General features: G+C 39.3%; 2 protein-coding genes across 5 annotated transcripts; both read left to right on the top strand.

The window, feature by feature from the left end:
• Positions 1-2,605: 2,605 nt before the first annotated feature.
• On the top strand, positions 2,606-6,338 carry FAM177B (family with sequence similarity 177 member B). Its single transcript, XM_060078846.1, has 4 exons — positions 2,606-2,773; positions 3,059-3,125; positions 5,700-5,797; positions 6,156-6,338. Exons 1-4 carry the CDS (start codon positions 2,606-2,608, stop codon positions 6,336-6,338), a joined length of 516 nt encoding a protein of 171 aa, XP_059934829.1.
• A 43,764-nt stretch (positions 6,339-50,102) lies between these two features.
• DISP1 (dispatched RND transporter family member 1) lies at positions 50,103-261,368 on the top strand. 4 transcript variants are annotated; one of them, XM_060091391.1, is made up of 8 exons: positions 50,103-50,194; positions 209,068-209,593; positions 240,664-240,693; positions 246,686-246,809; positions 247,621-247,748; positions 248,095-248,192; positions 250,138-250,235; positions 257,738-261,368. In XM_060091391.1, the coding sequence occupies exons 2-8, from the start codon at positions 209,085-209,087 to the stop codon at positions 261,347-261,349; spliced, it is 4,599 nt and encodes a 1,532-aa protein (XP_059947374.1). In that variant the 5' UTR covers positions 50,103-50,194; positions 209,068-209,084; the 3' UTR covers positions 261,350-261,368. The 4 variants fall into 4 exon arrangements, with proteins under 4 accessions (XP_059947374.1, XP_059947375.1, XP_059947377.1 ...); XM_060091392.1 differs by having other exon boundaries at positions 50,103-50,251; XM_060091394.1 differs by lacking the exon at positions 50,103-50,194 and adding an exon at positions 177,877-177,897.
• Positions 261,369-288,358: the final 26,990 nt, after the last annotated feature.

The raw sequence follows: 288,358 nt of genomic DNA, 5'->3' as shown, positions 1-288,358 counted from the left end.
AATTTCTGTTTGGTTCCTTTTCAAATCAACCTGTTCCTTTTGGATACTATAATGTTTTGCTTCCTTTATCTCTTTGCATATATTAACCATGTTCATTTTTAAAGTTTCATGTTGTTCTATTATTCCTAATTCTTGGATGAGGACTCTCCCATTTTTTTCATTTCATTTGCTGAACCCTCCTCATGATGGTTGGTTTCCTCATGTGATTTGTAAGTTTTTGCAGTGAGCACATCCTTGGCCAGGGTTATTTGTAGTGGAGGTCCAGTGTTCCCTGTCCTTTGAAGTCTCCCTCCAGGGTGACTTTGCGTTTGCATCTGAGAGTTCTGTGGGCTGCACTGCCTTCAGGTTACTCAGCTTCGCTTCAGGTCCTTATAGGTCCTTATACCGTATGAGGGCTATGAATTTAGGCCACGTACCAGTATGGGGTCCTGGCCTCAGGCTCCAATTTGTTTTCAGGTGACTATTTCTACCCAAGATGCCAGGAGATGACAAATTATTTTGCCACTTTTGCAGGCCAACAGGTAGTTTTACTCGTCCATGTTTTGTAGCTAAGATAGTACTTTATTATCTTAGTTTTATGCAGGTAGCTTTACTTCAGCTCCCCACACTCATGGGATTTGTGATTTAGACTCTCTCCTCTCTGCGCCAGTATTAAAACTCTAGCCCCAAGGCTTGTATCTGGTTCTGAAACCCCAGGAACTATCTCAGCTTCAGCTCACCCATATGGTTTTGAGTTTCCTCTCTTTTTCAGACACCTGGGTTAGCTTTCTTCCTTTCTTCCTTTCCTTCTCTTTCCCCCTCCTTCTTCCCTCCCTCACTCCCTTCCTTCCCCTTCCTCTCTCCGACTCTCTTTCTTACTTCCTTAGTGCAGCCTGATTTAATGTTTTGTTTGTTTCATTTTATCCCGCATTTCTGTGTGTTTGGAACAGGAAGAAAAATTCTTCCACGTCAGCTCAGCCTGCCATGTTTGCTGATATAATCTTAAAATATATTAAATATTAAGACAAGAGTGTACTTACTACATTAGAACAGTGCCTGACATATATACATCATTAAGTAAGTGATAAGTACTTGACAATAGCTAGCTTTTATTAAATACTTACTGTTTTCTAAGAATTGTTCTGAGTCCTGTATGTGTCTTTACTCATTTACTCCTTAATTTTACAAGGGTGGTACTATATTCACACACATTTTCAAATTATATTATTCTTATTTTATAGATGAAGAAACCAAGACACTGGAATATTAAGTAACAGGATTTTGAACCTAGACAGTCTGGCTCCAAGCTCCTCAGCTTTATTAAGATTTAACTTAAATAAAATTAAGTCTAGATTTTGATTCGTTTTGACAAATGTATACACAGTCGAGTAACCACTACTACAATCATACTATCTATTAGAACAATTCCATCACCCCAAAAAGTTCCCTTTGCCCGTTTGTAGTTAATCTCCTCCCACAGCCTGTCACCCCTAGCAAACACCGATCTGTTTTCTACCACTGTAATTTTGCCTTTTCTAAAATTTCACATAAGTAGAATCATACAGTGTCTGGCTTCTTTTACTTAGCATAATGCTTCTGAGATTCCTTCAGGGTATTGCAAATATTAGTTGTCCGTTACTTTTTATTGCTGAGCAGTATTCCTTTGAATAGATATACCACATTTTGTTTATCTTTTACCAGTTAATGGATATTTGGATTGTTTTCAGTTTAGAGCCCTTACAAATACAGCTGCTATGAATGTTCACATACAAATCTTTAGATGGATATATATATCTTCATTTCTCTTGGGAAAATATCTAGACATGGAATTACAAGATTACATGGTAAGTATATGTTTGACTTCTAAGAAACTGCCAAACTGTTTTCCAAAGTGGCCATACTAGTTGCAGTCCCACTGGCAAGCAATCTATGAGAGTTCTAGTTGCTTCACTTACCCCTCAACATTTAGTATTGTTAGTCTTTTTAACTTTCTCCTTCTAGTGACTGTTGTGATACCGCATATGGTTTCTATTTGCATTTGTCTAATGACTAATGACATTGAGCACTTCTCCTAAGTTTATTTGGCATCTGTAAATTTTGGGGAAAGTGTCTATTCAAATTCTTTGCCCTTATTTTAATTGAGTTGTTTATATTTTATAAATTGCAGTTTTTTATATATTCTGAAAATAAGTCCCTTATCAGACATATACTTGGCAAATATTTTCACCTGTCTGTGCAAAGCCTGTACTCTTTGCCACTACTTATTTTGCTCCTCAGTATTTATTGAAATGATTGAGGAATTTCCACAGGGCGATGGCCCCTTCCTACCCCTACCAGCAACTGCAGATTTTGCAATTAATAAAGGATAAAGGAACCCTGTTGACAGTTTTGTTTGAAGACCCAAAGTTCACATTTTCACTACTAATTGAATCTTTTCTGTTTTGGTACAGAACTAAACTGTCCTCTCTTGGATTTGAAGAACTGATGAGATCACAGCTGCGATTACCTCTGAACTCTCTGTCTTTACAATCCATTGAAAATAATTAGACACGTCTCTGCTATATAAACACTGTCCTGGGCAAATTGTCTTAAGGCGTCCTGTTTTTCATTTACCAGTTTTTTCCTTATGGAAAAAGACAGTTTCCAGCAGTTAGAACTAGAGAAGGGTAGACCTTCCAAAAGGAGGACTCCCAAAAGAGTTATCCATTTTGTTGACGGTGACATCATGGAAGAATATAGCACAGAGGAAGAGGAAGAAAAAGAGGAACAGAGAACAAATTCAACACTTGATCCTGTAAGCTTAGAATATCATTATTAGTGAACATGGGGGCTGAGTGAATGAGAGATTAAGGCAGATGAGGTTTGTGGAAAACACAGTTTTAAGCTAATTCCTTGCTCTCCTTGGTTTGCTTTCTACAGCCAAGTACAATCAACTTATAATTTTGATAATCTTAGGTTTCTCATCTATGAGAGAAAATGGAACGTATTACGAAGCATTTTGAAACTTCTACACTGCAGACTCTGCAGTCACCACTCCTGTTATTAATTTACACTGATTTGGTTTCTCTATTTTTTTCAGTCTAAACTTTCATGGGGGTCCTACCTAAGGTTTTGGGCAGGGCGAATAGCAAGGACCTCATTTTCTAGTAAGTACTGCTAAGGTTATTTTTTTCTGTCCTAAATATAGACTTACAGACCCTCAGAGTTAGATGGGACTTCCAGTGGTTTAATCCACTCTGTGGCATTCTGAAGAAATGGTCGCTTCCATATCTACGCTTGAACATTCCCAAAGGCATAGAACCTCACATCTTCAGGCAGACCCTGGCATCTTTTCTCAACTCTTTTTAGTAAATTCTATCTTCTATTCTATCTTCGTTTTTTTTTTTTTTTTTGTGGTACGCAGGCCTCTCACTGTTGTGGCCTCTCCCGTTGTGGAGCACAGGCTCTGGACGCACAGGCTCAGCGGCCATGGCTCACGGGCCCAGCCGCTCCACGGCATGTGGGATCTTCCTGGACCGGGGCACAAACCCGCGTCCCCTGCATCGGCAGGCGGACTCTCAACCACTGCGCCACCAGGGAAGCCCTATTCTATCTTCTTTTAAAGTTCTTCCCGTTGATCCTAGTTGTCTTTTTACAAGCCAGACAACACCAGTCCAGATTCCTCTTTCATAGAGTTTCAAATATTTGAAGACAATAGTCAGTCCTCCCTGAGGTGACTCTTCACCTGAATAAACTTCCAAGTTTTTTCTTTTTTCAACTGTTGTTACCTGACACAGTCCCAAGTTCCCTTTTCATAATCACTCTATTATAAACAATTTTACTGATCCTTCCCAAGGGCATAATGAATGGCCTAAGTGGCTCTTTACAAGAGACAAAATGCTAAATCTTATTTTGTTTGACTTTCACCAGTTTTTTAAAAATCACAATTGGCAACATCTAATTACTCATTTCCTTCTAACTTGCATATGCTCGTGTATGTGATGGGGGGACACAACTTTAAGAATCTGAGCAAATATAAAATATAGCTCTTAGGAATTGATCTTCATTCATTCATTCAATAAACATTTATTGAGTACTCACGTATGCTCAGCACTGTGCAGGACCCTGGGACACAAAGACAAATGACAGTCTTTGCTTTCAAGGGCCTTAATATTCAGTGCGTAATATAGGCCAGTAAACATGCCTACGATGATAATTTCTTGTTACAACCTCCAGGGCAGGAGGAGTGTAGGGACTACAGACTGGGATACTCAGGAATGTTGACTACAGAGGAGACATCTTAAGAATGCTATGAAAGTATGTCTGGCCAAGGCCAGCTTGGGGACCATGAAAGTGACCAGGGGGTCTTTAAATCACATTAAAAGTAATGATAAGGGAGATTTAGTCAGATGGTATGAGCCCTAAGTGCTTTTTGATCAAGGTGGAAGGTTTGTAATTTGGAAGTTACTTTAGAGACCCAGGTGAATACTGACCTTACCTCAGCCAAAATATGTTGGCAGAAGAAATGCTGCCTTCCAGAGACTTCTGTGCTTTAGTTAGGGCAAGACTGTTTGAAGAAGTGAAATGTTTTAGAGGGAGGGAGCCTTAGAGATTAGATCAGGTAAAAGAAGCAAAACTCAGTACAGCAATATGAGAGTGTGAAGGAGAACAGGGACTACAGTGATTTCTATGTTGGGCTTTGACTTCAGATGACAGGGGCAGGACACACAGGGAATCAATCTGCCTTCAGGGTTCCAAATGGAACTGTAGCCTGAAAGGGCTTCTGCCGGGGGCCTCCAGATTGTAGTGAAGGCATAAATACGCTAACAGTCTGATCTTTACACAGAGACTTTGGTTAGAGCTGGGACCCAGACGACACTGGTAGTTAATTTTTTCCATGTAAGATTCTAGTAGGTCATAAACAGGAAAACTTCCTGAGATTTATTCTAATGTTTTAGAAACTTCTCTTATGCACGTGTACTAGGCACTGTGGCAAACAAACAGATTACAGAGCTAGAGTATTTTTGAAAGGATAAAGCATATTTAAAAAAGAATAGAGAGCATCATTTTGATGCACTGTATGAGCCATTTCTTCAGAAGTGGAATGAATCATGGGAATCAGAAAGTCCTACAATGGGGGGAGGCACATCGGAAGTCCTATACTTTTACAGGAGAACATCTCTAGGAGAGACCTTTTTGGAAACCCCTCATTATTCATGCTAAACCTTTATCCCTAACTCTAACAATCCCTGAGGCTACAGACCACCTTGATACTGTAACTGAAGGCAGACAAGGAAGGTCTTAAATTGCTGCTAGGAAGGAGTTTGTTTTGATGCATGGAAGGATTTCTGACATGGGTCTCGGTAACATTGGATTTAATTTTGGGTATACTTTGCAACATACTCGCAGCTGATGATCAGATGATACGCATGGGGATAGGCAACATCTGTTCTGATTGCTCAGGACCTGTATCTGTTATTAAGTATTTTGAAAATCTCCCCTGATATATTCATCTGGAAAGGATAGTTTACATGTAATCCTATGTGAAGACAGAAGATTTAACAAATTCCCTTTGAGTCCTAGGACTTTTTGAGAGTCTGGAGCAATTGAAATCTTTTGTCAGCCTTGAAGTTAAGTATAGTAATAGACCATTTGAGGGCAAGTTGAGACTTTTGGCATCTCCACTGAGTCTAAGCTTTAATTATTAATTCAGTTTACCAAAGCGTTTTTCTTTCTTCTAGCATGTGAATTCCTTGGTGGAAGATTTGCTGTCTTCTTTGGTCTTAATCAACCCAAATACCAGTATATGTTAAATGAGTACTATAGAACACAAAATAAGGTATGTGACATCCCGCTGTGGACACCAAGAGCCCTGAGATGGGAATGTTGGTTGTTCCTGATTTGGGCCCTTACAGAGGAGTATTTTCCCACCTGGTAATTCATGTAACTGCAGTCTCACTGAGCTCCCATGGTCAGACTGACTTCTTTTTCTAATGCCCCTCACCCCATGATGTTTATTCGTATTTGCCTCTCTTGTGTGAAGTTAGAAGGTCATGAGATAGTTCGTAGATGGTAGTCGAGTGTGAAGCCTGAGATCGCATAAAGGGGAAGCTCCTTATAAGGGTGTCTCTACAAGAGGGAGAGATCAGAGGTATTGAGTTTACTGTTAAACATTTCCTTATTTCTCTCTGTATCAGGAAAGTGACAAGGAAAGTGAAGGGAATGGATCAAAGGCCCAACCAGCCAATATTCCCAATGAAAAGTGTCACCTGGAGGCTGGGGGCCGAGAGTATGGAACGAGACAACAGGACATTGCCGAGGGCATTCCTCAGTGGAGTATCTCATCCAGCGAGGGCCTGATGGCAGATTCCAGTTCCTAATGGGCAGCGGGGCTATAGTTCCCCTGGATCTCTCTTCCTCAGTCATTGATTACCAGGGCAACAGCACCACAGGTAGCACTTCTGAGCCAGATCTGATCTCAATCTCTTTGTGATTTATTCTCCAGCAGCCAGGAATTGTAAACAATCATAAGAACAATTGTGGATTCTTTCTCAATGTAAATTTTTATTTATAAGCCCAGCAACCCAACTCCACCCCAGTGATATAAGTCCTGTCCGTCAGTTGTGGGCTACTAGTATTGACATTTGCACAGTAGTATAAATGCCTTAAGGAACTTGGGCATGGGAGTTTTAGGCTGAAACTCTTTGTCACATGGCGAGGGTATAGAAAAGGACCCTCTGTTCCTCAAAAGAAACTTTGGGCATTATGAAGTCTAAATCCTTTCAGGGTTTGACATAAGCTGTGTCCTTCACAATAGCTATGTTGGCTTACTTGGGGCTTGCTTTGCAATAAGCAAACATTGCTAATAACTCTGTTTCAACATAGCAGTCTTTGAGAGTTGGGTGCATTTCTCCCCAAACACGTCAAAAATAAAAAAATAAACAATCTAAGCTCTAGAAAAAGTATTTGGAAAAAGTGAATGATTCTCTCGTTTACTCGTCAACAAATTTTCAAAAACTGTAAAGATCAAACATGGAAATCATAGCTGGATAACACAGGTTGTGCTGGCCAAAGGTAGCTGTGATATAGAAAAACACAGGTTTTGCAGTAAAAAGACCTGAGTTCAAGTCTCAATTCTGCTTTTTACTAGTCGTGTGATTTTAGGTGTCTAAATTTCTGAGCCCCAGTCTCTTTCTTTGTAAAATAGGGCTGGCATTTATTTGTTTCTCAAGGGTTACTGTTAAACGAAATGAAATAATAAATGTGAAAACTCTTTTAAAACTGTGAATATTAGTTGTTAATGCTTAATTAATGGCTGTTATAGACTGTTATATGGAAGGTCCCCAAAGAACCATGCCTTCTGTAATTCATGTCCTCACATAGCCCCACCTACATTGACTCTGGCCTTGGCTATGTTACTTGCTTTGGCCAGCGAGATAGTAGCAAATGTGGTGCAACTGGATGCTTGATAAACACGTGCACCGGGGACTTGTCCTCTTAGAAAGCTTCACATTGTACAGAAGTTTGCGTTAGCCTTCTGAATGATGTGAGGCCACGTGGAGAGAGGACCCCAAGGATGAAAGACCATCTTCCAGCCATGCTCCCCAGCAAATGCAGCCACATAAGTGAACTTCTCCTGCCCTATGTGTAGTAGATGAACCATGCAGCTGAGACCAATCAGCTCACAGAGTCATAAGAAACATTAAGTCATTTTAAGTTGTGGAGTGGTTTGCTATGCGGCCATATAAAACTGAAATAATAACTCTAAGAGAATGGGAAGTTGGAATTGATTTGATATGAAATCAAGGACAGAAGTAGGCCTAGAGAATAATGTGTGGTTAGTTGAATACATGAGGATAAGATAGGTTATCCGGCATAAACAGACAACTCCAAAATCTCAGTGGCTTAAAACAACAGAAGTTTCTTTCCTTCTCATGGGAGTTCCACCATCGGTTCAGATGGCTCCCCACCGCGTTCTCCAGGTGCTGGCTCAGTAGCACATACTCCTTTGATCCTATGGTTCCTCCAAACTGATGCTTTCAGGGCTGCGGAAGCAGAAGTGAAGTGGATAGTTAAGCACTGGCAATCACTGTCTCCACTAAGAATGAATCATGTCACCTCTGCTTATGTTTCTTCCACCAAAGCAAGTCACATGACAGCAACTAACTTTTAGGGGTGTGGACCTCCTTAGACAGCTGAGAAAGGGAAACACTTTTTTCCAGTGGTATAAGGGATAAATTATAAGCTGAAAAGTCACTGTGATACTGGTTTGATCTCAGTTCGGCTGCCTCTTTCTTTCTTTCTTTCTTTCTTTTATTTATTTATTTTTATTTATTATTTTTATTTTTTTGCAGTACGCAGGCCTCTCACTGTTGTGGCCTCTCCCATTGAGGAGCACAGGCTCCGGACGCGCAGGCTCAGTGGCCATGGCTCACAGGCCCAGCCGCTCCGCGGCACGTGGGATCTTCCCAGACCGGGACACGAACCTGTGTGCCCTGCATCGGCAGGCAGACTCTCAACCACTGTGCCACCAGGGAAGCCCTTGGCTGCCTTTTTCTAACCTGGTAGCCCAGGTTACTCAAATTCTCAGTGTTCCCATGTGTAAAACAGGTTAGAATAAGAAGTGAAAATTGAGGAAAAGCACATGGCTCTAATTAGGTACTCAAATCATTGTATCAATTTTAATTAGTAATATTTATGAAAATCATGGTTTCAAGGAGTCTGAATAGTTTGTCTCCATTAAGGAGTCAGTCTTAGTTCTTCATCCAAAAGGCCCTGCTAGTCCAATTTCAACATGAGGTAAATCTGAGAGCTTTATGACATGTCAGAAGAAGTGGCCAAGTCCACCAGTGAAGCATTGGTTACCTGCATCTCAGGTGTCAGGCCATACTAAAACTGTGTTTCTGGTTTATTTGCTATTTTGCTTCAAAATAGATCCTGTGATGAACTCTTTTTGACTTTTCTCAATTAAATGGTATCCTGGAAGATAACTACTTATTGCTGATTCTAGAGAACTAGGCAAACCAAAGTGTGATATTCATAGAAGTAAATTTTGTCTAGTAAATGTTTTACTCTCAATCTAATTTTCTTTTCCACTAAAAAAAGGGAGATCACCTTGTCTTAAGGTCAGTTGCCATATGCAATCAACTGAATCTCGAGCTAAATATAATAAGGAAAACAAATGGAAACCACTGCCCAGATATTATCAGCCTGTAGCTGCAAGAGAAGTTCACATTTCCCTTAATATTAAAATTAATTCATTCTTTTAATATTAATTGGGCATCTAGTATGTGCCAGTTATTTGATAAAAGAAATTTTTACACACTGAGGTATGGGGAAGTCATTCTGGCTTATACATGAGTTAACCTGAATTTTATGCTAACTACAACAGCCTATTTGTGGCCTATCACACATACATTGTACATCTGCTTTAATTATTAAAGAAAAGGGTGCATTGACCAGAAGTAAAGAATGTCCATGTTAAAAATAAAAATTAAATGTCTCTCCTCCTGGGATGCCAATACTGGTACTCCGACTCCCTTCCCAGGTGCCAAGGCCATATTGACTCACCATGTACGTGCTGATCTGTTTTTTGAAACCTTGAAGAAATGTATCCCAGACTTGTTTAATGTTCTTTGTTCTGACAAGACATAAAACTGTGCTGAAAACCATGCTTCTCTGGAGCAGTTCCTCAGAATTATCTGAGAGGCTGTCTTCTGGCCTATAGCCCTTAATTTGGCTGAAATAAAAACTCTTTTCTATTCCTATTATAGATTGTTTATTGATTATTTTCATGGACATACTGTTATCTATCAACCAAACAGACAAAAAGCTCTGCACTCCTATTGGCCTTAAGTTTGAGATAGCTAAATTATAAGGACATCCAGTCTTTCCGTGGCCAGCCTCTCAAATGGTCCCCAATAATCTTTACCTCCTGGTATTCACACGCCATGTAGCCTCTCTCATACTGAACCAGGGTGGTCTATGTGACCTCCAGAATATGTCAGAAGTGATGTATGACACTTCTCAGATTGTTATAAGAGACTCTATGGCTTCTGTTTTGGTCTCTCTCTTTTACTCTCTTGGCTCACTTGCTCTGGGGGGAGCCAGCTGCCACCTTGTGAGAATCTTGCAGCCTGTGGAGAGGTCCATTTGGTAAAGAACTAAGGTCTCCTGCGAACAGCCAGCGAGGAATGAAGGAATTTCGACAGGTCTATTTTCCCCCAAGAGCCAACCATGGTGCCCCTAATCCTGTGAACTGGGTCCTGGCCCAGTACTGGTCCCGGGGTGGGTCATATTCCGCCTTCCTCCAGAAAATGCGCAGGACCGGCAGGCATGGTATTAATACACACACATCCCTTCAGCCCTAACCACCAACCCAGTCTTCAGTGTGGAGGGGGCCCATGCCCTGAAATCACCCTTCGGACTTGCCACCTGACGAGACCCCAGGCTTCTCCTGCAAAACCATAGCTCTCGTGTCTCTTACTAGGGGACAAACCCCTCCCCCTTCCCCCCCCCCCCCCCACCGCCGGCCTGCCCTTCCCCACCCTTGGCCGTGCAGTCCAGTATCCTCCAGCTCTGCCTTCAAGGGGAATATGCGCATTTGTCTAGATTAAGCCTTGTCCCTGGACATTCTACCGTGACCTGGCCTCTCCCAACCCTTGCTGTGTCCCAGATCCCTGGCCATCCGGAACTGCTCGGCACCCGCATGCGCAGTACGTATGCCGTCCGCAGACCTGGGACGGCGGGGGCGTCCAGGTCTGGGGAGGTCTGCACAGTCACCACAGCAACCCCTCACCCCCATCACTCTGAGTGGGCAGAAGCATGCTGGCGGCAGTCCACATTTGAGCTTGCTGCCTGATTGGCTCCGGGCTTCTCCTGCAACCAGGGCTCCGGGGTGACTCTTAACTGGAGGATTCCCTGGCCCTCCCGCCGGCCCCGCCCGTCCCCACCCCACAAGGCATTCGGGTAAGCTTGAGCTCTATTCCCCATTGGGGAGGCTAGGGTTTGCTACTAGGCGTACGACTTGTCCCCCAAGAGTCCCCTCCTGTGTCCCAGCCTCTCCAGAGCCTTTTCCTGTTCCAGATCCCTGGCTACCCGGAACCACACAGCAGGTGCCTGGGCAGTACACACCTTTTCAGGAGGCCTTGGGAAGCTGGGGCCCTTCAGGCCTCTGATGGCATAGCCTGGCCTAACCACCCGGATATACACCTCTTTGGAGGCGGCCCACTTGAAATGCATTTGATACTGGGCTGCAAAGGTAACAACAGTAATTCCCTAATTTGGTTTTGTGGCTGATGGGGCCCCGGGCCTCTCCAGGAACAAGGGCTCCCCATTGCATGTCATTCCTGGAAGCTCTGCTCGCATCAATCAAGACTTGAGAGTTCCCGGGATGAATGGCTTGAGGTTAACGGGAGGCTTGTGCGGGAGCTGCACACTGACAGGGTGTTTTTAGATGCTCTTCCTCCAGCCCCAGTATGACTGCAGCTTCAGCCAACGACAGCTGCCTGAAACCTCACCAGATATCCTGAGCCCGAACCTTGCAGCTAAGCCACTCCTGGGTTCCTGCCTCAGAGAAACTGTGACATAATAAATGTTTGTTGTTTTGAGCTGCTAATACTGGGGGAATTTTTTACATAGCAATGAATAACTAATAGGTTTTTTATTCCTAAATATGCATAAGGACTCCAGAGGTACTCATCCAAGAATCACAGTGCTCCCAGAGGGCCAGAATTTGGCCTTACTCCTCAAGGCTAGGCTGATCTTGCTGAGCTGAATCAGTTATTCCTCCTGTCTTATTGTGTTGTGTTGGGGCTTATCCAGGCAACCAGCTCCCACAAGTTTAGTCTGGCTGTTTTATTTGCCACCACTGTTCATTCCTATATTTTCCACCTGCTTATTTACCCAGGTGGATCTTCAGTAGACCAGGAAAACACTTCTCTGATATATTAGTCATGAGCATCCCCACCACAAAAAAAAAAAAAAAAAAGGAGCCTCCTAGAAAGTACAACTCTTTAGTGATATTACAGACCCATAGCCATTTTCCCCAAAGCACAATCATAATGTCAAATTGGCTTACTAGGAAGGGATTCTACCATTAGCCATACTCTATACCCAGAACACTCCCCGCCAACAATCTAGACAAAGATAAAATGCTTGTCAGCAGTGTGGACCTCCTCGCTTGTATAGTGGGTTTCCTCTTGGGCCTTTATTGTCCTTTCATGCCACCTAAGCTTGGTCAGTACCTTCTCCATTCATTCTACCCCATGTTTTTATCTTTGAACCTTGAAGAAGGAGTTCCAATCCTAGTCCTTTTCCTCCCAGGAGGCATCTCTGCCTTTTGTAGATTTATGGATGCTAAAGAGTATGTGGAGAAAAAGTATTGCCCAGTTCTATCTGGCAGCTTCCACGATCCAATGATACGTTGGGGAGGGGCTAACTAACTTCCCCTCCCGATGATATTTAAACCCTATATCCTTGCCAGCCAAAAATATCCCCAATTAACAAATTACACAGCAAACTCCAGTTGATTTAATCAATAAACTAAATTTAAATGATTCTCCTGATTCTTGATGTTTTAGGTTATTACCACCACACTTCCTTGTGTGTAATGTAGGCAAATTAAAATTAATTTTATTATTTTTCTTTTCTAATGAAGGAGTCACCCTAAACCTTAACCTTTAGTGTGGAAATTCAAGAAGTCTGAAGTGATCAGGGAAGCTCTCTGGCAAATGCACACAGGCATCTACCCTTTATCTCCATATCTCCAAACATCATTTGAGCATCTTACCCTGGATGAACAGCCTGCCAAGAATTGTTTGGGTCTTTTTCATCTCTGCAGGCTTGTTGGTGATGATACCTTTCAGTTATTCCTGTAAAAGTTTCTGCTCTCTGCCAAATTGCACCATCTCCAACCACAAGATATAATTATTTCTTATACCTACAGCAAAATGAAATCAACCACACCTTTAACCATTTTGATTCTCAGGCAACTTATGCAGGCTTGCCAAGAGCTAGCAAACACAATAGTAAGCTTTTCAGGCAAAAGAGGGGAAAAAAATGCTGAAATCTCTTTAGGGAAAATCTGTGTACGATTTCATTTATGTTGGGGACAAAGTGGGAGTGACATCAGTCTGAATTTAATTTGGTTGGACAGTATTTACACTGAGAAAAAGAAGATTAAGGTCCCCCAACAAATCATTTGAAAGGAAGTGGATACAATTTACCTGACACATTTAGTTTGTCATCTTCAAGGCTGCCTCGGGCTGACCAGCTGTATAAATCAGGGCAAAGTGGTAGAAACGACATTCTATCCAGAATTGAGTGAATTTCTGTATAAAATGTGTCCTAAGATAAATATTTCATGATGGTCTCCAGCTGTCTTGGGAAAAAGAATTAGTTTCAGTGACAGAGCAAGATGACCCCCAAGAACAAGATGGCTCCCAAGAATGTGCTGATGGTGGGAGAATGCACATCATCATCTTCAAATTCTAGGAAAGGTAGTTCTTGAAACTTTATATACGAACTTTATTAATGTTAATTTTAGGCAATTGATTGAAATGTCAGTCTTCCTCATTGGCTCATGTGATGGTTAGTTTTATGTGTCAACTTGGCTAGGCTCTAATGCCCAGTTATTTAATCAAACATTAATCCAAGTGTTACTACGAAGGTATCCTGCAGATGTGGTTAACATCTAAAAATCAGTTGACGTTACGTAAAGGAAATTACTCTCAATAATGTGGATGGGCCTCATCCAGTTGGTTGAAAGGCCATAAGAGAACAAACTGGGGTTCCTCAAAGAGGAAGGAAGTCTGCCTCACGACTGCAGCATCAAATTCAACCTGAGCTTCCAGCCTGCCGGCCTGCCCTACAGAGTACGGACCTGCCAGCCTCCACCATTGCATAAGACAATCCCTTGAAATAAATCCCTTCCATTCTCTTTCTCTGGAGAACCTTGACTGATACATCTAGTACCCAACATACATTTAGGAAGTCACTGCTACCTTATTTAGCTAACTATTACACCACCCGTTTGGTCGGTGTTTCCATTATGCAATGTGCAGGAACAGCTCTCTTCTTTGCTTCACGTTGTTTCATGCAGTCCCGATTTAAACACACTTAAACGTTTACATTTTTATGCAGAAAACTGTCATCTTGGCTCCCCATTGCTTCCAAATGAAGTTCAGCATCCTAATATTTATGAAGAAGTACCTGGGCCGGAGTTCACTCATCTCACAGATTAACTGTGATCACATAGAACTGCGTAACTGAGAACCAAAAGTCCTCCATTCAGTTGACTGGGAGACAGTGAGTGCATGAAATACCCAGCGGATCCCAACAGAGGCTTAAAGCGAATGGGAAGGAAACATATCTTGGTGTTTAAAGGGAAAGCTTAGTGAGTATTCAAGAGCCAGGAACCCTAGATTTCAATTCGGGTTTCTCCAGTCATTAGCTGTAGCCATAGACAGGCCAAGCATCCTTAAAATGAGGATAACAAAAAACCACCCACCCCCAAGCATGGTGAGAATCAATTGATATCCGAACTTGAGATGCAAAAGTGTTGCAGGAAGGGGACCCCTTCCAGGGCCCGAGAGTGGGCTCTTGTCTAACGCTCGGAAATGAATTGTCCGAGGAGACACGTGCTGGCAAAGCAAAAGACTTTATTGGGAAGGGGCACCCGGGCGGAGAGCAGCAGGGTGAGGGACCCCAGGAGAACCGCTCTGCCACGCGGCTCGCAGCCTTGGGTTTCATGGTGATGGGGTTAGTTGCTGGGTTGTCTCTGGCCAATCATCTTGCTTGGCCCATATTCAGTCTGACTCAGGGTCCTTCCTGGTGGTGCTCACATCTCTCAGCCAAGATGGATTCCAGTGAAAAGGATTCTGGGAAGTTGGTAGGACATATTATGGACTGGCATCTCTTCCCTCCTTTCGGCCCCTCTCAAATTCTCCTGGTTAGTTTTCGGTGGCAGCACCGTGTTCCTTATGGGGACCTCTTGCTGCAAGACAACTCATGCGAGTGGTTATCATGGTGCCTGGCCAAGGCCTGTGGTGTCAGTCAACGCTTCCCTAACAAAAGCACCATTCAACGTTCTATTCATAAGCTTCCATCAGTGTTACCTTATTCCCTTTGGTCCCCTCAACCCCTGTGGGATAATACCCAGAAGCAGAAAACTGTACAGTGAGAATGTATACTAAAGGTTATTCCTATATTCTACTCTGCTTTAGTTCCTGCTACAGTTATGACTCTATGGAAAAGGGAATATTGTATATTTAACACCTCCAGACACACACGTTGATATGCAGCCATGGATGGTTCAATTTAGCTGCTATCTACTGAGATGTGTCACTGTGGGGAAAACAGAAATATGACCTCAGTTGCTGCCCTCAGGAAAGCGGGATCTTGTTGAGAGAGAGGGTACAATTCTATACCAAGGGCAGCTAAGCTGAGGGACCTGGCCAGGAATGTGCTCCCAGGAACTGCTGTCAGAGAGCTGTCAATGTGCAGGTCCTTGTCTGCTGGGATCAGACTCCACGTGAAGGAGGGCGACAGTACCAACAATGAAAGAGGATTTGTCCAGAGAGCAATGAGCCCAAGGAGATGGATGAGGGGATATTCTTCACTTTGAAAGGAAGAGTCGTGGTTTCACAGGAGGATGGATTAGGAACTCCATTCTGAGTCAGAGTAAAATGGAGGTTTCCTCTCAACTGGTTCCCAAGCACTCAGCAACTTTTATCTTTCCCTAGAAAGATAGGAAGGGAAGGTAGAAAGGGAAGTTAAGCTCTTCACCCACTGTGATATGGCAATTTATAATAAGAAATATATATTTTGTCTTTGTCCCCATTTCTGGCACAGAGATCCTAAAACCCTTGGAATTTCCTGTGATGAGAGGGATAAAGGTGCCTTGTGTTATATTAACAAGGTGGCTTTTGGACCCACCTAAGTATGGGGCCTGGTTACCAGAAGGACCAGTCATGTGATTAGAGGACTGGAACTTTCAGCCCCACCACATACCCCTTGCTTCCATACCCCACCTGAGACTCCCAGGGATGGGAGAGTTCAATCACCAATGCCCACTGATTTAATCAATCGTGCCTATGTAATGAAGCCTCCCTAAAAACTCCTGAGCTACAGGGTTCAGAGAGCTGCGGCATTGTGAACACGTGGAGATGTGGGGAGAGTGACAAGCTCAGAGAGCATGCAAGCTGCATGCCCTTCCCCATAGCTTAACCTATGCCTCTCATCCATCAGGCTGTTCCTGAGTTACAGCCTTTTATAATAAACCAGTAATCTGGTAAGTAAAAATGTTTCTCTGGGTTCTGTGAGCTGCTCTAGCAAATGAATGGAAGCCAAGAAGGGGGTCATTGGAACCTCCCACCTATAGCCAGTTAGAAGCACAGAGGACAAGCAGCAGAAAGGGGTGGGCAATCTTGTAGGACTGAGCTGGTAAGCTGTGGGATCTGATGCCATCTCCAGGTGGATAGTGTCCGAAGTGAGTTGAATTGTAGGACAACCAGCTGGTGTCAGAGAATTGCTTAGTGTGGGGAAAAAAACCCATATGCTGGAATTGCATGCAGAATCATACCACTCCTTGGGAGTGTGAAGGAGCCTCCTGCCTGAGGTGGGAGGAGATCTGAGAGAAGAGGGCAGGATTAGACATATGGAGTCTTAAACCCTCTGGCTGATCCTAGTTTAGGAAAGATACACAAATCACCTGCATATGAATTAGAAATCCAGAGAGGTAGAAAGAGCACTGCGTAAGGAATTGTGAAAATTAGATTCTAGTCCTGATTCTGCTACTAGAAAGTTCTGTGACTTCGGAAATGTCATTTAACTATCTCTGTTGCAGGAAGGGGCACTCCGTCCAGGGCCTGAGAGTGGGCTCTTATCTAGCACTCGGGAATGAATTGTCCGACAGACACATGTACTGACAAAACAAAAGACTTTTACTGGAAAGGGGAGCCCAGGTGGAGAGCAGTAGGGTGAGGGACCCCGGGAGAACGGCTCTGCCCCGTGGCTCGCAGCCTCAGGTCTTATGGTGATGGGGTTAGCTGCTGGGTTGTCTCTGGCCAATCATCTTGCTTGGCCCTTATTTGGTCTGACTCAGGGTTCTTCCTGGTTGCTCACGCATCTCTCAGCCAAGGCGCATCTCTCAGCCAAGACGGATTCCAGTGAGGATTCTCGGAGGTTGGTAGGACATATTATGGGCTGGCGTCTCCTCCCTCCTTTTGGCCCCTCCCTAATTCTCCCCATTAGTTTTCAGTGGCAGCACCGTGTTCCTTATGGGGACCTCTTGTTGTGAGGCAGCTCATGCGAGTGATTATCAACGGGCCTGGCCAAGGGGAGTGATTTCAGTCAATGCTTCCCTAACACCTAACATCTCTGGGCCTGGTTTTCTAGTCTATGAAGTGAGGAGTTTGGACTAAGTTAGCTTTGGGGGAAAAAAAACGTTCTTCTGAATATTAATACATTTTATATTTAAGAAAGGTCTGAGAAACTTAATTTAAGAAAATGAAGGAAAGTTCTCTGCTGCAGAAGGTGCCTTGTCAAGGTGTTTAATATGTTACTGTGCACTGTGAAGCTCCAAAAGGCAGATATAGTTTACAATATTTCCCAAGGTATTTGCTTATAAAATCACATGTGCATGGAGCATTTCAATCAGTAGCAATCTGAGGAACTTGCTTTGAGAAACACTAAACTAGATAATCTGTAAAGTGTCTCAATTCTAATATTCTTTTTTTTAACATCTTCACTGGAGTATAATGGTTTTACAATGTTTTGTTAGCTTTTGCTGTATAACAAAGTGAATCAGCTGTATGTATACATATATCCCCATAACTCCTCCCTCTTGCATCTCCCTCACACCCTCCCTATCCCACCCCTCTAGGTGGTCACAAAGCACCGAGCTGATCCTCCTGTGCTACGCGGCTGCTTCCCACTAGCTATCTATTTTACATTTGGTAGTGTGTATATGTCAATGCCACTCTCTCACTTTGTCTTATTGTATCAAGCTGGAATGGTATGAAGAAAATGGGCCTGTGTCAGGTACATTAATGACATGTTAAAGTGGGAAACATGTTTCATATTTACCAGTATCTTCTTTAGACTTCTTTCTCTTTCTAATGGCAACACCATTCTCACTGTCAGCCCAGCTGGAAACTTCAGTACTTAACAGGCAACCTTGACTCTCAGCTGTCAGTCTATCCGTTGCTAAATCCTGATAATTCATCCTTGGTGTTATCTCTGAAACTCATTTCCAAGTCAGTAACCATGCCTCCAGGCTTTACTGATGGACCTATTTCTTGATTGTTGCTTCACTGGTAGAAACACTGAAAATCTCTCTAACTCACGAGGGCATGAAAAATCTCCTTCTCTCTGCTTGTCTATTCTTTACGACGACGATGCCAGAGATTTTTCTTCTAAACCATGAATCTAATCAGGTTACTCCCCTTCTCAGAAATCTTCAAATGTCCCACAGTTGTTACAGAATAAAATTTGAAATTCTTCAAGGTCATTCATGCTCTAGCCCTAACTTACCCTACATTTCCTATCTCTACGAGCCAAGTTCCCTCCTCCTTAAAAACATCTTATTTCATGCCTTTTCGACTCTGTTAATATAATTTTCTCTCTTAGGATTCCCACCTCTCTTCTCTTGTTATCAAAATATTTGTCTCCCATAAAATATTAGTATGATTCAAGACAGTTCTATCTCCGCCTCTTCTTTGAAACTTCCCTTGAGCCCTTATTTAGCCGTGCAATCTCCCTTCTCCATATGTGGTTAGAACCTCCTTTATCTAATAAGTCCCCTGCCGTATTATAGTGATTTATAAACTCATGCTAATCATTTTTCAAAGCTTTTTTTTTTTTTTTTTTTTTTTTTTTTTGTGGTACGCGGGCCTCTCACTGTTGTGGCCTCCGCCGCTGCGTTGCACAGGCTCCGGACGCGCAGGCTCAGCAGCCATGGCTCACGAGCCCAACCGCTGCGCGGCATGTGGGATCTTCCCGGACCAGGGCACGAACCCGTGTCCCCTGCATCGGCAGGCGGACTCTCAACCACTGTGCCACCAGGGAAGCCCTCAAAGCTTTTTTTAAAGCTCTGCCTCCAGTTCAATTATACCTGATCCCATTCATTTGCTCGCTCATTCAACAACTATTTATTGTGTACCAGGCGCCGTGTAATATAAGCAGGGGTAAGATCCTGCAACCAGTCCCTTTGCTCCCCGCAGGACAGCTCCAGGTACTTGAGGGGAAGCTCCAGCGGGCAGCCCATCAACGATCTCCCACGTCCTTCCCGAGCAGCTATGAGCAGAGCGCACTGCGCAAGCCCCGAATACCGCGCTGTGATTGCTCCTTTGACCCAGGTGGTAAGATTCTCTCCTTTGAGATCCTTAATGATCCTTAGAACGCAACATTAAAAAAACACCTGTCCTTTGATCAAACCTCCAAAGCCTCATTTTCAGATTCATCCTATTAAGGCTCTGAAACAAGCCTATACTCAACACTCTGCAAATCCTCGCGCACTTACTAGAGTATTATTTACCGTAAAAGTGTGCGATAAACACACAGAAGTCCCCAAAGCTGAAGGCTGGAAAGATGCAGTAGGAAGATAAATAAGCTTTGATGATGATTTCAATGGATGGTAATTTCTTGCTTCCACGGATACTCCACAAACACAGCTGTCAGAAGTGTGCTGTGTAAATCAGATGCTAATTAAATTAAATTCCCACTAGAATTAAGGCAGCAAAGCATTTTGTCTTGTTTTCTTGCAACCAGGGCTCTCAATCAAGACAGCTGGGGCACTGGCATTTCAGGTCTGTGGAGGAGACACGTGCCGTGAAGCAAAGCAACTGCCCTCATAGTTAAATTGCCATCGGTAACAGGAAAATAGATGACATTTTTGACAACACTAGTAATGTTTAAAATTTGAACGATCTAGTGGAAACAGAGCTGGTCTAGGAAAGAAGAGACCTGGGTTCTGATGCAAGTTTTGGCAAAATCATTTTACAACTCTAGCTTCAGTTCCCTGCTTCCTGCCCCCCACCTCCCATCCGCCCGTCCTTCCTTCTTTTCTTCTACTGAATATTTATTGAGTGAAAACTACTGACAGGCCATGTAGTGGGTCCTGGACATACAACAATACAAAAGACACTCCCTGTCCTCTGGATGCTCCTGGTCTTTTTGAAGAATTAGGAAGTGGGATTCTGTGATCTCAGCATCTTCTGGGACTTAGAGCTTATCATCCCAAATATGATCTTTAAAAAAACAAATGAACAAATATGATCTTTCATTCACCAGCATTTAGGTAATATCAACTCTGTTTTTCAGAGTTCCATCCCATCTCTTTGTTGAAGGATACGGAAGACACACCCCTGCCCTTGCCTTTAGTTTTTAGAGTATGGTTAGAAATAAAAGCACACATGATTGAAACATTTGAAATATTCCACAGCTACAGATAAGCAGATATAAGAAAAATATTACATATATTATGTAGAGAAGTATTGAGGCTAAAGCTTGGGCAAAGAAGTCATTCAGTGAATGCTTTTTTTCACTCACTCATTTATTCATTCATGAAACATTTATTAAATACCTACTATGTATCAGGTTCTGGGCTGTGTGCTGGGGACACCAAGGAGACAGTCTCTGCCTTCAAGGAGCTTGTAGTTAATTGGAGAAGCAAATACATAAAAAGTTAATTATAATAAAATGTGGTTACAGCAATGATAGAATCATTAGAATAGGATGCACAGGGAAGAGAAGTTCTCTTTAAAAACAAACAAACTCAAAGGACTATTGAAAATATTCCATCTCCTCCATACTTTCAATTGCCTCTAGATTTTGTTCCACAAATCACTCCCTATCAATATTTGAAGACAAAATTCTGGTGGAAGGTAACCATGTATGGTATATTTACAAGATAGACCCCAGCATAGGGTAGCAATCTCCCTCTCAAATACAATCTGATACAAATATTAATATTTACTTATTCAAGAATACATAATATTACAACAATAGAAAAATGGAAAACCAAACTGGTATATTCATAAAATGGAGTACAACCCAGTGATCAAAAGGGATGAACTGCTGATATACACAACAAAATTCAATCTCAAAAATATTGTGCTGAGGGCCTCCCTGGTGGCGCAGTGGTTGAGAGTCCGCCTGCCGATGCAGGGGATACGGGTTCGTGCCCCGGTCTGGGAGGATCCCATATGCCACGGAGCGGCTGGGCCCGTGAGCCATGGCCGCTGGGCCTGCGCATCCGGAGCCTGTGCTCCGCAACGGGAGAGGCCACAACAGTGAGAGGCCCGCATACCGAAAAAAAAAAAAAAAAAAAAAAAAAAATATTGTGCTGAGTGCAGGAAGCCTTAAACAAAGAGTACATACTATGTGATTCCATTATTATAAAAATCTAGAACAGGCAAAACTGATCTATGGTGGAAAAAATTTAGAATGGTGGTTGCCTCTGGGAAGTAGGAGAGGGGATTGATTGGGAAGGGGCATGAGGAACTTGGAAGGGGGGTGTCATGGTAATGTTCTGTATCTTGATAGTGGGTTAGATCATGTACACAGGTGGAGTCATTGGATTACACAATATGTAATTAAGATTTGTATTACCCTAGATGGAATAAACCAATATTGAACTCGAGGTAACGATCTGCATGCTGAAGTATTTAGAGGGAAATGTGCTGATGTCTGCACTTTACTTTCAAATGCATCAGAAGTAAGATGGATTAATGGATGGATAGAGGAGTGAATAGGTGGACAGAAATAAAGCAAGTCTAGTAAAGTATTAATGGTGGGTATCAGGGTATTCACTTATAATATTCTTTCAACTTGACTGTATTTCATAATAAAATCTGGGAGGTGGAAAGGATACATGATGTTCCCAAAGAGTGGGAGTGACACCTGTTTGGGACTCTCTTCTAGAAACCGTGCATCTCCCTAGAGTCCTGGTATAGGATCGAGCCCCTGGACTCCTGTGAGGCAGTGGTTCTTAATCCTAGGAGCATATTCCTACCCCACAGGAGAATCCCTTGTGGGAGTTTTAAAAAATCCACATATCAGGGGCACACCCTTGGAATTCTGATTTCAAGAAGTCTGGAGTGGGGACCCAGATTTCTGTGTCTTTAAAAGCTCCCCGGATAAGTTTTATAGGAAGCCCAGGTTCCTTCCACCACAAGGGATGAAATTCTCTGTCCACCAAAGGGGTCCCCAAATAGAGAGCATCCATCACAACAGCTTTCTTAAGCCTCCTCTGGGGCCCTTCCTTGCTTAGTAGTTACCATGCTGAGAAAAAAACTAGACAGAGTGATGGAGGTGATGGTGTGATGGCTCATGCCAGGAGCATGGGAACAGGCAAGTCAAAGCGTGATGATGTTGTGGTATCTCTTTCAGCTCAGGACGCCTAATTCCATGTGAAAGGCAGTGCTTAAGGCTGGAGATGAAAAGAGGAGAACTTGTGTGAGAAGTTTAACCAGCTCTAGGTTTTTGGTGGCTTATTTATATTCCCTGACTTCTAAGTGGAAGTAAATTCTTCCATTTCCCCTTCTTGTTTTCGTTTCTCTTTCCCCATCCACTGTTCCTTCACCCCTCCTCCTTTCTCCTCTATCACTTTAAAATGCAAACACAAAGACATTACTTATATGGCTGTGTTGATGTCTGCTTTCTTCCCCTTTCCCTCCCACTCAGGCTCTGGAAAGTTATCCTGCTCTGTTCATGCTTATAACATCCATAACCTCTAGCACAAGACCTATGCAAATAGCAGGTGCATGAAAGAATTTAATTCAAAGAAAGGTTGGAGGTGAAAAGTAGGTGGGGACTATCTTCTACCTTGTTTAAAGATGGAATGAAAGTTTTGACAGTTTCCCTGAATGTCCTACCATAAGTCAATTCTTTATCATCAGGAGCTAATTTTTTCCTTTTTGTCACATATTTTTGAAATATAACCACTTGGAAATTATCCAGTAGTGGCATCTAGTGAGCTGACTTTAACTATTATGTAGAGTTGAGAGCTTTCTTCAAATATTGTCTTTCTTAGTTCCCCAAACAGCTGAAAAAAATATGGCTCTGAGTTGATATTTCTTCAGGGAGAAAATGAAAATGGTCCACATTGCTCGAAAGGATAAAACAACATACAGATCTACCTGTGAAACCCATTTCTAATGGTTAGTGTGACTCTATTACCTCTCACCCCAGTCCACTTAAGAAGTGTGTTATAATGTTTGTCTTTGCCTAGGAACTCAAGCTACAAAAATATTACACGCCATTTCACTGGAAGCTGCCACAGACTGATTCCTGTGATGAACATCTGGACATGTGTTCCAGAATTGATGGGGAAAAACCTTCCATGGGCCATAGCAGAAACAAAGATGAAAATCTTTGACTGGGCAGTTATACATTAGAGAGTGAATAATAATGTAGTGTGTAAAAGGATGAAAAAAAAGTGGATTTAAAGAAAGGTGAGCTACTTCCAAGAAACAGCAGAATAAGTGACTCCCAAAATTCATAGAATATAGTGACTAACTTGGCATTTCCTATTGCATGATCCTTAGAATATCGGTCCCATAAAATGCTCCATTAACCCGCATGCCACCACCGCCACTACATCATGGTCAAATAAGATTGAGAAATGCTGTACATCACAACCCCTCTTGGAGATTTACTCTATCATTTCAGCCTTGAGATATCCTGCAGTAAAGAATCTTATTTCATTTTTGTTTAACTCAGTGTCCCAAACTTTTTGACCTCAGAATAATAGCTAATAATATTCTGTGGATCTAGTGTTCTAAAGCATTGGTTCTCAAACCCTTTGGTCTCAGGACCCTGTATCAGTTTAGCTCCAATCAGAAGAGAGAAGCCACACAGTAATTTGAATAAGATTTACTTAATATAAAGAATTGTTAACTATAACACGGGATTATCTAATAAGAGGTAAAGAGAACTTTAAAGAATATAAGAAAAGCAGGTATAAGAAGCAGCCACTTGCTGTTCTAGGGCTTACATAGAGCCCCCAAGGAGAAGCCCCAATACCTCACAGCTCAGATATACACCTTGTTGGAGAGGGCAGCGTCCTGGCTCATGGAGTGGTAGAGAAATTACTGTGGCAGAAGGCCAGTGGAACTAGCTGGGAAACTGCCCTCTGAAATTTGCTGGAGAACCGTCCTCTAGGGTTCTTGGGAATGCTGTTCATGGAGAAGTGTCTCCATGGAAACATTGTGTTGCAAAACCACCTGGGGGCAGGGGTGCCAGAGGAAGCTGTTGTCTGCTGGGTGCTGCTGGGTACACAGCAGGAGCTTGGTGCTGGAGAAGCTGGCTGTGCTGCAAGAGCTGGCTGCTGAGGAAGCCATGTGTGTACTGCAGAAGCATATGCTTCAAAAGCTGCTCACAGGGCAGGGGCCTGTTGAGAGATCATATCATATCTGCAATGTCTCTCTAAACCCAAAACAAGACCCATATATATGCTGTTTACAAGAGACCCACTTCAGACTTAGGGACAGATACAGACTGAAAGTGAGCGGATGGAAAATGATATTCCATGCAAATGGAAATCAAAAGAAAGCTGGAGTAGCAATACTCATATCAGATAAAATAGACTTTAAAATAAAGAATGTTACAAGAGACAAGGAAAGACACTACATAATGATCAAGTGATCGATCCAAGAAGAATATATAACAATTATAAATATATATGCACCCAACATAGGTGCACCTCATTACATAAGGCAACTGCTAACAGGTCTAAAAGAGGAAATCGACAGTAACACAATAATAGTGGGGAATTTTAACACCTCACTTACACCAATGGACAGATCACCCAGACAGAAAATTAATAAGGAAACACAAGCTTAAAATGATGCAATAGACCAGATAGATTTAATTGATATTTATAAGACATTCCATCCAAAGTCAGCAGATTACACTGTCTTCTCAAGAGCACATGGAACATTCTCCAGGATAGATCACATCTTGGGTCACAAATCATGCCTCAGTAAATTTAAGAAAATTGAAATCATATCAAGCATCTTTTCTGACCACAACTCTATGAGATTAGAAATCAATTACAGGGAAAAAAACATAAAAAGCACAAACACATGGAGGCTAAACAATATGTCACTAAATAACCAAGAGATCAGTGAAGAAATCAAAGAGGAAATCAAAAAATACGTACAGACAAATGACAATGAAAACATGATGGTCCAAAACCTATGGGATGCAGCAAAAGCAGTTCTAAGAGGGAAGTTTATAGCAATACAAGCCTACCTCAAGAAACGAGAAAAATCTCAAATAAACAATCTAACCTTACACTTAAAGGAACTAGAGAAACAAGAACAAACAAAACCCAAAGTTAGCAGAAGGAAAGAAATCATAAAGATCAGAGCACAAATAAATAAAATAGAAACAAAGAAAACAATAGCAAAGATCAATAAAACTAAAAGCTTGTTCTTTGAGAAGATAAACAAAATTGATAAACCATTAGCCAGACTCATCAAGAAAAAGAGGGAGAGGACTCAAATCAATAAAATTAGAAATGAAAAAGGAGAAGTTACAACAGACACTGCAGAAATACAAAACATCCTAAGAGACTACTACAAGCAACTCTATGCCAGTAAAATGGACAACATGGAAGAAATGGACAAATTCTTAGAAACGTATAACCTTCCAAGACTGAACCAGAAAGAAATAGAAAATATGAAGAGACCAATCACAAGTAATGAAATTGAAACTGTGATTAAAAATCTTCCAGCAAACAAAAGTCCAGGACCAGATGGCTTCACAGGTGAATTCCATCAAACGTTTAGAGAAGAGCTAACATCCATCCTTTCAAACTCTTCCAAAAAATTTCAGAGGAAGGAACATACCCAAACTCATTCTATGAGGCCACCATCACCCTGATACCAAAACCAGACAAAGATACTATCAAAAAAGTAAATTAGAAGCCAATATCACTGATGAATATAGATGTAAAAATCCTCAACAAAATACTAGCAAACAGAATCCAACAATACATTAAAAGGATCATACATCATGATCAAGTGGGATTTATCCCAGGGATGCAAGGATTCTTCAGTATATGCAAATCAATCAATGTGATACACCATATTAACAAACTGAAGAATAAAAACCATATGATCAGGCTTCCTGGTGGCGCAGTGGTTGAGAGTCTGCCTGCCGATGCAGGGGACACGGGTTCATGCCCCGGTCCGGGAAGATCCCACATGCCACGGAGCGGCTGGGCCCGTGAGCCATGGCTGCTGAGCCTGTGCATCCGGAGCCTGTGCTCCACAATGGGAGAGGCCACAACAGTGAGAGGCCCACGTACTGCAAAAAAACAAACAAACAAACAAACAAAAAACCATATGATCATCTCAATAGATGCAGAAAAAGCTTTTGACAAAATTCAACACCCATTTATGATAAAAACTCTCCAGAAAGTGGGCATAGAGGAAAACTACCTCAATAATAATAAAGGCCATATATGACAAACCCACAGCAAACATCATTCTCAATGGTGAAAAACTGAAAGCATTTCCTCTAAGATAAGGAACAAAACAAGGATGTCCACTCTCACTACTATTATACAAGATAGTTTTGGAAGTCCTAGCCATGGCAATCAGAGAAGAAAAAGAAAAGGAGTACAAGTAGGAAAAGAAGAAGTAAAACTGTCACTCTTTGCAGGTGACATGATACTATACATAGAGAATCCTAAAGATGCCACCAGAAAACTACTAGAGCTAATCAATGAATTTGGTAAAGTTGCAGAATACAAAATTAACGCACAGAAATCTCTTGCATTCCTATACACTAATGATGAAAAATCTGAAAGAGAAATTAAGGAAACACTCCCATTTACAATTGCAACAAAAAGAATTAAATACCTAGAAATAAACATACCTAAGGAGGTAAGAGACCTGTACTCAGAAAACTATAAGACACTGATGAAATAAATCAAAGATGACACAAACAGATGGAGAGACATACCAGGTTCTTGGATTGGAAGAATCAATAGTGTAAAAATGACTATACTACCTAAAGCAATCTACAGATTCAATGCAATCCCTATCAAATTACCAATGGCATTTTTTACAGACCTAGAACAAAACATTTCACAATTTTTATGGAAACACAAAAGACCCCGAATAGCCAAAGCAGTCTTGAGGGAAAAAATGGAGCTGGAGGAATCAGACTCCCTGACTTCAGACTATACTACAAAGCTACAGTAATCAAGACAATATGGTACTGTCACAAAAACAGAAATATAGATCAATGGAACAGGATAGAAAGCCCAGAGATAAGCCCACACACCTATGGTCAACTAATCTATGACAAAGGAGGCAAGGATATACAATGGAGAAAAGACAGTCTCTTCAATAAGTGGGGCTGGGAAAACTGGATAGCTACATGTAAAGAATGAAATAAGAACACTCCCTAAATCCATCTTCATCAGGATCATCACCTGATGAAAACAAGGTGTAAAGAATCTGACAACACTGTGATCATTACCTAGAAAAATGAGGAGGGGGAGATCTTTTCAGCCAGAGGGAACAGCATTGCAAAGGCCCTGAAGTGGCAAAAAGTAGGACATGAAAAGACAAGTATGGCTGGAGCTAGGGAGCAGGAAGTAAGGTGACCATATAATTTTGTCCAAATAGGGACACTTTTGATCATGAAAGTATGTGTTATTAACAATTATGCCAGGACAGTCCTGGGAAAACTGGGATGCATATTAGCAACACACAGAGTAATGTCCAGTGATTTTGGGCATGAAGATAGAGGCTGCACCATGCAGGGCCTATGGCCCATGGGAAGGAGCTTGGATTTTATTCTAAGTGCAAAGGGGAGAAAGCCTTTGGTGGGTTTTAAGCAAGGCAGTGTCGTGTTATTTTCCAACTTATGCATGTATGGGATTCTCAGGTGAGTGCACAAAAGGTAAAATTTCACAGGTCAGAGTATGATGCTTTGATATTCATCACTGCCTTATTCTGGATGCCCCTGAAGTAGTATGTAAGCACTTGCTCACATCTCTTCAAAGTGTTCCATAGCTGCACATAAGGAGGTAAATCAGGGTCATTACAGTATATCTTGGCATCTCAGAACATGTAAGAACATTTGGCTTGTCAAGTGAATCCCAAGAAACACAGAAACCACACAAAAGCAATGAATCAAACACTATTATTTGCCTTAAGCCTCCCACTTCAAGGCAACCAAACCTTGGGCTGTGGCCACCCAACCGAGGGAGATGATTCCAGATGTGAGATCCTCCAGTTAGCTTAGCAGGCAGCACATGTTTGCAACACTGAAAAAGGAGTATCTGTACTGACATGAACTTCTACAAGGCCCCAGGAGTCAAACACTGGGTGACTGGGTGCCATAGATGGAATATTTGTGATCCCCCACCCCTTGCCCAGAAATTCAAGGTTGAAACCAAACCTCTAGGGTGAAGGTATTAGGTGTGGGAACTTTGGGAGGTGATTAGGTCATGAGGGTGGAGCCCTCATGAACCGAATTAGTGCCCTTATATAAAGGCGACTCCACAGAGCTCCCTAGAACCTTCTGCCACATGAGGATGCAGCAAAAATATGGCCATCTATGAACCAGGAAGCCCTCATCAGAAATCAAATCTGCTGGCACATTTGATCTTGGGCTCCCCAGCCTCCAAAAGCTTGAAAAATAAATTTCTACTCTTTATAAGCCACGCAGTCTATGGTATTCTGTTGTAGCAGCCTGAATGACTAAGACACAGGCTAATCAACTAGCCATTTTCCAAGGAAGTGAATCCTAGTGAGGCAAAGCTCCCTAAGCGTTCCGCAGATGTTCAAGGCATTTATAGGTATCTACGAAGTACAAGGCATGATGCTTGGTGCTGGTGGTGAACTACAAAGATGAATAAGTCACAGTACCTGCCCTCAGGAGATAAAAATATAGTAAAGAGAAAACTCCACATAAGCAAGATGACGTGCTAACAACTCCAAAGGAGTTTCAGACGCAATGCTCTTGGCAACAGAAAGAGGAAGAGACTAATCAACAGGGGAGGACTGGCCGAGGCTTAATGGGTTAAGTAGAATTTATCCTGAGCATTGAAAAAGAGGTAGGATTTTGACAGGTAAATAAGGCTGGAAAAGACATTGAGGCTGCTGGAATCTTGGCTCTGTGACCAATTAGCTGTGCGAACTTAGGCGAATCACTTAACCTCTCTAAGCTTTAATTTCTTTATCAGTAAACCTAGGAAAATGATGATGCAAAGTGGTTGTGAGTAAAAAATGAAATGATGTGCATGAAAGCACCCACCACAGCATCCAACACCTAAAAGGTGTACCCAGCCATCTATTCTGCTGATACTGCATTAAGAGGAGGAAATAAAGTGAGTGATCTGAAGACTTTTGGGGCAAATGGTAAACAACTCCATTTGAAAGGAAGGTAGAGTGAGTGGAGAACACGGCTGGAAGCTGGTCTAGGCTTAAGTGAGAGTAGCTCAGGGCAGAGAAATCTGAGGAATTTGCCTTTCATTTGCCATGTAGTGGTGGGTGTAACTGTCAGAATCCAGTCAGGACACTGTGACCAGCCAATCTGAATATTCTGTAACTAAAGATTAAGTTGTAAAGCTACCTCCCTCAAAATTAATCTCCAACAAAAATTAACCACAACTGTTCCTTTAAGAGCAACGACTTAATACAAAGAATTATTAACTAGGTATTGGGGAACTAAAAAAGTACTAAAGTAACACTAAGGGAGCATCTACCACCCCTAGGGCATAGGAAACAAAGAGAAGAGTTTGGAATTACTGAAACTTGGAAGTTTGGGACAGTGTGTTGTTCCTTAAATAATTGAAAAGAGAATTACCATATGATGCAGCAATTCTACTTCTGGGTATATGCCCCAAAGAAATTGACAGCAAGGTCTCAAAGAGATACTTGTACACCCATGTTCATAGCAGCACTATTCCCAATAGCCAAAATGTGGAAGCAAACTAAGTGTCCATCAATGCATGAATGGATAAACAACATGTGCTACATCCATACAATGGAATATTATTCAGTCCTAAAAAGAAAGGAAATTCTGACACATGCTTCAGCATGCATGAACCTTAAGGATATTATGCTCAGTGCAATAAGCCAGTCACAAAAGAATAAATACCGTATGATTCCACTTATATCAGGGACCTAAGAGTAGTCAAATTCATAGAAACAGAGTAGAATGGTGGATTCCAGGGGCTGGGAGGAGGGAGATATGGGGAGTAATTGTTTAACGGGTATAGAATTTTACTTTTGCCAGATGAAAAGAGTTCTGGAGATTGGTTGCACCAATAATTTGAATGTTCTTAACACTGTAGAACTGTACACTTAAAAATGGTTAAGATGGTAAATTCTATGTTATGTGTATTTTACCAAAATTAAAAACAAAACAACAACAAAAACACACTTAGAAATTTGGAAGAGGACCCTGCAGAATTAAAACTCAGACCACTGAGGGTTGGTGTCTCTGAGCTCAGAGGAAGGGCCCTGTGGCCCTGGGCCCTGGACATCTGAGAAGGGGGCAGTGACCAGCTGGTGCTGGTGTCTGTAAAGGGGTCACAATGAGGCTGGTTCTTCGTGTTGGAAAAAACTGCAAACTGGAATCAAGTGGTGGTACTGGAATGAAAGGAACCAAGGGAACTGCTGGTGCTGGTTCAGAAGGGTTGCTGTGGTGATACTGACGGAAACAGGAAGCAGAAAGGAGAAATCCCTTTTCTTCTGCAGCGGTTCAGTCTCCCTCTAGCGCCCTCTCTTGGCGGAGCCAACTTGGAGCCATCTGGCGAGCAGAGAAGCCGTTTGCAGAGTCCCAGTCCCAGCAGCACAAAGCTGAGGATAGAAGGGTGGTTTGAAGATGAGACAGTGGCAACCACAGCAGCTACTGAACGTTTTTGAGCAAGCAAGTGGCATAATCAGACTTTTAGAAAGCTAACTGTGGTGGCTGTGCGAGAATGAATTAACACCAGGAGAGACTTAGGAGACCATTGAATCTGTCCAGGAAAGATACAGGGGTAGTCCAGTGTTGGGTTTGCTCCAATTCTGACATCAAGTTTTTCTGCCCTATTCCTGACTCCTGAATCCTGTTTCCCTCTTTATCCTTTGTTCTAGTAAATGGATCCCTTTCCAGTTTCCTGTTGCTGCTCCTGACTTTTCAGCCCACCCAAGACTGCCCAAACTCAAAAGTTGGGGACAGCTCAGAACCCTAGACTTGAGAGCCTGACTGGATCGCCTAATATAATCTGCCTTAAGTATTGTCGGGGAGGAAATTTTTTTTCTCTACCTATCTTAGGTTCTTGGCTGGGGCTCTGTAACAAACACAGGTTAGCAAGAGAAAAACAAACAAAAGTTTATTAATATTAACATGTAGATCTCACATATACATGGGAGAAACTAAAGGAAGAGTAACTCAAAGAGGTGGCTTAGAATTCAGGCTTATATGGTATCTTTAACAAAGAACAATAAAGTTGTAGAGAAGTGACAGGACAAAGGAAAATGGTTTTAGATTTCCAAGAAAGGAAATTGTGGGAAGGTAAATATATGGGAGGAAACTAACGGTAGATAAGTATAGTCGGTAACGTTTGTTTTGTAGATTTCGCTAGTGCCATCTCCAGACTGAGTCTAAAGTTGCCTCCCATGATTTCCTTTTGTCTTTTCTGATAGAGAGGGAGGAGAGACACTTTTGAAAATTTATGTCCTGCCTTTAGTCAAATAGGGGGAAAGCAAGGAATTTTTCTAGTATCTGCTTCTTCTTGATTGCCTTCAGTTCAAAATAATCCTCATGGCAAAGTGGCATATTTTGGGCTGATATATTTTGATTTCCTTCAATATCATCATGTTCTACAAAACTGTTCAGATATCCGGCTACTCCTCTGAAATCCCAGAGACTAACTGCTTACCTTGACCTACTATGTGCCATCCATAAGTGTTAGTGTTTCAGAGATAAACAAAACTCTACACTCGAGGAAACCAGGCCAGGAGAAGAGAAAGAAAATGTAAATAAATAATTACAATCCAGTGATAAAAAAATAGAAGCTAACACTTATTAAGTTAGGCATGTTTAAGGGCTTGAGATATATTAACTCATTTAAACCCCACAACTAGACTTCGAGGTATGTTCTGTGATTATTCCCAATGTATAGATGGTGAAACTGAGACACAGAGAGATTAAGCAACCAAGTTCATGCAGCAAGGAAGTGCTGGAATTGATATTCAAACCCCAGAGCAGCCTGGCTCTGGAGATCAGGGCTTTAGGGTTGAAAAGGTTTAGAAAGACTGCTGAGGGGAATTCAAGTGGAAATCAACAGAGGGCTTGAAAAACTGGATTCAGTTTCCACCTGAGATTAAAGGGAAAAAAATATGTGTGTGTGTGTGCATAGGTGTATGTGTGTGTGTGTGAGTATGCAAGCACATGGTGGGCATGCACTTGTGTGTGCGTGTGTGTGTGAGTGTGCATGTTTGTATGTAGCTGTTTGGCTCTCCATGGAGCTATTTATTCCAATAGTGGTGAGGGGTTGCTGTGAGTCATCCCCTTTCTTCTGTCTGCCACTTCTTATCATGTGCCATTTCTGTGACAGAGAGCAGAGGGTATTCAGCCATGCCAAGCAGCCCAGACCCCGATCCTCTTCTCTACATCAGCCTCAATTTTTATTCAACAATATCTATCTCAATTACCAAATGAGATAAAGTATAGGAGAGTGTTTTGCAAATTATTAAGTACCATACAAATATTAGTTATTATTGTCACTACCACCAGCAGAGCTGGTCAATTACTATAACTTTCCTTCCCCACATGGGAAAGTGCTGCAAAAATCCTCACGAAGAAACTCATTGAAAAGTCCCCATGTTGTTTTTGGAACTGGTCACTAGGTGTTGCTATTTGTTAAGATAACGTATTATTAACCTTTTCCCCCGGCTCCAAAATGCCTGTATTTTTTGGTAGAGGTACTGAGGTTGCTTTTTCTCTATGTGATTTTGAGAATAACCCATTGTATTTCCCATAATTTACAGTGCGATAATTCAAAATCAAGTGAGGGAGATTAAATGTCCTTAGACTTTACTTCTCTTTTTCCTCCTTTCATGCCATTGGTTTTAACAATGATTTGTCTGACTGCAATGCCTGCAAGGTAGATCACTCCTCAATCCCCGTTTCAGTCACTCAGCAAATATGTATTGAGCATTAGATATAGGCCAGACATTGAACCAGGAGCTGCAGAAACGAAAATTAAATAAAGTTGTATCCATCATGCAGCTTACTCTGCTATCTCTTTCTCAGACAACAGACCCGCATTTCCAACTTTCTGTTAGGAAACGAACTAAACAAATGCACGTCTTTCTAGTTCCTGCATTGAAAATCTCCCACAGTAGCATCCACGTAGCTCACCTGCAACTCAAACTCACTATATTCAGCTGGAGTACCACCTCTTGACTTGAATGGAACTATGCTTTTCTGTCATCAAGCTCAAAAATTTCACTTTTCTCCTTTTTTCCCCTCCCGCTTCAAACTGATTGTCACGTCCAAGCTTTGAAACAGGTTTTCCCCTCATCTCCTTCCCCAAAGCCCCTAGCATTCAAATCTTCAGTCCCCCTTGACTGGGCCACAGTGAAAGACTCCTAATTGACTTTCCTCTCTCCTTTTCCTCTTACCTACAACAAATCCTCTATTATAGCTCCGACCTTCATTCCTTATTCTAAACTATTTAAACCTCTCTTTAGCATCTAAAGCTCTTCTCCATCATCTGACTTCAGCCTATATAATCTGTACTCTACCCCTAAATTAACAAAAAGTGGGTGAAAAAGTATTTATGTGCCAGCATTGGGCTAAGGCACTTGGAGTAGAGAGATGAACAAAATCAGACCCCTTTTCTCAGGCTAAGCAGAAGAAGGTTATTAAATAAGTATTAAGGACTGAACTGTGCCCAACCCCGCCCTCCCTCCCCACCCCCGACTCCTATGATGAAACTCTAACCCCCTGTGCCTTAAAACGTGACTGTATTTGGAGATAGGGCCTTTAAAGAGGTAATTAAGGATAAATGAGGTCATATGTGTGGCCCTAATCCATTATGACTGGTGTACGTATAAGAAGAGGGAGTGACACCAGGGAGGTGCCCACATAGAGAAAAGGTCATGTGAAGACATAGCAAGAAGGCAGCCATCAGCAAGTCAAGGGGAGAGACTTCGGGAGAAGCCAAACCTGCTGACGCCTTGATCTTGGATTTCTAGTCTCCAAAACTATGAGAAAATAAATTTTTGTTGTTTAAGCCATCCAGTCTGTGGTATTTTATTATGGCAGTGCTAGCAAACTAATATAAGTAAATACAAAATATTTTTGGAAAAAGATTACTGGCCTGTATACGGGACTACAAGGCAGAAGTAGTTAACTAATTTCACTTTTATAAGCCCAATGGTGCATTATTATTTGTTATATTATTTATTACTCTCCTAATATGTCCAATTTTATACAGTCTCCATGGCTTTGCCCTTGATATTTTTTTTCACTTGGTACACTCTCCTCTCCATCCTATCTCTGCTATCAAAATTCTACTCATCCTTGAAGGCCAATGCCATTATCAACATTTCCACAAAGTCCTTCCTTTGTTCTGAACTTGATTTGATTTGCCTTTCCTTTTGGCTTCTTTACTATTTTGGGGGTATCTTTCCGATAGTCTTCATCTTCCAAAGATTTATTTATGAATCTGTCATTTGACTTATCTATTCTTCCACTTATAAGTGCTTTAATAGAAGGAAATATCTCTCACTTATTTTTATATTCCTTATGGGACTTATTGCTGCGACTTGCACACAGTAGATGCTCAATAAATATTTATTTAATTTGAACAAGGGGGGAATTCTGCTAGAATAAAGAGAATTATACATTTTTGCTTGACATTTTAATGAAGATATATTGTTTGTTCTTTTCTGTAAAAAACAAAAATAAAAACAAACCTACAGTTTCTTTTCTGTTCTCTTGATCTCCTGAAGGAAGATTCAGCCACCTTGCTGGTTCTGCAGCTTCATCAGTTTCTCAGTGTGTTCGCTCTCCTGATGATATTAGTGAAGAAAATATTTGGCCAAGTTCTTCAAAGCCATGTCATCATGGTCAAAGTAGTAAGATTTAAAGGGGATGATTCAGCTGAAGCTGTTTCCAAAGCAAGCCTACTTTGGATAAAGCTGACTATCCAAATTTCTAAGTCTTGAATTGTCAGTTTATCCAAATCTAGTTAAAGTTTGGATTAAACATACAAATTCAGGGGCTTCCCTGGTGGCTCAGTGGTTGAGAATCCGCCTGCCGATGCAGGGGACACGGGTTTGTGCCCCGGTCCGGGAAGATCCCACATGCTGTGGAGCGGCTGGGCCCGTGAGCCATGGCCACTGAGCCTGTGCGTCCGGAGCCTGTGCTCTGCAATGGGAGAGGCCACAACAGTGAGAGGCCTGCGTACCACAAAAAAAAAAACAAAAAACAAAAAAACATACAAATTCAGAACTGATCTTTGGCACACTACTCTGTGAGTATGATCTCTAAGATCTAAAAAACAGTTGATATTGAAGTTACCTTGGAAGTTTAGCTTCTGGAGAATGAGAACTCTTACCTAGAAGTTGAACTCTTTCTTTTCTCCTAGCCTCTAAAATTATGACCTCTGCTTCTGAAGACCCTTTTTTTCTACCTCTTTTGCCAAAAATTCTTAAGATCTAACCTCCACCTTAAAAGACTGCAGGGAGTCCAGAGAAGAGCTTCAGAATTCCCTCACTTAGTCTCAATCAAAAACAAGTAATCTTAACCCTAAATGTTTTCTTCTTCTTTTCTATCTTTTAGCTAAGCCTTAATAAAAGTGTAATTAAAATATCCCTAAAGAACTTCAGAAACTCAAGCATGAGTAATCCTGGAATTAAATAGGAAAAAAAGCTATCTGTTTTGCTCTGTTGTGCTGAGAACACAATAATCTTCATATAAACCTAAGCTAGGGAATCTTGTTCTCATTAACTCGATGAAATTCTATACGACAATGAAAAGGAATGAACTAAAGTTACTCCCAACCATTTAGATGAATCTCACAGACATAATGTTGAGTGAAAGAAGCTACTAAAAGAGTACAGACTGTATTATTCCATCATTACAAAGTTCAAGAATAGGCAAAATGAATCTCTAGTTATTGTGAGGATTAAATGAGCAGATTCGTGCAAAGTCCTTGGAACAGTAGATTAATTGAAACTGATCAATAAATGTGAGCCACTTTCATTATAATGGGGGACAGTCACTAAAACCTCTCTGAGATAAATTGTACTCAATAAAGGGTTTTAATGAAGAGCCTTAAAGTGCCCTGATGAAAGAATGACAAATGAGCCTCCACTAAGATTAAGTACTCAGAAGCAGAGTATCAGGACTTGCAGGCAGAGGTGATGCTAGCAGTGAAATGAGGCTCATTGTAAGACAGGGGGCAGAGAGGGGTTGGCGAATAAAGATCAATGGGAAGCCTTGCCTGGCTCAGGCAAGGGGTGGGAGGGGGGTGGCTAGCAAGTTATTTCTGAGAGAAGAATGGGGAGGGTGGGAGAAGCAGGAAAACATGTGTAGCAGAAGCTCCAGAGAGAGATTTAGAGGACCCTCACACCAGAGCGCCATCAGCCTTCCCCCAGCTACTCCAAATAAGTACAAGCTAGGACCAGCACTTTTTATAGCTAAAAAAACCAAAACCAAACCAAAACAAAAAAACCCCACAGGCTTGCTTTGGAAACAGCTTCAGGAAAAGTCCTCTAGCCCTAACCTAACCAGATCACTGCCAGAGCCTCCCTCCTTTAAACAGAATCCTTGATCCCTCATTCCCTAAGGCATCAGCCCACTCAGTCATCCTGCCTCCAATGCTCTGATGAGGCTGATGTGTTGGATAGGACTGCAGCCCTTCATCTGGTTCCAGTTATGTTCCACAGCTGTATGCTCCATTGTACTCAGGCTGGCTACATACTGAGCCCTCAAATACATTGCTCAAGGTTGGGTCCCTTTTCATGTTCCTTAGTAAGACTATGCATGCTCAGAAATGTTGAATAACAAAAATACCATTTTTTTTTAAGTTGGAACATTTCTTACTACTTATTGTTCTCCTTTTCCACCTACTCTCCTTTTACTCAGGAATTTTCAGGCTCAAAGAAACTAAAATACTGGTTTGGGGGTTTATAATGTTATCAAGAAGGCTTTGAAAGTGCTTTTTAAAGTACTACATTCCTTATACTTATATTTCAATAATATAAATGTAAAAATGTCTCCATGATGTGCCAAATTGCACTTAAACTGTCATTGTCAACTTAATGGACAATCATAATCCAAAAGTAATTATAATCTTCAGTAATTATCATGGCACCATTAAGTTCTTCACATATCAAGATTTGTTCTACATGAGAATAATTGTAACTCAATTATCCTTCAACAACCTGGGTCATTACATAATCGCACTCTGAAACTCGTGACTGGTGACACCACAGATATTTAACAAATACGATTTGATATTCTTATCCTGATCATGTTTCCTTCTTCCTCACCTCTAAAAAAAGGTGTGATGCAGGGGGAGAGTATGGGCTTGCAGAAGGAAGAATAAGCTATTCAGGAAATTTTTCAAAAGAAAGGACGAATTCAAACTATGTTTTGGTAATAGAAATGGAGCCTTAGGCAAAAATCTGTAGACAGGTTGGCGTTCCTGTATCTAAAATAAGTGAGACCTGAATCTTTCACTCTGTAAACCTTGAAAATAGGCTAAGGTGAGCAGACATCTTGGGTTGGCTCAGACAGAGTGGGTTTCTGAAGACTAATCTCACAAAACTTGCCCCCCTAATAAACAGCTGTGTTGAACCATACATTTCAAAGACTTCATAAATGCAGGGTATTCTATGTCTCTAATATATTGGGTCAACTTTGTCTATATAAAGTTTCTGAAAATAAGACCCAAACCACAGGATTGTCCATGAGCACACACAAATTGTATATGAAATTGTGTGTGTGTGCACGCATGCGCACTAACGCTTTGTCTTGTGGGAAGAGGTGTACATTTCTCATCACGTTCTCGGTAGGGTCTATGACTGAAATGAGGATGAGAATCACTGACCTCTGGTGAAGTCCAGAAAACAATAACAAGCAGCCCAAAAGCAAAGGATGCTCCTACAAAGACCGCTGAAGGGGTGGCAACCGCACAGCCACTGGTCCTGCAGCATTAAACTGGAAATAGCTGTCCAGGAGCAGAGCCACTGGCCCCCCAAAACAGGATTTGTATATTTTAAATACTCTGAGCTCAATTTGCCAGAATCAATTTTTTTTTTTTTTTGGTCAGGCTCACACAAATTATTCAGGTCAAGACTCTCCACCCAAGCCCTTTGGAGAAAGAGAAAATGCCTGCTGTGGACCGTAGGCAGGTAAACACTTCAGCAAACATGCAGAGGGTGGATGAGGGGGCGATGGCCTGGTGGAATTCACAAGCTTAGACCTTAACCAAGAATGGGATAAGGGGCTCGTCGTATAGATGGATCATTTCAGGCCTTTTGGATTTATGATCTGGACAGAGCCCATCGTTCTTCAAAGTTCCACATCTTTTTCTTAGGCATCCAGTCTCAGGTAGGAACTTAAGATACATGGTGACACTAGAAGAGCTGCAGCAACTTGGGGGCGGGGGCGGGAGGAGAGGACAGAGGGAAAAGGGAGGTTGGCAGAGGGATACTGCAGTATGGAGCTTCACACCTCCTATTGGGAAGGATGGGAAGGCCTGGGACTCTAGCGCTGTTCTGGTAAACTGTATAAGCCCGCGGTTACAGCTTCGTTTAGTTATTTCCTGAAGTCATTTTTTAAAAAGAAATATTTTTTCAGGGCAATAAAAATATCCCTGGGAGGAACACTGTTTAAGACTTCTTCAGCTAACACCTCAATTATGAGTGAATACCATAACAAGGGCTGGAAACAGGGAGGAAAAATGGGAGGGCTGATAAATATGTTTCATAATTGAGCCTAAGGAATCCATCTCTCTCAGAATTCTTGTTCCAGCAACATTAAAATTATTAGTGGTCTAAATGTCAAGTGTTCAGTGATCATATTTTTGAAATAAAAATTTCCTCAAGTGATCTGACAAGTCTGAGTGTACTTACATGGATAATGGGATAGGATATTTGAGATTAGAGTGAACTTTAGCCAAAGGTGGCTGACTCCCATTTAGTTTACAGAGTTACACCCTTCCCAGCCTACAATTAGATCTGCTGGCTGGAGGCCACGTGAACTATAAGACAGGAATTTTTCCTCCGCTTGAAAATTGTAGGAAAATTACTGCTTTAAAATTTGGAATAATATTATACTTTTTATTTGGGCACTCCTGTTGAAAGACTTTCATTGAAAAAAATATTCTATTTTATTTTCATATAATTCAAAAATTCAATTAAATTAAATGGGTATATTTCAAGAAAAAGTTATGACTGGCTGTAATAAATTCATTTGAGCCGCTAAGGATGAACTCTTAAAGAAGGTTCAGTGGATTGTTCTTGATGTTTTGAAGGACATGTGAAGGCCTGGAGTTCTGGGAGAGTCCTGAAGTGAGTCCAGTTTTCAGAGAAACTGATGGTTTCTGAGGTATAGAAAGAATGTTATCTACCTCTGTAAATTGAGATCTCTTTGGGACCTTGAAAAGAAAAAAAGCGGGAAAGTTTATCTTTCTCTTTAGTCTATGCTAAACAGGAAGAGAAAAGTGAAAACTGAGTTAACTGGGTAACCTAATATTTTAAGTGTGTCAAGCTGATGTGGCCAAAACAGTCTATTATTTTTGTTAATTAAAAAAAAAGAGCTACATTTCACGTCATGGCTGAATGCTTTTAATATTTTAAACATTCACTTGTTTTGTTAAAGTCACTGTGAGTGATTTTATTTTCAGGCTTATTCTTTAACGTCTGCGTTTTACAAAATGATTTGTGTCACACTTGTATGGAAAGTCCTCCACTCTGAAAAAGGGAGTAACTTCTTAAATGAAAAGAGGTATTTTTCAAGCTGTGTATACTGTATATCAAGGCAAAACTGCTAGTGTTTTTACTGCTTGACTTTTCTCATTTTATGTATTATTTAAATAAACACATTACTTTTAGATTTGGAACTGTTTGACAGTTTTCTGAGTCATCTAGAGTCACTCACTGTACACCTTACTGTTGAGTGTCTATTTTTTCTTGTAGTCCCACTGGCAGTTCCTTAACTCTCTCCTTGTAGCACCTACATTCTTCACCTACCATTTTATCATTCTTCTCTCTCTGTATTTGACTTTCTTTAGTAATAGGAAGGGATTAAATTTGCATTTTTCAGATCTTCCAGTTGGAAGAATGATCCCTTGTGTGTAATACAAGTAAAGTTGAGCTCTTCCTTCTGTGAACTTTTGCAAAATTCGTTAGCTTGAAAACCGTGGGAATTCCCTGGTGGTCCAGTGGTTGGGACTCTGCGATTTCACTGCCAAGGGCTTGGGTTCAATCCCTGGTCAGGGAACTAGAATCCTGGAAGCTGCACAACACAGCTAAAAAGAAGAAGAAAATAAAGAAAACCAATTTTTGGTATATTGTACACATATACACATTTTTTTTAGTTTAAAAATTGAGTGACAAGATGAAATGCTAATATTAGAGTCCAGTTTGAGTTCATTTACATCAAGCAAAATATATACACACATACACACACAAACTTTTCCCTGGATTCCTCTTAGAATTTTAGGCTCAGAAGTTAGGTTATCTGGTTCAAACTCTCACCCACTTCTCATTAAAGTAATGTGGCAGATGGTCACTCAGCTTCTACTTGAAGGCTTCAAGTAATGGGCAACTCCTTCTGCCTGTTTTGAGTTGCTTTTATTTCACTGACACATTTATTTGTTCATTTATTCATCATTTATTGAACACATACCATGTCAATCACTGTGTTACGGCACAGTTGTGAAAAAGATTTTCATCCTTTTTGGTATATTTCCTGCCCCCCAGGAAGTCTGAATTCCTGTGAAGAGAGACACATATGCAAATGTGTGAGATGGCATATAGTGTGGTCCTTAAGTCTTCAGAGATATGAAGCCCTTTAGTGACAGGAGTCATTACCTCTTCTTGGAGGGCATTGAGAAGCTTCAGAGCGTGACATCTGGGATGGTCTTGAAGGTTGAGTGGGTGTGTGTCAGTTGAAGAAGAGGCAGAAGGAGGACATTCCAGGTACAGAGAAAAACACACGCAAAGACATTCAAAAGAAAAGATTGGAAAGAGTGGTGGTGGTAGTGGTAATAGTGGTGGTTAGAGGTTCATCTCATGGAACCTTCTAGCAGGAAAGAAGGTTTTGTCAGAGGGGACGAAGAGACAGGTAATTACAGGGGAAAGTAGAGAGGAGGAAGGTGGAGGATGAATCTGGAAAGAGAGCTGGAGGTTCTGAGTAGGAAAACCCCTATCTGCTTATGAACAGAATTTTATCCCATAAGCAACAGGAAGCCAACTATGTTTTCAAGTGTGGTAATAATCTCTATCACCTATATTGCAGTTTCAGTGTGCTAGGCATTGTCTTTTTTAGATTCGTTAACTTATTTAGAACTTATACCAATCCTATGAGGTAGGTACTGTTATTATCCCCATTTTAGGCTGATGAAACCAAGAACAGAGAGGTTAATCAAGTTATCTAAGGCCACACAGCTAGGATGTGACAAAGCTGAAATTCGAACTAAGTAAGGGAGCTTTGGAAAAATAACTAAGAGCAACGTGGACTGTGGTCCAGGGTTAGTGGCAAGAAGTCCAGTCTGGAGGCTATTATAATAAATCAAAAAAGAGAGTTTATACTGAGACAGTGGCTGGGATGGAAAAGTACATCAAAAGGATTCTGTGCCAAATTTTCTCTCACATGCTAGTTATGGGATCTAAAGCACTCTGAGTTCTCTAGGATGATTTCATCCTAGATTGCAACCTTGATGAAGAGTCTCATTCGAAGAATTTAACAACTATGTATTACATGCTTGCTATGTGCAAGACCCTGGGCAACTTTGTTTTACTTTCAGGTATCATTTGCTTCATTTTTCTTACAGCTAAATTTCCTTGCAGGAATATAGTCTAGCATTTAAAACGTGGCATGGTATTTCCTCAGTGCACAAGTATTCCTAGAGAGATGTTCTTTTATATTTTTGGACCAAACTAAAATAAGCTGTTCAGTGTCTTGCTATGAATTCCCATCAGAAAGTGGCTAGGGTTTGGGCAGGGTTTTGGTGGGCAGTGGAACAGACACTAATGCTTTTGGTAAATAATTTTAACCCAAACACTCTCTTCTTGTTTCAAAATCTCCCTGGGCTAGTGGTGGCCTGCCTAAGGACTGATTGTTCCTGATTGCATTCTCCACCCATGCCCTCTTCATTCTGCACAAACTCCCTCTGTGTAGGGGATGGGAGTGGGAGGTGGGTGTTGCTGCTCACATTGCCACCCTGCAGATGGTCTCCTCTGGCAAGACAGACCAAGGCAATTTTCTGAATACTTAAGGGAATAGCTGGGTTTGGGTGTCACGTGTCCAGGCATTGGTCTCAATTTACTTTGCCAGTGAGTGGATATGATATTTGTTCGTTATTCTTTCAACAAACTTTGATTGAGCAGTATTATATGCTAGGTTTTGTGCTAAGTGCTTGGAGTCAGATGAATAAAACATGGTTTGTGACTTCCAGAAAGTTACATTCCAGCTCCCTTATCAGTCGAATTCCAGCCAGGAAAAAGAAACCATGCAAGTTATCTTAACAGAGAGAATTTAGTATTGGGAATTCATTAAATGGGTGATGGACTGCTGGAAAGGGAAAAGGGAGCATTGAACTCATAGGGAGACAGTAGCTGCAGGAAGCAGCTCATGACTTTAGGGCTGTGGAAACAAAGGGAGAAGCAGAGTCTGCAGAAGTGAAGGCTGCACTCAGAGGTGAGGCTGCATTTCTGGAGCAGATACTGTGAGGGGCCTGAAGAGCCTGGCTTTGGGAGTCGGGTTAAAGGTGGTAACTTGTCATAACAGCCATTTCCAAGGTGAAGGGCCAGCATAAATGATGTTGACAGGAAACAGGAAATAGATCAAGAAGGAATAAATCCCTTTCCTGCCTCTGGGCTTCCAATCTCCCTTTAATGCCCCCTACTGGCAAAACCTAGCAGAGAGCAGCTGCCAAAGGAGAAATGTCTGTGGGGCTGCCACGTGGAGACAGAAATGCAAACAAATCAGTCATTCTAGCAGGGAGTCCAGGGTGAGCCTAAGCCGGAATTGAGCACATTGGAGCATGTTGCAGGCTTGAGAGTTGGATTTCCAGAATTTGATTTGCATGCTCTGGCCTCAGGGCCTTTGCCCTGGCTATTCTTTCTGTCTCGGTATACTTTTCCCCAGACGTGCCTTGTTTTCGCTTTTTTCAAGCCTCTGCCCCAGTGTCACTTCTTGATGATTGTAATTGCAATCCCCACCCTTTTATTGGGCCCTGTTTTTTTCCTAATGTATTTATCACCATGTTAAATAAGCATGTTAGATTACAATAAACGTTTATCATCGTGTTAAATTAATATGTTAAATTGTAACAAATTTAACATTTATTTATTGCTTTATTGTTGATTTCCTTCTCCCCCCTCCCCCAACCCTGCCACCTTCCCATGAGAATGCAAGCTCCGCAAGGGTAGGAATTGTTGTCTCTTTTGTTTACCAGTGGATCTCTGGATATTTGTTGAATGAACAAATGAATGGATGTATGCTTAGTTGAGGAAGAATAAGAAAGTTGTGTGGGGCCAAAGGCTAATAAGACTGATTTAAAAAGACTAATAAGGACAGTATGGTGAATTAGATATGTTGATTTCTCTTCCATGTGGAAAGAGGAGTTGGAGGAAGAAAATGAAGATGGTGTTTGACGAACTGTATTTGCAAGATGGGTTTCAGCAGTGCTCTTTTGTGTTCAGCGGATAGAGCGAGACCTGGGTGGGGAGAGGCCGTGGGCAAGTACCTCCACATTGCAGCCTCAAGGCCTGGCATCTTAGATGACAGATGTAGGCAGGCTCCTTGGGCCAGGGCAGCAGCGATGTCTCAGAAACTATATGCAGTTTGTCTCTGTTGGAGTGAATGTGGAGGCAGAGAGGTCAGCAGAGTCCATATCTATTTGTTAATGGAGTCTCACTGTTCCATTTTCCAAAAGTGCCACATAAATTTCTCCAGCATTCTTTGGGCTATACTCCTCTAATACCAAATGTCTACTTGATTGCCAAAAGAAAAAAAAGAATAAAAAATATAGAACATGACTCAAAAACCAAACAAATAAACAACAAAACCCACCCTAAAGAAAAGTACTTTAAAAGTAATTACAGTGAAAAGACTAGTCTGGTTCAATAGCACGTGTCCACTCTGTGCTCAGGTAAACTCCTAGACTCACATACTAAATAACAACCAATCCATGAGTTATTACCTTATAACCACTGGGAGATCAGATCAGTTTCTCTGATTCAGTCTTACATACTTTCCATTTAATTTTTAACAATATCCATCACAGATCTTTGGTCTTGCTTCTCTTTTTTTATTGTAAAATATTAAGAAGGATACAAAGGTGGATAGTTGTCATGTAGTAGTACATCAACAGTCCAATGTTCTATTCACACTTTGGTGGGAGAGAAGTAGCCTTGATGTATTTAAGAAATCTTTCCTTTAGAAATATTTAACGAATCTTGCTTATGTGTCATAGGGTTACCAGATTTAGCAAATAAAAATACAGAATACTCAGTTAAATTTGAATTTCAGATAAGCAATAAATAATTTCTTATTAGAAGTATGCCACATGCAATATTTGGGGACATACTTATACAAAAAATTCTGAAACTCAAATTTAAGTGGGTGTCTTGTATTTTATCTGACAACACTATGTTCAGGGTAGTTTCTTGGGCAGTAAGTATTTGCAGTGGAGAAGGTCTGTCTCAGGATGAAAGACCAGAGGACTCAGAAATAACCCTCTATGATTCTGTCATGTCTACTCAAGGCAGATATATCCAACATATACAGTATTGTTTGATTTTTAAAGTTTTTAAGAGAATGTTAAAAATAAAGGAAGTGACTTCTTACTAATTAATCAGGATTCTTTTGTAGAGAAGGCATATTCCTCTTTAAGACATAACATCAATTGTTTTTACAGGGAAAGTTTTGCCTCAATCTTCCCAGCCTGTAGCTAATTTCTTCTTTGGAAATAGTTTGTATCATTGAAGCTCAGAGCTGAAAATTCAGTTTACCTAGTGGTGAGATTTTCAAGTTAGGAGAGGAAATGTGTGCCTATTTCAGTTACCAAACCGGGGAGTGAAATCATTATTGAAGAAGAAAGGCTTGTTTTCCTAGTCCTGTTGGAATTTAGCAGGTGAAGCTTTCTCTGGCAGGAGCATTCCTGCTTAGTTGTGATTTTCTTGGGAAGAAAACAAAGTGTGGTTTGTGCCCCAGTCAGCTCTGCGGAATGCCCATTGCTTTTGCAGAAAGAAAAACAAGGATTGGAGTTTAAAATCATTAACTGTATAAAACTCCTTCCAAACACACCCACCCAAGCTTTCTGTTAATAAGTATCATGTCAAGTTTCCCAGGTGTGTTTCTCTTTTACACATGGAATTCCCATTGGTGTGGGTTTTAAAGAGGTAGAAATATCTGATTATTATACAATGTGTCCCTGTGGAAATCACGTTTCATTTAAATTCCACAAGGGAAAAGAGGTGAATAAGACACTATTTTATTTCTATTTATAAATATGTTTACCTCAAGAGGGTATGAATCAGTATTGAAAATATTTTAATGGGATATACAAACCTATAAAATTGACCAAAATTAGACTTAAGAAGGAACGGGGAGTTATTGTTTAATGGATACAGGGTTTCCTTTTGGGAAGAGGCAAAAGTTCTGGAGATGAATGGGGATGATGGTTATTCAACATTTTGAACGCACTTAATGACGCAGAAGTGTGCACTTAAAAGTGGCTAAAATAGGACATTTTATGTTTTATATATTTTACCACAATAAAAAATTTAGACCAAAATATCAAAAGTCATGATTTTAAATATTTCTATTGAATTGAAACATTCCTGGGGCAGCTCCCTCTTTAGGAAGAAACCACCACCCTCAATGTAATAAGAGTCATCTTTCACTTTAGCCTAAGCGATGTTTTTGGATCACAGAATATTGGGATCTTCATAGAAAATACCTTGCTTTTGGTACCCTGCAGTAGAGTTGGGAATTATTAACTGGAGAGCCCTGGATGACCTTAATTCTCACTGATTCATAATCTTTTACTAATATAATTTTACACCAGACTATTTATACCCCAGGGGACATGCTCTTGTGATTACCTCCAATTATAGACTAGTTTACTTTCCACAAATGACTGAACTAATGCATTAGTGTAAAGGGAAGAGGATGTAGTTTTAGACGTAATGGCTACTGATGTTGTTGTTTATGTTGGTGGTCAAAAGAATAAATAAAGATAAGAAAAACACTCATGTATGAAATAAAGCAAATGTAGAACGTGTAAGTAAACTTTTTAAACATCTAACCTTATTAGCTCTGTTAATTAACCCATCTATCTCTCTGAACCAGTCAGTGAGTACTGAAAACAAAAGTAGGAAATTTTTCCTTAAAAATGTTCTCTCCTGGTTCACAGGAATATGTCTATTACACACTGTCACTCACAAGTGTCTCCTGAATAGTTGTCATGGTTCTGCAGTCAGGCTGATATCATTATATAGATATGGGTAAACTCCAAAGGCCAGGAGGGAGGTGGGGAGGATGCTGGGTAGTAGTAGAATTTTAAGGATTTTACAATAGCCTCTTGGGGGTATCGGCCTCTTTCCACACCACATAATCAGGTAACTGTACTGGGAGAGAGAAGATTTTGAACTAGTCCTGTCTCTGGGACCATTGAACTATTAGACCTTAGAGAAACCACTATGTCTAGCTGGATTTTAGCTCCTGCCTCTGTAGGATGAAGAATTTGAAATACTGGTTTCTAAAATCTCCCACCATATTTGTATACTGATGATATGATTTGCCTCACCCATCCACCCCATGGTAATTCTGACAGTTTTCCTGTAGGGACCAGGTAGCAGTGGAGGTGTGAAAATCTTCCTCCTGCCATTGGCCTGGGGAGAGAAGCTGACTCCAAAGTTCTGGTGAGAAGAGAGTGATGAAGAAAAGAGAATGAACAGGCAACCTTGTGTCTTGTGAATTGATGTCTTGGTGCTTCATTGCTAGGAATAGAAACCTAGTAACACTAACCCAAGTCAAATGGGAAATTTACTGGAAGGACATAGAATTTAAGGACAGAAAGTTTAGCTGGACCACATGAAGGATTGGAATAAAAAACTGGAAAGATGGGAACTAAGGTGACCCTCTCTGAGATAATTCTGTCTTCTCTTTCTGCTTCTTTCTCTCTTCCTTATCCTTTCTCTCTCCTCTTCCCTCTAGTTCCCCTAGCTGTTTTTTCTCTACCTGCATGGGACACCTTGCTCATGCCTAACCCAATGCTAGGTTTACGTGACATTTCTATTTCAACATGAAAGTGAGACCAATTGGAGCACTGCATGTCAACTCTAAAATCCATGCATGATAGACCCACTAAGCCTATTTGGGTTGTGTCTACATCCACTTCAGTTTGCTGTGGCAATGAGTATGGATCACTTGGCTCAGGGGCTCTGGGAGCAGATTATCTTAAGCAAGATTACTTTGGTTGCAAGTAGCAGAAATCTTCTTTGGCTAGTCAGGCAAAAAAAAAAAGTTTTGGAAGTACGCAGGGATATCTCCTGTAATCAAAGAAAACAGGGCAGGTCCTGGGTCCTTCATAATGGGTGTTAATAGATCTTTTCTTTAGGGCACTGCCATTTATGTGACTCAGCTCTAATGGCCATCTTCTCTCTGTGTTTCCCTATGCAGTGTTTAAAATTCCCTGAGGGAAGAGTCTAAATGCCCTAGTTTAGGATGTGTTCGTATCTGGATTAATCTGTTTACAGGGGACATGACAGTGTGACCAGTTTTCCCAGGACTATTCCAGTTTAAGCACCAAAAGTTCAGTGTCTTTGGATGCCCCTCAATCCTGGGCAATCCCTAGAACATGATCACTTGTGCATGAATATATGGCCCTTTAAGGGATTGGCCTATGTATTGTGGTCATTCCTACAAAAAGAGGAATTGTGGTGAGCTACAGGGAAACATCTCATGGAGTGTCTATTATATTTTATTTCTTGGTGGCCCAGCACACACACACACACACACACACACACACACACCCTCACCCACACAAACCCCACATACATCACACCACACATACATACTCTCTTCTTCCCTTTCTTTCAAAGACACACCTCTCTACCATATGATTCGGTTATTTCATGTACCACCACAAATGGACTGCTAACCTTCCCAGAGGGAGAACACTCAAAGCTGTGTCTTTCTACTCCACCCAGAGGTGATACTGTGCCCTCTAAGTACAGACTTTCTACATGATGTCCAGTCTTCCTTTTATTTCACCATAATCCTATCTCCATATATTGCAATATAGTTTGTTGCTGGCAAAAGGAAAAGAATTGGAAAAAACTAATATGCCATTTCTTTTCTTTTCTTTTTTTTTTCTGTGGTCCGCGGGCCTCTCACTGTTGTGACCTCTCCCGTTGCGGAGCACAGGCTCCGGACGCACAGGCTCAGTGGCCGTGGCTCACGGGCCCAGCCGCTCTGCAGCATGTGGGATCTTCGTGGACCGGGGCACGAACCCGCGTCCCCTGCACCGGCAGGCGGACTCTCAATCACTGCGCCACCAGGGAAGACCCCCATTTCTTTTTAAAAAGGAAAAATGGGCTCAGTGTGCAAGAGGGTATTTATTAAACAGTAGTAGCAAGCAAGGAAATAGAGGCAACGGCTCTCATTACTGTAGCTGGTAACGAACTTTCTTCCTCCTTGGCCCATTGATTCCATGGTTTCCTAAGGCTTCAGCTGGCAACTCAGTTGGTTGGGGTGATTTGCCCAATGGGCAACCCCAGGGGTCTGGGCCCTGGTGGTCCTGCGTTTATAGAGTTGTAATCATCCATTGTTTTTAACATCTGGGTATGACAATTTGAGAAAGCACCCTCACTGGTAAAATGTTCTCTCCGTGATTTTTCAAGTTCTTATTTTTCTTTGATGACTAGGTCAATCATCCTAGTCAACCCCATAACTCAGTATTTTGTCTGTTCCCCTAGAGATACGCACCGATTCCCTGTTGCATGGAGTCTAAAGTCCAAATCTCTTAGCATAATACACAACAGTCTTCCTGTTCTGGGCTTGCCTCCTTTCCTTATGCTTCCTCCTGCCTCTCTGATCGCAGACCTTTCTAAATTAACTGTACCCTCCTCCAGCTCCCTGATTCAGCCAAGCTCTCTCTGGCATCCTTCTCCTCTGCATGCCCTTCCCCACCTTGTCTGACCTTTAACTCTTATTCATCATTCATTTCGGTCTCAACGGAGGAGCCGTTGAGTCTTTAGAGTCTTGGGTCTGCCCAGCTCCCTACACCACACGACTGCCTTCAGCACGGCCGTAGTTCCTCTGATGCTCGATGGTTTCATTGCACTTGTTTGCCCATATATCTGTCCCTTTACTACCCTAAGCTTCCCGAGGAACAGGTCGCTGTTTGATTTATTCTCTGCCTGGTTCATCGCCGTTAGTGCCTCCCTCGCTCCATAAGATAGGGGCTTTCGTCTGTTTACAGCCTACTTGTTTAATGAGTGATATATAGCAGGTGATAAAAATTTGGATTAAGGAATGAAGCAATACTGCCTTGCGGTGTGATTAACCTCTGTTTATATTTTTGTCAACTTTCAACTAGATTGTGAGGGCAGGGGTCAGTGTCTGAGTCATCTTGCTCCTCCCGGTGCGTGAACAGAGGAGACCCTTGATCAACCGACTGCAGGTCGGTTGGCTGATCCGCTGGAAAGAGAAGCAGCAGGGAGAAAGGTTTTTGGCGCCTCGGCCCTTCAGGGTAAGCCCTTCTGCTCCCGGCCGAAGGCCAGCGACCCCCTCTCTACTCCGCGAGCCCTCCTGCGAGCTAGTGAGACCCCACTGCCGCTGCAGGCAGAGAGCTCGCGGGGCGGGACTTCCGGTCCCGCTCGCGAATGCCTTCCGGCGTGAGGCGGAAGCCAGGCTCCGGGTCCTGATCGGAGCCGGAGAGTCCCAGGCACTTGTCTCCTCAGTGGATGCCTCTCCGCCCCGCCGCCGCCCCGCGCCGCGGGACGGGGGAGACCGGGTAGGGACGGGAGAGTCGGGACACCTCGCGCGGGCAGAGGGAGAACCGGGACCCCAGGTTTGAGGGAGGGGACCAGGATTGGGGGTCGGGGGACGGGGGCAGCCCTGAGGGCAGCCGTGAGGGGCTGAGGAGGGAGGCACCGGGGACCCTGAGGCCGAAGAGGCCCTGAGAAGGGGAGGAGGGTGGTGGGTGACACTGGGCAGGAGGCATCTCGGAGGAGAGTAGTCCCACTTGGGGGAGTGTCCCGGCACTTGGCAGATTGTCTGTGAGGGTGGCACGAGTTGGCGAAGGTTGGCTTCCAGGGGAGGTTGGAAAGGAGGGAGGCAGTCCTTCTCTGAGGGTCGTAGATGAGAAGGACGTCTTGACCTAACGGATCAGAAAGATGACCAGCCACCTACTGGATGCTGAACTCGTATTGCCTCCTTTGCAATTAATGCTGGCTTTTTGATATGCCTTTTTTTTTTTTTAACCTGTGTGGATTTCGGGGAAGAATTTACATTCCCAGGGAAAACTTGAACTCTTCCTCACCCAGGTCCAACTTATGCTGCATTTCTTTGCAAACAGATAGTGCTTTAATGTTGTCTTCATACCAACAAGCCAACCAAAGTTTTCCTTTTGGAATCTTCTCTACCTTGCGGAGTTTAGGTTATTTCCTTTGTCATGGAATGAACTTGTAAATGCTTTTGGAATTACAGTGATAATTACGTGGAAAGCCAGTGCCGTCACGTTTGCAGTTACTATTCATTGTTTTTCTGCCTAACTTTCTAATATATTTTTACTAAAAGTTATCCTATTGTATTTAGTTTTTGAGTTTAACCAGTAAAGACAATTTTAGATTAGGGTGCAGCCAATTACTAGCAATTCCTGTGGATTTACTGTTACTTTTTATTTCTGCTACAAAGAAAACATATATATTTGCCATTGTTAGATTGTTAAAAAATATTGATAACCCAAGTTCTGTTGTTATATACACATTAGCATATTTAGTTTTCCTTATTGGCCACCGTGTACTGTGTGGGCTTGCTTTTATCATTACCAGAGGTTATTATTAATTTTAGTTATTGTCTACATTTTATTCATGTTTTATTGACTTGCAATTAATATGTACTTCCTAATCTACGTCATATAGTATCTCACTTCTGCATAATTACAAAGACTGTTTTAGCTTTAGATAGATGGCAAATTTGTATTTTTGTCACAAATGGGGTGAGGTACCTAGGGAGAGCCCTAACATTGTCATTGGTGGACGGTGATATCTGATGGTTGAATCTTTTGCTTGTTTCAAGTGTTTCATATTTCAAGTGTTAACGTTTTTTATTTTTAAAACTACTGTATTGGTACAGGTATCTTTTAGATCTGATTTGGTGGTCTGTCTTGCTCTAATTCAAGTAAACTAGAACAGTTTCTGTTTATTGATGGCTTGGTGTCTTGCTAGCTTGTAAACTCTTTTGTCCCCTAGCTTTAATGAGACATAATTGACAAATCAAAATTGCATATATTTAAGGCATACAGCGTGATGGTTTGATATACACATAATTGTGAAATGATTACCACAATCAAGCTAATTAACAAACCATCACTTCACACAGTTACTAATTTCTCTCTTTTTCTTTTTGTGGTGAGAACACTTAAGATCTACTGTCTTAACAAATTTAAAATATACAACATAGTATTATTAACTATAGCTTATAAACTCTTGATGGCCTTGAAAATTTATGCTTGAGTAAGAAAGATAATTTCCTTATGTTTAGGGGCACAGCTGATACTTAAAAGTGGAAAGCATCGCCTAAACATAAACAATGCTGTAACATGGAAGTGAGCAAATTGAATAGTTTTTCAAATTAGAAAGTGAAAAGATGACACTGACTTTTAAAGTTATTGAATTAACTGCTATGTAGATTTCTATATGTCTTAATCTTATTTCTTTAAAGTAGACAATACTGTTTTTCTGAAAGGTTGATCTGATTTTTCTGCATAACCTTGATTTAAAAATGTGTTCTTCCCCCTTTTCCCTTGGTTTTGGGAGAAAGCCTTTAGGCCATTAGATGTTAGTTCATAGGAGAGGATGTGATCATTGTTGAAACACAAGAGCCCTGCCTTCTGTGGCAAGTTTCTAATTGTATATCTGAGTAGTATGTTTGAAATTTGATTGCCTTGTGTTCTGAATAATCTTTGGAATTTTTGTTATTTGTTCTAATTGTTGAGTACATTTCTTAGCCTTCTGTAGATAAATTCTGTTTATTCTATAGGATTACTCTGTGTTATTCTGTAGGATTTAGACGTATTTAACAGTTTAACCAATAGTGGCGTTTTTTTTATCAGGGTGCAGCAAATTACTAGTTATTCTTATGGATTTACTATTTCTTTTTATTTCTGTTTCAGTGAAATGTGTATCTGTGTATTGGAAGAACGATTAAAACAGCTGTAGTCAAAAGTGTCTTCATATACACATACTAGCACATTTTGTTTTCTTTAATAACCTGTTTGTAATATGTGAATTAACTTGCTATATTGAGTTTTTTGGTTCTGTACTCTCTGAAATCAGTTTTATTGTTACCTAGTCCATTTTCAGTTATCTGCATACCCTAGTGAGAAAGGCATTCCCTGCCTTTTGATAGAATCGGGAGGATTTGTTACAGCCGAGGAATACAGCTGGACAGGGAGATACCAAACAGAGTGTTGTCGATCTGCTGATTTACCATCCAGCTGCTGCATTGCCTTTGATGCAAGATGGCCCTCAACAAGATTGGCCGAGACATAGTCGATCCCTTCTTTTAGTATCTCTTTTTGTCCTTTTCCTTTCGCCGAGTTAGACCTTTTTTCTCATAGTGTCTAGGATGACCTGGCCCTCAAAGTGTGACGCAGGGCGATCAGAGCAGCCATAAAGGACTGCAGTTATGTTAGTAGAGCCTTGTCTATTCTGCTGAGTCTGATCCCATAAATCTTGGCAAATTTTCCAGCCTCCAGGCATTAAGTTATGGCTGTGAACCATTTGTTTACATTATTGTTGTTTGATAAATAGTTTTAATACTAAATCATAATTGATCTGGATTATATAAATGGACTGTACTTAGTTTTGTTTTGAGTGAGGCATCACATTAAATTATATATGAGCTTTCCTATTAAAGTGATAATGATTATACCTCACAATTACAAATACTGTAGAAAATACACTGATTGCCTTTAGTCTTTGTTGTTGTTATTATTAGTTTTTGTTTTGTTTTTAATTTGAGATCCTGAGGAAAAGAAAAACTACTGGATAAAAGAATTTGGCAGAGGTTGGGAAGGCTGACCATTACTGGTGGCATATTAAGGGGTGATGCTTGGAGCTGTCTGAAATGGTTGGAAGGAGTGTCTCAACACCAAGGTTGTTTCTAATTGCCAGTGCCTGGTGATGATAAAAGGCAGAAAGACTTTTAGTTGCTTTTATTATCGTTTTAAAATACCCTACAGACAATGTGCTCCCTCTTTGCCTGCAGCTGGCTGGGAAAGAAATCCCTCCCACCTCTCCCACCTCCTTGAGAATGACCTGGCAGAGGCTGGGAAGTCAAAGTTTATAAGGTTATTAGGAGTCTTGGAGAGGTTTGAGGGAAGGGTTGAAATGTGAATAAAAAAACAAATACTGCAGTTTATTTTCAAAATTGAGAGGATGAAGCCATGGAGATTGATGAGAACATTGTAGATGTGAGAAAACCAACCACTGTATATGAGTGAACGTGTCTTAATTACAGCAGAGGAGGGAGGGCAGGCCCTAGGAAGTGATACATAATCAAGTTCTAGACTTCCCCAGAAGAACTAGTAAGATAAGAAGTATCATTCAACTCCTAATATTTTAAACCTAAATGATGACTATTTCACAGTAATTGAATAAAGTTGCAAAAATCAAAATAGTACAGGGAACCACCTGTATACCCTTTATTCAGATTCACCTATTTTTAACATTTTATCTCATTTGCTTTATCACTTAAGAATAAGAGCACTTCTTTTTTTTTTAACATCTTTATTGGAGTATAATTGCTTTACAATGGTGTGTTAGTTTCCACTTTATAACAAAGTGAATCATCTATACATATACATATATCCCCATATCTCCTCCCTCTTGCATCTCCCTCCCACCCTCCCTATCCCACCCCTCTAGGTGGTCACAAAGCACCGAGCTGATCTCCCTGTGCTATGCAGCTGCTTCCCGCTAGCTATCTGTTTTATATTTGGTAGTGTATATATGTCCATGCCACTCTCTCACTTTGTCCCAGCTTACCCTTCCCCCTCCCTGTGTCCTGAAGTCCATTCTCTACATCTGTGTCTTTATTCCTGTCCTGCCCCTAGGTTCTTCAGAACCTTTTTTTTTTTTTAGATTCCATATATATGTGTTAGCATATGATATTTGTTTTTCTCTTTCTGACTTACTTCACTCTGTATGACAGACTCTAGGTCCATCCACCTCACTACAAATAACTCAATTTTGTTTCTTTTTATGGCTGAGTAATATTCCATTGTATATATGTGCCACATCTTCTTTATCCATTCATCTGTCGATGGACACTTAGGTAGGTTGCTTCCATGTCCCGGCTATTATAAATAGAGCTGCAATGAACATTGTGGTACATGACTAATAAAGCACTTTTGATTAAAGTAGAAAGCTCATATAAAATATACTCCCAAGTTCAACCGCTAACTTTATTTCTTTTCCTAATAAACAGTTATTTATTGGTTCTAATCCTCTGAGTTCTAGTGCTAGAAAGGACCTTGGGAGACAATCTGATTTGACTCCCTTAAGGCTAGTAAATGTTGACCAATCCAGGACAGGTAGGTTTTGAATTCTAAACGTCCATAGCCTCTTCCAGGGTCTTATCATCTTGACAGGTAGGATTCCTTTGTCTTTTTGTTGCTTTGTGGCTTATACATTTTCATTTGATGAAAACAAGCATGTAAAATGTTATTCCCTAGACCTAACTGAAATCTCCCTTGCATTCATTTAAATCCACCTCTTCTCGTTCTGAATCTTGTTTCTTCTTCCTGTAGAAAACAACTGAACAACATCCTTTTTAAGAACACACAACCTATTCTATAATAAATACCTTTTACGTTTCCTTGGGTAAGACTTTTTTCCATGAGGGTTTCTACCCAAAACATGCTTTCTATCTCTTTAGTCAAGTTACAAGGCTTTATCTTGGTTGATCTATTAGGATTCTAGATTTTTCATATCCTTTTTTTTTTGAATTTTATTTTATTATTATTTTTTTATACAGCAGGTTCTTATTAGTCATCTGTTTTATACAAATTAGTGTGTATATGTCAATCCCAATCTCCCAATTCATCCCCCCCACCACCACTTTCCCCCCTCGGTGTCCATACATTTGTTCTCTACAGCTATGTCTCTATTTCTGCCTTGCAAACTGGTTCATCTGTACCATTTTTCTAGATTGCACATATATTCGTTAATATATGACATTTGTTTTTCTCTTCTGACTTACTTCCTTCTGTATGACAGTCTCTAGGTCCATCCACATCTCTGCAAATGACTCAGTTTAGTTCCTTTTTGTGGTAGAGTAATATTCCAGTGTATATATGTACCACATCATCTTTATCCATTCATCTGTCTGTGGACATTTAAGTTGCTTCCACGACCTGGCTGTTGTCAGTAGTGCTGCAGTGAACATTGGGGTGCATCTGTCTTTTTGAATTATGGTTTTCTCTGGGTATATGCCCAGTATTGGGATTGTTGGGTCATAGGGTAATTCTATTTTTAGTTTTTTAAGGAACCTCCACACTGTTCTCCATAGTGGCTGTACCAACTTACATTCCCACCAACAGTGCAAGAGGGTTCCCTTTTCTCCACACCCTCTCCAGCATTTGTTGTTAGTAGATTTTCTGATGATGGCCATTCTGACTGGTGTGAGGTGATACCTCATTGTAGTTTTGATGTGCATTTCTGTAATAATTAGTGAGGTTGAGCAGCTTTTCATGTGCCTCTTGGCCATCTGTATGTCTTTGGAGAAATGTCTATTTAGGTCTTCTGCCCATTTTTTGATTGGGTTTTTTTTTTTATATTGAGCTGCATGAGCTGTTTATATATTTTGGAGATTAATCTTTTGTCCGTTGATTCGTTTGCAAATATTTTCTCCCATTCTGAGGGTTGTCTTCTCATTTTGTTTATAGTTTATAGAAAGTTGTTAAACTTTCTTTTAAGTTTCATGAGGTCACATTAGTTTATTTTTCTTTTTCTTTCCATTACTCTAGAAGGTGGGTCCAAAAAGATCTTGCTGTGATTTATGTCAAAGAGTGTTCTTCCTATGTTTTCCTCTAACAGTTTTATAGTGTCCAGTCTTACATTTAGGTCTTTATTCCATTTTGAGTTTATTTTTGTGTATGGTGTTAGGGAGTGTTCTAATTTCATTCTTTTACGTGTAGCTGTCCAGTTTTCCCAGCACCACTTATTGAAGAGGCTGTCTTTTCTCCATTATATATCCTTGCCTCCTTTGTCATAGATTAGTTGACCATAGGTGCGTAGGTTTATCTCTGGGCTTTCTATCCTGTTCCATTGATCTATATTTCTGTTTTTGTGACAATACCATGTTGTCTTGATTACTGTAGCTTTGTAGTATAGTCTGAAGTCAGGGAGTCTGATTCCTCAAGCTCCATTTTTTTCCCTCAAGATTGCTTTGGCTATTTGGGGTCTTTTGTGTCTCCATACAAATTTTAAGATTTTTTTTGTTCTAGTTCTGTAAAAAATGCCGTTGGTAATTTGATAGGGATTGCTTTGAATCTGTAGATTGCTTTGGGTAGTATAGTCATTTTCACAAGACTGAGTCTTCCAATCCAAGAACATGGTATATCTCTCCATCCGTTTGTTTCATCTTTGATTTCTTTCATCAGTGTCTTATAGTTTTCTGAGTACAGGTCTTTTACCTCCTTAGGTAGGTTTATTCCTAGGTATTTTATTCTTTTTGTTGCAGTGGTGAATGGGATTGTTTCTTTAATTTTTCTTTCTGATCTTTCGTTGTTAGTGTATAGGAATGCCAGAGATTTCTGTGCATTAATTTTGTATCCTGCAACTTCACCAAATTCATTGATTAGCTCTAGTAGTTTTCTGGTGGCATCTTTAGGATTTTCTATGTATAGTATCATGTCATCTGCAAACAGTGACAGTTTTACTTCTTCTGTTCCAATTTGTATTCCTTTTATTTCTTTTTCTTCTCTGATTGCCATGGCTAGAACTTTCAAAACTATGTAGAATAATAGTGGCGAGAGTGGACATCCTTGTCTTGTTCCTGATCTTAGAGGAAATGCTTTCTGTTTTTCACCATTGAGAATGATGCTTGCTGTGGGTTTGTTGTATATGGCCTTTATTATGTTGAGGTAGGTTCCCTCTCTGCCCGCTTTCTGGAGAGTTTTTATCATAAATGGGTATTGAATTTTGTCAAAAGCTTTTTCTGCATCTATTGAGATGATCATATGGTTTTTATTCTTCAATTTGTTAATATGGTGTATCATATTGATTGATTTGCATATATTGAAGAATCCTTGCATCCCTGGGATTAATCCCACTTGATCATGGTGTATGATCCTTTTAATGTGTTGTTGGATTGTGTTTGCTAATATTTTGTTTCATATCCTTTTTAAAGTGTGGTGAACAGAGCTTAGAAGACTCTGATCAATGTAGAATAATAACAGTGATAATTTATGTATAAATTATTTAGTCAGTGCGTTTCTTATACAGTCATCTGATCCTTAGGGCAGGACAGGTGGTATCCCTATTTCTGAGGTGGAAAAACCTGAACTACAGAAGGGTTCAGTGACTTGCCCTACATCCTGCAGAGCTAGACTGGGTTGGAACTGGGAAGCAACCTCAGTCTTCTAACCCTAAATCCAGTGCTCTTTTCCACTGCATCTCACTTTGAGTTCCTTATGTACCATGTACTTTTAAATGTACCTTAGAATCACTTTGGCCCTCTCAATTCTTCTCCCCTTTTACCAGCATAACTTGCTGTTAGGGAACTAAAGTGTTTGTTGACTCAACTTGTACTTTTTCTTCCGCCCTTAAAATGATATCATTGCAGAATTAGAGTGAACCTGTAGCAGTCCCTTAATCCAATCTTCTACCTGATTTGGGTACCCTCATAACACTTCTTATCCCAGAGGACCTTAGGCCCTTGCCTGAATACATAGAAAAACAAGGTGTTCACTTCCTTTTTATACAACCTTGGTTTGTTGTTGGGTGGCTCAAGTTATAAGGTTATTCTTTTACTTGTAACAGATCCAAATTACCGGTTGCGTTTTTTTTATCCATTGGTTTTAGTTATATCAGCCAGAGAAACACAGAAGATCTATTTTTTCTTTTCTATTTAAAATTTTGTCCCATATTTAAAAAACTGTCTCTTATTATCTCTTCTTCAGGTTAAATAATGCCAATACCTAGATCTCTCACTATCCTGATTGTCTTATTCTGGATGCTCTAGGTTGTCAGTATTGTGAAAATACGGCTTCTATAATTGTCTGCACTATTTTAGATGTCTGATAAAGGCAGCAAATAGTGGGACTATTACTTCCTGTAAGGTGGACACCATACTCTTTCTATTACTGTATATTCAATATTATTGAAGTCCAAAATTGCATTAATATTTAAGCAGACATATCTTGCTCTTATAGTGAGCATTTGGTAAGCCAAAGCTCCCGAGATTTTTGCAGGAACTCTCTGTTAGTCTGGTCCCTGTACTTGTATGGCTGATTTTTAAATTGAAATATATGACCTTACACCTACTCTCTATTAAATTTTTCCTGCCTGTGTTTCAGCAGTCCAGCATTTTAGCCTGTAGAGATGTATTTTGGTCTTAATATTCTTGTTTGCTTCTTAGCCATCCTTTTCAGCTGTGTCTTCTTCATTTATAATACTTATCCCTTAAAGCTTGTGTTGAGTTGGGGCTGGCTTTGGGCTGATTATAGCTAAATCACTAATGCGCCTTGTAGGGTTTAGAAGCAGATCATTTGTGGATAATTTTATACAAAGTTTTCTGCAGAGAAGTGTGACAAGTGCTAGTTCTCTGGACCTGGTTGCCTTATTCCCTGGGAGACCCAAGAGTTACTTATAGGCCATTTCAAAGCCTTTATTTTATTTATTTATTTATTTATTTTTGCTCCCTACCACTCACTTTTACATGCACGTCTCTGAAGAATAGAAAAAGTAAATCATTAGAATTATGTTCCAATATACCTGTCTCTCTTAGCTGTTAAAACTAAATGTCACCACTTAACCTAGAATAGTTGAAAACTTGATTTAAAGAAAGTTTCTGGGACCTGACCTTGCTTATGTTTATGGTTTTGCTTTGGAGTTTAGTCTTTGAACTATATATGGACTCTTATCGACACTCTAAAGACTTAAAAACTGCCATGAACTATAAAAAGTTTTTAAAAAAAGACTTATAGAGGGAAACAATAATTAGTATTCTTGGAAGCTAGGTTTGCCAATGGCTTTAGTCCATTAATATATCTGTGTATGTATATATATATATATATATATATAAAACATATATATATATATAAAATAGATAGACTTATGTGGAGATTACTTCCACTTTTAGTCAATGTCAAACCTTTAAATTTTAAACTAGTAGTCTCTTATATAGACAGTGCAGATATTGAACATTTCTGCCCTCTTGGAAAATGGACTCTCTCAGAGTAGGAGCTTTGTGTCTGTTGCTCAAGGGCAGTTGCCTCAGTGATGACTGGGTTCTTTCATTGACTCTATTAATCACTGCCAGTTCTCTTCACAATTGGGTAGAAGTAATCACAGCGACAGCTCCAGTGTGCTGGAGGACTTAGAGGTCCTAAGCACTTGGCTTTCACAGTCATTTCTTGTATATTTTATACAGAAGGGAAAAGGAGATTCAGAAGCCTCACCTATATTGAGAGATCTAGTGTTTTTCTGTAAAAATGGCTTCAGATAGCCAGTTAAAGTTGTGTTTGAACCCTTGAAGCACATTAGATTTGTTTCCAAATTTTGGGCAAGATTTGTGTCTGTGTTAACGCAATTTGGTCAAAAAGGCTTCATTAGTTTAGATCAGTGGTTCTTAACCTGTCAGAGCCAACACTCTATTTTTATAACAAATGTTTTATAGTCCCTCCTTTACTATCCTGAAATGAATTCATAGATATACTGTAACTACTTGCAAACCTGACTGCAAAGAAATAAATATAATGTTCTAACTGTAATATAAAGGAGATATAAAAATAAAGCCATTAAATATACTTTTTAATATGTATATGCTCTACACATAACAAGTGGTTAACTTTTCGTACCTGTGTCTAGAATTACTGTGATGGAAATCATTACAAATGCAGGCTTATTCAGATAAATTGTACTTATATACACTGAATTATATTGCTGTCATTGAGATGATTTTCCAAAATGGTGAATAACTCTTGGCAAAATTCAGAGAAAAGTTAAGTACAGTCTTACTTTGACTTTCAGAGCAGTTACATTTTGGGAGAACTTAGTGATTATGAAAAATGTGAAAAAGAGTTCCTGTTTATGTGTTAAATTGAGTTACAGTCTAGGCTTAGATAATTTAAACAGGTTTTTCATCCACATCTATTTCTAGTGGGATATTAAAACATCATGGGGGATGCAGGATAATCCTCTGTTGTGCAGTACTGTCCCTAGTGTTGCAGGGCATGTGGCATTCCTCAGTACACCAAGTGCCTTCAGTGTCCTCAGTCATTGTCACAACCAAGAAATATTTTCACAAACTTTCAAAACATGCCTTAGGGTTTAAAATTAAACCATATTATTTTTCAGCTTTGTAAACTTAAAGGAAGCCAGTTTCTTTTCAGAGTGTGTGTGTAGAACTGTCCTTTTAGATTAGGGATAACAAATATGTTTTAACATCACAATTCTGATTCATTGGACATGGTTGTCTTGAGCGTTGTGTTAAAAATTCTGAGGCAAAGGCCAGCCTCACTAGGAAAGAGTATTTGATTGATTAGTCATGTCTGCCATAGGTAGAAGGGGGAATGGCTGCATGGGACAGTTGCCACATATCCCACCTCAGTATAGCTCAATATATCTTAACCCATTGGGTACCAGTACCCCTACCCCATGGGATTTGGGAATATGTGGGGAAAGTTTTGGTTGTCATAGTGATAGGTGTATATTTGTGTAGGTAGCATTTACTCTTCAGGAACCAGGAATGCTAAATGACCCACAGTGCTCTGGTTAGTTCCACACTGTGGGAAAATATCCCATCCTTAAAGTCCCTCATTGAGGAATAACCAATCTAGCTTGGAAAACAGTCTGTTTATAGAAACTGTTCTGAGCCAAATGGTCACTGGCACTGGATATAGAGGTGTTTTAGCATTGAATGGGAGTGTACCATATGATCTCCAGGGTCTTTTCCAGCTCCATGATTTCATGAGTCAGAGGTCAGCAAACTATGGCCCAGAGGCCAAAGCTGGTCTGTTTTAGTAAATAAAGTTTTATTGGAATATAGCCATACTCATTCATTTATGTACTGTCATTGGCTGCTTTGGGGCTACAATGGCAGAGTTGAGTAGTTGCCAAAGAGACCTTATAGCCTGCAAGGCCTAAATACTACTGACCCTTTACAGAAAAAGTTTGTAGGTACCTGGTATCAGTAATCCTTTTTTTGTTTGTTTGTTTTTGTTTGTTTTTGTTTTTGTTTTGCGGTACATGGGCCTCTCACTGTTGTGGCCTCTCCCGTTGCGGAGCACAGGCTCCGGATGCGCAGGCTCAGCGGCCATGGCTCACGGGCCCAGCCGCTCCGCGGCATGTGGGCTCTTCCGGGACCGGGGCACAAACCTGTGTTTCCTGCATCGGCAGGCGGACTCTCAACCACTGTGCCACCAGGGAAGCCCCAGTAATACTTTTTTGAATGGAATCAGCATGTGAACTGATACCATTGAATACTAAATATGTCATTCTTATGTCCTTAATAGTTTCTGTGTATGTTGTGATTCTAGAATGTTTTTCTATGTCAGTGTAGCATGGAGGACTAACTAATTGATGGGTCAACAATAAAACTTAGAGTTGGAGAATTTCCAGCTTGATTTTGCATATGTCACTCGATAAAGTAGAGCAAAGTCTACTACTTCTCTTTGTCTGGTTCCTTAATCTTTAGAATTGGGCTGATAAGTGACTTTCTTCACAGTCATGTTATACTAACGGCTAGTTATGAAACACTTTGAAAGCCATGAAAATGAGAAAAAAAATGAATCTCAGAATCTTCTGAAATCAGTTTTGGAGTTTAAAAATTCAGTGTGGAAAACATCACTTTTCTTTTTCTCCCTATGTATTTTAATAAAGAAAAGCAGAGTGAGATAATAGCGTCGCTAATTTGTTGGCACTGTGTGGGAAATACTAACTTAAAAAATAACATTCCGGTTACATATTTAAAATGCTTTAGTATTTTAAAGAGGTTACAAGAAACAGGCATCTGTTAATCCTCACTTAAAAAAGAACAGAATACCAGTCTGAGTATTCAGTATGTTAGTGTATCAGTCAGGGTTCTCCAGAGAAACAAAACCAATATCATTTGTATATGTGTGTGTTTTTAAAAAGAGATTTGTTTTCATGAATTGGCTCACGACATTGTGAGGGGCAATTCCAAAATTTGTAGGGCAGCCTGGCAGGCTTAAGGTCAGGTTGATGCTTCAGTCTTGAGGCAGGATTCCTTCTTCTCTGGGAAACCTCAGTTTTTGCTCTTAAGCCCTTCAACTGATTAGATGTGTCCCACCCACATTATCAAGGGTAATCTCCTTTACTTAAAGTCAACTTACTGTAGATATTAACCATATCTACAAAATACCTTTACAGCAACACCTAGATTAATGTTTGATTAAGTAACTGGGTACTATAACCTAGCCAACTTGACAGATAAAACTAATCATCACAGGTAGTATTTAGAATGCTTTTGGTATATTAAACAAATATGTGGTATTTGAAATATTGCATAGTGATTAGTTAATAGGAGAGTGTGTATATTCATAGCCTAGTAGTCTTTTAATGGATTACCTGGGTTTTCAGTCATGTGTCAAATAAAGAATGGAAAATGGACAATTTAATCAACCTTGTCACCCTTTGAAGTTTAAAAGTTTTTCTCTGTTTTTGTGGTTTTAATATGTTGTGTATTAATTTTTAAAAATCTAAGGTGCCTTAAGTAATTTTAAAAATTTATAACAATTTTTCCATTTTTATAAGTTAATGCTTTTGGTAATCTTTTTGCATAAACAATTTGTAGATCTGGGAATTAGTCTTGAGCTTATTAAGTCTAATTCCCCTTGTTTATGGTTGAGAAACTAGTCCTAGAAAGGTGGAGTGATTTGCCCAGCTATCATATCAAGTAAAAGAACCAAGATTAGAAGCCAGATCTGGTTTCCAATCCAGGGCCTTTCTGCTACAAGAATGATTACAGTTAAATGATGCTAATCACGGGCAGATTTTCTGAAGAGAGAGGGATTTTGAGCCTCTATTTAAGGGAGTGAATATGAATTAATAGTTAAGAGAATAGAGGTGAAATTCATGCCATTCAGTGACACTGTGGAGAGGGAGAGGGCAGAGAGAAGTGTGTATATAGTAAGATATATCCAAATGGACAACATATACACTTGGGCACATAGTGACATGGAATACCCCTGGGGCTTGAAAAGATTTTGCTGGTAAATACAAGTGAGCCATTGGATGATTCACAGGGGATATTCCAAAGGACCTTAAGAGTAGGGGACACATGGACCAAGAGAAGTTACTGAGAGAGCTTTCTTTGTTGAGAGGTTATGAATAGAGAAACGTGTAGCTGTTGAAACTCAGGTGCTCTCTGTAAGCAGCATAGGGCAAGAGTTTGGAAATCCTCTAGGAGAGGATTTTAAGGACATAAGGCATAGAGAAAATGTTATCGGATATAAATGGATCCTTTTTAGAAGGTTGCCAGGTTTCAGGTGTAATCTGAGCTTCCTTACCTGTAAAATACGTGTAATAATACTCAAAGTACAGAGCTGTTATAGGGAGTAAAGGCGATAGTTTATATAATGTGCTTAGCATAATGCCTGGCACACAGTACTCAATAAGCAATAGCATTTATTTTATTATTATTACATGATGGCAGCTGGCTGAGGGTCTTATAGGAGCTATCACTAGAATAAGATCCATTTTTTCCGACTTCCCTTTCCCTTATTCTTTACGTCACCTCCACAGCTCTTTATCATGCTTTTTTTCCCTCAACTATTTTTTATTATCCCCCTAGCAAAGGGGAAAATTATATTAAAAGACAGAAATGAGACACTAGGGAACTTTTCAGCATGCTTGTTGCTTCAGGTTTCTTACTTCCAGGCAGGTGCATATCTCTGACTCTGTATAGTACTTCTCTACCTCTGTGATCCTCAAGCCAGCTCTTTTTTGAATAAACTGTGCACCTTTGGGGGGCCATATTTCAAATGCAAAATTCCATTGCATCAAACTGAAAGGATGTACTTTACTACAGCACTATCTCCAGTTAACTTTATTGCTCCTGTCCTCCCTCCCTACACACACTTTGGAATTTAACTATGAAGATATGGTTGGAAAGGAAAATGGAAATTACAAGATTTTGAAGTAACTTCTCCCTTTCCTCTTCAGAGGGTTACTCCCTTTAGGTTTAAGGAAAAAAAAATATTTGATGGATGTCAACTCCAAAGATAACTGGTTAAACAAAATGATGTTTTCTATGATAATTGTATCTTAAGATACGAAAACACTTAAGAATGGAGACTCAGTGGTAATCAAGTGACAAATTTTTTTCCGTGTATGGACTCATTTTTTTTTTTTTTTGGCCACGCTGAGTGGCATGAGGGATCTTAGTTCCCTGACCAAGGATCGAACCCATGTCCCCTGCAGTAGAAACACAGTCTTAACCACTGGACCTCCAGGGAAGTCCCATGGGCTCAGGATCCAATAGTGAGACTACTAGATATGAAACATAGAGTATCTGTCTCAACTTTGGTGTGACTATTTCTGAACCAGACCTGGAAACCATTTCACTTGTGTTCAGAAGGCTGGTAGAGTTTGCAATTGACTCAGACTGACTTAGTGTGTTTAGTTATCATTCTAAGGAGCCTTTGCAGTGCTTGAAGATCTGTTAAAGAAGGTTCTTTCTTGAAACCTTAAAGCTGAAAGAGGGCTGCTCTGCACAATTTTGTATGCTAGGTTTTTTTTTTTTTTCCAATTTTATTTATTTAGTTTTGGTTGCATTGGCTCTTCGTTGCTGTGCTCAGGCTTTCTCTAGTTGTGGCAAGCGGGGCTACTCTTCATTGCGGTGCATGGGCTTCTCATTGCGGTGGCTTCTCTTGTTGCGGAGCACGGGCTCTAGGCATGCGGGCTTCAGTAGTTGTGGCTCGCGGGCTCTAGAGTGCAGGTTCAGTAGTTGTGGCGCACGGGCTTAGTTGCTCTGAGACATGTGGGATCTTCCTGGATCAGGGCTCGAACCCGTGTCCCCTGTATTGGCAGGCGGATTCTTAACCACGGTGCCACCAGGGAAGCCCCTGTATGCTAGATTTTAAATTTAAATTGAGAAATTTATGTATGTCTACATTCATAAGCAAAGGAGTTCAGAAAAGCTTGAAAGAGGCCTGTAAGGAGAAGTGAATTTGAATGTTTCTTTCTGGTGATCCTTATTTTTTTCCAAAGATGCAATTAAATAAACATTAGTTTTTGAGTGATAATGATTTTTCTATAGTTTGATCAGAAGATAGAACAACTTCAGTAAGACACGCTGGCAATTACTGTCTTTAAGAAAAAACAAGGGACTTCCCTGGTGGCTCAGTGGTTAAGAATCCGCCTGCCGATGCAGGGGACACGGGTTCGAGCCCTGGTCTGGGAAGATCCCACATGCTGCGGAGCAGCTAAGCCCGTGCATCACAACTACTGAGCCTGCACTCTAGAGCCCATGAGACACAACTACTGAGCCCGTGTGCCACAACTACTGAAGTCCGCGCGCCTAGAGCCCGTGCTCTGCAACAAGAGAAGCAGCAGCAACGAGAAGCCCGTGCACCGCAATGAAGAGTAGCCCCCTCTCACTGCAACTAGAGAAAGCCCATACACAGCAATAAAGACCCAACACAGCCAAAAATAAATAAATAAATAATTTAAAAAACAAAACAAAACAAAAAAACAAGTAAGTGGTGTGTTAATCGTTAGCGTTTGTTCTCTGGTGCTTGGTGCACACTCTCCTGAAATCTCTTCCTTTCCCGGCTGTTATTTCCTCCATTGGATAATGATGCTTTCTCATCTCACAAGTGCCCCGTGCATTAAAATCACTCATTTCTCTCTTTTGTCCCTAATCTCTCCTCCAGATGAAATCCATTTCTCTCATAACTGATAGCTAATCCATAATTATTTGATTAAGTTAAGTCAGAGTAAGGGTGGAATGACTGATAGACCTAATCCCAAGATACATTATGTAACTTATATGTATTTTAAAGTGAAAAAATTTGTAAAACTAAACAAAAAACCTGTTGACTCAAAGAATTAGCAGGTGGTTTAATATATAGAGATTGCTTGTTTGCCTTGTTACTTCAGACTTCCTTTTTTTTTTTTTTTTTTTGGACTCCCAGTGTCTAAGAGAACATATTTCTTCCTTAGAGGAGTTGAGAAGAGGAGAAAGAATAAGGGGAAGAGACAGGACCTTTTCAATTTGACAAATAGGTATAGCTACTTCTTGACATTTTTCCTTCTCCAGATCTTCCCTCCATAATCTCACTATATATTTTTGTTTGTTTGTTTAAATACTCTTCTTGTGAAATGTAACTCATCTCTTAGTTGCAGGTTCCTATCTCCCAACCTGCCAAAAGAAATTCTCCTAATTTATATGTTGTTAAATTACATGTTTTTTTATGAAACTTATGATTTTACTTTGTTTTTCAGAATGGTTATAAGTTCTATTGACACAATGGATTTTTTCCATCAAGGAGTAAGAGTCACTACTAAATGTGTCCTGTTGCTGAAAATGTCTCTAATAATACTAGTCTCTATCTATTGATAATATACTATATGCCAGGCACTGTACTGGGCATTTAATATACATTATATTCAGTTCTCACAACAACCCTTATATAAGGTAAATATTCATATTTCCCTTTTAGAGATGAGGAACGTTCAGAGAGAGTAAATAATTTGTCTAAGTTTATACTACTTATAAACGGTGGAACTAATTTTAAAGCCCATCTGCTTTTGATTATACACTGTTTTCCTCTGCATTTCAAAAGCACCTTAAATATTTTGGTGCCTATACCTACAGTGCTTTTTAGAGAGTGAGCAGCATGTGGAGTCTAGAATTGTTTTGTTTTGTCTATGTGCGTACTCCTAAAAGTGTTTTATGATTCATTTATTCCACTTCAAACTTTTATTAATGCAGTCAGTTTATTATTGATGTATGTTTTTTTTCAAGGATGGTGCTATGTAGCATTTAGCATAAAGTAGTAGATGCCTAATATTGGCCACATGGCAGAAACCACAAAAAAAAAAGAGGTGACAGATAATGTAGGGGGTATTCACATAAAAATTCATTTCTTTGGGAATGTGAGGCAGGAATGTTACTCATATTACAGCATGCTGCAGGGCAGGGTTAGAATGCAAACTTTGATTAAAATCACCCAAAATCTTTTATTTCTTTGCTTTACAACCACAAGTTTTTGCCAGCTGAAAAGAATAATGGAGACTAATGATGAACGCATTTCCATCTGCTGCAAAAAAACCCCCCAAAACAACATTTAGACAGTTTCATTCTTTTTAAACCTGGATAAAAAGGCTGCTTTGAAATGAAGAGTAAATTAGTGGCTACCTAGTAAGTAGTTATTAGATTCCTGGGCTAGAAGCCCGTTCAGGTGATACTGACAGTGGTAGCTGCCAGTTAACAGCTCAGTCTCAAATAGTTTCTCCCTGGGGGATAGTATAAGCATTTAGGCATTCTTGGGAGTCTTTCCTTTTCACCCCCAACTGAGAGGTTTTAGATAAAGGTGTTACTTTCCCTGAACTGCTTAGGTTTTCATAGTCTGTCAAGGTCAAAAGCAAACCAAACTTTTAGAATTATCTGCAGTAGATCCTTTTACTCATTGGGACATGAGAGAACTAAGGTGTTTTTGTTTGTTTGTTTGTTTGCAGTATGCGGGCCTCTCACTGTTGCGACCTCTCCCATTGTGGAGCACAGGCTCCAGACTCACGCAGGCTCAGCGGCCATGGCTCATGGGCCCAGCCGCTCCGCGGCATGTGGGATCCTCCTGGACCGGGGCATGAACCCGTGTCCCCTGCATCGGCAGGCGGACTCTCAACCACTGCGCCACCAGGGAAGCCCCTAAGGTGTTTTTAATAGCTAATATCTCAAATATATTGCCCTCCCTGCCAGCTGCTAAAGCTGGAGGATGGGGGGGGCGCAGATTGAATTGCTGTGTTTACAGAATAGTTGATGGTTTTTTATTCTTTTTGACATTGTTATGGTTTTTCATGGTTGTCCCTCAAGATTGATTTCGGGTGGCCTTGGCCTGCAGCGGCTTGAAGCAGGGTTTCGGTTCCTGGCCAGAGATTGCAGTCGGGCTGCAGCGGTGAGAGCGCTGAATCCTAGCCACTAGACCAGTGGCCAGTGACAAGGCCCTGGCCCTTCTTCGGCTTTGTAGAAATGAATTCCCACAAAGACGGAAAGAAGTGAAACAAGTAAAGTGTTTATTAGGAGGAAAAAGAGTATGTGTGAATAGGCACACACGGGCGGGCTCAGAGAGAGTCCCACCCTCATGGTAGTTTGAATCATTTATATGGGGCATTTCTTCTAGGTTTCCTCTGGCCAGTCATCTTGCTTTGTCTGGTTCTGAGTCCATATTTGGTTTATCTCAGGGTCCTCCCACATGTGTGCACTCATCTCTTAGCCAAGATGGATTCTAGCAAAGAGGCCTATGGGTAGGTTGACATCACTCCCTTTTTGACCCAAGGAGCCTTTCTGCACGTTTAGTCACTAAGTTCTCCTTGACTGCGAGAATGAGAAATATATGGTCTCTATCTGTTATCTGGGCAGAGCTCAGCTCTTCTCTCGCTCTTGCTGTTTTGGAGTATCTGTCCACAGGGGACAAACTCCAGCTGCCCAGCCTGGGGTCCATTTATCCCCTGCCTCAAGATCACTTCAGCAGCAATATAGTATAGAAGAATTTCATTAGTCCCTTAATACTGTAATCTAACTATTAGTAATTAGATCTCTGGGCTCAAGTGAGTAGATTAGTAGTAACCTATATGCCTTACTAATTTTTAATGATTTAACTTGTGGTTCTTTGGTGTTGGCGTCCAGGTTATTATATTTGTCGAATGTTGTATGATGGGCATTAGGATTATCTACTTTCATCAGGGAGTGAGAACATAATTTCTTTCTTTAACTACTTAAGGTGATTTTGGACACTTCTGCTAGTGTGGTGTTATAAAACAATTTTAGAAAGAGGATAATAATTATACAAGTAGCTAATAAATACTAAGTATTTACTGTGTGCCAATCATTGTGCTAAGTGCTTTACATCTGTCATCGAATTTAATCCTCGTTGCAATCTTATTAAGGGCCATTATTATGCCAACTTCACAGATACAGAAACCAAGATATATGGAGGCTAAATAGCTTGCCTAAGTTACACAGTAAGTAGAGCTGGGATTTGAATGGGAGCAACCTGACTTCAGGGCTATAGCCCTTAACTGCTCGGCTGTACATCAAGCTGATGCCTTCTGTTTTATACATAATATAGCTCTATTATTAAGATTTCCACTCAAAATTCTCCCATGTAGTTTCCTGTTAGAGTCTGTGTGTACAGATTTTCCATTTCTATTCTCATAAAACTTTCATCTTTAGTTTTAGTTTCTTGCCAGTTGGTTTCTTGCAAAACTTTTAAAGCTTTTACCATTTTTATTCCAGCTAAGAGGATCGTGTCACCTTGCACAATTTAACATATGTGCTTTAAAGTTGAGGGTAGTCGATCCTTCGTATCGGTAGACATGAGCAGTTAAAGCATTTACACTTTATTTTGGATTATATTATAAGTTTTTGGGCAGATTTGCCACTTGAAGTTTATCTTAGACACATACAGAAATTAATTTTTATTCTGTAAATGTGCAGATGGGAAAATTCTGGAAGCATCCTGTGCAGAAGAGAAAAAAATCCACTCAGAGTTTAAGATTGGTCATGCAGAATTTACAAGGTGGGTGGGGGTATGGATAATCCATATATAAGCTGTTGAATTAAAAGTTTTTTACATTTTTTTGTCCTTAGAGTCAACCTTTATAACACTGTTATTGGGAAATATCTGACTAACTAAGCTTTTACTGAACACTTTAATTCTGGGAGCACACTATCTAAATCCATGAAATAATCTTCATACAACAAGATGTTATTTTATTGTATTTGGGGATTATATGCTCATTCTGAATTTTGACAAATTGTGATTAACTAAAGTGAGTTACGCATCTTTGAGGTGACATAATTAATAGTCATTTTTTTTCCCCTAGCAAGTAGTGGATAGGAAGAGTAGGTAACTATTTAATAAAGCAGCCACTTTTATCTTATATGAAGTGTTAACCTTTGTATTTTGCTATGGAAGGGGCATTTGCTTCAGATCGAACTTAATCTTTCTTCTGAAAACCTAAATATGTTTAAGCATAGTTTTGGAGCAATACTAAGCTGGAGGTACTACACATAATATAATTTTATTTGGAAGCTTTTTAGTCCTGAATAAGGAAGGAATATAATAGAAAGCCAAGGAGGCAAGTATGACTGCATTCTATGTAAGAGTTGTGGAACTCATGATTAAATGTCTCATTCAGCCGAAAACAATGACCTGCTTATTAGTGAATGTGCTTCAGTGTCATGAAAAGAAGGGAAAGGAGAAAGGTATTTTTGCATCTTTGTGGCAGCCCCTGTGCTACTATTGTGTGTTTGCACGTTAACTCAAGTCCTAGGTTAAAAACTTTGTGTCATTTCTTTGTTTTGAAGATGAGGAAACTGAATTTTAAAAAGCAGATGACTTGTCTGTGGTTAGAACTAATACTTGCAGGGCTGGGATTTGAACCTAGGAATATCTTGCTCTTAGGCCTGAATTCATATCCTATGCTTTCTGTCTTCTTTTGGATTTTCTTCTTATTCCATTTTTACCCTTTAACTTTGTTGGAAGTTTTCAGTTTTATTTCTTTTCTTTTAGTGGTTACCCTAAGACATATTAATATGTATACTTAACAAAGTCTAAACGTAAATAGTATCTTTACCCTCTTCCTGAACAGTAAGATCAACTTCCTTCTGATATAAACTGTTTTTATTAGATGTTATAGTTCCAGGACTTGATCTTTTAACCCCAGAAATAACAGAATGACAGTGTTTAGATTTACCTATATGCATTTATCATTTCTTTTTTCCTTCTGATCATTTGCCTATTCCTTCATGTGTATGACCTGTAAAATGAATTGGTTTTTAGCCATCCCCCCTCCCTGCCTCCCCCCTTCCCCACCCCATGGGGCTTTGTGTGGGAGGGCCTCTGCTCTGGCTCTTTACCTTGCACAGGCCCTTAGTTTTGCCTCCTGTTACTGTATTTCATATGGCTTCCATTCTCACCCCAATCAAGTTCTTACCATCAGGACTATGCAGATGCCCCTAGGGCATGCTGGCTTCAGAACTAACTCACCTCTCTAGATTTGTGCTTTCTTATCATTCCTGCCCTGGGAGCATTCCTTTTACTTTATTTATAGCTAGCTCTGCCATACATTTTAAAAAGAATTTTTAAATATTTAATGTAGCATTTTTAGGTGATCTCCACCCATCGGGTTGCCAGAAATAGAAGTTCATATTGTCCTTGTGCTTGATTGGAGTGTTTTGCATTGGCCCTGGGGGGTAGGGAGAGGATTTTTGATTTATTTTAGTCTACTGTGCCCATTCCTAGTAACTGGCAAAATTCTTTCATTGAGAGCATAAGAAATAAACTGTTTGAAGGAGAATGATGGCGTTCAGGACATGTTACCCCAAAATGTGGCACCTGGACCTATTGAATATTTTAAGCTGAAGGAATTTGAGAAATGGCAGGTACAGGTCCTGACCTTCTCCTAAGCAGGTCATAAGACACCTCAATGTATGAGGTGTCCTCCCAGTACGCTGAGGAAAAGAGCATCCTTATCTCCTAAGACAGAGGAATGCCAGAGGAATCTGAATGAACAGTCCTTGCTAAGTTTCCCCCAGTTTACTACTCTTAGCTCATACACATTTTTGTCCTATCATATTTTCCCATGACTCTACTCTTCATCAAACTTGGTATGAAAAGACTCAGGTTTAACCATTTCTTTGGTCTTTATTTCCTTATGAAGGCTCCTGTGTCACATAAAACTTATATTAAATCAGTTTGTATGCTTTTCTTTTGTTAATCTGTCTTTTGTTACAGAGACCCAGCTGAGAATTTAGAATGGTAGAGGGGAAAGGTATTTTTCGTCCGTCCCCTACAGTTTCTGGTGACCATGAAGGGATGGCTGGGACACCCCACTTGCTCCGGAAGCTGCATTTGGGATCTTGGAAAAACTGACAAAAGTCAATGAAATATAAGAATTCTTACCAAAGTCAGCTCTCTTAAGTTCTCTCCCTAAGTCTCTCTCTTAAGTTCGATCTGAAGCTCTCTCCCAAGTCTCTGTCTATAGTGCTCAGTCAAGAGAGGAAGGTAAAAATTCTTTTGTCCATTCTTTTCCAAATTCAGATTAGCTGGAGAAAAACAGTTGTAAAAATTAGCTCTTTGAAGTTTGACTCTTGTGAATTTGGTTTCTGGTAGCTATTGATTATTAACCCTTTCCCTCCCAGGGACAGCTGTTGTTCTCTTCTTTGTCTCCTGTGTGTCCTTGAGAACTTGACTTGGCTTTCCGCCTGCTGGGGCATTCAGGTTATTAAACCTGTATGTGTGGGTGGTCACCTGTCAGATTGAAGGCACCTAGAATATGGCTGGACAGAAATGTGGGTTGCACCCCACTTGTGGCTAACGTCCCACCCACCACTGCCAGTTCTTGGGTGGGGTAGGGAGTTGTCTAAGTCTTTCTTTCTTTCTGCTATCTTTGGGAGTGGCTCTGGATCTTGGGAGGGCTGTATCTTCTGTACCCTCTTTGGGGAAGCCTCTTGTGTCCATGATGGAGCCATAAATGGCGCATTGGTTTTAAGTCCTAAAGGGCTGAATAGTTTTGAGTTACTTAAAATAGGCATACCTTTGGTTTAAATAAACAAAACAAAACAAAACTTGCGAATATTTACTGTTTGCCTTGTGTTGAAACCTGATGATAAGATATTTGAAAGGATGTATGTTTTCCAAGAGCTCTATGGTCAGAAGTTGACATAATTGGAAGCTGATATTCAGCACTTTTATAGGAGTTTTTTTGGTTTGTTTGTTTTTTAAAGTCCTCTCTGTTCTTCTTTGGTCCTGCTCCTCCCATGGGAACTTATAAATTGACTAAAACTCCCTTCTGGAACTCTTGCTGACTGTATGTTCCAGCAACTCTGTCTCCTTCACTTCTGATTGGCATAATTTTGCTGAGGATAATTTGGAACTTCATTGGCTTCTTTGGGAGACTTAAGATCTCGAACTGGCTCCTTTAAGACCTCTTTCTTCCATTGCTTATGTTCCTGTTTTCTCCTTTTGCCACCCTTGATCTTCTGTTCAATCTCCTTGACTCCTTTGATAGGTCCCTCTTCAAGCCCCTGTCTCTTCCACCCTCTTCATCTCTGCCACACCTTTTCCACTCCAGCACCTCAGTTACTTGAACTCTAGGTTCCTGCTCTCAGGGGGCCCAGGGTCCCCCCAAAATAGCTATCTGAGGTTGAAAAGGAAGAAGGCTAATTGGCTGGAATATTTTATATACTCAGAAGAGCTTTAGAGACATCCAGACAGCTGCTAGATGTCTCCTCAGTCACTTGCCTAAAATATAGTTCACAGCCTCCATAAGAGTATATATACCAAGGAAAGTGAAAATTTAAAAAGTCTTCTCCACAAATATTGGTAGAAAGCATTAGCCTCATATTGAGTAAGTTACTTTAACTGGTCCCATTTGACATAAACACAATTCAGATAAAGATACAAATAAAGTGGATAAAATCCAGTGATTTTGTATTACTGTGTTTTACTGACACATGGCTAAAATTTTAGAATGAAAGCTATAAAATCTTTGTTTGCATTTATCTGTATGTATGTGTATGTCTGTGTATGCGTGTTATGTATATGTGCTGTTTTTCTATCTCTGGAAGGTATTACCAAATTAATTTATAAAATCCCTTAAAGGAGTTCTGTTCAAATTGGCTTGGAGATAAATGAGCATTTATATAAATTAAGTATTCCTAAAATTCTCAGGAATATAGAAATTAACCCAAACTTTTTTAAAGTTCACATTATCTGGGCTAAACTTTGGTAAATAAAGCTAGCTTTAATATTCTTGGTAAAATAAAAACAGGTATGCCTTCAGAGTTGTCATTATTAAATATAATGCAGACATGCCATTTTTTTCCTACCTAGGCTTACTAGTCAAACAAGCTTATATTATCTCTAATAGTTATTTGATTATGAAACTATAAGTCCAACCTAAGAACAAAATGTGTAATAAAAATAAATTGCTTCATGTATGTCAAGCACAACAGTAAAAAAGAAAAAACAAAAACAAACAAATAAACAAAATAACCAGGTGGGGAGAATCATGTTTAACTTTTTAGATTCTTTGCATTTGTGATATATTTTATACTTGCCTGATTTGTCAACAAGAAAAATAACCTAAAACGATGGCTAGCTTTGTTTAATGTCTCATGAAATTTTCATGAGTAAGTCAGGCATAATTGTTAAGAATAAGTGAATTAATGTAATTAGGATAAAAGTTTATAAGCGAACTTTTCAACAATAATTATATTTTATAATATGTCTACTTAAAAATAATTTCCCAAATCTTTCTGGTAACTTGAAATATACTAAGTTATGTTAGAATGATAGATATTCATTGAATATCTAGATCATTTCCAAATAAGATAAAATACTGAAACATTAATTTGCTGAACAAAACTTATCTTCTTTTGGCTTCCTAAATTTTGTAGAGACCAAAGATATTTGGTTCTGTTAGCAAACATGTTCTATGCCACACAAAAAAGCTATACTAAGAGGAAGCGTATGCCTCTAGAAATTGTGAAATGGCGTATTTATAAATTTGCGAAGCTACAACAGAATGTTAGTATGTAGTAGGCATTCACAATTGCATGTTTTCTAGTTTTCACTGAAAATTAGGGTAACTAAGGATTAAGAATTCTTATCAATTATGTCAGTGAAACTACTAGAAATAATGAAGACAAAGGAAAAAAACCCCTCTGTATCCAAAGTATACAAGGAAAATAGGATGTGTTTCTGATAAGGAAAAGTATACACAGTATGAAGAATGTGTTTTTGTTAAGGGAAAAAGAAAGTAATTTTATCCTAAAATAGAACGACTGGCTGTTCCACAATGAGAAAGAGGAAAAGTGTGGGACAAAAACAGTGTATATAGAAAAAAGGGGGGGATGTAAAAGGTTTGAGGAAAAGGAGTTTTATGTGTGGTCAAGCTTCTAAGATTGAAGAGATTTATTTATAAGTTAAAGAAAAAAAAAGATGAGCCTTACTATCAAAAGTATACTGTGTGTAACTAGAATGACAAAGTTTTCTTGGATTATTGGTTTCTCTTATTGAGAAATTGTAAAAAGGTTTTTCTTTATCTTTCAAGTAATCTGTTTGCAGAACCAAATTTTGTCTTATCAGAATGATTTCCTGTACTTCACAGTTGTCTTTACTAGATCTTTGATTACTTAAGATTAAACAAGCTAAGGGTTTGTAAACACCTGTATAATCTTCTGTATCTGCCTTTAAGATTTTTGTCACTTTGGTTAAGTAGACAATTAAGTATTATTTTATAATCATCTGTGATCCTGTTTAATCAACTGCTCAAACCTTTTGACATTTTTGACAAACTTCCCTAAATCAAATTCTAAATAAAGTCTTTTTTTTACTTAAACTAACTTTGGGGTTTCCCAGAGGGTCCTCAGAAAATCTCAAAAGATTTGTCTCCCACCTTGTAAAAGAGAAATGTTAAACTATTAGGTTTATTTGGTATATTAAACTGCATGGGAAGCATTGTCAAAGTGATGATAAATCTTCTTTAGGTTTTATTTGTATGGGGACATGTTATTAATATAAGTATTTCAGAAATGGTATGAACTTGATAGAAATTTGTCAGTACTTGATGTTCAGCATTATGTTATCAGTCAAAATTCTGGTTACTGTGTTAAAACATTGTATGTCACAGAAATAAACAAATTTCCTTGTCAATTACATTATAATGACCTCTCATCAGATCTTTAACCATGGCCATTTCAAAGTCTTTTGTCATTCACAGACATGTGTGTTTTACTCCTGATTCTTCCCTGAAAGTGTTTACAGTCATCTACAAGTGAGACAGCTCCATGATGCCATCACTTGAATAACTTTGAGACCAGGCCAGTGGACTAAGAATTTTCTGAAGTAATGAAGAAGTTCATGGATTCATAAAACTGCTAACTCAAGATCAAACAGAACAAGTATTAATTACATGAGATTGAATGAATTGATGGGAATAATTGTAATTTTTTTAATGACTTTTGTTTGAAACATTGCTGGTTCTTTAATGTTTTGTTTTTCTCTTTTCTCTTAAGCTATCTATAAGTTACAGCAATTTGGTAAAGTATACCTTTGTGAACAAAGATGAAATGATTACTTTTCTCCCTACCTGATCCTTCCAGAATTCAGAAACTCTTATTGAATATTTTATTTTCATGGCATTATAGTTATTTGCATAAGTCCAATAAGAATCTGTTTTCCTTGTAATAGGACATACTAAAAACACTGGTTGTATTACCAAGGCTTTAACTGGAATGTTATATTGGAGAATGATATATAAAATTATATGTGACCAGACAGATTTAAGGAACTAAGGTGGTCTTTATGGAGCTAATGCTTATAAACCCTCTTGGAAAAAAAACCAAAAACCAAACAAAACCTGGCCTGGTACCTGGTTTACAGGGTACTCAGCATTATAGGTAAGTGAGGAAGGTCACTTCCAGGGAGACGCAAGTACCTTAAAATATTTTGGGAACTCAAGAAGAGAGACATTCAGCCAAGTCTATATATATTGAAGGCAAAGTCTGGTGGCAAGTTTCTGGCTTGGGTACCCAGCCTTGAGAGGCTTTTAAAAGTCTAATTTGAGATGCCTTATTTAAAGGTCCAGCCAAGCAAATTTAAAAAAGGTCTATATGGTCAGTCACTATTCTTGCTGCACTTATGTAAATATCAGGCCAAATTGAACGAGACTAGGCTTATTTTGCAAACAAATTAGTCATTTATTATCTTTGCTAGAAATGGGGGTGACTCTAGAGAGAAAAATAATGTTTCAGTAGGAAGCTATAGCACACCCTTCTGGGTCTTAAGTTCTAGTCCTGTTCATTGTCTTTAAGGTTTTATCTACCTGTTAATGTGACTGGATCCTGAATTCTTCTAGTTTCCTCCAGTATTTGGCTACAACTCTCTAAATTAACATTTCCAGTTTTTCTCCCACCCTTCTGACTTGGAATCATTGAGAACTAAAACTGTCCTTTCCTGAAGCCTGGAAGCTGAGGCTGGCTGACTTGATTTAAACTTCAGAGAAATCACTACAACAGATCATATATGGGCAACCTTCATGCCTGTTGCTGTGTGGGCCACTCAGAAAGTTCATGGAACACCTGATGACCTCACCAGAGACATTTTAAACTGCAAACCAGGAAAATCCATCAGATTGCTACTGCCTGTCCTCACTGTGTCATCTAAAGATGCTTTAAGCCCAACATCTAGAAGTCTTAACTGACTGCCCTCTGGACTCAAAAACTGAGTTTATGTTTGTTCTAACCATCAACCTTTGTGGGTTTTTTTGTTTCCATAGAAATGCCCCTTATTAAATGCTTGATTAATCACACCATATACTCCTACCTATATACCACCACCTCCTGAAATGAGACACAACTGTTTGAATGGACTGACCAACTTCCAGGACTGAGGTTGATTCAGTGGGTTATGGGACATTCTGCCAACTCAGTTTCTGGACTATGAAACTTCTTGGGGAAGTTTCATATGGAGAATGACAGGGTTTAGGACATGCTACTCCAAAATATGGCACCTTGGCATGTTGACTAATTTAAGGTGAAGGAATTTGAGAATGGCAGGTGCAGGACTTTCTGACCCTGAAGCATGCCATAAGACCCTCATGTGAGTGATGCCTTACCTATGCCCAAAGGAAAAGGAGCATCCTTATATCTAAAGATGGATGGACATTGAGAAGAATTTGAACAAACTGGCCTTGCTAAGTTTCCCCCTGTTTACTACTCTTAACTCATACTCCTCTTTGTCCTATCATATTTTTCCATGACTCTCTACTCTTCATCAAACCTAGTATAAAAACGCTCAGACTTAACCATTTCTTTGGTCTTTATTTCCTTATGAAGTTTGCTGTGTCACATAAAATTTATATTAAGTAAATTTGTATGTTTTTATTTTGTATGCTTGTTAATCTATCTTTTGTTATGGCAACCAAGCTGAGAACTTGGAGGGGTTCCTCTTCTACAAGACCAAATGGTTTCCACCAAATCACTTTCCAAAAAACTTTAAAAAACTCCCTTTACTGGAGGCTTATATTGACTGCCCTCTGGAGGAAGAAAAAAAAATCTGAAAACAAATCTTTTAATGGGACATTAAGTATTGTTTTCTTTTGCATCTTATTCTGAGATAAACATGAACTAAGGATTACTTGATACGAGCATGGATTGCCACTTGTAAAGTTCAGGTAGGAGCACATACTCTAAGAGGATTTATAACATTAGTCTGAAATTACAATGAACGTGTAAAAACTTTTTTGTATTGGAATTTTGCAGAATTTGTTTTGTGGACTTCTTCAGGGGCCTCAGTAATCTTCAAAGAGATGATAACCATACTTTATCAGTTCTCTTTATGCATTTTAGGCTCAAAAATAGTTTTTCCTTTTTTATAAAATATTTATACGAGATAAATTTTTCTCATGTGTGTTTTAATTGATCTTCAAGTGAGAGAATCATGCATTGTGAAAAATAGTGCCTGTACTATTTTTAACTTGTTCTCCTTATTTAGCAATAAATATTAGGAGGACATCTAGAAGTAGAAAATAACTTTAGAGCAGTGTTTTCTATATTCTTGTCTTTCGTATAAACTTGTGATATGATTATCTATTTAAGATGTATGTGTTTTCCTTTGCTCACTAGATAAACACTGTAAAAATAATATTTTAATTGAAAAGATGCTTAACCCATATTTTTTTAAATGGGTTAAGGTTAATGTTTAAGTTATTATTTCTGTAGTGGGCTGTGTTAATTTAGTGTTTTTGGCAGTGACTTTGTTAGTGCTAATAGAAAAGATGAGCATTCAAAGGGAAACAGTTGCTGGCTTTGTGAGTGGTGATGTTGAGTAATGACTAAGTACATTCATTTGCACAGCCAGTATAAACTCCAGACAGATATTTCCTTGCCTTTTCCTCAAGTGGGTCATGTGATTTGGTGTTTATCACTGACTTGAGTGTCTTCAAGTCTTACAGATCACATAACTTGACCATGAAGTCAAGCGGCTGTTTCAAAGGACTCTTTGCAAGTAGATTTCATTTTTTATTTTTTGGGCCATTGCCATGAAAGGAAGATTGTGCAATTTGTGTATGCATACTGGAACTTATTTCCCTCCCTCCTTTCCTTTCTTCCTTTCTTCCGCTTTCTTTAAAGCAAGTTTCAATGGAAAGATTTCTATAGTACTTTTTGGTTGGTCTTCCCCTCATGGTCCCTGCCATTAGCAGATTTAGCTTTGTTCTATGGCTATTAGGCTGTTACATTTTTATAAATCTAATAGCGTGTATGGTAATTGGCGGCTGTCTTTTAGAGATGACAGTAAGTCAGCATCTGTGAGACTGCAACCTCTGCATTTTATTTAGATCTGCTCCCTGTCCTTTTGTTTTAGGGTTGATGGAGAAGGCGCCTAATCTCTAAAGAATGGTATCTGAGTCTGTGAAGAACCTGCCAAGGTTGTTGTGGTGACATGTGACTGATGAACCTCTTGGATTTAGATAGCTGCCGCGTTTTCAACATATGTTTAGTATTAAAATTGTTCGTGGGTCCTTTCTCTTGCAGGATATGTATACATACTAGTTGTATAGAATCTTTAATATGCTGACCTTTGATTGTACTAAAGTGAAATGCTTCTCTGATGATTATTCCCTTAAAAACTAGGTTATTTCTATTTTCTTTCTTTCTTTTTTTTTTTTTTGGTCCGAGTTGCTCAGCTTGCGGGATCTTTGTTCCCAGACGAGGGATCGAACCCATTCCCCCTGCAGTGGAAGCGCAGAATCCTAACCACTGTACTGCCAGGGAATTCCCTAGGTTATTTCAACATTGAGAATTTCAACATTATTATCTGGTAAAAGCTACTACTCTATTTTAAGTATTACACAGTTTGGCATTTATATACACACATACATATATGGAATTGTGAATTAAAGTTAGGTGAAAAAATGGGAAGATTATTTCAGAGGCAGGGTTTTTTTTTTGATAATAAATGTATCTTAAATTTAACAGATGTATGCTAAATGCCCATATAGACTGTTTGATGCTGGATAGAATTTATAAACAGCCATAACTTCTTCTCCCTTATCCTTAAAGACCCCACAGCTGTACTTGATGAATGTAAGTGTTGTAGTAGTTCAGATGAGAGAGGGATTATCACAGGACAAAGAGATTAGAGAAAACTTTATGGACATAATGACCTGGGCTGGGATTTGAAGATAGGATTTGGAGAGGCGTAGGTGTAGAGGAGGAAATACCCAGTAGAGGGAGCTGGGGTGAAGGTGGGACATTGCAGGTGTGTTTAGTGTATGGGACACATGTTTAGGGAATAGGGAAGATAAGATTGGAGCTGGGACATGTAGGACACCGAATACCATCCTGAGGAAACTCTATATCTTGTGAAACTGTGAGATGATTGATCATCCATTCATTAACCAACCAACAGAATAGGGTAATGGGTAAGAGCCCAGACCCTGGAGGGCCTAAACTTCCGGGTTTGAGTCCTGATTTACTACTCAGTGGCTTAGTAATCTTTCACAGGTGTCTGGACCCGCTCTGACAGGGCTTGGTTGGTTTGTGATGACAAATTTGCTAAATCACTGTGTCATTGATTTTATCAAATTTTCTAATGTTTAAGGTCTTAATAGTTCTTATAAGAAAGAACCTGCATTTTGGGTTACTGATCATAAAATATATAGAAAACTATCTTCTCATCACTAACAAAATTTTTATTATTTTACTTAGCAGTTTTTCAATTGAGGATTTTTTAAATGAAGGATTGTTTTATATAATCTTGCTTTCTTTTGGATACTGTTGAATTAATTTTAAGTTAAATTTAAAGTGAAAATAAATACAAGATAAATTAGATTAAAATTTTAAGTTTAAATTTAAATAAGTTAAAGATAAAATCGAAAAGCACCCCAGAGGAATCAGTTAATCCGAACAGTCTTGTACCCATCCAAGGAATAGAATGGAAACATCGAGGGCTCTGTGTTTGACAACCCTACCCGTACCACATGTAGTGGGGAATAATTTTCACAAAGACAAGGTGGATTGATGTCTATTTGTTTTGTCATTGCTGTTGTTTTCTTTTTTTTTTTAATTTTTTTAATTAGTTTCTGCTTTATAACAAAGTGAATCAGTCATACATATACATCTGTTCCCACATCCCTTCCCTCATGCATCTTCCTCCCTCCCACCCTCCCCATTCCACCCCTCCAGGCGGTCACAAAGCACCGAGCTGATCTCCCTGTGCTCTGCGGCTGCTTCCCACTATCTATCTACCTTACGTTTGGTAGTGTATATATGTCCATGCCTCTCTTTCGCTTTGTCACTTTGCTGTTGTTTTCTTAACCATAAAAGTGAGTTTGGAAAGCGTGCTGGACAGCCAGAATCATAGCCTTCACAGCCCAATACAGACTGAAAGTGGAATAGATCCCTGTCTTTGAGAATAGACCTTTAATGAAGTGGTATGGGTAGTTGAGAAAAGTCACAAGTACAACCTCACAGCAGCAGATATTAGAGTGGCAAAAGTGTGGGTATTATGTAGGTCCTTCCAGACTATCTCCTTTTTTGTTCAGAGATACTTCATGGGCTCTGATCTTGGGTTCACAGTATTTAACGTTTGGATAGCCCACAACTACCTTCTTGTACCTTGCTTATTATGACCATAATAATGGTCATACTTTTTGATCTCTAACACTGTTGTTGGACAGTTTAGTTACGTATTCAAACTGCGTGGCGAGACTTGTAACGGAGAGTGGTAAACGGGGTTTGGCCTGCGGAGAAGGGAGTAGGAAAGGCTCAGGCCTGCTGCTGTGCCTCAGTCTTTAGAATTTGTGTCCCTTTGGTTCCTGACCGCTTTCCTCATAAGACCACTGCTTTGCCATGACCATGTGAAACTATGATATGATGTTGGGGTATGAGGCATTCATTTCATGTTATGAATTGGGGTCTAAATTCACTTGACAGAAACCAGACTCCTCCTCAGAGACCCTTAATGAAGTAGAATTGGAGCCAGAGGACCTGGGCTTGATTCTTGCCTCCTCCTCTTACTGTCGATGTCACTCTGTGCAGAACATGTTGTTGTTCTTAATTATTTTCTCTTTAATAAAGGGAAGGATAGTTATTTCTATTTCAGGTTGCTGCAGTGAAACTTAAATAAGATACTAAGAGGATTTTATAAAGTTCTAAAGAGCTATTGAAATGGGAAGTGTCATTGGTAGATTGTGAGTCTTTGGAGGCAGGCAGTGTGTCACAAGTACCCACAATGCTAAGGCACAGACAGGTCTTGAAGTTGTGAGCTCTGTGAGGGCAGGACCTTGTTTGTTGCAGCACTGTGTACCCAGCATTTTTATACAGTTGTGCTTATCTCACGTTCTCTATTTCTAAGTGTAAGAACTTTTACCATTTTTTTTTGTTTCCCTATTTCCTCAGAAGTTTGATTATTCCTTCTCCATCTTAGGAAAAAATGATAACAGAGCATAGCACCCTATTCTATGGCTGGATAGATAAGCTAACTCTTTGTGGGCTAATCCTTAAAGTAAAGAGGTGGGAAGTTAACAACAGGTTCTCTGTCTGCCTCAGATAAAAAGGAGGATGATAGTAGATGGGAATCTGGAGGACACACATATTGAAAAGAAAAATATTAGGGTAAAAGCTAGGCAGACACAGACAGGCTTAGCAATTCAGTGGAGAATCCAGAAAAGGTGTTTGGTCTGGGTCTAGGAAAGATAATCTAGATCATAATGGGGTACACGAGGCCTTACTGTGGAGACATTCTGTCACAGCCACATAGTGCAGACTTTGCTTACACATCTGACGTGTCATCCAGGCTGCATGCTTTCAAAATGCTACCCTCTTTGTATTTTTATGTATGTATACAGTGTTTGTATACTGATAGTTAAGACTTTATATTTTTAAAATCATGCTCCTATGACTCTTTTTAGTTAGCTAAGTGTATCCTTCAGGTTAGTTTTCCTAAAAGTGAACTATTGACTCATATCCCGGCTCTGTTACATGTGAGCTACGTGATATTTGGCAAGTTAGTCAATTTCTTTTGAATCTTTTATCAGCTGTAAAATAGAAAAATACCTTGCAAAATTGTTGGGGTGGAGAAATATTTAAAGTGCCAAATACAGTGCCAGGTGCACAGCAGGGATTCAGTTAGTGATGGGTAGTATTTTTTGATCTAGGCTTAATGTCTAACTATTTGTATATCATTTGGCAGTACATTCCATTAATATAATATGAGTGCTAACTCATGTGAGTGTCACTCTTGGTAGTTTCATTATTTATTTTTCGATTAAATATATAAAGTGTTCTTTCCTAGATTTCTGAGAGAGCAAGACACCACATTAGTCGTGCTGAATTCTTTGCAGTAACTCAAAAGGTATATGTTAGCTGTCATAAGCAGCTTCACTGAAAAACAGATAATTTCACATTTTGAAAGGGTCATTTATTCTTTAATTTTACTTGGGTTATATTTGTATCCCTGACAAAGATAACTAATAGTCCTCTCCCAACTACATCGGAGTCAGGCTGTAAGATGTACCAGTTACATCATCTTCTCTCTGTACCCGAGTTGTCATCTACTTCCCCCACCCCCTGCCCATCTTTGGTAATACAGTTGATTTTCCAACCCTAATGATCACTACTGCGCTAGACGATATGGACAAAGTAAGTAAGTTGTTGCCTTGCAAACATGAAAATTTTTTTTCCCAAACTATTTAAAATATATTTTGTTTAAAAACAGAACATCAGATACATTTGGAAACATCTCAGCGCGTACTTTGTTACTGGGGTGGGAAGAAGATAAACTTGAAAGAAATGGTGCGCAGTTGTAAATTTTATACGTCTTTTAGGTAACTTTGGCATCTGTTGAGAAATTTAGCTTAATTCAGCAGGCATTATGGATTTCTATTTTGTATTTAGGATAGTAGCAAAAAGTATCAAATAAAGCAAATAGAGCTTGTAGTTAAGTATGAATAATTTTGACTCTTGAGATAGAAGGAATATGGTGTTTCATTCTCTGAGCACAAACTTGGTACTGGGAACTTTTAGTGACTATGAAGGTACACACAACTGGGAAAAAAAATCAGGCTTCAATTCTTCTATTCTAATGACGTAAGTGAGCACACTAGAGTTTAGAAATGTTCATACAGGGAAACTACTGTGACTGTGAAGGTTTCCTTCTTTAGCTTTATGTTGGTAAGATAACATTACTTGATGAATTCTCAGTAAATGTAGAGAAGTAGTAATGTGTGACCAAACTTTAGGATTTACTTGGGACTAGAGCTTTATTATCACTTGAAAGAAAAAATTATCATTTAAACCATTTAACATCTGGGAATGATTGTAATTGTGACAGGACAAACCTTACTTTCACTGGAAGATAGAATAGGATAGCGAAAAGAGCACTGGAATGGAAGTCAGGAGTCTAGAATCTCTACTTACCTTGTGTATCTCTACTTACCTTGACAATGGTGTGTTGCTGTGCACGCCCAACCTTAGGGCTTGATGGGTCAGATAACACTCAGCTCATGATGGGCAGCTGAGGTCTCTTGGTAACTTGGTAGCCCATGGTCAAGCATTTGGTTTCTACTAAGGCCCAGTAGCAGGCCAAAAATTGTCCTGTAAGGGGAGAATGGTTATCTGAAGATAATGTAGGGTCTTGCTCCAAAATCCTAAAGGCCTGTTCCGTGATTCACTGTGGGGACCTGCAAAGGCTCACGTAGCATCCCTACCTGCCAGTGACCCTTTAGGCACCATGGGATCTGCTGGATCATTTGGCCCAAGTGGCAGAGCAGTTTGCACAGCAGCCTAAACCTGTTGTAAACCTTCTCTTGTTCTGGGCACCCCCTCAAACCAGCAGCTGTTCCAGCCGCTTGGTAAATGGGCAGGAGTAACACACCCCAGTGAGGACTGTGTTGCCTCCAGAATCCACACTGGCCCCCTAAACGTTGTGCCTCTTTCTTGGTTGTGGAAGGGGCCAGATGTTGCAACCTATCTTTCACCTCAGGAGGGATATCTTGACATGCCTCACACCACTGGCCCCTAGAAATTTCACTGAGGTAGAAGGCCCCTGAATTTTAGTCGGATTTATTTCTTGCCTTCTGGTATGCAAATGTCTGACCAATTAGTCTAGAGTAGTTGCTGCTTCTCACTCACTAATCCAGTCAGTGTCAGGTCATCAGTGTAATGGACCAGTGTAATATGTTGTGGAAGGGAAAGACAGTTAAGATCCCTGTGAAGTAAACTATGACCTGGAGAGTTGATATACCCTTGAGGTAAGACAGTGGAGATGTATCACTGGTCTTACCAGCTGAAAGCAAACTGCTTCTGGTGGGCCTTACGGACAGTCTGGAGGAAAAGGCATTTGCTGGATCAATAGCTGCATATCATGTACCAGGGGATGTATTAACTTACTCAAGCAATAAAGCCACATCTAGTACAGCCGCTGCAATTGGAGTCACCGCTTGGTTAAACTTACCATAATCCATCATTCTCCAGGATCCATCTGTCTTCTGCACAGGCCAGATAGGAGAGTTGAATAGGGAGTGGTGGGAATCACAACCCCTGCATCTTTCAAGTCCTTGATGGTGGCCTGATCTCTGCAGTCCCACCAGGGACGTGGTATTGCTTTTGATCCACTATTTTCCTAGGTAGAGGCAGCTTCCACTCAGCCTTTCGCAACATGATAACCTTCACTCCACAGGTCAGGGAGGAGCCAGTGTGGGAATTCTGCCATCTGCTAAGTATGTGTATTGCAATTATGCATTCTGGAACTGGGGAACCCACAGGATGGGTTTGGGGATCCACTAGGCCCACTGTGAGATGGACCTGAGCTAAAACTCCATTGGTAACCTGTCCTCCGTAAGCCCTTACTGTTGCTGGAGGGCCGTAGTTTTGGGTCTTCCAGAATCAGTGTCAGTTCGGTGTCCATTAGTCCCTGAAAGGTCTCATTATTTTCTTTTCCGCCATCCATAGTTGCCCTGGTAAAAGGCTATAGGTCCCTTAGGGAAGGCTGGGAGAACGATTAACACTATACATTTTTGTAGTGTACTGGGGTCCTTTCTCAAGGGAACCAGGCTCCCTTTCATTTAAGGGGTTTGGGTCTGTAAACTGGCTCAAGTCTAGGAATTGGTTGAGGGGCCATGACTCTCTGTTTTTATGATTTGAGTTAGAATTTTGTTCCTTTGACAGACTTTGCTTATTCAGATCAAGTAAGAAGTTAGTAAGCTTTCTGTTTATTTCACTTCTAGCAATACCATGATTAGCCAACACCGTAGGTCTGTATGAATCGTACTGTTCTAATCGCTGCTTTGACTCTGTTGTCATTACGGTAACTATGCCCACCTTGCCTTTGGCAGCTGAGTGCTGCCACTTGGCCCCTGCCACCCTGGGACCCAATTACTCCCATTACATTTAGGTTTTCTGGTTGAATGGTTGCAGTTCCCAGTGTAAGGTCTGGCTTACAGAGAATAGTAATCAGAAAGCTCTTCAAGGATGCTGGGGCTCCTCTCACAAATTTATTTCTGAGTATTGGTGAAAGATGTGTCTTCTGGACCCTCCCATTGTGGGTGAGTAGGTCTTATTTGACAATTCACTCTAACATTCCAGTTTCCCTAAGCCTTTGAATCCCTTGTGCATTAAATCAAAGGGGACCCAGGCGTCAGGTATTTTAAATTTGCTCATGGTGGGCCATCTTTTGATGTTTCAGCCAACCAATCAAACTATTAGAGCCCTTTCTAATGCCCCCAGCTGCAACATTAGATGCAGAATCTTTGCTTAGTGAGCCCATATCAAGAAATTCAACCTGATTCAACTTTATGTTCCTTGTAGTAGTATCCCACACCCTTAAATATCCATTCCCAGACATGTTCCGTGGGTTTCTGCTTGCGTACATTAGAAAACTCAAATAGTTCTTTTGGAGTGCATGTAGCACACCTCCTCATGGGTCACACTTTGTACCTCACCTTTAGGGACCTGCTGGGACTTGAGTCTAGTTATAAATCTAGAAGAAAAGAGGGGTGGTGGAGGTGAGTCAGCATTGTCTTACATGGCAGCTCCCTCTGGGGAGACCATTACTGTTTCATTAGGCAGAGTGGGGTTAATCCCCTCAGAGGTGGAAAGGCTGATACCAGTGTGGGTGGAGAGGCTGCTACTGCTGGACACCCAGGACTATTTGGTTAGAACCAATCCAGTTCTGTCACATTTAGCAAGAAATTTTACAATATATATGCATTCCTATTATTATTTAACGTGATTTAGTGGAAATAGTATAGGATCAAGATGGAGTTGAATCCTGGCTTAATTATTTTTAGCTATGTGGCCTTAGGCAAATAGTTCTGATTTTCAGTTTCTACGTTTATAAAGTAGAGATTATAATACAAACCTGTGACAAAGACTGCCAACTATGCCCTAAGAGCCATTCTTTTTTTTTTTTCTTTCTTATTTTGAGAAATGGAATCCCCAGTTCTGCCCCAAGTTTTAGCCAGCCATGACCACCCAACTACAGCTGCATTTCTCAGCTAAATGCACCTACAAGGGGCCCTGTGACTAAGTTCGGGACATTAGGATGTTAAAGGAAGAGACGTGGACAACTTTTTGGGTCATCTTCTTAAAGAGAAGGTCATTTGCCCTGGATGTCCTCTTTGGGAAATGACAAGAATTGAAGCAGAAGCCTTGGATCCAGAGATGGACGCCAGTTGATGAAGATGGCACCACCACCTAGCTAGCCTGGGTTCCCTGGAGCCGAGCTGTTTACCTGCCCTAATTGCTCACTTACCTTCGAACTGTTACGTGAGAGAGAAATAAACGTCTATCTTATGTAAGCCCTTGTAGTTTTGTTTTCCTTTGTTACAGCTGTTTACAGTTTGTTACAGTCTGCCTAAACACTACCTTAAAGAGCTGTGAAGACTAGAGATTATAAATTGCCTAAGTGTGGGACACATAGGAAGTGCTCTTTCAGTGTTTTCTATTATTTGTTAAATATTTACTTTCTACCTGTTGTGGTGCGGCACAATGCTAAATATAAAGATCATGAAAAAGATTTCTATTGTCAGTGGGTTTAAGAAAATTAAACACAAGGGTTCTTTTAATTAAAAAGATGTAAAATAACTAGCAACAACCAGTTAGAGAACAAAATTTTTATGGTGTCATTCATAATAGTAACCAAAAATATACTTTATCTAGAGTGAAATAATAAGAAATGGGGAAGAGGACCTGTATGAGAAAAATTTACAATTTAATTAAGATATAAAAGAATGTAAAAATGAATGGAGAGATTAAAATATTTAATGTTAAAGTATTTCCATTCTTTTATGTTACTTAATGTTATAAAATGTTGTCTCTTACGAAGGTTAGTTTGTAAGTTTAACTAATGTTAAAGACTCAAGTAATGAGGTAAAGTGTGTAATGAAAACCATTGATCCTTGGCTAACTCCTTCTCAACCTTGGGTTGTTATCCCCAGAGGCAACTATTTTTAATTCTCTTTTAGCAGTTTCTTCTGGTATTTACTTCCATATTTTTCAATGTTACTTATGATCTCATTTCTTAATTTTTCAATTTTAGTCACTCTGTGTTGACGTTTTAATAAGGCAAATGAAGATTTAGCTTTTTTATACCCACCGTCCCCATCAGTTCTTTCCCTCTCCCCCTCAACTTTCTTCTCCCATCATAGTACAATTTTTGGTCAGTCACTGTCTTCATTATTATAATTATGGAGCATTCATAGCTGAGCCACAAAGTGATTATTATGATTACATTCGCTTTTCCGCGTAACTTATTTTTCTTAGAATTTATGGGAAATTTTCTTTTATTATATCTTTGATAATATCTTCTGCTTCTTTTTTTGTCTTCTATAATTTCTGTAGTCTAATATTGGATCTCCTGGATTTTGATCTAATTTTCTAGTGTCTGGGAGATTTCCTCAGCTTTATTTTCAGTCTTACTATTATATATATATTTTAAGTTTCTGCTCTCATTTAAAATTTTCAAAAGCTTTTTCTTGTTTTCTGAGTTTTTCTTTAGGTAATCCCCTGTTCTTGTTTTATGGATACAATTTCATCTCATCTCACTGAATTTTAGATTTTAAAAAATGGCTTCTTTGTGTACTGTATAATTTTTTTGTTTTTCTGTCTGATTTGGTTTCTTTTTTTTCATGATAGAATCATTTCTCAGTTGTTCCTCAAATGTTTAATTAATGCTGAAAATCTTAGTGGAAACTCTGTGTGTGTGGGTTTCACTGTAGGGCTGTTAGTTGAAGACCAGTTTCATTTTATTGAGACATCTCTGACTCTTAAAACTAACAATCTTTTTTCTTGGACTGATTTTTCTTCCCAAGGAGGAATCCTTGTCTCCTCCGTAGGTAGTAAAAGGCTGGCCATCAGTTTATGGCAGTTGAGTAGGAGAAGAGAGCTGGGGAGTAGGGGTTGATCTCACTGCTTAGTATGTAAACTTGTATTTACTCTCCTTGTTTTCAGTACAGTATCTTATCGTCACACTCAGTGCCTTTAGTCCCTAAGTCAAGTCTGTCAGATTCAGTTTTTACCAGAGAGTAAGTGCTTTTCTCTTGCCAGAGTGAGAGTTAGTTGGAGAATTGGAAAGGAGTGTCTAGCTGTTCCTTGTGCGAACTTTCTGTCATCCTCCTGATTTTAGCCCCACTCATAACTGCTCCATTCTATGCCTTTCTAGATTCTTTACTGTGAATTATTTTCTTGTTGGCATCCTTCTCTTAACTACAGATAGTTAGGTTTCAACTTTATCTGTTCTGCTAATAAGTCAGAAAATATTCACCCCCTTGCTTTCCATCTTCCAAAATTTTATTAATTTCTTTTGTCTTTAATTTCCTCCTGTTTTTATCCTTAGTATTTAATACTTAAATGTTTTTTCCTTTACTATCTTTTTAGTAGAGTTTTGGGAGCAAGTGGAGATAAATGTATGTATTATCTTTTAACCAGAAATCTTTCAGTTTTTAAAAATAGTAAACAAAGTTTAAATAAAATAGCATGAAAGCAAAAAGACTGGTAAGAGGAAGTAGTTTGATGCTCTCTGGAGTTCTTCAGAGGCAAACCTCATTTAAGAATGTCTTGTTTTCTCTCTGGCTCCAGCATCTTTACCCTTTTCCACACAATTGTGTTCGCACATGCAGGGCCTCTGGTGTTTAGAATGCTCAGTTTTCCTGGCTCCTGCAAATTACATTCTTGCGACTACTAAAAATCTCCCATGTCAAGCATATTCTTTTTTTTTTCCTAAGCCATTTCTGTATGACATCTTAAATTTCTAGTCTAAAACTTGTATTGAGTCTAAATCAGTGGAAATTTTAGTGATAAATCAAATAGTGCTTTAATCTTGTACCCTATATATCAGATAATGTTTCTAGTTGCAAATAACAGAAAACCTAACTAGCTAAAACAAAGGGGATTTCTTTCATTTACTTCACCGGAGAGTTTAGAAATAGGTCAGTCTTCAGGTGCTATTTGATCAAGACTCTGGCTCTGTTTCTCTGTCGTTCTCTCAGCCCTGCTCTAATCTTCATGCTGATTTTGTTCTTAGGCTGGCTTTCGTCATGGTTGCAAAATGGCTGCAGCAGTTCTAGGCATCATATTTCATACCACATCATACAGAGGAGGAGAGGTGTTCTTTCCCAGAAGTTCCCAGAAAACATCTCCAGACGTCAGGGTGAAGTGGGGGATATTACACTGAACACCTTGCACCTGAGTCTTACGCCTTATTGCTAGAGTGAGGGTGGTTGTATTCCCTCCAAACATATAGGTTGTGTGAGTCAGGAGTAGTACTACCAAAGCAAAGTAGGGGCCATGGTCATTGGGAAGGCAACCACAGTATCCATTACTGTGTTTAGTTTTAGTTTTAATCTCCCTGCTTTGATCACTATATAATCATTTTTATATTTTATATCATTATGCTTTTTATAAATTAATTTTCCATAATTTTTCAAATTTCACTAGTCTTACCCATGAACAAACCATCTTTGTCTTCATCCTAGAGGCTTTTCTTGAGAATTTGTTTCATACAAATTCTTCTCCCAATAATTCTTTTGTCTTTAGAGACTTTTGTATTCTACCTTTTGATAGTCTCTTCTAAAGAAAGGGAGCTTTTCATCTCCCTCCCTCCCTCCTTCTTTCAGTTTTCTTTACCTCCCTTCTCTCATCTTAATGAAGCCTGAGAAGAAAAAGAATTGTATTTTTACTGCTTGACAAGCTATCTGTCTCCTGAGAGGAAGAAGTGTTCTATGGTGCCTTCTTTCACATGCTGTGTCATCCCATCTCCCTTTCTTTTTTCCAGATGTGCTTATTGAATGACAGCAATATCAGCATAGAGCCTTCTTAATGTTTTACTGTGTTTAATTTTAGTTTGCAGTATACGATTTAGTTTCTTCATCTTGAGACAGTGTTTTTTTTATTGCTTTTGAGATACTCTCTTTGTCTTTGGTTTTTTTATAGTTTCTTCCTAATGCATCTTAGTGGGATAGGTTATGTTGTAGGTTCCTAAATCTGATGATTAATGCCTTCCATCATTTTTGGAAAATACTCACCTATTATTTCTTCAAATATTGCTTTTCATTCTATTTTCTTCTTGATTTGCTGTAAGGTGTTACTGGATCTTCTATCCTATGCTCTGTATTTCTTAATGCCATTTTTTCATTTTCCATCTGCACTCAGAGTAATTTTCTAAGCTTTTTCTTTTTTAAGTTAATGATTTCTTAAGCTGTGTCTAATCTGCAGTTTAACCCAATGTATATTATCTTTTTAGTTCAGTGCTTATAAAACTCTATGTTCCCCCCAAAATCTGTCTGGCCTTTTTGATATGTTTTATAATGTCTTTTATGTTTTTAAATAATTTTAAGCATACTTTATAAGTGCTATCTGTACTATTAACTGAAGCTTTTATTGTCTAATTCTGTTGTTTTTTGTGTCTTCTGTTTCCCTCTTGGTGGGTTATTTCTTCATGTGCTTTGTAACTTTGGATTATAAACTCATCTTTAGTGAGGCTTTATTTTGGGGAATTCTGTGGGTCCAGAGTAGTTTTATATTTGTTTTTGCTAGGTGTCCAGGGGTATTACTGGCCTGCAGTCAGTCTTTTTATAAGTTTCTAAGCCTCGGATTTCTTGAACTATGCAGGCAGTATGAATTTGAACTTCAAACCTCTGTAAAGGCTGGCCCACAGTTCAAGTTCTCAGTGTAGACTTTTTTTTTTTTTTTTTTTTTTTTTTTTTTTTTTTTTGTGGTACGCGGGCCTCTCACTGTTGTGGCCTCTCCCGTTGCAGAGCACAGGCTCTGGACACGCAGGCTCAGTGGCCATGGCTCACGGGCCTAGCTACTCCGCGGCATGCAGGATCTTCCCAGACCAGGGCACGAACCCGTGTCCCCTGCATTGGCAGGCGGACTCTCGACCACTGTGCCACCAGGGAAGCCGTAGACTTTTTTTTTTGTCTGTCTAGAACCCTGGCCAAGATAGTTAAGCTTCTTTGCTGGGGAACTTGGTTTTATGAGGGGTTTTATTCTAACTCTCTGTCTCTCAAGGTTAAGGCCTCATCTCCAGCTGCTTGTTAGGTGTTAAAATTCAAACCTCTTGGTTATAGAAACTAGCATATCTCCCCACAGCAACCGCAATCAATTCATGCTTACTGCTCCGGTTTTCAGTTCCTAAGTTTTGGCCTCTCAGTCCTTAATTTCCTTCTATGTATTTAAGGGAATGTTCTGTTTCATCCAGCATTGTGAGATGTTTAACATTGTTTTAGGTCTGGTTCTCCAGGGAATAGAGATTTGAGGCAGAGTTTCGCATGCAGGAGGTTTTTGAGGTGATTCTCTTGGCAACAACACCAGTAGGGAAGTGAAGGATTGCGAAGCAGGATTGAGCAGAGGGAGAAGCTAACTCCTAGTGCAGTTGCAACTAAGACTTCGATTCTGTGGGGCGCTCTGGACCTGGGATCAACCTTCAGAGATATCCCAAATCCAGGCATGGGGCCAGGTCTTTGTACCTCAGGGAATCCTGCTCTCTAACAGTATTTCCTCTGGTCAAACTGGCCTAACGAGGACAGCTATCACTGAGCTGAGCAATACTGGTGCCCTTCTCAGCAGTGCATTCCTTACTGCTTTGGGGAATGTATTATGACCTCTGGACCCTCCTGTGGAGTATGGTTGGCAGGCAGCTTTTTCAGCCATACATGGTATATGCTCTCTGGGATCCCGACTTCTCTGAACCTTTCATTGCTTCACTTTACTGTCTGCCGCAGTAGTTCTGGCATTTTTCCATCACTTATTGTGGACCTTCACTTATTCCAAGCTTTTAAGCGCCATCTTAGCTGTGGGGTGGTATCATTTCCAGGGTCATTGTCAAGGTGTTAAATCTTGTATCATGGGAGGATACCTAGATAGCTCTCCTTTATCCAACTTTATATTCCATCTCCCTTGATCCAGCGTCTTCAGGATCCAGCCCTACATGTACTTTTCCAGCTGCTGAGAGTACACGTTGGCTAAGTCAGTCCTGCAGCTCCTTCAGCATATAGTCCCTTTCTTCCTCAGCACGTTCAGCCCTTCCCAAGCATGGTTATTTGTGATTGGTCTAGAGGCCCAGAGGGGAAGTGGAGGTTGATCCTGGAGGACATAGGTTGTCTTGTAAGGTAGAAACCTCTGCATCATCTTCAGGCAAGGGGAAGTGCTAATTCCTCAGGATCAGATAGTTTCTGGCAATCTGGAGATTCAAGATTTTCAAGCACATCACCCAGATGTCCTCATGCTAAGTCTTAGGGTTCCATGCCTTCCTAATCAGAACCCTGACCTTGGTGTAGCTGATTTGAGGGGATTGAAGATTCAGCCTGGAGCTCAGCTACCCTTGTGTTCAGTCCTGGGCCCAAGCTTCAGTTTTTTTTTTGTTGTTGTTGTTGGAGATGAGAGGCTCTTTATATGCTGCCGAGGAGGTCCTTTGACTTTTGTACTGTACCTTCTATTGGTGATTAATGAATCAATTGCCCATTGCACCAGTAGCCCCCAACAAGAGCCATCTGATTGCATAGTTCTTATAATTACTGCTTTCCCCTAACTTCTCAAAGCCTGAGATGTGATATCCATCAGTGCATTCCCCTTTTACTGGTGTTTCATCCCAGATCACTAGTTGTGAAAGTTTTAACCACTGTACTACCACCTACCAGGGGCTAATAGTACTCCACCTCCCCCTAGTGATGGGGGGCTTTGGGTCAGGGCAATTCCTGGCGTGACTCTTGGCTGTGAGCGAACAGTAGCTAACATTCCTGGCAACTGGGGGATGGAGTCTTTAGGCACAAGACCTGAGCAGTGAACCGTAGTGGCCACTGCAGAAGGGTCTCAAGTATCTTAGTGTGCAGTACAGCCACAAATAAAAGCTAGCCCAAGCATGTAGGACATACATTCTTATGTGGACTCTTTTTTTCTTAGTAGGTAATAAGTTTGGATATGATTTCTTTGAGTCATTCAGTCCTCATCTTAGCAGAAATTTCATTTTCAAAGTGTGTAAATCATTAATCATATCACTGAGATGAGAGATCATGATTTTGAGATAAACCTAGGCATTATTGATTTATTACTTTAAGGGGTAGATACTACTTTTTGGTGATGGTGATACAATTTCTTTTTTTAGGAAGTTTTGTAATAGTGTGTCATATTGCCAGCTTATTTAAAAAAAATACTTTTTACAGAACCAAGTCCTGGAGCTTTAACTACTGACATTCCTGAAACAGAAAAGTCAGAAAACATGATCATACAGTTCAGTGGTTTTTTCTTTATTCACATTTGGTTGTGCAAGCATCACATCTAAGTTTGGAAAAAATTTAACACTCCCAAAGGAAACCCCGTACACACTAGCAGCCATTCTTCATTCTGCTCTTTGCCCTTCCTTCCCCCCTCACCACTAGGCAAGCACTAGTCCACTTTCTGTCTTTATGGGTTTGCCTGTTCTGGACGTTTCATATAAATGGAATCATACAATATGAGACCTTTTGTGACTGGCTTCTTTCACTTAAAGCTAATATCTTTTTATTCCACTGTATATTATATATTAATCCTAGTAATAATTCTCTTTCTTATAATAAGAGAGAGTTAGAACGTTGCAGAGCAAAGCTGAAACTCTTCTAATACCATCTCTACTTTACGCCACTACTGCTCCATCAGCTGTGGCTTGGTGAGGAGGTTCTAGTTATGGGTAGCAACCATAGTATGTCACCGAAGTGGCTATATTTCAGCAGTCTCAGTATTAATTAATGAATTAATCAGTATGAATTAATCAGTAATCGAAGTCATTTCAGTGATTTATTAATTTATTCATTGATTCATTCATTCACTTATCCATTCAAATTGACTTTGTGGAAGGATAGGAATGAGATATTGTATATATTTCAGCCTGCTCTCAGAAAGAACTACACTCCAAGTAATAATGGGTAGTGGTTCTGACTTTTTTTTTTTTAAAGAAACAGCCCAGGTATTTTTTTTAAAGAAATAGAACAGTCTCATTCCATTTCTTCTCTTGTTATCTGATTATAAGAGAAGAAAAGTGTCTATCATCATCATAGTTGTTATCTTAGTATCATTTATAGGTTGCTTATAATGTGCTGGACACTGTGCTAAGCATGTCACATGAATTATTCTCTATTATTCTAACAACTTTGTCAGATAAGTGGTATTATCTTCATTTTAAGATAAGAAAAATGAAACTCAGAGGTTGAATAACATTCAGATTCACATCTGTGCCAGCTTCAGTGTTCATGCATTTCTAGATGGCTGTTGCCTGATTATTCCTTTATAGTCTGTAATATTAATGTTAACCCTTACAAAGCTTCTGTGTAATGCATTGGTCATGATTGAAATGATATCTTCATGAAAGCCAATGGAACTCTGTAGTTTTGTGCCCTACAGCTCAGTAGGAGTGTTCCTACTTAACAGTGTGCCCGAAGAGCTGTATGTTCAAATTTATTGCCGCATATTAATAGTGTCTTTTTTTAAGGGTAACATTTATTGAGTGTTTATAATGTGCCAACCTCTATGCTAAAGGCATTGTATCATTTGAACTTTAAAACAACTTATGTGGGGCTTCCCTGGTGGCGCAGTGGTTGAGAGTCCACCTGCCGATAGGGGACATGGGTTCATGCCCCGGTCCGGGAAGATCCCACATGCCGCGGAGCGGCTGGGCCCGTGAGCCATGGCCGCTGAGCCTGTGCGTCCGGAGCCTGTGCTCTGCAACGGGAGAGGCCACAGCAGTGAGAGGCCCGCGTACCGCAAAAAAATAATAATAATAAAATAAAATAAAACAACTTATGTGATAGTGACTTCTAGTATCCTCATTTTCCAGATAAAGCAGCTAAAGCTTTGAGAAGTTAAGATACCTCCCTTAGGTACCCTAAGTTTATAACTCTGAAGAGCCAGCGCTGGGATTTGAACCCATACATTCTAGTACCAGAGCTCACACCCTTAACACACTACGCTATGCTGGTTCTCTCATTGGGCATTGGTAACAGTCATTTTTACTTGTCTTGGTGAACTTGGTCTTTCTTTCTATTCCTGTGCTGTTTCTACTTAGTGATTATCTTCTTTCAAGACCACTGGTCTTGTCTTTTCAATTTTGATAGACTGGTGAATTGATATGACTTATTTACAATTGTAGATTAATTGTATTTTAGGAAGAAAATTTGAAAGATAATGCTTAATCAAGCCAATTAAAAAATTTTTATTCTCAATTTTTTTCCATAGCAGAAATAACACTTTCACTCTAAACAAAGGGGAAAACACTGTTAAACCTATTGATATATTTCTTCCTTTTCTTCTTTAAATTTTTAATTTTCATTTTAAATGCTTTTTTATCCATAATTATCATAGGAAAGTAATTATCTTCTTAAAGAAACTTTAAACATCAGCAGATAAGTGGAAAGAAGTTATTTTTAAGTGGCTGTGCATTAAAAATTGCACTGTGTATATGTGAAATCCCAAAGGTAAAGCCTGATTTATTGATACCTTTAAGGATGAAGGCAGGGAAGGGCATGCTCTAATCTAGTTTCTTTCCCTTAATTCAGATAGCCTTTGGCTCCTTTGAGGAAGATAAACCCAGAGGTGGAGGTCTGTATCTATTAGAAGCATACTTTTCAGAGGCGCTGGGTGCAGGAGAACATGATCCTGTTTTTACTGGCTCCTCTCAGAATCTGTACCTTGCAGCCCCTTAGCGTGCATTTGCCAAGAAGGCCCTCTCCCCTTGCTCCCTTCCCTGCTGAGTACAAGTTATACAATCTCAACTTTTCCTCAATACTCCTGGATATAATCAGTCGGTTTCCTGGCACACTTGTACATGTTCTAATATTTAATAATATTTTCTTAAGGAGACCCCTTCTCTGGAATGTTGGAATGCATTCCTGTACCTCTCCATTTTTACTGCCTATAAAAATTTTTTGATAAGGAAGTATTTCATTAGAAAACATAAAGGCTGGTAGGGGCTTTACTTATGCTCTTTCTTTTAGCCTAATTTTCTAGGCTAAATGAACCGTAAATGTGCTAAAACATCAAAAAGTTGTAATGATTGACATGTTCTCCTTTTTTCCTCTCCTGGGATAATTCATACATGTTTTAGATACATTAGGTTTTAGAATAGAATCATTGATGAGTGATTTGAGAGTATTTATCCAAACTTTTCTCTGTTCTCTGTTCTCTGAACCTTATTATGTGCAATTAGGAGTACCACAGTTAAAATTTTAAAGGGGCTGATTAGAGTTGAGTACATCTTTTTTGCCTGTAAGATACAGAAACAGGAAATTAATGATATAGTCTATGTGTGGGGGGTGATATTCATAATAATACAAAAGAATGGTGAGTATTTTGGTGGCATTAAAATTTCATGGGTAAACATGGTTTTGGGGAAAATGTCTAAAAAGGCATCATAGGGAGATGATAATGAAAAAAGTGGTGAGAAACAATGGTCCAGAGTATAGATACTTCTTGTATAGTATATAGTGTATAGATAGTACTATAAAGCAGGACCCACCTGTACAGGGTAATTATTATCTCTTAGTTCATATATACTGTACACTTTTATATTCTGGATGCTAACCTACTTCAAATAGCAAAATATCTAATACTGAATAGAAAGCCATGTGATTAAAATATTTAGTTCTTAGCAGTTTTAAAATTTGTTTTTCTTAGCATGCATGAACTTGTCATTTAAAACTAAACAGTACAGATTTCTTTTTTTTTAGTATACTTATTTTTTTAGAGCAGTTTTTAGGTTTACAGAAAAATTGAAAGTAAGAGAATTCCCATATTCTATTCCCACCTCCACCAGTTTCTCCTATTGCTAACATGTTGTATTAGTATATATGTTAGTTACAATTGATGAACTAGTGTTGTTACATTATTATTAACTAAAGTCCATAGTTCACATTAAGATTCACTTTTTGTGTTGTACAAGTCTATGAGTTTTGACAAATGCATAATATCATGTATACACCATTACAGTTTCATACAGAATAGTTTTACTGCCTTAAAAATCCCCTGTGGTATGTTAAATGAAAATAAGTCCTTTTTTCTACCCACTTTCCCAGTCTGACTCCAAGAAACTACTGTTAATATTTTCTTGTGTCTTTTCAGAATTGTCTTGCAATTTGACTTTTTAATGAAACAATGAATTTTGGACCTCTTGCCATATAGTACATGTAGTTACCGTGTATTTTCCAGTGGCAGCAGAGTAAACAATCTGGAAACCTCTTAAAGGAAGGGATTTTTAGTGGCTGTGAGGACCAAGCCCACAATGCATTTGCTTTGGACCAGTGCTCTTAGAATGAGACTGTAAGGTAGCATAGCTAATGCTATACAATAATGCCACTTTGGTATGAAAATTGAATGTTGTAACATATAATTCAAGGTTTTAAGATTATTGAACACATAATAACATTAACAGGAGATGAAGAAAGTACTCTGACATATGTGCATATATGTATTATGTTCACTTCATGAGTACCTTTGTCTAAATAGAAGAGCTTTTACTTAATATTATTCAAAAGAATAATGGTTCCTCATTCTTGATATTTTAAACCTTTAGATACCCTTCAATGATTATGTGATTAAATGCTTGTCAAAAAAAGTGTATTATGTTTTCTCTTTGAAATATAGAGCTTGAAAAAAAAAAAGTCAGTCAGTCAATGAGCTTGTAAGGATGTTTCAGGAAAAAAAATAAGGCATCATTTTAAGCTTTCCCATAAAGTTATAAGAGTATTTGCCACAGAAAAATATTTCTGGAGATTCCTGCATGATAAATTCTTGATATGTATTACTTTTAGATATCAAAATTAAGTATTGTTCAATTGACCTAGTAGATGTTTAAAATTAGTTATGAAAGAAAGAGAACTTAGTGACAATTCAAATAAGTAAATGGACTTTTTGGTATTTTCTGTTTACCATTTCACTGAATGGAAATTAGCACCCTTTATTAGAAAACCAAGTGTTGAATTTATTTTCCTTGACTTTCTGTATTTTTCTTACCTTTCATATGCATCATTGAATAATTTGGTAATATGGACTTTGGATGAATCATTTAATTTACACTCATGTTCATAGCAACATTATTCATGATAGCGAAAAGAAGCAACCCAAGTGCCCATCAGTGGATGACTGGTTAAACAAAATGTGGTATATACATACAATGGAATATTATTCAGCCTTAAGAAGGAAGGAAATTGTGACCCATGTTACAATGCAGATAAACCTTGAAGACATTATGCTAAGTGAAATAAGCCAGTCACAAAAAGGCAAATAGTATAAGATTCCACTCATATGAGGTAGCTAGAATAGGCAAATTCATGGAGATAGAAAGTAGAATGGTGGTTTCCGGGGGCTGGAGGGAGGAGAAAATGGAGAGTTATTGTTTAATGAGTGTAGAGTTTCAGTTTTACAGGATGAAAAGTTCTGGACATTGATTGTACATAGTGTGACTGTATTTAACAATACTGAACAATACACTTAAAAATGGTTAAGATGGTAAATTTTATATGTATATTTTACAACAATTAAAAAAATTTTAAAGCAATTTAAAGATAAACACATACAACTAATTTTGTCCAGTGGAATAGTCTAACAAGAAGTAGAGAAGTCTAGAAGTTTGAGAGACTTTTCCTAAGAATGTACTCTCACATTTCGTAAATATTTGGGAATAAAACTGCTAAGGCAGTGCAGAGGGAGAGAATTATTTTGGTAATTATTGTCTGCTTTTAAAAGGATTATAGACTTAAAGCTTTAAAAATTTTCTGTATAAAAGTTTTCTTTTAAATGCCATTTGACCATTTATTTGTATCCATTAGTTTTGTGTGCATGGTGTCTCCGATTTAAATAATCTAATCTAGAGATTATAAGGCTAAGTAGATATAAGGCCAGGTTAGAAAGAAGATACCTATATCAAAATGCTAAGATGCAGGTTGAAAAGTATAGCCTACCCACAACAAAAATTTGAAGATGTAAGAGCAACCATAAGTCTGTTTCAGAGAAAAGAGGCAAATCGCATGCTTCAAATTACTCCTGTTCATTTTTCTCAGAGTGATCAAAATTATTTGATAACAGAAAACAGTATTAGTTTCTTTTAAGTTTAGCCACCAGAGCTAGGCTTTCGTTTCCAACATTCTTTAATCAGCTGCTGGGTTCTGAGAGAAGAGTGAGGAGAAAAATGTGTTTGGATATGCTTGTCCGTCCGTATCACCAGCCTTCAGCTTTTATTTGCAGTATGTTTAGAAGGGTTCTTTAAAAAGTGATGACAGCAACAAAACCACATTACTGTGCATAGTTATACCGTTTAGTTAAATACTATATACTATATCACATTTTCTTTAACTTCTTAATAAATGCAAGAGTGAGCAGAGTACCTGATTAATCTTGGGCCACAGATTTTATCTTATTTATCTTTGTAACTCTAACACCTAGCCCAGTGCTAGGCAAAGAAGAAGCTATTAATAAATGTTTGAATGAATGAATAACTAATGAATATGTACTCCTTTGTGACTTGGGATAAATATCATTTTCATCTGTAAATCTTTCTTTTATGAGTATGTTTCATTTGTTTTGCCAAGATGTTTGACTCCTTCCTTTTGAGTTCTATAAGTGTCAGTCAAGTGAAGTTGGTGACAGTGTTGACAGATCTTCAGCCTCCTTATTGATTCTATGTCTGCTTATCCTATCAATTACTGTAAAAGAAATATTGAAGTCACCAAGTAGAAATGTGAATTTGTCTATGTCTTTTTTCAATTCTATCCAATTTTGCTTCATTATTTTGAATCTCTTTTTTTTTTTTTTTTTTTTTTGTGGTACGTGGGCCTCTCACTGTTGTGGCCTCTCCCGTTGCGGAGCACAGGCTCCGGATGCGCAGGCCCAGCGGCCATGGCTCACGGGCCCAGCCGCTCCACGGCATATGGGATCCTCCCAGACCGGGGCACGAACCCGTATCCCCTGCATCGGCAGGCGGAGTCTCAACCACTTGCGCCACCAGGGAGGCCCGAATCTCTTTTTTTATGTGCATACATATTTAGGATTGTTACGTCTTTTTGATGAATCAACCCCTTTCTCGTTATGTAGTGTTCCTCTTTACCCCTGGCAATATTCCTTATTCTGAAGTCTACTTTGTCTCATTTTAATAAAGCCAGTCTAGCTTTCAGTAAGGAAATAAATAAAAATGAAAGCTTACTTAGCTTTTTTTAAAGTAATTTTCTTTTGTAATAGGATTCCAACAACTAAATAAAAGTATGTTTAACAAAAATGTATATATATAGTGTTTACTTTGTGCCTTGTACTGTTCTCCATAAGTCATGTAAAACTCATAAAAACCTATCAGGCGGTTATTATTATTATTGTTATTATTATCATCATTCCCTTTACGTGGGAAAACTGAGGCACAGACAAGATAGGTAACTTGCTCAAAGTTTTCCAGCTATTAAGTGTCTCAGCTGGGATTTGAACCCATGTCTGGATTTCAGAGTCTGTTTTTAACCACCACACTAAGCAGACTCCTATTTTTAACAGATAACAGCTCTAAAAATTATTTCCATCTCCCTGGAAGACTGCCCATACTAGTGAGCTTATCTTATTATTTATAGTAAATTTTGTTAAAATAGAAATTTTCTAACAGTAATATTCACTGTACTTATCATCAAGCTTATTTAATGAGTATGCTGTGTTATTTTTAGTTATGTTAATTATAAACATATTTAAAATATACCTAGTAATATTTATAGTAATAAAATATTGATAGTGGTAAATGGGCATTATTTCAAAATGTAATGGTGTGTTTATGTGTGACTATTGGGGTGCTTTAACTTTCTGTTGTATTGGTAAAATGTTCTTTCTGTCTGAATCATCTTTTGAAGTGTCAGAGAAGAAATGGGAGGCATAGGATCAGAAGTATTGGATTTTTAGACACCTAGCTATTATTTTTGACATTTGTGCTAGATACCAAACAAAGTTTGTACCTTGTAATGCCCTTGGTCTGCTAATTGTCTTGGTAACTGTGAACTGGAATGTTTCTGTTCCTTGCCCAGTTCTGTGATCTAGAAAGGAGTTCTGAAGATTCAAGCTCTAGATGAGTTTGAGTTTGATATTTCACAAATCAAGATACTCAATTCACATTTTATTTATGTTTATTGCAACCCATCTTTAAAGCCTTTTGGGATATTTCTTAGTATTTTGGTTGTTTAAAGTCCCCAAATAGCCTACATTAAAAAAAAAAAAAGTCTGAATTCACTGTGGTATCTATTTAACAAAACCTGTCATTTTTTAAAAAAGGAATTATCTGTTATATTCAAATATAGCTACAGCAGAAGGCTTAAATATGGACAGAGCACTAGTTGCCTTTTCAGGTGTAACTGTTTTAGAGAAGAATAGTAACTACATTTCTTTTTTTTTAACCTTTATGCCTTCTCTCTTTCCCCAAATAACTAGTACTCTTACAAATGTAGTATCTGGCAGAAATTGCTTTATGTTAAAGATTAAAAACAACAACTAATAGTGACCATTTTCTGTATAGTATTTTCCAGAGTATGTTCTGTGGGATCTAGTCTTGGGAGATGATCTGCTAGAATATGGTTTTGTAATCATAAACTGAGGAACAATTGCATAAATACTGCTCCCAACATACACAGATCCATGTGTCACCACACAGGCGTGGAGGAGTTACAGAATACATTAATATATTAATGATACAAAGAAGTCCTATAGTAATAAAAACTTTGTTAGCTTTGTTTGTTTAGCTCAACATTTCCTGCATTTATTTTAACTCAGAACCTTTTTTCCCCTTAATATCAGTTAGATGTCTGATGCCCTTTGTGCTCCACAGACTTCTCTTTGGAAAATAATGCTATCCAGTATAAAAGTATAACAGTATATTATTTTAATGAGGTTTCAAAGTACTGACCCATCAAAAATCTACCATTATTATTTCATTTATAGTTAATAAATTGCTGTATTTATATTTAATAAATGGTAGAAATTGTTAGAAGCTTAAGGTGCAGTGTGGCTTCCCTGAATTTATTACACTATAGTAGCTTGTATTTATTGACATGTTACTTTCAAAGACTTTTAATCTCTTTACTTGATAGAATGATAAACTTCATTAATTTCAACTAATTGGGGAATCTATGTGAATCCAAAATAGTGTAATAAAATACAGAGTGATTTTTAAAGAAATGCAATTTTATCACTGTAAACACTTCATCTAAAATTATACTAACAAAGTATTCCCAAGTGGAAGAATCTGGGTGGAAGTTCTTTAAAGAATAAATAGCAGTAACTTGTACTTAGTTCAGGTGCAGATATAGAGGTACTTCTGAAATACTGAGATTATTTTTAAATGTTTCTTTCAAAAGTTTTAGCTTTTATTACATGAATCTTATTTGTGCTATTTGCTTGCCAAACCATTTCTTTATAGATTAATCTATTGCAAATTCTTAATATGGTATATCTTGTAAAACCTTAGTTAGCGATCCATATCCCAACTGAGATTAGAATAAAACATGGAAATAAGGCAGAGGAGAGATCTTCTCTAATGATTGCAGAAGGAAAGAAGAAAATCTCTTTTGAGCGCTGGTAAAAAAACAAGAACCAAAGACTCAGCCATTACAGCTAAAAGGAGTGATTAATAATTAATAAACCAAAAGGGAAGGCATCTGCTTGTTGAGTTCTATAAAAGTCCAGACTGAAGGTCAAGAAGTGTTAAATCGGAAGTTGCAATCAAAAAATGACAAAGAGAAAAATGAAAAGATGCTGGAAAAGAAGGATGAGGTTAATAGTGGTGGCTGTAGCAACTAAGATAATTAGATGTTGGGGAAGTCCAAAGCAGGTGCCACTTCACAGAAGAGCCATCATCAAAAGGAGCCAAAGCAGCAGCAAAAGCAGATAAATGGTGTCACTGTCATGGTTTCTGCCGAAAATATTGGTGTATCACACCCCTGTTGAGGTGTGGTGTCGGGGCTAGGAAAGAAGCCCAGGGAATTGCAGTAGCTCTTAAAGTGCTTATCTTTTTACATGCTAAGCATTCATTTCAAGAATATATCTAAAATAGCCCATTCTCTACTCTTTATTTTTGTATTTTTAAAGTAGCATTTACACATTTGTTCCCTAAAGTCTTGTCAAACCAGTGTTCTTACCAGGCTTTAATAGACGTGATGTGTTGTGATTTCCTCCAAATCCTTTTTACTTCCTTCGATACTTTATATTCCTTTGTGGTATAAGAAAGTATAGTAAAGCATAGTGTAGTATCACCCATTTTGTAGAAGTGGGGAAATCAAAGCGAAGGTTAACTGGCTTTTCAAGGAATGGAGGGAAAGAGGCTTTCAAATGTAGCTTAGAAACCAGGAGTTTGGTAAATGTGCTGCCGAAGGGAGCACAGGAGTTTGGTATTTTTATAGGGAAAAAATACGGCTAATTGAGCAGACTTTCTGAATTTAACTTTTTTTTTTTTTTGCGGTACGCGGGGCTCTCACTGCTGTGGCCTCTCCCGTTGCGGAGCACAGGCTCCGGACGCGCAGGCTCAGCGGCCATGGCTCACGGGCCCAGCCGCTCCGCGGCACGTGGGATCCTCCCGGACCGGGGCACGAACCCGTGTCCCCTGCATCGGCAGACGGACTCCCAACCACTGCGCCACCAGGGAAGCTCCTGAATTTAACTTTTTAATGCTTGATTCTACACTTAAGTATTAAATCTTTCAAGTATTATTTATATCAGTACTAACTAATCTGCCTTTCATTATATAATGGATAGCTGATCCAGCCTTTCCTTTTAAGAAAAGCCTTGATATATTAGATCGTTAAAACAAATTCTAACATTTGGTGTTCATTAGTGTTGTAACCGAAACAAAAACATTTTAATGGTTGATCCCAGAGTATTTTGAAGTTAGTATAACTTTGTTGGAAAGGTATTTAAGCTATATAGTATCAGTTGCAAATAGGCCATGAGCCAATTTTCAAAGCTGTTTCTAAGTAAGACATTGAGTATGTCAGAATGCAAAAAATACATAATGTGGCACCGTGCCACGTGGCAAGGAAACAGTGAAGCAATTACAGTGGGATTTGTATTGATAATTGTATTTCTAAGTGAGTAGTTTAAGATATTGTGAAGCAGAGTTTAGAATAACTACCCAGTGTGTTCAACAATCGCTTTATTTTAGTTGTTTGAAAGAGGTGTTTTGAATATAAAGAAGAATGGGAATTGCTGGACAAACTTCAAGCTCAACATTTAGGGTTTATAGCTAATTGACCTGGCTAAAAGTGGGATGCTTCAACTTTTTGACTGTACATTTCAAGAAAACTGCTAATTATCATTTATCTGTCAAGGTAAAATAATGACTTTCTGTAATCTAGTGACTAAAAAGGTAAAATTTTCACTGAAGATACCTTACTGCTTGTGTTTGGCTGGCCAAAGAGTTTGGCAAAAGAATACTCAAATAATTTACTTTGCTTGTGATAAATGCTGAAGAAAAGCACAGTTAGTGTTACATGGACTTTCAAAATTGACTTTGCACTTCGTTTGCCATTCTAAGGCAAGGAAAAGAAATGGAAGACAGAATGATTAGATTGATACAATCTAATAGTTTATATGTGTGTTTTGACATTTAACCATAGACATTACTGCTTGCAAGAACTCTTTTTAAAAAAGAACGGGGGCTTCCCTGGTGGCGCAGTGGTTGAGAGTTCGCCTGCTGATGCAGGGGACATGGGTTCGTGCCCTGGTCTGGGAAGATCCCACATGGTGCTGAGCGGCTGGGCCCGTGAGCTATGGCCGCTGAGCCTGCGAGTCCGGAGCCTGTGCTCCGCAACGGGAGAGGCCGGCATACTGCAAAAAAAAAAAAAAAAAAAAAAAAAAAAACGGTATTTTTTATTCAAAGTTGTTTTCATTAGTGTAATTTTTCAATGTAAGATAAAAGACTTAAAAATGACATAACTGTTAGATCTATTTTCAACAAGTGTTTCTGAAACGTGTAGATTTGCAGTGTTATTCACATTACTACAATAAACATTACCTAACACAGTCCATTATGAGTTTCTGGTTATTTGAACAACATGTTTAGGTTGTTTTGAATTATTTTTTTTTATGACTGTGAACTGATTTGTTTTTGTGTGTGTATTTGTGTATTTTGGCTTTATCTGGACCTCAATTAGATAGTTTAATGCCAATTCTATCATAAGATAATTTTGAACCCTTACTCTTTACTTTTTTTTTTCCCTTCTCCGATATACTTTTTGGTTGGAAATATGTTTTGGGATGTAGTATTTGGAATGTATGAATCACTTGGCATGCTTCAATATTTAGAATAGGGCCTCCCTGGTGGCGCAGTGGTTGAGAGTCCGCCTGCCGATGCAGGGGATACGGGTTCGTGCCCCGGTCTGGGAGGATCCCATATGCCGCGGAGCGGCTGGGCCCGTGAGCCATGGCCGCTGGGCCTGCGCATCCGGAGCCTGTGCTCCACAACGGGAGAGGCCACAACAGTGAGAGGCCCGCATACCGCAAAAAGAAAAAAAAAAAAAATTTAGAATAATTTATGGTGAAGCTGAATTTTCAGTGACTAGTCAGTATCCTTTGATATTTTTACTTAAGTAAGCTGTAAATTTGTCAGGTTGAATTTATAGGATACATTGAAAAAATGTTGGTTTTCTACCAGTTTAATTTTTAATTTTGAAAAAAATTCAACTCATTTAAAATAAAGTTTTAATTTTTAGTTTGTTAACTTGTTTTTTGTGTTGGTTTATAATTTATTTTGTTCTCAATCCACATGGTAGCATCTTGCTCTTAGAATAAAATGTCATTAGATTCAAATAGCCTTGAGTAATTTTTAAAATCATCCTAGTGATACTTTTGTAATTTTCTGTTGTTTCTTGAGCCTGTTGTTTTGAGTGAATGTTGCCTTCTGATTGTTTCCGTCTATGCTAGCCAGTATGATTTGTATGTAGAGTAAGAGCAGTGGGTGTTCATTAGGAAGTAAAAAGATAGAAGGTGGGTCGATTTTTTTGCAAAGCATTTTCAATGATGTAAACATTGACATACTGACTAATAAAATCAGAATGTCATTTTTATGATGATGAATAAGTATAGGTAACAAGTGTGGGAGAGTTTAAGAACTGTCAGAAAAAAAAACTATTGTCAGTTTCTGACACTCTTCTAGTCAAAGGTTCAGTAAAGCTGGAAATCTGTAAAGCTATAAGAGGATATGATCTCTCATTTTCTGATTATGATAAATATCACTGTGTTTTATGGGTAATGGCTTATATATATATATATTTTTATTTTTAATCTTAAAAAATTTGTTAAATTTATTTTTGCCTGCGTTGGATCTTTGTTGCTGCGTGCAGGCTTTCTCTAGTTTCAGCAAGCGGGGGCTACTCTTTGTTGCAGTGCACGGGCTTCTCATTGCGATGGCTTCTCTTGTTGTGGAGCATGGGCTCTAGGCGCGTGGGCTTCAGTAGTTGCAGAACGCAGGCTCAGTAGTTGTGGCACATGGGCTCAGTAGTTGTGGCTCGTGGGCGCTAGAGCACAGGCTCAGTAGTTGTGGCGTATGGGCTTAGCTGCTCCACAGCACATATCTTCCCGGACCAGGGTTCGAACCCATATCCCCTGCATTGGCAGGCAGATTCTTAACCACTGCGCCACCAGGGAAGTCCCTTGTATATATTTTAGCTTACTTTTAAAAATAGATACCATAAGCACATGGTACAAAATTCAAAAGAAATAAAGGTAGAATATCAGTCTCTCTAACCTTGCCCTTCAGCCAACCAGTTCCTATCCTTGGAGGCAGCAGATAATACCAGTTTATGGCTTCACAGTTTTAAAGTTTTGTAGTGAAGCTACTGTATCTGCTGTATAAAAGAATGATTTGGACTTCCCTGGTGGTCCAGTGGTTAGGACTCTGCACTTCCACTGCAGAGGGCGTGAGTTCGATTCCTGGTCGGGGGAGTTCCACATGCAGCGCAGTGTGGCCAGAAACAAACAAACAAACAAACAAACAAATAAGTAAAATGCTGAGAGAAGAGGCTTAAAAAAAATGAAAGCACGATTTAAAAATTGTTTCCATGTATTTCTCTCCTGTTTCCATCACAACATAGCCACTAATAAAGATATCTTTCAGTTTTTGTCTAGATATGCAGACATATCATACTCTTCACGTAAGTAAGATTGTTATTTTTATTTATTTTGATGCCCAAATTATACTAGGAATGGCCAGTGAAAACAGGCTACTTCAAAGCTGACTCTTCTGCCCTTTTGACATGTCCCTGTGATTGAGCCCTTTCTTATATTCTTTCATAACAAAATATTCTAGGCTCATTTTGTACTTGCCCTGCCTAAACCCTGTACTCAGTCATTTCTCCAAGTAGCTCTGGCTCTTTTTAGGGAGAATGGTATTTAGAAACAAAGATCTACATACTAGCATTGCTTTTAGGTCCTTTCAGCGGACAGAGGCCTCATTGCTTTTAGGTCCTGTCAGCAGACAGAGCTTGGAAATTATATATAAATGTGTGGGTATATACACACAGGTATATATATAGAACATATGTATCTATACTTATTTTTATATCAATCCATCTATATAAATAACCATGAGTTTATACCTATACCTTTAATTGTAATCCAATATCATGGGTTTTTTCCCCCTAGGCTTTCCTCTTTCCATGTTAGGAAACCTGTCTTCCATTGACTGCAGTATATTTACTTATTTGCTCATTTCCCTTATATATGGCAAATCTTCTGGCTACAACTGGCCAAATTTTTGCTCCAGGACATGCTGACTCTTCTCTCCCCAGCAGCTGTGCTCAGCCCAGGGGAAGGGAAAAAGGATGAAAGAAAAGGGAGAGTCCTTCTAGTGAATTTTGGCTCAATTATTCCATTGGATGAAAAGAACTAAAGGAAGAAAGGAGCCATATCGAATTTTAAACTTGAGAATAGTAAATCTCTCTTAAAAAAATTGTTTCTGGCTTTCATATCACTTTTTTTGCCTTTTATTTTAAACATTTTAATCTTTAACCTACCTAAGATTTGGGGGGGTTTATTCTAGGATCTAATTATATTTTATTTTTCCAAATGTATAGCTAGTTATTCCAACATTAATATTGACTAATTTATCTTTTCCCCAGTGAGTTGAAATGCTGTCTCCATTGGATTCTGTTTTACGTTGTTCTATTTCTGTACTTTTATGTTCTATTTATATGTTTGTTTCTTCCATTGCATGCCTGATAGTGGGGTAGTGTAATAATACTTCATAGGGTGATTGTGAGCCTTAAATGAGAATTGCATATAAAATGATTAGATGCCAGCCATATAGTAGAAAGTAGCAAATACATATTAGCCATTATTATCATCTCAATGTAAAAGGAATCAATTTTTAAAATAGTAGGGGAGTAAATTGCAAAAAAAGGGAAAAAGTATAGTAAGAAATACTGGCATCTCTTTTTTTCCATAAAAACTTAGAGCTCCTCATTTTTTATACTATGCTTATAGAAATGTCAAGAGCTCATTCTTTTTATACAGATAAATTATATTAAAAAATGCAACCAAGATTACATGACGTTTATTCAGGATTATAGGTGTTCTAGATTACGAGCTCTTTGAGGGAAGAGACTATGTCTTATTTCATTTAACAAATGTTTATTGAGCACCTCAGTATGCCAGGCCCTGAGCATAAAACAAGACACATCAACCTTGAGCAACTCACAGTCTAGTTGCAGAAACAGTCATATAAACAAACAAATACAAATAATGTGAAAAGTGTATACACACACACACACCGATGTTTTTAGCTGCCTTCCACTGATGTGGAAATACTTATATCAGAACTGCACACATTCACTGAGACATTTTCCTACACATAGGGATGGGATGATGAGAATATTTAAATAGTGTTTTTATGCTACCTTCCCATGAACTGTTTCTCAAAGTACATATTTGTCCCCGACTCCCTACCCCCTAATCCTTGTACAATACCAATGACAAAGAAGGTGAAAAGCCACATTTTTGGAATGCTTCTTTTGTATATTTTCTGCTTTTAAAGATATTAACTCTGTGTACTCCATGTTTTATCCTGAATAGTGAATGCATATACTATACTACATATTAACAAAATTATGGTGATTTCAGTACCTCATTCTAACATTATTTTCTCTGAATGCTTCCTCTAGTTCTGTGACTAAGATCATGTAATTAATTCATATTTTTGTAGGATCAAGTTGATGCATTTTAAAATCTAAGCATCTGTTCTATATATGTTCCACACCTGTGACAAGATGATTTTCACCATTCACTTATAAAAGAGAAACACATTTTTAGGAAAGGGTACCCCAGCTTTGAAGCATACGTTCTATTTTTTGCTTGGTAATCATGTGAAAAATACCAATTACTGAAACTCTGAGATGAATGTAGTTACTTGGAAACCTAGGATTCATACCAAAAAGGCCCTCTAAATCAAAACCATACTGCAATGCAATGGACCAAATCTGTATAACATAAACCTTTCAAGACCAATGTAGCTAAAAAATATATCCATGATTTGGGAAGGCAGCTTTAACAAAACAGTATTGTTAAAAATAACTAAAATGAAACAGCTGGCAACCAATCTGACAAACACGGACCATGCCAGGAAGTTGTGGAACTCAAACCACCATAGTGGGTTTTCAGAGTAAATATTAGTGGACTGTTAACAGGCTGTATTTCTTTACAGTTTTGATAATCTTTTAATGCATTTGAAGTATTTTGACAAGTGGAATTACGGAATTTCCAAAGATTAAAAACCTAAATAAAAGTACCATTTCAGTTGAAATGAAAATCATGACACACATGTATGGCAATTGTCTCTCAGTAAAGTTGGGATAAAAAAGAAACTCATGACAATTTCAGATCTTGATGAGAGTGTAATTTAGATTTTGGTATAGTGTCTATTAAGAAAGATAATGTATCCTGGTGTCACCTTCATTATTAGAAAATTGTCTTCAGGAGGAATACAAATAGGAGAGGTCTAGGCATGCCTTTCAAGTGTCAGAAAGACAGGCTGTATAGCGGGCATTGCTATAAAAATGTAGAGGCTGGCTTTGGGAGCAAACAACAGGTATGTTTAAAACCTAGCTCTGCTGCTAGTCCATTGAACGGTGTAGTTAACCTTTCTGTGCCTCAGTTTCTTGAGCTGTGAAATGTGTAAAGTAGATCCCGTATGGTAGTTGTGAGATTTAAGTGAGTAAATACATGAAAAATGCTTACTGTGTTATTTGCACTCCAGCGAGACTTGGTAAATGGTGGCCATAATATTCAATGTAAGCAGACATCCTCCCCTTGTGCATTTTTGCTCCAGCTTTCTTCTCTCCTCTGCTTACTCTCATTTTTCCCCTTTCTTTTTAGTTTTCTAATTTTCCCACTTCTCTTTCTACTCTCCTCGCTCCTATGTTGTTCACTCTTTCTCTCTTTCTTTTAACTCTCTGTTTTCTCCCATTTTACCCCAAGTTTCTATTATCTTTAGAAATTTCCCAATTCCTATTACTTTGTCTGACAGGCCCAGTGGGCTACACTTTCTACCCTTCATAGACCTTCCTGTATCTCTGCCTCAGGGGCTCTTAACCTGAGATCTTTGAATGCCCTTCAGAGGGCCTAAAGAACCCCTGAAATTGTATACAAAATTTCATGAAGACTCATTCTTTAAGGGACAGTTTCCGTAGTTCTTTACCAGGTTTTCAGAGGGTTTCACAAATTCTCCAAGGTTGAAAACCATTGCTCCATGGGATATAACTACCCTCCCTCTCCCAGATGATTTGTTGGGCCTTTTTTTTTTTTTTTTTTTTTTTTTTTGCTGTACGCAGGCCTCTCACTGTTGTGGCCTCTCCCGTTGCGGAGCACAGGCTCCGGGAGCACAGGCTCAGCGGCCATGGCTCACGGGCCCAGCCGCTCCACAGCATGTGGGATCTTCCCAGACCAGGGCACGAACCCGTGTCCCCTGCATCGGCAGGCGGACTCTCAACCACTGCGCCACCAGGGAAGCCCTGTTGGGCCTTTTTGCCGTTTGCCTCACTGGTATTAACGGTACCTCTCTACATATGAAAAGGTGCTCACTACTTTGTTCTCTATGCTCAAAGAGTACATGAGATTTGTATCATAGTATTTATTATAAAGGAACTTAATTCCCAGCTTATTCATTAATTGTTGCATACTGTGTTGTGATTTCATATTTGTATGCATCAGCTTTGTTTTTAAAAATGTTAGTGGTTTTAGAAATACAACATTATGTATTCCATAAAATTATTTTCACTATTTCAAATATTCATGACAAAAATGGCCAGCTTAATTTTAAAAAAAGTAGATATTTCTCAATTTAATTTTATTTTTTTCCATTTCTGGAAACAAAGCACTCAATATTTTAGAAGCTAATTGTATAGTGAAAAAAACAGTTGGAATCAGTTATAAATTCACTAGGAAAAAATCCCAAATTGACAGCATTTTGGGTTTTTTTTTTAAGCCTTTGAAGGAAGGCATGTCAACTATGACAAAACAGTAATGTAGACTTTTAGTATTTTTTTTCTAGTTGGTCAAAGAGCCAAAGTTGTTTTCTTAACTAAAATCGTCATTCACATGAATCATCGTGACAGCTTGAAAAATTTAGAACTCCTCTAGGAAAAGGAGATACCCAAGAAAGTACCCTAAGAAAGTATCACATTCTTCATATGTCTTATCATGTGTAAAAGTCTAGAGAAGAAAAATATTCCTTTGAAAATAGTGCTTCTTTCATCTCTGTTGTGATAATTCTGACCTCAAAAATAAAATGCCCGTTTTCAAAGGCTTTGATTCTACTGGGGAGAAATCAAACCAAATTAATAAACACAAACCCCATGGCCCCATCTTTTAAAAAAAATACTGGTAATCAATCCTGGCTTAGCTAAGTGCCGTAACTGTGTGAGCTTAGCTAACACAGCGCTATATACATATATGACAAAAATAAATTGCATGCCTAGGTAGGTGCTAGGATCTGGGTGTACAATACTAAACATGGCACCTAAGGTTCTTGCCCTTAAGAAGAACAAATATATATATATGTATGTGTGTGTGTGTGTGTGTATATATACACACACACATATATATTTGCATATGCATATATATGCATATGCATGTATATATGTATACATACTGTATATATTCATATACAAATAGTGCAAAGTGCAGTGAAGAAATGAGTAGGGCCTGAGGAGGGAGTAAATTTTGCTTTATAATGCCACCTGCCAATAGTTATTTGATAGAAAAAGTAGAGCCCTTCACTTAGTGTTGATTAATCTGTTTTCTGTGTTTTAATAACAAAGTTGATGGCAGGCCGTGATTTTTGGCTGTTCCACTAAGAAGGAGCTCTAGTCATCTAAAAAGTTTTTGTACCTTGAAACATAAAATTTGCTCTGTAAATGAAAACATGTAGATATATATGCAAGAGATGTTGACCACAGTCTATATGGGGGAGTAAAACTGGAAGAGCTTTATTATTTTTCATCACTGTATTTCCCTTACTAATAGATCCTTTAACAAGGCTGAATCATAGAAACTGATGTCCTAGAGTGCCTGTTTTGGAGATAGCTCTGAACGCTGGGCTCTAAGGAATAATTTTAATATTACCAAAACTAATCTGACCCTTTCACTTTTCAGGTGATAAAGTGGAGTGCTTTAGTGCCCTCCTTTTAGTTGATTAGAGGAGGATCTTATTGTGGAACCTAAGTATTCTGATCCAGTGTTTGTTTTTTTCATTGTAAACGGCTTCCCAGAAGACTGTGCTTTGAAACCTGAGTGTTAAGGAGATGAGTGGGGGTACCCAACTTCTTGAGATGCTCAAGATTTGGGGGACTAGGAGAATGGCTTCTCTAGAGTGCTAGCAATTCTGTTTGTTTCCTGGGGAACTGAAGCAGTTCAGTCTAAATCATTCTCAAACTTGTCTTGGGAGCTTAAGGGTCCCTTACAGAACCCTCAGGGTTCTCAATGGGAGTAGGTTTATCAAGAAGGGAGAGGTCTCTGCTGGTCTCCCCTCCTCCTCTCACTTCCCTTAACTAGGGGACTCCTACTAGATACAAAGCAAAGCAAAGAACTTGAAAACAAAAGCAAATTCTTTGTCATAGAACCCTCCGAGTTAGAGGGTTTGTATACCAACTCTTGAAGATTCCATATGAAAAGGAACCTCATCAGGACCTTTCACCTGGACTCCCCTATTCTCTTCTCCTTCTGCCATTCCTTCCCTGCCCCTCTCCTCACACAGCCATTTTGTACCAAGGGAAGTAAGGAAAAGATATACAACACTTGAACTTTCCACACTGTGGAGCTGTATAATACCATTTAGGAATGATAGACCTAAACAATTAATATTTGAAAGCCCTGAAAGTTATGTTTTTAATTATCTAATTAAATGGGAAAATATATTATCTGCATTAAGAAGAATATATGTGGAAGTAACCAACACACTGAACTATTTAGAAAGCAACATATTTTAGCCAGTAATGAGTCTTAACCTTCCCAGGATTAGCACATGGAAATCATTATTATGTACTGGTAGATCCACGTCACCATAGTTCTTAAGTCAAGGGCGAAGGCCTCATTATAGCAGGGCATTCTGCTTTTCACAATTAATCTTAGTTGGTTGCTAAGTGCTTTCCATGCTTAATGAAACAAAATGTAGAGAGATGACTTGCTTAATTTTGCAGTGTAAAATGCTTCCTCCTTATTATTTCAAAACGTGTTTTTCTCCCTAACTTTTGAGGATATTTTGACTTATTCAAATTTTGCATAATATTAAGAGTACCATAATTTATAAGGTATAATAATAGTATATGATTTGAATGCTTCCTATCTAATGTGCCGGGAATTTTTCTCCAATTATAGGAGAGGCGAGACCATCACTCTCCAGTTTCAAAAAAAAGAATGCAGCTGCTTGCAAGGGGAAAGCTAAACTAACAGAACATTTAATATTTTGAAAAATATGTCCTGGGGGAAAAGGCTTTTCTGTTCAAAAAGATATTAAATTATTTAGCTTGGCGGCTCCAGGGTGTGAATATTTTGAGCCCCATCACTGTCATTTATTTTTTGTTGAGTTCAGTTGGAAAAATTGAAAACTATTCTGACATGCAGTCCTTTATTAGATCTCATATAAACTTTTGGCTGCAACTGCCTACACATTACTGTGATCTGCATAGGCACATTCCATTTTTAGTGGATCAGTGTTTAATTTTCAAAATTCTCAGCAAATAGCAGAGCTGCAGCCAAAAATTCCTCCACTGAGATTCCTTCCGGCCCAGATGAAACTAATAGTTCCAGGCTGTGTTGCTGTCATTCATTACTAATCCAGGTATGGCTGCTTACTGTGTTTAATTTTCGTTTTCTGAACTTAAAGGCAGTGTTTGACTTTTTCCCATGAGAAGCCAGTGATAATGTGCCTGAAATTCCAGCAACTGGAGATAGTGGGCCTTTTTCATACTGACATAACTAGGCTTTGTTTTAGGGCTAGTATAGTTATGACCTTGATGATAGACATAATACAATGGAAGACAGGCTTACAGTAGGGTATTAAGGAAAAATAAGGATGTATTAGGGATTTGCCCCAAGTTTTTGAAGTTGGTGTCATAGATAGCAGCTGTTTCCTACCACAAAATATCTTATGATGCTGCTTGCCATTTTGGGACAGATTGTTGAATTGGATAGACAACATGTTTTCATTTTTCTTAGAATTCTTGTTATAAAATTAGTAGAACTTTCAGAAACATTCAAAATGTTATCACCAATTATCATTTTGTTAAAGTCAGAATCATGTTGCATTTTAATCTGTTTTAATTGATACTTAAAAACAGTGTGTAGGGCTTGCCTGGTGGCGCAGTTGTGGAGAATCTCCCTGCCAATGGAGGGGACACGGGTTCGAGCCCTGGTCTGGGAAGATCCCACATGCCGCGGAGCAACTAGGCCCGTGAGCCACAACTACTGAGCCTGCGTGTCTGGAGCCTGTGCTCCACAACAAGAGAGGCCGCGATAGTGAGAGGCCCGCGCACCGCGATGAAGAGTGGCCCCCGCTTGCCACAACTAGAGAAAGCCCTAGCGCAGAAACGAAGACCCAACACAGCCAAAAATAAATGAATAAATAAATAAATAAATAAATAAATTTAAAAAAGAAGGAAAAAAACTGTGTATAATATAAAGATCATAGAATTTGGAATTGGATAAAGTTCTGGCTTTATCTCTGCTTTAGGTTAGTGATATAAGATCTCTGAGTCTCAGTTTTTTCATTTATAAAATGGGATAATAGATTATAAAGTGGGTGTGAGGATTAACAATATGGTAGATATAAAGTACCTATATAAGGCCCAGGGCATATCTGGTACTCAGCAAATGGTAGATTATATATTTATTATAAATTATCTCTGTCCAGTCTGTCCACCTGCCCAACCACGTGCCTATCTGCTTATATTTATCTTCTAGTTCTTTTTTAGGCCTCCCCATTTTTGTTAATTCAGCTCTATTCTGTTGAAATTTAAAATACGAAAATATTCATATTTTCATAAATGAAAATGAATAAATATGGAAAATGGATAAATTAATCCATTTATCCATTTAATAAAAAACAAAAGGTTTGCTGGCTATCCCCCAAAAGGCTTGTAAGGTTGTACTATTTTAGTGTGACTTTGGTCTGGTGGTGTGTCAGCATCCTAAGTGTAGATATGTCTCCTGAGGGGACTTTTCCAAGGTCATAGCCCAATGTATATGGAGTTACTACCTGCTAAAAAGAATAAATAGGATGAGTTTTCTCGCTATCACTGGAGTATACCTGTGTAAGAAGCCATCATTATCAGGAGATTTCCTGAAGAGCAAGGGGATGTAAAGAAGGGGAGTTGGTTGTAGGAGTCAGATATTTAGCAGTAAAGGTAAATATGGTAGATTGACCACATGCTCCATTTTCTGCTCCCCACTGAAATGACTGTAGTCTAATGGAGAGGTGAAAACAGTAGACAAAAGTTGAACAGAATTTTGGAAGATAGAAAGTGGATGGACTAGTACTTCCTGATTCAGTAGAGAGGAGAATACAGAATCCTAAACATTTGAAGGTTGGAAGCAAATAAGAAGCAAAGTAATTGAAGAGCGGAGCCCTGGAAAATGACAGAAATTGAGGGTACCAGATATTTCTGAAAGCACGCATGCTGGTAGAGTTGAAAACAGGAGAATTGTTTGAAAATTATATGAGGAAAAGTAAGATTCCTGGACTCCTGTTTCTGCTGCATGCTGCCAGGTGACTGCCCTTTCCCACTCTGATGGAAGACTAGAGGTATATTTTCTAGAACCGTTGACTTGGGCATAGTTAAGGACAGGGGCATATACCTGTTATGTGCTTGGCACTCTTACAGGTATTGGGTATATATTAGTGATAAAAAACAGACCAAACTCTGTTTTTGTGAGAGGAGATAAACAATAAATAGTAGACACAATAGTGATTTGTATAGTGTGTTTGAAGGTGATAAATACTTATGGAAAAAGGAAATAGAGTAGGGTAAGGGAGGTTGTGAGTGCAGGGTGGGAGGGGTTGTAGTTTAAAACGAGGTGGCATGTTAGGAGTTATTTGAGCAATGACTTGGAAGACAGGGAATGAGCCATGGCGATCATGGGGGAGAGTGCTGCAGACAAAAGAACGACCAGTGCAAAGGCCCTAATGTAGATGCAGGCCTGAAGCAACAAGAAAGTTAGTTGGTTGGAGGGGAGTGAGAGATGAGGAGCATGGGGTGGGTGGTAGAGATCATGTGGGGCCTTTTTGGCCATTGTAAGGACTTGATGTTCTCAGAATCAGTTGGGGTAACATAGTCTGATTTAAGTTTTAACAGGATCAAAACCAGAGTCTGCCTACTAGTTGAAATACTCTCTACCCACTTCTGGCTAGCACACAGAAGGCTGCCAGGCTTATTACCACCTCTCTCCCTCTACCCCAACAAACACACACAGGAGCATGGAGGATATCTCTCCAGGGAAAAAGAACAGCTAAAGAAAGAAGAGCCACATGTAAGGACATTGGGGTCCCCAGTGAAAAAACTGGTTTGCTATGGTGAAATCTACTAGTCAGTAAGTTCTACCTTCTACATACAGCTATTGCTCATCTTTTTATTGTCTCACGCTTAACTTGAACAGACATGTTAGAGGAAAAGTCTTTAACATGAAAGAAACCAAAACAAACGAAAATTTTAAAAAAGAATGTGAAAGGAACAGAAACAATGTATGAGCAAAAGACATTTCAAAAACCTGTAATTAAAATCTCAGAGGTAAGAGAAGATATTGTATCTATAAAAAAATAGGATACTCTAGAAAGGATCCTTTAAAGAATAAACTCTTTTGAATATTTAAACGATTATTAATTCAGTAGGAGGTTTGAGAGAGAAAATTGAGACTGTCTTCCAAAAAAGTAGATTAAAAAGATGATGAGATAGAAAATAAAATGGAGGTGGAAGAAAAAAGAAAATACAGTTAGAGGAAAACCAGGCTGTCTAATTATTTGACTAATTTAGGAGGAATTCCAGGAACAGTTTGGGGTAAATTAATATTGTCCCAGTTTGTTATACATTCTACACTCTAAATTCTGTAAGGTCAGGAATTGTATAGCATCTTGTTCATTATCACAGTATGTGTGCATAATTGATCCTCAGATACTTTGACTGAAATTATCCTCATATCATTGAGATGTATAGAAAACTGAGCAAATTAACAAAAGCAGGGGCAGCTAATTAGAAGGAAGCATTTTTTTCAAGAAAGAAAATCCAATCATCATTCTTTTAGTGGTTCAGTTGGGAATAATATTTAGTATTAATAATGTAAAACATCCAATGTTGCTTTAACCAGCAGTCATGATAGAACTATATTGAGAAAGCGGGGAGGGGAATGCTATAGACAGCTAAATCCACATCCATCTGTAGTAGGAAGTTAGTGTGTAATGCTTGAAATTTAAAATTGTAAAAAGCAGTTATGAATGTGTTATCTAGAAATACTAGTGGAAGGACTAGGAAGTGATAGCTGGAGAAAGATGGGGCAGGGGACCACTTTTTCACTCCCATTATCTGCCTTGTAGAACTACTTTTAACACTGTAAATGGATTGTTTTGATAAAAATAAAAATTTAAGGTATTTAATGGCACTGGGCTACATCCTCCTCCACATTAAGGCAGTGCTTCTCACCAGAATGTGGCTGCCCTTAGGCAAAGGAACCCTCTCTCTGACAGCCCTTCTGTTTTCTCTCCACTTCCATTGCTGATGCACCTCTCTTCTGAATTAATGTATTTCTTTAGACATGTTAGTAAAGTCAATCAAATCATAGCCAAGTGACTAGGAATATTCTCCCTGTAGGTTCGCTTTATTTTGTGGTGACTCTGCATTTAATTCTGAGGATACTTTTCCCCAAGACTTTTAAGTCATTGATGGTTACGTTATTGTAACTTCTAAGTACTGATAATACATTTCACTATAAAGAAAGCCAATTTTTTTAACATCTTTATTGGAGTATAATTGCTTTACATTGTTGTGTTACTTTCTGCTGTATAACAAAGTGAATCAGCTATATGTATACATATATCCCCATATCCCCTCCCTCTTGCGTCTCCCTCCCACCCTCCCTATCCCACCCCTCTAGGTGGTCACAAAGCACCGAGCTGATCTCCCTGTGCTATGCAGCTGCTTCCCGCTAGCTATCTATTTTACATTTGGTAGTGTATATATGTCCATGCCACTCTCTCACTTTGTCCCAGCTTAGCCTTCCCCCTCCCCGTGTCCTCAAGTCCATTCTCTACGTCTGCATCTTTATTCCTGTCCTGCCCCTAGGTTCTTCAGAACCATTTTTTTTTATTCCATATATATGTGTTAGCATATGGTATTTGTTTTTCTCTTTCTGACTTACTTCACTCTGTATGACAGTCTCTAGATCCATCCACCTCACTACAAATAACTCAATTTTGTTTCTTTTTATGGCTGAGTAATATTCCATTGTATGTATGTGCCACATCTTTATCCATTCATCTGTTGATGGACACTTAGGTTGCTTCCACATCCTGGCTATTGTAAATAGTGCTGCAATGAACATTGTGGTACTTGACTCTTTTTGAGTTACAGTTTTCTCAGGGTATATGCCCAGTAGTGGGATTGCTGGGTCATACGGTAGTTCTATTTATAGTTTTTTAAGGAACCTCCATACTGTTCTCCATAGTGGCTGTATCAATTTACATTCCCACCAACAGTGCAAGAGGGTTCCCTTTTCTCCACACCCTCTCTAGCATTTATTGTTTGTAGATTTTTTGATGATGGCCATTCTGACTGGTGTAAGGTGATATCTCATTGTAGTTTTGATTTGCATTTTTCTAATGATTAGTGATGTTGAGCATCCTTTCATGTGTTTGTTGGCAAACTGTATATCTTCTTTGGAGAAATGTCTATTTAGGTCTTCTGCCCATTTTTAGATTGGGTTGTTTGTTTTTTTGATACTGAGCTGCATGAGCTGCTTGTATAGTTTGGAGATTAATCCTTTGTCAGTTGCTTCATTTGCAAATATTTTCTCCTATTCTGAGGGTTGTCTTTTCATCTTGTTTATGGTTTCCTTTGCTGTGCCATTTGTCCCATTTGTTTATTTTTGTTAGGTCCCATTTGTTTATTTTTGTTTTTATTTACATTTCTCTAGGAAGTGGATCAAAAAGGATCTTGCTGTGATTTATGTCATAGAGTGTTCTGCCTGTGTTTTTCTCTAAGAGTTTTATAGTGTCTGGCCTTACATTTATGTCTTTAATCCATTTTGAGTTTATTTTTGTGTATGGTGTTAGGGAGTGTTCTAATTTCATTCTCTTACATGTAGCTGTCCAATTTTCCCAGCACTGCTTACTGAAGAGGCTGTCTTTTCTCCATTGTATATTCTTGCCTCCTTTGTCAAAGATAAGGTGACCAGATGTGCGTGGGTTTATCTCTGGGCTTTCTATCCTGTTCTATTGATCTATATTTCTGTTTTTGTACCAGTACCATACTGTCTTGATTACTGTAGCTTTGTAGTATAGTCTGGAGTCAGGGAGCCTGATTCCTCCAGCTCCGTTTTTCTTTCTCAAGATTGCTTTGTCTATTCGGGATCTTTTGTGTTTCCATACAAATTGTGAAATTTTTTGTTCTAGTTCTGTGAAAAATGGCATTGGTAGTTTGATAGGGATTGCATTGAATCTGTAGATTGCTTTGGGTAGTATAGTCATTTTCACAATGTTGATTCTTCCAATCCAAGAACATGGTATATCTCTCCATCTGTTTGTATCATCTTTAATTTCTTTCATCAGTGTCTTATAGTTTTCTGCATACAGGTGTTTTCTCTCCTTAGGTAGGTTTATTCCTAGGCATTTTATTAAAGAAGGCTACTAATTTTTCACTTCTGTTCCAGTGAGTTATGTATAATAGACTGTAAATTCTGTGAAATCAGGGATTATGTTGTTACTTTTGTTCACTATCTATACAGTGTGTATCATAGTATGTGCATATAGAAGATCTTCAGATATTTTGACTGAAATCATCCTCATATCTCATTGAAAAGCAGATTATGTAATGTTTAAGAGCATGGCTTTGGAGTTAAAGCAACCTGGAGTTTTGAATCCCATGTCTGTCACTTACTAGCCATGTCTCTCAACTTCTCTTCCCAAACATAGTCTCCTCATCTGTATAAGGGGGGACTTGTTCCTATCTAATGGAGGTTGTTGTGAGGATTAGGTAAAATAAAGCAGATAAAGTACTCAGCACATAGTAAGTGCCCAGTAAATGTTCACTATTTTTCTTTCTACCTTATTTTTGAGTGATGTCACTACCATTTACTCAGTCTTTGAAAAATCCAATCTGGTTGTGAACTAAGGGTTTTTTCTATCTGTAAGCATTCAACAAGTGTCAATGACTCGAGTATGTTTCTTTAGTTCTGTCCTATTATTCTATGTCCGCACCCATGTCTTTCTTAAGTATTATCACTTTTTGTTTCCAATTAACACCTAAAGGCCTCTACTTCACAAATATGTTTTCACTTTTTCATCGTTTGTTGTTCCTGATCATTGTGTTATTATTCTTTCAAATCACAATGAATGATTAATTTGGCATTTAAACATAATATTTGGCATTAATAAAGCAAGTTATACCCCCCAATTCTTTAGTAATGTTACTGCAATGTAGATTATATCACAACTCAAATATTTTTTAAAACAAAAATTCTGTCTCTCAGGAGATAGATTTACCTATTTTTAGGAATGTTCATTATATAACTTCTAGTATAGTGGGGAAAATGTTCTAGTCCTTCACAATACATTTTCTTCATGAAGTGTTTTGGCTGCATTAAGAGAGAGTGGTAGTAAGATAATTCTACAACTTGTTTTTTTGAAAGGCTGAGCAACCGTTTTAAGACTGGGATGTCCTCAAGGGTAGGAATCTTGTTTTCTACTTATTTTTGTCCACTATCTGACGTATAGTAAAATCTTAACTGTTAACTGAACAACTACATTCATTAATGAATTAACTATAGTGTTTCGTTTGTTTATAACTTTTTATTTTGTTATCAATTCAAACTTAAAGAAGAGTTACAAAGTTAGCACAAGGATATCCCATATACTGTTTACCCAGATTTACCAATTGTTTTTTTTTAAATACATTTATTTAGTTAGTTTTGGCTGCGTTGGGTCTTCGTTGGTGTGCACAGGCTTTTCTCTGGTTGTGGCAAGTGGGGGCTACTCTTCGTTGCGGTGCGCGGGCTTCTCATTGCGGTGGCTTCCCTTGTTGTGGAGCTTGGGCTCTAGGCGCGTGGGCTTAAGTAGTTGTGGCTCGCGGGTTCTAGAGCGCAGGCTCAGTAGTTGTGGTGCATGGGCTTAGTTGCCCCGCAACATTTGGGATCTTCCCAGACCAGGGCTCGAACCCGTGTCCCCTGCATGACAGGCGGATTCTCAACCACTGCGCCACCAAGGAAGGCCGCCAGTTGTTTTCTAACTGTGAAATTTTTTATATACATATAATGTTTTTCTGAACCATTTGAGAAAAAGTTGCCAACGTGGTGCCCTTTTACCCCTAAATACTTCAGTATGTAGTTCTTAAGAAGAACATTCCTTTATATAAAATACAGTATACTTATCAAAATCAGGAAATTTAACCTTGATATAATACTATTTTCTACTATTTTTTTGAACCTGTAGTCCATAGTCAAATTTGTCCATTTTCTCAATGGTATCTTTTATAGCTATTTTTTTCCTCAGTCTAGTATTTAATCCAGGAACAAACATTCCATTTACCGTTGACCCTTGAATAATGTGGATTTGAACTATGCAGGTCCACTTGTACACAGATATTTTTTTCAATAGTAAATACTATTGGGCTGGCCAAAAAGTTGGTTTGGGATTTTCCTTAAGGTGTTATGGAAAAACCCAATGAAATTTGTGGCCAACCCAAAACTGAGCTTTCAAATGGCAAAAGTACTGGTTTTCTCATCAGTCTCCAATTACAGACTTGAATACACAGCAAAATTACCTGGAGTTTCTGACTAGCCACAAGAGACACATTGGACACCCTGGGCCCTATGTGAATAAATTTTGGACACATGGAGTTCTGCTTTTGGTGAATTGGATACCGAGTTAATATCTGAGTTTGGTCTGGGCAACTTTGGATCTGCCAAATGCCTAGCAATGTTGAGGGAAAAACTATACTTTTTTTTCCGGCTGGACCTAAAATCTAGTTTTCCCAGGAGGTGAGAGTCATCTTGTATGAGATCCCAGAGGAAATTGTAGGCACAGTGTTTTGTTCAATGCAACTCAGGTTTACTCACTTAGGCACTTGAAGATAAGACCAGCTAGAACTGTGTTCCTGAGGCAGTTTTGAAGCTGTGGACATCTAGCTATCCAACGAAGAAAGTAGTTTGTTCCCTCTAATTCTACATAGAAATACTTGATCCCAATGGCCTTTTACCCTTGATGTTGCTCAGAAGACAGGAGAGACTTTTGGTGCGGTGTGTTCTTCCACGTAAAGTAATGCAGACGCCAGAATCCTTCGGGTCCTGAATGGCATACTAGAGTTAATGCACTATATTGTCTAAGGCTTCATGAAATCTCCTGCATGCCTAACTTCATTGCTAGGAAAAACAGGACCTTTGAGGCTATCAATCAAGTTCAGTTTGCCTCTTAGCTAAAGAGTGCTGTGGGATCAGCTCCTATCAAGGAATTGCGGGCACCCTGTTTTTTTCGGGAATACTCTTTTTCTCACGTGGCATTCCTGCAGTGAATGGAAGACAGGCAAAAACAGTGTTTTTCAGGCAGTTTTGAGGTCGCAACTATTGGCCTGGCCAAAAACTTAGTTCAGGTTTTTCTGTAAGATGTTACGGAAAAACCAAACGAACTTTGTGGCCAACCCAATACAGTACTACACAGTCTATGATCGATGCAGAGGAACTGCAGATATGGAGTGCTGACTGTAGGTCATATGCAGAATAACACCTGCATTGTTCAAGGGTCAACTGTAATTTTCATGTCTCATTAACCTCCCTTAATCTGGAACAGTTCTTTAGCCTTTGTTTCCTTTTTTGACCTTAACAGATTCTAAAGAGTAGAGGTCAATCATGTTGTACAATATCCCTCAATTTGGATTTGTCTAATATGTCCTCATGATTAGATTGAGGTTTTGTAGTTTTGGCAGAAAAGCAATCAAAGGGAGGTTGCACCCTTCTCAGTATCAGTAAGCACATGATATCAGTTTGTACAAATATTACTGATTTTCACTTGTTTAAATTCTGTCTACCAGGTTTCTCCACTGTAAAATTACTGTTTTTCCTTCGTAGTTAATATGTAATTTGTGGGGAGGTACTTTGAAACTGTAAATATCTTGTTCTTCATCAAACTTTCACCCAATAGCTGTAAGCATCCATCATTCTATCTTTCCATATTTATTAGTTGGCATTTTGCTCTAAGGAAGAACTTCCCTTTTCCTCTTTATTTTTAATTAATATTATTCAAACTCATAGATTCTTATCTTATTCAAGGAGTTATATTGCATTACTGTCATTAATTCTTTTGATGCTTGAATTAGTCTGGATTTGGCCAGTGAGACACACTGCTCCTCTGTTCTTTTCATATGTCTTCATTGTTCTTTCTTACTTTGGTATAACAAGATGTCTTAGGTTCTTTGTGTACTTTCCTTGCCCCAGCCCTGGACTCAGCCTTTTTCTAAGGTGCCCTGGTTCCTTTTAGTGGAGAATGGTATTTAAAAACTAAAATCTGGGTTATTGGCTCATTGCTACTAATGTGTCATTGGTTCTAGACCCTCTCAGGTCTCAGCTCTCACAGACTGAGCTAGAAAATATGTGTGTGTGTGTATGTATCTATGTCTATGTCTAAATTAAAGTTCTGTAACTAACTAAGAGTTCATATTAATGTTTCCACTGAAATCCAACACCCCAGGATTTATTCTAATCTCCCCCTATATTTATAACTCCCATCTCCAACAGTGAGAAACTTAGCTCTGTGGTATTGTTTTGTATCTCGAGTGTCTTGTCCAGCCTTGACATTAAGTGATGAATACTTTAAGTATTTGAGTAAATGAATGAGTACATGAAATAGTTGTGGTATTATCTCTGTACATCCTCAACGGCTGTGACCAGTGCTTGGCATGAGGTAGATATTGATTAAAGCTTTGTTGAACAAATGGCTTTCTTCTTTCCAATATCTTCATTTTTCACTTTCATACAAGATGAGATATGACTCCATAAGAATATTCTTCTTTTCTACCATTTATAGCATGAATTTAGATAAATTATTCAATGAATATGAAGTCAATCATTTTTTCATAAGAAAACGTCATAAGTAAAAATAAAATTGCTCTATAAGAAAAATAGTTGCTTTGTTTGGTATAAAAACCCTCAAATGTGGGCAGCACCATTGAAAAGGTTTCAGCATTTCTAATTACAAAAATTGTAGCTTGTGGAGGCTGTCTGGCACATTTTTCACTTTTGTCAGCTCTGGCGATCTGAAATATGTTCTTCATCTGAATTCTCTTCCTATACACCCTGCCGTCAGGCAAAAAGAATTTCCATTTCACTGCTGCTTGTCATTAAGCTGCTATAAACAAGAATGCTTGAAGATAACTTATGAGCAAGGGATTAGAAATTTCTGATAACCTTAAGAATCATTGCCAAATTATATTACTAACTCTGTGAGTAATCTGGGGAAAAACAGTAGGGTTTCATTCACCTATGCCCTCAAAGGTTATAGATTTACAATTTAGGACAACCATTAATGATGGTACCTCTTGAAGTGGATTTTTTCCCCCTTGAACCTCAGGAAATGAGGTCTATTTTTCTCTCTGATGTAATTAAAACTAACAACTACTGGCACACAAACTCTTCGTTTATGCCTAGAAACTTGCTTAAGAACTATTCTATTTTTACTTTTCTGTTTAACTAAAGTATGTTAAATATAGCATATGTATTGTAACTTCTAGTGTAGAATTCACAATGTATAATTTCTCATGTCACAGTACCAGAAAAGTAGGAAAGAAGCAAGGGGGTTAGTTTTATGTTCAGTATGACATTTCCATCAGATTGGCCGGGAATTGATTATTTTCGTTTTAAAGAAATTTTTCTCCAACATAGCTTCTTTAACCCTTTATAGAAACATTTATTTTAAAAAATTTCCCCCATGTATACAAGGGGGAGTGTCAAGAGCCTGTGTCTTTTAAAATGAATAGAGAAATCAAGATATTTAAAGCACTTCAGTCTGGAAAGCCTTCTGTAAAGAAAAATTTTATAGCAGTTTACCTAAACAGTCTTCTTTCCCAAGATTGAATTGTTGAGGACAAGGTTTTAAAGAATTTTAAAGGTTCTATGTATTCCTCTCTTCCTATTTTTTAAACTCATGATTATGTTTTTGTTGCAGTCTAAAGGTTATCTTATTTATTGTTGTTGTTTCAGGCTTTTTATTTTCCCCTTCCAGTTTTATTGAGATATAATTGACATACTGCACTGTATAAGTTTAAGGTGTAGAGCATAATGATTTGATGTACTTATATCATGAAATGATTGCCACAATAAGTTTAGTAAACATCCATTATCTCATATAGATATAAAAAAAGAAAAAGAAAATGAAGAAACATTATTTCCTTCTGGTGAGAACTTTTAGGATTTACTCTCTTAACTTTCATATATAACATAGAGCAATGCTAATTGTATTTATCATGTTGTGCTTTACATCCCTAGTACTTATTTATCTTATAACTGGAAGTTTGTACCTTTTGACCATCATCACACAATTCTCCCTCCCCCTCCCTACCTCCTGCCACTGCTAACCACAAATCTGATCTCTTTTTCTATGAGTGTCTTCATTTGTTTTGGAAGTATAATTGACCTACATCATTATGTTAGTTCCTGGTACACAACGTAGTGATTCAATATTTCTGTACATTACAGAAGGATCATCGCTAGTCTAGTTATCATTTGTCACCATACAAAGATATTACATTATTATTGACTTATATTCCCTACATTGTGCATTTCATACCCATGACTCATTTATTTTGTAACTGTAAGTTTTTACCTCTTAATCTCCCTCACCTATCTCTCTCACCCTCAGTCCCCTCTTCTCTGGCAAACATCTGTTTGTCTTCTGTATCTATGACTGTTTCTGTTTAGTTATTTTGTTCATTTGTTTTGTTTTTTAGATTCCACAAATAAGTGAAATTATGTGGTATTTGTCTTTCTCTGACTTATTCCATGTAGTATAATGTTCTCTAATATTCTCGTCTATGTTGTCACAAAAGGCAAGATTTCATTCTTTTTTATGGTTGAGTAATACTCCATGGTACATGTATATACCATTTCTTCTTTATCCATTCATCTATCAATGGAGGTTTAGGTTTCTTCCATATCTTGGCTGTTGTAAATACTGTTATTATGAACACAGGGGTGCGTATGTCTTTTCAAATGAGTGTTTTCATTTTCTTTAGATAAGTACCCAAGAGCGGAATTGCTGGATTGTATGGTAGCTCTATTTTTAATTTTTGAGGAATCTCCATACTGTTTTCTATAGTGACCACACAAATTTACATTCCAACCAATAGTGCATGAGGGTTTCCTTTTCTCCTCATCCTCATCAACACTGGTTATTTATTTATTTATTGTCTCTTTGATAATAGCCATTCTAACAGGTGTGAGGTGATTTCTCATTGTGGTTTTAATTTGCATTTCCCTGAGGATTAGTGGTGATGAACATCTTTTCATGGACCTGTTGGCCATGTTTATGTCAGATTTGAAGAAATTTCTATTAAGGTCTTCTGCACATTTTAAAATTGGATTGTTTGTGTTTTGGATGTTGAGTTGTATGAGTTCTTTGTATGTTTTGGATACTAGTCCCTTGTCAGATATATCATTTGCAAATATCTTCTCCCATTTAGTAGGTGGCCTTTTCGTTTTGTTGATAGTTTCCTTCACTTTGCAAAAGCTTTTTAGTTTGATGTAGTTCCATTTGTTTATTTTTGCTTTTGTTTCCCTTGCCTGGGGGTACATATCCAAAAAATATTACTAAGACCTGTGTCAAAGAGCATACTGCCTATATTTTCTTCTAGAAGTTTTATGGTTTCAGGTCTTACATTTAAGTCTTTAATCCATTTTGGGTTTATTTTTGTATATGGTGTGAGAAAGTAGTCCAGTTTGATTCTTTTGCATGTAGCTGTCCAGTTTTAGTAACACCATTTATTTAATGGGATTGTCCTTTCTCCATTGTATATTCTTGTCTCCTATGTCACAGATTAATTGCCCATATAAGTTGGGTTCGTTTCTGGACACTCTGTTCCATTGATCTATGTGTCTGTTTTTGTATCAGTACCATACTGTTTTGAGTACGGTAGCTTTGTAATATAGTTTGAAACCAAGGAGCTTAATACCTCCAGCTTTGTTCTTTCTCACAATTGTTTTGTCTAGTCAGTATCTTCTGTAATTCTGTACAAATTTTAGAATTATTTGTTTTGTAGTGTGAAATAGGCCATTGGCATTTTGATAGGTATTGCATTGAACCTGTAGATTGCCTTGGGTGGTATGGTCATTTTAACAATGTTAATGCTTCCAGTCCATGAACACAGTATATCTTTACATTTGTTAATGTCGTCTTTCATTTCTTTCATCAGTGTCTTATGGTTTTCTGAGTACAGGTCTTTTACCTTCTTAGTTAGATTTATTCCTAGGTATTTTATTCTCTTCAGTGCACTTGTAAATGGGATTGTTTTCTTAATTTCTCTTTATGATAGTTTGTTGTTAGTGTATAGAAATGCAACAGATTTCTTTCTTTCTTTTTTGGGGGCTGTGTTGTGTGGCTTGCAGGAGTTCCCTGACTGGGGATTGAACCTGGGCCATGGCAGTGAAAGTGCCAAATCCTAACCACTAGACCACCAGGAGACTCCCTGCCACAGATTTCTGTATATTAATTTTTTGTTGTTGTTGTTTTTGCGTTACGCGGGCCTCTCACTGTTGTGGCCTCTCCTGTTGTGGAGCACAGGCTCCGGACACGCAGGCTCAGCGGCCATGGCTCACGGGCCCAGCCGCTCCACGGCATGTGGGATCTTCCCGGACCGGAGCACGAACCCACGTCCCCTGCATCGGCAGGCGGACTCTCAACCACTGCGCCACCAGGGAAGCCCTGTATATTAATTTTGAATCCTGCCGCATTACTGAATTCGTTGATGAGTTCTAGTAGTTTTTGATGGCGTCTTTAGGATTTTCTATGTTTAGTATCATGTTATCTGCAAACAGTGACAGTTTTATTTCTTTTCCAATTTGGATTCCTTTTATTTCTTTTTTTTGTCTGATTACTGTGGCTAGGACTTCCAATATTATGTTGAATAAAAGTGGTGAGAGTGGGTATCCTTGTTTTATTCTTGATCTTAGAGGAAATGCTTTCAGCTTTTCACCATTGAGTATGATGTTAGCTGTGGGCTTATCATATATGGTCTTTATAATGTTGAGGTGCATTCTCTCTGTACCTACTTCATGGACTTTTTACCATAATGGATGTTGAATTTTGTCAAAAGCTTTTTTTGCATCTCTTGAGATGATCATGTGATTTTTATTTTTCAATTTGTTAATGTCATGTATCACATTGATTTGCAGGTATTGCACCATCTTTGCATCCCTCCTACGCATCTCGTGGTTGTTCCTTCTTTATATCTTTAGTTGTAGAAGAACTTTTCTGCTAGTCTTCTGGTTTTTCTCATCAATAGTTGTTCTGTAAATAGTTGTAAATTTAGTGTGCCCATGGGAGATGGTGAGCTCACTGCTTCCTATTCTGCCATCTTGGCCACTCATCTGGATTTATATCTTTTAAGCAAAAGCATATAAAGCTAAAATCCTAAAATTGTTGTTGAAAAAGTATTTTGGCATGGGTGGTGTTGTCATGTCATAGATTCCTTGTTGCCTGTATTGGTTATCTCTGTAAATAGAAATAGCCACTTGATCATGGTGTATGATCCTTTTAACATAATATTGAATTCAGCTTGCATCCCACGGATACAGTGATGGTTCAATATCTGCAAATCAATCAATATGATACATCACATTAAAAAACTGAAGAATAAAAGTCATATGAAGTTTTATTCTCCACAAAGTGGAGAATAAAAGTTCATATGACTTTTTGAAAAATTTATTTTATTTTATGGACTAGCACCAGATAGAGGCAGCCTCTATTGTTGTTATTATTATTATTTTTGTTTGGTTTTTTGACCATGCCGTGAGGCGTGTGGGGCTTAGTTCCCTGACCAGGGATTGAACCCCTGCCTACACATGGGGAGGCCAGAGTCTTAACCACTGGACCGCCAGGGAAGTCCCCTGATACACCTTCTAATTAAATAATTTGTACTTGAAGCTCCCAATGGCAGAATTCTGCAAATACCTGTAACAACTGCAGACATGCCTATAACTAGCTCCATCCATTTTGTTTGATTCTGTTAATCTTGAGACAAAAGCATGGTCATGATGTTATATCTCAATATAGTACCTCATGATGCCATCAGGTGATCAATGCAGGTCCTGCTTCTGGAGGACATTTACCTGCCAAGGAAGAAGCGTACATTGGGCTCTACGCCCTGGAGATCCCATTTCCATTTTCCCCAAAAGCATTCCATGGAGCCCTTGGGCCACTGCATACACAGCATTATAGACGAAATAGCTGGTGACAGACATGGTCATCATGTCAGTATTTACTGGCATAAACTCTAAGGAAAAACTAGGTGGGCAGTCTCTGAGTATTCCACAATGAGACCCAGCAAGTGAACAATGCAAGAAATGTTTAACAAAGACCTAGAAGAATTAACAAACACCTAGAGGAATTAAAGAACAAACAAACAGAGACGAACAATACAATAACTTAAATGAAAAATACACTAGAAGGAATCAATAGCAGAATAACTGAGGCAGAGTAACAGAGAAGTGACCTGGAAGACAGAAAGGTGGAATTCACTGCTGTGGAACAGAATAAAATAAAAAGAATGAAAAGAAATGAAGACAGCCTACGAGACCTCTGGGACAACATTAAATGCAACAATGTTCGCATTATAGGGGTCCCAGAAGGAGAAGAGAGAGAGAAAGGACCTGAGAAAATATTTGAAGAGATTATAGTCAAAAACTTCCCTAACATGAGAAAGGAAATAGCCACCCAAGTCCAGGAAGCACAGAGAGTCCCAGGCAGTATAAACCCAAGGAGAAACACTCTGAGACACATAGTAATCAAATTGACAAAAAGACAAAAATTATTGAAAGCAACAAGGGAAAAATGACAGATAACATACAAGGGAACGCCCATAAGGTTAACAGCTGATTTCTCAGGAGAAACTCTACAAGCCAGAAGGGAGTGGCACGATATATTTAAAGTGATGAAAGGGTTCAGGTACAAGATTTCTCCATCGGGCAAGGATCTCATTCAGATTTGATGTAGAAATCAAAAGCTTTACAGACAAGCAACAGCTAAGAGAATTCAGCACCACTAAACCAGCTCTACAACAAATGCTAAAGGAACTTCTCTAAGTGGGAAATACAAGAGGAGAAAAGGACCTACAAAAACAAACCCATAACAATTAAGAAAATGGCCATAGGAAAATACCTATCGATAATTACCTTAAACGTGAATGGATTAAATGCTCCAACCAAAAGACACAGGCTTGCTAAATGGATACAAAAACAAGACGCATATATATGCTGTCTACAAGAGACCCACTTCAGACTTAGGGACACATACAGACTGAAAGTGAGGGGATGGCAAAAGATATTCCATGCAAATGGAAATCAAAAGAAAGCTGGAGTAGCAATACTCATATCAGATAAAATACACTTTAAAATAAAGAATGTTACAAGAGACAAGGAAGGACACTACATAATGATCAAGGGATCAATCCAAGAAGAAGATATAACAATTATAAATATACACTCAACATAGGAGCACCTCAATACATAAGGCAACTGCTAACATCTCTAAAAGAGGAAATTGACAGTAACACAGTAAGAGTGGGGGACTTGAACACCTCACTTACACCAATGGACAGATCATCCAGGCAGAAAATTAGTAAGGAAACACAAGCTTTAAATGACACAACAGACCAGATAGATTTAATTGATATTTATAGGACATTCCATCCAAAAACAGCAGATTACACTTTCTTCTCAAGTGCACATGGAACATTCTCCAGGATAGATCACATCCTGGGTCACAAATAACGTGTCAGTAAATTTAAGAAAATTGAAATTGTGTCAGGGGGTGGGGGTGGTGGTGTGATGAATTGGGAGATTAGGATTGACATGTATACACTGATGTGCATAAAATGGATGACTAATAAGAACCTGCTGTATAAATAAATAAGTGAAATAAAATTAAAAAATTTAAAAAAAAGAAATCAGACATCTTTTCCAACCACAAAGCTGTGAGATTAGAAATCAATTACAGGGGGAAAAATGTAAATAACACAAACACATGGATGCTAAAAAGTATGTTACTGAATAAGCAAGAGATCACTGAAGAAATCAAAGAGAAAAAAAAAATACCTAAAAACAAATTACAATGAAAACACAATGATCCAAAACCTATGGGATGCAGCAAAAGCAGTTCTAAGAGGGAAGTTTATAGCAATACAAGCCTACCTCAAGAAACAAGAAAAATCTCAAATAGGCAATCTAACCTTACACCTAAAGGAACTAGAGAAAGAAGAACAAACAAAACCCAAAGTTTGTAGAAGGAAAGAAATCATAAAGATCAGAGCAGAAATAAATGAAATAGAAATAGAGAAAACAATAGCAAAGATCAATAAAACTAAAAGCTGGTTCTTTGAGAAGATAAACAAAATTGAAAAACCTTTAGCCAGACTCATCAAGAAGCGGGAGAGGACTTGAATCAGTAAAATTAGAAATGAAAAAGGAGAAGTTACAATGGACACCACAGAAATACAAAGCATCATAAGAGACTACTATAAGCAACTCTGTGCCAATAAAATGGACAACCTGGAAGAAATGGACAAATTTTAGAAAGGTATAACCTTCCAAGACTGAACCAGGAAGAAACAGAGAATATGAACAGACCAATCACAAGTAATGAAATTGAAACTGCGATTAAAAATCTTCCAACAAACAAAAGTCCAGGACCAGATGGCTTCACAGGTGAATTCTATCAAACATTTAGAGAAGAGCTAACACCCATCCTTCTCAAACTCTTCCAAAAAATTGCAGAGGAAGGAACACTCCCAAACTCATTCTATTAGGCTACCATTACCCTGATACCAAAACCAGACAAAGATATTACAAAAAAAGAAAATTACAGACCAGTGTCACTGATGAATATACATGCAAAAATCCTCAACAAAATACTAGCAAACAGAATCCAACAACACATTAAAAGGATCACACACCATGATCAAGCGGGATTTATCCCAGGGTTGCAAGGATTCTTCAATATACGCAAATCAATCAATGTGATACACCACATTAACAAATCGAAGAATAAAAACCATATGATCATCTCAATAGATGCAGAAAAAGCTTTTGACAAAATTCAACACCCATTTATGATAAAAACCCTCCAGAAAGCGGGCATAGAGGGAACCTACCTCAACATACTAAAGGCCATATATGAGAAACCCACAGCAAACATCATTCTTAATGGTGAAAAACTGAAAGCATTTCCTCAAAGATCAGGAACAAGGCAAGGATGTCCACTCTCGCCACTATTATTCAACATAGTTTTGGAAGTCCTAGCCATGGCAATCAAAGAAGAAAAAGAAATAAAAGGAATACAAATTGGAAAAGAAGAAATAAAAGTGTCACTGTTTGCAGATGACATGATACTATACATTGAGAATCCTAAAGATGCCTCCAGAAGACTACTACAGCTAATCAATGAATTTGGTAAAGTTTCAGGATACAAAATCAATGCACAGAAATCTCTTTCATTCCTATACATTAACAATGAAAATCAGAAAGAGAAATTAAGGAAACAATCTCATCATTGCAACAAAAAGAATAAAATACCTAGGTATAAACCTACCTAGGGAGGTAAAAGACCTGTACTCAGAAAACTATAAGACACTGATGAAATAAATCAAAGATGACACAATCGGATTGGAAGAATCTTGGATTGGAAGAATCAACATTGTGTAAATGACTATACTACCCAAAGCAATCTACAGATTCAATGCAATCCCTATCAAACTACCAATGGCATTTTTCACAGAACTAGAACAAAAAGTTTCACAATTTGTATGGAAACACAAAAGACCCCGAATAGCCAAAGCAATCTTGAGAAAGAAAAACAGAGCTGGAGGAATCAGGCTCCCTGACTCCAGACTATATTACAAAGCTACAGTAATCAAGACAATATGGTACTGACACAAAAACAGAAATATAGATAAATGGAATAGGATAGAAAGCCCAGAGATAAATCCATGCACCTATGGTCAACTAATCTGTGACAAAGGAGGCAAGGATATACAATGGAGAAAAGACAGTCTCTTCAATAAGTGGTGCTGGGAAAACTGGACAGCTACATGTAAGAGAATGAAGTTAGAAAACTCCCTAACACCATACACAAAAATAAACTAAAATGTATTAGAGATCTAAATGTAAGACCAGACACTATAAAACTGTTAGAAGAAAGCATAGGAAGAACACTGTTTGACATAAATCACAGCAAGATCTTTTTTGATCCACCTCCTAGAGTAATGGAAATAAAACCCAAAATAAACAAATGGGACCTAATGAAGCTTAAAAGCTTTTGTAATGCAAAGGAAACTACAATCAAGACGAAAAGACAACCCTCAGAATGGGAGAAAATATTTGCAAATGAATCAATGGACAAAGGATTAATCTCCAGAGTATATAAACAGCTCATGCAGCTCAATATTAAAAAAAACAAACAACCCAATCCAAAAAGGGGCAGAAGACCTAAATAGACATTTCTCTAAAGAAGACATACAGATGATCAAGAAGCACATAAAAAGCTGCTCAACATCACTAAGTATTAGAGAAATGCAAATCAAAACTACAATGAGGTATCACCTCACACCAGTTAGAATGGGCATCATCAGGAAATCTACAAATAACAAATGCTGAAGAAGGTGTGGAGAAAAGGGAACCCTCTTTCACTGTTGGTGGGAATGTAAATTGATACAACAACTATGAAGAACAGTATGGAGGTTCCTTAAAAACCTAAAAATAGAACTATCATATGATCCAGCAATCCCACTACTGGGCATATACCCAGAGAAAACCATAATTCAAAAAGATACATGCACCTCAGTGTTCACTGCAGCAATATTTACAATAGCCAGGTCATAGAAGCAACCTAAATGCCCATCGACAGATGAATGGATAAAGAAGTTGTGGTACATATATACAATGGACTATTACTCAGCCATAAAAAGGAATGAAATTGGATCATTTGTACAGACATGGATGGATCTAGAGACTGTCATACAGAGTGAAGTAAGTCAGAAAGAGAAAAAACAAATATCGTATATTAAGGTATATATGTGGAACCTAGAAAAATGGTACAGGTGAGCCGGTTTTCAGGGCAGAGATAGAGACACAGATGCAGGGAACAAACATATGGACACCAAGGGGGGAGAGTGGTGGTGGGGGGTGGGGGGATGAACTGGGAGATTGGGATTGACATATATACACTAATATGTATAAAATAGGTAACTAATAAGAACCTGCTGTATAAAAATAAAATTCAAAAGAAAAAAATAATAAAATAAAATACATATATTGTGGGAAAAAAAAAGAGGAGGGAGAATGATTATGAGGAGCATAAATTATGGTACATCCGTAGTGTGCAGTGTTTTTATAGGTATTAAAAAGACTGGGTTAATTGTGTGTCTTCTGATGGAAGGCAAAGCCGTGATAGCAGTGCAAAAGGCAAGTTGCAGTGTAATGTATTTCATTAAAACTAAAGCAAAACAATATATATATGTGTGTGTGTGTATATATATATATATATATACATATATATATATATGAGATGTTTATATATTATTGCATTGACCAAGAAGTTCGTTTGGGTTTATCCATACAATGTATAACAGAAAAACCTGAACGAACTTTTTGGCCACCCCAATTATTTGAATGAACGTGGAAGAATAACCAGGCTATTAGCATTTACTTTTTTTTTTTTTTTTTTTTTTTCCTTTTGCGGTATGCGGGCCTCTCACTGTTGTGGCCTCCCCCGTCGCGGAGCACAGGCTCCGGACGCGCAGGCTCCGGATGCGCAGGCTCAGCGGCCATGGCTCACGGGCCCAGCCGCTCCGCGGCATATGGGATCCTCCCAGACCGGGGCACGAACCCGTATCCCCTGCATCGGCAGGCGGACTCTCAACCACTTGCGCCACCAGGGAGGCCCGCATTTACTATTTTATAGGGTCAAATTTGGTGGAGGAATGATCAGCTATTTCTTCATTTATTGTTATACTGTTTAACTTGCTACAGGAAGAATCTATTACTTTTGCTATTAAAGAGATCTAACAAACAAAATTTAAAATCAATCTATAGCTTTTTGTATTTATGATTTTTTAAATGAACTTGTAGTTGTGAAGTTAGTTAAGAGAATTTCCCACAGAAGAAAACAGACAGATTATCTGGCCACTAAATTGCTGAACTCTGGTAGTTTCTAGTTCACTGAAATTCTTCAGTAATAACATATATACAGAAAGAAATATCTTGAAGATAATTTTTAGATGTGCTTTCCCTAAGATCAAACTTGTTTAATGCTCATATTCTTGATTTACATAATATTAAGTACTTTTTCTTATTTTATTTTAGAAATCTTTTGTATTTAGCAGTGAACTGATTAGATTAGTATATTCACCAATGAAAGGTGAATATTGTTTCCATGTGAAAGAAACCAAGGCTAAAAAATAATGCCCTTGATTCAGTTAAGACTCAAACCTTCCTTTTGCCAAGAAATGTATAGGTAGTGTAATTAAAGTTTTTATTTTTAAAGGGAACAAAATAAACTCTTTGCATCTTGTGAATTTTCATAAGTTCTAAGGCTCTGAGTCTTCAATAACTCTAAATAAGTGTAAATGTCCTTGTACTTTTCCAGCATTAGAGATGCTTCAGGTCCTAAGAGGTTGTTTGTTTGTTTTAAATCAGAGGTACTAATAAAAGAAAAATATTTTTGAATGTAAATATTTACCAGGAGTCTGTTAGTCATAGGTTTCATGTAACATTAACAAAGCTGTTCTTCACATAAGGTTTAAAAGCCAGTCAATTTAAAAACTATGAAAAAAAAAATACCAGTAACAACTTGAGTGTATTTGGGCTTGAGAAAACAAAATACTAACCCTTTTCTTGAGTAAGGTGTGTTATGAGTTGCTCTTGTAGAAAGCTTTTATTTTTTCACCAAAGTAGCTCCAAATTAATATCTTTAAGAGACCATAAGGGGCCTCCCTGGTGGCGCAGTGGTTGAGAGTCCGCCTGCCGATGCAGGGGATATGGGTTCGTGCCCCGATCTGGGAGGATCCCATATGCCGCGGAGCGGCTGGGCCCGTGAGCCATGGCCGCTGGGCCTGCGCATCCGGAGCCTGTGCTCCGCAACGGGAGAGGCCACAACAGTGAGAGGCCCGCATACCGCAAAAAGAAAAAAAAAAAAAAAAAAAGAGACCATAAGATTGTAACCTAGACCTGATTCAAGCACTACATTTTAACAAGTGAATTCTTTCTCTCTGAGGAGCCAGTAAAGCTTGCAGAAACCATGGGCATCTGATCTAAAAGCTCATGATAACTTTAAGGATTAGTTGATTCAGGCTACAAAGGAACAAAATAAATTATACATGATGAAACAATTATAAAGAAAAATAGAGGGATCTTATCTTGATTTTTTCTGCATTTTGAGATGTAACTTATAGGCATCTAAATTTGCATAGTTTAGTTTTATAAATTATAAGTTTGCATAGTTTCCTTTTCAAGTGAAACATTAAAGTTAACCCTTCATGAATTCTGACCATCTCTTATACCTACTATTATTATAACTCCAAGTGAAAATTAGATATTTATCAGGTCAAAGGAAACCATTACTTTAGTTTACTAATTTTGTGGAGGGGTTAAGGTGAAGATAGAAAATGAGAGAGAATTCTGGGCTTGTAATGGGGTTGGACTGGTGGGTCATTGAGGTTGGGCCTTACATTCTTGGAGGGCCTTAGATTTAAATTTTTAATATTATCCCCAAATAAGGTCATGATATATGATTGTATGTGTTTTGTCTTTGTGTTAAAGACATTAAACTATAAAATATACTATAAATTATTTAAACTCTATTTTGGCTTTTTTTTCCTTTTGCATGTACTAGGAGCCTAAAAGGGGGGAAATAACCAGAGCCTCTCTTGATCTGTTAGAGGGGCAAAAAGTATTTTGGATAGGGAATAACATCAGAAAACATTTATTAGATGTTTTTATTATGAATTTAAATTTAAACATTCTTGATCTTGCTATTGCATTTTAAGATACATACATGATTTTAAAGCTAACCTGGAAGAAAAAATATGAAAATAGCCAGGAAAATTTTGAAAAGGAGAGTTATGAAGGGAAATTTGGTCTATCAGATAACAGAATGCAATAATAACAATATTTACCTCTTAGGGTTTTCTTGAAGATTAGATGGTATTATTTATTTAAAATTCTCAAAATAGCATCTGACACAGAACAAATGTTTAATAAATTTTTAACTGCTATTCTTACTTCCCTGATTTGGATATTCATTTTATTTCATAAGCATTCATTGCTTGCTATGTGTGTATGGGGAGAGGTATGACTGATTAGTCATGGTGGGGGAAGAAAATAATAAAATTAAGCTTCTGGAGTATATAATGTGATATGTCTTTATTTTTTAATAAATTTATTTATTCTATTTATTTCTGGCTGTGTTGGGTCTTCGTTGCTGCACATGGGCTTTCTCTAGTTGTGGTGAGAGGGGTTACTCTTTGTTGCAATGCATGGGCTTCTCATTGTGGTGGCTTCTCTTGTTTTGGAGCTCGGGCTCTAGGCACGCAGACTTCAGTAGTTATGGCACGCGGGCTCAGTAGTTGTGGCTCACGGGCTCTAGAGCGCAGGCTCAGTAGTTGTGGCACACGGGCTTAGTTGCTCTGTGGCATGTGGGGTCTTCCCGGACCAGGGCTTGAACCTGTGTCCCCTGCATTGGCAGGCGGATTCTTAAACACTGCGCCACCAGAGAAGTCCCTGTGATATGTCTTTAATCTTTAGTAAGTAGATTAAAAATGAAAGTAGAGTACCAATACTTTGGTGAGCAGTTTTGCATTTTTTATTCACAAATCCTTCTTAACAGCAATTTCATTTCTTAAATACACTGGAGTAATTCCTACATATATACAGGAGACATACCTAAATAGGTTCTTTACATCACTGTCTATAATTGTAACAAAGCAAAACTACCTACGTGTTCATCAGAAAAGAATAGGTCAATAAATTTTGATGTCTTTATACTGTTAAGCAGTTAAAAAGACTGAAGTAGAGCTGTGTATGAACATAAATCTCAAAACCAGCATTGAGAAAGAAAGTTGCAGAATGATAGGTACGGTATGATAGTATTTGTATAACATGCAAAATAGGACATATATTATTTATAGATACATATGTAGTAGTATAAGATAGGCATGGAATGAAAACTCCGAATTTAGGAGAGTGGTTACCTCTTTGGAGGGAAGAAAGGGAATAGGATTCCAGAATGATCCACAGGGCCTCCATTTTGCTTGTAATGTTTTATTTAAACAAACAAAAAAAGGCAACTAAGTCAAAATTTTAAGATTTTTATAAACCTGGGAAACAAGTACCTGGATATTCATTTTATTAGTCTTTATATTTCTCTTATGTTTGAATTATTTCACATGCATGCAAATTAAGATAGATATGTGAAGATGTTCTAAAAGCAGCAAGAAGAAAGAGAAAGAACATGGCCACTGGAGTAAGAGAGGCATGGATTTGTCCGCTCTCTGCTTCCTCTTGCCTCTGTAGCCTTGGGCAAGTTGCTGTATCTCTCTGAGATTGTTACCTCATCTGTAAAATGAGGATAATAATATCTCCTTCCCAGTTTGTTGTGAGGAATAGATAACATACCTAAAGTACTTTAAGTTCTTGAGATGCAGAAGTGCCAAGCACCGGGAATAAAATATGAACAACAACAGGCACTGTCCCCACCCTTACATAATTTCAGTCTAGTTGGGGAAATAAATGATCAATTAATCACCCAAACAAAAGTAAACGGTACCTGTGATCTGTGTCTTAAAGGACAGGTGCAAGGTACTATGAGTCCTTCTAATAGGGAGTATTATGGACCATGTGTATTTGTGCCCGCCCTTCCCCTCCAAATTCATGTGTTGAAACTCTTAATTCCCAATGTGATGATACTTGGAGTGGGGCCTTTGGGAAATACTTAGGTCTGAGAGTGGAGCCAACATGACCGGATTAATGCTCTTAGAAGAGACCTGAGCGAGCTCGCTTCCTGTCTCCTAACTGCCATGCAAGGAAACCAGGAAGGGGGCTCTCAGCTGAGCCCAGCCATGCTGGCACCCTCATCTCAGCCTCCAGATCTGTGAGGAATCAATGTTTGTTGTTTAAGCCGCCCAGTCCACAGTACTCTTGTTACAGCAGCTCAGACTGACTAGGACAAGGGGAAGTCATGAAAGGCTTCCCTGAGAAGTGCCTTAGAGCTGGGCTTTGAAGAAAAAGAGCAGGAACTTCAGTGAAGAGGGGAGGGTAGAGTGGTCCAACCTGAGGGAGCAGCCTGAAATGTTGTAGGAGGGAGCACAGCCATTAGAAGGAGCTGAAGGGAGGCTGGCTGGTGGGATGGAGTGGGGAGTTCCAGGGAGAGAGTGGAGGCGCCGCATAATGCTGAAGAAGTAGGAAGGCCAGGTCTGCAGAACTCTGTAGGCCCTGTTGGGTAATTTGGGGTGTGAGAAGAGCAATTGGAAGATGCTGACCACTAAGCTAGAATTTCATAAATCAGGGTGAGCAGAACAAATGCTTGAAGGACAGTTTGGAAACAACTTTAAACAATGTGGCATTGTTAGGGAGTCCTAGAAAATGGTCTGCCTCACTGGCCCAGAGTAATCAGAGCTAGTGGTGATGGCCTTTTAGAAGACAAGAATTAAGAAGCTGAAGTTGCATCCACAAACCAATGGGTAGTTTGTTTTAACTTTTATGCAACAGGAAGAGAGCGTTGGTCACCCAATAATCCTTTTTTACCAATAATTGCTCACCTTAATGGTCATCTTCTTTAAATATCAATATAATAGAGTCCTCAGTTATACAGATTCTAAGTTTATGCTGTATTATACAAAGTTAGAGCCTAAAATGAATAGTGAACCAATACCAAGGAATTTAACAGTATTCTAAATAGATTCCATTGTGTGTAAGCACTGTTACCAAAATGACCACTGATATGCTTACCCCTCCTTCAACTGAAGTGCTTAACACATTAATGTTTAAAATGTTTTCCATACATTAATGAATTAAACAAATACTTGTTGAGGGTTTACTATGTCCAAGGCACCATGCCCTGTGTCACATGGCAGTTGATCAATAAATGAGTTTGTTGGTGTCTTGCTTCTCACTCTGAAAGATCACTCCCTTCCCTTCCCCTGCTATGGAGCTGCTCCCCTTGGTTTCTGAAGCATTTCTGTGTCGCCTCCAGCAACAAAGAGGTGACCAGAAATTGGATGAGAGGAGAGAAGGTGTGGGCTGGTTTTTAAAAATAGATTGAAAAAAGAAAAACATCTCTTTCCTTATTGGTCACATTTAGAGGATGCTAAGGAACCAACTTGTTATTCTGCAAACTGGTAAGTAAAGGGAAAGAAAGAATCAAGGACTGAAAGTATAAGTTTAAAAGTAGAGAATTATGAAGGTAAACATTTTTTTAATGGCTGCATACAATTCTGTTATAGGAAAGACCTTTAATTAACTAGTTCCCCATTGATGGATAATTTGTTTCTTTTCCCTTCTCTCTCCTCTTCCTTTTTCTTCCCTTCTTTTTCTCCTTCACTAAATAAAGAATGGTACAACAAACATCCTTGTATATGTTATTTTCATGAATTTTTAGTTTAGTCATAGGGAAAACTGTGGTAATTAGGGATTTCTGGGTTAAAGGTATTTTTAAAGATGTATTTTTAAACTATTAATAATAATTACTGTGTTGTCCTCTAGAAAGGTTGTACTAGTTTACCTTACCTCCCACAGGTATAACAGTGTACATTTCCCCGCACCTTTGCCAGCATGAGGTATCAGCAAACTTAAACTTAGCCTACGTGATAAGTTAAAATAGCATCTGAATGTTTTGAGTGTAATTTAGTTATGAGTAAGTTCATTTAAATTTATTATTATTATTAATTTCTGGCCAATTGTCCACATTTTTTAGGTAGTGCTTTTTATTACTCATTTCTAACCAGGAGTCCTTAGATTTAATGCTTAGGTTGGCTCCAAGGTGCTCAGTGACTTTCATTATGCTCACAGACATTTGGCTTTATAAGGAGGCACAGTGGGTGTTACAGAAAGGTCTTGAGGGAAGGAGGTCTGCTGTGTGATTCGCTTTATGGGGAATCATGTCCTATTGTCAGCATAGATGCCATATGTGAAAGATAGGGGTTATAATGATCAGCTACAACACTTTATGGATAATGCATTTTTGTAAATCATGTCCTATTGTCAGCATAGATGCCATATGTGAAAGATAGGGGTTATAATGATCAGCTACAACACTTTATGGATAATGCATTTTTGTAAACCCTAAAGTAGTGTGGAAGTATAACATGTTATATTTTTTGTAAGTTTATTTACTTTGAAAGAAAAATCTTCAAATGTTCTGTTTAATTCTTAAAAGATCTTTAAGGGAACTTCTGTAACCTTAAAAAATTAATTACAGGAAAGCTGAGATCTGCCCTTTGATACACTAGCAGTACGATTTTATGTGTAAGGAGATGAAATGTAAATACCTGCTTTGGGGGATATAAATAAAAGCAGCATTTTCATTAGCGTTTGTTTATGTGGCAGTTTGTTTCTTCTTCTCTCTTTTTTTTTTTTTTTTTTGCGGTACGCGGGCCTCTCACTGCTGTGGCGTCTCCCGTTGCGGAGCACAGGCTCCGGACGCGCAGGCTCAGCGGCCATGGCTCACGGGCCCAGCCGCTCCACGGCATGTGGGATCCTCCCGGACCGGGGCACGAACCCGTGTCCCCTGCATCGGCAAGCGGACTCTCAGCCACTGCGCCACCAGGGAAGCCCCTCTTCTCTTCTTTTGAGTAGTTAAAGACCGCCCTATAATAGAGGAGGGGCTCTAGTAGTTTTACTTTATCCTGAAATTGACTCTCTCAAGGAAGGACGCTTGAAGACTTAGTTTTTTAATTGCACTTGTTAGTGTAACATTTGTTTTAAAAACAGAAATATTTAATATCTTAAGGGACTGTCTACTCTGGCGATAAGACACCAGTCTTTGTTGTTTAAGACCTCAGTGAAATATTTTTACTTTTCCATTTCCTTTGCTGTATAAAATATGTTGAAGTGCTTTAAACCCAAACAAGCAAGTTTGATGCCTATTTGTCACACGCGAGTATGTTTAGCAATAGTTGTTAAAAAATGTGCAGTAACTGTGTTGGTGAAGGAGGTGGTAATGATGAAATGAGTGAACTATGTCCTGTTTATTTTTTAGTAACCTCATGTGATGACTTGAAGGACTGAAGAAATTTTTGAAATTATATAAGGAATATCTATATATTATAGAATTTGCAGTTTCTGTAAAATGCAGCTGTCTACATTTTTACCTATAGATTATGAAGACTGTATTTTAAACTTAAAGTCACTTTTTTAGAACATAAAAGTTATAAACAAAAGAAGACAGAAAACAAGCTAGTCATGCTGTAGTTGCATCAAAAATGACAAGATTGATATCTATGAAATATAAATTGTTAAAAATACAGATTGATAAGAAGAAGACTAAAATCTTAATAGACAAAAAGGCAATCACGAAAGAGGATATATATATTACTACTATATAACAGAAAAGATTTAGTTTCCCTAGTGATCAAAGAAGTGTAAATTTAAAATAAGATACTGTTTTCACCTATTAGATTAACAAAATAAACGCTCCATGTCGTTGAAGATATGTTGAAATGAACATTCATGCGTTACTTATGGAATATAAATGGGCAGAACATTCAAGAGAGCAACTTTATAATATGTATCAAGACTCTACTTCTAGGAATTTCAGGGAAATAATAATAAATTTACAAAAAGGTCATGTATAAAGGTATTCATTGAGTTTTTTTTATTGTAACAAAAATCAGAAAGCGATCTAAATGTTCAATCATGGGGGAATGTTTGAATAAATTCTAAGGTATCTGTGAAATATGCAACTGTTACAGTTTATATTTATAAAACTTAAATTAACTTGAGAAAGTGATTGTTGTGATATTAAGTGGGGAGAAAGCAGAAAGCACAATCTGAGTTATATTTCAAAAAGAGAAACAGGGCTTCCCTGGTGGCGCAGTGGTTGAGAATCTGCCTGCCAATGCAGGGGACACGGGTTCGAGCCCTGATCTTGGGAAGATCCCACATGCCTCGGAGCAACTGGGCCCGTGAGCCACAGCTACCGTGCCTGCGCGTCTGGAGCCTGTGCTCCACAACAAGAGAGGCCGCGATAGTGAGAGGCCCACGCACCGCGATGAAGAGTGGCCCCTGCTGTCCGCAACTAGAGAAAGCCCTCGCACAGAAATGAAGACCCAACATAGCCAAAAATAAATAAATTAAAAAAAAAAAAAAAGAGAAACAGACATGGGCCTATAAAAAAGAAAAGGCTAAAAATACCTGTGCCAAGATGTTCAGAGGGTATTCAGGCATAGGATCATAGGCGATTATTTCACTGTTCATGCTTTTCTGTGTGGTCCAGATTTTCTTCAGTTTGCATGTACTACTTTTGTAATCATAGAGAGAATGAACATTATTTACTCAAAATCATTTATTTGCATGATGACATTCCATGCTAGGGAATGCAGTCTTCCCAGGCTTTCGTAACAGATTCCTTTTCCATGGTATAGGCTATTCATCACAAGGGAGAACTTAGTTTTTTTTTTTTTTTTTTTTTTTTTTTTCCCATTGCGGAGCACAGGCTCCGGACGCACAGGCCCAGCGGCCATGGCTCACGGGCCCAGCCTCTCCGCGGCATGTGGGATCTTCCCAGACCGGGGCACGAACCCGTATCCCCTGCATCGGCAGGCGGACTCTCAACCACTGCGCCACCAGGGAAGCCCGAGAACTTAGTTTTTTTAAAAAGAGTGCAACATTATCCTCATTGATTGAACCACTCAAAAATAAAGATGGTTCTGTGGAAAGTGTGACTTTCCTGATTGTGGAGAGAAGACCACATGTAACTTGGTGGATAGTCATGCTAAAATGTAATGTCTAGAAGAGTTCTAGAAAAGTGTTATATATAGGAAAATTGGTTTTAACTTGTTTGAGAAAACCAAGAGGCCTACTATATCTTACTAAAGCAGAACTTGTCAATGTCCTTTAGAGTTGTTGATAAAGAAACATTTCAGTTCACATTAATGGATTTTAATAAAGGAAAAAGATGTTCACACAAGTGCTTTTATTTTTTTCTTCCTTCTTGCAGTTCTCTTTACAATGTTGAAGAGCTGTGTTTGCAACTCCGTAATGGATTTATTGACAAAAGCCTGCTGGCATTAGGGATAGTTCAAACTTGTAAAATTAGCAACATAATATTTTCAGTTGTTTTGCTTGAAGGTCTTTACAGGTCATTTATACCTTTGGTTTAAAGGAAAAATACTGCTTTGACCATCTTTAATTCTAGATTTTGGAAGATATTTCTATTTTAAAAAGAGTGGACTGGAATAATTTTTTGAGTATTATATGTCTTTGTGTATCCAACATGTACACATAAAATAAGACTATTGTACCAAATTAAAACATTTATGGGGCCTCCCTGGTGGCGCAGTGGTTGAGAGTCCGCCTGCCGATGCAGGGGACACGGGTTCGTGCCCCGATCCCGGAGGATCCCACATGCCGCGGAGCGGCTGGGCCCGCGAGCCATGGCCGCGGAGCCTGTGTGTCCGGAGCCTGTGCTCCGCAACGGGAGAGGCCACAGCAGTGAGAGGCCCGCGTACAGCAAAAAAAAAAAAAAAAAAACATTTATGAAGGCAGTTAACAAGAATGGACCAACAAAAGGGAAATTTTAAGGTGGAGAAGGTTATGGATTTTATTTTAACAATTGACATTTAATTAATGCTAATTAATTAATTATTGATTAAAAGCAGATATTTTCATTTTATAGAATTGGGATTTTGACAGATCTTTAAAGGAAATGCTGTATGAACATACAAGGAATTATCTAATTTCTATCTGAAATTGACATGAAGTTTCAGATTTTCTTAATTTTTTTCATTATGCTTTATTTACCATATGTATTCATGTTGTGAGGTAATCAAGAATAAAATACTGTACATTGCAAATAATTTTAGATAAAATGTACATTGCAAATAAAAATAATAATTTAATTTTTGATGATTTTGTCTCATCTTTTAAGATTTAACCTTTAAATTTAATTCCTCACTTGAAGGCATGTGAGTTTTTCTTTACTTCTAGAGGGCTGTTCTGTCATCTGCACTACAAAGGAGCGGTTTCTCATTCTATTTTAGTAATCTGGGAATGGCAAATATTTAGAAGAACTCCAGTACAATGGCAGAAAGAGAGGGAAATTGAAGTTTGGTGGGATCTTCTCTTGTCTGCACTATATTTAAAAGTATCTTTATCTAGGGAGGGAAGAAGAAATATTGCAAATTTTCAGGTTAATGTGAAAGAACTAAATTTTTGTCTTTGTAATTTATGAATGAATGGAGAAAAATATTCTATGTATGTTTCCTTTGTTCCAGTTTTAAAACTTCCTATATTGTATGTTTTACTTTTAGGCCATTTGTCATTTCTCTGACTTGGTTTTCTATGGAATTTGACAGAACAGAGAAAAGAATTTTATGATGGAATTATATGAATTCCTTATCTTCTTATGACATGCTAAACCTACTGGAAATAAATGATGATGATGACAATTAATATATTAAATATTAAAATAGCATATCTATGTAAATATTTAGAAATTAATATAGTGAAAAAAATTTAAGTATCGTATAAAATAAAAAGAAATTTTTGCAAAGAAAGTTTTCAGAAAGAATGCTGAAGTCTGTCACATGTAAAACTTTAATGAAATGTGTAAGATTATGATTGGACCAGGCTTTAGAACATATATATAAATATAGAGAAATATATATAGAATATATATAAATATGGAAAAAGTGTATATCTCCATATACCAAAAAACTTATGGGATAGTACCATTACTTAAAGAAATGCCAGTTAAAATAAGGTAGGAGAATAATTTCATGTCTTTTAAACTAAAATTTTTTTGTTTTTTAAAGAAGATGATAACACCCGGTATTTGTCAGGTTATAGGGTGTAGAGTGCAATTTGACAGTGCAATTTAAGCTCTATAAATATGTTCATATCCTCTGACCCAGTGATTCCAAGCATGAAAATTTATGCTAAGAAAATAATTTAAAAGATGACAAAGAGGAAAGCAGCAACAACAACCAAGGATGTACATATGTACAAAGTTTTTTACAGAAACATCACTTTTTTCAGTTTCCACATTTTCCATGATAAAGATCATAATACATTGTTTAGAGACAGACTATGCAAGAGTTACAAGAAATAGTTGCATAGGCATAAGCATACATGGGTTTGTAATTATACACATATGATTATAAATGTGCTTGCAAAAGGTTTATTGGATATATACATAAGACTGGAAATATACAATGTTTAGTGTTACAATTACATACTTAAACAAGGAAACATGACAGTGTGCTAAATTTGCTTACAAGTAGACAAAATGCAAAATACATCTTCTGTACTAAAATGGAGGGCAATCATACTATAAGCTGAGAGGGATTCTGACTCTAAGAAAAGCTACCAGACTGACAGCTCTTTGATGACAAGAACCCATCTTGTCTTATTCATCTGTCAACTGGAGAGTAGTTGGCTCTCACCAAACGATTACTGATTGGATCTGTCATTTTTTTTCTTCTCAAAATCCTGGTTGCTAATTAGGTTCCCAGACTCCTGCCAGGTGACTACCTCACAATCACTTGGGCTATTTAAAGATGCAAATTCCTAGGTCTCTTTCCTCTGGAATTCTTGCTCATTCACCTAGGCTCAGGGACTTTCTCTTTTTTTTTTTTTTTTACTTTTAATTTTGAAATAATTTAAAACCTTCAGAAAATTTACAGAGAGTTCCCACTTAACCTTCACTTAGGATCATTTGTTACTGTTTGTATTCAGTTTAGGGTTTTATTTATTTGTTTATTTGTATTGTGATTATGTGAAACATCATGATTCTAAGAGTCAGAGCAGTACAAAAAGGTGTCCTCAGAGAAGTGTGAATCTATTTTTTAAAAGTCCCCCAGATGATTCTGATATTCAGCTGTTTCAGAACCACTGGTCTAGCCTATCGGGTTTGAAGTCAGACCTGAATTTAAATCCAGTTTCTCTCAAGTATGTGATGGGGGTAAGTTACTTTCCCCCTCTGAGCTTCCAGTTCCTACTTCTAAGGATTGTTGTAAGGATATAAAAAAATATATAAAATGTTTATGACAACGCCTGCAAAGAGTGAGAGCCCACGTAATAGCTGTATTTATTCTCTCATACATCCATTTAGCAAATATTAATTACATTGCTACTAAGTACTGAGGCACTATACTGTTTCTCAGTGATACAAAATACCTAATACTTGGTTCATGCCCTTGAGTAGTGCACATTTTATGGGGCTCATAGCAGTTTTTCAGAAAATATAATGATTATTTCTTAAACTGATGTGCCATCTATAAGGCTAAGATAATAATTAAGTCATGATTTTATGGAAGCTTTTCTCTAGAAAGGCTAACTATCATGGTTTTAAAAAGGCTAGAGAAGCACATAGTTATGTATCTCTGACTCAAATATAAGTCATTTCAGGGTTTTTAAAATGTATAGATATCAGACCATTTGAAGTTGAATTTTCTAGTGAGTGCCTGTAGACAGGTTATGTGTTCTTAGGTACTAGACATTCAAGTGATATATATGTCACATGTTTTAGAACAGTGTTTTTTATTTTGGCCTTTATAATGTTCAGGTATGTTCCCTGTATACCCACTTTGTGAAATTTTTACCATAAATGGATGTTGAATTTTGTTAAGAACTTTTTCTGCATCTCTTGGGATGTTTATATGATTTTTATTCTTGAGTTTGTTAATGTGATGTATGATTTGCTGATATTGAACCATCCTTGCATCCCTGGGCTAGATCCTACTTGATCATGGTGTATGATTCTTTTAACATAGTGTTGAATTCAGTTTGCTAATATTTTCTTGAGAATTTTTGCATCTGTGTTCATCAGTGATATTGGCCTGTAATTTTCTTTTTGTATGATATCTTTGTCTGGTTTTGGTATCAGGGTGATGCTGGCCTTGGGGAATGAGTTCAGAAGTGTTCCTTTCTCTGTAACTTTTTGGAATAGTTTGAGAAGAATAGGTGTTAACTCTTCTCTAAATGTTTGATAGAATTCACCTATGAAGCCATCTGGTCCTGTACTTTTGTTTGTTGGGAGTTTTTTTATATTACTGATTCAATTTCATTACTGGTAATTGGTCTGTTCATATTTTCTATTTCTTCTTGATTCAGTCTTGAGAGATTGTACACTTCTCAGAATTTGTTCAGTTCTTGTAGGTTATCCATTATTAGTGTATAATTGAAGTCATCTCTTGTGATCTTTTGTATTTCTGTGGTATCAGTTGTAACTTCTCCATTTTCATTTCTGATATTATTCATTTGAATCCTTTCTCTTTTTTTCTTGTTGAGTATGGCTAAAGGTTTGTCAATTTGTTTATCTTTTTAAAGAATCAGCTCTTAGGTTCATCGATCTTTTCTATTGTTTTAGTCTCTATTTTATTTCTTTTCACTCTGATCTTTATTACTTCTTTCCTTTTCCTAACTTTTGGTTTTGTTTGTTCTTCTTTTACTAGTTTCTCTAGGTGTAAAGTTAGGTAGTTTATTTGGGAATTTTCTTGTTTCCTGAGGTAGGCTTGTATCTCTGTGAACTTCTCTCTTAGAATTGCTTTTGCTGTGTCCCATAGATTTTGGATCATTGTGTTTATGTTTTCATTTGTCTCCTGGTATTTTTTAATTTTCTCTTTGATTTCTTTAGTGAACCATTGGTTGTTCAATGGTATATAGGTTAGCTTCCACGGGTTTGTGTTTGCGGTTTTTTTTCATTTATTTGACTTCTAATCTCATTTCATTGTGGTTGGAAAAGATGCTTGATATGATTTCAGTTTTCTTAAATTTACCGAAGCTTGCTTTGCGGCCTAGGATGTGATCTATCCTGGAAAATGTTTTGTGTGCCCTTGAAAAGAATGTGTATTCTGCTGCTATATGTCTTGATGTGGACCTCTTTGGATTGATCTTGTGTTTGACTCTCTTTGCTTCCTGGACTTGGATATCTGTTTTCTTTCCCAGGTTAGGGAAGTTTTCAGCTATTGTGTCTTCTCTGTCCTTCTCTCTCTCTCTCTCTCTCTCTCTCTCTCTCTCTCTCTCCCTCTCCTCCTTCTGGGACCCCTGTAATGCAAATGTTAGTATGCTTTATGTTGTCCCAGAGGTCTCTTAAACTATCCTCATGTTTTTTCATTCTTTTTTCTTTTCTCTGTTCAGCTTGTGTGATTTTCACTGCCATATCTTCCAGTTTACTGATCTGTTCCTCTGTATCATCTAATCTGTTGATTTCTTTTACTGTATTTTTTATTTCAGTTAATGTATTCTTTAGTTCTGTTTGGTTATTCTTTGTATTTTCTAACTCTTTGTTAAAGTTCTCACTGTATTCTTCCATTCTTCTCCCAAGTTCATTGAACATCTTTATGATCATTACCTTGAACTCTTTATCAGGTAGATTGCTTATCTCAGCTTTGCTCAGTTTTTCTTCTGAGGTTTTATCTTGTTCCTTCATTTCAAAAATATTCCTCTGTTGCCTCATTTTTTCTGATTCTCTGTTTTTATTTGTATATTGAGAAGGTTGGTTATGTTTCCCCATCCTGGAGAAGTGGCCTTATGTAGGTGATATCCTATAGCATCTAACAGCACACTCCCTTCTATTCCCCAGAGCTATATTCTCTGGTGGAGTGGGGGGGGGGCAGTGTGGCTGTGTTGGCCCTTCTGTCATGGTAGGGTTGACTACTGTGGGCATGCTGGTAGGTGTGACTAGCTCCCAGCCCATTTGTTTGCCAGGCCCTGCCTAATGCAGAGGCTGCTGGCTACTGGTGGGCAGAGCTGGGCCATGGGGCTGGCCTGCTTGTGGGTGGAGCCAGTCCCAGGGTGGCTGGCTTTGGGTGCTGGGGTCCCAGTGCTGGTGTTGGCCAGCTGGTGGGTGGGTCTGGAGTTGGGGTTGTCCCAGGGCTGGTGCCACCCACTGGTGGGCAGGGCTGGGGTCTGGGGAGTACTGATCCTGGTGCATGCTGTTGGTAGGCGGAGCCATGTCCCAGTGTGCCTGGCTGCACAGCCTGGGGAGTTCTGGTCCTGGTACCAACCCACTAGTAGACAGAGCTGTGTCCCAGGGTCTCTGGCTGCAAGCCTGGGGGTCCCAGAGATGGTGTCAGCCTGTAAGTGGGCAAGGCTAGATCCTAGCTGCTAGGGGACTCAGGAACACCTACTCGTCCTGCTGGCCTGCTAGTGGTTAAAGCTGTGTCCCTGTGCAGGCAGCTGCTTGGCCTAGGGGGCTCCAGGACTGGTGCTGACCAGCTGGTGGGTGAGTTTGGGTCTTGGCACTGATAAGCTAGAGGGCATACTCCAAAATGGCTCTTGCCAGCACCAGTGTCCTCCTGGTAGACTGAGCTCCCCAAAATGGCTGCTGCCAGCATCTGTGTCATAAGGGTGAGTCCTAGTTGCCTGCTGCTTCTCTGAGAGGCTCTCCGAGATCAGAAAATAGGTCTGATCCAGGCTTCTTTCAAATTATTGCTTCTGCCCTGGGTGTCAGAGCATGTGAGATTTTGTGTGCGCTCTTTAAGAGTGGAGTCCCTGTTTCCCACACCTTCTGCCTTTCCTGAAAGTAAGCCCTTCTGCCTTCAAAGCCAAATAGTCTGTGGGCTCATCTTCCAGGTTCAGGACCCCAGGGCTGGGTAGCCTGAACTTGATGTGAGGCATGGGCTCCTTGCTTCATGGGGAAAACCTCTACAGTTGTCATTATCTGCCCATTTGGACTCACCTCCCTGGGGGTGTGAGTCTTGACTGTATGTCTCTGCCCCTCTTACCTCTCTTGTTGTGTTCCTTTCTTTATATCTTTAGTTGCAGAAGATCTTTCCTGCTGGTCTTCAGGTTCTCATTGCTAGTTTCTCTGTAAATAGTTGTAAGTTTGATGTGCCCGTGGGAGGAGGTGTGCTCAGGGTCTTTCTACTCTACCATCTTGGCCACACACCCAGTGCTTCTCAATTTTAATATGATTCTCAGATCATATGAGGATCTAATTAAAAAGATTTGAAGTCAGTAGATCTGGCATAGGGCCTGAGAGTCTGCATTTATAACAAGCTGCAGATGCAATGGTGTGAATTACACTTTGAGTAACAAGAGTTTATTACACTTATGTATAGCCGATTCACTTTGTTATAAAGCAGAAGCTAACACACCATTGTAAAGCAATTATACTCCAATAAAGATGTTTAAAAAAAAAGTTTATTGCACTGACTTTGAAACTCAGTTCTTCAACTTCTTAGATACGTGCATGTTATTAATGATTAATTTCACTCTATGTGCCTGTTGTACCTTGAGGTATTAGCTATTGAAATCACCATTTATGGCATTTTAAGATTTTAAATTAACACTCAGTACATGAAGACAAACCTCTAAAAACTAATGGGTAGAATTGAAAAATAAACGTCATGATTTGGTAATGCAGCTAAAGATATGCTTCTTCCATTTGGATCTGTATATAATTTGTGAGATTTTCCCCCCACTGTGACAGCCACTATAAATACCTAAATAAACTGAAATTGGAACCTGACTTGCAAATGCCTTTATCACAAAGGGTTAAATCAAAATTTTCTTTAAAAAAGCATATATAACACTGTTCTCACTGTATCAATATAGAAACAATAAAACAATGTTTCATGAAACAGTTTTGGAACCATTAATAAATAAAATAGAAGGCTTTATTATTTCCTTCATCTGTCCTTTTAAAATTTCTAATTTTTATGTGTTTGAATTTACCTGATTTCTTGGTACAGAAGTACATTTCTATAATTTATATTCTAAATTAGGGATATGTGCTCAAGAATACTTTTCTAATGGGGGGTAGAAGAAAACAGTTTAGATTCTACTGCTACGTAGCACAGAAAAGATGACTTTCTTTTGAAAAAAAAAACTGAGGGCAGATGTTTATAATTTGCCATCTCTACTGAATAAAAATCTCCTCAGGGCGTTTCCAGGGTATCTGATATTCAGAAGCTCTTTATGACCGCCCCATGTGGTTTAGCTTGAATTTGGCACTCTTCATTCAGAACTAAATATTTATGGCAATACAAGAGCCCTTCTTTCCCCCCCACAGCAGAGGATAATGGATCTTTAAGTGACTAATTAGTGTATTACATTAATTAAATTAAGTTAAATTGCTCTAGTCCCAATTAATGAGAGTTCTGGGATCTTCAAAACACAAAATAATTATTACAGGGACAGGGCTATAAATATAAATGAATTAACTCACCCAGGCCCTGTGAAAATGCAGGTTGCTTCGGTTTTATTTATTCTGAGCCCACATCTAAGTTTCTGATATACTTCTTTTCCTTAGCACTGTCCTTTCGATCTTTGCCTAGTCATTTCCTACTCTCTAAACCAGAGGCTGTCGAACTTTTTGATCTGTAGAACCCTTTATACTCTTAAAATTGGTTGAGGACCTCAAGGAGCTTTGTTTATGTGAGTCATGTCTCTCAATGTTTACCATGGTAGAAATTAAAACAATTTTAAAATATTCATTGTCATTAAAAAAAAACCTATTGCATGTTAACATAAATAACATATTTCATGTAAAATAACTGTATTTCCCAAAATAAAAAATTAGAGTAGTGGCAGTGTTTTACATTGTTTACAAATATCTTTAAGGTCTGGCTTAATAGAAGACAGCTGGGTTTTCCTGGCTACTTTTACACACCATCTGTTGCAATATTGCACATCATGTAGCCTCTAGAAAACTCCATTGGACACTTGTGAGAGAATGAGTGAAAAAGGCACATAATGACTTAATATTGTTTTATGGAAATAGTTTTGATCTTGTAGATCCCCTGAAAGTGTCTCTGGGCCCCCAGGTGCTACCCTTCTTCCTAAGCTAAGGAGGGAGTTGCCATGGCTGTCTAGGACCTCCGAAAGGCTGTCTGCTTCTCTGAAGAGGTTTGGCAGGGGCATAATTAGGAGCTGCTTCAGAGGTGCAGTCATCCCCTCTATTTTACTCTCCCTGATTATGTCATAGTTTCATTCTCAAGCATTCATATCTCACAAGCTCCTAGCTTGTGTCTTTGCTAGGTATAGTAAAGGTGGTCTTTTCCAAGTTGGCTGAAAAATGACAAATGGATAGAATTTGCTCAGTTTTGAATTTTTCTCTTATAAGTTTTCATGTGTTATTACTTTCTGTTAGTAAACATTAGATGGGAAGACAAATGAACAATTAAATCATATTATCACTGATAATCATATAAAATTCATAAGCTTGTTTTGTATTGTGATATATGGACCCTTGGTTGAGTTTTGTTAAAAATCTGCTATGAAATTATTCCTAGTTCATATGACAGAATTAAACATATCCTGTTTTATGGCATCTCAGTCAGCATGGTATTTCCTAAAGAGCATCATGATTTTCTGGTGCTCTCTGCCATATGAGTAACTTTGAAAACCCTTGTAGAGGGCAACTTGGAAGGAAATGTATAGGCTTAAACCAATCTATTTAATATAGCATATAGAGTCCCGCCATCTCCGGTATGAGGAGATAACGGGCTGAAGGAAAAGATTTTTCAGTGATGCCTCTCCAAATTGGGTAATGGCGTTGATCCACAAATTCCTTTTATGTTTCTCCTCTACGTTTTTCTGACTCAGACGACAAAGAGAGCTAGCTAGGCAGTGGCAGATCTGAATAGTGAGTGCTGAGAGATCATCTGAGGCAGGAAGCAGAGCAACATCCTGAGGTTTATTAGGTAACCCTCCTGATGATGGGAGTGGCTGCCACACCCGTTAAGTTTGCCCTTGTTTCCTATGCTATCAGATTCCGGCATTCATGCATTCACAGAATGTTGATTGAGTACTTACTATGTGCTTTAAATTACACTGAAAAAGTCAACAAAGCTCCCAAACTTATTTTCAGGCAAAGCTCCGCTGACTCTAAGAAGACACAGTTTAGATCTCTCTGGTAAATAATACCTGCATTTCTTACTTAAGGAGGATTAACTTAGTATCAGAGGCAACTGAGCACAAATGTGGTTGGCTGGGGGCCAGTTCTTTGAAGTTCCTTAACTTGCATAGACTAACCTTGTCAATTCCAAAGGTATAGGAAGCTGGAGTGTACTTTGATGTCAGAACTGTTTTGAGAGACCATCTTCTGTTGCGTTTCCTTTGAAGCAGAGTGACTCAAGGCAATCTTTGCTTACACAGGGCCAATCATTTGACCTAGAAAGCTTAGAAAGAAAAATCCTTTGCCAAAAGGGAGTTGAAGATAGCTACAAGTGATTTGAAACATCATGTTTACTTAAAGAGTTTCCAGAGAGATCATTTGGAATTAATCTGGTTTACCTAAAGGCAGAGGATTAGTGTTCAAAATTATTCCTTATGGGAACTTACAGTTTGGTGTAATGCATCTCTCAGAATTCTCAGGCACCAGCATGTTTTAACTGCAGACACTTCTGAGAAGGGCCAGTTTATTGATAAATGCACAACTATCCATAAACACAAAGTGTGTAGCTGAAATATTTTTAAAAACCAGCTAAAAAGGACTTAGAGTGGGAAAAAAAGTCACAGAAGCTGAAGGTCCAGTTTCAGAGATACCAAGTTATCAGGTTTCTCCCCTGATGTCAGGTTAATGGGAAATTGGAAACTGAAAGCTGGTGTGTGTTACCCTCTTACACCTTAAAATGTTGCTTGTTAAGACAGGCACATTTTTAAAATACTTGTTTGAATACCTGAAGTACAAGCCCTTATTTTCCTGCCTGCTTGTCATCCTTCTGATTGGCTGTTCTTCTGATCATAACCAGAGCATCTGGATATTTTTCAGGCAGTTGAGATTAAAAGAAACTTGTCAAAGTATTTTCTTCCCCATTATGCTGAAATTCATGGTATAAAATACTTGTTAGTTTCAGGCATAATAGTTTCCTGAACTATCGAATAGATAATTATTTATAAATATCACATTGGTTTTGTTTTTAATATTTTCATTTTCAAAATATTGGTGCCTTTGAGAATGGAAACAGAGCATTTGTCCTAATTTAGCAGGCTGGAATGGGGTTTGGAGGTCATAATAGCAGAGAAGTGACATTGCTGACCCATTAGCATTTGATTGTTTCCGTCACTAATCTGAGTTACTGATCCTGGGTTCAGATTGGGACCCTTCTGTGTCCTTGGCTACAAATTCCTATAATATTGACTATGGGACTTTTAGGAGTTCACAGTTTTGGGTGGGTTTGCAAAGTGGATCTGCCTGAATGTTAGGAACCAGTTGGCATTTCATACCACTTGTTTCATTTAAGATCATTTCTAGATGGTTTGGCTTTATAGAGTTACTGAAAATAGTCACATCATGGCCCTACTTGAGTTTCCCCCATTCACTTCTAAGTGATGGGTGTGCAATGGAGAGAAAGACCCACTAATAATTTTTAATTTTATACTGGCCAATCATACTAGCCAATCATAATAAGCATCATATGTGAAATACAGGCTGACTACTACATGGATGTGAATGAGATGAAGCAAATCTCTGCATGCAAATATATAAAATACATATTGAACAAACCATCTTTTAAAAAGTAAACATTTCAAGTTATTACATGTGTTGGACAAGCCAATCTTAAAAAGGAAAGAATTTTTAAAGCAAAATTTTCATTTTTTTATTGAATGAAAAGAATTAAAAGTTCTACTTTTAGTTAATTTTTTCTGGAGCAAGGGAATGCTGAGGTTGGGGCAGTATAAAAATGATGAAATTAGAATGTCCACAATAATGGGAGAGTCTTTTTTTTTAAGAATTAATTTTATTTATTTATTTATTTATTTTTGGCTGCGTTGGGTTTTTGTTGCGTTGCTGCGCGCGGGCTTTCTCTAGTTGCGGCGAGGGGGGGTGCTACTCTTCGTTGTGGTGCGCGGGCTTCTCATTGCGGTGGCTTCTCTTGTTGCCGAGCACGGGCACTAGGCGCACGGACTTAAGTAGTTGTGGTGCATGGGCTTAATTGCTCTGCGGCATGTGGGATCTTCTCGGACCAGGGATCGAACCCCTATCCCCTGCATTGGCAGGAGGATTCTTAACCACTGCACCACCAGGGAAGTCCTCGAGGGTCTATTTTAAATTTTGAGTTTTTAAGTGTTTTTTGTTTTGTCTTTTTTTGTTTTTGTTTTTGGCTGTGTTGGGTCTTTGTTTCTGTGCGAGGGCTTTCTCTAGTTGTGGCGAGCGGGGGCCACTCTTCATCGTGGTGCACGGGCCTCTCACTATCACGGCCTCTCTTGTTGCGGAGCACAGGCTCCAGACGTGCAGGCTCAGTAGTTGTGGCTCACGGACCTAGTTGCTCTGCGGCATGTGGGATCTTCCCAGACCAGGGCTCGAACCCGTGTCCCCTGCATTAGCAGGCAGATTCTCAACCACTGTGCCACCAGGGAAGCCCTAGTTTTTCAGTGTTTTTATCAGAATGTATTCTGATAACAAATTCTGCTGCACATTGAAGATAGCAGATAAACCAGAAAGTGTTCAAATAGTCCTTATTTTCTCTCACAAACTGACTGAGAGTAATTAAATCTTTCTAAACGTCAACAATGTTCACTTTTTTCAGAACTATGAAAATCTTAAGATTTATTTTTATGTCATTTTATTAACTACCTTATCTTGAGTGACTGGTTTTGTTTAGTTTTTTGTGGTTTTTTTTCTATTTGAAAGACCTTTAAGAAATTTCGTAGTTTATTTGGTTGTTTACTTCTTTTTAATCTTGAAACATTTAAGATAAATAATTTTTTCTAAGATTCTAATTATTTTAAAAATACATTTTATACTTTGAGTAGCATATGTATTATATTTCTGATTATAGTGATTTTGGCAAAGGGTGTTGAGATCCTTTGTGAGGTCAAGAATTTTTAAGGTTAAGAGTGAGAGAAGGAAAACCCTCAAAATCTAAGGAAGCTAGTATTAAATAAATTGATGTTTAATCCCTTGAAAGCCACGGTTTTGCTTGGTGTCCAGTTACCTTGTGCGCCTTGTCTGTTGAACTGATTGATGATAGGTGAATCTGTTTTCCCCCCAATAAGTGCTTTTCTGCAATTCCTAAAGATTCCTGTTTAAAAGGCACTCTTTCAAGAGATTTTTCAGATTAGAGGTGACAGAAAACAAACAGTAGCACTTGGGACACTATCTCTTGGCTTTTGTATACAGTTTTTGTTCCAAAATGTGGTTTTTAGTTGGTTTATCATTTTCCCCATGTGACTATTTTTCTTATAGTCATAGCCACATGTTATTCAGCTACATAAAATATATATGCTTTGGATCAAAGGCTACAAGAAACATAGAAAAAGGAAAATACCTATTATAGTAGAGACATGGGATAACGAGTGAAAGTAATTTTTTAAAATGTCTTAATGGGGGCTTCCTTGGTAATGCAGTGGTAAAGAATCCACCTGCCAATGTAGGGGACATGGGTTCGAGCCCTCATCTGGGAGGATCCCACATGCCGTGGAGCAATTAAGCCCGTGTGTCACAACTACTGAGCCAGTGCTCTAGAGCCCATGAGCCACAACTACTGAGCCCGTGTGCCACAACTACTGAAGCCTGCATGCCTAGAGCCCATGTGCCGCAACAAGAGAAGCCACCATAATGAGAAGCTCGCTCACCGCAACGAAGAGTAGCCCCCGCTCGCCACAACTAGAGAAAGCCCAAGAGCAGCAACAAAGACCCAACGCAGCCAAAAATAAATAAATAAATTTATTTTTTAAAATGTCTTAATGTTGCTGGCATTACTTCAGCAATACATAGCATTCAAATGAAGACAATTTTCATTTTTGACAATCTTGAAAACACTTTTAAAAAGCCTTTTCGGGGCTTCCCTGGTGGCGCAGTGGTTGAGAGTCCGCCTGCCAGTGCAGGGGACACGGGTTCGTGCCCCTGTCCGGGAGGATCCCACGTGCCACGGAGCGGCTGGGCCCATGAGCCATGGCCACTGGGCCTGCACGTCCGGAGCCTGTGTTCCGCAACGGGAGAGGCCACAGCGGTGGAAGGCCCGTGTACCGCAAAAAAAAAAAAAAAAAAAAAAGCCTTTTCCATTTTGCTGTTTTAGAAAAGAAACCTTAACAAAGAAAGTGATAAAAAGTTTTGTATCTTCATTCCATGAATTTTAAACATTTTGAGATCAGTCATAGCTGAGCCTTTTGAGAGCTTAGCCTTTTGAGTTATTTTGTTGGCAAATATTCTTAAATATCAAATATCAACTGAAAAGCAGAGGTAAATTGATGAATAACATATTCTTACTGAAAAAGATTTCCTTTAGTATATGGAAGATTACAATCTCCAAACTTTTAATATTTTTAAGCATCCTGATAATAAAATGCCTATCGTTAGTAAATAGGTTCATTCATTCATTCAACATACTATATAATTATTGAGTGCTTTCTATATGACCAACTTTCTATATGTTGAACACTGGAGATACAATCAATGGTGAGCAAAACAGTCATGGGTTCTCCTTTTGGAGTTTATTTATGCCTTAGTTCATTTAATAGATAGTTACTGAACACCAACCATGTACCCAGCACTGTTCTACAAACTAGGGTTTTGCTCTGCAGAGGGAGAAACAAGCCATAAATAAGAACATAAATAAATGATTATGATCATTTCAGGTGGGGGTCAGTGCTTCAAAGACAGTAATGCAGGGAGAATTAATCAAGTACCTGTGCTGATCTATTTTATAGACTAGAAGAGGAGATAAATATTAGTACAATTAGTCACGCAGTCAAATCTGATAAATGCCATAAAGGAAAAGTAAAGAGTGCTGTGAGACCATGTAAGTGAGGGAGGGGGGACTAGTCCATTTTTAGGGAGTCAGGGAAGACTTTCTGGAGGAAGTGACATTTGAGCTAAGACCTGAACAATGACTAGGTGTGTTAGATTCCAAGGGCTGTCATAACAAGTGCCACAGACTAGGTGGCTTAAACAACAGAAACTTATTGCTTCACAGTTATGGAGACTAGAAGTCTGAGATCATGGTGTCCATGGTTGGTTGCATCTGAGGGCCTTGAGGGCGAATCTGTCCCATGCCTCTGTCCTAGCTTCTGGTGATTTGCTGGCAGTCTTTAGTGTTCCTTGCTTTGTAGACACATCACCCTGATCTTTGCTTTCATCTTCATATGGCATTCTCCCTGTGTGCATGTCTGTGTCCAAACTTCCTTTTTCTATAAGGACACCAGTCGTATTGGAGGGTCCCACCCTACTCCAGTATGACCTCATCTTAACAAATTACTCTGCATCCTTTACCAATGAGGTCCCATTCTGAGGTACTGGGGGTTAGGACCTCAACATATGAATTCTGAGGGGACACAATTCAACCCATAACACTAGGAGTTAGCAAAGTGAGGAAGAGGGGAGGGGAAAACACTTTTTTTTCAGGAAGAGAGAACAGCATCTGTGAAGGTCTTGTGTTAGAAAGAAGCATGGCTCATTCAAGGAATGAAGTGTAGCTGAGGCATAGAAACTTGAGAGCGAGAGTGGACTGAGATGATTCCAGAAACATTTTGAAGGTAGAATAGATAGACAGGACCTCACGGCCAGCCAAATGTGGTGTGAAGGTAAGAATAATCAAAGATAACTTCCTACATCTCTAGTCCTGTTGAGTTAAAGTGCTTTTGCCATTTCCAGGTAAAGATACCAAGTAGACAGAAATTTGTATCTGCAGGTCAAGAGAGAGGCTGAGGCTGCAGATAAGCATTTGGGAGTCAACTGCATTTAGGTCAAAGCTGGCTAAAATGACTCAGGAAGATTCTTTCTAGATGAGGGGGCTGGGACTTAACTTAGAATCTTGAAAAGCACCTATATTTAAAGAGGAGGCCAGAACAAAAAGCCAATAAAAAGGCAAAAAGCAATATGCAATAATATTAATTTAAAAAAACCTGGATAGAATACTACTTAGAAAACCAAGTTAGGAGAGAGTTTTGAGAAAGAGGGACTAGTTATTAGCATCAAATACTACACAGAGGTCAAGTAGAATGAGACCTGAAAAGAGATCTCATTTGTCAATTTGAGGTCATTAGCAACCTGGTAAGACCAGACTTTGCAGCCTGGTGAAAGTAGAAACCAGGTTTTTGTGTGTTGAGGGGTAAAAAGCAAATGAGAAAATGGAAGGAGTAAATATAGAAAATGTATTTATACACTATATATTTATATACTTATACTATAAATAGTCAAATATGTTAAGAATTGGCAATGAAGGGAACGGGATAAGTAGGGGGGCACAAAGTTATAGAAGATGGTATGATCAAAAGCCAAGAGCAGAAAATCAAAGGGAGGTAGGAGGGGCTGGGGGGATAGGTAGGGAGATAAAGATACCTAAGAGAAATATTTCCATATGGGATTTGCTTCCTTTTTTCCAGATTCCAAATGGTGGAGAAATCAGGAAAATGGGGAAAGTATAATGATGCTCCTGTAAGAATTAAAGTTTAGCTACCAAGGCAGAGATTGTGGATTCAGAGGAATCCATTGATATCAAGTCCAAAGCAAGAGCGGAAAAGACACACAGAGAGTCATGGGTTAAGGTGAACATTTCTGAGACCCTGGATAGGAGCACGTAGGAGAAGAGGATTCACAATCAGTTTTGCCTGTGGCCGTTGCCATGTATTAGTGTGCATTCCTTGCCCTGTCTACCGCTAATTGTTAGTCATTCTGGCAAACAAAATAAGTATTAATAAGTTTACTCACATAGTCCACTTTGTGTGATTCCAGTGAGTGATGTCCCAAGAAATAACAAGTTTTGACAGCAAATAAGTTCTTAAATTGATAATTTGGACATGTGCTTCTATGTTATATTATTAACCTGCTAGGAGACCCAAACCTTATGTAATTCCCATACTACCTAATAATGTTCAGAGGTTTCCAGTGTTTGGTGTTTGCCACAGGCTATGATTATTTGTAAATACTTTAATAGAACAAATGCAAAGAGATGTGAATGTGGCCACGTAATGCTCCAACATGAAATCAGAAACTGATCTATCATCTGAATTACCAAAGCACTATTGACTTTAATGGCAAAACCAAAAACAGGGCAAGCAGACAAAATAATTTCATTGTTCAAAAAAGAAACGAGCTTAAATGAAGCAAAATGTACCTGAATGCCCTCTTGGAGATCACACCATCTATGTAAAATGAAAGAAAATTTTCTATGCCTGGAGTGTTTGTCATGAAACAAAGATCAAGACTCTGTTTTGTGCGTTTTAAAATTTCCATTTAAAAAATGGTGACTTTTATATATCAAATATTTGTGGTATTACCTTTCAATTTTCAAGTGATTTCTATTGGCCATTTGTGTTACTGTTCACTTCATTTAATGTTTTCTATTATTAGATGTCTATATCAGGTACAGATCATTTTTACATGTTGTTGAAACATATAATCTTGTCACAATATATTTTGGTTGATAATAATAATAAACCACACCTTTATTATTAAATCTCTTGTGTTGTATAGAAAACCTCTGAATCTTGTAGTATAACCCTATCATGGAAAAATTATTCACTGTATATATAATTACTGTCACTTGTTATTTACACACATAAATAAGGGTATGAAAAATACAGAATAACTTATAATATTGAAAATTCCTGGGGATTTCAATTTCTTGTTTTCTGAATCTCAGGAATGCCACCTAAGATGCCAATTTGACCCAAAGGATAAAATTAAGGATATAGGTAGAAAAATAAGCATCTGAGTAGGACCTTTTCTTTTTTCTTCTCCTTCCTTCCTGGGGTGGAACTAAGGATGTGTGGAAATACAGATGAATTTCAAATTCTAAAGTGTGGTCAGTTTTCTCTCTTAAGAAGGAGTGAACTCACATCTCTTGATTGTGATGGGCAAACAGGCCAACCTAGGATGCCAGGGCTGGGTGATTATGGTTAGGAACAGCTGACCAGGGATGAGGCTAAGGAAGCATGATCCAGCTGAAGGCCAGCTGAAGCATAATGGAGAAATTCTGAAAGGCTTATTGGTGACCTTTTATAGAGCAACCCCTCACCCCTTGGTGCTTTTTTGCTGCTGTATTAAATCCAAGTAGTTAACTGAATAACAATCAACTCAAAGCGAATTCAACACATTTTAGTATTACCTTGGCTTATACTTATTGTCTTAAGAATAACTGATCATTTTAAAGAATACTGAAAATCAAACTTTTGCCATTTTTTTCCACCTGTGAGTTACTATTTCTTTATGAAGCGTTGCTGGGAATGCATCAGCAGTTACCCTGGTTCTAGACTCCTTATTTCAAGATAGAGGATATAATGTACAATTTACTTCTTTAAAAGAACATGATTGATAGACAAATGGATCAGTGGGACAGAAAGGAATCTAGGTATAGACCCACGCATATTTGGCCAATTGATTCTTCAGCAAAGGTGCTAAGGTAATTCAGTGGAGAAAAATCAGTCTTTTCAATATACAAAGCTTGGTTATCAAAAAATTACCAAAAAATAAATCATAGACCTAAATGTTGTAAAACCTAAAACCAAAAATTTTACAAGAAAACAGAAAATCTTTATGGCCTTAGGGTAGGCAAAGATTTGTCTTGGTTCATTCAGGCTGCTGTAAAAAAACAAAACAAAACAAACAAACAAAAAGCCCATAGATTGGACAGCTTATAAACAACAGAAATGTAGTTCTCACAGTTCTGATGGCTATAAGTCTGAGATGAAGGTGCCAGCATGGTCATGAGGGCCCTCTTCCAGGTTATAGACTTATCTTGTATCCTCACATGGTGGGAAGGGCTTGGAATATCTCTGGAGCCCCTTTTATAAGGGCACTAATCCCATTCATGAGAGCTCTGCCCATATGACCTAATCACCTCCTAAGGGTCCCACTTCCTAATACCCTTATGTTGGGCATTAAGATTTAACATACAAATTTTGGGAGGATACATTCAGACCACAGCAATTTCTTAGGACCAAAAAAAAGGCACTTTTCATAAGATTAAAAATATTTTGATAAATTGGATTTCAATATAATTACAGATTTTTGCTCTTCAAAAGAAACCATTTTAAAAATGAATAAGCAAGATACAAAGTAGGACAAAACATTTGTAACACAGTGCCTGAAAAAGGATGTGTATCTAGAATACTTTGAAGAGCTCTTACAACACAATAATAAGGCAAACAATTTTTAAATGGACAAAGATGGAAAAAAACACTTCAATTATTTAAAACCCACAATGAGATAGGACTTACAACCACCAGAGTGGCTTAAATTAAAAAGACTTAGAATAACAAGTATTGGAGAGAAAGCAGAACAAATAGAACATTTCTCATGGGAGTGTAAAATGGCCTAACCACTTGCAAAACAGGCGGTTTTTTAGTAAACATACATGTACCTTACGACACAGCAATTCCATACCTTCATATTTACCCTAAAGAAATGATGAACACATATGCCCACAAAAAGACTTATTCATGAATGTTCATATCAGCTTTATTCATGATAGACAAAAACTGGAAACAACCTAGATGTCTATCAGTAAGGGAATGGATAAATAAATTGCAATATAATTATTCAGTGGAATACTCGGCAATAAAAATGCACAGAAGACTGATTCATGCAACATATTATGGATGAATCTCACAGACATATATTGAGTAAAAGAGACTTGGCAGAAAAGAGTGCATAATTTATGGTCCCATTTACAACATTCTGGAACAGGCAAAAGTAATGTATGAGTACAGAAATTAGGTCATTGGTAGGCTAGGGTGTGACACACTGGGGAGATGGGCTATAATATGGTACAAGAAAACTTTCTGTGGTGGTGGAAATATCCTGTAGCTTGATTGGGTTTGTTGTTACATGGATGTATCTATCCATTTGTCAAAACTCATTGAACTGTATACTTAAAATCTGTACATTTTGTTGTGTGTAAATTATATTTCAATAAAGTTTAAAAATAACATGATAAAATTGTTTTTAAGATAACTAAAATATTGTTAGCATCTAGTTTTGTGTATTTTTGAAAAAGCATTTGTCACTTAAATTTATGGGGAGTTGGTCTGTATTTCTACGATGCTTTATTAAACTTTCTAGGAGGCAATTCAGTGATCCTGTCATGAATAATTTAATTTTGTACCTAGTAGTTTTAGTTAAATCCAGAAATAATGAGGTAGGCCCCATTCCCTTAAGGAAACATTTCTTAACATCTGTAGCTTTCACTTTCATTTGAATGGTTTATATTTTTAAAATACATACCAGTTTTATTATATTTACTCTGCTGTATTTTCAGAGGCTCAAGTATTTGAGGGTTTTAGTTAAACTCACATGCCTTAAAAACAAGAGTATGCCATTTTGGACTTACTTTCAAAAAAATTCTATATCTAATCTGAATCATAAGAATATATCTTTTTCAATCCAAGTCTTAAATCTTCAGAGTCAGTAGTGCATTTTTGCTGTCATTTTTTTTCTGCTTTGTGTCTTGATGTCCTGCAGATGAGTTGTTGACATCTGATTTTCACTAGCCATGTTCTTTGAGAAAGAAACATAAGCTTTCTTATTAAATCCTCTTATTTGTAAAGTTCTGGTCACTTTCTCAGGGATTGTAGCTTATAGTATATGGAAGAAATTTAACTGCAGGGACATAAACATTGTTTTGAATGGAAAAAGTCCACACTAGCTGATGTATTATAAAAGTTTAGGCCAGTATCAAAATTTCTTTTTCAGAGGTGGTAAAGAGAATTATTTTTTTAAAGACTGAGGTCATACAGCAGGGGAAGAAACACAGTTCTTGAAGTTCCAACTTTGTTTTTAAAAATGTGGCATAGAGTGTTCTTTAAACTGTAAAAGTGATTCTATTGAAAAACAAATGGAAAATTCTTAGATAATTTATAACTCTTGAAACCCTTCCTGCTGAATTTTTAGTTTAACGATAGCAATAATAATCTTTTTCAATTAAAAAATGCCTAATGGTTTAAAACATTTTCAAATGCATCATAGCAATAATAATCTTTTTCAATTAAAAATGCCTCATGGTTTAAAACATTTTCAAATACATCATCTCATATGACCCACACAGCAGAACAGCTCACTGCGGAAGGTACGGTTTCCATTTTTAATAGATAATGTGTGAGGTTGCATCAGGGTTTGGTTGTATTACATTACTTTCATTCCCTTACATCTATCTCTTATATGTCTGAGCTCAGCTTTTGACTAGTTTAAATTAAATTATCTAGTTAGTGTACCTGGGCCCAGATCTGGTTTTTCTAAGCACACACCTAATATTGAGTTAGTTTAACTTTTGTGTTGTTTAATCTTTAATGTTTCTGGAGAAAATATTTAAATGTCTTTTTAGAAAATAAATTGTAAATACCTTTTTAAGCAGCTTCTTTATAAAATAACACTTTGTATGAATATAGCCTTTTTCAGTTCATTCCTACAGTAAAGCCATGAGAAAACCAAAGTTCACAAAAATTATGTTTAAAAACACAATCTTTCCATGTCATTGTGCTGTCTCCCAAAATTTTCAACCTGCTGATTTTAGGGGAGAAATCAACAAAATAGAGTCTCAGATTCTAATGCTAAGAGGAAATTTAAAACAGTTTTAAGGTTATTTGCTTTCAGTATCTGCCTGAGAAAGTTAGAATGTCTTCTAAGCTGATGAATTATCATGTGTGATTTCCAAGTTGGTGAAATGGTTAATAGTAATTAAATAAATGGTTGAAAGTAATTATGAGTGTTGAATGCCAACTTTTACGTGGACCGAGTATGCAAAATAAAATCTCCATTTTAATTATGTGTTCATTGCAAAGGGTGAGGGGCTTATTTTATATTGTCTGGCTTGAAGGTATGAGATTATTTAACTAAAGCAAGAGGAAACTTAATGTTAAGTACTATATATAGCTGTCTGTTGCCTTAATAAAAATTTTCAAGAAACAGTGGTTTGTTTTTAACACCCTCAAAGGTTTCTGATTTCAAGAGTTCAAATAATTTTATTATAAAGTTTAATTAAAAAGTATAATATGTGCTGTGTAATTAGGTAAATTAGTAAGATTAATTAAAATAAGTAAAATTCAAGGTAGTTTAGTTCCTAAAATCCTCATAGGATTCATGCATTGGATAGTGTACATTTCCTTATTAACATTAATCCTGAGAATTGAGACTGATAGTACAATGGTTAAGAGTTTAGGCTCTGGATTCAAACTGCCTAGGTTTGGTGATCAGTTCTGCCACTTTTTCATCAAATAACTTGGGACAATTTTTGTAAGCCTTAGTTTTCTCATTGATAAAATTAGGTTAATCATAGTACTTGCCTCTACAGGTAAGAATGAGGATTAAATGAGATAATATATGTGAAACATTTATGTCATACATACAAATTTACATGATACAGTTAATTTGGATTATTATCTATATCAGTAGTTGAGATACATAAAAAAGAAAATCCAGTTGATGAGCGGTTTTGACTTTACTACACACTTAATTTGTTGATTTTCAGTACTTCTGTTTTCTTTGTTCTGTTGGAGATCCTATGGAGTAATGGATTAGTCAGAATATGGGAAAGTAGTGACCCTCAACAAATTTGCAAACTGGGTGATATATAGCTGGATAGTCTGAAAGACTGAACCTTGCTTGTAGTTAAGCTTTAAATGAAAATAGCAACAACCAAAATAACCCAGAACCTACTTTTTAAAAAAACAGACTTTTTTCTAGAGCAATTTTAGTTAACAGTAAAGTTGAGAGGAAGGCACAGGGATTTACCGTATACCCCCTTCCCCCCCAACTCATGCTTAGCTTCCTCCACTATCAATATCCCCCCACCAGCGTGGTACATTTGTTACAATTGATGGACCTACACTGACATATCATAATCACCTTAAGTCCAGAGTTTACGTTACAGTTCACTCTTGGTGTTGTACATTCTGTGGGTTTGGGCAAATGTATAATGACATGTATTCATCATTATAGTATTATACGGAGTATTTTCCCTGCCCTAAAAACCTCTGTGCTCTGCCTATTCAGAGAATTGCTTGACAGTGTTCTTTAGTGGGTGAAAGGGAATGGAATCTAATACATAAGTGTAGGGGTTAGCCTTAGAAATGAGAACAGTTTATCTCAAGAAACAGGCAAGATGGCAGAAAACAAATTTGTGTACAGGTGCTGGTAGGTGAGAAGCCGTGATGGTTTGCAGTTGTGGAAGGTATCTTCTGATTGCTTGTGTAGTGAAATAGATACCCAGGTCACGAACCCAACGTGAAGATAGAGAAGGATTTGTCAGAGGGTTGAAGAGCCAAGAAAAAGTATGAAATATCTATAAGAAAAAGAGAAAGTATTAACAGTGACTAGAGACAAAAGATAGGTTTCGTACCAAGAATGAAAATTAAGATTGACCTCAGACTTCTTAACAGATGCCAGGAGGCTGTGGAAAAATATCTTCAAAGTACTGAGGGAAATAACTTAAGAGTAAAAGTGAAAAGAAGGTATTTTGGAACCTGCAGAGACTGAGGATGTATACTATTCATAGATTTTTGCCAAAAGAGCCTCAAAAGCATATGCTTCAGCTAGAAAGAAAGTGAACCCAGATGGAAAGCATGAGATGCAAGAATCAATATGAGCAAAGAAATGAGTGAATATTTTGGTATGTCTAAGTAAGCATTAATTGTAAAAAGTAAGTTTTAAAATGTATAGTTGTATATTTAAATATATCGACTCATATAATAATGTGAAGAATTTGGAACATAGGTTTTCTTATATCAAGTTGCGTAAGTTGTGTTTTTCCCTTTAGAATGAGTGAGAAAACAAAAAACTCTGTAAGCTGGTTTTGAAGAGCTCGTGTTATTTAGACTGCCTTTGTGATCACTGTTTAGAAACCTGAGGTGTAGTGTGACCTTAATCTACACTATGTAAAATTAGAAGGTGCCAGGCATATTTGACATTACCTTCTAAGTATCGTTAGTACTCTAAATCCTTGATTTATCAGATACCAGAGACATCCTCAGGCTCTGAGAAGGTTGCTCAGACGCTAGGGAAGAGATCGATTCTTGTGTTTTTGTTTTACTTTTCGTTTTAGATATATTTTATTGAAGCATAGTTGATTTACAATGTTGTTAATTTCTGCTGTACAGAAAAGTGATTCAGTTTCATACGCGCGCATACACACACACACACATTCCTTTTCGTATTCTTTTTCACTATGGTTTATCACAGGATTTTGAATATAGTTCCCTGTGCTATACAGTATACAGTAGGACCTTGTTGTTTATCCATTCTATGTATAATAGTTTGCATCTACTAATCCCATACCCCAAGTCCATCCCTCCCTTACCCTCCAACCCCCTTGGCAACCACAAGTCTGTTCTTTATGTCTGTGAGTCTGTTTCTGTTTCATAGATAAGTTCATTTGTGTCATATTTTAGATTCTACATATAAGTGATATCCTATGATATTTGTCTTTAGAAGACTTACTTTGGGATATTCCCTCAGAAGGAGACAGAGTGAATAAATAACAAATTAGTGCTTAAATATATTTTTAAATTTCCTAGTTTGCTTCAGAATTTGTGTTCAGATCAAATAAAACCTAGCGTATATGCTGTGTACTCTTGCAATTCAGATTCCTTTTATGGAAAAGAAATGTAGTCTGCTTATTCCTTTCCCTAATCAGGGAGGATGAAGCTAATACTTGTTGGACCACAGCTGAAAAATATTCTCATGTCCTTTATGTAAAGGCTTAGACACCTTTAGAAATCACTTGAAACATGGAAGGTGTTTGATTACCTGCCAATGTGAGGTTTTCCATCTATTTTATTTTTCCAAAACTAAAAAGTAATCTCCAAAATATATTTATGGGAGCTTCCTAAGCCTCTGCTCTTAAGTGATCATTCAGCCTTTGGTCTATTACATCATGATGTCATTACTGAGCCATTTGTTCTCACCTATACCAAAAATGTTATTTATATACTAACAAATTTCTAGACTTTTTCATTATCAATCAACACTAGCATTCTTGATGTTCAAAAGAGGCTAAAAGTTCATTTCTGACATCTTTTCTCTTACTATCATACTTTATATTACATTTAGAAAGGATAATTTATCTTTAGTTTATTCAGGGGCTCATGTCCTAATAAAGTGATTTCTACTTATTTGATTATATTATTGGAATATTTTATTTACCTTATTAAACTATATTTTACTATGTTACTAGAAAAATATAAAGTATACTCATGCTGCAAGTGATGTTTGCCGGTAAATGCAAATCCTAATTTATTTTGAGGCTGATCTTATTTACTTTTCAAATGAGGATTTTATTGTTAATATTTATAAAATAAAAAAGAAATTAAATAGCTGCCATAAACCCTTTTAGGAGCAAGTTGGAGCATAAAAAATGTAAAAATAAGATGGATTATGACATATTAAGTGTTCTGTTGGGTTAACATTTTATTTTACTGGTAGTTAAATAATTTAAGAAAAATTTCTTCCCTTCAGTGTTCATTCCAAATCAGGCTAGTATGAAATACATATTAGTAATGCTCAGAATGGAAAATATACACCTGTGGTAGAAGAATATGTCATGGTAAATATGTTTATACAGCTGTGTGATAATGTTAGTTATTACAGAGTACATTTACAGAATCATGTAACGAAACTCATTTTCAAACATCCATTAACTTTTGTGTAGAAATAGCTAATTAAAGAATAACTTCATTTTTCAAATGCAGACTGTACAAACAGTATATAGCATCACTGTAGCTATCTGAAAACTCTGAATGCATAAGTTTGATTATAAGTATATGTTGGCTAATTTCTGAGGAATTACAGACTTCTTGTAAGACTATTTCTTATTTATAATTTATGCTTTCATAGAACATAACTTATTCTTAGTATCAGACTGAATTTCCATTAAACTTTATTGCACTTACATGGACTCTTCTGTCATGCTTTAATAGAATTATAACATTGATTTAATTGGGTCTATGTGAAAGCTACTTTTAGCATTAATAATTCCATTTATTCCATAGGGTTGTTAGTTTTGGATAACTTGTATGGCTTCATTCAGATTTGTACTAGAATATGAATAAATATTATTTAAAAATTAAGTAAGCATGAGTAAAAGCAAATTTTAAAATGTACTCATAGGATTTTGAGGATTTAAAAAATATTTCATTCAAAAGAGTGAGTAAAATGTTACCATTTAATATGTATTGCTATAGCGTTATCTATAAAAATATTTTATCTGAGAAATTTAACAGATGTTGCGTGGTTTCATCCTTTTGTCTAATGTCTGAGCCTCTGTTATGTGCTCTGTGAAACTCCAGAGATACTAAGATTTAAGTTTTATTTCCTGCCCTCAAATATTTCAGTTTCCTTCTATCTGGAAAGAATACCAAGCATCAACTTATAATTACTAGCACTTACTTTTTTAAAACCTACTACATGAGAGGAAGATATTGCAAATATATTCAGCTTATACATAATGGCATCTTTTATTAAACCTTAACTCTTTTTAGAACTTTCTAAAATGTATTCCAGCTTATAAGAGGACCAGGAAAGAGAATATAATAGGTTCACTGTATATCCATTTCCACTCCTAGAAAAACCAGTTTGAAATGTTTGCAGGGAGGGGGTGTTCAGTAGTTCTTGATTGTTTAAACAATTTAATCTCTAAGATAGATAAAGAGTCATGGGGTGTTTGGAATTGATTCGAGGTTAATTATGGAAGGTTTTGACCTCAGTATTTTTCACAGCACCAAGCATGTAACTAACATATTACAGGTACTTCATAAATGTTTATTGAATCAGTGACTGAATAAATAAGGATTGATTCAGAAAATAGTGAAAATTTATTGGCAGAAAAGGAGAGTCTTCTAGCGGAGGGAGAACAGAAGTGGCAAGAATTGTGAAAGGGTTTGCTAGGTTGGACAAGAGATGAGGTCAGAATAAATGAAGAATCTAATTTATAGAGGGGCTAACATTAAACTGAGTAGCTTTAGTAAGAGAGCTCTAGGTATTACATGAATGTCTGCTATGAGGAGAATTCTTTTGATGAACTCTGTAGGATATAGTAAAAAGGGAAAGAAGCTAGAACAGTGGTTCTCAAAGTTGATTCCTCAACTAGAAGCTTCAGCCTCATCTGGGAGCTTGTTAGAAATGTAAATTCCAGGGCCCTAGCCAGAAACTACTAAATGGGGATCTGGTGAGGAGTCAGAAAGGGGAAGGCCCAGCAATCTGTGTTTTAATGGACCTTCCAAGAAATTCTGGTATCAGCAGGCACATCAGGTAACAGATAACAGCCATGAGATTAGGCATTCTATAAAAGAGATGATCAGTAAGGTAATTTCCAACTGTAAACTGAACGATATAAATATTTGATGATTTAGTGTAGTTGTGCAGAAATTATTAATCATTGAATGTATAGAGTTTTAAACAAAAAAGAGATGTTTTTTACTTTGGTGCAGTAACCTCAGGCTTTCAGCTTTGCTGGTGGAAGGACACTTATCAGTTTAGCCAGAAGTAACTGGAGACTTATTTGTAAAGTATAATGTCAATTTTTTATGTTATGGTGGGAACAAAACTAGCTCAAAACAGAACAATACACTTCCATTTGCTGTGTTTATTCTCCTGGAAGGTAAAATTATAAATCAAAGAGGTTCTGTGATGGACAGAGAATTAAATCAAAAGCAATTGGATATTCTTAAGCATTATTTCTTTTGAAATCAATAACTTAATGAATTTACTTTCTCCATTCCAAGAATGTTTCAGTGTAAAATAAATTGAAGCCTTTTCCAAAATCAAAGACCATTTTCTCTTGGCCAGTGCTCAAGACCCTTGATGGATTTTTTTATTCTTTGAGCTTTTCTTTTTCTTTCTTTCTTCCCCTCTTTTTTTTTTTTTTTTTTGAGAATTTCTGGGGATTATAACTCTCTTTTTTGTGATTATTATAGTACACTTTGTAAATGTATTGTATCCTGTTGCTTCATGAGGTGCTTTGGAATACCCTCTATTCTTCCTTGTAGTATATACCGCCTACAAAAATGCTTCTTGGGATGGGTTACTTCTGAGAATGACATGTGCTAAATTCAAAAGGGATTCGGATTGATTCATGTTAATTTCAGTTTCTGATTCAAGATACATTTTTCTTAAAATTATATCACCAGTAATACATTGTATGTAGAGAACAAAGGGATTCAGGAAGAGACAGATCAGGCACTGTGGTGAGCGTTTTATACCAATTAACTCACTCATTGTCTTAAAATTATAACCCTTTCAAGCTCGTTATGAATTACACAAGCAGTTAACACATTCATGTGGTTGACATGCCCAGTATGGCTATTTTTAATCAGCGCAGAGAAAACATACATGCCTCTGTGATTCTTTATGAATGTGTTAATGCTCTTTTATTGTGATTCAAGATTCCATTGACATGTTTTCGTATATGCACATTTACTTGCACTTTTTGTGTGAAAGTTATTTATCTAGAATTATTCTGTAGTTGACACCACACTGGGCACTCAGGTTCATCCAAAGAGAGCCAAAGAGAGAAAGTAGGATAAAAACCCAGTTTAGGGACCAGAAACTGAGTCATTTTGTCTGCTGGCTCCGTAATATCCCTAATATCACCATAGAGCTGAAGTTTTACAGTATTATTATTATCTGGACTGTTATAGAGCTAAGAATTTGTACAAAATCCAGCTGGGAGAGGGAGCAAGTGCAAGCAACTACAAAAACAATTGTCAGAAGACGGGAAGAAAGAAAAACCAGGTTAAAACAAAATAAAAAATACTCCCATTAAAAAATGAGCCTGCAAACCTACTTGCCAAAAGAACATGTTAAAAAAAATTCCCCTACCTGCCAAAAATAAAAAAAAATTAGAACATGAATTCACTACTATGCAACTTTGACCAAGGTTGTAAAATAAGTATATTTGGGATGCTCAAAGAGCAGAGGAGATAATATCTTAAATTTTCCAGAATGGATGAAAGCCATGAGTCATCACATCAAAAGTGCACCCAGGTACTTAACAGGATAAATAAAGGTAAATCCACACCTAGAAACAGTGTAGTAGAACTACATCAAACAGAAGAGAAAGTATGAAAACAATTGGGAGAAAAAGGCTTTACTTAAAGGAATTACAGTTAAACCTATACTAGACTTCTCATTGGCAACATAGATGCCAGAAGACAGTGAACTAATAACTTCAAAGTTCTGAGAAAAAAATAATGGTATATAGAATTTTGTACTCTGCTAAACTATTATTCCAGGATGAGAGCAAAATTAAGAAAATTTCAAATATATGAGTGTTTACCATACACCTAACCTCCCCAGAAGAAATACTAACTAAAAGTTACACTCAACAAGAAGAAAAGCTATCCCAGAGGGGAGGTGTGGGCAAAAATATAAAATAATACTGAAATTAAATTTCAGAGGTGTAAGAATCTTTTCTTGTCTTTGAGAATGTGTGAACATGATATGTTAAACAAGAACATTAATTACTCCAACTACAAAAATATATGCTCTTCAGACACTAAATATTCAATACATGGTATAGAAACTAGTTGTTTGGTAATCAAGAGAGAGAATGATCTCTGTGAGGTGGAGCAGTCTAAAAAGAGAAAAGGAAATTTACCTGTACCTTGAAGAAATAGGTAGGAGTCTGCTTTGTCCATCTCGTGGAGACTGAGTAGTGAGAGAGAAGGAGCAATGTGAGCAAATTGTACGTAGGTGATGAAATTCAAGACTCCTTTTGAGGATAGTTTGGCTGGGCTTGAGGATTTATGTAAGGGAGTGATCGGGAGGGTCCTTCTAAACTTTTGGAACCCTTCTGGAAGGCATGGGGGTATCTCTGTATTGAGAGAAATGGGATGGCGTCGTTTTTAAAAAGTTGACTTTTTCTAGGTAAAATCTAGTATTTGTATTCTATAAATGAGCAATATACATTTCTTTAAGATTTAAGAGTATTTGACTTAGGGGCTTCCTTTTTTTAAATTTTTTTGGTAAATTCTATTTTAACAAGTTGTGTTTTCTTTTTTCCTGATGATTAGTTTAGAGCATTTGAAAGCCTCCATCTCTTTATGTTATTTTAGCTTACAGTTAAACCTATTTTTCACTTTGTTCATAGTTGACCTTTAGACTGAATAAATGCTGATTAAGTATTAGTATAAAGTAAGGATATCATAGTATTGGAGAATATCTTCTCTAAGCCTCTTGCTGTTTGCAATTTGAATTGTCTAGGAGACAAAGGTATCTTTGCAACAAGGGGACTGAGAGTAATGGATTTACTTTGTTTCAAGTGTAAGTCTGTGTAGAGCAAAGTTAAGGAGCTCTTAAAAGGAAGGGTGCCAATATCCCGTGCCTTTTAATTTCTTTTGCAGATGGAAGAGATCATTTTACTGAGGGAGTGAGGTTGTGGGGGCCATCTCAAGAAGTAGCAAGGAGTGGGTGCATGCTGGCAGGCAGCAACCAGCGCTCGTATGACCCTTGTCCGTAGGCCAGAGGAGGCTGACTCCTGTTTCTGGAAGTCCAGTGGTCAGGTATTTTTCATAAACTCTTACTAATGTGCTTTAATCAAGTACCTGTGTGCACAGCATTATAATGAATGATATGGGGTTCTAAGAAAAGAATCAGTTGGAATTTCAAGAAGAACCGCAGTGTGCAAGAGTGCTTAGTCATACCTTTGCAGTAACTGTAGATACGTGTAATGTTGCAGTTTTCTTCATTTGTGTTTCTTTTCTCCTACTAAATTGTTTTAAAATCCCAGACTACAACTCTGTGTTAGATTACAGCATAAAACACCTAATTTTTCTTCCACCTTATCTATTTTCAGTGTTATATTTTGTCCTCTCCCCTCAGTTTCCTATTTCCCCCTCAGACTGTCTCAGTTTCTACCTTGCTTCTTTTCTTCCCCATTAGTTGATGTGTGTGTCTTCAATTTATCACACTGATACTCCGGCTGTTTTCCATTTCCCATGTTCCTTTTACCATCTGCCTTCTGTTGCCCCTCTCTTTACTCTCTCCTCTTCTATCCCTATTGGCTTTAGTTTCCTCATATGTTGAACTCTTTTTCTACAGGGATTTCTTAATTATAGGGGGTTGACTCATGTACTAATCAAATTGTTCCTTTTAACTCTAATTTATTCTCAGAGCTTATTAGGCAGCAGAAAATAAAAGGTAACCACACTATATTCATAAGCTTCAGTAAACTTTTGTTGAACTTATTTGGTTATTTGAGGTTTCACTAAAGAATGTGAGCTAGAAAAATAGCAGTGTGATAGAGAAGTGCTTTCAAGTCTGAGTATTGACATATGACGTAGTGGGAGCAAGAATGAAGTATAACTGCCATATGCAGTGATGTGATCTTGGGATATGATGCAATGTGCAGGACTCTCAACCCACAGGACCAGATTTTTATAGCAGTAATGCGAAAAGTAAAAACAAAACTGTACTTTAAAAAACTTCAGGGCCTCCCTGGTGGCGCAAGTGGTTGAGAGTCCGCCTGCCGATGCAGGGGATACGGGTTCGTGCCCCGGTCTGGGAGGATCCCATATGCCGCGGAGCGGCTGGGCCCGTGAGCCATGGCCGCTGAGCCTGCGCGTCCGGAGCCTGCGCGTCCGGAGCCTGCGCGTCCGGAGCCTGCGCGTCCGGAGCCTGTGCTCCGCAACGGGGGAGGCCACAACAGTGAGAGGCCCGCATACTGCAAAAAAAAAAAAAAAAAAAAAAAAAAAAAAAACTTCAAACTGTACTTCAGAGTTTTAGAATTAAATAAAAAATAGTGACTGGAACGTACTACATTAAGATTTATTCCAATGTTGTAAAAAGTATTGCCCCCCCCTTTCTCCTTGGTTCTTGGTCACTTGTATTCTCCTAAAAAGTTTAGCTATGAAATGGCTAGAAGTGAAATATAAAATTAAGACTGAATCATTTTATAAAATATGAAAGAATTAAGCACATAAATTAATGGATTAAATTTATTTTTCATGGATCAGATAATTTTCTTTCACATATTAAAATATTAGCTTGTATGTTTCAAAAAAGAGTGGAGATGTTACTGTTAGACCCATATTATCCAAAATATGAACTTCCACATTAGAGAGTTTATTTGAAAAAGAAGTTGGTTTACAGCATATTAAAACTACTTGAACTATATTCCTTTATGTGCTTAGCACAAGATTTTACCCTTCCTTTTCCTATTTTCCTCTCCTTTTATTAAAAAATATTTTGTCTTAAAAAAAGTCATAAGATGTTAGCATTAAACATTTAGTAAAAGAGTAGATAGGAATATAAAAATGAAATAGGAATCTCTTCTTAGCATTCATCTTTGAGATAACTTTTATGAAATTTGGGATTCAAACATTCCTTATTTCTGTATAATTGGTACACTGCAGAGCCAAGTAGGGATAACTTATTTTATTCCCCGATTTGTACTTAAAAGTGAGAGTATTTTATTTAAAAAAATAATAATAAGATTCTAAACAAAAAATAGGTATGGTCTGCTTGTATAACTAATACTGTTTTATGTTTCTCTTACCCACACCAGTATACTCTGATGTCAGATGATCCAAAGGAAATCATTAAACTCTTCGGGCTGTTATAAAATTCCTTGTTCCTCTATTTGACGTTCGTTTTGATCAAAGGGACAGGAATTTAATTTTTTAAAAGGAACTTTTTAAAAAATAAAAACTCTTTTAGGGAGACTTGTGCAGACCCACAATTGAACCTTCCAGGTATACTAGTACCAGAATCCAGAAATAAATGTGTGTTACTATATACATACTTAATAGCCTTTCAAAATATATTATACTAGTGGGATATTAGTTTTATGCTTTGAAGTTGGGATCAGAAAAAAATTTTTTTTCTTGTGACATGGTGAGGGCTGTACATTATTACTAATTTGGATTCAAATTTTCTTTGGACCAGTTCAAGGGGCTTTGCCCTCAGAGACAAGATGACATGGATACCAGGACCTTACCTCCTTTTTCAGTCTTCTCACCTCCCCGTTTTTTTCACTTACCCTCTTGAAAAGGATACAGAGTTATTTATCACTGTGAGAATAAGCACTGTCAATACTGTCCCCCTCTTAGGAGATATAACGAGAGATCTTGTAAAATTTAGTCTTCGATGGTGTCAAAAAGGGTAATGAAGTTAAGATCACAGTAGCAGAGACTGAGTATCTCTCATATACTCCTGGCTTTATAAAATCTGAGTTCAGCTGTAGCTGTCCTGGACACTGTGTTTGAGTACTAGTTGTCAGCGTGTATCAACCGTAGCCATCACTGCAAATATAATCCGAGACTAAGAAAAGCAGTTATTTCCAAAAGTTAGGTTTCTTTGATCTAAGTAAATGGTACATTTTAGCTTTATGCAAGATTAGGGATCATTTTAGAGATTTGTGACAGTTCTACTTGTTTCTATGTAGGGCATCTGAGCTGGATCCTTGATGCTGGGTTTGACTTCTTGCAAAGCCAGCAGGGTGTGGATGCGTATTACTAAGGCATTCCACTTGGCAGAGAAAGGAATGAATACTGCATTGCCTAATATCCCATAGGGGTGGCAAGGGGGAGTGCATACTGTTCCTTTGCTGTGACTGAGGGCTGTGTTGATGGTGTACTATGTAAGAGAATGTGGCTTGAAGATATTAAGTAGAGCGCATACTTAGGAATTCTTCATCGATGACTGAGATATCCAGGAAAGCAAAGACTATTGGGTGACAAAACAAGGCAGACGCCTTAATTTAGGAATAAAACAAAGAACTAACTAGTTCTAATTCTTCAACCCCTCAATTTTTTCATCCTTCATTCTCCTTTAGTATAAGGCACTTTCAGTGATAGAGCTTTGTAAAGTCTAAATACTGGATAATAACATTGTGATAAGTATCTCTTCTCTGTTTCTTTTTTTTTTTTTTTTGATGGGGGGATATGCGGGCCTCTCACTGTTGTGGCCTCTCTCGTTGCGGAGCACAGGCTCCGGACGCGCAGGCTCAGCAGCCATGGCTCATGGGCCTAGCCGCTCCGCGGCATGTGGGATCCTCCCAGACCGGGGCACGAACCCGTGTCCCCTCCATCGGCAGGTGGACTCTCAACCACTGCGCCACCAGGGAAGCCCATGGTGGCAGGCTTTATGGTGGCAAGTGTGTTGATGTGCTTCAACTGTACAGCTGCATCTGGTGGCAGGCTTAAAGTCAGAAGCTGACACTTATTTTAGTCCGCACGTGGCCCGCCCATTATTTGATTTACCACTTCTGTCCGCGCCTCTTTCCTGCACTGCACACTTGTCTCAGTCACAGTTTTGGTAAGCCCACAAGCTACCCTAGCCAAAATGAGTAAAAAACAAACGTCACGGGAGAGCTTCTTGGAAAATGGGGCAAGACCCAATGATGAGATAGCAGAAGACTCTAAGACTGCCAACAAAAGAAAGTGCATTTAAAAGAAAATACCAAGAGTCCTACTTAAATTGCAGGTTCATTGCAACAGGTGATTCACATTCTCCAAGCCCGCTTTGTATAATGTGTGGCGACTGGGTGTCCAACGAAGCCATGAAAGCTTCCAAACTGCTTTGCCACATGGAGACCAATCACCCTGCACTAAAAGACAAGCTTTTGGAGTTTTTCAAAAGAAAAAATCATGAACACGAAGAACAGAAGCAGTTACTGAAGGCCACCACTTCCTCAAATGTGTCTGCACTGAGAGCATCATTCCTAGTGGCTAACTGCATTGCTAAAGCTGAGAAGCCCTTTCCTATTGGTGAAGAGTTGATCCTGCTGCTGCTAAGGACATTTGTTGTGAACGTTCAGGAGAGGCTTCAGTTCAAAGGTGGCACATGTTCCTCTTTTGGCTAGCACCATAACTACACGACCTGATGAAATAGCAAAGGATATTGAGGCACAATTGTTAGAGAGGATTCATGAGTCACCGTGGTATGCAATCCAGGTTGACGAGTCTACCGATGTTGACAACAAGGCAACAATGCTTGTTTTTGTGTGATGTATTTTTCAGGAGGATGTGCACAAGGATATGTTATGTGCACTTTTGTTGCCAACCAACACCACAGCTTCAGAACTATTCAAGTTTGAATGATTACATATTGGGAAAACTGAATTGGTCATTTTGTGTCGGTATATGCATGGACAGAGTGGCTGCCGTGACTGGACGGCTTTCTGGTTTCACTACTTGGGTCAAAGAGGTCGCTTCTGAATGTGAGTCTATGCACTGGGTCATCCACAGAGAAATGCTGGCTAGCCGAAAAATGTCACCTGAACTTGACAACGTTTTGCAGGATGTGATTAAAATTTTCATCCACCTTAAAGTGTACACCCTTAACTCACGTCTGTTCGTGCAGCTCTGTGTGGAGATGGACACAGAGCACACACGTCTTCTCTTATACACAGAAGTGAGATGGCTTCTAAAGGGAGATCACTGGCCACAGTTTTTGAGTTATGAGAGCTACTCTAGAGATTTCTTTTAGAAAAACAGTCACCACTGGCAGCACCATTCAGTGACACAGAATGGATCGCAAAACTTGCTTACTTGTGTGACATATTCAACCTGCTCAAGGAACTCAATCTGTCACTTCAGGGGAGAACAACAACTGTGTTCAAGTTGTCAGATAAAGTGGCTGCATTCGAAACTGAACTGGAATTATGGGGGTGATGAGTGAGCACTGGGATTTTTGACATGTTTCAATCATGAGCAGAGATTTTGAAAAAGACTGAGCCAGGGCCTTCTTTCTCCCAGCTGGTGCATGGTCACCTGTCTCAGCTTTCAGAAGAGTTTGAGCATTACTTCCTAACCACAAAAGACCCCCGAACTGGGAAGGAATGGATCCGTGACCCATTTGTGAATAAGCCCAGTGAATCGACTTTGTCTGTGCTAGAAGAGGATCAACTGCTTGAGATCGCAAATGACGGTGGCCTTAAAAATTATATTTGAGGGCTTCCCTGGTGGCGCAGTGGTTGAGAGTCTGCCTGCCGTTGCAGGGGACACGGGTTCGTGCCCCGGTCTGGGAGGATCCCACATGCCACGGAGCAGCTGTGCCTCTGAGCCATGGCCATTGGGCCTGTGTGTCCCGAGCACAGGGAGAGGCCACAGCAGTAAGAGGCCTGCGTACCGCAAAAAAAAAAAAAAAAAAAAATATGTTTGAGACAACTTCATATCTCCATACATTCTGGATTAAAATCAAGGTGGAATATCCTGAGATTGACACAAAAGCACTGGAAAGCCTGCTTCCATTTCCAACATCCTATCTTTGTGAAGCAGGGTTTTCTGCAGTGACAGCAACCAAAACGAGATTACGGAGTAGACTGGACATAAGCAACACACTTTGGGTATCACTGTCTGCCATCACCCCCAGTTGGGACCATCTAGTTGCAGGAAAACAAGCTCAGGGCTCCCACTGATTCTGCATTATGGTGAGTTGTATAATCACTTCATCATATAGTACAATGTAATAATAATAGAAATAAAGTGCACAATAAATGTAATACGCTTGAATCATCCTGAAACCATGCCCCCCAACCCTGTGGCTGTGGAAAAATTGTCTTCCACAAAACCAGTGCCTGGTGCCAAAAAGGTTGGGGACAGCTGTAGTAGTACATGTCACAGCATACCCATGGTGGCTTTGTATGGGCATCAGACATCTTCCCTGTTGTATCCACACTTCCCAACACTGGAGCTGGAGCATTTACCAGTACATACCCAGGAGGTCTATTCTGGCTGGCAGCCCAGAAAGGTCTACCATTCAGGTATGGTAATGACCATCCAGAGCTTGCTTAGACTTTCAGCATTGGGGGCTTGCAATGAATGTGCCAAAGATGCCTTGTTCCTGAGGACCACCAATCGTTGTGATGATTTTTGTTTCAATGTTTTTGAAGTGGCATTTGTCATGCTATTAAGTTAATATGTTGAATATGTTAAGATAACCTTTTACTAGGATAGAAACAGAGGGAATATTTCCTAACCCATTCTATGAGGCAAGCAGTAGTCTAATACCAAAACCAGACAAAGAATTACAAAAAGAAAACTACAGACCAATATCTCTTGTTAACATAGATGGAAAAAAAACTCAACAAATTATTAGAGAATTAAATCCAATAATGTATGAAGAGAATTACAGTTGACCCTTGAACAACATGAGGATTAGGAGCCCCAACTCCCTGTGCAGTTGAGAATCCATGTCTGACTTTTGACTTCGTCCAAACTTAACTACCATTAAGCCTACTGTTTACCGGAAGCCTTTCTGATAACATAAAAAGTCAATTAACACTTATTGTGTATGTTCTTTGTGCTACATACATATTCTTACAATAAAGTAAGCTAGAGAAAAGAAAATGTTATTAAGAAAAATCGTAAGGAAGAGAAAATACATTTTAAGTGCGGTACTGTATTTATTGATACTCAGAGTTTGCATTGTCTGTTTACAGGATGAATTATCTGTCAGTACTTACATCAATATTTTCTTATATGATACAAAACACTGTAGATGTTATACATGTTACTAACACTAGACATCAAAAATAAAAGATAATGTGGAGAAAAAGATAACCTTTACTGTCCATAGTAACTAATCCTAGGTTCTAATGCACCCCATTTATAAATGTATTCTTTCAGCCAGGCCTATATTTTGAGTCTGACAGCATTGCCATGTTGGGATACTTTAGTCTTCTAGTATATATCTCATATTCTTACATTCTGATAGAACTAAATATCCTTACTCCTTTCCCGTTTGTTACTGCATTATTTCTTATCTTTTTACAGCCATCTCACAGAATTTTATTTCATATAAACATATGAAATATGTAGCCAGACATAGCATGAGTTTCATAATTTGGAACTGCTTGAACTTCTGAATAACTAATGAGTGTGTTTTCAACATATAAAATGACTCCCACCATTTTTATGAAAGATCTAACCCTAATAAACGTCTTCAGTCTTAGAGTTCGGGTAGTTTAAGGTTCTTTCCTTGCCAAACATAATATTACCACGTTATAAAAAGTATACATAAATAAAACAGGATTAGAATTTTCATTTACTTTCATCCAGACAACTTCATTTTATATCAGAGAATGTGGTGTGTCATAGTGTTACTTAATCTAAGCCTTTAGCAGTGACGACAGGTGTTTGTACGCAAGTAACACATATATTTTCCTATAAAGTCTGACTTTTGGAAAATTAACTTGCATGTATTTTTATTTCATGACATAAGTAAAGTAAGTGTAACTTTCTCCATAAATATTAGAAGTCTAACTTACAGAAAATTTCAGTTTATTGGTCATAATCCTTCTTAACATATGCTGTAATACCACATTCATTTAGATTCATTTAAGGTTTGGTAACAATGCAGCTGAAACCATTAAAATAATGTTCTAATTAGATTAGAGTTAAGACACCCTAGTCTTCATTCTAGGAGTATATTTCATGCTAGGAGCATCTATTGTAAAAGTAAAATATCTTACTTTGAAATCCTATACTGCAAACCAAAAATATTTTGGAACCTCTCCAGAACCCATGGCTGCACTGTGCTTTGCTTTTAAATCATTGTGTGTCACGAGATTATATTCTTAGATGATCTATAGTCTAGTTATTTTGTTATGGCTGAAATGATCCAGCTTGTTTTTGATATAAAACTATCAAATCTGAGCCTCCTCTCCTCCTCTAAAATATAAAACATTCTTCATGCTTTGTGTGGGAGAAAGGTTCTCATGCAGCATGCTGTTTATGCTGCTCATGTCAAGACAAGATGTTCACCAGAATACCAACGTGAAACCTGTAATAAACTAACTTGCTTGAGTTATTTTTCACATGTAAAAAGTTCTTTTTAGTAGCAATTTTTTTGTTAGGTCAGGAGAGCTGAAATTTTTGCCTGTTGTTTTGTATTGCATAGTAAGATTTTTTTTCTTCACAGAAAAAAGACTACTTTTTCTCTGAAAGTTACTAACCTCTGTGCTTTTTGCTTAAAATATATATCCCAACTTCTGATCTTCATTAAAATTTTTGGTAGTGATAAGTGAATTTCATTCTGGATGACCAAAATGCTTTCAGGATTATTGAAAAATGCATATGGTTACCTAGTTTTTAATCAAACCAAGCAAAGGATGTAATGAATAAAAATTAAGATTTCCCAGATTCACTTGTTTACAAGGCATTTTATCACAGAAATCATATTTGCTACAATAAGATCAATTGGCAATTAAACAGAAAGTCTATTGTCTATTAAATTGAATGGCTCACTGTGGGGAAAAACTCATTTAATTTCGTTGCTTAAAAATATTTTTGCTCATGCCAAGGAAAATCCTACCTTAGAAACAAGACAAAAAGAAATTTTAAAAACTGCCCAGGAATAAGCTTGCATATTAGTTTCTGCAGTGACATCTACTGGTTTGGAGAAAAGGGTGAAAAGCCAATTACTGACATCTCTTAGTATTCTGCAGAAATTTAATATTCAGAATTTAAAAGCAGAGAAAAGGGACTTCCCTGGTGGTCCAGTGGTAAAGAATCCACCTTCCAGTGCAGGGGATGTGGGTCCTATCCCTGGTTAGGGAACTAAGATCCCACATGCCGTTGGGCAACTAAGCCCACGTGCCACAGCTACTGAGCTCGCGCGCCTCAGCGGGAGCCTGCATGCCATGAACTACAGAGGCCACGCGCCCTGGAGCTGGCGCGCCACAACTAGAGAGAGAAAGCCCATGCACCACAACTAGAGAGCCTGCAACAAAGATCCTGTGTGCCGCAGCTAAGACCCGACACAGCCAAAAATAAACAAATAAATAAATAATAAATTTTTAAAAATAAAAGCAGAGAAAAGTGCAACATATTGCAGTCATACTTAAAATATATTGAATCTTGGCTGTTGTTTCTTTCCTACAACCATAGTGGAAATGGTCCTTAGGGCCCATTTAAATCAGCAGGAAAATAGGATTTTATATATTGAATTTTATTTTGCAGACTACATTCCAAAACTACATTTGTTCTATTTAATAAAGGGTATAGGTAATAATAACAAATTGTAAAAAAAAAAAATAATTACTATTTTTTTTTTTTTGCAGTACGCGGGCCTCTCACTGTTGTGGCCTCTCCCGTTGCAGAGCACAGGCTCTGGACGCACAGACTCAGCAGCCATGGCTCACGGGCCCAGCCGCTCCACGGCATGTGGGATACCCCTGGACCGGGGCACGAAGCCGCATCCCTTGCATCGGCAGGTGGACTCTCAACCACTGTGCCACCAGGGAAGCCCGAAAATCATTTTTTCAATAAGTATTTGTCAAGTACCTCCCAGGTACTAGATCTTCCTAAGGAATATAAAAATAACAAAAGAGCTTGTGCTGTTAGGTGTAGATTAAGAGGGTAAGAGACGTATACAAATGACCATGATTAAAAAAAATTAACACGTGCTAAGTGCCATAAGAGAGCTCTCAGGGTCAATAACTTAGGAGAGGATGAAAGAATTCCTGGCTTAGGCAATCAGAGAAGCCTTCATGGAAGATATGTTGTTTGTCATGTGTTGTAAAGAATGGATGGGATGGGGCTTCCCTGGTGGCGCAGTAGTTGAGAGTCCACCTGCCGATGCAGGGGACACGGGTTCGTGCCCCGGTCCGGGGAGATCCCACATCCACATGCCGTGGAGTGGCTGGGCCCGTGAGCCATGGCCGCTGAGCCTGCGCGTCCGGAGCCTGTGCTCCGCAACGGGAGAGGCCACAACAGGGAGAGGCCCGCGTACCACAAAAAAAAAGAATGGATGGGATGATGGCAGCTGGAAATGTGAACAAAGACCATTGCAAGTGGACGGAAGAGCATAAGCACTGAGGGGTCGTGTGCAAGCTTGTTTGGAGTAAAGCAAATTCTGTTTGGCAAGGGGACTGAGTAGGAAGGGAAAGGGCCCAGATATTGGAGGGTCTTGCGTGCCAGCTAAGTAAGATGTTTAAACTTTACTTAGTGGCATGGAGGAGCCATTAGTGTTTTCTGGACTGAGGAACAGCTTGGTTAGATCTTTCTGTTATGATGATGAATCTGGAAGCTCTGTGTTGCTTAGATTGGAATTTTAGGGGACCATAGATTAGGTCACATCTAGTAGGCTGTTGCAGTAATTCCAGGGAATAGTACATAGAAAGTGGGATAGGGAGTGGAAAGGAAGGGAGGGTTTATGTGACAATGGCTAGGTCTTGAGCACAAATCAATAAGGGTACATGGCGGTGTAAAGGTCAAAGATGCAGATCAGGTGTTCAATAAATAAATATTTTAAGTTAAAATTTGGGGGCTTAAGTGACTGTGTAAATAGAAATAGGAAAATCAAGAAGTTGTTTGAACATGATAAGATAATTTGTATTGTACTTTATTGAGTTTGAGCTGCTGGCAGGACATATATATTGAAAGGTCCTTAGAAAGCAAAAGTGGCAAAAGTGGCACTTAGAAAATAGATTGAATGTGATGACATAGGCAGCAAGTATAGAGCAGAAAGGACAAAGGACAGCGCCTTGGACATTGCCTACGATTTAGAATAAGAGAATTCAGAGGATCTGCCAAGAAAATGGGATAGAGGTTAAAGAGGTGGAGAGTGTTAGAATAATGGAAACTGAGCAAGGAGAAAAGAGATTGCCAGTGGGATTGGGAAATGAAGAAATGTAAAGAAAACGAATATTGGGATTTCCCTGGTGGTCCAGTGGGTAAGACTCTGTGCTTCCAGTGCAGGGGCCCCAGATCCCCTGGCAAGGGAACTGGATCCCGCATGCTGCAACTAAGAAGCCCACATGCTGCAACTAAAAGATCCCACATGGCACAACGAAGACCCTGTGTGCCACGACTAAGAAGTCCACATGCCGAAACTAAAGATCCTGCATGCCACAATGAAGATCCCATGTGCTGCAACTAAAACCTGGTGCAGCCAAAATAAATAAATAAAATAAATAATAAATAATTTTTTTTTAAAAAATGAGTATTGAGAAAGGACCACTGACTTTTGTTTTTGAAGGAGCAGTTGTATTAGATGGTGAGTAAGATTGTTAGAAGTTAAGGAATGAGAGGAGGTGAGGCTTGAGTATTGCCTGGCAGTGAAAGGAAAGGAAAAAATAGACCTGAACACTAGCAGGCCAAGAGAAGGATTACTTGTTTAGGCTGGGGGAAAAGGAAACATTTTTTCTAAGGAAATAATGAAGGAGCTAGCAAAGAGGAAGAGTTGTAGATGGACTTGGGGAGGGCAAGTGAGACAGGCTAAAGAAACAGGGCAGTGATCTGGAGCACGTAGATCTAGGGGAGCGCTGTCCAATGAAACTTTGCAGTGATGGGAAAAGTTTTCTCTTTGCTCTGTCCAGTGCAGTAGCCACGAGCCACATGTAGCTGTTGAGTACTTGAAATGCGGCCAGTGCAACCTGAGTGCAAAAATTTTAACTGCATTTAATTTTAATTACTTTAAATATAAGTAGTCGCATGTGGCTAGTGGCTACCTTATTGGGTAGCACAGACCTAGTGTGTAAGTAGTTAATTTAGGAAAGAGGCATGGACATTTTGAGAGATAAGGGATAAGTTCCAGAACAAGTTTGGGGTAGAGATGGTAATATTTGCAGGCACTCATGGTCAAAAAGTTTCATTCTTTTTCATAAAATAGATAGCATTTTTTCACAGAGAAGGTTAAGGTGGGGAGCATGGGAAAGATTTCCAGCAGTCCCTGTGGGGATTTCAGTGAAGCATCTGTGATAGATGAGACGAATCTCAGCAGCTCGGAGAACCCTCCAGAGGTGAGAGTCTGCATTTGGTTTAGGTCTCCGCTTCCCTCTCTGGTGACTTTTTTCAGTAACATTCGCAAACCTTGGAGGAAAAAAAAAAGAGTGGGAGAGCAAGTTTAGGGGAGACCTTTGAAAGGCTGGCACAGTAAAAGGGTCGTAAAGTAAATAAATGCTGACTATCAGATCTGTATGAAGAAAGTGCAAAGCAAGGAAAACTAGAAGAGGACACAGTTAAGGACTCCAGGGCTGGAGGTTACTATGAGGGTGAATAGCAGATTCTTTAGATGTCAGACTGTGGAAGATAAGCAAGGTGATAACACTGTCATTTGTAACAATTGTAGCTTTTGGAGGTAGAGTTTTCAACAGGAAATGAGATTTCAAAAGAAGTGATAAGATTTTAAAATGTAAATTCAGGTGAGAAGAATATGTAAGACTGACGCAGGTATTTCCACCTTGATGGAAGGGAATTTTAGCATCACAGTTATTCTGTTTCTGCTCCAATTTGCTTGCATTATGGTCTTTGCTCCAAACTCGCTGACTCAACTTTGACTGTATCGTTTTTTTCTTAATCCAAATTTGAATAGTAAGACTGGGATTCGTTTTTATCTATTTGAGTGGTATCCAAATTCATAAAAACTGAAATCAGAGTCGAGAGGGACATGTGAGATTATTTCATCTAATGTATGGACTTTGTAAGTAGGAGGCCCTAACCTCTGGATTAAGTGACTAGTTCAAGGTTACAGAGCTAGGGAGAGCTGAGACTGCACTTTTTAGGACTCCACTGATTTCCCAGTTCTGGCTCTGACTTGAGCAACATAATAATGTTCTGGGCTGAAGTCTTTAGTGCGTACCTAACCACCTGTACTCTAGAAACACTAAAACACAATGTAGAATATTATGTGAAGAACTTTCCTGTCATTACTTTTCTGAACTTGATCTTTCCGAAGTAAAAATTGCGGAAGCACAACTCTACCATCTACCTTAGACTGCGGTTTATTCATTCGTAACTGTTTTGACATTTAACACACACACACACACAAAGATTAATAGATGGGACTTCTAAATGTCAATAAATATAACAACATCTAGATCACATTTTGGACTGAGTTCAGATGTGAGAGTTTAATGAACCAGCAGGTGTTTTTTTCACTTTTTAAAAAGTACTAACTGTTGTGCTTCTCTGGCCAGCTCTTGTCTCTCTGTCCCTCTCCTGTAACCTTTCCGTGTTCCTAGAAATGAAGAAAGATACCTAAGTAATGTGATCCAAGAAAAAAAGGGATACTGTTTTCAGAGAACCTTAGAACTTTGTAAGGTTATTAGCATTTTCTTTTTCACTTTAATAGGTTGAGAAACATACAAAAAGATTGGAAATAATCCTGATTATTATCTACAAAATGATAATGGATTCCATGTGACAATACCAGAAGTGTACTTTAGATTGCATTGTAATTGTATTTTAACATAGACCCATGTTTAAATAAAGTGATTAAATGTACAAATCAGTACCTTTGCTAAAAATGGAAATAAGAATTTACATGTTTATGAGTTGAGTTCAGGTCTTTGGTTTCTGTGACATCTTAACTAATTTAAGAGGTTTCTTGAAGTAATTTATGGGATCCACAACTCTAGAACCTTGGTTTACATCTCTTGCAGTAACCCGCACAATGAAATGGGATTAGCTGTTTTAATAAACTAAACCAAAGTACTATTCAGATGATCAAAGAATGTTAAAAAAACCCTTCATTTTCATTTAAATTCTGTAATTCCTTTTGGGGGATTTTTAGGTACTACAGCATTTGGCATACATATGGCATGAAACCAGCATACCCTAAGATTTCAGGGACTCTTTCAATATATTTACTTGAGTAAATATTTCTCCTTTTCCCTCCCTCCCTCCCTGTCTTTTTCATCCCCAAGAATGGCTCTTTTCTAGGTAAATTTAGAAGATACAGAGATGAAAGTTACCTTTCCTACCCTCTAAAAGTTCATACACTGTCTTTAATACACTGGTTCTCAAAATGTGGGTTTCAGACCAGCAGAGTCAGAATCACCTGGGGACATGCAGAAAAGCAAATTCTCCGGCCCCATCCCAGACCTCAGAATCAGAATCTTTGGGGATAAGATGCAGCAATCTGCCTCCTCCCAAACCTTCTAGGAGATTCTGATGCACAATCAAATTTGAGAAGCATTGGGCTAATGGCTAGAATATTATACCTTCCTTATTTTCCTATCAAGTTAGAATCCACATACCATAAAATTCACCACTTTAAAGTGTACAGTTCAGTGGGTTTTACTGTATTCACAAAGCTATGCAATCATGATCACTATCTAATTCTAGAACATTTTTATCACCCCAAAAGAAACTCCAAATCTATTAGCAGTCACTCCCTGTCCTCTGTCTCCATCCCCCAACCCCTGGCATCCATTAATCTACTTTCTATCTCTATGGATTTGACTATTCTGAGTATTTCATGTAAATGGAATCATACGGTATGTGACCTTTTGTGTCTGGCTTTCACTTAGCATAGTGTTTTCAAGGTCCATCCATGTTGTAACATGTATCAGTGCTTTATTCCTTCTTATGGCTGGATAATATTCCATTGTATGTGTGTAACACATTTTGCTCATCCATGCGTCATTTGATGGACATTTGAGTTGATTCCTTGGTTGTTGTGAATAATGCTGCTATGAACATTTGTTACAAGTTTTTTATGAACATACGTTTTCAATTCTCTTGGGTATATATACAGTCAATTCTCCTCATTTGCACTAGTTACATTCTTTAAAGTCTCTGCAAGCACTGAATTAGTGAATACTGAGTCACTGCTCTGCAGGGAAATACAGGGTTAGGTTCCTTCAAGACTCTGGTCACATTTTTAACATACAGTCAATACATGACCTTGCTTTGTGTGTGTTTCTGTTTAAAGATACCTTATCTAATATATGTTGTTGATTCATTAACATTGAACTCGCATACAATAGCACCATTAACTCATGCCTAAGTAAACTTATCTAACACATGTATTTTCTCTGTAAGGAACATCACAGCCTTCTTGAACTTAGGAACACTAGACAGCACTGCACGTGACACTTTAGGGCCATTTTAAACAGTGAAATTGCCAACAAAAGCACAAAAATGTGAAAAACATGGCACCAAAATAGACTGCAAAAGGAACACTTGTTTTCAGTGTGAGAACTGAAACAAGAAGGCAGTGTGTCACCTTGTTCAACCTCACCTGGGAACATGTTTGTTGGAAGACTCAAATTTTCCCCTACTCTGTGTATGTACATATCTGAAGGATGGAGAAACACCGTGAGGATTATTTGAGGATCACAAATTTTAGCATGTAGGCAAATATGCAAATACGGAATCCACAAATAATGAGGATCAAGTGTACCTGGAGTGAAATTGCTGTGTCATATGGTAACTCTATGTTTAATTTTCTGAGGGACTGCTGGACCATTTTCCACAGTGGCTATACCATTTTATGTTCTCACCAGCAGTGTATGATGTTCCAGTTCTTCCATATCCTTGCCAGCATTTGTTCCCCCCTCCCTCCCCTCCCCCTCCCTCCCCTCCCCTCCCCTCCCTCCCTCCCCCCCTCCCCCTCCTCCCCCTCCCCCTCTCCCTCTCTCTCCCTTCCTTTTTTTTTTTTTTCCTTTTTTTGCGGTACGTGGGCCTCTCACTGCTGTGGCCTCTGCCACGGACCACAGGCTCCAGACACGCAGGCTCAGCGGCCACGGCTCAAGGGCCCAGCTGCTCTGCGGCATGTGGGAGCCTCCTGGACTGGGGCACAAACCTGCATCCCCCACATCGGCAGGGGGACTCCCAACCACTGCGCCACCAGGGAAGCCCCTCTTTCTTCTTTTGATTATAGCTATCCTAGTGGATGTCAAGTAGTCTTTCATTGTGGTTTTAATTTGCACTCCTTAATAACCAGTGATGTTGAACATCTTTTTTATGTGCCATCTTTTTTATTAGCCATTTGGATGTTTTCTTTAGAAAAATCTCTATTCCAAAATTTTGCCTATTTTTAAATTGGATTATTTGTCTTTTTATTGCTGATTTGTAAGTTTTTTATATTTTATGGTTACTAGCCTTTTAGTTATGTGGTTTGCAAATATTTTCTCCCATTCTTTAGGTTTTCTTTTCACTTTCTTGATAATGTTTTCTGATGTACAAAAGTTTTTTCTTTTGATGAAGCCCAATTTTACCTATTTTTTCTTTGATTACTCGTGTTATCTTCTTTAATTTTGAAATTGCTATCAGTACAGCCTGTTAAAAGAGTTGTTTATACGTTTTTATTAAAGGAGTCATGAAAAGTTAGATTTCATGGATGCAGTAAATTATCACTTATTTGCCAATGGATGTCACCTGTAAATTTAAAGCATTTGTTTGCAGGTTTTTGTAAGGTTTTTATGTTGTTGTGGCTGTGAAATTTTAAATACTGGCATCAATAGGACCACAAATTTATAAAAAGCAGGGTCAAATTCATGTAACAAACTGTTTTTGTTTAGGAAAATTGAAGAGAAACACTTACAACTGCTTTAAATAATACTTTCCTTTTTAATAGAAAAGACTCTGCCTCTTTTAAAAATTATGAACTTCCTGCCTTAAAAGCAGAGTCTCAAGAGCCATTTGTGAAAGAACACAAGAATCCCCGGAACTTGGAAATAAACACGGATTGGTGTTTATTTGTGTTAGTTTAAATGCAGTAGCCCTATGTGTCAGAAAACTGAATCTGTAACACTTAAGTTAGCCTAAGCAAGCAAATAATATCAGCTAGCATGGCTTTAATCTACTAAATAACTTTAAATCCAAAAGATCAAAGGAAGTTATAACTAAAAACAGTCCTTAGTGCAATTTCCCTGTAGAAGCAGGAAAAGGCTAGAAATTACATGTCACCTTCATATCCTGGCTTGCTGACCTTGTGCTCAGATCAAGCCCCTCTGTATGCCAGCTGTTACCATTATTGAGACCTTGCCCCCAGGGGTTAAGTAGGAGAAAAACTCTCCTGTCCTATAGGAGAGCAAACACGGAAAGTTCCAGCCCCGAACGAACATGCTTAATTCAAAGCAATCTGCATGTGCTTGTCATTCCGTCTGTCCCTCCGCTCCGAGGAGCTACTCCTGAGACTCCCTGGTTGCTCTCTGTGTGCTCTGTTCCTGCGGCCAGTTTCGGCTGTGGCTACTGCAATCATTTGCAGACCAAACTGAACCAGGGACGTTTCTTCTTTTAACATAAAGGTAATACATTTACTCATGCTTCTGTGAATGTGTTATTTGGGGAGAATTTATTTTAAAAATGAACTTTGCTGTGCGCTTCTTGGATTGAATTTAAAATTCCAGCTCACAATTTTTTTTCAGTGTAAGCTTTGAATGGCATCTGAATGCATTAAAATCTTACGAAGTTTATTTGAATGATAGTCTAGCACAGTAAGGTAAGGTAAGTTGTTTCTTAAGGTTTATTCAAATGTGCTTTTTTTATGAAGTTGGGAAGAAACTTAAGATTTAAAGTTGTTGAGCTGTTTCATGATTTGAGATTCTTCTTTAACCACTATCTAGATCAGAAGTTGGAAAATATGTGCTTCTCTCATTGCCAGTTGGTAGAAAAATAGATGTAGAATTGTAGGAATCACTTTAGCCACTTTTGTGAATTAAATATTGTAAGAAAATAGTAAAATATTAACATCTTCCAACTTATAAAAAGAGAAGTTGCGTGAAGATATATACTTGCGAGCCAAACTTCCACAGCAAGTTTAATTTTTATCAATGTTCATTTTAAATACACATCTCGCTATACACCCTCAAGTTGTTTTTGAGGTGATTAAACGTTTTGTGCATTGTATTCATTTTAATGGTGGCAATGATAACTGCATTATAATTGTATTTACTACATAAAGTAGAAATCAGAATGTATTTGCCATATTTACTTTTGCTTAAAATTAGAATGGATAATTTACATGTGACTAGTAGAAAATTTCAAACTAGTTTAACTTGTGAAATATTTGTATGTTTTGTAGTAAAATGTAAAAATTTTAAAAACCAAGTGGATAAAAATTTGGCAAAAACTGAGGTATTTCATGCAAATCATTGACTGACCATAAATGACTTTCTTCAGGGATAATGCAAGAAATAGAGAGCATACTTTACAATTTGCTAAAATTTTCTTTAACAGGTATTCCTGTTGAAAGGAAATGAATGAATATGTCCTTTTTACCCACAAGAGGGTTATTTTAGATGATAATTTATAATTTAAGAAAACTCCAATTCCCTTTGATGGCTGGGAAGTCACTAAACTATGTAAATAAACTCTAGAGTGTTCCACTGGTAGTGGCTTTACTACTTCCCATGGTTTTAATGTCTGCTGACACATTTCTACTTTTTAAAATGTTAAATAGTCTTGGCATTATTTTTTAAAAATTATGTCTCTTAATAAACTATCTTAGGATGCTTTCTTTGCCAAATCTTAAATATTGGAGTATTTTATTGGATGATTATACTTCATTTGTCAGTTTTTGTTTTAGTATACAAAGATAAGGCAGAGTATTTTTTATGTATCTTCCACGCTTCATATAGCTTACATTTTAGACGTGAATTATAGAATTGTGAGCATGAACTATTTGCATTGATTATGAAAAAATATGTAATGTTTAAGTGTCTGAAATGAATGACCTACAAAACAGTTTAGTAAATACATGTTAACCTTGCCTCAGTCTGGGAAATGATATATATTATAAAATGGTTTCATTCAACACTTTACTCTAATCCCAGTTGTCTTTTTAGTTTGTATTGAACCACTCAATGCTTTTTTGGCAACTGGGGAAATCTGCTTTTCAGTGTCTGCTGTGTACCAATTCTTTACCTTTCATTCTAACTACTTTCATTTCTGGGATTGGATCAGAGCACCCTCAACAGTTCAACTCTTATAACTCTCTTATAGCTCAGTATGGGTGATGGACAGCCTTGACACACTGACTGTATGAACATTTCTGATTTTTCAAAAATTACAATTCCTGATCACATCCTAACACGGGAAATAAAACGGTATTTAGGATCAAGACAAATGAACTGCTTAACTTCTCAGCCTTTTGGGGAAAATATAAAACAAAGCAACTAAATATATGAGAAAAGCAAGACTTGGGGAAGAGGGTGGCCCTTTGTTCTCTCTCTCTTAATTTCTATTCTTTTATCATTTTAATCACTATTCAACAGGCTCACTTATTTCAGGCTCGCATATTAGATTCGAAGAAAACTATTCTCAATAGTTTTTATTATATGCTGTCTAAATAAGGACATTCACCTATTTAACTGAAAAATATGATTTAATTACCTTTGTGAGCAAACAGGAATCCCACTTGAACGATGTAGATGGAATTTCAGTTCACCTAATGTATACAAGAAAGCAAACAGCAGAATGCACAAGCATTTATAATGATAATTAAAGTAAGGAATAGAAAAAGATTTATGAAAGGTGTACCCAGACTCTTGCTAAGAGTTACTTTACTGATCCAATTCAAATATTTGATGTTTTTCTAAGCTGAAAGTAAATCTCAGCATCCTTTAAGTAAAGGGATGTCTTCTGTTGTCTCATACAAATACCTTAAGATATGTTTCCCAACTTGCTCAGTAGACTGAAGGATACCCCTGAGACTTGATTTGCTGGACTCTGCAGGGAAGAACCCATTTGGGGAGCTGCTCTAGGAAATTTGATTTGCTACTTCTCAAACTTCACAAAACAGCAGGGAGTGGAGCCTGGTGTCAGATACTTAGCATTGGTGGGAAAAGCTTAGATAATTCTAAGTGTAATATGAAGAAACAACAGGTTACCATCTAAATCAAACAACTTTCAAGTGCTTTATGGTGATTGATTTCAGTTTTTGTCTTTATGGAAGACGTTTTTTAAAAATCCCTTCACATTCTTTTGCCTCACAATACGTGCATGTAGAATTTTCTTATTTTGACATATCTCGGTGCTGGTTTTCTCCTTTGAGCTGCTAAATTTTGAGGTTTTTGAGATGTGTAAAGTATTAAAGATTCATGGTGTCTTTAGACATGCTTGTGATCTGTTCAACAATATGAGTTAAACTCAGTCATATGATCCTGTTTCTACTGGGAAGAGCTATAGTGATACAGATAGATTGCTCAACTTTTTGTGATTTTAGTTGAGGCAGAATAATTTCAGATGAAATCTTATGGCCTAAAGATAAACCTGTCACCTCTTGGGGGTCCTGTTTATTACCAAAGCATCTTGTGATTAATTCTTTTTTTACTAGGATGTGAGGCTAGATAGGAGGCCTGGTGTCTGGAGGGTGTCTGACTCTAGAATTGAAACGTTTAAAATGCTTAAAATGCAATCAGAAGTATTTTTTCTTTTCTTTTTCCTTTTCTTTTTCTCTTTTTTTCCCTTCCTTCCTTCCTTCCTTCTTCCCTTCCTCCTCCTCCTCTCTCTCTCTCTCTCTCTCTCTCTTTCTTTTTCTTTCTTTTTTTGGCACAAAACTTTAGGGAACATGCTCTTTTAATAGAGAGGCTTGGGACTTCATATTGGATACTGACCAGGGGTTGGGGAGATATTTTTTTCTTGAGGGTTCAATAAACTTGTTAGTCCAATTGGCTATACCCTAAACTCTATCCAAATGATCTATAAATACTTGAGACTGTGTGACAAGTTGTTTTGTGTTTCCACAACATTGTCCCACATGAATTCCACACTGTTGTCTCTCAAACTAATGTCTTATTAAGGATTTCTCTTCCCTGCACCCTTGTCCCCACCCTTATAACGTCAAGGGTAACCCCAAAAGAAGTAAAGCTAATCCAAATACTATAATACATGTCTAACATGGAGTACCAGGTCCAAATGTTTTTGAATATACAGCAGTATTCTGCATTTCAAGCAGTATATTCTGAACCAATATTGAATATTTTGAGTGGTTGTTGCTTGCTCTTATAAATTGAACAGCATTAATTAAGTAAAGTATAAATCAGTCGTTCTGAACACTAGCTGCACATTAGAATCATCTGGGGAGCATTTAAAACTGCTAATGTCGGGCTTCCCTGGTGGTGCAGTGGTTGAGAGTCCGCCTGCCGATGCAGGGGACACGGGTTCGTGCCCCGGTCCGGGAGGATCCCACATGCTGTGGAGCAGCTGGGCCCATGAGCCATGGCCGCTGAGCCTGCGCGTCCGGAGCCTGTGCTCCGCAACGGGAGAGGGCACAACAGTGAGAGGCCTGTGTACCGAAAAAAAAAAAAAAAAAAAAAAACTGCTAATGTCCACACCCCATTACAATATGAATTAAATCATAATGTCTGGGGCCAGGGCCCTGTGTCTGTAATTTTTTTTCATATTACTGAAGTGATTCTAATGTGCAGAATGGGTTGAAACCACTGTAATAGACTTGTAACTTTGTGAATATTTGTTATATTTATTGTGTTCCCTTCAAGACTTGCAGCAGAGTCCAAATGGATGTCTCAGCTGATTCTTGAGTTAAATAACAACTTTTTAGTGGGCTTTCTAGAATTTTTTTTGAAAGACCAGAGATTGACATTTCTGACTATAGAATCTTCTCTAGTTTTATTTTGTATATTCTTAGTTATGCAAATGAATATAAATCTTCAGACTTAGGGTTAAAAGAAATTATTGCAGCTTTTTAGAATTGAAACTCATTCATATCTTTGAAATAGGAACTCAAAGATAAAAGAATACTTTCTCTTTTTTAAGGGTATTGATGCTTATGGATATAACACTTGTAAGTGTGGGGAGATGTGGTGAATATTTTGTGGAATGGTAATTTTGGTGGAGGAACTCAGAAAACAGATCTCTGAAAACTGCTTTAATAACTGCAATATAGTGATAGTGCTCTTGAAATATATAGTTAGGTAGATAAGTGTTTATGCTAAAAAGATAATGTTCTCGACTATCATTTATCCCAGACTGTAAAAGATAAACTTTATTTTACACCCACATTTCTCTTCCCACATAGACCTTCTACCAAAGGTACATTAAACATAAAACATGAGAAAAATGAGACTGATGTTTCCACAGCCCTGAAATTCCTATCATTCACCCCATAAGTATAAATCTCAGCCTTGACAACCTAATTCATATCTAGCAATAAGACTGCTTTCCAAATTCAGTGTCTTCAGATTTGCTATGGCACATACACTATAATAGCTTCCTAATATTTTTTAACTCTTATCTATCAATATAGTTCTATAAATCTGGGCAAGGGGAAAACTGTATCTGTCAATTTTAATTTTTCTTCTGTATCATTAAGCTGTTTGTAAATATTATGAATGGTTTTTGTAAAAATGAAACATGTAACATTTATAGTTTATTGGTGCCTTTACCTATACATCTTGTGTATAATCATATTTAAAAGAGGTTATATAAAAATGTTATATTTCATTTTCAATGGTATATTTCATTTTCAAAGATGATGTTTGTTAGCATAAGTTGAAACTACCTTCTTGATAATATAAATTTAGGGCTTCCCTGGTGGCGCAGTGGTTGAGAGTCTGCCTGCCGATGCAGGGGACACGGGTTCGTGCCCTGGTCCGGGAAGATCCCACATGCCACAGAGTGGCTGGGCCCGTGAGCCATGGCTGCTGAGCCTGCGCGTCCGGAGCCTGTGCTCTGCAACGGGAGAGGCCACAGCAGTGAGAGGTCCGCGTACCGCAAAAAAAAAAAAAAAAAAAAAAAAAATTTAATAGGCAACAGTGAGTTTTCATTGTAAAAGACTGGTGATCCCTTACTTTCAGATTTCCTAGAACACAACAGTTTGCTTTCTCGTAGTGTGATGCAAAGCACAGTAATACCTAGTGGGTTCTTATTAAATGTTTGTTAAGTGGTATAGATTCTCAAATGTATAACATTGTTTCTTTGAGAAAATGGCTTCTAATTTATTGCAGTTTATGATTAAGGGGAATGATAGCAGTAGTACCTAATTTCTGTAGAATTCTTTGCAGCATATAAAATGCTTATAGGTGATTAAATGAAGATACTTAAAGTGTTCTTATTGAAGGAGAGTTTAATTGTAGAAAGTTCATGAACTCAAAGAAAAATAAGAAAATTTAATTCATCTCAGAAGGAGAGAAGATTATGTTTCTTTATTTAAGACTATACTTTTTAGTTCCTTAAGAGGGCCTGATTCTTTGATTAAAGATACAGATTTTGCTGTCAGGTCACAATTATATTATTTTGAAATAGTCCAGAACTACATGACAACAAAGATTAATCCATCACCTTGCTTTTTGGGTTTGGATAATATGATACATGGGTAGATAGCACTTCTTTTAATTCAGTGAAATATGTCTCTGACACTCTTGAATGCTGAATTGTACGTTTTAAAACTGTCTTGGGAAATATTGAATTCAGAGGATATTTTCCACGTGGACCTTCAGACTGAATTTTATATCAGTAGCCTCTAGTGGTCCTATAAAAGCTAGTTGAACTTGGCATTGCCCTAGAAGCATCTTGAGGTTGGTTGCAAAGCCTCGCTTTCAGAGACATGCTGGTCTAAGACTGAATCCCAATCATGTGATTTGCATTAGTTACACTGTAATATTTTTGACCCTCAGTTTTCTCTATAACGGGTTTAATAAAATCTTCATAGAGGTATTGTGAGGAAAGTGTCTGACACAGTGAGATGATAAAAAAACATTTTAATAGCCCTTTGAAGGGAAATATATTCCTAGAGAAAAAAACCTGGCTGATGTCCTACCATCCAGCTTTAACAGTCCCACTATAGAAGATGCCACAAATATACTTCTTTGTCTGTTTCTCTGGTTCATTTAGAGAAGCTGTTTTTTCTCTTGCCATGGCACTAGATATTAATAGGGCATCTTGGTACCAATGATAAGAGATGAGACCATCATTTTAGGATAAGTATCAAGCAATTTTAGGGGACCAATTTCATACTAAAACAGGTTGGGTGCATAATGAATACAGGTACTCCCAAACTGCCTTTATAACTGGTATGAAAAAAAGACTTCAGGTATCTCCAATATCTAGTACCACTTGAGAGAAAAAGATTGTCTCACCCAGTTAACTGGGCAAGGTGCTTCAATCCATATACATTACACTAAAAAGATTAAAATCTGATTGGTTGTTATTTCTATATACACAACAGTTTAGGAGTCCTGAAATAAGCCATAATTAAACTTGGTTATCAATTAGAACCTCTACTATTAAAATTTGTTACTTTTCTGTCTTAATTAGAAAAACAGGACTTTATTTCTCTGTTAACTGGTATCATTTCCCTACTTGTTGCATCCATTCTGCTTTAATTGGGCATCATTTTGCCATTACTTAGGCCTGATTCTCTTGTAGCCTCCCCACCTAGTTTGTGCTTTTGCCTTGCTACACAAAGTGTGTTCCAGGGACCAACGGTATGGGCTTGTTGTTGGAAGATTCTTGTCCCACTCCAGATGTACTGTATCAGAATCTACATTTTAGCAACATCCCCAAGTGATCCCTATGTTTGAGAAACACTGTTATCAGTGTTTTGTATTTTGTCTAGTGAAACTGTGTTATAGGGAACATCACTTCTGAAAAAGATGATTGGCTACAATATGGGATCTTGTTTTTGATTCAGTCTTGCCATTTATTGTTAAGTTTGATGTGATGAAGCTGATGAAGCAAAGGGTTATTCTGGAATACATTATCTAAGCTTATGGAATGTAGTTTAGCAGAAAGCCCTCAAAACCTCGGCATCAGACTTCCTGGCCTTACCATCTGAGACTCTGTGTCTCAAGTTTTCTTTTGCAAAGTAGAGCGGTAATGCCTGCCACACCTGTTTTTCTGAGGGCTATTCGGAGTATAAACTCAAGTGAGATCATGTGTGTGAAAGTGTTTGCAATACTGCAGAGGTGTACCAGTGTAACTGTTGATACGGATGAAGATGTTGTTCCTTCAGGCTATCTGAGCCCTGTGTTTGTCAAGGATAGTGATGGCTTTGCTGAGTGGTTACTCTGGTAATTGGAACATGTCTATGTATTCTCTTCAACAATACCTCTAGATTTTAACTTGACAGTTTTCTGGCCACAAAAACAGTTATGGCTTCCAATTGCAAGGAGCTACTAAGAGATCTTTCATAACGCTTTTTGGATGTTGAGCCACCTAAATAGTTTGACGGCATCTTTTGCGTAAATTGTGTGTCATTAGCATATTTTCACATGTAATATGTTGATGAATAAAATTTCCATAATTCCAGCAGTTCCTACTATGATTATATGATAGCATTTTCAATGAGATACTACTTTTAGTCTTTGAAGCAGGGTAATTTCCTTTGATCTTATAGGGGTAAGTGTCCTGAGCCCAGAGCAGGATGTAATTGTTTGAACCTTCTAATCACATGAGCTCTGATGACTTTTCTCTTTACATTTGATTGAAATGCCTCTATATTTCTTCTCTGTATTCTCTGTTTAATGCTTATGAAACTAGTCATGATACTTTTGGTTCATAGATAGCTTTGGTCCAACAAATAATAACTTATGTTTCCCAAAATTTGGAAACTGGGAGATAAGATAAATTGAAAACCTTTTCCCGAATAGTTTGTATTCATCTGTTCTTGCTCCTTAAATCCTTTTTGATTTCCTGCTTTATCTAGTTATTTGATATATTGTATAGGGTGCTATTGTAAGAAAGCAGATATATACTGGAAGACAAACAATTAAAAATGCATCCAGTGAAGAGATGACTGTTTACCTTTTAAGGTGAAATAAGTTTGCTTCTGTTTTTGCATTTTAATAATAATTATCTTCTGTTCATTAGTCACTGTGCTAGAAACTTTATATGTTGTTTCATTAATACTTTATTACTATGAAGATGGCACATTTGTAGTAAAAGTTGCAAGCAGTACAGAAAGTAAAATGTGAAAGTCTTCTCTACCCTTCCAAATGGCCCAGTCGAACTCTCCAGCAGGAAACAATGTTAGCATATTCTTATGTCCTTCTAGAAATTATCTGTGTATATACTAACCATACATGTGTGTTTCTGCCACTTTTTTAATGAAATGGATTCATACCACATAGGCTCTTCTGCAGTTAGGTTTTATTCACACATGAAGATATACTTTGGACTTCTTTCCCTAGCAATAATCCTGATTTAACTCATTCTTTTTTGTTGTGCAGAGTACCCAAGGTATGGATATGACAGAATTTAAGTCCCCTATTGATAAGTTAGGTGGTTTCCAGTTTTCATTGTTACAAGCAGTGGTGCAGTCAGCATCTTTATCCAGACATTTGTCTTTACACATTGTTCAAGTATATCCAAAGGGTAAACTCCTAGTAGAATTGTGAGTCAAAGGATGAGGGTATTTCAAATTTTGATTAGTAGTGCCATGTTGCTCTTTTAGAAGGTTGCACCAATTTGCATTTCAAACAAATTTAACTCTAAGAAGAATCAAGACTTAGAGACTCTAAGAATGTAAGTAACTTGACCTAGGTTCTCAAAGTTAGTAACCCGTAGAGTCAGCTTTCAAATTCAGACCCACCCAGGCCATTTCTTCTAAGCCACAGATACCTCTGATGACATTTTAAAACATAATTTCAGCTTTGGAACTAGGAAACATCATTCCATATTTTTTTATATTCTCATCACTCAATCAAGCAATAATAATAATTCTTCCATTGTAAATACATAGCCCTTTATGGTTTTCAAAATATTTTTACATTCTCATAGTAATCCTATGAGGTGGACATTGATTCCCATCCTGATTTATACATGTGAAGAACTGAGGCTCAAAGAGAAATATCTTAAATTTTAAAATGTAATCAAAAGATGGTCTTTGACCAAAGGCCTTATAGTCAGTCCCCAAACAGCTAAAGCACTCAGGACATAAAAATGCTGGTATAAAAAAGGTGAAATAGGAGGTGTGAGGTTAGTGGCTTCGGATGTATTGATATTGGCATGTTATATTCATGAACAACAGGAAATACACTAAAATATCTGGCCATGGGGCTCCATCACACCTCAAGCCAGTGTCTCAAGAGTAGCTTTCTTTTGGCAGTCCCTGTGTGTTATGGCCCTGGGGAAAACAGGTGATTTCATCCAAGCTCTTTTAAAATTGTTCATTATATTTGATTCAAAACTTATTTTAAACTTCCCGCATAAATACTATTATCACTGCATTTATAATCACATAATATTACATTTATCACAATAATTCATTTTTATGATGTTGAATCTTCTACTCTCTCATCTCTTTTCCTGTTCTCTCTGGCTCAGACCAAATTTTTTCCTCATTTGTCTCATTTCTAAAGAAATAAAATCTTTCTCTGTGTGGCCTTAAGGTCAACTCTTGACTTTAGATCGAAACTTTGCTGTTATCCTGGTCACCTGAATTCTTACACAAATACATCTACTGAACTTACAATTTTTGTCTGCTTTTGCTTTTTTATTATTTTTTACTTATAATCCACAACTTATAAAGTCAATTTGATTGTTCCCATTTTATGATTGAAGAAAGTGAATCACAGAAAGCTTATATGACTTACTTCAAATACAAGCCAAAGCCAGAGTTCAAACTATTCTTTACTCTCCACTTGTACCTACTTCATTACAAGAAATCTCCAAGTTACAAAACAAGTTGTGCTCCAGAAATCATTCGTAAGTCAGTTATTTGGCACTTGAACTGCATTTTACCACACTGGGGAAAAACTGTTATAAATGGTGATTAGGTCCCTTGGCCAGCCTGCAAAAATCTATTTAACTCTTATGCAACTACAATATGATGCATTTGCAATAAAAATGAGAGAATGATAGTTGTAATTCTTGTTACAAAGAAAAAGAAAAATTATTTTTCCTGACGAAAAGCAGATTTAATTAGAAGATAGGGAAACATGAAATTTCGGAGACTAGATCTAGAGAGGATTTCAGGGTACTTTGATGAGTGTTCCAGGTTGATGGCACTCTGTCTTAAGCCCAGTTTCACTTGAAAACTTTGAGGATTTTTGTTAGATACTTCTCACTAGCGTAACCCACCTGACAGCTGTGATTATAGTCAATAGGGCTGATTGAATTAAATACCAAAAATAGACTATCTGACATGATATTAACCAACCTAGGATGGTCAGAACAAATCGACAAACTAGAAACAGTCTTCCTTCTATCCTGAGGGAAGGGCCAAGAGGAGGTCTTGATTTTCCCATTCAGCCTAGAAGATTGCATCAGCTCCGGTAGCTTGGCTGAGGTCTGAAGAGAAGGCTTGGGAATATGAGTCATGGGTAGAGGCAAGAGAAAGCTTATGCCCTCTGTGATTTCTGTGGAGTATTTGTACAATGAGAGTTTCTAATTCCAAGAAATGACAATTTATCTCATCAAGCAATTGCTTCTTACCTTTTCTAGACTATCTTTCACTTAACCATGCAAATAAACATCTTAAATTTCAGTTAACTTTTTAAAAACTCTAGTGCCTTTTTAGATGGCCTTTGATTAATATGTTTTATTGTTTTCAGAACATTTGCCTACAGCTTTTTCTTTTGTTAACAACAAAAAGGAGGATAATATATCCTTCAGTAAAAGGAAGCTTAAGGGAGCAGATCTTGCTGAGATGGCACGTTAAGAAAGTGATGGCAAAAAGATTAGAGTTTGTGCCTCCTGGATCACTTTAGGGCTCTTACCAGTTTATCTACCTTATCTTCCCACTAGTTGGATAATACTTTTAACTACCAATGCTTTGTGTTGGAGATATCATTTGAGTGTTTTATAGGAGGTGTTTATACCCAGGAGTGATTTACTGAAGAAGAGAACAACTGTGTTTACTACAATTCAAAATCCTTCTCAGGGGCTTCCCTGGCAGTCCAGTGGTTAAGAATTCGTGCTTCCACTGCAGTGGCTGTGGATTCAATCCCTGCTCGGGGAACTAAGATTCCGCATGCTGTGTGGGTTGGCCCCCCCAAAAATCCTTCTCAATGGTCATTATAAAAGGAAGTCAGGATTGGCAGACTACTTTCCAAAGTGACGGTAAGGCTGATGAGAGAAGTAACATCTGCTTGATTTACATGTATGTTTTGATATTTATAAATGCTTTGTCTTTTCCACTAAAATAATTTATGAAGAAATTTTTTAATGTCTACATTAATTCTTCCATTTCTTACAGCGTTGATGTTTATATAGGTGAATGAGTATGTGTGTGTGTGTGTGTGTGTGTGTGTGTGTTTGAGTGTTTGATGAGCTCTATCTGAAAGGAAAATAAGTCAATAATGCTAAATTTGCATCCTAGTACAGTGAGTATCTTCTGGGTATTAGTGTTCAGGTTGAAACGTTATGCATCCTTCTGGCATTCCCTGTTCAGAAATACCCCTGTTGAGCAGTTTATAAATTGGGTGAAAATATGCATAGGAATCTTCCTCATGGGTGACCCAGGTTTGTCATTACATGTACTCAGACTGAAAAGAGACGATTTCTTCTAGTACCTGTGTGTCTGACAGAGGTGGGGAGAGACTGGAGAGAGATTTCTCCAGAAGCTGTCTTGTCTACTCAGAAAAATGCCATGCCAGTTTATAAATTGGGTGAAAATATGCATAGGAATCTTCCTCATGGGTGACCCAGGTTTGTCATTACATGTACTCAGACTGAAAAGAGACGATTTCTTCTAGTACCTGTGTGTCTGACAGAGGTGGGGAGAGACTGGAGAGAGATTTCTCCAGAAGCTGTCTTGTCCACTCAGAAAAATGCCATGCCAGAAGGGTTAGTGAGGCAAACAATGGTTTTCTTTTTTTCTTGTTGGCTTTCACGTGTAGGTTAAATAGACCACTAGCATGTGATGACCTATTTTTCTTACTGCACATTTCCACATTGTGTGTGTATGTTGGTCAGAGGGTGATAAGTGGGCAAGGGGAGAGGAAGAAGGCTGTCTGTTTTTGCCTTTGTTTGTTGACTGGACAGAAAAATATTACTGGTAATTTGAACACTAATTTTTCCTTTACATTGAAGGCCTGGACCCTTTGGTGGAGGGGAAAAACTTAATAACAAAAATCTCACTTGAAGCAAATCCCAGCCATAGTATTCTTTTTCTTATGTGCAAGCATTGCTACCTGTAGGACATAGCATAGAAAACAAATTATTAAGTTCATGGCAACTTATGTGGCATGTTTTATTATTTTTTTAACATTACATTCATTGGTTTAGGGGATAAAACTTTTGCATCTGATATCTTGGTTGCCACAGTTCTTAGCTTAGCTAATTCGTTTTTATTTTCTTTTGTTTATTCTTATTCTAGGACCTGAGTGACTTAGAGGAAAAATCATATTTTCTTGACATTTTTCAAAGACATAAGACATTCTTAAGATTATCCACATTCTCTGAACCTACACAACTAATTGCTTCAGAGGAGCCCTTCATTTTGCCCATTATTCCTAGATCAGAACACCCCAAGCATGATACTATTGAAAAGCTAAAGAATGATATTGGTATCTTCTATCTCTTCTACCCCCTTCCCACCCCCATCCTAAAATGTTCTAATTCTTTTTTGTGTGTGTGTGGTACACGGGCCTCTCACTGCTGTGGCCTCTCCCATTGCGGAGCACAGGCTCCGGACGCGCAGGCTCAGCAGCCATGGCTCACGGGCCCAGCCGCTCCGCGGCATGTGGGATCTTCCCAGACCGGGGCATGAACCTGTGTCCCCTGCATCGGCAGGCGAACTCTCAACCACTGCGCCACCAGGGAAGCCCTAAAATGTTCTAATTCTTAACTGATACTTGCACATCTAGGATGAGGAGAGAAGACAGGCCCTGAAACTAGAGATGGGGCAGGGAGGAAGTGGTCAGTAGGATAGGAGAGGGCTCTCAAGGTGCATGGTGTAGCTGGGAGGAAAGAAGAGGAGGCCTAACCCATGGCTGGTTCTGTTGCAGGTGCACTGGGCTTCCCCCGGTGCTTTCACAACTCCTGCAAGAGCCCTTGTTTTCAAAGAGCTGTTTTAAAATAGTTTGCCTATCTTTTTTACATGATCGCCTGCCTGACTGTAACTGGATGATTTTATATCATTTTCTTTCTTAGGGTCAAGAAATTGGAGCATGGCTATGAACAGCGGAAACAACGAATTTGTGATTCTGAGCAATGGCAGCATCGCAACCAGTGCTACCAGCCCTAGTCCCCTCCCCCCCTGTGATGGAGACCCTGCAGCCCAGCAACTCACCCCCAAAGAAGCGCCCAGAACAAAAGTGAGTCCAAATGGATGCCTGCAAGTTAATGGCACAGTTAAACCATCCTTTCTGCCTTTAGACAACCAAAGAACGCCTCCGATCTTGCCCCAGTGCTGCCATCCTTGCCCATACCATCACCCTTTGACTACCCATGACAGTCACCAAGAGTGCCATCCCGAGGCTGGCCCTGCAGCACCTCCTGCTTTGGCCTCGTGTTGCATGCAGCCACACTCAGAGTATTCTGCATCTCTCTGTCCAAACCATTCACCTGTTTATCAGACAACGTGCTGTCTTCAGCCCTCTCCATCCTTCTGCCTGCATCATCCGTGGCCTGACCATTTTCAGCATCAGCCTGTGCCGCAGCATATAGCCAACATAAGGTGAGTGGTCCAGAAGTTTTGCTGAACTGTCTCATTCAACTACTTCCACATGAATGTGGTTGTTTGTGTTGACGTCTCCAAAAGGAGGAGAGAAAAATGTACCAGGGAAAGGAAACCAGTAAAAGCGCGTATTTCAGGAATTCCCTGGCAGTCCAGCATTCAGGACTCCACACTTTCACTGCCGAGGGCCCAGGTTCAATCCCTGGTTGGGGAGCTAGGATCCCAAAAGCCACGTGGCGTGGCCAAAAAAACCCAAAAACCAAAACAAAATAAAATGCATATTTTTTGGATTGTGTGAAGCCTACTAAAATGCAAATGAAGTAATATTATATCTGTTTTATCCATTAACTTCTTAGTCAATTAAACCCTTCCTTCCATTCTCTCCTTCTGTGAGCTGGTTAGATGTCCCTGCTAGGCCTTGAATTATAAAGTGCAATAAAAGGTTTTATTGTTAGTAATGTCTATTATTAAACATGGGAGATAGATATATGTGTGATGAGGCTGCCTAAACAGGAGTCTTACATTTGCTATTATTGATAGTGATCAACATTTACAAAAAGGAAGTACAAAACCAGTTGCTTCCTTATGGGTGTACTCACAATTTTTATTCATGTGGTTTGGGTGACTGTGTAATATGTTGAGATCGTATGAAGGCAATAATTCCTTTTAGCAGATGAAACCTATAAATGTGTAGCATAGGGCTTTAAAAAATATTTTTTGTAAAACGTTTTCAGATCTGGTAGATTGAAAAGTACTAGAAAAATCTCTATCATTGCCAGTTCTCCTTCCCATTTCAGGCCATAGTTTCTCTGATATGTGCTTTCCAGCTATTTTTTCCATGGGTAAGTTAAATCAAATGTACTGCAGGTGAGCAATGGTAATATATTTTTTAAAATACTGAGTACTTTATAGAGACCAAGAATTATTTCACATTTTTTGGTAATAAAAAGTCTAAAAAGAGCTAGAAGACAGCCTTCTCATTTAATATTAGGCTATAATTTATATACAGGGAATTGCACATATTCAAGTGTATAGTTTGATCAGTTTTGACAAACGTATACACTAGTATAATGCACACCTCGGTCGGATGTAGAACATTTCTGTCACCCCAGGAAGTTCCTTTAGGCCACTTCTTAGTCATTCCTTCTCTCTTCACCAGAAGCACTGTTCTGAGTTCTGTTACCATAAATTATTTTGTTTGCTCTGAAACTTCATATGAATGGAATCATACAGTAGGTACTCGTTTGTGTCTGGCAGTTTTGACTCATAACATTTTTGAGACTGTCTAATTGCTATGTGTATTAGTTTCCCTTTTTATTGCTGAGTAGTAATCCATTGTACTCATATAGCATATTCACTTTTAATTAAAGAGTGGGTACAGACTTCCAGTTCTAAAATAAATAAGTCATGAGGATGTAATATACAGCATGGTGACCATAGCTAATAATACTGTATTGTATAGCTGAAAGTTGCTAAGAGAGTAGATCTTAAAAGTCCTCATCACAAGAAAAAAAATTTTGTAAATGTGTGTGGTAATGGATGTTAACGAGGCTTATCGTGGTGATCATTTTGCAATATATACAAATATCGAATCATTACGTTGTACACGTGAAACTAATGTAATGTTATATGGCAATTATATATCAAGTTTTTAAAAAGTCACATCCAGATGGGGATTAAGTAATAAATACTTTTCACCTTCATCAGATTTTAGATGCTGCTGAGATGATCTGGTTTCACTCTTTTGAAAAGAGAGGAAGAGAAAGATGGGGGAAATGACAAGGGGTGGGGGGCAGGGGGAGTCTTCTCTAGCGTGTTTCTACAGTTTCTGAATACATTTTTCCATATTAGATGTGAGAGTCTTTTAGTTTGTAGAACTATAATAAAAACACTCACCAAAGCCATTTCTTAGAAGATTGGTCCTGACAGCATTGTGCTACATGTCCAGTTTTAGACTCTTTCCACTTGGAATGAAACAGTGTAAGTGGTTAGTTTTGAAATTATATGGTCATAAATATTGATATTTCAGAATCATAAATTATATGGTTGCAGGATGTGAGATGAGATAGAGAATTCTACATTTTGAAGCTGATCCCTCCTTTTAAAAACTTCACAAAGTAGTAAAACAACGGATAAGTAACCAGTTGTTTCAATATGATAGGCATTGTCAGTATTTTCAGGACTTTGGCTTAGCATTTCTGAATGACCTAATTTTAAAGGAATGAGTGTCCTATATACATACAACTTTAAACAGAATGGCATTAAAAAACAAACTGATAAAAAGTGCCGTATTTGTCCATCGGAACGGTTGTAGAGGAAACTGGAATTTAATGTGAGAAATCTTTCATATTTGAATTTTATCTCAAGAATTTGAGCCTTTTGATAAACTGCAACAGACATAGAATCTTTTTAAAGATGCCTGCGAAGGAATGGTATGTGTCCAGTTGTGTATTACATACTTTATTGTAAAATGTGTGCTTCCAGAAACTCTTCCCTATCTGCTACATTTATGAATTTACATAATCAACAATATTTACTGAATATTTGTATGTGCCAGGCACCAAAGATGTAGTTCTAAATGAGATGAGACTTTATTTTTTCCTTCCTAGAGCTGTAAGCTAGTAGGAAGGGAGACAGAAAAGCAAACAGGCAGCTACAATATTGTGATAAGAGATACGAAGAAGGGACATACAGGGATGAAAATGAAAAACATTACAAATGGAGAAGAGGTTGTCTTGTAGACAGTGGGAATAGTTTGTATAAAGATTTATAAAGTAGTGTGAGGGGCTTCCCTGGTGGCGCAGTGGTTGAGAGTCTGCCTGCCGATGCCGGGGACATGGGTTCATGCCCTGGTCCAGGAAGATCCCACATGCAGCAGAGCGGCTGGGCCCGTGATCCATGGCCGCTGAGCCTGCACGTCCGGAGCCTGTGCTCCGCAACGGGAGAGGCCACAACAGTGAGAGGCCCGCGTACCGAAAAAAAAAAAAAAAAAAAAGTAGTGTGAGCACAGTTCCAGCATAGCTGAGTATGACTAGGCCCTGAAGGAACAAAGAGTACTAGCAAGGGGAGAGGTATATTGGGATTAAATCCTGAGGGGCATTGTGAATCACATTAGGAGATATCAGGACTTTATCCTGAGGCCAGTGGAGAGGCAGTATAGATTTTTGTGTGTGCACGACTTTTTTATTATGAAAAAATGTATAGAACATAAAATTTATCATTTGAACCATTTGTATGTGTACAATTCAGTAGCATTAAGTACATTCACATTGTTGTGCAACCATCCCCACCATTCTTTCTCCAGAACATTCTTCATCTTCCCAAACTGAAACTCCATACCCATTAAACAATAATTTCCCATTCTTCCCTCCCCCAGCCCCTGTCAAGCACCGTTCTATTTTCTATCTCCATGAATTTGGCTATTCTAGGTACCTCATAAAAGTGGAATCAGACAGTATTTGTTCTTTTATGACTGTCTGATTGCACTTAGCATACTGTCTTCAAGGCTTATCCAAGTCTTAGCATGTTTCAAAAATTTCTTCCTTTTGTAAGGCTGAATAATATCCCATTGTATGTATATACCACACTATGTTTATCCATTTATCTGTCGATGGACACTTGGATTGCTCCACCTTTTGGCTATTGTGAATAATGTTGCTATGAACATGTGTATACAATATCTGTTTGAGTTCCTGCTTTCACTTCTTTTGGTTATATACCCAGAAGTGCAATTACTGGATCATATGGTAATTCTATGTTTAACTTCTTGAGGAACCACCAGACTGTTTCCACAGCTGCTGTGCACATCCTTGCTGACACTTGTTCTTTTCTGTTTGGCTTTTTTTTTTTAATTGTTTTATAATAGCCATCCTAATGGGTGTGGCATTACAGATTTTTGAGCAGAAAAGAAACACTATCAGATTCACATTTTAGAGAGGTCCATAAACTGCATGGTGGAGAGTAGATTGAACTGGGTCAGGACTCTTGTAGGGAGGAAGACCGTTAGAAGGCTTGTTATAGTACTTCAGGTGAGAGCTGGTGGTGACTTGATCCAGGATTTAGAAGTAATTTCAGCTAGAGAGATTTATGAGGTAGAATCTACTAGATCTGGTGAACAATTGGATATGGGGGAGGAAGGGAAGAAGAATCACAACTGATTTTCAGTTTCCTGGCTTGAGCAACTAGATGGGTAGATGGTCATGCTGATCACTAAAATGGAGAGGACAGGAGAAGAACTCCAAGCAAGCAGAGCTTCTGGGGATGGAGCGTGGGGCAGTAGCAGTGGAAGAGTGTGATCCTTTGAGCTTTCTTGAAAGAATGAGGATGCTGAGTAATACGTAACAATTACATTGAGGGTAACAATACTGTTGGAGATTATCCTAGGATGAAAACTGCAGCTTTTAGGTTCAGCCCAGCATGTATTTATTTGAAGAATTGTGCCTTGGGCAAGGAACTAAGCCAGGTGCTGTGTCTGTCTTTCCCAAACCAGTAATATACCCACCGAAGCAAATGTGGACATGGTTATAGCTACTGTGTAAGGGAGAGCAGGGCAGTTTGGGATAGGTGATGTGGGATGTCCTCGCTGAGCCATTCTGTAAATGAGGATGTCATGTGATACTTTGCTGCCTTTTATTAGTTATTCTACCCAACGCTTTTAGGAAACTTAGAACGAAGGTTCTAGAGGCTGATCTCTATCAGGAATGTTAACTCTCTAAATCTATTTTCCTTTTGTGATTTCTTGCATGTTGCTTTTTAAAAAATTGATCATCTCAAATACTTAATGAAGTATTATTCAATTAATGTTTAAGATGTATTCATGACTTGATAAAAGTATAGAGTACTCACATCACTTAAAAAGTATCTTAAAGGTTGGTGGCCTTGGAGTAAAACTGTGTACAGATGGAAGATCCTAGGCACTTTCAATTGCTATTGCTCTTTGCAGCTACACCACAAGTGCGCCCACCTGGTTGGTATTTTGTTTTATTTTTAAAGTTGTTGTTTGTTTGTAAAGTACTTAAACCATAGAGAATGTTTTAAAGAGTCAATCAAATAGAAAATATAATTTTATCCCAGGTCCTTTGCTGCCTCCTTTCCATCACTCATATTCCCATTTCCCTTTTGCCCACTTTCTGTACTACAGTAAGTTCTGTTTCATCCCTTCTTGACTCTTTAAGCTGTAATAAATCTATCTAAAAGATTCATTATAATCAACCACTTGTATATGTCTTTTGCTTTTTAAAACTCTCTGTTAAGCTTCTGGTTGATTAAATTAAGATCATTGCAAGGATCACATTTAGGATATTCTCTTTTGATTCCATTTATCACCAAATATTAAGTAGTTCAAATAGATCTCATTTTAAAGCTTCTGGCTTTTTCATTTGTAGATTCCTATCCTTATACCCATCACTCAGCTGTTCATTAATGTGACTAATTGAGAACACCAAGGAATTAAAAATGGCAGAAAGTAGTCTCTCCCTACCATGAGACAGAGCCCATACCTGTAAGTCCTAAACCTAGCTGAGCATCAGAGTCACCAGGGGAGTTAAAGAATAAGACAAGTATGATAATAATAAAGAGAAGTTCCTTTTGCAATAGAAACAATAAAGCACTCAGGAGTTCGGAGGTGACGAGGATCCCTGAAGGTTAGTAAGGTTAGGGGCAGGCTGAGTGAGAAGAGAGAATTTGAGTGACCCTTGAGGGCTGACCAGGACATGATAAAGGGACGGCCTGCAGGACGCAGAACGTAGAAGGTGGGGGGATGTTGGAAGGGGAAAGCGTACAAAAATACAAGTCTACTTAAGGAAGTGTAAAGAGAAGAGGATGGCCAGAGTGAAGGGGTCATTTGGATGGTCAGGAGAGACAGCTTTCCCTAATTTTACATCCTGAATACAGTCAAGTTATCTAACAGGCTGAATGGTCATGATTTGCTCTTTATCCTACAAAGATCTGGAAAATGCTTCTCAGGAACCAGTCACGTTCCACGTGTGCTGGTTGAAGCAAAGTTTTGAATGATTCATTTGGAAACCTTCTTACTGCCATATTAAAGTGAAAAGGTAATGGTATTACGACACAATTAATAAGGAGTTCTGCATCCAAAAATAGCATACAAGATTTCTAATCCAAACTGTACTTACGTTTTAATTTGGTGTTGCAAAAAATGTTCTTGATTGTAATAGGGGACTCCATAAATGATACTTGGCAATGGCCATAGACTCATTATCATGGTAGGGAACCTGTGGTAGTTTTGGGTACCTGCCAAATGCATTTTTATTTCTCTGAGGGTGATTTTGTAGACAGATGGTTACGTTGAATGTTCCCCATGGCACCCTGGAGGAATTCGAGCTATACTGAGTTAAGAAGGCTTGGCACAGAGGGGACCATGGAACTCTAGCATTAGCTCAGCCCCTGAAAGCTTAAATAAACATGGTCCCTGCCTCCCCATACATTGTGACTATATAATTTTTGTAACCTATATTTCCTTTCTCCTCGGGTTCTTTACTAGTTTTCCAATTTCACACTCACTTTTCTCAGAGGTTTTCTTTTTGTTTCCCCTTAGGACACTAGTTACTTTCTATGAAGGGAACTCTTTTTCCTAAAAAGTAAGAAATGAGAATTCTTGTATTATGTTAAAAGAGATAGAATCTACCACTTGAAATCTGCTTCTTCTGTATATGTTGTATCATAACGTCCAGGGGTAAATTATAGACCTGAGCATCATTTTCCAAAGGGTCTTACTTTGCTACACTGGTCTGCAATGCTCCACCCTACTCGCTTCCCTGAGCCCTGGCAGTTGTGTTATTTTAGTTAGTTAGGAAATTTGAACCAAAAATCACTCTGAACACTTCATCAGCCGTGTAGCGTGAACCTTGGCATTAACACCGATCCCAGAGTCTCTGATTTGCCCAAAACGCCAGACTCAACTCAAATGGCTCTTCTAAGATGTTGGAGCAATGAATGGAGAAATTCAAGGTTGCTCACTTATTTAGCAAGAATTTAATGAATACTTAGTAAGTGTTAAGTGCTGGAGACAGAGGTAAAAACTGCAAGCATGGTCCCCAATTTCAAAGATGTAGAGGTAATGTGGACAGGGTAAGATACTTAGATTTCAGCATGGGCTGACCTCAGATAGATAGCCTTCTTTTATCTACAAATATTGACTGCTGTATTCTCTGGAGTACAAAAGTTAAATATCAGAGCTTTTGCAGGAGCACAAGCCAAAAAGAAGAACCAGACTATGTATCGTTTTCTAAATTCATTTTCTCCGCTTTTCCTCTCTTACCATTGGAAGGTTACTAATAGCTAAATAATCATTTGTCTTTATATACAATTGCCATAAATAGTAACCTGGCCAGGACTACTTGGCAGGTGTCTTTGGCAGGAAGGAATGGTTAAACTGCTTTCTTTAGACCTGTGATGTTCAGGAGGGTCCAATAAGATTAAAAACTCAGTTCTTCTGTCATGCTAGGCACATTTCAAGTGCTCAATAGCCAGATGTGACGAGTGGCTACCATATTGGACAGCACAGAAACAGAACATTTCCATCATTGCAGAAACTTTTATTGGACAGGACTATCTTTCTTGCCTCTGTTAAAGCAACTGAGATCCCTTTTTAACCTCTGTGGCAGCAAATGGAACACGTATGATATAGAGTAACAGCAGTATTTGGCAGTAAATACCCTTTTTGGTCAGCATAATTCTAATTAATTGGAGTATGATTGCTTGTATTTTGTTTGAAATATAACATTAAGAAATGACAAAAGATAAAATCCCTTTTCTTCAAAAATCTGAAAGATTAAAGCCCCATATTATAAAAAATTGTAGCCAGTAGGCAATATCCTTCGACATCTTCTAGAAGCCAAAGTTACATCTTACAAAAACTTCTGCAGATCAAGCCAAAGGCAAAAGTTGAATTTTTAGTTGCCTGGGCTTTTTGTTTTTTGTGGTTTTTTTTTTTTTTTTTTTTTTTTTTTTTTTGCGGTATGCGGGCCTCTCACTGTTGTGGCCTCCCCCGTTGCGGAGCACAGGCTCCGGACGCGCAGGCTCAGCGGCCATGGCTCACGGGCCCAGCCGCTCCGCGGCATATGGGATCCTCCCAGACCGGGGCACGAACCCGTATCCCCTGCATCGACAGGCGGACTCCCAACCACTTGCGCCACCAGGGAGGCCCTTGTGTTTGTTTTTTATTGAAGTATAGTTGATTTATGGCCTGAGCTTTTTGTAAGCAGATCTAAAGTACGAATGTCAAAACAAATTTTTTTTCTGAAAGGTAGATAAATAAGTACAGCTAGCCTCTAGAAGTAATTGCTAATTGCTTTTCTTTCCTCAGTCCTTCCTCCTTTCCTCACTACACAGCATGAGGTGGGAAGAGCATGGGCTTTAGAAGGGAATCCCTGTGTTTGAATGAATCCTGGCTCTGCCACTGAACAGCTTTGTGATCTTGGGTAAATCTGTCTCTGTAAAAATGGAATAACAGTGGTTATTTTTTTCACATAGCATAGTGCCTAGAACCAAATTATTAGTCTCCTTTCTCTTCTCCTTCTACATTTGTTCCTTTCATTTTCTTCTCTTAAAGTTTTGTTGTGGTTGTTGTTCTTTGCTGTGTGCACTTAATTCTGTTAGTATTGTGGCAGGAATCAAGCTGTTACTGAATCCTGATTTAAATGAATACACGATGTATTGCTTTTCATTCTTATTTATAAATTGCGTACTTTTTACCCCATCGACCTACAGGAAAGAGCAAGTGGGAAAGATGGTCACTAATTTGCCCTCTAGAAGAGGAAAAGGGGGGTTGTTAAGAATAAATGGGCCTCCACAGCCCCAAAGACTCAGAGCCTTTATACTTTATACTAATTGTAACATCTGATTATGACAGTTAACTTTAGAAGTCTGGTGAGATTTAATCTTGATTTCACTGAAACCAAGGTGTATTTTTACATTCCTTAAAGTAGTCAAAATTAACTTTTTTAAAACAGGATAATGTTTGTAAAATTTTAAATGTTCCAAGCTTGCTTGCCAAAGTAAGTCAGTTTGGCAGTCAGATTGAGTGAAGGCCTATTTTATTAGTGGGACTTCTTTTAGAAACTTCTTTATACTATAAATGAATTTTAGAGTGTGCTATGCCTCATGGAATGCATTGCACAGTCTGTAATACATTTCAGACTATGAGCCTTGGTCATCTCTTTCTTTAATAATAAATGTCAGGAAACAATACCCTCTTTATTTCTTGAAATTAATATAACATTTTGGAATGAAGCAAGTATATTCTTTACCCCCTTTCTATAGTACTCCTACTTGTTTAGCAGGTTCTAGAGAGTAAAGAAAAAAAGAGGAATGGTTCAAGTTTTTCTTTTCGGTTAAAAAAAGTTTAATAAGGTAAAATATTTAGCAAACAGTAAAACATAAAAGACATTGTTATGGATCAGTTACATCTCTGACTCCAGGAAAACAACCAATTGTACTACTGCGTCTTCTTTCCAAACTTAAGTGGATTGTTAGGTGTAATTTAAAAGACTTTATAGAACTTAACATTTATAGGAGAATTTTCATTGCTGTACTATGTTGTGTTCTTTTGAGCAAAATTGATTCTACAAAATTATGTCTTTTTAAAAAAAAAACACACAAACCATAGAGTCAACTGCTTGGTATTTTGGAGTTTAGTGCCTGGGGCATCACTGGAACTCAAATATTTGTTGAATGAATGATTATCACTCCTCCTCCCCAATTCTCAGGACATCTTTTTTTATGTGAAAAATTGACAAAGCTTAAATTTTTTAAAAACTTCGCAAAGTCAGATTGGTCCCTGCCATCAAGCCATTTATTGTCTAATAGGAGAGAGATGACTGGGGCAAAAATAACCACAGTCTCTGAGAACCAAAATCAGAGTTTAGAGGGTTATGTGAGTCCCAAAGAGGGAGATGGAGTCATAGGATAGCTTAGAGAAAGCGCCATGGGAGATGAAATGGGTCTTTCAAAAACAGACAGGAGACCAACTGCCTGAAATATGGGAAGGGAGGCCGGCAGCACATGGGCATGGGAGCAAGTGTGAGGCAGACTGGCAGGCAGTGTCCTTTGTCTGGAGAAGAGCTCAGAGGAGGCAGCCCAGGGCATTGTGCCTATTGGGTTCATCTCATTCGACCTTTGGAGAACAATATGCTATAGTTAGTCAAAGAAGACTGCTCCCCCAAAACAGTGGATTCCAAATGTTGCGGAATCATCATAAAAAGCACTTATTAAGTATCTAAGTACTTTATATGCAGTAGTTACAAAGTTCTAATACCTTTAATTCATTGATATTTCTCTAGGCTTGTTTGTTGAACCATTTCTTTTGTACTACTTTTTGTGTATCTCCAGGGCCTACCAAGGTGCCTGGCATTTAGTAAACACTCAGAAATTGTTGAATGAAATGAATAAATAATTGAACATCAGTCAAGTCCTTTTTATGCAGAACTCAATTTTGTGATGTCTTGATAGTGAAAATCAGGCACATTGGTCTCCTGGAGTAAGATATTTCCCAAACAGTGGGAGAAGGTTTAAAAGGCTTTGTTCCCTTAAAAACCCTGTTTTATTAATTGTTGTTTGAGTCTGTTTGCGGGGATAGCTCCTCCTGTACTTTAAATCACCACCACCCCCCCACCCCCGCCCCGCAATGCCTTGGTTTCTAACTTTAAAAAAAAATTACAGCCTCATTCATGAAGACGTAAGAAAGGAAAGGTAAAGACCCTGTTCACTCCCGCAGCTCCTAAACTACTTTCATAAATGATTCTGGAGCCCTTTTGAGGAAGACAGGGAGGGGCCAGGAGACTCTGTGCACTGGGGAGAGTCAGCCCAGAATAACCTTTCTGTTTGCTCAGCTCTAGCCACCTCTAGGATATTTGCAAATCTAGTATAAGAGATTTTATAAGCAGTCAGCAGATTATGGAACTGGTGGATGAAACATAAATTCCTAAATAAGAGTTGGGGTTTTTCTTTGTCCATATGTATTTTATGACTTAGAATAAAACGAGAGGGTCCAGGGCCAGATTTGATGCCATATTCTATATGAATTTGCTGAGTTGTTGGTTTAGGTAAATTAATTACTTCTCCCCATTTGAATGGTACAGGGAGGGCTCTGATAGTTATCAAATAGCTTGAGATTCAAGCATGATGATTTCTACAGGAATGTGAGCAGTTTACTCTTTCTAAACACTATTTTGTGTGTCTAGTAAGAAACAAGGATGGACAGTTAATACATTCATTCCTTCAGACCCTCTTTGTGCGTCTGTGGTCACTTGGGCCTGCCCACCTCCCCCTTCCTAAAACACTGCTTTCATTATGTCACTCCTCTGCTCAGAAATCTTCCATGGTTTCCCCAAACTCCTTGACCTGACAGTGAAGGTCCCTTTAAAGGGATGGAGTGTGTTTTGTGGGGGAAGGAAAGGTAGTTCGGGGGGAGGAATCTTCTAGCCCTGGTGAGGAACGAGGTGACAGATATCAGTGAATGAGATTACTGTATCAGACTTTTTCCCCCTACACTTTAGAAGTTTAAACAGAAATCTGATTAATGATTGTATCTTCGTTTCCACTTATATATAATCGAGAACTAGACTCAGATACTTTTTTTGGTCCTGGCCAACACTAAATATTCTGGGTCTTTGTTTTCTAGGTATTATTCTGAAACTTTGTTTTTTAGCTGTCAGCCATTGACCTACCTTATTGGCTACCAGAAACTAAAACTACTTCATTGTAAAGCAATCGCCAGAAGAGATTTATTTAAATGTATGATTTGATTGTTAAAAGGTCTCAATCTAATGCAGAATTAAACCCTACATTGAGCTCCAAATTGTATTAATTTTTTTTAACCTCCTTACCCCTGACCTCCGTCTCCCAAAGCTTAAAATTCTAAGTGAGCAGCATTAGTATCTGGTGAGTATTTTGGCTTGAGGATTTTAAACTTCATTCCAGCATTCATTCCAGCCTCTTAAGTTAAGTTTAATAAGATTTTTCTGGCTTTCTTATGATCTTTCCTTGGCTCTCCCATTAGTGATGATTATTCACATCTTATTAAGAAAAGTATATATTACACTCTCATTTAGCATGTTTTGTGTGGGGCTCACAGCAACAGTCTGTCATGGAAAGGTTTGAGTTTAAGGGCAAGTGCTTTATAATTTAGTGTAACTCTAAAATGTAACACATGGGGCTGTTTAGCTTATAACCTCCAGCTTAACTATGCAAATTTAACTCCATGGGCTGAGGAAGAATGGTTTCTTTCAAGCAAAGCTACTTTTCAGTCATTTAAAAATATTTTTAATTAACCAGTTGTCCTTTTCAGAATGCTAATTGCTTTAAACTGTTTCTTTAAAAAAAAAGAAAAAGTCATTCTTAGATTCCTCTTTTGGGGTGTGCATTGCACAGAACCAGAACCATGTGAAATTCTGACCTCCGGTACAGCTCCTTCCTCCTCCCCCTTATAAGTGGCAGAGGCAAAATGTATTTGAAAATGAATTTCCCATGCCTTACTTCCCTCACCGTTTAGTGAACAGCAGAATAGCTGCCCTTTGACTACTGATCTGCTAGGCCTGGAACTCTATCTTCTTAAGAAGAAATAATTATTTAATTATATAAGAGGAAATTACACCCCTCCCTGTTCTCACCCAATTTTGTATAACACAGCTCTTTTCTTGTTTACTGCAATAACTAGGGGGAAAAAATAACATAATTTCTGGCTTGCTTCTTAGGGCCAGGCTCTACTAATAAGAGAATAATTTCTTATTAACTTAAATTGGAACTCAAGCTGTTACATGAAAGCCTGATTTGTTCCAGCTTTACAGAGTTTTGTTTTTGTTTTTGTTTTTTTGCATTATGCGGGCCTCTCCCATTGCAGAGCACAGGCTCCGGACATGCAGGCTCAGAGGCCATGGCTCACGGGCCCAGCCACTCCGCGGCATGTGGGATCTTCCCGGACCGGGGCACGAACCCGTGTCCCCTGCATCGGCAGGCAGACTCTCAACCACTGCGCCACCAGGGAAGCCCTCAGCTTTACAGAGTTTTGAGTCTGAGTGGGACAGACAGGGAATATTGTACATTATGCACAAAGCACATTTTTCTTATGGAACATCACACAGAAATGCCTTCATGGGTTACCAGGCTCTGTCACTAATTGATGTAACGTTTAGTATATCCGATGAGTGTGCAGTTTTGCCTTTCAGCATTCCCATTGGATAGATGTCCTTAAATGTCAGGTATTTTTCTTTTGCTAGAAAGTTTGGTGAAATTGGCGAGGGAGTTTATAAATCTGTGAAAAATGCACATTTTTATCATTCTTCACAGCAGTCTTTTATCACATCTCTGCAGTATTAATGTCTCCAGGGGGAAAACTGTAAATTATATAACAGCTAAATTGGAGGTGAGTTTTTCTTAGCTAATCAGTAGCCACTGGTTGCTTAAGCGATAAAGTAGACTGAAATGTAAGACAGCAAAGGAAATTCAGCAGTAGGATTGCCCATAATCCATGGACATTTCAGCAGTTTTCTGCCTTAGACTGACATATTCCTGTCAGTTATAAAGAGAACATAACTTTTTATATTTAATGTGTAGACATTAATTATTGAAGGTAGGAATGGTCATAATCAGGGGTCTAGATATATCTTGAGAGGTAAATTCAACATGGGTTTAAATATGATTTTAGTATCACATAGTTTAGAAATTAAGTATTTTATTTATCTTTAGTTAAAGGAACTAACCTCAGATAGTCTGTTTAAAAGTCATGATTTAAAAGAAAAACAGTTCATCACTGTGAATTAAGTCTATAAAATTTAAACTTAGAGTACACTTAAATGGAACATTATACGTGTTCCACTGATGAAATCTTCATCAAGATTTCAAAATGGGAAGAGATGAAGAACATTTTGAAGAGGTATATCTCCTCTTTCACCCACAGATATAGGCTTTGCATGGAAATATAATCACCTATAAAGCATTTCTATGTTAATAATGTACTTGACTATATCTGGTCATGTAAGCAATTAAGAATATTGCAATTTAGATCATATTTAAATTATTTCTTATTCTGCTATCACATGAGTATCTCTTTTGTGTAATTTTATAACAAAATAACCTAAGAATTTTAATAGTAAATTTTATCATTATTACAAATATTCCAAAATATTCCAAAATAATGAATAATAGTCTCTGAGTATAAAGAATTTTTCTAAATTGTGAAGTAGAACTTGATCATGCATTGTACCTGTATTTGGTGAAGAAAATGGACTTTAATGGCATAAGGTCTCAAGTTTATAATAAGAGTATTAATGATTTTATTGAACCCTTACTATATACCGGACATTGTACTATATTTTACATGCACTCTCTGATTTAATCCTGAAAACAGCCCAAGGAATTCAGAGCTATTACTGTCATTTCCGTTTTATAGATGAAGAAACTATGGTTTGGAAAAATTAGTGTTTAAAAGATTAATTAAACGGCTAATAATAAGCAGTAGAGCCTGGAATTGAGTCCTGGTCTGTCTGATTGTGAAGCCTTTCCTCTTAGTCACATCTCTGAGCTGCTCAAACGTAAGAGAATGAATTTTTGTTGTTGTGGTTGTTAAATTTTTTTAGTTTTAGCAGTAGTTCAAGAAACAGTTACTGAGTGCTAGCTATGTAGTAAGCACTTGTGCAGATTCATTCTTGAAACCGCAGAGCTGAGATCCCACTGATCACAGATCACACAAATAATCATGAGAAGCTCAGATAACTTGCGCCAGGCTGCCCAAGTCCTTTTTAGATCACGGAAAGGGTATATTCACAGCGCTTCCTTGTGCAGATCCCAAGGAAGAATCCTGCCTGATTTCTCCCATCTGTTTGTACCATGTCCCTAGTGTACTTAAACGCTCGTCGGGGGACACACACAAGTAGGTTCTTGGACATGCTAGTAGTAAGAAATAGATTTTCCACATTTTAGATGTAACATTTCCTTTGTGTCTAAACTGAACTCTCTATCTAAATGTCACACTCCATGCTGTCATCTTCAGGGTTTTGGGTGCCTTTGCTCCGGCTCCAAGACTACCAAACAGTGCTCGCTGTAAGAAGATGGAAACTGTAGACCTTTCTTTTTTTTTTTTTTTTTTTTAAACTGTTAGGGCTCCTCTCCCCTCTTCCTTGATCACAGTCACAATGGTATCACAGATCTTTTTTTTTTTTTTAAGATGTTTGGGGTAGGATTTTATTAATTTATCTATTTATTTTTGCTGTGTTGGGTCTTCATTTCTGCGCGAGGGCTTTCTCTAGTTGTGGCAAGCGGGGGCCATTCTTCATCGCGGTGCGCGGGCCTCTCACCGCTGTGGCCTCTCCCGTTGCAGAGCACAGGCTCCAGACGCGCAGGCTCGGTGGCCATGGCTCACAGGCCCAGCCGCTCCGCGGCATGTGGGATCTTCCCAGACCAGGGCTCGAACCTGTGTCCCCTGCATTAGCAGGCAGACTCTCAACCACTGTGCCACCAAGGAAGCCCTGTAGACCTTTCTTATTATGACTTCATGCAGCCTGGCATAGTTCAGTCCTCACTGCTAACTCCTAAATGTACTTCCTCCAGCAGCTTTTTCCACGTACGCCTCTGTCTCTAGTTTACTCAAAGCACAGTTTACTCTCTCAACCCCTGAACCATGGGCAGCATCACCTACTACTGTATTATGAAAACAACTGAAACTTTGGTGGAGTGTAGCATAGAGGTTAAGAGGGTGAGCTCTGCAGTAGATTGCCTGGGTTTGAATCCTGCCTCTAACACTAACTGTGTGAGCTTGGGCAACTTGTTTAACCTCTCTGTGCTTCAGTTCCTTATCTATAAAATCTATACCTACCGCATAGGATTGTTTTAAGAATTAAAAAATTGTTTAATATATGTCAAGTGTTTAGGACAGTGTTTGGCACATAGTGAAGTTCTGTAAATGTTGACTATTATTATTTTTAATATATCAGTACACTTAATGCTTTTACTTTGTATGACCTCTTTCCTTTTTAATACCTTGCAGTCTGACTTTTACCATCACTCCATTCCTGGCGATACTGGGGTCAGTGACCTCTATGAGAAGCTCATCTCATTTCTTCTCCTCCTTAGTCCAAGAGCATGTAATACCCATTTACCATCCCTTCATAAGCTGTCTTCTTTTTTGCATTTCATGACTCTATGCTTTTCATCACCCTATGCCTTTCCTTCTTTTCCTATGTGCTGTGACCATTTTTGCCCTCTCTCACTGTTGATGGAGCCTCCTTTTCCACCCTTCACATGACTGTCATTTCCACAATACCTTGCTTATTGTTTATTTCTTAACCCTTCTCAACTGTTAAAAATTTCAGATCCCCATTTCCTGTCTGTAGTTCACATGGTGATGGAATCCCTGTAATTCACAATAGGCTGTAGGACATCTTTATTTAAATATCTTGCCAAACAAAGTATCAGAGGAAGAGCACTTTGTAATCCTTCAACTGAAGCACTTGGACCCTAAGTAAGCATAGCCACGTACTGTAACTAGATATTGTTGACCCAGGAAAGATCTTGAACTTTGGAAGAAACTAAAATTTAAGGAAGCAGAACAATATGGATTTTTAAAAAATAATCTCTTCAAAAATAACATAATGGGGCTTCCCTGGTGGCGCAGTGGTTGAGAGTCTGCCTGCCGATGCAGGGGACGCGGGTTCGAGCCCTGGTCCGGGAAGATCCCACATGCTGCGGAGCGGCTGGGCCCGTGAGCCACAACTACTGAGCCTGCGCGTCTGGAGCCTGTGCTCCGCAACGGGAGAGTCCACGATGGTGGGAGGCCCGCACACCGCAATGAAGTGTGGCCCCCGCTTGCCGCAACTGGAGAGGGCCCTCGCGCAGAGGCGAAGACCCAACACAGCAAAAATAAATAAATAATAATTAAAAAAAAAATAACATAATGACAGAGAACAATACCAGGACTAGTTTTACTGTAGATCAACAAAGTTCTGTTGCTCATCAAAGGCCTTTTATAGGTAATCTAAGATCTCTACCTTATAAGTCACTTGGACAGGTATTTCTAAAACTTCAAGAGAAAAGATCAATTAAGATTCACTAGGAGTTACCAATTTAAAATGTTACTGGGGGACTTCCTTTTTATCTATGTCCCTAAACTTAAGCTATCCTGAATTTTAGCTATCTAAGGTACTTAAACTTTTATCTTTGGCTGTCTTAAAAAGGGTGATCCTTTAGGCAAAACTAAATCTATGGTGATAGAAGCCTGAATATTGGTTACTTCTGATTATGTTTATTGATTAGAAGGGGCACGTCTGAGCCTTTGGGGTTTCTGGGAAATGTTCTATATCTTGATCTGAGTGGTGGTTACATGGATGTAAAACCCATCAAGCTGAACACTTAAACTTTGTGCCTCTTATTGAAGAGTTGGTGAAATAGGAATGGTTTAAAAGAATGACATAAGGGATTTAAGGATCTCTCCCCTTTAATTCTAAAATAACCTTTCACCTTCTTGGCCAGTCTGTATACACTTGGAAGGCAGGGATAATGTTCTCTTAATTTTTATATTCCTGATTGTGTGGTGGGAGGGAGATTGCAGGCAGGAGGAAGGCTTAAGGGCTGGCATACTCACCTCCTCCCAGGAGAGTTTCTTAGTAAACCAAGCTCCACTCTGAGCTACCACCTTGCTGTTTAAATTATGTGTATATTGTTTTCCTTGGTTTGAAGTTAGCAAACTTAAGCTACATTTTTAAAAATAAATTTATTTATTTTTGGCTGCATCGGGTCTTCATTGCTGCACACGGGCTTTCTCTAGTTGCAGCGAGCGGGGGCTACTCTTTGTTGCAGTGCGCAGACTTCTCATTGCGGTGGCTTCTCTTGTTGCGGAGCACAGGCTCCAGGCACGCGGGCTTCAGTAGTTGTGGCGCGCGGGCTCAGTAGTTGTGGCTCGCAGGCTCTAGAGCGCAGGCTCAGTAGCTGTGGCGCACGGGCTTAGTTGCTCCTCGGCATGTGGGATCTTCCCGGACCAGGGCTCGAACCCGTGTCCCCTGAATTGGCGGTCAGATTCTTTTTTTTTTTTTTAGCGGTACGCGGGCCTCTCACTGTTGTGGTCTCTCCCATTGCGGAGCACAGGCTCCAGACGCACAGGCTCAGCGGCCATGGCTCACGGGCCCAGCCACACCGCGGCATGTGAGATCCTCCCGGACCGGGGCACGAACCCGTGTCCCCTGCATCGGCAGGTGGACTCTCAACCACTGCGCCACCAGGGAAGCCCGGCAGTCAGATTCTTAACCACTGCACCACCAGAGAAGCCCTTAAGCTACATTTTTTGAGCTTTTATTTTTTTTAATTTTTATTTTATATTGGAGTAAACTTAATTAACAATGTTGTATTAGTTTCAGGTGTACAGCAAAGTGATTGAGTTATACATATATATGTATCTATTCTTTTTAAAATTCTTTTTCTATTTAAGTTATTACAGAATATTGAGCAGAGTTACTTGTGCCATACAGTAGGTCCTTGTTGGTTATCTATTTTGCATATATGAGCTGCATTTTTATTTCAGAATCTGAAAAGTAGAGTATTCTGTGACATAATCACATTCTCGCACATATCTTGCCTTATTTGCTTTCCCACTTGCATCTTCTGTTAGCCTCTCATCTTCCTATTTTGGTACTTGAGAGTAGAAATTGTATTTTTACTCTTTACTGCTCAAAAGTGCTTAGTGAACTAGAATTTCTAGGGCGGACAAGAGATGACAAAATGAATGATTTAATAATGCTGAGAAAATAAAGGGCTGTCCTTAGGCAGCCTTCCTTAGGGAAGGTAGTAACGCATCTTTCCCATCCTTCTGCCAAAGATTTTATGATAGAGGTAAGCCAAGATTATAAAAAGATTTAAGTTTTCCATATGGAAGAGCCAGATGTAGGGCCAGGAAGAAGGAAAAGAAAGGGTGTTTTTAACATTTATGACAAGACAGAGCCCTTGGATTCTACATATGTAAGCCTTTTCCTCCAAAATACTTCAACCTTTGACATAAGTCAGGTTCTGGGAAAACTTACTGCGCTCAGTTGACTTAAAATTGAATGTGAGTTTACTTTGTAAGAAATGTCTGTTCACAAGGAAAGCATATGGGAAACTTGCTGTAATACTGCCCTTGAGGTTCATGCAGTTAGTTGTCTTGTTATGAAGTTGTTCTGAATGAGCTGAAAAACTTTTGAAATTTCCTTTACAATCTTTGTTCTAGACTGTAATTTAGCATGTGCATGTCATTGGAGAGTTAAGTTTCTTGTATTTGGTCGGGGGCCCATTTAATAACCTCTTTTGATCTTTCACTAACTGATATTGTTTTCAAGTTACAAATGCAAGAATAATACTGTAAACCTGAAATTGTTTTCAAGTTACAAATGCAAGAACAATCCTGTAAACCTGTTAGTTCTTTAAAGGGAATTAGGATTTCCTAAATATATTCCATCCTGGGACTTGGCTATCTTGACTCCAGAGTAACTAAAACAGTGTGATTCTGTGAAAAGAATTGGATCAATGGATCCACTAGGACAGGTGAAACAGACCCTAGCATGTTTAAAACTCTAATAAAGTAAAACTCCTCAAAAACTCAGTGGGCTCCCGACTTCCACCTAACCCCCATTCTCAAACAGGGCCAGACTTACCTTATCTTCTGATCACAGGCAACCCTCTTTTAGGAAGTAGGGAGGCAGAAAGTGGATCTCCATATTTCCGTTACTCTCTCAGCCCAGTTTCCCCAAATCTGGCTAACAAAATAGGCACCGACTAACTGAGAGATTTCTGTTACCACTATTGTAGTCCTGGAAGGAGCAGTCAACCTCGAAATCCACATTTGTCCCCATTGATAATTAAACCCAAGTGAACAACTGTTACTAGATGGCGCCAAACTGTGTACTAGGACGGATTTGGATGGTTCCGCCGGACCATGGAAATTCAGTCTCTTAGCTGAAGAGGTGCATCACGATCAGCTCGTTGTTCTCACAATATCAAATGCCATATATTTTATAAAAAATGAATTTTTGGACTCTACTTTGCCCCTTAAAGTGAGGCCTCACAGAAAATAATAATCAAAGCATCACAAAGTCATAGATTATTACTGGCCTAGATTATTAGTAAGTGGAATTGGGAAAAACTGACATCTGGATCTAGGATATCTCTTTAACTATAAAAGTAGTCATCAAATTACAAAGGAAAATTCCAGCTATTGAAAATTTTAAAATGCATGTCAAAAAATCACGTTAAAAAACATATCACAAACTAGGAAAATTTTGATGTTTCAGAGCTTTAATACTCTTATAAGTAAAGAGGAAAGATAGATATATATATATAAGCAAAAGAGACATAAAGTAATATATTAATGTGATTACAATCATGAATATATATTAAATAAATTTGGGAAATATAATGGAAGATTATACAGCTACTAAAAATCATGTTTTCAGAAGCTTTTAATTACATGGGAAAAACTCATAATCAGAAGTGGTAACACTTTATGCATCCAGTATCGTCCTAATTGTGTGCATAGTTACAGCGTATATTTAGGTACAAAGGAAAAAATACTGAAAGAAGTAGATCAAAAAAAAAAAGAATTACAAAGGTTAGATGGGTATAGTAAGAGTATGGCTGATTTTTTTCTTCATAATTTTCTGCATTTTTCAGGCTTTAAGAAAACTGTATGTTAGTTTTATAATCAGAAAACCAAACTAACATCAAAACAGAAAATACATCTCCTCAGAATAACCCTTTTAACTTGAGCACTCCTTCATGTTTTCTCTTCTGGTAAAACTCACTAGGTTGGTGAGCTAGATGATTCCTCACCATTTCTTATCCCACCAGCGTCTTTGATAACTTGGCATGATTTCCTACAGCGTTTTTTCCTCCTTTGATACATACTACCAAAAATGTGTTACTACATCACAGTTCATCCACCTTCATATTTACCTAACATTAGCCTGGGGAACTCCGCCCCATCCTCCTACTTAGCCCTTTTTTTCATAAACCACTTATCTAGCTATTTAGAAAGCCAATCTCTCTAGCTATTCGTATAAGGAGCCAGCATTCTCTTTCAAAGCATTTTAAAACCCTAGTTCTTACCTACCTTATGGGGCGGGGGGGAAGGGTTTATTGATTATTCATATGAAGTATTTCAACATGGAATTTTGATGAGGGGGACCTGGCTTCCCAGCTTTTGCCATGGTAGAGTGTTGAAATACTTATGTGATGACTTGAACTCTCTGAAATTCCACACGAGAATACAGTAGAATTTCACAGCAGGAAAGGACCTTAGAAATAATTTAATTCAACTCTCTTTATATTGCAGATGAGGAAGTTGAAGCCAGAGAGGTTAAAACCCAAGATTAATCCCCAGTTAATAGCAGGTCTTCTTACTTCTCACTGTGGTCTTTTTAATACATTATTCTTAGAATAAGTTCCTCAGCTTGGTTTCATGGTGTTTGGTATGATAGGTTTTGGGGTTGCAGACAGAATCTATGCCATTATGAATTGAATGCAGTGAACTTAAAGTTTTAGCCTAGTTGCCCTAGCACCAGAATGTAACGAGGACCTCACCACAGCTTGAGAACACATGGTCCCACCATGTTGGGGTTTTCCTCATTCTTCTTCAGAAAATCCTTGTTTATTCTCAGTCTAATTCTTTTAAGCATAGTTGATTTTTTTTTTTTAACTTCAGACTTTGAGAAAGAAACCCTTTTCTGTCAGTATTATTTTTATAAAAACTGTATTAGAGTTTTGCTTTGATCTTTTTTATTAAAGCTCTGACCATTGAGTTATATAAATTTAACTTTTTAGTTAAAGGATAAATATGAGAAAATTGCGTTAAGGAAGAAGAATCAATTTCACTATATGTTGTTGTTCTTAAAAGCATAACTAAAGAATTTCTATAGAAGTTGAGGGAATAATCTATCCTCATGGCCAGTAAAATGAAGATATCACAACAGCTGCAAGATATTGGTTACACTGTTGGAATTCATTTTGATACAGTGGATTTTTATTATTTTTTTAACTTCCCCACCCCCCCAAAGTTTTTTGGTAGCAGGTGTGACTTTTAACCTTCCAAACTCAAACTTGTATGATACTGAATAACTTGGTGGGGGCCAAAATATGTGGGAAATGAATTTTAAAAAGATTAATAACCTTGTAACATGGAGCTCAAATAATAGTTCTTACAATGAACAAAATGCAGACATGTTATACTAAAAATTGAAGACCAGCAACGTTGGAGAAAATAATTGGCAGTTTTGTGAATTATGATTATGTTTATAATTTTGATCTCTAGTCTAATTGATGAAGGCCTTGTCCTATTAATAAAATAGATAACTTATTTTCAGGAATGCAAATAGACCTTCACTGAGGTGGGTTTTTTTTAAAATTAATTAATTAATTTATTTATTTTTGGCTGCGTTGGGTCTTTGTTGCTGCACGCGGGCTTTCTCTAGTTGTGGCGAGCAGGGGCTACTCTTTGTTGCGGTGCTCAGGCTTCTCACTGCGGTGGCTTCTCTTGTTGTGGAGCACGGGCTCTAGGCGCGCAGGCTTCAGTAGTTGTGCCACGTGAGCTCAGTAGTTGTGGCGTGCAGGCTGTAGAGCGCAGGCTCAGTAGTTGTGGTGCACGGGCTTAGTTGCCCCGCAGCATGTGGTATCTTCCCGGACCAGGGCTTGAACCCGTGACCCCTGCATTGTCAGGTGGATTCTCAACCACTGCGCCACCAGGGAAGCCCTTTTACCGACGTTTTAGTTAACATACGAACTCTTAGTTGTATAATTTGTATACTTTGTAATGAAAATACAAAACATTTTTACTTTTTTACAGATAAGATTCATAAAATTTTGAAAGTGGAGAAATGTTTGTTATCTTTCTTATCTTAATGAAAGAGATAAAATACATTTGTTGAATCAGGCTTAATGTAAACCCCCAAGATATACTTGTAAAACTATGCCTTCAACTTCCAGATTAACCTCTGGACAACCCCTTTGCATCAAAGTATCACTAGCTTCATTTCAGTAAACATGGCAGCTATTTTTAATTCATTATATAGAGATAAGTTAAATGTAGTTTTAGGCATTTGTAATTGTACTTAAAGTACATCATTATATATAAATATTAAACAACCGAGAGTATGGAAGTGTGTTATACATAGAATATATAAACCTTGGTTTATCCAAAATTTCACCAGAATTTTTCTTGTAATATATATATTTATTTTAATATTATTGATTATATAATTATATAGTACATTAATTGTATTAATATATTTTATAACAATATTATGTAATAAATATATAATTACATAATTAATAACATATTGATTATACAGTTAATAATACTATATATTATTGTATAATACTATATTTATGACAATAGATACTCATATTTTGATTCACATATGTATGTATAAGGTTCTCAGAGGTCCTCTGAATCATTAAAGGAAGTTTAACGTCTTTGCCATTTCTTTTCCTCTCAGGACTGTACACCTAGAACTCTACACTAGCTCACAACCTGATCTTCTTATCTTTAGTGTTTCCTGCACCTTGCCACCAGATCATTCATCCTAAAATAGTGTTTTCATCGTATCCATTCTTGCTCAAGAAACTTTAGCAGCTTCCTATTTCTATTGCTTGCTTCCCGCCTACTCCAATAAGCTGCCCTCCGCACTATTCCCTCCTAAGTCCTACTGACATTGCTCACGCTGCTACGGGAAGGTGTCTGGCATAGGTCTTGGCACAGTGTTTGTTTCCGTTCCCTCTGCTTCCTGTTTATCTGTCTGAAATCTATCTGTCCTTCAAGACCTAGTTCAAATTCTACTTACGTCAAGTTCAGGGGCTACTCTTTGGAGTACTCTGTTCCAATATTATCTCCCTGTTCCCCATTCACTTAATATTTTGTACTATACCTTTAAGTTCCAATTATTTTCTTGTGTTATTCTCTAATTATTTCTTGTCTGGAAGTCACATTTTCCTGGCAAATTGTCCAAAGCAGTGGTTCAAGCTCTGACTGTGTAAGCTCTATTCCAAAACCTACTGAACCAGATCCCTGGGAAGGACCCTAGAAATCCCTCTCTTTATTTAAGCTAACCAGGTGATTCCAATGAAGATCAAATTACTTGGTGTCATTTGAACTGTGCAGTAAATATTTGAATTGAACAAAATTAACTCTAGATTTTGTATTAAACGTATTTTGTTTTAAGTTCTTTGAAAATTTATGATCTGTGTGTAGTGTTACCTATTTTCTTCTAGTATATAGTTAGCTGGGATGCTTCCATTCTCCCCAAATTCTGCATCAGTGAGAGAAATTTTCAAAGAAAATCTTTCAATCACATGAACCTAAATGAATGCATATATAATTTCCCTTATAAAGTTATTTTTCACTCCTTTTTAACTTTACAACTAATTCTTGAATACATTCTCATGAAGAATTCAAAAATACAAAGTAAAACTCACTTTGGATTCCTTCTCTCATGGTAAACAAGACTATGGATTTGCCATGTTCCCTTCTGAATTTTTAGCATACATTTACATATTTTGTATATTATCTTTCCCATAAATGCTGGATGAATTATTTTGAAATTTCTCACTTTGTCTTGGTGCTCTTTCCATATCAGTATGTGTATGTGTACGTTTATGTATTCATTCTGTACAGTGTTCCATAGTATGGATGTACCACCATTTATTTAAGCATCCATTAAAGATGGACCTTTAGGTTGCTCTCACTTTTTTCCTTACTGTAAACCACACCTCAGTGAACATCCTTGCATGTGCACTTTCGTGAACACATACCGTTTGCTCTTAAATAAGATCTTCCTGTTCTGCCCTCCTTTTCATTTTTGGTTCACAAGCAGTTTCTCATAATCTGCATCAGGGTACTCTCTTCCAGGTTGTGGCCAAAAAGTACAGGATCAAGTCAGAAAATTTGCATTCCAGACCTGGCTCTTCATTGACTTGCTCTGTGATCTTGGACCTTTTTCTTCTTTGTTAATGTGAAAACAAAGATTAGAGGGATGATTTTTAGGGTTTCTTACAGTTCTAACGATTTCTTGTTCTAATTAGGCTTGCGGGTGTGATACCATTTATTTTTATTATATTCAGCTAGTAGCAAGCGCCATTTGAATCTTGTAAAGTCAATCATAAAGGTTCACAGTGCTTATGAATAGAAGGGCATTACACTTTATTCCTCATTAGTCTTCTGCATTACTGCTTAACTGATGCTCGAATGCCATTTCCAGATGAACTACTCGTAATGATGGTGGTGGTGGTAGCAGAGGATGATGGGGAGGGGAAGGAGGGGGAATTAGACCTTTTTTTCTTTGGATAATGCTCAACAGTTTACAGAAAACTGTTACTCATACAGCTCACTTTCAGGTATTATCCATTTCTCACAAATCCTGCGAAATTAAAGGACTTGTTCAGATCATTCAACTAATGAGTTTCAGGGTCCAGACTTGAGCTCACATCTTTTTTCTTTCATTCATATATATCTATATCTATATCTATATCTATATCTATATCTATATATATTCTTTTTCAGATTCTTTTCCATAATAGGTTATTACAAGACATTAAATATAGTTCCCTGTGCTGTACAGTAGGTCCTTGTTGTTTATTTTAACTCACATCTTTTGATTACTTAGTTCACTACTTTCTTAAAGACAATTTCCTCATGCTCAAATATTTATTTAATTTATGCTGAATTTCTTTTTTAACATTTATAAAGAGATTGGTATTTATTACATGCTCTTTAAATATGAGTCCTCCACTCCCAACCTTATCCTTGGTCTCCTAGTTTATTTTATATTTTGTGTAGTAGTGGGACTCTGGTCGGTTACAACAGTTTGAGACAGCAAGATGACCAGTACTTTTGAGTCAACAACTCTTGAGCATTCAGGACATGCATTACGCAAGTAGTTGTGGTTATTGTTATCCTTCAAATCACTTGACACAGACCATAAACATTTAGCTCTGGTGCATGAAGATAAATTAGAGGCCGAGCTTAGCTTGTCTACAGGGTATCTGTTTCATCTTCACGATAGACCCCAAGTGTGCCAGTGATGATTCATGGAAATACTTAGTGATGAAGATTGGTTTTGTTTTTGTTGGAAATCTTTTAAAGGATGCTCATCAAAGTGTGGATTATTTATTTTCAGATGCTTTCTTCCTAACATACCAGCAATGAGCTAAAGATATTACTTGCAGAATATCCTTTTGCAAAAAGGCAATGTGGCACAATCCAATGGGACTAAAGTATGGGACTATTGAGACTAAAATGTGCTACTTTAAGCACTTTCTTATTTAAATTTGGTTACTACCACGAAGTAGAAAATATATGTCCTTCATAGCATTTTAGTTGTTCAGAAATATACAAAGCTCTTTTTTTCCGTAGCTTTGATTTTCCTGAATGCTAGGAAGAGCTATTTGGAATTTGTGAAACTTGATACTGCCCCTTTCTAAGTCGTGATATTAATTCTGCAACTATGTCAACAATTGAGTTCTCTAGACGGGTAGCATGTTTTCATGTTTTAGTGGTCCCATTTCCCTCACCCTACAATCTCCCACTGTCTTCCCAAAAATTATCAAAAGAGAGAGAAAAGGTGAGGGAAACCAAAAAACAGGCCATTTGTAGCTTTTCTACATTTTTTTCTGTTTCTTGTTAACTTTTTCCCTCACATACAAATTACCTTTTAAAAAAATCTTCCTTGCCTCTGTGCATCCCCCAGCCCCCACTGTCATGATTACCCCACTCTGCACCCCGCACCTTCCCTCCTTCTGAGAACTTTACAGTGTCGTTAGTTGGTCCCTTGACCGATATATGTGCACATACCACAGTTCACTGGTCACCGGAGCTGGAGCCAAGGTTCTCAACTGCTGTTACAGTTCTCAAGTGTGAAGTGCCAGGGGCAATTAATTACTTATTATGAGTACTGAGTTATAAGTGCCTTATTTAATTTTTTGAAAGCAGAGTTGAGCTTAGCCCTACAATCATGTCAGTGTCATCCACTCGCATACAGAAATGCTCTCTTGAGTGGGAGAGAGACACTCCAGCTAGTCATCTGGGGATTGTGCACAACCCAAGCTTATTTATGCTACAGCCTGTGGGAGTGTGTCATGGGGCATGCAAATGTCATCTGTCTTGGGGCCTTTTCTCAGCAGAAAAAAAGGCTACAAACCTAACCAAAGAACAAGCAGATGTTCCCAACTAAGATTATTATTTTTTATTTGTTTATTTTTTTTGGCATGAGTTTTGACTAGACAGTATTAAAAGGTGAATGAATCTTCGAAAAACATGGTTTCTCTCTTGTTTGTTTTTACCAGTTGTTATTGAGCAGCACAAGACTGAGGTTAGGGGGAAAAATCATTCTGCAGATTTTATTAGATAGCTATTAAAAGTAGCAAATCGGAAAGAGGGTACAGATGGAGGAAGACTATTTTTGATCATGAAAGTATGTGGTGGATTCCCTTGCTTGCCTCCTTAAACAGGTATGTTCTGGTAAGAGATTGTAGGGCAGAATTCAAGATGGCAACACCATAAACCATAAATCAAACAGGTTTCATGTTTTACCTGCAGTTGTGGTTTTGGTGTTTCAAACATCTGTTTGTCATGTCCATTAGTATAAAAACTTCAAAGGGAACTTATGTTTTCCCAGGAGGTATCTTTGTGGTAACCTTAGTTTTTCTTTTTCAACTGATGTCAACAATCTCTACTTATTGTCTCAAATTGAACATAAAATGAGGTCTTTACTCAAGCAGAAAGAATGTGATGAATATGTACTTGTTTCTGTCTCTTGGGAGCAAACTAGTCATAGATCCATGAATTTCTCAGTTAAAAAAAAGTTAATGGGGGTGAGTAGGAGGAAAAAGAATATTTACATTTGTTACAACCCAAAATATATATAATAAAATATTTTTTTGCAACTGCTTGGTATGATTTAGCCCAGAGCTATGGCTCTGGGGATCACCTTGGGTCTAAAGACAGCAAAATCTGTTAACTTCTTGTGGAAATTCAAGAGGTAGTTTTGAGGATGTGTAACTTGAAAACTGGGAGTGAAAAATTAAGGCTTCATGTACAAGTTAAGTGATTGGCTTCTTTGGTCAGTGTCTTACTCTCCCTCTCTGTAAAAAATAAATTTTCTCGCAAAGCTCATTAATAGCTTCATCGTTGGTGTTCAGATAGCATGTTCTTTAAAAAGCAGTGTGTGGTTGTGGTGATGGACACACAACTCTGTGGAAGTACTAAAACCCATTAACTTGTACAGTTTAAATGGATTAATTATATGGTATGTGAATTATATCTCAATAAAACGTATATTTAAAGAATCAATATATAATTATATTTGAGAAGATAGTGGGGTTTTTCCCTTGGTAAATTTACCCCGCAAAATGAGTGTTCTTCATGAGTTCTTCAGTAGCAGACATTTTAATTGAAATCCCCATTTGTGTAGAGCAAGTTTTCAAGTGCTTCACCAGCTCCTGGGGTTGTAGGTGTGGTCTTTCCCTCTGCACTCAGATGGCCTGGCTCGACCACATCCACAAAATTGATATTGAATTAGGCATGAGAGAAACAACTGTAAAAGATTTTGGGGGAAGTCACCAAAACTTAGATTATATATTGTAATTAGTGAACTCAGGCTATTCACAAGTATCTGAAGTCTTCCAAAACTGGAAATCATAGACAATGCAGTATGATAAGTAAGAAAAGATTGGCAGCTGAGTATACATTTAAATTTAAGTTACAATTAGATATTTAAGGAATGTATATGGCACTTTTTTTTAGAATTTTTTACTTTAACCTTCCTGATTAGCCATAAATTAATGATTCCTGCAGCACTGAGGAATAAGAGGGCCTCTATTATAGGATTCAGAGGCACAAATGAAAACTTAGACAATGTAGTAAAGTGGTAAAGGAGTTTAGGATTGGCAGATAGGAATGGGCTGAAGTTACAAAGTGCGTGTGTGTGTGTGTGTTTAACAGAAAGAGAGATAAACAAATAGAAAATAAAACTAAATTTTCCTTTGTTGATATTTATGTCCTCCTTTTCTTGCTATCCATTGACTGCTGACTTCAAAGCTGTTGAACCTAAGAAAAGTAATAAAAGATGCTCATTCATGAATCCAGCAAACTCTGATCTGACATCCACAAAGGACCATACATTCTACTAGGTTATGGAGATGTGAACACAAATAAGATGTGGTCACTGGGTATGATTTACTGTCAGTTTTTAGCTTTTAAAAGTGAATTCTCTTTTCTGTACATATATAAGAAGAATGCACTTCGGGGGGATTTCTTTAGTAATGCTGCGAATATTCAGTCTCATACTTGCTCGTAAAGCAACAAGTTCTCTTATGCTCTTCTTACTGGAAACTCTGACTTTAAATTCCACATCTCCCAAAAGAAATAATACTTCCTTTCCTGTATGACAGATGAATACTTTATGATTATCCCTATGTCGTTTTCCCCCCTGGTATTACAGACCGACACACACAGGACTAAGAACAGCAAATTAGGAATCAAGACACATGAGTTCTCTCTACAGCTCTGCTCCTGTGACTCTGAATGACCAAAGGCAAACTGAGGCCCATCTCTACAAATAGGACCGGGATGAAATTGGACTGTGTCTCTTCTCTAACTTTGTTCCCAGTGCTTACAACCTCTGGAGTTGTTCCATCTCCTTGAGTTTAGTATTTTTAAGGGGCTTAGACTCATTAACGAGGACATGTACATAAAGCATGAAATTTAGAACATATGCATCTTTCATGTAAACAGATTAATGCAAAGTGCGTTCTAGAATGTAAGTTCCATGAAGTTTGGGACCCTGTTGGTCTCATTCATGGCTATAACAGGAGTTAAAAAAATATTTTTTTAAGAATGAATACATGTATATTAGTGAGACATGTAATGGAGAGGGAAAATATGAAAGGAAACTTGAGATCTCAAAGAAATTCTAAAATAGGGCTCTAACTACTGGAAGAGTAATAGCTTGAAGTAGAAAGACTAGAAGATAGATTTTTTCATTTTGTTTTATTTCCTCAAAGTATGGGACAGCCTGGTGGAAGATTTCAGGTTAGGAGAGAGTACACAGGTAGGAAATTTATTCATTTATTCAGCAAATATTTAAGTATACTCTCAGTATTAGTGTAATGGTGATCAAACTTTTTGATCTCACGACCCCTTTACACTTTCAAAAATTATTAAGGATCCAAAGGTATTTTGTTTATTTGGGTTGTATCTGATATGTGCCTTATTGGAATTGAAACAAATTTAAAAATTTTAATTTAACTTATATGAAATAATGACAGTAAGCCCTTTACATGTTAACATAAATAATATTTTTCATGAAAAACAATATCATTTCCAAAACAAAAAAAAAGTTTAGTGAGATGATTAGTGTCATTTCACATTTTTGCAATTCTCTTTGATGTGTGGCTTCAGAGAAGACAGCAGGATTCTCATACCTGCTTCTGCAATATACTGCAGTCTGCTGTTCGGTTGAAATATACAAAATTATGGAGAAAACCCAGCTTTAAACAGGTATGGGGGTTGGAAAAGGGAGACCCTCACAAACTCTGTGAAGGATCTCAGGAACTCCCAGGGATCTTCATCCCACACTGTGAGAACCACTGTATTCCAGAATGGTGAAACATGAGTAGTGACTTGTAGCTGAAGAAGGAATACAGTATTTCTAGTTAAAGAAGGTATTGATGTCCTATTTAAAAAAAAAAAAAGATGTTGGGGGATCCTTGATAAGTAAGAAGCAGTCTGGATTGGAGACTTGTATGTGGCTTCTTGTTGTGAGAGAGATGAGGGAGTCTGTAGCTGTAGGTTTGGGGAATGTTACATGGTATGACTATGATTCCCTTAAGAGGGTGTGATAAGAGTCTGGGAAGATGCCACCTACTGGTGTACAAGATGGTCAACATTCATTGTTAAATCCAAAATCTCTCAAATAGAATCCTTTTTAAGCCTTCCAGGATTTTTTTGTAAAGAGAAATAACAAGTAAAATGTTAAATACATATATAAAGCATGTGTTTATATTACAATGCCTTGTTTCTGATTGTTTTTCCTTTGCTTTTTTTCCAGCCCATCCAGACCTTTCAAGTTACCAAAAAGGTAAAGTAGTCTGGATTATCTTATTAAATAAGTATATGCTTTTCCCCTTTTAGTATTTTCTTTACATTTTGCTGCTGTTTTCGCCTTCCTCGTTCATATTTTTGTGAAGGAAAACTAAATTTCTTCTGAGTTGGCTGCTTGAGGAATCCTATACCTCCAAAAGTGGTTTTAATCCCAAGGTAGACATTTAGCCTTTAAATGCTATTTGGGTTTAATCATTTATATTTGCATAATTATTTTGAATTCTTTCCTGTAATGGATTGGCTTCTCAGTGTCCTACTTATTAAGAGAAAGACTGTTCAGCCAACTACCATGACTTAAATTCATGGCAATTTATTTCAGCTGGGTTGTCTGTGTTTCTAAAAATTTTGCTATCATGTTGAGATAGAGGTATTCTTTTATGTGGAAAATGTTAATTTTAGTTTTATAGTAGAAAAGCAAAATTTTAAATGGATAAGAGGTTCTGAAAAATGCATTGTCTCATCAGCTGTCCTTGTACATTGTGTACATTGTGGTTCCAGATATAATATTATTTAAGAAATTCTTAGTGATCTTTGAAATTCATTTGCTAAAGAAGCTCAGATGCTAATAACTCTGAAGCCTATCTCAGGAGAGTCATCCTTTCTTTGGAGTAAAATTACTACATAAATTTTAATTAGTAAACTCCTTTCACATTTAAAAAATATTTTAAAAATTGTAATAAAATAGACATAGCATAAAATTTACCATTTTAACCATTTTAAAGTATACAATTCTGTGGCATTAAGTACATTCACATTATTATACAGCCATCACACCGTTCACCTCCGGAACTTTTTTCAACTTTTCAAATTGAACCTCTATACCCATTAAATAGTACCTCCTCATTTCTTTCTCCCCCCAGCTTCTGGCAACCACTATTCTACCCTGTCTCTATGAATTTCATTACTCTAATACCTCATATGAGTGCAAGAGTACAGTATTTGTCCTTTTGTGACTGGCTGGTTTCACTTAGCATAATGTCCTCAAGCTTCATCCATGTTGTAGCATGTGTCAGAATTTCCTTCCTATGTAAGACTGAATGATATTCCATTGTATCCATATACTACATTTTATTTACCCAATTTTGCAAAAAAAATATGGAAAAAAGATGAAGGAAAGAGGTTTTACAAGTAACTATGGCATATGAAGAAAATGAATTTCCATTTTTCTAGAAATAATAGGGTCTTGTTAAGTGACCAGAAGTTTTATATTTTGAAAGGTTCGTATATATTTGTCTCTGCTAATAGATTGGTATTTTTAAAAACCTGAATTTATTCTTTTCAGTATATATACATATAAATACAACTTCTTCCTAAAATTAGCCTTTTCTGATTCCCCTTTCCTACCCCAGCTGGAAGTACTGGCTTCCTTCATTGAATTCACAAAACATTTTATCTGTATCCTTCTGTTGACCTGGTTTTGTAGGTATTAGTGCACCTGTCTGATTTTCTGAATTAGGCTCTAAGTTCCTTGAGGATAATATCCATGTCTGCTATTATTTTATTCCCAGAATGCCTGCCTTCTTACTATGTAATGTTAATTGTTGAATGAGTTTATTACTTCACAAGAAAGAAAGAGTTCTGTACTGTTTTCCTCTGTGAAATTCCATGAGCTTCAATCATTCCTCCCACTAAATTGATAGTTGATGCCACTAGAAATGTTATGATTAATAACACTTAGAAATGGGTACCCTTAAAGGCCAAGAGGAATAAGGGAGAGATATTAAAGGAAACAGAAAGAAAGAAACCGAGGAAGAAGAGATTTTTTTAGGAAGCAAGCAGTAGCTAAAGTGTTAAATATTGCTCAGGTCAAAGAAGATGAAAACCAAGAGAGTTAGTTGACTTTGGCAGTTTCAGAAGAGTCATGAGAGCAAAAGCCAAGCTATCAGGGGTTAAGGATTGGGTGGTTGGTCAGGAAAAGGAGGCCTCAAGTCCAAGGTACTCGTACTCTCTAAAGCCTGGCTCTCTGCTCAGAAAGGAAGGGGTGAAAGAGAAGAGTGTTTCCAGAAAGGCAGCAAAGGGCAAAAGAAAAAAGTCTTTGTAAGCTGAGAGGAAAATTTACTGTGGAGGGCCTTATTGTAATACAAATGGCCCATTTAAAACAGGCCCCCATATAATGTCACTACAGCATAAGTTAGCCCTGTAAGACACTTCATTTGTTTTAACAGTTATTTCTGATCTTTTCCCAGAATAAACCCAATAATAAGGTGGCTGAGAATCTATGAGGACATTTGAGGGACTTCCCATTGGATCCTCATGAAAATCCATCATGGCAGGAACAGCCTGGACCAGGGTGCCAGGCAGCCTGCCCACTTACTCAGATCCACAGTTTACCCACAAACGCAATCCATTCATTCTGTTCTTCTGAGTCCTTCATACCTGTACTATTTGAGACTTAACCTACTGAGAAGTGCCATGGATACACTTTTATATAGAGCAGTGCCATGGATAGCAACTGCGGGCCTAACCTAAGCAGCTGATACAGCAGTAGGGCCTTGAGGAAAACTGTTACCTGGTCAGTCACTGGAAAATGACTGCCTGCTGTCACCCAGGAGTTACAGAAGTGGATTGCGTTTACAGTTATGTTGTGTGGTCTAAAGATTTACAAAATTAACATCAGGCAGATGAAAGACAAGTATGGTACGCAGAGGAACATACTATAGTAAAAAGAGTGGTCCTTTGGAAAATTCTTCCAATGCACCGAAAATAATGTGCAGGTTCTTTATTCAAATTTAAACTTAGTTAGAATATGTACCTGGAATCCAGACTCACCATGAAGGGAATTAGCCAAAAAATATAGCAATAAATTTATAGGTCATTTTTAATTTCCTTTACTTCTCCAGTTTTCCTGCTTTATTAGATTTTTTCCTTAGTATTACAACCATTGTCTGGGTTTCATATTATACATGAAACTTTTGTTTCCCACGTGGTGCCCATAGTTACACAACATCTTAGAATAGACAGCAGGAAGAAGAAATAGCCTCAGCAGTTTTGTGCTATTTAGGAGAAACCCTTGTCTGAATGACATTTACTCAAAATAGCTGGGGCTTTCCCCCATGGTGCTTTATGTCCTCAGGATGGTGATTCCATTTCTTAAGTGCGAACAGTTGTCTCTAGGAAAGGTTAGCATGTGAAACATCTGCTTTGTGAGGAAGTGGACTTGTAATATAGTAAGGTTAAACGTGTTTGGAAGAAATGTGCTGAAATCACTAATGCCGTAAAGTTTCCATATGTAGTCAATGCATGGATATGGTATAGAGCAGTGCTGTAAAATCAAAACCAAATGTTTTCAAAGGCAAGAAAAAGCAATTATTGAATGAGGTTTTTAAGGTTGCTATGCATGTGTGCAGATTTTTCAAGAACACAAACAAAAAGTCATTATATGGGTAAATTAAACCACGGTATGAAAACTAAGCAATTTGGGGCCCACTGCCCTCTATTGATAACATGTTTGTAGGTAAAAATGCATAACTTCTGGTTCATTTGAAAGAAAATTGATCCATTTAACATAAAGTATAATGAGTAATTGTGTAAGCCTGGGGCCATTTTCATTTCATAGGGCTGATATTTTAAAGGTCTAAAATGTAAAGGACTCTTTAAGTCTGAAGCAATGAACAGAAAGTCTCAAATGGGCTATTGACAAAGGACTTTATTGCTTCAAACCGGTTACTTTCATCTTAGTTTGCATTTGGTAGAAGAGGAAATAAAGTATAGAGAATATAAGCTTTGGGTGTGTTCTAGAAATACGAACGCTTCTGACCACTTGGTGTTTACATTTGAACAACTACAATCAGTGTATTGTGATTTATTTGTTTTCATTACATTCAGAATTGTTCTTAAAAAGTTATTCCATCTTATCTAGCATAATTTTTCCTTAATGAGTTTTTAAACGCAGAATTTACAGTCTAGTGAATAATGTTCAAACTTGAAGTCCTTTGGGTCTAGGTGATTTTGCATAGAGAAATTAACTATTAATGTGGCTTAGGAATTTAATTTTCAAATGACAGTTTGGGGAAGCATCTGTTTGTGGCAAGTTGACTTATTCCTGATGTCTTCTGTTTCTCTTGTGTTTGAAGCAAGAGGTGATATCATAGTGGTTAAGAGGCCAGACCCTAGAACCAGACTACCTAGGTTCCTAGCTTTGTGACCTTTTTTTTTTTTGAGATATTATTGACATGTAATATTATATTAGTTTCAGGTGTATAACATAATAATTTGATATTCGTATGTACTGCAAAATAATCACCACAATAAGTTTTGTTAACATTCATCACCACACATAGTTACAAAATTTTTTTCTTTCTTGTAATGAGAACTTTCAAGATCTACTCTCTAAGCAACTTTCAAGTATGTAATACAGTATTATTAACTGTAGTCACCATGCTGTACATTATACCCCCAGGACGTGCTTGTTTTATGAGCTGGGCCAGTTTGTGACTTTGAACAAGTTATTTAACCTGCCTGTGCCTCAGTTTCATCTCATAAAGTTGTTGTGAGAATTATATGAGATGATCATCTATGTAAAGCATGAGATCAACTAGAACTCCTAGTGGGTGCAGGCTATTATTCTTTATTTTCCTAAGGTTGCTTTTAAAAGAACAATAATAAAAAATGCCTGTGCGAGTCCTCCCTTAAAACATAATTATGTTATATTTTAACTTCCTTATTAAAATTTATTTGAATATCTCCGCAAAGCCAGATCTATGAATTTGAGAGATCAGAATATAAAAATCAGCCATCTATTCTTAGAGACATATAATAGTTTTTTTCAGAATAATGGTTAGAGCCACTAGCTTTCTTTAAACTGCTAGCATGATTTTGAAGAAAAACTCAAAGTATATGAGCAAGAAGCCTATTTCAAATGAGCCAGAAATAACCATCAGAGCAGCCCAGTGAGCTAAATAACACTGTTGAGAATCTGAGAATAATTGTCCACAAGTTAAATGTTTCATTTTTTCTCTAATAAAAATTCAAGAAATCTGAAGTTGGCAGAATACATTTTGAATTTTAGAAAAGTTCAGTCTAGTCAACTTCTATGGAGCACTCAGTTCTTACTGAGGTCTGGAAGCGTCAGGTTAGGAAGGCATGGTCCAGGATCTTATGGAAGGGCCCAGAAACAGATATTTCAGTGGAAGGTGGTGAATGAGGGTGTGGGAAGGGTGTTGGAAGAAATGGCTTAATAGTGGGATGTGGTAACAGAGAGGAGTTTCTGAGGCGTAGTAAGAAACTAAAGCCAGGCTGTGGTGATAGAGAATGAAGGGAGGATAGGTACATACATGGGTGTTTGTTCATCTGATCAATAGATAGTTACCAAGCACCTTTTAAAAGGCACTGTTCTAAGCACTGATACTACACTAAATCAACCAGTCAATCAATCAATCGTCTCTGCCCTCCTGGAGCTCACAATCTAGTGGGTAAGTTCATTATAGTTTTAGCTAAATGGAAGGTTAATAGGTTTATGGGGAGGTTTCAGTTTGGTTTGGTTATTCTTATGACTTACACGACCTGAACCTGTTTATGGGCTGAGCTCTTTTTCAAGAACTGATGGAGTAAAAGTAGGGAGAAAGGAATAACTGGAGAAACAAAAGTTCTGAAAGAGACTGCAAGGAGGATGGAGCCTCTGTTCAAATATATTTCTTTCCACTTAGAAAGTGTAGATTTAAGAGCTTCTTTTTCCCAGGCACAGATGTAGCAGTGAAATGTTATTTGTCAGGAATGGACATTATTCTTACTCTCCATAGCCTGTGGCATCTGACCACTGCTACTTTATCACAAAAAAATGAGAGGACAGTGATCTTCCAATTTTCTACTACAATTATGTATAAATGCTTATAATCTCATGAGATCTTTTACGGATAATATCTGTGCTAGGTCTGAAATAGGAAGATTTAACAAATTGCTCTCTTAAGTAGCAAAAAAACCTTTACTCTTCTTCTAAAGGCTTTCTTTGTGATCTCTCTCTGCTTTTGTAGTTATGCAGCCCTGATAGCAGACTGGCCTGTGGTTGTCTTGGGCATGTGCACTGTGTTCATCGTGGTCTGTGCCTTGGTCGGAGTATTAGTGCCAGAGCTTCCTGATTTCTCCGATCCGTTGCTGGTAAGGAGAATTGAGCCAGTAGAATCTGTTTATTGTCTTTAGCCCTCAATCATCTCAAAAGATTAAGTATATTAAGACATGTTGCATTATGTTATTTAGTATCCCATCTCTTTTAAAAACCTTCTCAATCTATCAGTAAGTATACAATCCTCTTTCTGAAAAGTAGAGACATGTCTGTATTCTCAGGTTCTTAAAAGGGGTCAGGTAACTTGCTCACCATCAAAAAGCTGGAAATTGGCTTCTTAGTCTCCATGTTTATACTAAAAAGCAGAAAACTGGGGAATCTGCAGACTGTAAAAACGTCTTCAAAAAGTCTTGAAGACTGTCACCTTTTTTCCCAAAGACGTTAAAGGAATTTCAGTATTACTGAGAGATAGCAGGGTCTGTTTTTAAGTAAATGTCCCTCAGAAGTGGAATAGTGAGGAAAGTATGAGCAAGGATAATGATAAACTCTTTGTAAAACACTGTTGCACGCATAACACAATTTAATTTGACCATGATTTTTTATAACATAAAAATAAATGCCAGGTATGAATTTGGAAGAGAAGCTTCAGATAAGTATTTTTTTTTCCTCTTTCCTGAGACATGTAACATACCAAAGAATCAAACTGTTTGTCACAGTAAATAGGTGATCATTATTATGTCAAGTCATCTTGTCTTAATGCAGTTCGCCTCTGGAGTAGCTGTGAGGAACATGTATATTTTCTGTTGAAAGCTATACATCACCTTGACATTGCCTTCCCAAGCTGTTATAACTATACTTAGCCTGAAATGAAGTACACTAATGGGAATTTGTAATATTTTGCCTTAGGGTTTTGAACCAAGAGGGACTGCAATAGGCCAGAGACTGGTCACATGGAATAACATGGTGAAAAATACAGGATACAAAGCAACATTAGCAAATTATCCCTTTAAATATGCAGATGAACAAGCCAAAAGGTAATCATTTATTAACTTTTAGACAAACCACTGCTAACGAATTCCAGTTTTAAACATTGCCTGAGCAAAAAGATTACATCTAAAATATGTGGCTCAAAATCTTTGCCACTGAATTTGTTGAAATTGTCATTGTCTTTTAAGATTTTGTTGTATATTAGTGAGGGTTTGGGGTTTTTCTTCCTTTTTCAGAAGTGAGAAAATTAATGTTGGTTGCTTATGTTCATCCTTCCCACTTAATATCAAGCGCTTCCTAGGTCATGACTTTGAGGTTATATTGTTACCAGTAGGCTTCTCAGCCTTGAAATAGTGAGGACTTGATTGAAGATCAAACTGTGTTCCATTTCAGCCATCGGGATGATAGATGGTCAGATGATCATTATGAAAGAGAGAAAAGAGAAGTTGACTGGAACTTCCACAAGGACAGCTTTTTCTGTGACGTTCCAAGTGAGTGGCATCGTAGATGACAAACCTTTCAGAGTTTCCTGGGATTGAACATGATTGATAACCTAGACTGTCAAGATTAGGTGGCTGGTCACACAGCCTCACTGTTTCTATCGTGCTTAGAGGGGTTTAGCTTAATTAACTTGTAATTTTACTTCTCTAGCTCAGTCAACCACTAATCTGAATTTATTTACCTAAAATTAAAAATTAATGAGAGATGATTGAGTTATATTCAGTTTTAAGAAAGATATAAATCTAATAAAATTCTTGACCTTGCCCCAAATCTCAATGCATTTAAAAAATTCCTTGTACATTTTTTGGATTGAATCCTGACATAGTCTACAGTATTATCAAAAATGTATAACTAAATTGTTGATTCATTCAAAAAACCTATATTAATAGCCTTCTTGTGCCAGCCTTGTCATTAGACATTACAGGTAGCGAGATGAACAAAATAAAGTCCAGAGGTCCAAAGCTTGAATGCCTCAGGGACCTAGCTCATATATGAGTGAGAAAACTGAGCTGGGTTAAGAATGCAGGAAGTGATGGTGATTGAGGAGAAGGCAGCAGAATGTGGCCTTGAAAAAACTGAGGGCCCAAAGATTGTAAGAAATTCCCGGAGGCCAGGAATCCAGATTTCATTGTGGAATCACCAGATCTCTAAATGTTGGCAGCAAATTCACTAAATAAAATTCGCTGTAGCCTAGAGTCAGCCTGGTCTCTGTGCAGCTGCCAGGAAGGAGGAGTTCATGGCCTCAAGGAAACATGTGTCAGTTTGAAAGTCATTGATTAGCCCTCATGGTTACAGATGAGGAATTGCAATAACTCCAGTTTCTGATTAAGTGAATATTAACATTGAAGCTCTTCTGGTTTCAGCTTTTTGTTGTTGTTGTTGTTGAAAATCCTTCTAAAATATGTTTTTTCCCTATCTTCTTTTATTTGTCTTGAAGACAAGAGTTTACTAAAGAAAACTTTGTGACCATGAAGTTTTTCATGTAATAAAGCTTTATTCATAAATTTGCAAATTGATTTTCTTTGTCAGCACCATTAGGCATTTTAGATCATATAAAACGAATCTACTCTGTTTCAGTTGGTTCATATTAACTTTTTTAATGGCTAAGGAAGCAGAAACAATACTTACTGAGCACCCATTTTTCAGTACCTCATTTAATTCTCACACCTATTTGGGAAAGTGTTGCTGTCTTTATTTTACAGATGAGGAACCAAACCGAGGCTCAGAAAAGTTGTTAGTTGCCTAAGATCATCCAGCTAGTAGATGACAGAACCTGGTTACACCCAGTTCTAACTCTGAAGACCATGCTCTTTCCAGGATATCACACAACCTCCCTTATTCAGAAATATATTTTGTATTAGTATAATTTTCAAAATGTTTTTTCTAGAACTCTGAACACTCAACCAGAATGAGGAGTATGTCTGTGATCCTGGCCAGCGTTCTGTGTTTAGTTGACTGTTTTTAGTGCTTTTAAGCTGATCACTTGCCATCTTTGCTCTCTAGTTAGCTGCCAAAGAGAACATCCTTATAATCCATTCCTGATATTCCCTGGTGCATCATTCTTTGATTTTATATACCATTGGGGTAATGGGTTGTGAAATTAAGAGGGAGGCATTCCGTTGATTTTCTGCTGAAAGTTCTTATGGATTGCTCTTCCTAATTACAGTCTGATCAGAACTAGATATGTTACATAACTACTATGATTTTTAAGATATAGTGAGTAGACAAAGGCTTTGAGCTAAAGCAATATTATAGTGTTACTCTTTAAAATTTTTTTACATTTTTCTCCTGGAGTTTAATGAAAGACAGGATTCCCTACTGCTAATGAATTGCCCAGGAGGTTTCCCAGTTTGAATTATTTCTGAACGCTGAGTCTTCTGAAATAAATGAATAATTTATAAACCTTTTTCTTTTTTTTTTTTCTCCTATCACCAGGTGACCGATATTCCAGAGTAGTATTTACTTCAGCTGGAGGGGAGACATTGTGGAATTTACCTGCAATTAAATCAATGTGCAATGTAGATAATTCAAGGGTATGTAAAGTAAAACTGAAATATGTCTAGCACAAATAAGGTTATACTTTTGAAACTCCTTTTACTGCTGACCCTGGTGCCTGATCAGATGAAAGCACTCAAGTGGCTTACCTACCGAGGAGTAAACACCAGCAGAGTGGCTTCGCATTCTTTCGGATCCCAGGATCAAAGTGTCTCTGCTTCCCCACCTTTAAAACAAACCATCTTCCTTAATAAAGAACTCTTTTTCTTTCCCACTCATGTTCTTTGTCCATGATAGTCTTTTGTATTATTTCACAGCTTATTTCCTTTCAGGATAATAGTTAAGCCTTTTTTTTTCTTCTTTTGTTGTATTTTCTCTTCCTAATCTAGTTTCATTGTTCACTCCATTTTCCCCCTGAGGCGATTATCAGCATCTTAATTATGAGATGAAATGCTCACCTTTCTGGCAATCAGTGGGTCATTTGGGCCGATGACCTCAAAGGAAAATTTAGGGCACAGGCTAGGAAAGGGGACATCAAAGGGCATAAATACAGTATCTATGGAAATGGCCAAAGTAATCCAATCCAGATTGCTCTGAACTCTAAACACCTTGCTGCATTACAAGACAGAAAGATGCATGAAGACAGCACCAGAAAGTGTTAAGTCACCTACTGAGCTTGGAAGAGCTGTCAATTTCATGTGTTCAGAGGTAGTTTCTCCAAGTAGAAGCTGCTGTCTGATGTCACTAATGGCCTTGCCCAAGCACAGTAACCAGGTAGAAAAGGAACTCGTGTTCTTAGCATAATTCGAAAACGTAAAATCACTGGTCAGTTGAAAATCTAATCACATGCCCTGCTAAGAGCTAGACTGACAATCCAGTGCAATGACCTGTTCTGTCAACAGGATTTCTTAATGGAACAGGAGGTAGAAAGGACTCTTTGAGATAACCCACAGACCAGCATCTCATTGTGCTGATATAAGTACCTTCTGAGAACTGAGTGGCTTACCCAGGTCACCTAGTTGTTTGGTCCCAGATCTCCTGACTTTATTCTTCATTCTGAAAGTCTCTTTATATATTTTGAAAATAACTTTTGCATTGATTAGGATATCGGGATTTTCTGTGAGTGACATCTTGTCTCTGTGCAGCTCCAAATAGACCAAAGTCACAAACTATCTATAAACAACCCAAAGTTTCTTCATCAGTGGTCAATTTTTATTTGTCATATTTTCTTCTGTTCTGCAGCTATCAGTAGGTTATTTAGAAGCTATGAACACACTTGTTGTTGTGGGTTACAACCCTTCTCATATAGAAGGTTAACTCTAAAGTAGCATATATGTACAGCACTTGCTATGTGCAAGGCTTTATGCTGGGTACTCTACTTCTCTCACAATGGACCTGTGACCTTGGAATAACACCATTTCTTTTTATTGGAGTAAAACTGATTTACAATGTTGTGTTAGTTTCTGCTGTACAATGAAGTGAATCAGCTATATGTGTACATGTATCCCCTCCCTCTTGGACCTCCCTCCCCCTCTCCCCCACCATCTAGGTCATCACAGAGCACCAAGCTGAGCTCCCGGTGCTACACAGTAGGTTCCCACTAGTTATCTGTTTTACACATGGTAGTGTATTTATGTCAAACCTAATCTCCCAGTTCATCCCACCCTCCCCTTCCCCTTCTGTGTCCACATGTCCATTCTCTACATCTACATCTCTATTTCTGCCCTACAAAAGGTTCATCTGTACCATTTTTCTAGATTCCACATATATGCGTTAATATACATTTTAACAGATGAGCAGTTAAGTTTAGAGAAGTTAAGCGAGTCTGGTTACTTTATAATCACACCTTGGATGAGAACAGTTCATTAACTTCTATGCCTCTTAGATCTCGCTAGTCTACCCTTGCAGTTAATCTTGAGACCTTCCCTCCCTGGAAGACACTAGAGTGATTGAATTCACTCAGTTGATTAAAGCTGATGTTTATTGAGTGTTGTTAATATTTGTCAGGAAGTGTTCCAAACACTTTATTGAATTATTTCATTTAATCCTCATGACAGTGTTAGGAATGAAGCGCTATTATTTCGCCTATTTTATAGATGAGAAAAGTTCACGCAGGTGGCAAGTGGCAGATGCAGGATTTCAACCCAGCCAAGTCTAATTCCAGCGTCTGTGCCTTTACCCACTATTCTTTCTGCTTCCATAATGCAGATTACCACTCCCCCTATTTGTGTTTTGCCTTGTTTGACTTGTATATACCATTTCCCACTCAACTGAACCTCAAAGAATCATCATGGCCTAGAATAAGTATACTTTTTAAAAAGATCCAGCAATTTATTCTATGAATACATCTTAGACTCTTATGGACTCAAAAGCCAGTAAGCAGTACTGTGCCATTATAGCTTTCATAAGTGAAAACAGTATATTATTTTATATATATTTCAGATGATAAAAATCAGCATCAACAGGTAGCTTACAAAAAGGTATACAGAAAGGATAAGATAAAGAAATTGAATGAATTACATGAAGGGACAATAATGGGAGGAAAATAATAAAGCTAAGGATGAGATTGAACACAGAATAATGCATACCCCACAATTCTGTATATTTGAGCGGTGGTGAGCTTCAAACTTGTCTCTAACCTCCCTGGCAGCCAGAGCAAAAAGGAATTCATGATCAGAGACAAAAGTCACTTAAGTAGAGTAACAAATGTGTTTTTCAAAAGAAGCCCATCTTTTCCTCACACTAAGACAGGAAAAGATTGTTCCCATAGGCTTCATAGAAGAAGTGTGATTTTGTGAAGAAAGTTCTTAGCAGGTTTACGAGAGGTACAGTATTGATTCTTAGTTGGTTTGTAAACCATATCTCTAGGTTGGTAGCAGGAAAACATTATAGCAGAAGCATTTCTACAGGGATAAAGCAATGAAAGCTAAATACGGAGTTTCTAATGGTTTGGCTTGATGCATCTGCAAAATTTAGACTATCGAAAAGAATAGATATCTGCTTGTCTGAGGTTTTTTTCCTACTGGGCTCATAATAAGGATTGGATAGCTGTGAGTTCAAGTCTGTAATCCCTGGCAAGAGCATAACAATTTGTGATCCTCTTGTGAAAATTTGAGGAACAGACCCAAGACACGTGCATCTGAATTGGTCAAGCCAATTGTAGATCCACACCAATAAATGAATAAACAGAATCAAGGTCCCCAAATACTACCTCAAGGAGCATGGTTGTAATTTTAACTTTTTAAATTAAATACTTTTTTGCCAGTTGCAAATGCCCTTGGATTCTAGTCTCAAACTCTGCTATGAACCCAGAATAACATATGTTTCTCATAGAGATAATGTATTCAGTGATATCTTAAATAATAACTGTTGGGTCAACAGTTCAGATTTCAGATTATTACTGTACTTTTTTGAGTCTCCCAGCTCAATACCCTTTGAGGATTTTTATTTGTTATGGCGGTTTGAGCAAAATGTGTCCTGAGGCTACTTGGCAGTCTTTCCCTTTCTTCCCCCCCCTCAAATCCTAGCTATTGTACCTAACCACTTGGTTATTAACAACTATCAAGTAGAATGGGACACACACCAAATGGTACAGAGCAGAAGAGCTTAATTGTTGGTGGGTTGACTCCAGAAAACATCTGGTAATCAGTGTAATGTCACGAGACCAGGTCTTTCAGTGGCCCCCTGCCTGTGCTGATAATACGTTGAGTTCAAATTCCAGATCCCATTTAAATTACATGCCACTTATAGTTCAGATGGGCTCTGGTTTCCAGAGTGAAGAGCTTCTGTTTCTGATGCTCGTCTACCTCCTCACAGAAATGCTTGGGATTTTTTTTTGACTCTTTCAAAAGGAGCCTCAGTTGACTCCCCTGATCTTCTTCATTACTTTTTTCTGCACTTTGACATTCCTACAGGACACACTGGCAGAGAGTCGTTAGTAACAAAGAAGTGTGTGTGTCTCTAATCTTGACTCTGTTGGAAGCCCTTTACCCTATTTCTTAGTCTTTGCATAGTGTAGATGTTGGAGCTCCGAGGAATCAGCTTGTAGAAGGGATTTGAAATCTGGTGCCTAAGACCCATTTTACTTGGGTAGCTTTTGTGGACAGCTGGAATGCCCCCCTCACACACTTAGAGGACCCCAGAAATGTGTTTCCTGGTGCTTGTTTTAAAGAGAGCTGTGGAGCCCTTGCTTCTTCCTCTCTAGGCCCCCTTCAACTTTCAATACATGAGGAACTTGGTCACGTGGGGAAGGAGTGTCTAGCAGTTGAATGAACCTGGTATTAAGGGCTTAATTTTCTTCTCTTTATTCTTTCCTTAGCTTCTTAACATATCTCCAACTTGGCCATTGGTTTTGAAAGTTAAGGGATCATTTAAAACTCTGCTGGTTTCTTCTTTTTCTCTCCTCTTCCTTTACTCTTATTTGAAGCCAACTCCACCCCTGCTACTATCTAACTAGGGAAGTGTGCAAAGACGTGTTAGCACCACGTAAGCAAAATGATCCCTAAAAATCCCGTTTGTGAATACCTAGAATGAAAAGGGCTTTCCTCATGAGACTTGCAAGAAATTGCTCTCATTAACTCCATCCTTATTTTTATAAACTTCAAAGATTTCAAAATCATTCCTGTCAATCCCTTTCCCAAGAATATGGCAAAGGTGCCGCTGCCTTCTGCATAAAGATGCACCTGCTTGCCAAGCTCTTGAAGCCCCACAATATAAAATAGGACTCTGTGTTATCTCAGTCCCAGATGACTAAGTTGTGCCGTTATCCCATCTCACTTACAGACTTTGGCACTCTGTCCACAGGTTCACATAGACCCTTACACATAATAAGCTGTTTCTCGTGTTGAATTGTAACGGTTTGTTTTCTTGTCTGATTTCCCTGCCTCACTGTGAGCCACTTGAGGGCAGGACCACTTTGCCTTATTTGTCTTGATAGGTGCTCAATAAATATTTCTCCTTTTGGATGGATGGATGGATGGATGGATGGGGACATACTCCCTGAAAGCCTAGACAATCCTTGAGCTCCATTCCTTTAGATTCAGGGCACTGGCATCCAACTCAGGATAAATGTCTTCTCTCTGTCCTTATTTCTTACCCTGTAAAAGAGTCCTCAAAAACTGTTTTCCAAAGGTTGTACATCAGCCATCACCTTTGAATGTGAGGACTGGCCCTCCAGAGGCTCATTAGCTTTTTTTTTTTTTTTTTTTTTTTTTTTTTTGCGGTACGCGGGCCTCTCACTGCTGTGGCCTCTCCCGTTGCAGAGCACAGGCTCCGGACGCGCAGGCTCAGCGGCCATGGCTCACGGGCCCAGCCGCTCCACGGCATGTGGGATCTTCCCGGACCGGGGCACGAACCCGTGTCCCCGGACTCTCAACCACTGCGCCACCAGGGAAGCCCTAGCATTTATTTTTGATAGCAGCCATCAAAGTAGTATTTGGTCTGTGTTTGTCATGTCCAACTTTTTAATCTTTGGTCAGATACACACATAAAAATCCCCTGCAATTCTTTGAAAGGGTTATTCAAGGACAATTCTGTGCTTTCGTTTCCAGTTTTAGCTGGCAACCCTGTTTCCTTTATCTTTGGCTTTTGGTTATATGGTCCTTCTAGCTGATAGTGGGTTTCGTAATGGATACAGTTCATTTTCTTCCATCTGAAAACTGTCAGACATTGGGGTTGTGTTACCTTTCTTTCAGTTCACCAGGCTGACCCCGGGGACTTGCCTGTTATTTCTTTGTGGGGTAAACCTAGTTATCTGAGAGATGCTATTCCAGGGTTTCCTGTTATTTATTAGGTGGTTCCGTTTCCCCTGAGTTAGCACATGTGAATATTTTAACCTAGAAACAATTCAATATTAATTATCCTATTTTATGAAATGTCAAGTAATTATCGCTCTTTAAAAATGAGCTTAAAAATTAAAACTTTGTTAAAATCAACATTGTTTTAGTACACTTGTATAACACTTTGACTCATTTTTCTTTACCCCCAATAGAGTATCTTAAAAAAAAAAAAAACCACCCAACTTTTTATTATGGAAAATTTCAAACAGAGGCAAAAGTAGAATAGTAGAATGAATCCCTATGTGCAGGTTACCCAACTTCAGCAATTCACAATACGTGGCCAATCTCCTTTCATCTACACCTTGCCCCTGCAGAACAAGTCCCAGTAAACTGTCTTCATAGCCAAGTTACAAGTAACTTGGTTCTTGGATAAGTCTAAGTTCTAAAGAGGTGAATTGTGCCAACTTCTACTTTGAGAAAATATTTCAACACATGATTGATAAAGCCTACTTTAATAAAAGGGAAAGGGTGGTTTTAATCTTATTAGAAAAAATAATACTCATGCCCTTCTTGAACTTTGGAGTTTCTTCCCTGGAACAACCTTTGGTAAATAGAGATGAGGGAAAGTGATAGGAGTGGGTCGTCTTTATCCCTGGCACTTCCGGAGAAGTCTCTGGACAGGCTCAAGAGCAGGGGGATATTTCTTATTCTCACCCTCAGGGAAGAGGGGCCATTTGTAATTTATAGATTTTTAAGATGATGGGATTATGCAGGCTTCACTCTAATCTTAGCAATGCCAGCTTTGACATTGGAACAAATTTCAATTTTCTATAACAAGAAGAGCCGTAAGGAGGAAAGCCTTCTCCAGGAATAGTGTTCTAAATGAAATACTATCCACGTTAAATCCAGAATTGTTAATACTTAGTAATATGCAGCAGACCCCTGTTTATCAAAACAGAAAGTTCCCCAAAAGGGGGAGTTAGCCAACTTGAATAAACTTTGAAAGATGTGGAAGAAATAATTAAATTCCTACTGAAGTATTTTATTACTTTTATATGTTTTTTTAAAATCATATATATATGTGTATATATATATACACACACATATAATTTTAATTTAGAAACATTTCCCCCCCCCTACTCATATATCAGGAAACAATTTTATTCCAGATTTTTCGTGCGTCTTTGGCATCACTGCTTCTGATATTACCAGAATCACTTTTTTGAGTCTGACAGTTATCTAGAGACTATCATCTTTGCCTCCAAGTTGATTGAAATATAGTACCTTTGTCACCAAAAATTTCACGCTGATTACCAGAAATTTTAGGCAAAGCCACAAGTTCGTTTTATATATCAATTGGGCAATTGTTCTCTTAATTAATCCCATAGGTATACATACATAAGCTTCACAGCCTATCCATTTTATTGCTTTTTAAAGTGACTTTGAAAAGGCTTGTTTACTAAAGAGGTGTTAATTTTACCTCCTTTTTGAAACCAAACTGGCATTGATTGAAATTGTTTCACACTTGTATGTCATCCCCAAATAGGAGTTTGTTGTTCAAAATGAAGTAACCTAGGGAGCCTTCTGCAGCAGAAGAGAGCAGATCTGGGGGGAAGACTCACCTTGTGTTCAAACCGATACCTAATTCAGAGGATGATTCTATAACTTCTGTAACTTTCCTGTCCCTCAAGGCCACCGTCATTCAGACCTTTCTGTGAACTGATTTTAAACGTCAGTTCTTCCGCGTGTCTCTGTCTCTGCAGATCAGATCTCATCCCCAGTTTGGTGATCTCTGCCAGAGGACCACGGCCGCTTCCTGCTGCCCCAGCTGGACGCTGGGGAACTACATCGCTATTCTGAACAACAGATCATCCTGCCAGAAAATCGTCGAGCGAGACGTTTCTCATACCTTGAAGCTACTTCGGACCTGCGCCAAACACTACCAGAACGGCACCCTGGAGCCGGACTGCTGGGACATGGCGGCCCGGAGGAAGGACCAGCTCAAGTGCACCAACGTGCCACGGAAATGTACCAAGTACAATGCTGTGTACCAGATCCTCCACTACTTGGTGGACAAAGACTTTATGGCCCCAAAGACAGCCGACTACACACCCGCTTTAAAGTACAGCATGCTCTTCTCGCCCACAGAGAAAGGGGAGAGCATGATGAACATTTACTTGGACAACTTCGAAAACTGGAACGCTTCCGACGGCGTCACCACCATCACCGGGATTGAGTTTGGGATCAAACACAGTTTGTTTCAGGATTATCTTCTGATGGATACTGTGTATCCTGCCATCGCCATCGTGATCGTCCTCTCAGTCATGTGTGTCTACACCAAGTCCATGTTTATCACTCTGATGACTATGTTTGCCATCATCAGTTCCTTGATTGTGTCCTATTTTCTCTACCGCGTGGTGTTTAACTTTGAATTTTTCCCTTTTATGAACCTCACTGCACTCATTATTTTGGTGGGCATTGGGGCGGATGATGCTTTTGTCCTGTGTGATGTCTGGAACTACACCAAATTTGACAAGCCTCACGCGGAAACCTCAGAGACGGTGAGCATCACGCTGCAACACGCCGCCCTCTCCATGTTCGTCACCAGTTTTACCACGGCGGCTGCCTTTTACGCTAACTACGTGAGCAATATCACAGCCATCCGATGCTTTGGGGTCTACGCGGGGACAGCTATACTGGTGAATTATGTTTTGATGGTCACATGGCTTCCAGCCGTGGTTGTCCTGCACGAGCGGTATCTTCTCAATATCTTCAGCTGCTTCAAGAAGCCCCAGCAGCAAATATACGATAACAAAAGCTGCTGGACAGCGGCCTCTCAGAAGTGCCACAAAGTCCTTTTTGCCATTTCGGAAGCGTCTCGAATTTTTTTTGAAAAAGTATTGCCATGCATCGTCATTAAGTTTCGCTACCTATGGCTGGTCTGGTTCCTGGCCTTAACTGTGGGCGGGGCCTACATCGTCTGCATAAACCCAAAGATGAAGCTGCCCTCTTTGGAGCTGTCCGAGTTCCAGGTGTTCAGGTCGTCACACCCTTTTGAACGTTACGACGCCGAGTACAAAAAGCTTTTCATGTTCGAGCGCGTCCACCACGGAGAGGAGCTCCACATGCCCATCACGGTCATCTGGGGTGTGTCCCCAGAAGACAATGGCAACCCCCTAAACCCTAAGAGCAAAGGGAAGCTGACCTTAGACGGTGGCTTTAACATCGCCAGCCCAGCTTCCCAGGTCTGGATTTTGCAGTTCTGTCAAAAACTGAGAAATCAGACATTCTTTCACCAGACTGATGAACAGGACTTCACCAGCTGCTTCATTGAGACCTTCAAGCAGTGGATGGAAAACCAGGACTGCGATGAGCCTACCCTGTACCCGTGCTGCAGCCACTGGAGCTTCCCCTATAAGCAAGAGATTTTCGAACTGTGCATCAAGAGAGCCATCATGGAGCTGGAGAGGAGTACGGGCTACCATTTGGATAGCAAAACCCCAGGGCCGAGGTTTGATATCAATGATACCATCAGGGCAGTCGTGCTAGAGTTCCAAAGCACCTACCTCTTCACACTGGCTTATGAAAAGATGCATCAGTTTTATAAAGAGGTGGACTTGTGGATTTCCAACGAGCTGAGTTCTGCCCCCGAGGGTCTCAGCCACGGCTGGTTTGTCAGCAATCTGGAGTTCTATGACCTCCAGGACAGCCTCTCTGATGGCACCCTCATCGCCATGGGGCTCTCCGTGGCCGTGGCCTTTAGTGTGATGCTGCTTACAACTTGGAACATCATCATAAGCCTTTATGCCATCATTTCGATCGCCGGAACTATATTTGTCACCGTTGGTTCTCTCGTCCTGCTGGGCTGGGAGCTAAACGTCTTGGAGTCGGTCACTATTTCGGTTGCAGTCGGCCTGTCTGTAGACTTTGCCGTCCATTATGGGGTTGCTTACCGCTTGGCCCCGGATACCGACCGAGAAGGGAAGGTGATCTTCTCTCTGAGTCGCATGGGCTCTGCCATTGCCATGGCCGCACTCACCACCTTCGTGGCTGGGGCCATGATGATGCCCTCCACGGTTCTGGCTTACACCCAGCTGGGCACCTTCATGATGCTCATCATGTGTATCAGCTGGGCTTTCGCCACCTTCTTTTTTCAGTGCATGTGCCGGTGCCTTGGGCCGCAGGGTACCTGTGGTCAGATTCCTTTACCTAAAAAACTCCAATGCAGTGCCTTCTCCCACACCTTGTCGACAAGTCCTAGTGACAAGGGACAAAGCAAGACACACACCGTGAATGCTTATCATTTAGATCCCAGGGCCCAAAAAGCTGAAATGGAGCATGAGTTTTACGAATTAGAACCTCTGGCAGCCCACAGCTGTATGGCCTCTGAGAAGACCACTTACGAAGAGACCCACATCTGCTCTGAACTTTTCAACAGCCAGGCAAAAAAGTTAGGGATGCCTGTACACACAGCTTACAACAGCGAACTCAACCAAAGCACCAAAAATGAAGCCAGCTCTGCCTTGTTGCAGCCCTCTCTTGAACAGCACACCATGTGTCACTTCTTCTCTCTGAATCAGAGATGTAGCTGCCCAAATGCCTACACACCTTTGAAATATGGCCTGCCATCTTGCCAGCAGATGCGTGACTGCTTGTGCCACCAGTGTGCTCCGACTGCCAGCAGCTTCATGCATGTCCAGAACGGCCTGGCCCCTCTGAAGGCTGCACACCAAGCCCCTGAGGGCTTCGTGCATCCCATCCCACACATCCACCACTGTCCCTGTCTACAGGGCAGAGTGAAACCCCCTGGAATGCAGAATTCTCTGCCCAGGAGTTTTTTCCACCACCCGGGTCAGCACATTCAGGTCCAAGAAAAACTCGGTAAGACCAGCGTACACAGTCTTCAGAGCCTAGAAGAGCATCTTCCAAAGATGGCAGAGCCGTCGTCATTGGTCTGCAGGAGCGCTGGAGCTTCACACAAAGCATGCTGTGCTCCTGAGACACACCAAAGGGGACTCTGTAAAAACAGAGACATCGGGAACGTGGAGGGCAGTGGAGGGGCTGCAAACAAGGACTCCAGTTCAGTGAGTCCAACTGACAAGGCAGAAAGGCAGGTGGAGCCAGGCCTGTCACAGACTGATGTCATCGTAAACTCAGAACACTTCAATCAGAATGAACCCCCATTCATCTTTAACCATTTAACGGGGGAGGCTGGTTATAGGTCCTGCCCAAACAATCCACAAAGTCATGGCAGGATTGTGAGAGTTAAGTGCAGTTCTGTGGACTGTCAAATACCAAACATTGAAGCCAACGTGCCTGCTGTATTAACACACTCGGAACTTTCTGGCGAAAGTTTGTTAATAAAAACACTTTAATAAATATTGTATTAAACCAGTGCCTCAATTGTTCCTTTGAAATGGAAGTAAAATCCAGAAGTTTAGAAAGGGAGTCCAAAAATATAGGAACAAGCATGTTTAACTTTGTCAAAAACCATGAGATATTTTTAGATTCCATATGAACAATCAACAAACGCACTTATCTAATAAGTGTTAGCTATTTGGGATTTTAGATTTTCAAAAAGTACAGTTGTTTTTTTACATTTATACCCAGCTTGAAAAGTTATTGTCTCTCTCCACCCTCTCATAGCAGTGAGTCAGAGATTTAGAGTTTGAATTATCTAGAACTTTCATTTCTCCCTGGCAGTTGTATTTACCTGATACCCTTATTCTGGTGCTTTTGGTTGTCAGTAATAAGGACTTTTGATGACTCAAAACAAACACTGATTTTAAGAGAGCTACTTCAGTTGGGATCCAGTAACTAAACAACATTAAAATTTCTATTTTTGGTGAGGCTTCATTCAGAAATGAATCGCCAAGCATTTAAATAGTGCATTCCACCTGTCTGCACAGGTAGACTTTACATGAAGCCAATGACCCATTTATATCTAAATTGGTGTCTTTTGTCCACATTAGCCAAAATGTACAGTTGTTCCATGGTTACATCTATTCATCCAGGAATCATGAGCACCATCTTGTGTCAGGCGACAGTGACGTTAGTGTCACAGAAGGGAAAGCACAGATGAAGAGAGGTGATTACCTGAAATTATGCTACATTTCTTAAGATAAGTTGCATCTTGACCAAGAGAGCCCCAGGTCAGATGAGCCCCAGCCCCCTGAAGCAGTCAGAATAGAGGAACTTGTTCGATGCAGGTTTGTTTCCATCTTGGCCCCTCAGGGGATGTGTTCAGACGGCTGCTTTCTCCTGGGTTCAAGTGTCTCAGGATGTGCACGGATGATTTTACTGGGCAACTAACACCTGGAAATGCTGAGCCTGCAGCCAGCATCTTAAATGACACTCGTGCGTCTTGTATTAGCTCAAGCTCCAGTCCTTGAGCTGTTGGAGCACACTTTCTGGGTAATTCTTCAGATGACATAGCCTCCTTACAGGGTGTCATCTGATACTGTGTGCATTCCTGCCCCAGACAGGGAGAGTTCCACTGCATTCTTCTTCCTTCCGGGAAGTTTGGTCCTCTGAAGGATATTGGAGGGAATATTTCTAAATACAACATTCTTTCCAAAAGTTATTTTCTAAGGATGGTTTTCCAACTTAGACCTGCGTGTTATTCAGGACCTGAAAAAAGCTGTCAAGAGTTGGAAGGGAGGGCTTCCCTGGTGGTGCAGTGGTTAAGAATCCGCCTGCCAATGCAGGGGACACGGGTTCGAGCCCTGGTGGGGGGAGATCCCACATGCTGCGGAGCAACTAAGCCCGTGCGCCACAACTACTGAGCCTGCGCTCTAGAGCCTGCGAGCCACAACTACTGAAGCCCGCGTGCCTAGAGCCCGAGCTCCGCAACAAGAGAAGCCACTGCAATGAGAAGCCCGCGCACCGCAACGAAGAGTAGCCCCTGCTTGCCGCAACTAGAGAAAGCCGTGCACAGCAACAAACACCCAACGCAGCCAAAAAGAAATAATAATAAATAAAATAAATATTTTTTAAAAAAGAGTTGGAAGGGGTCTTGTGATTCATTGACTCCAACCCACCTGCACCAAACCACATTTCCGTTAAGTAGCTTTCCAGCTTTTGCTTGAATACTTCAGTGACAAGAAACTTAATATCTGACTACCTTGGTTGAACCCAACTCTGTTGTCCTGTAGTTTTTCTACACTGTTCGGTCCTCATTCTGTTCTCTGATGTGAAAACACACATCTTTCATCTCTTTGCCAGATGGCATCCCTAAAGAGATTTGAAAACAGTAATCATGTCCTCCCATAACATCCCCATTTCACTCAACTGTTCTTCTCATGACCAGGTTTTAAGCATTTCAAACATTGACTGAGCAATTATGGTCTCTGGATAAGTAAGGTTATCAAACTCCCTGCCCAAGTGTGGTACCCAAAACAGACTCCAATACAGCACAGGAAGGAGGACCAGCCCCAGGGAGACAGGATGATACTTCTGGTAGTTCACTTAGAGATGGAAATAACTTTTGGCTCAAGCCTTACAGCTAGCTGCCTCTCGTGCAGCTTCAAGGAAACTCAACCCACTAGGTCTCTCCCACACATACTGCTGCTAAGCTGCCTCTTTGGACCAGTTCCTTTGTAACCCTGACTTCGGGATCATATGTGCATCCCTAGTGCACTTAATTCTTTTTTTTTAATGGATTTATTGGAGTCTAATTGCTTTACAGTGGTGTGTTAGTTTCTGCTGTATAACAAAGTGAATCAGCTATATGTATACATGTATCCCCATATCTCCTCCCTCTTGTGTCTCCCTCCCACCCTCCCTACCCCACCCCTCTAGATGGACACAAAGCACCGAGTTGATCTCCTTGTAGTGCACTTAATTCTGTTAGAAAAATCCAAGGAAGAGAAGGGAACACTTGAAAATAGGACTCTCAGTCCCCAGCACTAGATTCTTTGTTTTTCTTCTGAAATGTGTAAACATAAAGTTGGCCAGTGAAAATGTAGTGACCCAAAGTTTTGTGTTTTTTTTTTTTTTATACTGAGCATGGAGAGAGATTGAATTGAAGGGCAAAGGAGAAGCAAACTTCTTTCCAGAGAGTCCAACCTGAAAGACTTTCAGGTGAGCTGTCATTTCATTTAGAAAATAAAAACTGGAGTGAAAGGGACCTAGGAGGAGGAGAGGAGAAGTCCTTTGTCTTCTCCCTTGGGCCTCAGTCCTGTGCTGCTCTTGGCCTGCTCTGCACCTGCTCTGGTTCCAGGATGCCAGGGGGGCCTGTCTTCCCTCCACCCCCACCCCTTCTGCTTAATTACCCTCAACCTTGACTGTGGCCGGAACCTTTCCACATTGATTTCATCTACAGACTTTGGACTTTGAGTTGACTGTGTTTTTCATGCAGGAATTTTCTAGAGAATTTGTTACCTGGGACTAGAAAGCTTTTTTAAAAATATTATTCCTCATTGCTGGGCAGCAAAGGATCACTATTTCTAGCTCTGTTTCACAAAGACATTTCATCCATCGTCCTAGAGGGACTGCAAAGCAGAGAAGAGGCTAAATTGTAGTAGGGGAAAAGAGTCCTTTCACTGTGAAATATTTGTAACTTGAAGGGTATTTGCTTATGAAAAGGATGTTCTTACTCTCTGTTACTGCAGCAGAACACACCTCTGAGGTTCGATTCCGTGTTACCAAGTTTGTTCCTGACTTCTTCCTTGCAAGGTCACTTTTTAAATCCCTACTTGATTGAAAAGTGTAATAGGCCAAGAGCACAAAGTTTTTCACAGAGAAGAGCTGTATTGTTTGAAATAAACTATTCAAACAATTTTGAATAGTTTATTCAAACCTATTTTTTCCCTTTTTTTTCTTGCAAGATAATATACACAGCCTCATCTGTGTAATATTCATTTCTTGCATATAATTGCTATAAAATGCACATCCTCCTAAAACAACGTCCTTTAAAGTTTGCTAAGCTGTTATTATATTAAATTTCATTACGATAATCTTTGCCCCAGTCTTAATCATTCCCAATTTAAAAACTTTTGCAACGGGTGATTTGAAGAGTAGTTTTACAAATGTGGTCTTACAGGAGATTAGGAAGTGTTCCTCGTTCACATAGTCTCACATGGAAACCATCTTTCTGCCAGGGGTTAGGACAGATTCTGAAGGAAATATGAGGAAACAATGAGTTTGAAAACAGCTGTCTTTTCTCTTTAATGAGGAGAGTCATTTTAGAAGAAAAAGTTAAGCCTATGTTAAAAAAAAATCCAAAGACTCCATTGGGTTTTCTTCATAAGATTCAGACATAGTCATGAAAATAGAAATTTGTTGAATCTCAACAGGGGATTTTTTTTTTAATGCAGAAAGAACTATTGTGTTCAAATACCCTTTATACCCTAGTGGATATTTCCAAACTGTTTGCTGGCATTTAGTTTCTCTCTAGTTGTTATGTTAATCCACAGTGTTTTTTATAAAACAGCCACTTTCATTAATGTTTAATTTCATACACTAAGAAGTTTCCTATCTTTGCATTAAATATACAGGAAAAAGATAAGTAATGTATATCCATGGCTGATTAGTGGAATCTTGTGCCTTTTGTTCTTAACAATATTTTAACTGCCCTAATTTTGGATTTTTCATGGGAAAAAAGTGTCATTTCTCTTTTCATCGGCTTTTGAAACCACAGTATGCACACATAAAAACAACTCATTAAGTAACCAAAATCAACAAAGTTTCTTTCAACTCCCCTAATCCATCAGTTAGAACATGAACTTGACAACACAAGTGCCAACTAGGACATGGTTTCCTAACTCAGCAGAGCCTAATGGATGTTTGCTGCCCATAAGTCTGACTTCCTGAGATTGGGGGCACGAGAGTGCTGTATGAAGTTGGGAGTGGGGCAGGAAATAAAGCAATGATGTTCTGAGTTCAGAAGTCATAGTATAAGAAATGACTCTTCCAAGCCTGGACATTCCACAAGGATTTTCTTTTAGGGAACCTTGGGAACCATATACTTTTAATTTTCAGTAAGAAGATAAGTCAGTGGCCCAACTTGTTAATAGGAGCTCTGTAGAGCATCTGCCCTCTTCTTAGGGGATTTAAGCCGACGTTTGAAATGCGGGTCAACACCTCCACCGTTCTCACCTGACACCTAAAATTGGATACATTTCATGATTTTGTGCTTATTATTAAAGACTCTGTGGTATCCCTGACCCTGTGACTATAGTGGTAAAGCTGGAGTTGCATTTGATGTCCTCAAATCTACTGGAATAGCTATACTGTGACATTTACCCATCTAATCATATTTTTTTCCACGTAATTTTCTGTAATGTAATCTACAGCTTCCAAAAAGTGAAGGGTAGATTCTTTGCAGCAAGAGATACTTTTCTTTGGAACCAGGTAAGGTTCTTATAAGAGCTGGTTTTAATTTGCAACAAAGTAACAATCAGGGTAAAATTTGCTCAACCTCTATCCACTAATTGGACATTTTTGATCAATGAAATGGAACTGAGCTTTTCACTATTTAAAGGGGAAAGGATTTGCTACATAAATCAATAATCTAAACACGATTACAAACAGCCCCTTCAGCCTGCTTAAGAAAACCAACCTCTAAGAGTTTAAAAAACTACTGCAGTGTTACTGCCTTTGCAACATCACATGATCATTTACAAATATCACTGATTAAAAAAAAAAACCAGGTCCAGTAGGAGTATCTCTAAGCAAAACTTTACCAGATGTTTTCAATGCTAGTTGAGAATATCAAATAGCATCTGTTTTTAAATAGTCTTAAATGTGATCTTTGTTGGAGGCTCCCCACTCCCGTGAGAGCCATTGTTCTACCTTGGGAAGCTCTCTGGTCTGCGGGGTGACCTAGTTCTCTGCATTCTGGCAGCAAGCAAGTGCTTAATTCAATGTAGCCTTAAAGGACGAGCCTTAAAGGACGAGATGTGTAAAGCCACAAGCTTTATCCTTCCTCCCGCACAATTTCCTTTCCTGCAGAGATCTGAGGAAAGGCTTTGAGAAACATGCAAATCTCTGGCAACGTCCTCACTCAGACTGAAGTTCACTCATGTGTGTTCTTTTCTACAGTTTGATCTCTTTACCTTCAGTTTTCTGAAGAGTGTATGTGTTATTAGTCACATATATCAGGTAGGACAGATAGATACTGAATAATCTTGAATTGTTGAATAATTCTTTCACAGATCCCAACTTGAATTTCTTTGCCCTGCCCTGAAAAGGACCCTAGGCTGTGATTGGTAGGTACAGTAAATTTCCTTTGGTGAATGACTTCCCGGCCAATCATGACAAATTATACAGCACTTTGGTAAATATCTACACGTTGCCATCAGAGAGTAAGCAGAGGTTAGAAAAGCCCATTTTGAGACAAAATTCAATCCTTCCTCTGAATCACTATGATTCAGAAAACTAATTTAGGCACAAATCCTGCCTTGGTAACAAAAACTGCAATTTTTTTCATCTGTGGGTTGATTCTTTAAAACCACCCTGGGCCGGGAGAACTCATCTTGAGCCCCGTCAGAGATTTGTTCTTCCCTATTAAAGATGGATGGTTGAAGTAGTCTAGGCAGATATTTTTGCCCTATTTAATGATGAAATTGAGGTTAAGGGACTTAACTTCATCACTCAACTGACAAGTGCCAAGCTAGGAGTCCAGGGTTTTTTCCAGGATATGAACATACCATGATTAAGTCATTTTAAAAAATAATTAATCATTCCTTGATACTATCTTAATTTTAACGGTCTGTATGACCACTCTTATGATGCAATTATTCATTAGCCTGTTAATCTTTATTTAGTTCTTATTCAAGGTAGATACATATTTTTCTAGGTTTTTTTTTTTTTTTTTACTATTTATACACGTGAATCCTGCCACATAAAATTCGTTTCATATTTATTTTGAGGGGTTGAAAAACAAAACTCAAGATCCACAGTGGTTTTTACTGCAGTGAACTGAGCTGAAAATGAAAACTTCAGAAAATGGACAAACACTATTCACATTTTTCAGAAGATACACTTTATTTTAAAATCTCCTAATGTGGAATTTTTACTCATACAGACTGACTTTTCCTTGATTTGCCTGCCATCCATTGTACAATAGATTCACTCATTTATGCAACAGATCTTGCTGAGATCCTGCACTGAGCCAACTGCTATCTCAGGAGCGGTACCTGCAGACAATAAGGTCCATGATTTCCAAGAGCCCAGAGGAGTAACCAGGTCTTTACAAAAGACAAATGACTGCCTGGAGGAAAAAGCAGTTTTATAACACCTGTAACAGATGGAGGATGGATATCTCTATCATACAAATCGAAAAGAAAAGGACCCCCAGTTGAAAAATGGGCAAATGATATACACAAGCACTTTACAGAAGGAGGTATATAAATGGACAATCTGCTCACTAGATGACTTACCATTTTAACCAATCAGGTTGGCCAGAATCTTAAAGATGGGTAAGGTCCAGTGTTGGAGAGAATGTGGGGAAAGAGACACTGTTTGGATGAGTGAAAATCAACACAATATTTTGAAAGGGCAGATTCTGACAATGATTGGGAATGTTTATAGTCTGTGATACAAGAGTCCCATTCTAGGAATCTTCCCTTCAGAAAGGACAGCATGAGTATGATGCAGATGTTTGTGACAAGAATCTGAAACAAGCAATGTCCACCAATAGACGCCTGGTTAAACAAAACGACGCAATTCTTTGTATTGCCCTTAAGAGATGATGCAGATATTTATAAGCTAACTATGGTATATTGTTAAGTGGGAAAAAAAATACAGAGTTGCGAATAAAGTGTTTAGAATGATACACACAGACCTTTTAGCAGAGGGTGCCTTTGGGGAGGAGAGTCCAGTGTGGGACTAATGATTAATGAAGGAGTAATTTCATGTTATTTATATACGTTTTTCAATGTGCTTATAATACAAGTGGTTTTAACTTTGTTTTAAATATTTTTAAAATAAGACGATTGGGAAATTCCCTGGCGTCCGGTGGTTAGGACTCCACGTCTTCACTGCCGTAGCCAGGGTTCAATCCCTGGTCAGGGAACTAAGATCCCACAAGCCACAAGGCACAGCCAAAAAAAAAAAAAGAAAAGAAAAGAAAAACATTAAATGTCCAAATGGCATCGTTCAGCATAAGTGCTGTAATCGAGGTGTGTACAGAATGTCATGGGTAACAGAAGGGAAAGGGGGAAGGAATCCTGAAGGTTTACTCTCTATCTGTGTAGCCCCTTTGCATCCATTAACCATTTAATCCCTCAATAACCTTTTGAAGTCAGCAATATTATCCCTATTTTATAGATGTGCAAACTGAGAAGAAAAATCAGGAAACTTTTGTAAGATCACATAGCTATGTAGTGGCAGAACTAGATTTTTGACCCAGGTCTGTGTGTCAGGCTCCCAGACCCACATGCAAACACTTGGTCCAGGTATTGTGGGTGGTGACCAGAGGAGAGAGCTACAGCCCAGATGGAAGAAACTGCACAGGCAACAGTTGACTTAAAAGGATGTAGCCTGTTTAAGGGACCATCTCTAACAACTGAGGATAGTTGTTAAAATTTCTCACACATGATACAGGAAGACTATAAAAGAATGACAGACTCTATAAGTCACAGCAAAATCAAAATCTTTTTTTCTATGGACTTCCTCACTTCCTTGAACATTAAAGTCTGAACAAGGGGCTTCTGGAATGAAGGCAGATCAAGAAAATGCAGATCTGAATCTACACTTCCTGTCTCCCCCAGTGATTAATGGAAAGGGGATTCTGCATGTGTAGTGGACTTTGGCCATCCATGGGTACTCCAAATTTTAACAGTGTCTCCATATTTTGAAAGCTTCCCCCATATTGTGAGTCTACCTTCCCATTATAGCATCCAAAACACTGCTTCCCAGCCTCCCTAGGAGTGCCACAAGGCTGCAGACACATGACAGGTTCTACTAATCCAATGTAACCACGTCAGATCTGGGGTTGAAAGTGATGTCACAAGCAGGGATCGGGACATTTATTTGCAAATGCAGGTGCTTCTGGGTTGGTAGATGACAGTAGCTCCCTTACCAGGACCATTCTTCAGTGAGGGGCCAGAAGTTGTGCCTGGGATCTTGGAACAAGTGCCTTCAGCCCTTGCGACATTTCAGGGAGTTTTCTAATATCCCTCAGTAAATCCCCACCCGCTGAAAATCAGCTAGAAGAGATTCTGTCATCTGCAATTCAGAAACAACACCGATCAACATAACATGGAAACTCTAAGGGGAGAGGAAGAGGTTTTTACAATCTCATCAGTCTCCCCTTCATAAAAGGAATGAGCAAGAAGTGAAATAAACATAAGGTGCACTGGCCTCTCTGCCAATACCTGTCTTCAAATCCCTGAGGTCCATGCGTTCCAATCATGTTTAGGATTTACCCTAGTGTTTTAAGCTCTACCCAGAAGCCACTGAGTCTTCACATATTTACTAGTATTCTAAATATTCCAGTAATAATATTTGGACCTCATGGATTCTGAAACATCCACTTCCCCAGCAAATGCTAACAGTGGAAACACCACCCAAATGCATAACTGCTGGGATGGAGGCAAGGCTGTGCCTAATCCCCCAGCACCTTCCCTGTGAGACCTGCCCATCTGAAAAGGAAGAGGAGCAGGGAGGCAGAGGGATGAGAGACGCCATTAAAGTCCTTTGATTTCCTTTGGAGAAGATGATTTGTTAATGCAAGGAGCTGGGAAAAAACCTCATGGAGACAGTACTGCTGGGGCTCACACCGCCTGCTGGGCTTGTCCAGGGCTCTTCGTCCATGTTAATAACAGGAGGTGGATTCAGAGCCCTGATATACAAAGAAGATTCTAGTCACTGCAGGTTGCCGTGCCCTAGGGGAGCCGTATCTTAAGGAAAAAACCCTGAGATAGATTTTCCGCTGTCCAGAACAATTTAGGAGAGCCAGGCCTGTCTGCAGGGATTAGTGTTGGGCCTGGAGGGGGGATTAAACCACGTGAGGCCAGTCTTGTGGGTAAATGATGCTCTAGATCTCTGTCCTCTTTGGAGTTAGAGGCAGAATTATTTTTGTTTATTTATTGAGCAAAGTTTTGTTAAAACAAAAACAAAGACTGAGACCAGCCATTGAATATTGAGTGGGACAGTTTTATTGTCCAGTAGGGAACCCAGCTCATCAGCTGAGGCTCAGGACAAGAAATGGGGTAGATCTTTCAAGCCAACAGCCTGTGACCTGTCTCTGCCATATTCGGAAAGCAAAGACTGGCGTCACCAGCTTGCCTAAAGGTGAGCTGGACAGAGGAGACAGAGCCTGCAGTGTCCACATGGGTCACAGGAATCTGTCTCTGCTGGATCCAGGAGGTGCCAGCCTGGCGGGCCATCTGCTGCTGCCCAGCTCTGCCTGGTGCTGTTACCGAGTCCAAGCTGGTACTGCTCGCCACAGCACAGGCCAATAAATTGAGAGACGAGTTGCTAGGACAAGGAATAGTCACTTTATTCAGAAAGCCAGCAGACCAAGAAGATGGTGGACTAGCGTCCCAAAGAACCATCTTACACAAGTTAGAATTCAGGCTTCTTTTGTACTAAAAGGCGAGGGGTTGTGCTTGGTTGTTACAGACTTCTTAGTGCTGGAAGGTGCTGGAATCATTTGCTCTTGCAGCTGTTAGTGCCGAGATCTGGTCACAATGTTCCCATAAAGCTTCAACAAGACGATTGCTATTCTCTGTTCTGCAACTTTTTATCTCTGTGTGAATGGAAAAGTGCTTTGCCTTTAAAGGTCAGAGCCCTGAGAATGGGCTCTCGTGTGTATTTCAGGCTATGGGCAACATTCTTTTACAAAAGGTGCAGAGCCAGCCTGACTAAGCCGCAGGCCGCAGAGCACAGGGGTCACAGCTAAGGGAATAGATCCAATATGGAGTCAGGTTTGTTCTTCTCTGTTATTGTGTCAGCTGGCTGGGTGGCCAGTGGGGTTGGTCAGCTTCTTATCTGGGCTGCCATCAGGTGCAGAGGTAAGGCGGCCCTGGAGGGGGAGAAGGGGCCTGTCTTCTGCGGAAGGTGACGTGGTTTACTGTGGGTTCATTCTTACAGGGTGCCCGGGGCCATGCTGGCCTGGGCCCTTTCTCACCACTGTCCTGCATGCTGGTACTTGCCTTGGACCCCCCGTCCCCTGCTTTCTCACACTGAAGGCCTTGTGGCGCCCACCAGACCCCCTGGGAAAAAGTCCACTGGGAAGCGGCTGCCTGGAGTTGGGCAGGAAACACTCAGGGCGCCAGGAGAGAATGGACTCCTCTTCCTTATCTATGGGCCGGAGCAGGTTGCGAGGAGTAAACAGGAGGCCGCCCCAGCCCTGGAAATTCCTGAGTGCGCTATTTCTTTTTAACTGGAAAGAAGGGATATCCTGACATTGATCAGTGAGATGGGCCCTGCTTGGCATCTTTTCCAGACCCACAAGAGGAAGGGCTGGGACATGGGCTTTGTCCTGTGAACCGAAGGCCAGGACACTCCCAGGCCAGGCTTGGAGGGACAGCGCAAAGGGAGACCAAGGGCCTGGGAGCCCTGGCCACAGGGATGCAAGTCCGGCTCCATCCCGCTCACCACTGACAATTGAAGCCCATCCCTTCCCCTGCCTGGGTCTGGGCTGTGAGTGGGAACAGTGCTGCTTGTCTCCCCAGGCTGTGTGTGACCTTGGTCCCAGGTGGGCGTCCTCTAGGACACCCACAGGCTTGTTCCCCTGTCATTCAGAAGCAACATCTTGACTGTGAGGGCAGGAACATGAATGGGGGCCACCTGTCCCAAGGCACTTGGTCTCTCCGCACTGGTCCCTCTTCTGCAGAGACCCTGGAGGACAGAGCCTAAGGGGACATAGTGGCCACCTGGTGACCAGGAACTGCAGGTCTGGGTTGGAGCCTGGGTGGAGCTGGGGACACCAGCTGGGAGCTGGCCCACATTGCTGGTCCCTGTTAGACACACGCAGACCCCAGCCAAATCTGGAATGGGGACCCTCTGAGGACGCAGGGAGGACCCCCGAGGAGGGGGCACGAACCTCTATTGTGTCTGGGCAACAGGGCAGAGCTGGAAATGGACAGTGAAGCCCGATAGCCACCAGCCTCAGGTGCCCATTGAGCACTTAAAATGTGTCTCGGGTGATTGAGGAACTGAATTTTGAATTTTAATTTATTTCCTCTTAAATGGCTACACATGGCTAGCAGCTGCCCCAGTGGACAGTCCAACCCAGGCCTCAATGGTTCTCAAACTTTCATAAACATGAGCATCACCCAAGCAGCTCGGTGAAAAGTGGACTCACAGTGGGCTCTCAGACACTGGGTTTCCACAGGTCGGGAGAGAGGCCCTGAGTGGTTGGTGATGAGCCATCCAACTGACTCGGGTCACCACCCATAGGCCCCTTCCCCTCCTTCGTTTCTCCCAGGCCCCAGCCTTGTCTGTCACTGTCTTCTTTCTTCTTTCCCTCCACAACTTATTTTCCATTCTTCTCTACAAATCTAACTGAACAGACCAATGAGTGCTGAAGGGCTGTGATTCAGGCTTGATGGTGGAGGACTGAGGTGTGGAGGCCAGACTGTGCCCGCTCAGCCTGGGCCGGTGGAGTCAGATGGACTTGTGAGGGTGGACACTAATTCTCTGAACCTCGGTTTCCTCATCTGAAGAGGAGGGTTGTAACACTCATGGTCCAAGACGTCTGAAGGGCTCAGTGGCATGTGGTGGAATCCAACAGTGGCAGGTTCCTATCTGCATCCCTCAATTCCTTGCTCTTTTCTGGTCCCTTTCAGTGCAGTGGCATCCCAGCAAATCAAGCGTCTCACCTCATGCTTCTCGTTAGATCACAGACCCCCCACTCAGCATCCTCTTTTGGCCCATCGTAAACACTGTCTCTACTTGCCCCTCAGCATGTTTGAATTCTGAACTTTTGGGGTTTTCATAAGAAAGGGCTTAGCAGGTCAACTGAGGGTTTGGTCTGGGAAAAGTCCTGGGCTTTCTCCAGGAGGCTGGAGAGCATGCCCCTATCATGGTAGGTCAAGGGAGTCTGAAATATCCCAAAGGCCTTGGGGAGGCCCTGGGCATTTGATGAGGGTATCTGGGTGAAGTCAGGAATGACAAGCATTCTCAGAAACCAGTAGCAACTGACTGGAGCCTCAGGACCTCAGAAACGGCCACTGCATCTCAGCAGTTTATGGGGTGAGTCTGGGTCCCGTCGTGAAGTCTGGCAACCATCCGTCCCCTGCTCTAGGGCCCCCAGGGCCCTGCTTCCCGACTGAGAGAGAATCGTTTTGCAGTGAGGAGATGACTCTTTAATCCCAGCACTGCCCCCTCCCCAGGGTCACTGTGGAGGCTGGTGGTTTCTGCCTGCCAAGCTCTTCTCAATAAATTATAGGCTTCTCAGCTTTCTCAGAGTGATCTTATTACCCCTGGTGTGTTTCAGGTTCAAATAATGCAGTCCACCTTCCTGGAAACTGGATATTGGGCTATCCCAGGGCCAAAGCACAATTGTTGCCTGATGTGGTGAAGGGGCCGGGGCTGGGAGACGGCAGGCGGCCTCACCTCAGGTCAGGGGGCCAGAGGAAGCCTCGGATTCCTGAGGAAGGAGGGCAGCCGGCACACCTCATGGGATCCAGACACCCCCCTGGAGCTAGGACCAAAGTCAGGGCCGCCTGTGATCCTTGCAGTCCTCTTGGCTCCCAGGACCCCCTTGGAGAGAGGTGAGAGGTCGCCCTCCAGGTGAGGAAGGCTGGGCATCCCCGGAGCTGGCCTGGCCTTCAGGCCCAGGGCTGTCAAGCTGCGCGGCCTGGGGATCTTACAAGATTGATGCGCCTGCACAGACCAGAATTTCCATCTCTTTCAAATTCAGGGGGAAGATTTTTGTGAGAGGAATCGGGGTGCCTCACGGAACCCTAGGGGAGGCTTCCCCAGGGGCTGGCACCCACACAACTACCCCCAGCCAGGCTCCGTCTCTATCTCTGGGGTGACACGATCGCCTGTCTCTGTGTCGGCCTCTCTCCATCTCCCCTTGTGTGGTGTGAATCCGCTTCCTCCACCCTTCGTACAGGCTGATGGGGCCGCTCCGAAGGGGTCTTCTGCCCTGAGGCCACAGCCCCAGACGCTCCGCAACCTGGGCTCCCAGAGTCCCAGCGGCAAGCTGCACACCTGACAGCTGGGTGGGCCAGCCCGGCTCCCGGGGTAGGTGGGCCCTCCTGTTCAGTCAGCCCCATGGGGGGCAGCAGAGTCACCAGGATGTGGCCTTGGCCTCTCCCCGGGCCGCATGGGGGAGCACGGCAGAGGAAGGAGGGCTGTGAAGGCGGCCACAACACCGAAAGGGGCCTGTTGCCAGAAGCTTCCAAACCCTTTCAGCTCTAAAAGCACAGAGCGCTTACCTACATTTACCTGTCAGCACACCAGCCAGGCCCTGACAGGGCAGGGAGAGAGCGGAGCAGGGGGCAGACGGCCTTGCCTGGCCTCTCCTCATGGGCAGCAGGAAGCGCCCTGCCCTGGCCTGTTGCTCCCTTACTCTCCCAGCCCCGTTCAAGGACTGATTTCCACCCCAGGTCATCGGTCTCCAGCTCTCCCGGGTTCTGACCCAGGGCCAGCAGGTGTTTCCCCAGGCACTTCCTCCTGGAGGGCCCTTTGGGCTGGCTTCAGGGACCAGCCCATCTGTGTGCTTGAGAATCCCCCGGAAGCTGCCTGGGTTGTTCCCTCTCCCTAATCCAGCCCCAGCAGCTGAGCTGCCCCCAGGGGATTCCCTGGCCTGTTGCCTGGCCTGGCCGGCAGTCTCCCCAGGGTCCCAGCTTCCCGGGGAAGCAGCTGTCCCTGTCCATCCCCCGCTGCGTGGCTTGCATCCCAGAGGCCCCGGGAAACTCACAAGGGTAGGAAGGCAGAACTGGGGGGCCCCAGGGGCAGGAGGAGGCACGTGTGTGTTTCCAAGCTCCCCAGGCAGGGCCAGGATGGAGAGCCCACGTATCAGGCCTGTACTTCTCAAACGTCACAGGGTGTGTGCGCATACCCTGGGGATCTGGTTAAAAAGAAGATTCTGAATCATAAGGAGGAAATGGGGCCTGAGAGTCTACGCTTCCAACAGGCGCCAAAGTGATACTGCTCCTGCCCGGTCCTCGGGCTCCCTGGGGAGAGAGAGGGACCGCAACAGGGGGCCCAAACAGAGCTTCAGTGGCTGCCGGGCAACAGAGACCAGGATGGGGTCCCCACGGTGTACCCAGCCTGGGCGTCCCTCCTCTTCTTCTGCAGGGATTGGGCCACAGCCCTGCAGCATCACTGCTGCATCCTCAGAGCCGGGGCTTCTTGCCGGACAGGCTGGGATTGGGGCTTGACATGAAAAACAGCTGGAGCCCAAGGCGTTCACACTTGCTCAGATTTCACACTGTTGTGATTTTAGGATTAGCAGGAAGGAGAGGCAGATCAGATGCTGCCATCATTAGAGGCTTATCTCCCCCGGGGCCAGCCCTCAGCCCTGCCCTTTCCTCCTTCCGGCTCCTCTCTTAGCTGCGCTGGGCCCACCCTTCCTTAGGGAGCACCAGGCGGCCACAGCTGGTGTGGGTTTCAGCTGCAGGATGTGCCTTCCTGAGTCTAGTAGCCTCGAAGCTCTGGCCCCCCATGGCCAGCGGTTCAGGCAGCCAGGTGGGCTCTGGGCTGCCCACGGAGAGGATGTTGGGTGCTGGCAACAAGCAGGAGGCCCCTGGGTCTGTTTGGGGTGGGAGCACCCGCAGGACTATGGATTTGGGCACTTTGTAATTCATTCTGTTCAGTTAATTACCTGATGCCTGCATGCACGCAGTGATTGAACACTACCTTGTGCTATCAGTGGGGGACTCAGTGGTGAGCAAGGCTGTGACCTTGCCCGCAGTCTGGTGAGAAGGAAACTAGCTATCAGAGTGTGAGAGGGCCCAGCCGGGGCTGTACACAGGGCAGTTCCCCAAAATTCCAAGTATAATCTAGTGCCTTAAGTGAGCCCGAGGACCGGGCAGGAGCAGTATCACTTTGGCGCCTGTTGGAAGTATAGAATCTCAGGCCCCGTTTCCTCCTTACTGATTCAGAATCTTCCTTTTCACAAGATCCACATGGGATTCTCACACACCCTGTAACGTATGAGAAGTACGGGCCTGGTAGGTGGCTTCTTCATCCTGCCCGGGAGGTTGGAAACGCACACATGGCCGGTTCCATCCCCACAGATTCTGATTGAATTGGTCAGGATGCCGCCCCAGCATCAGGGTGTTTGAAGGATCCCAGGGTGATTCTAATATGCAGCCAAGGCGAGAACCACTGGTCTAGAGGGAAACCTTCTGGAGGAAATGACATGCAAGCTCACTGACTCACTCGTACACTTTCTCACTCTTTCGTTTGAACTGTACCATTGATTCAGCGTCGAGAGGGTGGAGAGAGATCAGAACACCCCAACCCTTCCCAACTCACGAGCAGAACAAGCATTACCAGAAACAACTAGAGAACAGAAGCAAGGGACAGATTTTAGGGCACACTTCACAGAAAGTTCAAAGCCCCCAAGGCAATGCCGTGAGTCCCACGGGCGGGAGTGGTCAGGAGGGAGGTCAGGGCGCACTGGGTCTCCTGGCCAGGGTTACGGGCACAGAGAGAGTGGGGTCAGCATAAGCACAGTCGTGGGTTTGGGATCTGGGAGGCTCGGGGCGGGTGTTGGGGAACGGGATCCGCTGATTCCGGGCTGCGGTGGATGGGAAAATGGGCACCAGAGTGAAACTGCCCAGTGGGAAAGGTCTCGAGACCTGGTCTGGACTCAATGGGGCGGGGGGTGGGAATTGTGTGCTGGCAGCCACGGGCTTACTTGTCTGGCAGAGCGGATCAGGAAGTTTCCCTTCCACACCCAAGATGTCCTGTCTCCTTGGCAATGAGCAGCAGAGAAGGGCTCAGGATCCCCTCAGCCTCATCAGCCTCCTGCCGCGGACTCAGCATCCCGGGGTGTCCGCTGTGTCCTTAGTCGGTGACGTGGGCAGTGGGGCCTCACGTCACTGGTGTGGCTGTTCCAGAACGCAGCCTCTCTTTGCTCTTCCTTGCAGAGCCCCTTGTGCTCAGGACACAGCGAATCCACCGCTGATTCTAGGACCCGGACCAGGCCCGTCAGGGACAGTTGTTGGAAAAATCCAAGTGGCCAACAGAGGCTGATCACTTTCTTTCCTGTAACTTCCTTGGATTTTTCTTCCTCCTTGGGGGTGGGAGGAAAGTTGTGTTTTTAAACCTCACATCCCAGTAGCCCTTCCCTTCTGGGGGGTAGTGCGGGGAGAGCAAGCCCCCTGTGCTGGTGGCCAGGGAACAAGGGGTGCCCAGGGACAGACACGTTCCGGTGCCTCGTAGACCCGAGCCACGTCGTCCACCATGTCCGTCTGTCCTCTGCTTCTTAGCCGGGGCCCAGCTCTCCCAGGTGGAGTCCTGGGCTGCACACACCCAGGCCCCTCGCAGACCTTCCGGGATCCCAGTTCATGGCACTAATTGCTGGTCTGTCCTATCTTCCTCCAGGGAACTTCAGATGGCTGGGAAGGTTTCCCTCCCCATTTCGAAAGCACATAATAACTAAGCATTTGGAGGTGACGATGTTTGTCTATATTCAGATTGGCTGCTCTGTCGGGAAATGACAGCAGCGCTGCCAAGAAGAGCCGCAGGCAGTGCCGGTGGCGAGAGAGGTCGTCGTCTTCAGCAGAAACGTGAGCGGAAGCAACGTGGCCCCGCCAGGGCCGGCGCGCAGCCCCTTCTCAGCACCGTCGCAAATTCCACATCGGGTCCCGGGGAAACAGATGCAAGGGCAACGGGCACCTCATCTCTGCCACCCCTTGGGAGTCCCGGGCATGGGGGGCGGGCAGGCTGGCCTGACCCTTCACCTCCAGGGCCAGCCCTCCCCACAAGCGGAGCCAGGACCCCAAAAGGACAGCCCACTGAGAGGTGTTCGCCAGCACAAATGTTTCCTCTCATTCTCCCTAAGCTCCTAGGCTGTGTGTGGAATTGCCTTCCCCGTGGCCTCTGGCCTGGGAGGCACACTCGGGTTGGCTGTGGCCCAAGCCGCCGCTATCTGTGAGCCTGGGGGTAGCTTCCCAGGACTTCTAGGAGCAACTGCGTGTCTGGGATCCTCTGGTGACCAGACCGACACTCGGGTCAGGGGAGATGGGGTGTGAGGGTCCTGGGGGTGGCGCCTGCCACATGGATGGCCTGAAAGCGCCACGCCCACTCCTCCCAGGATCTCCTGGGCAGTCACCATGGCTCTGGGTCGCTTCCCCACCCCTGTCCAGCTCCGGAGCAAGGCCTGGTCACCCTCCATCCCCAGGGCCAGGCTCCACGCCTGCTAGCCCAGCAAGGGCCTTTCTAGAATGGTACTTGCTTGGTGCCTCAGCTGCCCATCAAGTTCTCGGGAGAAGGGACGGTGCTGGGTCTTAGACACCTGGTTCATCACAAGGTGACACTAACAAGACAACAGCCAACATGACAGTAGCTACTGTTTTCCAAGGTCTCTGTGTACCTGGCACTTTATATCCATTGCTTCTAATTATTCAGCTAGGAACTAGAATTTCCATCTCCAGTTGAGGAAACTGGGGCTCTGAGGGGGAAAACGACTTCCCTAAAGACAGAAGCAATGAGAGCCAGGGCTGGGTTTCGCACCTGGATTTGTCTTCATGGCCCGTCTCGTTTCCACCCAGTCTCTCCCACACTGAAGCCATTAGGTGCTCCTGTACCCGCTCTCACCCTCTCCCCCTCCCCATCTTACTCCCGTTTCCCAGGCTCACTCGTCTCTGGAGAGAGCGCCCTGAGTACAATGGGCTGCCTGAGAAGGGCCATGATCTGGACTCTGTCACCAGGTACCCGGCTGAGAAGGGCAGAGGGGCTGGGGGCCCTGGGGCTCCCCACTGGCAGCTTCCCCAGCCCTCGGCTTAGCAAATACAATATGGGCCATATTTGTACCCCCCCCCAAAAATCGGTTGTTTATTTGATATTCGGATTTGACCGGGAGTCCTGCCTTTTACCTGGTCACCTGGCCCTGGGGCCCTCCTCCCCTGGAGTCCTGCGGGGAGGTGAACCCCAGGGACAGACAGGGAAGGAGCAAAGGCGAGCAGGGAAGGAGAGGTGGGGGCGCGGAGGGCAGGAGGAAAGAGAGGCTGAGAGAGGAGTGTGAGGTGACTCCCCGCGGCCAGCCAGCCGGGTCCCGGTCTCTCCGCAGGCCAGCAGGGCTGGGGGCTGAGCTCGCTCGGCAGGCGGTGGGGGGGGGGGCGGGGTGCTGGGAAGACAGCGCCTCCTCCCCCCGCCCCCCGCGGGGCCTTCTCAGGGAGACGATGGAGGCGGGGCATCCGGCGGGCAACCTCTGGGGTGTGCACTCCAGGTGCGCCGGGGAGTTTGTGCCACCCAACGAGGAGGGCCCAGGCGTTGTGCTTGCTTCCCTCCTCCTGCCAGGGAAGCAGTTCCAGGGCCAGTGAATGAGGGCTGAGCGTCTAGCCCCTGGGCTTTCACCCCTCGTCTGAGCTGGAACAGCCTCCGGTGGGCCATGGAAGAGGGCCTGCGGGGCTGGCTCAGGGCGTTCCTGACCTCTACCCTCGGGTCCTCCGCAAGTTCCCTTTGCTCCCCCTTCACCTGGAAACATAGTCTCTGCAGCTTCTCAAGGAGTGATTACAGGTTGTGCCCTGTGGCTTCTTCGGCTGGGTGTTTCTGCTTTCAGACAAAATTGGGAGGCTTCTGAGCCTCTGGTCCCGCCTGCCTCTGCGTTGCTGTATTTGTGGGATTCCTGTAACCAGGCAGACCTATTTCCAGATTCAAGAAAGGGTGGCAGCCAGCCTGTGTAAATGCCTTTGCCACGTGACGGCACTGGCCCCAGGGTCCAGCTCTGTGTCAGCTGCCCCACACCCCGCGCCCCCAGCATTTCCTGTGAGGCTCACAGGCGTCCTCTGTATGGCTGGCAGCCTCCACGGGGCTCCAGGCGTTGGCAGGGGCCCCAGAGCAGCAGCAAGGCCGGGTCCATGGGGCCCAGAGGGGTGTGTGGCGTCCAGTAGAGGCCTGTAATGTCCAGGTTGCTTAGTGAGGACCAGGCAGGTGGACACGGGAATCCACAAAATGTCAGAGGTGGATGAAATAGGGCACTGGCGATGGCAGTGGTGGGGACCTGGGAGGCCGGGTCAGTGTCCCACCATCCCACCAGACAGGGGGTCCTGTGGAGGCTGAGTCCAACACTGGCAGGTAAAAAGTGATGCTCACAGGGCCCTGGGAAGAGTGTCTCGGGCCCATCATGCTCTGGTTGTCTGGATCGAGATTAGGGTGAGGCGAGTGAGGTGCAAGGCTGCAAAGCGTAAGGAGGCATCACGCTCAGGGCCAACCCTGCACTCGCCTGACCCTGAGACCTAGGACTGAGCACCTCCTTGAAATTTGTACCTCACTCACCTCAACCCAATCCTGGCCCTGCTGCCTGTGTCTTGGGCGACCCAGCCAGTGGCTCCTTTGGCTCCACATGACACCGCAGGTGGGGTGTGTCATGGTCTCTGGGGTTGGGTGGGGTCTTCACCCTGTCTTTATGCACCTGTCCCGATGGGACCCCTCAACGGGCCCATGGCGGTTACTTCCCATGTCCCCATCTCAGGGAAGGGCAATATCCATTCACCCAACTGACCGAAACAGATCCCTGGAGACCTTTTCCTTCCTTCTCACCTGTGTCGGTTCCTAACTGGTCTCCCAGTCTCCAATCCCGCCCACCCCCATCCATTCCTTCCAGTCAGCAGGGAGGACTTTCTAAATCCCAGATCTGGCATTTACTCACCACAGCTCTTCTGTTTGAAAACGAAAGGAAAGGATGAAGTGTGGTCTTTGTGGGGGAAGAGTTGCCCCAATTCTTTACCCAACAGAGCTTTGTTTTCTGACTATAAACTTAGTAAATAGGGAACACAGTGAAGTACCAAAAAATAAAAAGAGGATTAGTCCTTTTGGTCCCGTGAAGCTCAGATGTGGTCACATGACTTACTTTGGCCAATGAACTGTCAGTAGAGGTGACTTGTGTCACGTCAGGCAGAAGCCTCCAGAGCCAGTGTGTGATTTTCCATGCTCTCTTTGCCCCACTCTGAGGGTATGTATGTGTCTGACATAGATAAGACCTGTCACTGGTAAAACTGGCCTGGATGGAGGGTAATGAGGCCACATCTCCTGATTAGTCTCCTGCCTTAGCTGGTTAGCTTTGTACAAGAGGTCATCCCATCCCAATGCAGGCACCAATCCTGACCCAGCAGCAAGAGAACGTGGATGGCTCCATCCATGCCATTTCCCCTTCTGGAAAGATGATCCATTCATTGAATAAATTCTTATGGTGTGACCAGGCACTAGCCACCTTTCCAGGACACAAAGGTGAACAAGCAGACAAGGGCAGGTTCCTGCTGTCAGGGAGCTTACCTTTGTGGGCACCTGGACACACAGGTAAGTAAAATAATGCATTCATTGCAGACACTGCTAAGCGCTTCGAGGAAGAGAAAACCAGGCAACGGGTGTGTAGGGGCAACAGGAGACCAGAAAGAGTGGCCAAGGAGGGCTTTTCTTGAGAAGGTGACCTGAGCTGAGGAACCAAGACAAGGAGCCAGCCATGGAAAGGGGCTGGAAAGAGCACCCCAGGCTCTGGGACACATTTTTCATGCCCAAGGAACAGAAATGGTCCAGCGTGTTGCTGGGGAGTCATCGACAGGGCTGGGTTGGGAGGGGGACAAGGGTGGAGAGAGGTAGCAAGGTTGGATCATGGGGGCCATGTGCCCAGTGGGGATGTGACTCTAAGCCTCGTTGGGAAGCTCTTAGGAGGGCTTATACCCTGAGTGTGACCTGCTCTGATGTACCTTGACTTACCTGTTTGAAAGCTTACTTTGGCTATTGGTAGGAGACTTGGTTGTAGGGGGGCGAGAGAGAGATTGATGATTTCAACTCAGGTGGTGGCAGTGAGATGAGGAGAAGCACACACACTTGGGAAATCCTTTGAACATAGAGCTGATGAGATTGCAAATGAATTGGTTGTGGGAGGTAAGACACAAAGACATCAAAGGTGACTCCTGAGCTTCTACCTTGAGAAGGTCCAAATGCCACTAAAACCTGGACAGTAATATCTCCTAATGGAAATAACAAGAGGTTTTTAATTTCCTCAACTGTTTTCCTAAGAGGTTATTCTTAATGAAGCAGGGTGAGGGCTGAGGTTTGTGTCCCCCTCACACTCTTTTGTCTTCGCCTGGAGGAGGGAACATATGGCCTGTGGTGAAGCCTGAGGAGGAGGATGGCGTGTAGAGGGTTCATCTGTCTGCTTCCTGCCACGGGCCCAGAGGCTGTGGTTTATTACTGATGGTTTTGACATGAGTCTTTACTGGCATCTGATCAAGCTTGAGAAGGTCAGGGGGTTAATTTTGTCCCGAAGGCAGGCATTATGCCTGGCATCTACGCAAGAATTTAGAGTATGTTGAGATCTCTCTGATGTCCAGCTTTGAGTGGAAGGGTGCTTAAGGCTACACTGGAAATAGGACTTGCTCTTCCCTCAAAGACGTGGGCCATGAGATGACTGACACAAGAACTCCTGTTCCAAGAAGTTCTTAAAACGCAAAGTGAGATATTTGTCTAGGTGGAGCTGCAGAGAAGCACAGTGTATATGCCTGGTTGGCTCCCTAAGGATTTAGGGCTTGCCCTGGTGGACTCAGCTTCCCCTCTCCCCTGAGAGGGAGCATAGCTGTTCTTATTCCTGTTCTCAACATCTTGTGGGGAGAATGATTAGAGAAGTAATAAAACTATTGGTAAAGATGCTGAGGTGGGGCAGGGCTGGGGTGAGGGTACAGGTAACAGGTGTTCTGTTGAGATGCGTTACGATTGTTCCTTTGGTACCAGTTCCTATACTTCATTGCTGGCTTTGAATGTGGGACTGAAGCAACCACATGATATAGCTGTGAAATGGGTCTAGTTTCTCTTTTGACATTTCTCCTCTCATCCTTTCATCTTTAAACAAACAAATAAATAAGAACAAATGAACAAAAATCCCCAGGTTAAAAAAAAATATTCTCATTTAAAAAAAAAGTCAGTTCAAATGCCCCACACCTATTCAGTCTCATTACCCAGTTAACTACCAGTAACAAAAGCATTCTTCTAGAAACTTTTCATGCATAAACAATAGATATACATACACATATATGGAACATTTGTATAATATAATATATAGCATTGTACTATAATATAATTTTGAAATGTAAATGTCAGCAAACTATAAGGCTCTTCTGCATCTTTTTTTTTTCACGTAACTTTTTAGAGAGTTCTACTTCAGCATATATAGATCCATCTCACTTTTTCAGCGACTGAATAACACTCCACCAAATTGATATACCACAATTTACTTAACTAAATTGTTAATTGTCTCCAACAGTGGATAGTTAGGTTATTTCCAGTTATTTGATGCTGTAAGAATCAAATCAATGAACACGTACAAAAACACACATAGTTAAAGTTAAAAAGTGAAATAAACAAAGACTTCAGTCATTAAGAAATGAGAGAAACAGAAAGATGTGGCCTGGTAATCTCTAAGAACTAAAACTAAAAATGACTAGTGGTCGGTAATGCCCTTGGGATGCCTGATAGAAACAAACACATATCTCTTCTGAAGGATGAGGCTTTCAACCTCAGGCCAACAGTCCACTGGAGAAAGCCTAAAAATATGAGCTCAAAAATTTCAAGCTTGGGCTTCCCTGGTGGCGCAGTGGTTGAGAATCCGCCTGCCGATGCAGGGGACACGGGTTCGTGCCCCGATCCCGGAGGATCCCACGTGCCGCGGAGCGGCTGGGCCCGCGAGCCATGGCCGCGGAGCCTGTGTGTCCGGAGCCTGTGCTCCGCAACGGGAGAGGCCACAGCAGTGAGAGGCCCGCGTACAGCAAAAAAAAAAAAAAAAAAAAAAATTTCAAGCTACAAAAATAAGCTAGCAAAAACAACAAACAGAAGAATCAAATCCCCAAGAAAATCAGATATTAGAATTATCAAGTGTAGGCTATAAAATATATATGCTTAAAATTATTATAGGAACTTAAAAGTAAAATTGAAAATATGAGAAAAGAACAAAGTTACTATATTGAAAAAAATATCAGGTCAATTGAGAAAAAAAATACTTCTAGAAATAAAAATAAGATAGCCAGGGGAATTTAAAAACACAACCCCCAAAATTAATTATTTATAAATAGAAGAAACAATTAGCTACCTGGAAGATATATCTGAATAAATTATTCAAAACTTGGTGAAAGGGCTTCCTTGGTGGCACATTGGTTAAGAATCTGCCTGCCAATGCAGGGGACACGGGTTTGAACCCTGGCCCAGGAGGATCCCACATGCCACGGAGCAACTAAGCCTGTGTGCCACAACTACTGAGCCTGCACTCTAGAGCCTGTGTGCCACAACTACTGAAGCCCGCATGCCTAGAGCCCATGCTCTGCAATAAGAGAAGCCCCTGCAATGAGAAGCCCGTGCACCGCAATGAAGAGTATCCCTCTCTCGCTGCAACCAGAGAAAGCCCATGCACAGCAATGAAGACCCAACACAGCCAAAAATAAATAAAATAAATAAATTTATTTAAAAAAACTTGGTGCAAAGAAGAAAGGAGATGAAAAATATGAAAAAGAAATTAATGACATGGAGGAGTTTATGAGATGATCTAACATACATATACTTGAAGTTCTTGAAAGAGACAATAGAGATTGGGAGAGAGGCAATATTCAGAGATATTTTTTTTCTGAGAATGTTCCCAAATTGATGAAAGATATGAATACTTAGATTCAGGAAATAATGAATCACAAGCAAGATAAATAAAGATAAATTTACATTGAGATACACTGTAGTGAAATTCTCTGGGGTAGACCCTTAGTCTAACTCATGTCCTTTTTTATTCTTGTGCTAAATGCAGTAACGGTAGCAACAGTAAAAATACATTATTTTCACTTTCTACTTTTCAAAGTATTTAATAGATATGGTCTCTAAAGTTGTCATAGGTAAGGCCTTTAACAGATGAGAAGATGCATGTCAAAGATGAAGGGACTAGGCCAGGGCCAGCTTGCTTGGCAGCAGATGAAAGACTAAACACCTGGTCTCCTAACTGCAACCCTGTCCACTTTGTGCTCCTAAGAGAAAGTGATTTGGAAGCCTACTCCAACTTTAGAGGCAGTTGCACTTTAGAGGCTATTAAGTGGGGGCTGGAAGGAGAAGATTCCTTGATGTGGGGAAGGTCCCAGGCTGCAAGGTCCACTGCATCCAAACTTGCCCTTCAGTCCCAGGATAACTGAGATGCCTCCTGCCTCAGCTGGAAGTTGCTGCCTGTTGGGGTGGGGGGATGGGTCCAAGGGCTGTGGGAGATAGATTCCTTTCAGCTACTTTGGCTGTGGGCCTGGTTATTCCTGTTCAGCCATTGATATTCAAGTGGGTTTGACAGTCCGTGGAGAAAGTCACTGCTAGTGCATCAGTGCATGCTAAGTGCCTCTCCTGAGTCCCTGAGTCCTTCACTGCCTCCCTAGGGCTGTCTTCCCACTGATGCAGGGAAGTGACAGGCAGGAGGCACTTCAGCTTGAGGAAGAACTAAGCCCATGGATGAGTCAGTCTTACAGCTCTTTCTCCCTTTCTGTCTCTAAGAGATTTTGGTGTGGCAGTGGTTCTGCCATAGGCTGTGTGATGTAGTGAAAAGACAGTGGTTAATGAGCGCCAGAAGTTATGGGTCAGGTCCTGGTTCTGTCACTTGTTTACTGGGCTTTGGTTTTATAATTAAGAGGTTGTTTCTAACCAGGAGAAGAGTGTGTGTACATGAAGGAGGTGGGGATGTTTGTAGTTTGCAAAAGTGATCTAGGATAAGACTTCAACTTGCTATTGAGGTTGTCACTGAATAGCTTAAAGTTTCTCAAATAAATAAATACAGGAAGGGACGAGCTTTTAATGTTTGTCAAAATGGGACATGGGTGGAAAAGATTGAAAAACACGTAACAGGAAAATCTTGGTGGTGGTATTACGGGATGAATTTTGTCCCCTCAAAGAAGAAATGCTGAAGTCCTAACTCCAATCTCTCAGAATATGACCTTATTTAGAAACAGAGTCATTACAGATGTATTGTAATAATTAGTTATGCTGAGATGAAGTCATACTGGAGTAGGGTGAGCCCTAATCCAACATGCCTGGTGTCCTAATAAGAAGATTGTCATGTGAAGAGGGAGACACAAGGAGAACCACGGGAAGGCAGAGGGTTGGGGTGATGCATCTATAAGCCAAGGAATGCCAAAGATTGCTGGTAAACCACCAGAAACTAGAAAAAGGCTGACCGTGGAGATGTCTCTTAAGCACAACCAATCATATGCTCCTGCTGATGTTTCTGAATTTTGAAGAAGTAAATAAAGATTCTGGATCAGTTAGAGACTTCTTTTTAATAGTGGCTGCAGAGAGTCTAATGGCTCAGTAGCTGGTGCCAGCAGTGTTAAAGCAAGCATGCAGGGATGATTACTATGGTCCTACTGGCTGCTGTACTACATTTGGGCTGGGTCTCCCCCTCCCTCCCATTTCCTGGTCAGACACGTGTTCCAGGCTTTCCATGATTCTGTGAGCTACTGGCCCTCCTCTACTTAAGTGGAGGCCATTTCTATTGTTTGGAACATAGAACACTGATCAGCGCTTTACAACCTGTAAGGTTCCTTTCAATTTTAAAGGATGACCGCTCTCCATATAGTTTAATTACCAATTAACATTTAACCCAGAATCCACAGAGTGCCAATTCCTAATCAGGGGACCATGCTCAGAGAAAAGCTACTGGTTGATTCTCCCCAGGGTGGAAGGCTCATGCAGAGTGCAAAAGGACCAGATTTCAGATATGACAAGTGAGCTTTTGGGGCACAGTCACATGGGCTACAGAGAACTCCAGAGATCATCTCATCCAATCTGTTCTTTCCTGTCGGGAAAAAATATGAAAGACTGAAATGGGTAAACAAATGATTACTGAGTGGCCTGTCTAATGCACCTTTTACAGCTCTGTAAATTGTAGAAAACTGCTAATATGCAAATAATTTTTTTTTCCACAGAAAAGCAAATTAGTTGTGTAGAGTAGGATGCAACTGATTATTGACTTGTTTTGGATCTATTTGTAAATTCATTTTAGCATCCTTTATCTGCCTATGTATATTGAACCAGTAACATCATATTGGTTCCCTCATCAGTTAGTGAATTAAATAAAATGTCTGGCATGTGTTCTTTTTGTTCATTTTATGTCAGTATGAGAGTCACAAGTATACATTCTTTTAACAAAACAAACGAGAGATATGTGTCTTGAGATGCTTAGTGACTCACCTAAAGTCAGAGTGTTAGTCTGGGTCCTCTGAGAAGCAGATGGCAAGATGGGATTAACCATGTATATATTTTGTTAGGGGAAATGCCTTTGAGAGAAAACAAGGAGGGGACTG

Source organism: Mesoplodon densirostris, chromosome 2, assembly GCF_025265405.1.
Source record: "Mesoplodon densirostris isolate mMesDen1 chromosome 2, mMesDen1 primary haplotype, whole genome shotgun sequence".
NCBI classification, from domain to species: domain Eukaryota; kingdom Metazoa; phylum Chordata; class Mammalia; order Artiodactyla; family Ziphiidae; genus Mesoplodon; species Mesoplodon densirostris.
This window is presented reverse-complemented; position numbering and strand designations above follow the sequence as displayed.

Coding starts and splice junctions, on each gene's coding strand:
- FAM177B (XM_060078846.1), top strand. CDS start 2,606: ATGGAAAAAGACAGTTTCCAGCAGTTAGAACTAGAGAAGGGTAGACCT. Junction 3,126..5,699: donor AGCAAGGACCTCATTTTCTA/GTAAGTACTGCT, acceptor TCTTTCTTCTAG/CATGTGAATTCCTTGGTGGA. Junction 5,798..6,155: donor ACTATAGAACACAAAATAAG/GTATGTGACATC, acceptor TCTCTGTATCAG/GAAAGTGACAAGGAAAGTGA.
- DISP1 (XM_060091391.1), top strand. CDS start 209,085: ATGGCTATGAACAGCGGAAACAACGAATTTGTGATTCTGAGCAATGGC. Junction 246,810..247,620: donor ATTTCTCCGATCCGTTGCTG/GTAAGGAGAATT, acceptor ATTTTGCCTTAG/GGTTTTGAACCAAGAGGGAC. Junction 247,749..248,094: donor GCAGATGAACAAGCCAAAAG/GTAATCATTTAT, acceptor GTTCCATTTCAG/CCATCGGGATGATAGATGGT.